The sequence below is a fragment of the Phyllostomus hastatus genome, unplaced genomic scaffold, assembly GCF_019186645.2.
Source record: "Phyllostomus hastatus isolate PE091 unplaced genomic scaffold, TTU_PhHast_1.1 phas_contig_86, whole genome shotgun sequence".
Taxonomy (NCBI): Eukaryota; Metazoa; Chordata; class Mammalia; order Chiroptera; family Phyllostomidae; genus Phyllostomus; species Phyllostomus hastatus.
The window spans coordinates 47,408,734-47,697,091 of NW_025333977.1; the positions used below are offsets into that span (position 1 = coordinate 47,408,734).

Genomic DNA, 288,358 nt, shown 5'->3' on the forward strand with positions numbered 1-288,358 from the left:
CTTTTATTTTTAGAGAGTGGGAAGGAAGGGAATAAAAGGGAGAGAAACACTGATGTACAAGATAAACATCAATTGGTTGTCTCTTGCAGCCCCCAACCCAGGCATGTGCCCTGACCGGGAATCGAATCAGTGACCTTTAGGTTTGTGAGACAATGCCCAACCCACTGAGCCATACCAGTCAGGCTCATCATAGTTTTTGTTTCAATGCAATGCAGTTATTGTTAAAGATGGTCTAATTATCTTATCTTTTTGACTTATATGTTAAGAACACTATGTTTTACAGCTGATGGAATATAGTTTGAAGATAAAAGAGTTGATAAGAAGAAGTTAGTTTATTGTAGTGGTCCTGGAAGGAGATGATGGTAATCCAGCATACCTTTCACCAGGGTGAAGGCAGTGAAGTTGCTGATGGATTGAATGTGAAGAGTGAGGAAAAAGGAGTAATTGAAGGGTTGGGGCCTGAGCAACTGAGTCTCCACCTGGCTGCTCCTGAAAACACCAACTTAATTATAAGTACAGTTTCTTGGGCCTCATCACAACAGATTCTGATTCAAGAGGTCCTGGGTTGCGGCTGTGATATCTCCACTCTGAGTAACTATCAAGAATTCCAAATGACTCTGACCCAAATGACATTTGAGAACCACTTGATACGCTAAGGAAACATTTACACTAAATACAACAGGGACTCAGGTTTGTAGAGGAAGATATATGAAGAAGCGAGGTGGTTGATTGTTGCATAGCCGGGGACTCCACTTCTAATTAGTGAAGGCTTTACAAAAGACAATTTCAGCTTCTTGAGTGATAAAGGAAACAAATAATATCTGTAAATATAATTGTGTACTATTTACCTTTTTAAAAAATTATATTTATTTTAGAGAGAGGGGAAGAGAGAAAGAGAGGGAGAGAAACATCAATGTGTGAGAGATATATTCATTGGTTGCCTCCCACATGGCCCCAAACTGGGAATGTGGCCCACAACCCAGGCATGTGCCCTGACTGGGAATTGAACCAGCTACCTTTTGGTTTCAAAGGGCGGTACTCAATCCACTGAGCTACACCAGCCAAGACATGTTTACCTTTTTAATGTCACTGAGACTTGGAGCATAAACTAAGTAAGACTTGCCTTAAAATAGTCTGCCATGGTTTGCTTTTTTTTCTCTGATTATTACAAATACAAAAATGGATTACAGTCTACTTTTATACTTGGGTATGTTACTTGATAACTGATTAGAGTGAAATTCAATCTGCTTTAAAGTAAAAATAATCTGTAAGAAAAAAAGGGGAAAGACAGTGTTTATTAGGTATTTATATCTCATTTCTATCAATCCTATGATGTATATAGATGATCCTCATTTTGCAGATGATCAGAGAATAAGAAAGATAATCTGCAAGATTTTGATTCACATTTTTGTATGCTCCAATTCCAAACCTGTTAAAGTTCTGCATTAAACAAATGTATGGTCCAAACAGATGATGAGATCAGAGAAACAGGCAAAGATTAGAAATTCAAATGCCAGAAACCTGGGGAGTAACACAATTTAATAATGGAAAAACTTCCACTTTACTAGCTATATATTTAAGAGATAAAAACAGTGGTCTTGAAATAGGACTTGGGAAATACCTTTTACCAAGCGTTTTACAAGGCTTTCCTTCCCTGATCTACCAAGGATACACTTTAAGGTGAAGTATTAACTTTTCCATGCAACACTGCACAATTATACTGAAATTGTAATATAAAAATAAATGGAGCCCTGATCAGTGTGGCTCAGGTGGTTGGGTGTCATCCCACAAAGTGAAAGGTCGCTGGTTCAATCCCCAGTAAGGGCCCATGCCTGGGTTGTAGGCTCAGTTCCAGTAAGGGCATGTATGAGAGGCAACCAACTGATCAATGTTCCTCGCTCACATCAATGTTTCTCTTCCTGTCTGTCTCCCTCCCATCCCTTCTTATAAACAAATAAGTAGGTAGGTAGGTAGGTAGGTATGTAGGTAGGTAGGTAGGTAGGTAGGTAGGTAGGTTAAATAGGTAAGAAAATCCATGGATAGAAATTATGGCAAGTTGTAAATTTTGGCCTAGACATGATTCACCTTCACAAGATACAGCAGATAGTTTTATTGTAACATTGATGAGACATTGTAGGAAGTGGACTCTTGTTAATATCAGCCTGTAGTAAATTGCTATTACATGTTAGTTGCTTAAAGTCACAAAACCTACCAACAATGTTAAGTTAGAACTTAGCTATATAAACTTTGTACCTTAAAGGCTACACAGAACTATTCTGTTTTCAGTTGTTTTATTGTACCAGAAAAGACAAAATTTCTATTGTATGTATGATCATACTGTGATATTGTGATGTACTCAGGGTCAACATATCCCTATATGGGTATGGGCTCCTTAACATCTATACTAAGCAGCTCAACTCGATGTACTTATTCTGTGTTCACTGGTAAGTTTTTGAGGTTTCTTTCAAGATGCCCAGTCTATCAGTTACCACTTCTCACTACTGTCTGCCTAGAACAAAAATAGGATAAAAGTCAAATGTATAATAATAAAGCCTTTTAATGCTAGTCCTTTTCTACTGAGTCAAATATATTACTAAAGACTATTGTGTTAGTTGGTCAGAAGCCTTTTTGGCTCTGGATCCCAGTTGAGATGGACGGAAAACTACAGCTAATACTGCCTTATTGCTGTGGCCATGCAGTACACAATTCAAATAATGATATGTATTTTGGGACTCACCCTCTGTATCAGAAGAGATCAGGAGATGCAAAGCCTTTTTTTATGATTGATTGAGAAATGATATCAAAGCAAATGGAATGAAACTATAACTCAGTGCTAATTTTTAATATTACTTTTTATTGTTCCCTATTTTTTACACAGCATAAGACAAAGTGAAGAAATTTACATAATTTCTTACTTTAAGTATTTACTGAAGGCTATTAACTTTCAGAATCAGGAACAGTGACAGTTTACCATAGAAAATAGCATAATGTGCATGAAAGTGTCAAGTTAAGAGACTAGAAAGTCACTGAACTAAGCTAATATTTCTTTTCCTTCCCTGATCCACCAAGGCTTTAACTAAGGTGAAATATTAGCTTTTCCATAAAAATCTGTATAATTATACTGCTAAATGTTTTCCAGGGAGCCTAAAATACAAAGGGTTACTTAGTAAGGTGAGTGAAAAGGCAAAAATAATTCAGATTACAACAAACATTTCTGGAGGTGATCAATATATCCTTATATTTTTATCCTTGTGAAGAATGGAGGATATAATACTCTTTTGCTGGAAGACAAATGTGCCTGCACAAAGGTCAGGTCCATGTCTTTGATCTATCATTCATATATAATGAACATGGATGTTCATCTTAATTCTCCTTGACACCTGCATCTGCAAGCAGCATGTAGACCATTTCCCATGAACTGTTTCCTTTTCAACTATTAATCCCAGTACAATTGTTTTAACCTTTAATGTACTATTAGGAAATAGCTCTTTCCTCCCCTAACAAAAAGGGTAATTAGTTAAAGGATTCAGGAAGCTGTGTCCTGGTTAACTGTATCTGCCTTTATTTTTCATGAACTAGAATGCTAAAAAGATGGCAAACAATAAAAAGCTTCCTAAAACATTAGGCCATTATCTCTACTTTAATAAACATATTTACTTAACAATATATCTCTTTGATGACTCTTAATATCACTTTTGATCACATTAAATACTCTCTTGAAATAGTCTAGACTGGGTTTCAAATGTGCAAAGACATGCCCTAGAATTTGTTTTATCCACCAGTCTAAAATCATTTTGACATCTGCTCTTCTTCTAAATGTAGGAGTCCCCGTGTAGCCTAGTTATTATAAAGTTTTGGATGCCTGGTTCAGGCTAATGGAGGAGGCCTATGCCACATGCATGAAGTTATATGTTATTAAAGTTGTATTTTTATACAGAATTCAATTTACAAATTTAAAAGTAGAAATGGGTTTAAATTTTTCATAACGTTGTTGATCAGAAAGGTTGAGTAGGGAGCTGGAACAGAAAAAAAATCCCATTTTTATCATTAAAATAACTGGGAATAAGGAATTACATAAAAGGAGTAAATTATCATGGCTTTATATAGAAAACTGCTCCCTCTTATTACCACACAGTAAGTAGAAATATATTAACATGAAAGAAAATATTATGCCTGCCTACAGCAGGGTTTCTGGTCAACAGTTTTCCTTTGAAATAGGCCTTACTGCAAGGAAGCATCCTAATCATTCATAGCCACAAGAATTTTTGGCTTTTTATTCACAAGTACTACACAAACGAGGTACCAAATCCAGAATGCAGAGAATGTAAGAGAGGTTACTATATACTTACAGATGAAATAAATGAGGGTAAGCTGTTGAATTACATATTTTGCAAATATTTTAAAGTTAATATAGTTAAAAACAAGGTTAACCATTTGACTTCTTGTTAATAAAACAAAACATAAAATTTGTCCTATTTTTTTGCAATTTCATTGTACTATTTTTGTTATATTTAACCCCCTTATTCTCTGCTCCCCCCTGCAAATCAACTCACTGTTGGTGATGTCCATGAGTCTTTTTTCCTTTTTGCTCAATTCCTCTACCTACTAACCTTCCTCCCACCAATAGCTGTCATACTGCTATCAGTCTGTCTCTCTTTTGCTTGTTCAGTTTAGATCCCACATGTAAGTGAAATATGGCATTTGTCTTTGTTTGACTGGCTTATTTCATTTAGTGTAATGTTCTCCAGGTCCATCCATGCTGTTGCAAAGGGTAGTATTTTATCTTCTTGACCCATTCATTGTTTAATAGCATGCTATTCAATCTCCAAGAGTTTGAGTGTTTTTGGGTTTTTCCCTTGAGGTTAGTTTCTAGTTTCAGTCCCTTGTAGTGAGAGAAAATGCTTGATATGATTTCAATTTTCTTGAATTTGTTAAGGCTTGTTTTGTGCCCTATCATGTGGTCTATCTTTGAAAATGTTCCATGTGCATTTGAAAAGAATGTGTATTTTGCTTCTTTGGGATGAAAGGCTCTCTATATATATCAGTTAAGTCCATTTGCTCTAGGGCATTGTTCAATGCCACAATACCTTTGTTGATATTTTGTTTAGAAGATCTGTCCGTTTTTGACAGTGGGGTGTTAAAATCCCCTACTATAATTGTGTTGCTATCAATATCTTTCTTGAAGTCCTCTAAGGGTTTCTTTATGTATTTGGGTGCTCTTATGTTGGGTGCATATATACTTACAATGTTTACGTTTTCTTGATGGTCTCTTCCCTTGAGTATTAGAAAGTGACCTTCTGGGTCTCTTTTTATGGCCCTTTTTTTGAAGTCTATTTTGTCTGATGTGAGTATTACTACCCTGGCTTTTTTTTCCTGTCTCTTTGCTTGGAATATTTGTTTACAACCCTTCACTTTCAGTCTATGCAGGTCTTTTGTTCTGATCTGGGTCTCTTGTAAGCAGCATATGTGTGGGTCATGTTTTCTTATCCACTCAGCTATTCTATGTCTTTTGACTGGGGCATTTAATCCAGTTACATTTAAGGTTATCACTGATAGGTACTTATTCATTGTCAATTTTTCGTACCTGTTTTCCATTCTCTCTCACTCTTTTTTTTTTTCTTTTCTTAAAGCACTCTTAAGCATCTCTTGCAGAGCTGGTTTGGAGGAGGTATATTCTTTGAGCCTTCTTTTGTCTGGGAAGCTCCTTACTTGGCCTTCCATTTTAATTGAGAGCCTTGCTGGATAAAGTAGTGTTGATTGCAGTTTTCATTACTTGGAATATTTCTTGCCATTCCTTTCTGCCTTGTAGCATTCCCATTGAGAAGTCAGCTGCTAGTCTTATCAGGGCTTCCTTGTATGTTACTTCCAGTTTCTCCCTTGCTGCCTTTAAGATTCTCTCTTTTTCTTGGATTTTTGCCATTTTAATTATGATGTGCTTGAAGTGGGCCTCTTTGGGTTCCTCTTGATTGGGACTCTCTGTGTTTCCTGGATTTGTGTGACTTTTTCTTTCATCAAATTAGGGAAGTTTTCCATCATTACTTTTTCAAACAGACTTTCTATCCCGTGCTCTTCTTCTGTTCCTTCTGGTATCCCTATTATACGGATATTACTATGCTTCATGTTGACCTGCAGTTCCCTTAACACCTCTTTGTTCTTTCTGAGTCTTTTTTCCTTTTCTTGCTATTTCTGGGTATTTTTTTCTACCTTGTCCTCCAGCTCGCTGATTCAGTCCTCTTCTTCGTCTAGCCTGCTTTTGATTCCTTCTGTGTTCTTCAGTTCAGAAATTGTATTCTCCATTTCCTCTTGGCCCTTGTTGATAGCTTCTATTTCCTTTTTCATGTTGATATAGTTTGCAGTGAGTTCATTGTTGTTTCCCTGTAGTTTTTGGTAATTCTCTGTAAACTCACTGAGCTTCCTTATAACTGTTGCTTTGAATTCAATATCTAATAGTTGACTTGCCTCTATTTCATTGATTAGCATTCTCCTTTCCTTTCATTTGGGGATTCGTTCTCTATCTTCCCATTGTTTGTGAGACTCTTCTTGTTAGCCTCTGCTCCTTAAATCGATCTGTTCTGACTCCCTGGGTTTATGGTGTGAACATCTATGGTAGGAGACCTGTGATATTCAGTAGTGCAGTCTCTTTGATCTCCTGAGTTTTCTGGTCTTAGGCTCTTGTTTATGTTGGCTCTCTGTATGTCTTTGGGTTTTGATTGTTGTTGGGTCTTTCTTTGGTGGATCCTTCCCTCCAGCTGGTTAACTGAGGGTTGCTCCGTCCACCACATCTTGTATTCTGTTGTGCAGGTGTGGACAGGTTGTGTTGAAGCTGGTTCTTCTGTCTGTCCAAGATTTTGAGGCTTTTCTCACAAAATTGTTCAGATATTTGTTCTGGGTAATTTCTCCACTGTTTAGTTATAATTACACATTGGTCCTTGGTGGAGGTTAGTGTGGCTTCCACTCCTTCACCTTCTTCTGTTATTATCTATTGGTGGTTCCTTTGTTGGTAAGTTCTCTCTTCCAGCAGGTATACTGTTGTTCACAGCTCCCACCTATTCTTTTATGTGATCAATTGGAGGCGGAAGGCAAAATGGATTAAGACAGCAGGAATGTATTCTATGGAACTTACATTACCAACCTGTAGAGAACAGTTAGGAGATCCTTTGGATAAATATAGTGTTAACTGTGATATTTCATCCAACTAGTCATTTTTAAAACAGGGTGGAAAAAAGGACTCTTGTTAGTGGGGGGAAGGATTGTGAGTGGGATCCAGAAAACAGTGAGCTTGTGGGAGGTCAGATTATGAGATATTGTGAGCATAAAGGATAGAAAATAGATGCAGTGTGTGATAGAATAGAGTTAACCACAACAGGAATAAAATTCTGGAAACAGTGAAGTGAGCTGAGATCTGGGAGGGGTGCTGTGTAGCATTTACAATTGTATGGAACAATTATTTACAATAGTAATGGAGCAACAACCATATAACAGAATCTATGTGATCTGAATAGCAACAGGAAGTGCATGACCTAGAGTAGTGTGCTATTGTGACACAAGTGAAGTGAAGGAAGGAAAATTAAAAATACACTATGAAAGAGAGAACAAAGAAACCGGTCAAATAATGCAATTGAACAAACAAAACAAAGAAAACTAAATAGAAGAGAAATAAAAAATACTAATAAAATAAAAAGTGAAAATAATGAAAAAAGTAATACAAAAAACAATAACTTGCAAGTTATATGGAATAGCAAAGTGAAATTTATCTCACTCTCTCAATTATTGGGACTATTCCTTTGGGTCTGACTCTGGTCCTTTCACAGCTCCAGGTTTTATTGTCTCACTTGTGGGGGGGGAGAAAAGAAAGAAAGGAAGAAGGAAAAAGAAAGCCTCCTGGGGCTTTAAACTGGCCAAGCCAGTTCTGCTGGTCTTCCTGTCTGCAGCAGGCTGAGGGGGTATGGGTTTCACTTTTCTCCCTTCCTGTGGTTTTGCAGAGATGGGGGCCAGGTATGAGCCACACTCTCCGTTGTTGCCCAGCCTCCAGCCCAGTTCTTCAGTTCACTGCCGAGCCCCTAGTGCCCTTCAGTGCCCAGCCTACACCTTCAGTCCACCAGTTGTGCTGTCCTTGAGGTGCACCACTTAGGGGCAACTCACCCACCACCTTCTTGCTCTTTGTTGTCCTAGATGCTAGGGACTCTCAGAGTCTCTTCAGGATAGTTTGGTTTCCCCATTGAGTTAAGTCTTTCTGGGAATTGCTGACTCCCTGAGCCTTGCTGCTGTCCTCTGCAGGAGGTGTCTCTGCCTTCCTCTTAGCAAGTCACTCAGGGTGGCTGTTGTGGGTGTACACCTCCTCTGCTACTGCGGCCAGGATGGTGGGGTCAAGTGCACTCTGCCCCTGGGGCTGCAGAAGTGAGCATGTGGCCTCCACTGCTGCCTCGGGAGTGTTACAGGGTGCAGCCAAGAGGGGGGACCCCAAATAGGCATTTGAAATGGGGTCCAGAACTTAAGGTGTCCAGGAGATTTTAAGGTGTCTTCACCCCTTCCCCCACAGGTGTGAGTTGGGGGAAGGGGCACACAGAGCAAGAACATACAGGGCAGCTTTGCAGCTAATCCATGGCATGGTCATTTAGCATACCTATAGCCTTTGGCTGGTCACTTAGATATGCTCAAATAGCTATGGCCATGCTCAAGGCCAGGGGGATGGAAAGGGACCTCCCCCCCAAGATGGGACCTGGGAGGCAGGTCCCCTGAGTTACAGCGCCTGCGTGGGAGCTGGGAGAAGATTGGCTCCATGACATGGGGTGACACCTGCCAGACCCACGATGGCGACCAGAAAAGCTGGAGAAGACAGCAGATTGAGGGCAAGTGTGCCCAAGTGTAGGAGGAGTCGGAAATGGGGCTGCAGAAGAAGATTGGCGCGGGGGATTTAAACCCAGACATGGCAGCCACTGAGAGAGAACCACGCGTCTTTAGCAGAGTGGAGACTCCCGCATCCCAGAGAGGGAGAACCATGCGGCCTGGATAGAGTGGGGACTCTCCCTTCCCGCAGCCCTGAGAGAGAGAACCACGTGGCCTGGCAGAGTGGGGACTCCCGTGGCCCTGGGAGAGAGGACCACGTGCTTGTGCCAGAGTGGGGACCCACACAGCTTTAGAAGGGGGAACCACCACCTGGTTTTAGCAGAGATCCTGGCGACTCAGCCGAGGGTGCCGGGAACCCAGGGAGGTCTCCCAGTCGAGATGGAGGACTAACTAAGAACCAGAGGACTGCCTGAGCCATGGACTTCTATTTCCTTTCCTGAGATACAGTACTCTGGACTGGGCAAAGGGGGAAGGAAGGAAGGACTGTGTGTGTTTGTGGGTGTTTTTAGGGACTTTAGGATTTTTGATAAAGACATTAGGTCACTACTTGAAGTTTGTATAGCATTAAATAAACATTTCCTTTCCTTTTCACAAATCTCTGGCATTGAGAGATGTCTTTCCTAGGGCGGCGGACATAACGGACTCAGGGCCTTCTTTCAATAATATTATATAGTCCCAGGCCCCCCCTTGTTTGTTCTGTAACAGGAGCACAGGCAGGAACACAGTCTCCAGGCTGCAATCAGGCAAACAGTGGCCTCTGCTGCAGCAGTGGGGGGTGGGGGCAGGTCTCAGCTGCAGGGACAGGGAGGGTGTCTGGGTTGGTAGCATACCACTGGGGTTGTGGGAGTGGTTGGGTGCCCTCTGTTGCAGCAGCCGGGAGTAGGGTAGGGACGCAGCATGGTCCTGGCAGCAGAGGTGGCCCACGGCTGAGGCTGCATGGGCAGGCACAGCCAGGAGAGGCAAAGGTGGCTGCTATGGGAGAACTCCCTAAACTGCCACTGAGTACTTTTTTTTTTTTTAATTCCTCCTGTTTAAGCCTGTTGCTCCAGACAAGCTCCTGGCCTCTCACCCAGCTCGCCTCTCCAACCAAACCAGAGACTATCCAGGTCAGGGTCAGTCACAGCCCAACTCTTTCCAGCCGTCATCCACAGTCTCCGTGGCATCCACAGTCTCAGTGGTTGCACACCATCCCTGTGCACCTGCCATCCCGTTATTATTCCCCTCCTGCGACTTCAAGCATCTAGGTCCATCCTGGTGCTGTTCAAACCTCCCTGTTTAGCACAGGAGGGAGCCATTGTCCTGGCTCTCTTCCAAGAATCCTACAGCAGGCCTGGCAGGTGCCAGGCCTGGGGCTGCAGCCGCCCCGGTCCCCACACTTTCCCAGGGACCTTATTGTCCCAAAGCACTCTCCTTACTGTCTGATTTTACAATATCCTCTGCAGTTTTGGTCTCCAATCTTCATATATGCTGGGATATCATTGGCTGTTCAGTTTGTTCCTCAGAAGATTGGCTAGGTGTTCCACCTGTGCACAGAAGGAAGTGGACTCCACTCCCACCTATCTCGCCACCATCTTACCCCTCTGTGAGCTTTGTTCTCTTTTCCAAATTCCTTTAAGTGTAAAGTTAGACTGTTTATTTAAACTTTTTTTTGAGATAAGCCTGTAGTGCTTTGAATTTCCCTCATAGGATTGCTTTTGTTGAGTCCCACAGATAGTTTCTTTTTTATGTATATTTTATTGATTATACTGTTACAGCTGTCCCAATTTTTTTTTGCCTTTGTCCCCCGCTGCCCCATACCCCACCCTCTCTAGCAATCCCCCATCCCTTAGTTCATGTCCATGGGTCATGCATATAAGTTCTTTGGCTTCTCCCTTTTCTATACTCTTCTCAATATTCCCATCTACTTTATTCCTACCAATTATGCTTCTTGATCATTACACTATTTCCCTTTCTCTACCTACCCCCTCCCAGCTGATAACCCTCCAAATGATCCCCATACCTATGATTCTGTTCCTGTTCTGATTGTTTGCTTAGTCTGTCCATGTTTTTATTTTTTAGATTCAGTTGTTGATAGTTGTGAGTTTCTTATTATTTTAATGTTCATAATTTTGATACTCTTTTTCTTAGATAAGTCCCTTTAACATTTCATATAATAAGGGCTTGGTGATGGTGATGAACTCCTTTAGCTTTACCTTGTTTGGGAAGCACTTTATCTGTCCTTCCATTCTAAATAACTTTGCTGTGTAGAATAATCTTGGTTGTAGGTCCTTGCTTTTTATCACTTTGAATACTTCTTGCCAGCTCCTTCTTGTCTGCAAAGCTTCTTTTGAAAAACCAGTTGGTAGCCTTATGGGAACTCCTTTGTAGGTAATTCTCTGCTTTTCTCTAGCTGCTTGTAAGATTCTCTCTTTATCTCTAACCCTTGGAATTGTAATTATGATGTGTTTAAGTATGGTACTCTTTGGGTTCAACTTGATTGGGACTCTGCTTCCTAGACTTCCTACACCAAATTAGGGAAGTTTTCTTTCATTATTCTTTCAAATACATTTCCAATTTCTTGCTCTTTTTCTTCTCCTTCTGGCATCCGTGTGAGGCAATTTTGGAACTCTTGAAGATGTTCCAGAGGCTGCTTATACTGCCCTATCTTTGGATTCTTTTTTCTTCTTGTTGATTAGTTGTTTTTTGCCTCCTTATGTTCCAAATCATTGATTTGATTCTCAGCCTCATCCACTCTACTATTTTCTCTGTAAATTGTTTATTTCAATGACTGAATCCTTCATTTCTGACTGGATCTTTTTTATGCTGCTGAGGTCCTCACTAAGTTCCTTGAGCATGCTTATAATCAGTTCTTTAAACTCTGCATCTGATACATTACTTATCTCCATTTCATTTAGCTCTTCTTCTGGAGTTTTGATCTGTTATTTGGACCATGTTTTTTTGTCTCCTAATTTTGGCAGCCTCCCTGTGTTTATTTCTATGTATTAAGTATAGCTGCTTTGACACCATGTCTTGGTAGTGTGGCCAATTGTAGTAGGTATCCTGTAGGGCTCAGTGTAACAGCCTCCTCTGTCACCCAAGCTGAGTATCAAGTTACACCCTTCAGGTTGGCTGAGTACACCCTCCTCTTGTATTTGAGCCATGGTTGCTGTTAGCAGATCAATGGGAGGGATTTACCCAGGCCAGTCAGCTACAAGATTGGCTGTGACCATTTACCACCAACCTCCACCCTGTACAGAGGATCAGCGTGCAGGGGCACGGTTGCAGTTCTCCAAAGGGTCTGTAGCTATTCACTAGGTGTGGTGGCTCTGGGTTTCCCAGGTGGTGCAGGCCAAGGTCAGCCCCCACTTGTGTTTTGCCCAAGGTTGCCCTTCCTGAGCTATAAATCAATCTAAGAAGGCTGCTACTTGTGCTGGCCTTGGAGATTCTCCGGCAAAGCCAAGCTGTGAAACTAATCTAGCTGCTGCTAGTGCTGGACCTGGAGCTCACTGAGGCCAGCTATTGCTTGTTTGATAGGACTTAAGAAGCTATGAAGCATGAGGCAAGGCCAGTTATTCATATGGAAAAGCAGCTTGGGTGGACCATAAATTGGGTGGGGCAGTGTTTCTGAGGATCAAACAGTGTTAGCCAGGTTGATGCAGTCTCAAATATGGTCCAGCCTGCTGGCTCCATGGCTCTGCAGGAGGAGGGCTCAAAAAAGGGACAATGGCTTCTGCTCACCTTGACACCAGACACACCTGCCTCTCCCAATATGCCACTGGTGCCCTTCAAACTGCCACTCTGGCACTGTATCTCAGAGGTAGTGAGTCTGAGTAGGTGAGCCCAAGTGTGCTTTTTAAGAGGAACTTCTTGGGGCTCCAGATGTTTCTCCCACTGACTCAATCCCCACTGGTTTTTGCAACCAGTGTTTTGGGACTTATGTTCCTGGCACTGGAACCCTGGGCTGGGACTCCTCACTCCTGAGATATCCCTTCCTGAACTTTTATGCAGCACACGTGTGCAAGAGACCAACCTGTCTGCATGTGTGCTCCTCCTACCAGTCGGAATGGATGTGGTTTCTTTAATTCTGTAGTTGTCAGACTTCCACTCAAGCTGATTTGTGATATTTCTGAATGATGGTTGTTCTGTATTTTAGTTGTAATTTTGATGTTGTTGTGTGAAGAGGTGAGCCATGTCTGCCTATGCTGCCATCTTTACCAGAAGCCTCCCCATAGATTTTGGACTGTTTGGTTTTCATTTGTCTCCAGGTATCTTTCATTTTCTTCCTTGATCTCATGTTGACCCATTCATTGTTTAATAACAAGTTATTTAATTTCCATATCTTTGTGTGTTTTTCTATTTTCATAGCACTGTGGTCATAGAAGATGCTTGATATAATTTCAATCTTTTTAAATTTATTGAGATTTGTTTTGTGTCCTAACATGTGGCCTATCCTAGAAAAAGTTCATGTACACTTGAAAAGTATGCATAATCTGCTGCTTTGGGATGAAATGCTCTGAAGATATTAAAACCATTTTATATAGTATGTTGTTGAAGGCTGCTGTCTCTTCATTGATTTTCTGTCTAGAAGATATATGCATTGAAGTCAAAGGGGTGTTAAAATCCCTTACTATGACTGTGTTTCTGTCAATCTCTCCCTTTATGTCCATGAAGATTTGCTTTCCATATTTAGGTACCTCTAATGTTGTACCTAAGGTTTTATTCTCTTGTTGGATTGTTCCCTTTATCCTTATGTAGACCTACGTTAATAGGTGCAGACCTATGTCGGACGCTGCCTGTGACTGACCCTGAGCAACCTGTTCCTAATTATCAATGACCCAGAGCTTGTGGCTCCCTCTGCTGGAACTGTTTGTGTGCAGAAAGAACCAGGCTGTGCACCAAGGCCAGCTTTTACCAGCACCAGGCCCAGGGGAGGTTCGTCTAAAATCTCAGAGCTCCCAGAGATCACCTTAGTTGTTAAACTTAATCACTGAGATAGCCTCCAGCTCTATTCCTCAGCAGCCCAGATTAAGTGTATGGGATGGGGCAGAGTAATACCTGTGAACAGGTCTATTGCTTCCCCTGAGGCTGATGCCACTTGGAGGGGAGTGCTCTGCTTGAGAAAGATGGCCTCTGCAGTATGGGAAATGACTCAGCACAGAGATACTGCTAGCTGTTCTTTTGGTTTTTTCCCCAGAGCCACCAGCCCTAGACTCTCCTCATGCACCAATAGTCCACTTTGCCCTCCCTCTGCTGGAGCCCAGGTTAAGAGTCTGCAAATGGAATTTTGTGCTTAGGCCCCTTAAGAGGCTCTCTGCATCCCCAGTTGTTTCTCCTAGGTGGACAGAAACCCCTCTGCTTTTCACAGCTGGATGTTATCTGAGTTCCTTTCCTGGCTCTTGCAGGCTGGGGAGTCCAGCTTGGGGTTGACTGCACACTTCTCAAGCAGAAACCCCCAGCCACTGAAATATCCCTCTGGAATTTCAGCCGTTGCCCATGGGAGCCTAGCCAGCCCGTTCAGGCCTCCTTCGCACTAACTACCAGTCACGTCATGGTGCTTACTTCCATCTGTCTTTGGTTATAAGGCTTCTTTCCAGCTAGTGTTTAGTTGATTATTCTAAATGATTTCTCTACAATTTAGTTGTAATTCCAGTGGTCTTGGGAGGATGTTTGAGCAGCTTCCACTTCCTCCTCCAGAATCTTAGATCTCTGTCCTCATATTTTTAATGAATCTTCCAAATCCCAATGAATAAAACTTTGGCAAGTATGATAAATAAAATAAAGAAAATAATACCCCTGGCTGGCGTAGCTCAGTGGATTGAGCGCAGGCTGCAAACCAAAATGTCGCAGGTTCAATTCCCAGTCAAGGTACATACCTGGGTTGCAGGCCATGACCCCTAGCAACCGCACATTGATGTTTCTCTCTCTCTCTCCCTCTCTCTCTCTCTTCCCCCGCTCCTCACTAAAAATAAATAAATAAAAATCTTTATAAAAAAAAAGAAAGAAAATAATACATCAATGCCTTTGACATCCCCTAACAAGAAACAAATATTGTTGGAGGGTAATTTCACTGTTACTCACTGATAATAAACTAAGAATTATTTTCCTTATTAACTATGTCCAATCCTAGAGCTGTAATTAGGGCAAAATCTATAATGCAGAGTATGTTACCTAGTGATACCACTATACATAAGTATTATCACAAGTGTAAAAATAATTAGAACTTGTATTTGGGAAAATCAAGATATTAGCATAAACTTAAAAATTATATACACTATTTCTAAACAAGAACTTCAACCACTAAAATTGAGCACAATAAAAAAGGTAGTAGGAATATGAGAAAATTGTTACTAATAGTACTTTTTAATGTACTATTATTAAAAACCATGTAATTATATAATATAGACATCTTCACAGAAGTGTGATATTTATGAAAGATTTTCTTTAAAGAAAATGTAGTCATTAAAGTTATGGCACTGGGCTACTTCCGGCCATGACAGAGGCATAGGTAGACACACTGTGCCTCCTGGAAAAACCAAAATAAGGACAACAATTTAGAAACAAAATAATAACCAGAACTGACAAAAAACTGAACTGTATGGAAGTCTGACAACCAAGGAGTTAAAATAGAAACATTCATCCAGACTAGTAGGAGGGGCAGAGCTGGCGGCCGGGCGGAGAGGGGTCAAGGCAAAAAAAGCAGTGGCTTGTGGACCCGAGACATGCAAGGCAGCAGCTGACAGATCCTGGGGGTGCAAAAATGGTATCAGGCGGACCCTGGGTACGCAGGCAGTGGCTGGCAGACCCTGGTGCCAGGTGGCAGCAAGCAGACCCAGCGAGATGGCGATTGTGGAGTGGGATGCAGGGCGCAAGGCGACTGACCTGGCAATCCCATATTCAGGTGCAGGTAAACCAGCGAAACTGGGGAGCAAGGTAGACTGCACAACCCAGGGTCCCAGCGCAGGGAAATAAGGTCTCAAAACATCAATTGAAAACACCTGTGGGGGTTGACATGCAGGGAGAGACTCCCAGTCTCCCAGGAGAGTTCATTGGACAGACCCACAGGGTCCTAGAATGTACATAAGCCCACCCACATGGGAATCAGCACCAGAAGAGCTCCGTTTGCTTGGGGGAAGCAGTGGGAGGGACTGAAATCCGAGAGAGAGAGGATTGAGCACCATTGTTCCCTCTCGGACCCCTCCCCAACATACTGTGTCACAACCCAAGACTGGGTTGCCCTGCCCAGGGCAAACACCTAAGGCTCCGCCCCTCACTAGTAACAGGTGAGTCAAGACCAAAAAAAAAAAGGCCCAAACAGAAGAACAGATCAAAACTCCAGAAAAAAATACAACTAAATGATGAAGAGATAAACCAACCTATTAGATGCACAGTTCAAAGCACTGGTGATCAGGATGCTCACAGAACTGGTTGAATTTGGTCACAAATTAGATGAAAAAATGAAGGCTACGCTAAGTGAAATGAAGGAAAATGCACAGGGAACCAATAGTGATCAGAAGAAAATTGGCACTCAAATCAATGGAGTGGACCAGAAGGAAGAAACAACCAAACAGAAAAGAATGAAAAAACAAGAATTCAAAAAAATGGAAAGAGGCTTAGGAACCTCCAGAACACCTTTAAACGTTCCAACATATGAATTATAGGGGTACCAAAAGGAAGAGCAACAAACTAAAAACTTATTTGAACAAATAATGAAGGAGAACTTCCCCATTCTGGCAAAAAAAATAGACTTCCAGGAAGTCCAGGAAGCTCAGAGAGTCCCAAAGAAGTTGGACCCAAGAAGGAACACACCAAGGCACATCATAATTACATTAGCCAAGGTAAAAATGAAGGAGAGAATTCTAAAAGCAGCAAGAGATAAGGGGACAGTCACCTACAAAGGAGTTGCCATAAGACTATCAGCTGATTTCTCAAAAGGGACCTTATAGGCAAGAAGGGGCTGGAAAGAAGTATTCCAAGTCATGAAAGACAAGGACCTACATCCAAGATTGCTCTATCCAGCAAAGCTTTCATTTAGAATGAAAGGGCAGATAAAGTGCTTCTCAGATAAGGTCAAGTTAAAGGAGTTCATCATCACCAAGCCCTTATTTTATGAAATGTTAAAGGGACTTGTCAAAGAAAAAAAGATAAAAAACATGTATAGTAAAATGACAGCAAACTGACAATTATTAACAACCACACCTAAAACAAAAAGAAACTAAGCAAACAACTAGAACAGAAACAGAACCAAAGAAATGGAGATCACATGGAGGATTATCAACAGGGGAATGGGAGGTGGGAGGGGGAGGTATGGGGAATAAGTAGCATAGATGGTAGGCAGAAAATAGGGGGAAAGCAAGAATAGTATGGGAAATGTAGAAGCTAAAGAACTTACGACACATGGACATGAACTAAAGGGGGGGAATATGGGTGGGAGAGGGTGTGCAGGGTAGAGGGGAATGAAGGGGGAATGGGACAACTGTAATAGCATAATCAATACATTTTAAAAATTATGGCACTGAAGAAGCTAATAGATTTTTGAAACTTTTATTGTTTTAAATTTAAAACAAAATTCAGTTTGAATCACAAGTGGGAATACAATGCCTTCAAGATATTTCTAAAGCTATTATTCTACATAATGAAACAGAATTAACAGCATAGCATAATGTGAACTTGTCATTCCAGTGATTTATATTTTTTCTTGGTATAACTTAAACTTGTTTTTTACTTAACACAAGTTAATAGAACTATACAAAAAGAGATATTTTTAAATGACTTGCCAAAATTATTATGAATGTGCTTAAGAACACAAACCTGTAAATGCCTGGGTAAACAAGTCAATAAAGTTTTTACCTTAATAGTGAGTTTACAAGGCTTTACTTTTGTAAGCAAGAAGAGTAGATTGTGTTGTTTTTGCTGAAAACACTTCTTTTATACTTACTCTCTCTGTATTACAGGTATATAGAGAACCCACACACTGCATTTCATAAGATTCTGATCTACCTGATTTTCTGTGTAATGCTAGTCCCACAAGGTAAGGAACTTCCCTATTGCTCCCTAATGCTAGTGGACCAACCCTAAGTTGTGATCCACTTTCATCCCTGCAGAAAGGTCTGCTGGTCCTTTTCATCAGCCCTGCTTCACCTGCTGCCAATGAGAAAATGGACTGGGAAAATTCTCGTTATCTAACCCACTGTTTCCTTGGAGCAAGAGACAGGGCACAGGAAGGGGAGGACTTAGCTGTTAACAGATTTAGCACATACTTTATATGTGTACTCTAGAACACGGTGTTGCCTCCAATCTCCTATTTTTCAGTCAAGTCACTTCTAACACTATAAGTAAAATATAAGATGGTCTCAAGTCTGTATCATCAAACATAAAGCCTCTTCTGTTACAGTAACTAATCTTTCTTTGGATTTAAAAAAAAAGAAAAAACTTCCCTTAAGGAAAAAATACCATTGGTTACCTAACCTGATTGCTAAATTATAGCTCATTTGTTTGAATGTGATTCAAAGAATTATCTAGAATTTTGTGGCAACTACTGTGAGTTTGATTATCAAAAAAGTAACAAAAAGATAGATGGAAGGATGAATTACTGAAGGTCCAAAATCAAATTCTGATTCTAAACACAATAACAAATTTTTCTATTCAGGATTAAGCTGTCTTTAAGAGTCAAAATGATTTGGAGGTCATCCAACCCAGCTTCCATCCAGATATTACACCTCTCACATATAGTAGTCTTCTGAATTATAAAAATGTATAAAGTTATTTCAAAAAACCTACATAAATAAAAATTATCTATATATAGAAATATCTATTCAGCAATTCCATAATTTAAATATTCAAATCAAATTGGATAGAACTGGTTCCCTTTCACTCCCAGACTGTATTTACACACTAACACATCAAGTAACACTAAAACAATGATGAACAGACCACCTGGTTTAAATGGAGAACACAGTGTTCTAACACAGTCCCTATTTTTTCCATGAACATAAAACTGCAAATCACATATATGAATTATATCTCAATGTACTGTTAAAAAAATTACAAGTAACTTACTAACCTGGACTTTGGTCTCTCATTTTAAGGTTTGGTTCTGGAATGCAAATATTGTGTTTGAAAGCCCAATAAAATCAATCTCATATATAGTTTGTGTATATATGAATCATTTACAAGGACCGATGAATCCACTGCATCATCAATGGGAGGTTTTGGTGAAAAAGCAAATGTGTCCAACATAGAAAATAACTCTTTATTTGGTCAAAAGTATAAAAGGTTTGACCTATTTGAAATATGAAAAAGCTGAGTATTTGCAAGATATGTGAAAATACTCAGCAAAGATACTATGAAAAGTTGAATAACAAAGTAACTTCTTTCTCAAAAAAATTATTTTAGGCCACAGTATATAACAGAACTTATTGCTATTTGAGATATCATTAAAAATAGGTTCATATATAGAAGTGCTTATGTATCAGTAATACCTCTTCACTGATATGAAACATACGCCCCTTCTAGAAGACATACTCACTAAATCTCCTTTCTAAAACTCTATTTTTATCATTTCAAAAACTTCTGTATCTAATATGATCAAACAGATCTTACCAAAATCACACAAATTATAAATCAATTAAAGTTCTGATTTCATTAATTTTAGCTTGTTTCATTTCATCAGCATTTGTTTTTTTAGTTCCAAAGGCTCCAGCTGCAAGCTCTCTCTTTGTGTTTTGTATTTTCAGCATATTTTCTTCAACAGAGTCCTTAACAATAAACTTTAAAAGAAAAAAAAAGTTAAATTAGTTAAGTACTTTTTAGGGTCACAATATTTAAAATCTTTAAAAATAAAAACTTGCTAAGATGGAAATGTGGGTCTACATTTTCTAGTATTATGCAGCTTGCAAAAATGGTCAATAATAATCTATTAGAAACTGTTTAGCTCCTTTTCCTGAATATACAGGGAGAATATTTAGAACATAATAACTAGAGATAAGCATTGCTTTCCTTTATCATTCAATATGGTTTTCTGCTAAAGACATAAGTTATATCTTAAAACTCCCTCATCAGAGAAGAACAGCATACAAAAAAGCCAACTTTATAGGCAGCTCTGTTAACTGGAATATGATCAAAATACACTTATTGTATTTAAAAAGGAGAATGAGATTTTCCCAGAATTGCAAGAATGAGCTTTTATCTCATAAAATTCATAATGTAAAAATTTTTTTAAAAAATGATCATCTCCACAGATGCTTAGGCATTTGATAAAATTAAACATTTATTTATTCCTGAGAAAATATTATCTTCATTAACTTAGAAATAAACGTCCTCAACCTTATTAAGGGCATTTACTAGAAACTTAACAAAAACAACATATTTAATATAAAACAATAAAAGCATTCCCAACAAAAACAGTCACAAGTCAAAATGGTTACTATCACTACTGCTAGTCAACACTGTGTAAGAGTACTGGTTACTGTGGTAACTAAGGGTGTGTTACAAAATGTTATTGAAATACTTAAAAAACCCAAAAAGCCCTGGCCAGTGTGGCTCAGTTGGTTGGAGCATCGTCCTGTAAACTGAAAGGTCACAGGTTTGATTCCTGGACAGGGCACACTGCCTAGGTTGCAGGTTCAGTCCCCAGTCAGGTGACATAGGAGAAGCAACTTGATTGATGTTTCTCATGTCAATGTTTCTCTCCCCCTTTCTTCTTCGCTCCCCCTCTCTCTAAAATCAATAACCATGTCCTCAGGTGAGGACATTAAAAAACATAAATGGAGATGTGACGTAAGTTCCTGTATAGGAAAACATTAACAAAAAAGATAGTTCTCAAATAATCATAAATTCAATAAATCCCAAACTAGATTTCTTAAATGAGATTTGCTAACCGAAATCCCAAGTTCAATTCAAGAGTAAATAATAGTAATAACCAATATAATTTAAAAAAGGGTAATGAGAGCACTTTACCCTAGTATATATCAAAGCATACTTTATAAAACCATAGTAATTATAACAATATTTTCCTGGAAATAGGAAAAAAAGAGATCAATGGAACAGAACAGAGTCCATAAGAGACCCATGTAATATATATGAACTAGTTTATGATGAAAGTGAAATTTCAAATCAAAAGAGAAAAGGGACTTTTCAAAACAATTGATAATGAAGCAAATAGTTCTTTGTTTGAAAAAAACTACAATTATAACAGTATCATGAATCATAAACAAAAAATGAAATACTTCAAAAGAATCAAAAGTATGAGATTCATTTTTAAAATTTGAAGACAAAGCCTTCTGTTCCAAGCCAGACCTTAAAACCCACAACAGCCCTGGCTGGCGTAGCTCAGTGGATTAAGTGCGGGCTACGAAGCAAAGCATCACAGGTTCGATTCCCAGTCAGGGCACATGCCTGGGTTGCAGGCCACGGCCCCCAGCAACCACACATTGATGTTTCTTTCTCTCTCTTTCTCCCTCCCTTCACTTTCTAAAAATAAATAAATAAATAAAATCTTAAAAAAAAAAAACCCACAATATACAGAGAAAAAGGCTGACATATTTTAAATCATAAAAATTTTAAAACTTTCATGACAAAAAGCATATAAAGTTCAAATATGAGCAAGAGCCTAGAATAAACCATGTCCAATACACTTAAAGCATTTAAAATCAGAATGTATAAAGGAACCCTTTATACTCTAAAACTGTATTTGTACTTTTTGAAAACTAGGTAAAAGATATAAACAAGCAATTCACAGAAAAAAATATTGACAATAGTTATGCTCAAGGTCTTAGGTAAGTGAAAATTAGAAAGGTACTTTCTTGACTATTACATAAGCATAAATTCATATCATTCTCATACATTAGAGTCTATTTTGAAAACAACTTGAAAGTTATCTAATAAAAAATTCTAAATCCAGAATTCTATTTCTAAACCAATCCTGAAGAAATACTTGAATATATACACAAAAATGCAGGTGATATAATGCTCATTATGACATTGTTTTTATTAGCAAATAAATTGAGCTGGTTAAATAAAGTGTGATGTATCTAAATTCAGGCGTTAACAAGAATGGGTATGTAGAGTAGTCAGAGACAGAAAGTAGAAGGGTGGTTGCCAGGGGAAATAGGAAAGAATAGTGACTTATGGGTAATGGGTACAAAGTTTCAGTGTGAGGTGAAAAATTTCTGGACGTGGATGGTGGTCATGACTGCAACAACAATGTGAATGCACTAATACCACTGAACTGCACAGTTAATATTTTTTAATATTTTAAATATTATGTTATTTATATCTTACCAACACACAATAGAAAAAACAGAATAGGCTAGATCTAAATGTTCATATATGGTAGTGTCCAATATACACCATTAAGTAGGAAGAAAATATGTTGCAGAATAATATGACCCCATTTATCTTAAATTTTAGAAAAGGTACACATTAAGTATGAATGTATGTAAACATAGAGAAAGGGACATTGAACAGCATATATTAAATGATTTATTGATGGTGGTTTCCTCTGAAGAGAATAAAGGTGATCTTCATATTTCAATCTTTTATAATAACATATTCATGTATTATCTGTATAACTTGAAAAGCCTTAACAAGTTAACTTTAAAACAGATGACTTAAATGACTCCCAGCCAAAAAGGAGGCATAGGTAGATGCACTGTGTATCCTCACACAACTACAAAAAGGACAACAATTTAAAAACAAAAAACAACCAGACTGACAAGAAAATCGAACTGTATGGAAGTCTGACAACCAAGGAGTTAAAGAAACATCCATCCAGACCGGTGGGGGGGTGAAGACGGGCAGTGGGGCAGAGAGAACTCGTAACAAGGTAGCAGCTGGTGGACTTGGTGAGGCAGCGGGTGGTAGAGCAGGCAGTCCCACATTTGCATGCAGATAAACCGGGAAGAACAACTGGGGGGCGAGACAGACCACACAACCCAGGGCTCCAGCCTGGGGAAATAAAGCCTCAAACCTCTGATTGAAAACATCTGTGGGGGTTGAGGTAGCATTGGGAGAAACTCCCAGCCTCATGGGAGAGTTCATTAGAGAGACCCACAGGGTCCTAGAATGTACACAAACCCACCCACCCAGGAATCAGCACCAGAAGGGCACAATTTGCTTGTGGGTAGCAGTGGAAGTCACTGAAAACTGGCAGAGAGCAGAGCAAGCACCATTGTTCCCTCTCAGACCCCTGCCCCACATAGTGTCACAACACTACCCCTGCCCTGGTGAACACCTAAGGCTCTGCCCCTTACTACAGAACAGGCATGCCAACAACAAAAAAATGGCCCAAATGAAAGAACAGATCAGATCTCCAGAAAAAGTACAACCTAGCAATGAAGAGATAGCCAGCCTACCAGATGCACAGTTCAAAACACTGGTAATCAGGATGTTCACAGGATTGGTTGAGTGTGGTCGCAAATTAGAGGAAAAAAGGAAGGCTACGCTAAGTGAAATGAAGGAAAATGCACACGGAACCAATAGTGATGGGAAGAAAACTGGGATTCAAATCAATGGAGTGGACCAGAAGGAAGAGAGAAACCTTCAACCAGAAAAGAATGAAAAAACAAGAATTCAAAAAAATGAGGAGAGGCTTGGGAATCTCCAGGACATCTTTAAACATTCCAACATCCAAATTATAGGGGTACCAGGAGGGGAAGAGGAAGAGCAACAAGTGGAAAACTTATTTGAACAAATAATAAAGGAGAACTTCCCCATTCTGGCAAAGGAAATAGACTTCCAGGAAGTCCTGGAAGCTCAGAGAGCCCCAAAGAAATTGGACCCAAGGAGGAACACACCAAGTCACATCATAATTATATTAGCCAAGATTCAAGATAAGGAGAGAATTTTAGAAGCAGCAAGAGATAAGGGGACAGTTACCTACAAAGGAGTGCCCATCAGACTGTCAGCTGATTTCTCAAAAGAGACCTTGCAGGCAAGAAGGGGCTGGAAAGAAGTATTCCAAGTCATGAAAGGCAAGGACCTACATCCAAAGTTGCTCTATCCAGCAAAACTTTCATTTGGAATGGAAGGGCAGATAAAGTGCTTCTCAGATAAGGTCAAGTTAAAGGAGTTCATCATCACCAAGCCCTTATTTTATGAAATGTTAAAGGGACTTATCTAAGAAAAAGAAGATAAAAAACATGTACACTAAAATGACAGCAAACTCACAATGATTAACAACCACACCTAAAGCAAAACCAAAAGCAAACTAAGCAAACAACCAGAACAGGAGCAGAAGCACAGAAATGGAGATCACATGGAGGGTTAGCAACAGGGGAGTGGGAGGAGGAGAGAGGGGGAAAGGTACAGAGAATAAGTAGCATAGATGGTAAGTAGAAAATAGGGGCAAGCAAGGTAAGAATAGTATGTGAAATGTAGAAGCTAAAGAATTCATGACACATGGACATGAACTAAAGAGGGGGAATGTGGGTGGGAGAGGGTGTGCAGGGTGGAGGGGAATGAAGGGGGGTAGTGGGACAACTATAATAGCATAATCAATAAAATATATTAAAAAAGAAATGTTAAAGGGACTTATCTAAGAAAAAGAAAATAAAAACTATAAACAGTAAAATGATGACAAATTCACAGCTATTAACCGAACATTAAAAAAAAAAAAAAGCTAAGCAAACAACTAGAACAGGAATAGAATCACAGAAATGGAGATCACATGGAAGGTTATCAGCAGGGGAGTGGGAGGGGGAGAGAGGGGGAAAAGGTGCAGAGAATAAGTAGCATAAATGGTAGGCAGAAAATAGACATGGGGAGGTTAAGAATAGTATAAGAAATACAGAAGCCACAGAACTTACAGGTATGACCCATGGACATGAACTAAAGGGGGTGGAATGTGGGTGGGAGGGGGTGTGCAGGGCGGAGGGGAATGAAAGGGAGGAAATGGGAAAACTAATACCATAATCAGTAAAATATATTAAAAAAAAAAAAAAAAAGATTAGCCAGCCACATCACTGCCTGGTCTTTCTTGTGTTGGAGATAATATATGCTTATTTTTCCCTATAAAATAAATTTGGTTTCCTATTTGTTAAATGTTCATAAATCTGTAGGAAATCTTCAGTGTGGTGCTGAAAAGCCCTGGGTAGTGACTCAGAAGACCTAATTCTAATATTATTTTAGCCCCTATTTAGCTGGAGATCTCTGGCCTGGGCTCTTAACCTCTCTGGATGTTTCCTCACGTGTAAAGGAGGTGGAATAAGTAATCTTATGTTTACCATTCTGTATTATTGATATTAAGGGTATCTTGGCTAAAATGTTTGAAATGATCTTAGAGATGTTAACATTTGTAGCTTCAAAGCTGTTTCCACAATAAAATTGACTCAGTACACTAAAGAAAAAATAAATAAAAAGAAATAAAAAGAAAAAGAAATAAAATAAGAAAATAAATAAAATAAAATAAATACAATACATAAAAAATATAAAATAAAATAAATAAAATAAAATAAATTAAAATAAAATAAAATAAAATACTTAAAAACTTACTTTTGTGATGATCACTTCCTGTTTCTGGCCAAGCCTATGGCACCTGTCAAAGCACTGATCTTCAGCAGCTGGATTCCAGGCCTAGCAAATGGAACAGGAGTTGTTTTATTACCACGCTGATCTGCACAAGTTCTTTCATTTCAGTATTCATACACCTTTAATTGACTGAAATTATTCTGGCTGAATTCAGATACTGACATTATAAACATTCTCGGATAAAAAATCCATACTCCCCCTAGGCTCCCAATCACTACTATGATAGGCAGGTACTCACCCCCATCATTTTACTCCTGTATCTAAGACAGGGCCTGATACATAGAAAACACACACTATAAATGATTGTTGATTAATCACATAATTAGCTTCCTGCTTTTTTCCCCATTTTCAAGTTGATCTATGTGTGCTTAACAGGGAAAAAAAAGTTTACATAGTCTCTTAAGTAACTTAATTTATATCAAAAACTATGTAATTGGGTCCATTTATGAAAAATTTTTTCTCCTTTTGCTGGTGTTTGGTTTTGGTTTTTTTTTTAACTTTCCTATACTTATTAAGTAAAAATATAAACATTTTTTAGGAGTAATCAAAAGTCCTAGAAATTATTTAAGACTTTGTTGATACAATTTCCTGTATCTATATTTGAAATCAGTTTAACCTCAAAACTGAACTAAAAAAGAAACATTAACTAACATTAGCATTATCACAGAAACTGTCTTACAGTGAAGAATAAAACAATGAATCAATCAGAAAGGAAGAATAAGCAAAAAAGATACAGGGTTCTTCAGTCTAGAATGATAGGAGTCAAGTGGTTTTGAAACAGATCATGAACTGTCAGCATAATGATCATTAAATTTCAAACTTAAATTATGGGGTAACACTTGACAAAATGAGATGTTTGGGGGAAAAGGAACATTTATACAGCAAAGTGCCACCTGAAAATAGAAACAAATTATTAATCCATAAGTAGATGTTAAGTTTATAGTATGATTTATACTTATTGTGTTATTTTCTTCTATTTAAAGTCCACTCGAGATCAAGGGAAAAGATTTTACTACTAACTTGCTGTAATTTGAGTTTTGGTTTGTTTTTGGTGTAGAAGTTAGATTTAAGGACAAAACTCAGCTTATGATTTTCTAAAACTGATAATCATATTTTCTGTTTCATAAATGGACACATTTTGAAACCATTATACCAAGAGCCCAGGTAAAATGTTCCTTTCCATTGTCTGTATTTTGCCTAGAAACCTAAGCTGGAAATAATACATCTAGTATGACAACCAGGAATCCAATTTACCTCATGATAGTGTAAAACTGATAGCTCCCATTGTCCCAGGAGTAATGAAGTGATTACCTTTATCAAAAGCACATAATGGAACATCACAATAAACCTTAACTGTTATACAACAAGGTAAAAGATTTTCATGAGCAAATTCTTCTGACTGAATCTTATTTTGGTGCAGGGGACCTGACTTTTGTTTTAAAGTTAGAAAACATTTGAAAGCTTGAAATGTTCAATCAACTCACTGTAAAACTGCTAAAACATTCTACAAGTTTTTTAAAACTATAACTGCTAAAGAGTTTAGTGTCTGACAAACTATAATACTAATTAAAATACTGTATTTGGTATTAATAGCTACTTCCTTATCAAGTACTAAGATTATAACCAAAGAATAAAATACTTTGGGAATTAGTTCCAATATTCTGCCTCCAGAATTTTCATTGTGTTAATTAATACACAGTATGTCCAGAAAAAGTCAAGCCACTGTTGCTATAACAAAAATGGTTTACATGACATCAATGTAACCTTGCAGCCAAGGAGAGTGGACTGGAATGCACATACATAAACAATGACGACTTCACTGTACTAGTTAGTGGGGGTGGCAGACACCACTGAGTGAGCATGTGTACTGTGGAATTGCCTTATCCTAAGCAGTACTCAGTGCAATGAACCCAAGTTAGTCTAGAGTGCCTCCAGCCCAAACGGCCCCTTTGTGCAGTTAGAAAAAGGCACTCCTATATGGATGCAACTTATGTCACACAGTTTGGTGAGTAAAGTTGAGAGTAAATTTTAGCTCCCACTCTACCCCTAGGCCTCCATCACACAACCATGAGTGATTGCACTTTTAGACAAAAAAATTTACCCAAAACATTCCATTAATGGTATTGTTTCTAAATTGTGAGGCTGGGCCACTTGCACCTGAACAACCCGGGGTCTGTATAAAATATAGCTTCCTGGATCTTTTATGATAGAGATCAGAAATTACATCTTACCTAATTCTTTTGCACATTGAAGCTTAAGACCATTAGTGTCATGATGGTAGCTACTTCATTTATCTTGTTTATAACCAGATTCCTAGAGCCTATTAGAGTCCCTGTCACAACGCAGGATCTCATTATATGTTGGATAAATGCATGAAACCACTACTCTTAAAATACTACAGTTAATAGAAACTTATTCTGTATATAGAAGATAAATAGAAATGTATAGTTCTTAAGGATATGGCCTCTGATTGGTTTGTATATTACTAGATGTCTGATGTTAGGCAAGTTATTCTACTTCTCTATGCTTCAGGTTCCTAACCTGAAAAATAGGGATAACAACAAGATCTATCTCATAGGGATGTGAGAATTTTATCTGACTGATATATGTAAAGCACTTAAAACTATGAAGGCATTTACCAAATAGTTTTTGTTCCTTATATTTTTAGAAGTGATAACATACCAGAAAATCTACAAAATTACTTACTGGGTCCATTAAAAACACTCGAGAAGCTGCAGAAAGGTTCAAACCAACTCCACCTGCTTTTAAGGATAGAAGCATTATAGTTGGGGATCCGGCTTCAGTGTTTTGAAAACACTGAATCGATTCAACTCTTTTCTTTTGGGCCATTGAACCATCCAAACGAGTAAACACAAATCCAGAGGCTCTAATGGAAGGGACAAAAGAGACAAATAACACTTCCTATACTACAGTAACTACAGTGGCTTTATTCAACCAATTCTTTCACTCATTTATTTTTACAAATATTTACTAGCCATATACTACAATGTCAGGCTCCAAATTATATATATAAATATAAATTTAACCTCATATAAATTGTAAGTATATAGAAAATTAGAAATTTAGAAAAAAATTGAAATATAAATTAACCTAAAATTTCTGCAGTCATCTTTTTTGCAATAAATTCAGACTTAATCTTTAAAATTCCATGCTCTCAGAAAATATCCTTTATTGTGACTCTGAATATTATTTTAAATAGACAAAAATAAATAAAACTGATAAGCCTTAAATAGTTTTTGCTATCCAAATCAAAACACATACAAAAATCCATTTACTGAAAGTGAGAAACACTGTTCAACTTACCTGAGTGGTGTTTCTATTAAAGACAGAAACGTTGTAAACTGAGAAACAACTAAACTTTTTATGTTGGGGTTCTTCTTTCTTAAGTCAATCAATGCATGCATTAGGGCATTGATCTGGAAAAATCAGAAGACCCATTAGGTTCCATTTTGAACTGGCAAAATACATCCAAAATTTATTATAAAGAGAAAAGTCTTGCCACGTTATTTCCCTAAAATGCAAAAGTAAAACACCACCAATTTTTAAAATTAAGACTGAATAAATAGTATCACAATCAGAAACCTTTCTCTTTCCTCTGAAAGTTACCATCAGAAATAACAAAGCCAATAACCAGCAAAAAAAAATTCAAATGACAGAATTAAAAGCATAATTATTATTTCTATACATAGTATTTCTTTATATAAACATAACACAATTACTCTAATATTTTACCTTTGAACTAGATGTCCATTCCATGTTAGACTTTTTCTCAGTGTCACATGCCAATTCTTCTGGAGGACATTCTAATAAATTGTCTCCATGTATATCATTTCTGCATAAAGGGCATTTAGCATGTGGCTACATAAGACAGAACAAAGTATGAGTGATACTTATCAGAGGAATGGAAATAAAAATTAACCTATAATTTCTAAAAAGCATTGTGAATTCTGTATATTTACTAGCTACAATTCTATAAAACCTTTTATTAGATTCATCCATTTGAGACAAATCTGTACATGCTGAACTCCATGCAGATAAAATGTTCTAATGTGGTAAGTGGGATGGGTAAAGAAGAGAACAGAAGTATGTGATCTTGACTAGCACCAAGAACTTGAAACAATAAATGTTTCACTATCTGCAGACAAGTAAAGAAACCATGAACAGTTTCTTGAACCTAACTATAACAATATAGCACACTAGTTGAAACCGTTTAAAGGAAAAAAAAATCCTTCTTAATGGCTTGTAAAGCCAGTCAAGATCAGTTAGATCCTATCAGGCTCACTCAAAGCAGTATCTGTTGTATCCATTTGATTTGTACCAAGACATGCTAATTAATACAAAAAATTCTGAAACTAAAACAATGTAGAAGTCAGCACAGTGAGGTTACCTTTAAAGGAAGAGGGAGCAGGTAAATGACTGGAGAACACAAGGACACCTAGGTAGTCTTTACTTGGTGTGTTTACTTCATAACTCACAGAGCTGTACAATCATGACTTCTACATTTTTTCTATATGTATATTACATATCAAAAATGTTTTTAAAAATTCTACCTCAGTTGAAGGCCTGCTTACAGGATTATTTCACATCAAAACATTCTACTGTATGTAAGAATCTAGATCTACATTAATCAATACCATAGCCAATAGCCACATGCAGCAATTAAGCCCTTGAAATATGGCAACGTGCTGTAGACATACAATACCAATGGATTTTGAACTTAAATTTTAAGTTAAAAAAGTCATAGAAAGTATATCATTAATAATTTTTATATTTTAGATATACTGGATAAATAAAAATATATTGTAAGAGTTAACTTCATCTATTTCTACTAAAAATACTAAAATTACCTTTGCATCTCACATTATCGATCTATTTGTTGGACAGCAATGGTATAAACAATTAGAACTAGAATACTGACTGTGAAAATGCTACCAAAAATATAATGTATTTTTATGTTAAAAGGGCTTAATTATAAGAAATACATCACCTATTAAAAGAATGATATAATTAACAATGAAAGGTACATTAGTAAATCCAAGCACAAAACTCTTACAGTCTTTTGGACTTGAGTTTTCATTATACTCAAAACAGGTGCACCACTCCTTCAAACACTCAATATGTACTGAACATTAAAACTAACCTGCTCATTCTGAATGACTTGGCAAATACAGGGTTTACAGAAGACATGTGCACAATGTGTTATGACAGGAACCGTTAAAGAATCCAAGCAAATTGCACATTCTTCATCGGAACCTGAGCTCAGAATTAACTTCATCTTCCGTATTAACTTCTTTCGTAGTTCTTCAGGTGTATCATTTCCTAGAGAAAACGCTGAAAAATTAATTTCAGAACAAAATTTGTGATGTGACAAATTAATCTTCCTTATACAGAAAAAAAGTTTTGTTTTGGTAGTTTTAGTCTTTTTCTATTATAGTCAACAAGCATGATTTAAATTTGAAATTTTAAGAAATATTCAGTAGCTAAAATAGTAGCCAACCCACATAATACAACTTATACAGAAACGTCATTATAACACAAGCTGCATGTACATTTCACTGGTATGAGATTTTGAGGTATATTCCCAGTTCAGTTCTACATTAAAAACAATGGCTATTTTACAAATTAACTAAATTTAACCAATATGAAAAATTTCTCCTTCTGATTTAAGTATCTCTAAAAAATGTAATGGTGTAACCCAATCCTATTTACCTACCTGAGGGAACACTGGAAGATACTGCATTTGTAAGAAGGTGAGTATGACAACAGATCTGCCGCAATCTGAGGAGAAGACCCAGGACATCTGCATAGTGTGCGAGGACGGTCCCTTCATTAAAATACCTACAGGTGGAAATGTTAAATGTTACAATATTTCCTATTCTAAAACAATGGAATGAAAATGGCATTGTTCTCGTCTTCTCTGGAAATCACATTAAAACAAGAATAAAAAAACAGAAAAGCAAACTATTTTTAATGAAACCAGGAGAGATTTGTAACAGAAAAGTAAAACATATGAGAAATATCTGCCAACTGCAGTATAAGTCAGACAGGAAGACGTGGAAAGACAGGACTGCAGATCTCAAACAGACCTTCCAGGGCACAATTCTTCAAAACAGACTACATGCCCTGAGGTGAAAATCAACTTCTCTCATGCAAAAACAGAGTGCATGACTAGTGGCTTGAATTTCCCTGGACAAGTTTTATTCTAAGGAGGAGGGAAGGTAAACTGAATAAAGAAACACACAGACCTACTGTGTTTTCAGAAAAGACTGTGAGCACAGCATTCCACACTGTAAAAAATCTTAAATCTTCTGATCTGTTATGTGAGCACAGGTAAAACCTAAAAGAACTGACATGTAACCCTCAGTCATAAATAGGGATATTTCCTTCTAGTTTGGAGCACAGCTAGGACTCCATCCCTCTTATGTGAATCTCCTGCAAATAGCTAGTCAGGAAAAAACTGAAGACATTCATATATAAGTCACAATCAGCAAAGAGTAAGAGAGGGAACAAATAGCAGTGAAAGAAAACTCACTAGAAAAATGTTGACACAGAGCAAATAAAAATTATAACCAAGAATACTGCTATGATATAACACCACTCAATAAAACAATTCCTAAAATAATTAAAAAAACACACACACACACAGTATCTTAAGGCAGAGACAAAGTACTTTGAAAAGGTAAGGCAAAGCAATGCAGAGAAGAACCAGTACAGATTGAATGGGAAAGAAAAAAGTGAACCATCAGAGAAATACAATGTACCACTTAAAAAGAATCTAGCCACTGCTAAAAAACACAGAAAACAATGTGGAAAACAGGATTGAGAAAAGAAAAATTAAACAGAAAGATGTAAAGAATTATAACATGACAGCTACAAAAAAATCCAAAATACACAGAAATATAATAATGAAACAGAAAATAATATTTAAAGAACTTTCAGAAGCCTAGAATACACAAATTTAAATGGTATATATTCCAGGAAAAAAAAAGTCAAGAGGAGTCCTGGTCAAATTGCTGACTTTTAAAGAAAAATAAAATAAAATCAGAGTTTTCCATAGAAACATTCAACAGAAAATACAGTATACCAATGACAATACAGGCTGTGAAGGAAGAATGAGTAATCTAAAATTTATATACTAAGCCCAACTTAATATTTAAGTAGTGAGGCAATAAAAGAAATTTAGCCTAATAAGTAGAGCATAGACTCTATAGAGCTAGACTGTCTTAAATTCAAAATCTAACTCTGGCCCTGGGTGGTGTGGCTCAGTGGATTGAGTGCTGGCCTGTGAACCAAAGGGTCATCAGTTTGATTCCCAGTCAGGGCATGTACCTGGGTTGCGGGTCAGGTTTCCCGGTTGGGGTGCGTATGAGAAGCAAGCACTCATACACTGATGTTTCTCTCCCGCTCTTTCTCCCTCCCTTCCCCTCTCTCTGAAAATAAATAAAATCTTTAAACAAAAAAAAAAAAAAGGAAAAAAATAACTACGAGCAGGGGTGAGGTAAAAAAAACTCTGACTCTGCCAATTTAACTATGAAAACTTGGGCAGGTTTCTTAACCTCTGTATTACACTTCCTCAGCTGTAACAGTAGTATAACAGTAATAATACACACCTCATTGGACTGTTGTTATTCTGGACAAGAATGGAGGCATACGCAGAAACATTTCACTTCCTTGCACAACCAAAAAGAAGGATAACAACCAATCTATAAAATAAAACACAACCAGAACTGCGAGAAAATTGAACTGTATGGTCCAACAACCAAGGAGTTAAAAAATAAACATTCATCCAGACTGGTGAGCTGACAAACTGAGGAGACACAAGAAATATGGCCAAATGAAAGAACAGATCAAAACTCCAAAAAAACAACTAAGCAAAGAGGAAATAGCCAACCTATCAGATTCAGAGTTCAAAACAATGGTAATCAGGATGCTCACAGAAATGATTATGGCCGCAAAATAGAGAAAAAAAATGAAGGCTATATAAAGTGAAATAAAGAAATAAATATAGGGAATCAACAGTGCAGGGAAGAAAACTGGGACTCAAGTTAATGATTTGGAACATAAGGAAGAGATAAACACTTAACTGGAACAGAAAGATGAAACAAGAATTCAAAAAAATGAGGAGAGCTTAGGAACCTCTGAGACAACTTTAAACATTCCAACATCAGAATCATAAGGGTGCCAGAAAGAGAAGAGGAAGACGAAGAAATCAAAAACTAATTTGAAAAAATAATGAAACAAATCTTCCACCAATTTGGTGGAAATAGACATACAAGTCCAGGGAGCTCAGAGAATCCCAAACAAGTTGGACCCAGGAGGCCCACAGCAAGACACATCATAATTAAAATGCCAAAGGTTAAAGATAAAGAGATAATGTTAAAAGCAGCAAGAGAAGAGAGTTACATACAAAGGAGCTCCCATAAGACTATCAGTTGATTTCTCAAATGAAACCTTGAAGGCAAGAAGGGACTAGAAAGAAGTATTCAAAGTCATGAAAAACAAGGACCTACATCCAAGATTACTCTATCCAGTAAAGTTATCATTTAGAATGGAAGGGCAGATCAAGTGCTTCTAAGATAAGGTCAAGTTAAAGGAATTCACCATCACCAAGCCCTTATTATATGAAATGTTAAAGGGAGAGGGGAGGGGATATTGGGGGGAAAAGGGGAAGGGATTACAGGAACAATTATAAAGGACATATGGGCAATGACAAGGTGGGGGGTGGAAATGGGGGAGGGATACAGAGAGCACTGAGGTGGTGGGGAGGGGTAGGGGGAAAAGGTAGACAGTTGTACTTGAACAATAAAAATAATAATAAAAGGAGAAACCAGGGATTTCCAGCCAAGATGGAGGCATAGGTAGACACACTGTGCCTCCTCACACAACAAAGATAGGTACAACAATTTAGAAACAGAATAACAACCAGAACTGACAGAAAACTGAACTGTATGGAAGTCGGACAACCAAGAAGTTAAAATAGACCCATTCATCCAGACTGGTAGGAGGGGCGGAGTCAGGCAGCCGGGCGTGGGTCACAGTGTGGAGAGCAGAGAGCGTTGGGACGGGGCGCATAAGGCATCTGGGCATGCAAGACCCCAGCGGGTGGACCCTGAGAGTGCAAGCAGCAGCTGGCAGACCCCGGCTGAGGGGTGGCAAACAACAGACCCAGCAAGGCGGGAATTATGAAGCAAGGCACTGTGAGCAACCCAGGATCCCAGTGCTGGGAAATAGAGCCTCGGGACATTGACTGAAAACACCTGTGGGGGTTGAGGCGCAGGGAGAGACTCCCAGCCTCGCAGGAGAGGTCCTTGGAAAGTCCCACAGTGTGCACAAGCCCACCCACAGGAGAATCAGCACCAGAGGGACCCAGTTTGCTTGGGGGAAGTGGCAGAAGGGACTGAGGTCCAACAGAGAGTGGAACAAACACAATTGACCCTGCCCCCACATACAACGTCACAACCCAGCAACTGGGGTGCCCTGCCCTGGTGAATACCTAAGGCTCCGTCCCTCATGCAGAACAGGCACAACCACACCAAAGGGCTGGAGGGAAAGATGGCTCAAACAGAATGAAAGCTGCACAAACACTACTTTTAAGTGACCGGGAGATAGCCAACCTATCAGATGCACACTTCAAAGCACTGGTGATCAAGATGCTCACAGAATTGGTTGATTTTGGTTGCAAATTAGATGAACAAATCCAGGCTACAATAAGAGCAATGAAGGAAAATGCACAGGGAACCAATAGTGATGGGAAGGAAACTGGGACTCAAATCAATGGAGTGGATCAGAAGGAAGGAAGAAAGAAACAACCAAACAGAAAAGAATGAAGAAATAAGAATTCAAAAAAAAAATGAGGAGAGGCTTAGGAACCTCCAGGGCATCTTTAAACGTTCCAACATCCGAATTATAGGGGTACCAGAAGGAGAAGAGGAAGAGCAACAAGTGGAAAACTTATTTGAACAAATAATAATGGAGAACTTCCCCATTCTGGCAAAGAAAATAGACTTCCAGGAAGTCCAGGAAGCTCAGAGAGTCCCAAAGAAGTTGGACCCAAAAAGGAACACACCAAGGCACATCATAATTACATTAGCCAAGGTAAAAATGAAGGAGAGAATCTTAGAAGCAGCAAGAGATAAGGGGACAGTTGCCTACAAAGGAGTTCCCATCAGACTGTCAGCTGATTTCTCAAAAGAAACCTTGCAGGCAAGAAGGGGCTGGAAAGAAGTATTCCAAGTCATGAAAGGCAAGGACGTACATCCAAGATTGCTCTATCTAGCAAAACTTTCATTTAGAATGGAAGGCAGATAAAGTGCTTCTCAGACAAGGTCAAGTTAAAGGAGTTCATCACCACCAAGCCCTTATTATATGAAATGTTAAAGGGATTTATCTAAGAAAAGAAGATAAAGAAAAAACATGTATAGTAAAAGGACAGCAAACTCACAATTATTAACAACCACACCTAAAACAAAAACAAAAAGAAACTAAGCAAACAACTAAAACAGGAACAGAACCACAGAAATGGAGAACACATGGAGGGTTAGCAACAGGGGAATGGGAGAAGGAGAGAGGAGGAAAAGGTACAGAGAATAAGTAGCATAGATAGTAGGTAGAAAATAGATAGGGGGAGGGTAAGAATAGTATGGGAAATGTAGAAGCTAAAGAACTATAACACATGGACATGAACTAAAGGGGGAGAATGTGGGTGGGAGAGGGTGTGCAGGGTGGAGGGGAATGAAGGAGGGGTAATGGGACAACTGTAATAGCATAATCAATAAAATATATTTAAAAAATAATAATAATGAAGGGACTTACCTAAAAATAAGACCAAAACTATGAACAGTAAAATTCAACAAACTCACAACTATCAATAACTGATGCTCTCAAGACAGTTACCCAAATAAAACCATCAAGTAATTGATCCAGAGACCAACTATCAATCCTACTACCAGTCTCCTTTTCTTCTTCTTACAAACTGTGTAAAACTGTCTACTACACAGCTGCTGCTTCTTTGCAATCCCTTTAGTCCTACAATTTGGCTACTTAACTGATTATACTGATTATTCTGGTGAAACTATTCTAAGAGTTTACACCAATAACTTCTGAATCATGAAATTAAACAGCCTTTTCTAAATGTCTGTACTCTATAGCACTCCTGACTACTGCCTCTTTCTTGATTGTGCTGTCTTTCCTGAAATTCTGTAACAGTTTCCTTTCTCTTCATACTTCCCTCCTTGATAGAATCTCCTATAAGTGCCTTTTCTTTATTTTCTTATTTCTTGAATGTGGACAGTCCCCCAAGTTTGGTCCTTAATAGGTTATATATGTATACACACACACACACACACACACACACACACACACATATATATTTTACATACACATATTATATTATATTACATACACATATAAATGTCTTTATCTACTCCCATGATAGTGAGTCAAGAATAGAAGCAAGCAAGCAATTCAGAACTTGACTTTTCATGTAAACTTTAATTTTTTTCCTAACTTAAAAAATTACTTACCTGGTGAAATTATAATATTCATTCACTTCAACTATTAATTCATAAAAAGTAGTTTAAATGTAGTTAAAGAAGTAAATAATCTTTCAGTATACTTTGGAATTTACTGTTAACATATGTTAAAATGTCATTGAGTTAAACAGGAAACAATAAAAAATTACTTTCTAAAATGGCTTTCTTTCTTCATACCTTCCAATAGTATCTCTGCCTTCATTTTTCACAGTCTGATAAATCTTTCTCTCTTCATCTGAAAGTGTAATGTGCTGAATAAATACTTTACGTTCTGGTAACTCCAAAACAGGCTTTCCTTTAATTTTGCTTGTCTTTGTTCTTCTAAGTGTAATATTTTTAACTAGGGATTGTAAACGCCTAGAAAATAAAACAACAAAAAAAATCACATAACTTTTCATTCATATAAGTTGATTCAAAAAGAACAAAAATGAACATTTAAAGCTACTAGTGTTTTATAAACTTTAAAAAGGATTTAAAAAAATACTTCTTATTCGGGTTTTTATCCAATCTGATAATCATAGACATATTATACAAATTGAAAATTATAGCAAAAAATGCATTGAAATTTTCTCTCATTTCAACAGCTGTCACAGTTTAATCTTTAAATTCTTCTCCCCATTTTGTTCTAATCACTAATCTTTTTATTTCTCGATTCTTTAGCTGTATTACCATACTCAATACTCAATAAGCACCCATTAAGTGAAAGTTATACTATCATAAAAATATAAATGAGTAAGATCTTACCTTCAAAAGTCTTTTTAGTAATATCAAAATCAAGGTACATAAGTAAGTTTTGTAAGGTAATGAAAAAAATTAAAAACACAATGTGATAATCTAGAAGAGGGATAAATACCTTCTAGGTTCTACAATTCTACACTCCTCTTTCTCAATATCAGAATAAATGCAGGCATATCAATTTTTTAAGAAAAGGTTTTACCTAACATTGAAATAGAAATACATTTTCTTAAATTAGAATTTAAATAGCTTTTCTAAGGAATCAAGTAGACAGTATGACAAATTAGGTTAGTGAGTTTTGAACCCTTTTCACTAAAATGCACAGTAAGAAACACACTTTACTCCACGCAGCAAACATATATACAAATTTAATATATACACATACAACAGAAACAAACATTTCACAAATTCTATGTGTGATGCAATCTGCTTTTTCCTTAAATTTTCTACTCTATTTCATTTTCTTTTATAATGCTAGCTGCTATCTTTTTAGATAATTTCACAACTTTCTAATGAAACCGAAACCCTCTGTTTCAAAACCAATTATTCTAGGCAAAAAATTTCAAATACATTAGTCTAGTACCTTGCAAAATGGCTATAACCAAGCTGAATTTTATGTTCTCAACTTTTATCTGTCTCCACCAGAAACAATGTTCTCTTGTAAAACTCTTGTTGATGCCACTACATGTCATTCCATCATTCAACTATCATTATATAAAGCTATATAAAGCATATAAGGTTTTTCCTGTCACTACTTCATCTATTAATGGTGGTCTTGGGGAAAATAGCAACATACAAAGATCATAAAGCTCTGCCTTTTCTTTCTGTTTGACTAAAATCATGGGAAGGGAGGGTTTGTATTTTAGAAGTAGTCCTCCCAAACAAGAATCACTAGGTTCTGAGAGCCAAAGGCATGAAACTGTTAACACATTTTGAAGAGGAAAGTCAATAGCCAAGTTGAAGTAGTAATAAAAGTAGAAACTGCTAACAGTTATTTGTAGCTAATATTAATCAGTTACCATGAAATTGCTTACCTAAGTCCTCCTTCATCTCCCATTGTGACAGGGCGCTGGATTGTTCTATGCCACCACTCTCTATCAAGAAATGGTTTCAGTTTTAAAAAGGAAAGAAGAGACCACAAGTCCTTTAAAGAATTCTGAATTGGAGTACCTAAAAATAACAGGAAATTGTTACAATTCTATAACAAGATTATCCAATCAGTAAAGCCATCTAGCTGAATCAAGGAAACAGCTGAAAATGGGCACACTGTACCAGGCACACCCACTGGCAAGCTGTGACTATAATTCCTTGTTAGACATACACACAACCTCAAAATATAGTTTTACTCTAATTTTTAGCCCTCACTTGCCATACTAACAAAGAAAAAGACTGTAGACCAGTAAACTCAACTTTCTTCTTATCAAGAACATTTGTTTATTTGATTTCTAAATCAACAGCACCAGCAAGAAGGACTAAACTAATTTATATTCTCTTCCTCATCTTCGGGTAAAGCAAATGGACTCCAAGATGGGAAGTAGAGAAATCAAGATTCTGACTGAAGGATTAGAGTGTAATGAATCTCCAGAGTTCAAGAAAAAGGCAAGCAATTGTCCCACAAATTAACTACAATTTAAATATTGCTATATCATGGGCAATTAGAAAGAACAAGTCAAAATCTTTTATTAAATGACTTCCATTATTAATTTTGGAACAGTCTTTACATCCACTTGAAGTTTATAAAGTTACCTAACTTACTTAATGATACATACTCGGGAATTAATTTTTTTTAAGTATAATGTTATCATTACCTGTCAATACCCATCTTCTTTCTGCTTCTAAATAAAGTACAGCTTTAGTCTGCTGAGCATTTGGATTCCGTATAGCATGTCCTTCATCCAGGATCACTCTTAGCCACCTTATGCTATGTAATGGACTATCACCTTTCATCTGAAATAAATGTTTCATATGAATTAAAAACAAAGAAAAGTAAAATAGTATTTTATATAATTTGATAAGTAATATGAGTTATTATTCTCAATATCAACTTAATACATGGTTGGTACTGCTTTAAGCACTACACACATTTAATTATTGAATGTTCGCAAACTTATGAAGTATTATTACTCCTTTTTTTACTGATGAGAAAATTGAAGAACCAAGGTATGAAGTATGTTGCTCAAATTAACAGCTAGGAAGTGGCAGAGCTAGCATTTAAACTCAGGTAGTCTAGCTCTCTGCTGTGACCTTGCTTCAATATGCTGAGCTACTCAGATTAAAACATAGTGATGATATAAAAATTACCAGTTATAAAGATTATTTGAATATAACACAACTACTTTCTTTTATGTAGAGTAAATGTTCTTACCAGAAAACTGAAATTTTGGCAATAAAGTATTTTGAAAAAATATTTTAACTTAACAACTGGAATTATAGACAAACAACAATTGACTTCTAAAATAAATTGGGAAACTCATGAATTTCAGCTACAAAAAAGCTTATTTTTAAACTGAGAATCAAATCACTGTGATAGCAAACAATATTCTACAATACTGAAAACACAGAATTCATTTACAAATTTTTATATATACCTAGTTACAATTCTAATTTAGAATTTTAAATTCCAGTGTTCTAAATGGAAAGTGTTCGTACACTATCTAAAGAAAGTCCAACCTTTTTTTGCAAAATATTAAAACACAATTTCCTACATATTCTTAACTATTTAGAAAGAAAAAAGGAAGAGTATAAAGCCTAAATTTTAGAACACTTTAGAAAACTGAAGCATAGTTTTTTAAATTAAACTAAAAATCTCTGAGTATCAGCATACTTACTCCATAGTCATGAGTTAAAATATTGTATGTAGTCAAAACAATATCCTGTTTGGAAAGCAAAGCTGGGTCTCTAATACGATCGGGACCATAATAAACATAAAAATTCAAGTGCACATCTGATTTTATATGTTGTCCAAACTGATCCTAAAAGAAAATGGGAAATATTTTGAATAATAAGCAGATTAGTGTCAGGTTTAATATGTATATAACAAGTACTGCCCTGGTTGTCCTGTCACAAATCACACCACTAAGATTACATAAAAGCAGGTTTCCTGCAACATAAACTATAATCGCAACAATCATAATGATACTAAGTATTATTTTATTGTCAGGAAAACTGGCATGTCTACTATAATAGTAAACATTATATAAATTTTACCCAGGCCCACCAATGTGCAGCCACTTCATTTTTAATAGGAAAAAACAACAATGCTTCTTTAAAACAGTAATTAGTTTTTTAAAAATTTAGTATTTTTAAAGCTTCCAGTTACTCATTAGACTTAAAAATATCAAAATTAAACAGCAAAAAAACAGCAACCAATATTTTCAAGATACAAGGCAAAGATCAAAGCACAGTAACCACTTTCATTTATATAGGCCTACTATGTGCAGGTATTAAGCAAAAGGGTAGCATAGCTAAAAAGAAAGATAAGAACTGGTCCCTGCCCTCCTTGAGGGCATGACCAACTTATAAAACTTGAGTTTTGCTTTTTTTTTCTTAACATGAAAAGAATACATGTGGGTGAGTCTGAGCAAGAAACAAAACAACTGTGATTAGAATAAAGACAGAAGACACCAAGAAGAAATAGCTGGGAAACCATTTAGGTAAGAGACAATGAAGGTTGCAGGGGTATCCGAACTTTTGGCATCTCTGGGCTGCACTGAAAGAAGAGTTGTCTTGGGTCACACGTTAAACACACAAACACTAACAAAAACTGATGAGCAAAAAAAAGGTTTTAAGTAAATTTACGATTTTGTGTTGGGTCACATTCATAGCCATTCTGGACTGCATGCAGCCTTCAGGTCACGAGTTGGACACCCCTGCACCAAAATGGCATGAGAACAGAATGGAAAGAGCAAGTGTCAGAGAAAGACACTCAGAAGGAACTTATGGGACTTGAAGACTAATTAAATATGGAGTATCTTCATAAAAGAGAAGACAAAAAAGCTATTACTTAAAATGACTGTCTAAAAGAACTGTGTGCACAAGCTATAGGGAAGTTTAAAATGGAGAAAGAAGGTATAAAGATGAGAATGATATATTATTTTAGACATTCAAAATTTTGAGTCACCACAGAGTATCTGACTAGAGAAGTATACTAGGAAAATTTAAATCTTGGCCTACATTACAAGTGTAGATATGGACTTTAAAGTTTTCAGCACACAGTACATGAAGCTACAGAAGTAAGATTTTCTAAGAAAAACATGTACAATGAGAAAATAGAGCCTAGAGAACACCAATGTTTAAAGAGCAAGTTATACTTTTACTGGGAAATATGATGACTGGGATATGATTCAAAATATCCTAGCAAAACATATAAAAAATAAAGCAAATTTTGAAATTCTTGAATCTTGATGAGTAAATAAAGATCTCATTAAAAATTTTCACAATGGCCCTGAGGGGTGTGGCTCAGTTGGCTGGGCGTCCTCCCTTAATCTGAAAGGTTGCCAGTTCAATGATTGATTCCAGTCAGGGTACATGCCCCCAGGTTGCGGGTTTAGCTCCCAGATGGGACACACGTGAGAATCAACCTATCCATGTTTCTCTCTCACATCAATGATTCTCTCCCTCTTTCTCCCTCCCTCCCTCTCTCTCTAGAATCAATAAAATTTTTTTTATAATACATAAAATAATACCACACTTTAAGAGGGTAGAAAAGGCAAACTAAATAGGAACCATGGGAGAAAAATAGAGGTGAAGAAAAACAGTGGTCAGCATGATGAAAACAGAAAACAAAATTTGGGGACAGGTCAAAGAATATCAAAGTTTCAAGAAGAAATTCAAGGCCAATTTTAGAGTTATTAATTTATGTTCAACCCCTGTCTTTACAAAAAGGGTTAAGAATGGCCAAATGCATGGGTTGCCTTCCAAGTCCCCAGCTGGGGGTGCACCAGAGGCAACCACACATTCATTATTTCTCTTCCTTTCTTCCTCCCTTGTCCTCTCTCTAAAAATAAATAAATAAAATCTTTTAAAAAAGGTTTAAGGATGTCTTACAAAATAAGATACAACCAAAAGCAGTAACATAGAAACAAACTCAGGGCAGAGGGGAGGAAAAATAGAACTCACAAGATTTGGCAACAGCGAGGTCACTGAAGGCCTTCAGAAAGTTTCTTAGAGGGTGAGAACAAAAACCCTACTACTGTGGGCTTGAAAAGAGAATGAAACCTGAAACAGTAAAGGCAAAAAGAAGAGAGGATTAAACATGAAAGAGTAAAGGTGAAAAGGCAGAAAATATTAGCAAGAAATCTGGTGGAAAAGGAAAGGGGAATGAATGCAGTGTGAGAAAACTGAATCCGTGGAATTGCCTTGAAATGTAACAGAACATTTAAACCTTTGTGAAAGGTTTAAACTTGAAATAGAAAAAAATTGCCTGGAGAAAAAGAACTAAAATATTGAGTTTCTAGTTAACTGTGCTAAGTTATATGCCCATGTGTACATATGTGTGAATGAAGTAGGTATTATTATTTCAGTTTACACTGGGAGTATAAATTACTGATCTTAATATCGAGAAAGTGATGGAAGGGAGATTGGTATCTTACTTCTTTAACTGAATTCTTGCCCATGTTTAAAGACAAATAAGTGGAAATAGGTTAGTTCTGGCCTGCTCACTAGGGTGCCAGGTCATTTACTTGGGGACCAGGAAAAGAAATGATTGTTGAGATATAAAATTCTATCTCTTGTCCAGAAATCCCTAGATGTCCAACCATCCCTCATTCCTTCAAAAATCAGTTTTTCCATAAACTCAGTAGGCTAGATTTTGCCAAGCTTTCCTTTCTCAAGTTTACATTTCTGAATCTTTTGATGTTTTCCAAATATAAAATTATAATAAAACACTGAGTACTCATTTCTAAAATATGTAACTGCACCCCACACCCTTAAAAGGATCAGTTCTGTTGTTTATACCTCCATTAATACTTTAAACTTCACCCTGAAACTTCCATTCAAATACCCACAGACTCCCTTTCCCACGATGGACCACACATCAAAAGAAAGAGTATCATTTTGTTGGAATTAAAAGAGAGCAGGAGAAGACTGAAAGTCATTCCAGTCCCAAGAAGAAAAACAGTGCCCTAATCAGGAGAAGGTCTAATTAAAAAAATAATAATAGTAAGTACAACAATAAAAAGATAAATCAGAAAGCAAGCTACATAAAAGTCAAGAAGTTAACACCACAAAAGTTGACAATTAAACAATAACTACTACTCTTTCCCAATCCACTTTACAGAGTTAGTGGAAGAAACCAGATTACAATGAGTGAAGAAGTTAGTAAGCAAAAGCACTAAATGGAGATTAAATCCCAAGAGGTATGATAGTGAAAGAAAGTAGCAGAGTAGCAATTTAAATGTGAGATAATCCCAAGAAAGTATTTAGAAATGAAAAAGATCTGAGAATGTTTCAAAAAAGAGCCAGTGGGGACAGGGTGAATAACAAGGCAAGTGGAAAAATAACAAATAAAATGCAAAGGCTGGAAAAGATGGAATCTAATGTGTAGACTAAGGTATGGTCCCACAAAGAGCAGGACCTCTTCCCCCACTCAGCCTAGAGGAGGAAAGATTAGCAGAAAGGCAGATAATCTTGGAGGTGACAACAATGGAAATTCACATTCAGTGGTCTTTATGTTCACAGTGCTTCTAAGAGAGTCACTATTTCATTGTAACATGCAGCATGAAGCTGAAACTGGAAAGGAAACATAACCAATCTGTTCCTTACATATAAACACATAAAGAAGTTCCATTCCAATGCAATCTGGGAGGAAAACAAACAAACAAACAACACATTTTCTGGCGGGTAGCCTTAAAAGCACAGGCTCTAAAGTCAGAATGTTGGAGACCATGTCCTTGTTCCATCATTTATTAGCTGGATGACCTTAGGCAAATTACTTAATTTCTCTGTGATTCAATATGGGCACCTGGAAAATGAGAGTAGTTGTGAGGATTAAATGAAAAAATCTATAAAAAGAATTTAGGAAAAAATTGAGCACATAGGAACTCACTGACTGTTACAAGCTGTTATAAAAGTTGTTAGTGGAATTCTTAGAAGTTCCAACAATAAATATGATGTTAAATTATACACATGTCCAACTTTGGGGAACAGAAATGACAGGCAGAAGAACAAATCTTATTATAGCAACTGATGATTTTTTTTCCTACTATAAACCTTCAATTGCTACTATAAACCTTCAAAGAAAAATTGCTTTGAGCCCTGGTCAGAGAGCTCAGTTGGTTGGAGTGCCTCCATAGATCGAAAGGTCACATTTCAAGTCCCAGTCAGGGCACATATCCAGGTTGTGGGTTCAGTCCCCAGTTGCGGGGCATACAATAGATTACTGACTGATGTTTCTTTCTCATTCTCTCTCTCTCTCTCTCAAAGTAATGAAAATAACATCCTCTGTGAGGATTAAAATTTTTTTCTTTAATTGCTTTGCTTTGACAGTATCTCCAATTCACCTAACAATTATTTGAACTTAGATATAAAGTGATAACCAAACATATTTCTCTCAATGTATGACACTTTAACAGAAACTTTTTATCATATAAGACACATATAAATTTCACATTTTTAAAAGGCTGCGAACTTACAATCCAGTTGCTTAACACAGAAAGTGGACAGATGATCAGTGTTGTTCTTGGTCTCTCTACATCAGTTTTTTTGGAACCCTCCACTGCAAATACTCCTGAAAGAAAAAAATCGGTGACACAGATGGTGTTTTTTTCACAAATATGTGTGAAGTCAATGAAGAAATGACATTGAAGTGCCTCTATGAAGAAAGAAATTAGGAAGAACTAAAATGAAGCAGGTGGACTTCTGTTTCTAGCTATGAGAAGTAACAGCAACTACATTTTAACCTTGCTACTTTAAACAACTAAATATCTACATAGTGACTATTTATAAGGGGAGACAGAGGATTATGATTGGAAGGAAGCACAGGAGGAAGTTTGGAATGTCTACTGATATTAAGTTATTCACTAATAGAAACATTTGTATTGTTAATGTGGTGGCCAGATGCCAAGACTGGCCCCAATGGTAATCAACTGCCTGACAGCCACAACCTTATAGAGTCCCATCCCACACTCTCTACTAGGGTTGATCTGTGTGACCAATAGGATATGTCACTTCTGAGATTAAGTTATAAAAATGCAGCTTCCCTCCCTTAGATGCTCTGTCTTTCACTGTCATTCTGATCACTCCCTCTAGGGTAAGCCAGCCACCACATTGTGAGGGCACTCAGGCAGCTTTTGGAAAGACACCCTCCAATTTTATTTTCCCTTCCCCTATGGGACAGTATTTACATTATTCCCAACATTTCACTAAAATAATGCATCAATGAAAACTATTTTTTTATGTCTCCTTGTACAAATCTATACAGTTCTAACTGGTCTATCGTCAGCTGCATTATATTTGGTCTAGTTGCTCTCCATGGTAATTTCCACTCCCATCTACAGTGCACAACAGTTCCTGTTGCTGCACTGAGATTTTAAAATGTTTGTAAATATGATGGGTGAGACTGTATCTTACTGTTCCTCTAATTTGCATTTCCTCAATGACTGCGTCTGTATATATTTTCCTATGTTTATCGGTTATTTTGGTTTTCTTTTCAAGAATTGCACATTTATATTCTTTTTTAAAGATTTTATTTATTTATTTTTAGAGGGGGAAGGGAGGGAGAGAGAGAAAAAGAGAGAAACAACAATGTGCGGTTGCTGGAGGTCATGGCCAGCAACCCAAGCATGCACCCTGACTGGGAATCGAACCTGCGACACTTTGGTTCACAGCCCACACTCAATCCACTGAGCTATGCCAGCCAGGGCTGCACATTTATATTCTTAATGGCTATTCCCCTATTGTATTGTCTTTTTATAATCGACTTGTAGAGGGTTCTTTACATATTCTACATATTAATCCTTTCTAAGTTATATTTATCACAAATAACTCCTTCAGCCTTAAAATTTTTCAATGTTTATAGTGGCTTTTGATGCATCAGAATTTTAAATGTTGTTGAATTCATTTTTTTCCTATGCCTTTTGTGTGTCTTACCACAATATATGGCTCTGTCTCCTCCACTCATTGATTTTTGTTTCTATGCTGTTTCTCTTCCAAAAAAAAATGTTTATTTTGGTTTTATCACAGCTATGATTTTTTAAGTTTATATCCTGTATTACAGCTATGTGTCTTCAACAGAAAGGAACTTTTTGTGTGAACTTTAATTCGATCTTAATCTTACCTCAACTGAAAGTTCAATATTTCTTAAAATTTCTAAAATTGGCATCAAAAATAATCTATCTGAAATGCCAACATTTTCTATTCCTAATTATTTGATTCTTAGATCAAAAGTTAGCTCTTTTTCATCATTCTATTAATTCAAACATTACCTTTTTTTTATTGTTGTTCAAGTAGTTTTCTGCCTTTTCCCCCATGCCTCCCCAGCACCCCAGTCCTCTCCACCTCCCTCCCCTGTTTCCAGCCCCCCCTTGTTATTGTCCATGTGTCCTTTAGAATTGTTCCTGTAAACCACCCTTTTTCCTCGTTATCCCTTCTCCTCTTCCCTCTGGTCAGCCTGTTCTCAATTTCAGTGTCTTTGGCTATACTTTGCTTGCTTGTTCGTTTTGTTGATTAGGTTCCTGTTAATGGTGAGATCATATGGTATTTGTCTTTCACCGCCTGGCTTATTTCACTTAGCATAATGCTCTCCAGTTCCATCCATGCTGCCACAAAAGGTAGGAGATCCTTCTTTCTTTCTGCTGCATAAAATTCCATTGTGTAAACGTACCATAGTTTTTTGATCCATTAAAGCAATTTATAGATTCAACGCAATACATATTAAAGTACCAATGGCACAGTATTTCACAGATATAGAACAAACACTTCAAAAATTTATATGGAACCATAAATGACCCTAAATAGCTGCAGCAATTTTGAGAAAGAAATGAAAAGCAGGAGGGATCACAATACCTAATATCAAACTGTATTACAAGGCCACTGTAATCAAAACAGCCTGGTACTGGCATAAGAGATATAGACCAATGGGACAGAATAAAAAGCCCAGAAATAAACCCAAATCTCTATGGTCAATTAATATTTGACAAAGGGGGCAGCAGCATAAAACAGAGCAAAAATAGCCTCTTCAACAAATGGTGTTGGGAGAGCTGGACAGCTACATGCAAAAAAAGTGAAATTCAAACATCACCTTCTTAAACAGGCTCCTTCAGTCAATCTTTATTTCACCATCCTCTTTTATATTTTTCATAGCACTTACTATCTATAACTATGTATTCATTAATTTTATGTTTTCTCCATCATTAGGCATAAGTTCCACAAAAGTATAATTTTATCTGTTGTATATTCAACATGTAAAATAGAAGAAAGTAAGGTACAGACACATAACTTGTCCCAAATCTCTTTAACCCTCGTTCGACCTCTTTCCATCTCAAATATTTAGACTCCTAAGCAGTGTTGTTTTCCTATCAATTATAAAATACAAAATTACAATAAAAATTACTAATATTCTGAAGTGAAAAGCAAATTCTACTTATACCAAGAAATCTTTATTATAATTCAAGTTAATCCAAATTAAATTACGTTTTAAAGCAGCCATAAACGGCTCTGTGCCTTCACTACAAGAAATATCCCTGCTATTCAGATAAGGGAATACCTCCCATTGATTTTTGGCCTAACTAAAATAATTAGAATAGAAAAAGGTAACAGACAGAAAACACATTGAAACACAATTTTTAAAAAATGGGATTGTGTATTTTTTCTTTTCTCTACTTTCTAAATTTCTTATAATATGGTTTGATAACTTCATTGTCATTAAATTTTTTTTCACTGAAAATTTTAAAAAAGTGAGGCTCTTAACCTGAGGACAGGAAAAAATGGAGTTAGGGAGAGAACTATGACAGATGCTGCCAGTTAATGAAATACTATGTAAGGTTTTAATCCATGTATTATTCCCAGAAGCCTTTTTGGAATAAGACAGAACTTCATTTGTTGGTCCTCTAGTGCTGTGATAGTGCTAGAGAAATAGCCAAACCAGACTCAGATCTGCTGTCAGCATATGCACATCCAACAGGGATAACTGCGTCATAGTAAGAGATCACACAATAAGTGGAACATTGAGATAAGTGCTCCAAATGATAGGCAAATGTGATTTTATGATTTTGCCCAAGATACAAAATTGGAACCAGAGAAATATGAGAATATGCAAAACTAAAAAATTGGGGGGGGGGGATAAAAAAACCCCAGCAGATTTACTGACCTTTTTTCAACATTTTCTTTTTTGTTGAAGAAGTAGATGAAATAAGCGCACATGCAAACTCTGCATCTTCTTCAATCTTAGAAGATCCTGCTGAAGTAAAAACCACAAAATCATTAAGATATTTGAAAACTAATTCTCTCCTGTGCTTGGGTACAGGTACTTTCTGAAGACAGAAAATAGAACACCACTTCCACACTACCTTAAGAGCTTATATTATTTTAAAAAGAATAAAATAATGTCTGGTAAAAGGCAGGTTCTACTAAGGGCAGAAGCTGAATCTTCAGAATTGTGGGCCTTGGGCTTCTGGGCCTCAGGCTTCTGGAAGTGACTTTTGGGGAAGTAGGAGGGTGGGATCCCAACAGGTTCATCAAGGTACCAGTGGAGGTATAGGTTTTAAAAGAGTAGGGTCCCGTTTCTCTTCCCACGTTCAGGGAATAGCCTGATGTAGAAAGTTGCCATTCTTTTTTCTTATACTGTACTCTCAAGAATTTCTCAGTGGTTTGAATATGCAGATAAGGACAGGATGTGTCAGTTTTCTGAGGTTCCTACTTAGGCCCAAAGAGTAACTGATAACCTCTCGCAGCTATCAAAATCCACCCCTCCCTGACCACACCCCTTAGTCTCTTTGCTTTGGTCTCTGCTATAGTCTTGTTGCCCTCCTCCACATCTCTGTCTCCTCACCCTTTGCTTTTAAATATGGCACTCATCACTACCTGACATACTGTTTCCATCTCTTCCCATTAGAATATCAGCTTCATGAGGGCAAGGACCTTGAATTGTGTATCTGTCCTCAGAGCTAAGATTCAGTTAGTGCTCAGTAAACGTTTATGAACACTTAATGAAAGAGTTTATGAACTCTTTCAGGAAGCCTTCCCTGATTGCTCCAACCCATAATGGCCCATATGTCTTAATTCCCACAGCATTTAGTCTGTACCTTTTGTTGCTATTTTAACTATTTCATACATGTGAAATAGGGAAGAAATAGTTCAGCAAGCTTGTCAGCTCCTCAGGGAAGAAATTGTCTCATACATAGTATCCTTCCCACTGTTTTGCTTAGCATATAGTACATGCTAAATAACTATACAGCATTCCCCTTATCCACAGGTTCACTTTCCACTGTTTCTGTTACCCTTGGTCAACCATCGTCCAAAAAGAGTAAATGGAAAATTCCAGAAATAAACAATTCATAACTTAAAAAAAATAATGTCTGGTAAAAAAAAATTTGCCTCTTCTGACACGAATCATATTCTTCCAGCTGAGAGAAGGAATGCAGTCATTCGTCATAAACTGATGCTTTTCCTCAGGGAGAGATGTGAAATTAGAGGCAGCCATATACAAAGTGATTCACCTCCCAGGAGGAAGGAGAATTCTTTCAAGGAAACAGGTGTTTGACTTCTAATGATAAGGATACCAAATTTTCAAATCAGTCAATGGTGATGAGTTACTTTCTAAATGTAATACAATTTATCAACTAATTAGGAATACAATATGATCTGAATTAGAGGAAAAGAAAATAAAGCATATGTTTTAAAAACAAAGGAAAGAGTAAAGATATTCAGTTTATTCTTACATTTGTATGACAACGTAAATAATAATTTCCAAGAACATATTTTTTGAAATTACAATTTAGAAAGGTATGAATAAGGTTTTATTGAAGACACTTTATAAGTAGTAAAAAATCATTGTTTTGTTTAAAACTGATTTAAATATTTTATTTTGAAACTAATTTTTCAGCTTGCTTACCTCATTCATTTAATGTCCCTTGTATGTTCCATGAATAGTTAAAATGTAAATTGTAGTCAGCCAAGTTTAAGACCCATTACTAAAGAATTCCAAAGCCTGAGAGATACAAATCAATAAGGTTTTTCTTTAATAATTTTTAAGTGTAGATTACAGATAGTGAGATGTATATACATACCTTTTACTCTGCTTTTTGTCTCTGATTGTGCATTTTTCAGTTTGCCTACAAACAACCAAATATAAAAATGCTCACAGAAGGAAATCAGAATATAAAACACAGATCAAATCAAATCCATTTTTTATTACCTCTCATTTTCTGTGGCAATTCACTAGTTTCAATCTCTTCTGAATCGCTGCTTTCAATATACTGGACAGCAGTTTTTCTTCTAAAAATAAGTGTATGTAAATTTTTCATCAACCCAAAACAAAAGATTTTAAATAAAAACATGCTTACTAAATACAACACAATGATTTCTTGTATTTCCCTTGCTTATATTTTGCACAAAATTCACATGAAACTTTTTATTTGACAAATGAAAGTCAAATTTGCTAAAAGTATTTTGCTTTCATAACTAGATACATTTACTATACCAAATGCAGTACCACTATTATTAATTTTGAAAAAGTAAAATAAAACCATTCTATAATAATTTCAACACTGAGCTCAATTAAATTAAAACACTTATATAAAACCAGTACAAAAAAAAATCACTCTTATCCAACACTTCCAATACAATGAAATAGCAGCTAAGAGGCAAAAATACAATTCTTTCACAATGCAAAATACTGGAAATTTTGTAGAGAAAAAGTATAGTACAGTATTTAGGTGCCTAAGAACAATGGGCTCTAGAGTCAGACTGCACAGATTCCATCTCCATTCTGCCACTTACTTGCTATGTGACTTCAGGTAAGATATCTAATAGTCTTTTATGCCTCAGTTTCTTCATTTGAAAAATAAAGATACAATCCACTTCACTGGATAAAATATGGTAGTACAAATAAATCCCCTAAAATAGTGTCTATTGCATAGTAAGTATATATGTGTTAGATGTCATACGTGTGTTGGTTGTTATTTTTAGTTTTTCCCATGTCTTCATCACCACTATTATTATTTCTATGCCCTTCAAATCGTATCTGGTCTGTTAACCAGTTTCATGGTCAGCTCAGAGCTGTCAGATTTGGTATTAAGATGAGAGGAAAACTGATGAGTCCTGATTCTGTGCTTGGCACAGGCAGGTTTTAATGATAGAAAACGATTAACAGAGTCCCAGTTTTGAGATTTCTGTTGGTTTAAGAGCTAACAGATTTGAGGTTACACAGCAGATATTGATGGTGTACAATAAATACAATATAACAAAAGCCAAGTATTTAGATCTACTTCAGAGGGCAAATAAAATTTACAAAGTTAACAGAATCAAGTTGAAATCAGAGGGGCATTATGTGTTTTATTCAAATATTACCTCTAGTGTACATTAATATAATATTCTTCACAAATGACTTTACCATGTCTTATTTTCACTAAAAGTAAAGTGAGAAAGTACAGAGATGAGCAAAGAGCGCTTCTGTCAGGCCATTCAATTAATATGTCAGTTTTCATCTCCTGAAGTTCATAAAGAAAACACTGTAAAGTCTTAAGAAAAACAAACCACACAGAAGCTAGATCTTAGTTCCTACATGAATGAAACAGGAAAAAAGTGGTAGAAGCAGGTGATTAAAAATTACCAATTCACTTATTTTATATATCAATGTTTTTCTTCACCTATAAAAGGAGAACTGTCTACCTGCCCAATTCATGGTGATTTTTGTCATTTTCAAGTAAAAGAATGTATTTAAGAGAACAATATAACTCAGATATAATGGTTATAGCTCTCTCCCATATATAAAAAATGAAGAAAGGGTTTAAATAAGTATATTACATACAATCAAACCATAATAAACCTCCCACCCATTACAGTGCCTGCATGAGAGCTTGGAGAAAGAAGAGAGACCACGTGGCTTTGCTGAGAAAGGGGGGCCATGCAGCTTTGGCGAGTGAGTGAGAACCACATGGCTTTGGGGCTCCCTTTGCCACACAGCTTGGGAAGCTGGAAAGCAAGATGTAGCAGCAATGCAGAGCTCTCTCTTAGCCATTTGGAAGAATGAAGGAGAGACACTGCAGGAAGGAAAGCGGTGAAAGAACTCTTGCTGGTGGGCCAAGAGAAGGTGCCACATGGGTTTTGGATTAAGAACTGGAGATCGCCGCGGCAACACAGCTGATGGTTCTGGGAACCAAGGGAGGCCTGCCAGCTAAGTACAGATTACTGGGAGGAACCAGGAGCTACCTAAGCCACAGACTTCTATTTCTTTTCCTGAGATACAGCACCCCAGACTGGGCAAAGGTGGGAAGGAAGGACTGTGTGCATCTATGGGTATTCTAAGGGACTTTGGGATCTCAATGAAGACATTAAGTCATTACTTTTAAGTTTGTATAACTTTTGAATAAATAATTCCTTTCCTTTCCTTTCCACCAATCTCTGACATTGAGAGCTGCAATTCCCTGGTGGCGGGCAAGGCAAACCTAAAACAGGGGGACCCCGGGAGAAGGGGGGTCCATTTGGTAATAGTATTTTGAACTCCTGCATAGGTCCATTCTGTAACAAGATGGTGTTTAAAATTATGAGATTAACCACACATTGATGTTTCTCTCCCTCTCTTTTTCCCTCCATTCTCCACTAAAAATAAAATAAATGAAATATTTTTTAAGAAAACATAAGAGTTTTACCTCTTGGAACGGGAGCTAGATGATTCTGACTTAGGATATTTATTCTTTCCCTTGACATCTGAAATACTGGGTTCTCCACTACTCATAGGTCCTTCTATTGCAAAGAAAAGAACAAATATACAAAATATTAGTAAAGTCTTAGACTAGTAGTATCCTTCCTAAAACTCTGGTTTTCCAACTCAATAGTACAACTTTCTTTTTCTTGTTTTTGTTACTTTTTTGTTGAATTACAACTTTCGTAGTATCTTCATTCCTGCTTTTTCAGTTAGCCATCTACTCTATTTGTTTCCTATTCTACTGTTTTCTCACTAAAAAGTATCAATTTTTTGTACCCATTCTTTCCCTGTAGTCATCCAACCAATCCCCACACTGGCTGAATTTCCTGCTGTACCAAGGCAGCTGACAGCTACCAAAAAAAATTAACAATAAGTAGATGAAATTATAAATTAATATTTTCAAGTCTCAGCTGTCACCTTGTGTCACTTAACAAATCTTTTATGTACCACATAGTCTCTCCCTGCCTACTCACCGGAAAGATCTACATTGGATTCTCTGCCTAGATTCTTAAGTCTTTATACTCCTAGCAGATGACCTGCTTTACTTTCCAAAGAAAATCAGATGTCATCTTCTATAAACTCCCAGTTTTTCCACCTTTTCACTCCCTCAATTATCTACATTTCCCTTGAACCACACTTTCCATCTAATGCTAATTAATCTACCTATTCCCTTGATCTCACTTCCTCCCAAAGACCTACAAATTATTCTCTCCATTGTATCTAAAATCTTCCTATCCATAGATTTCTTTCTTACTAAAAAAAAGACTCTAAAAATCCCTCAATTCTGCATCCCTTTCCAACTATTTTTCTATCCTAGCTCAAACATTCAAAAGTACAAATAGCACACAGTTGAATTTCCAATTTTTCATTTACTATACTTACTTCAAAATACTTTGTTCTGCTCTAACCAATCTTCAGAAATTAATTTTGTGAAGTGATTGCTAAATCCAGCCATATAAGTGATAAGTCCAGAGATCTCTTTATTTCTCCTCTGACTTCAGAATTCATTTCTAACCTACCTTTCTTTCCTTGTCTGCTGCTATCCATGCACATAACATTATAAATACCATAAATTACTCTGAGGTCCCAGAACAAAATATGCTATATGGTTTGGGTTTTGTTTTGCTTTATTACTGTCTTTCACAGGAAATTTTTCTCAGGCAAAAATGTTCTTCAGTTCTCTGCCTGGTGTACTATCACCCAATTCCATTATTACCTCCTTGATGGAATTTTTCCTGACTACCAGTACTCATGAAATTCTTTAGAAAAAGAGATCTGAAGTTTTTGTATAGTACAAGCCAGAACTGGAATTACATAATTAAATTAGAAAAATCTCAATAATATATGGAGTCATATTCAAAATTAAAGTTTACCTGTGATTAGTCCATCTGTATTCCCACTGGTATTGTTTCCTCCAAGTTTCACAGATTCATCACTAACATTACATTCCTGGGTGAGAAGGCATATTTCTTACAAAGCACTGCTGTCAGTTTTAAATAAGTTTAAAAGCACCCTATTTTATATTGCTTTATTTTTCATAATAAAGACTATGTAAATTCTTACCCCATCCTGGAGTAAAGGTGTAGGTGCATTAAGTAAAAAGGAAAACTACACAAATTGATTACCCATTTTTTGACAGGTATCTCAAAAATAAAACCAGTTGGTCTTTACCTTTCAAAGGGAATACAAAAAGCAGACATTGATTATAAACAGAATATCAGTTACTATGAGAAACATTCATAAAATGGGAGTACTTTAGAACTGAAAGGAATTCTCAGACTACAAACTTTCAAAGGAAGAGTCCCTACAGTAAATCATAGTTCTTTAATGAGGCTGCCATTGCCTGCCAACCTGACCCTTTCCTTTTTCCTTCATGTGTACCCTTTCATTTCAAAATGCATTGATGTATATACACACATGACTACGAAAGCTTCTATGAAAGCAAAACTTTATACTTTCTTGTGAAAATATTTTTAACTGAGTCTAGCAAAGAAGGGTTCCTCTCATCATACTTCTATTTCTTGAATCTGTAGGTAGAGATGACAAATAAAATGGGGTTTAATTAAATTCTTTCAGTTTAAAAAGAAAGCTAGGTGATATTGTCATATTGTAAATTAAAACCTCAGTGTGGAGAGGAGGATTGATAGGAAGAAATACAGGTAATCTGTGCAGAAAATTAGGGCTAATAAGATATAATTTTAGTCAAGAGTCACTAAAAATGTGTCTGGAAGAAGATCCATTCCCTTGGTATTAAAAAAATCCAAAATGTAACATTTTAAGAAATATGTAGCTAGAATAGTTATTTTAGATAATTAATTTTTAAAGCATTAACTCCAAGGAACTAATGTAAAAAATGTCTTTTGATCTTCAATAATTAGTACAACCATTTAATCAATATGCAAAAATGATCTAAAAGTTTATCCACAAATAAAAATGTCCTTTATATTATTCTTTTTATATGAAATAATTTTGTTCAGCAAGCTTTTTCTCCATAGAGTTCAAAGATAAACTTTCTACAAAGTCCAACATATCCAATATTACACTCTGTCTAATGAAATTTAAATCAATGATACTTTACTATGTAAGTTTGGAATATCTAAATCTACTTTAATCACTCAAATTTTTGTTGCAATAAATTCTAAGCTAGAAATCACATTTTCAGCCTGAATTTCAATTAATGTGCAACAAACTATCCTAAAACCTTTCAACTACATTACACCTTACATGTATGCATGGATGATCTTGGGGTAAAAAGGGAAAGCCTTATTGATAATAGGTAAGTTTTAAATTGGTAATTGAAGACTTCCGGCCAAGATGGAGGTGTAGGTAGACATACTGTGCCTCCTCACACAACCAAATTAAGGACAACAAAAATTTAGAAACCAAAGAAATAACCAGAACTGACAGAAAACTGAACTGTACAGAAGTCCAGCAACCAAGGAGCTAGAGACACATTCATCCAGTCCGGTAGGAGGGGTAGAGTTGGGCAGCTGGGAAAAGAGTGGTGGCTTGTGGACCCCAGTGCACAAGGTGGTGGCTGACAGACCCGGGCACACAGGCGGCAGCCGACAGACCCAGTGAGGCACACAGGGCAGCTGGCTGACCGAGTGGTCCCACATTCATGAGCAGACAAACCAGGCGAAGCTGCATTGTAAGACAGACTGCGCATCCCAGGGCCCTACCCAGCTCAGGGAAATAAAGCCTCAAAACACCAACTGAAAACACCTGTGGGGGTTGAGGTGCTGGAAGATACTCCCAGCCACACAGCAGAGTTTGTTGGACAGACCCACAGGGGCCTAGAATGTACACAAACCCACCCACATGGGATTCAGCACCAGAAAGGCCCAGTTTGCTTGGGGGAAGCGGCGGAAGGGACTGAAATCTGACAGAGAGCAGAGCAAGCACCACTGCTCCCTCTCGGACCCCACTCCCCACATACAGTGTCACAACCCAGTAACTGGGTTGCCCTGCCCTGGGGAACACCTAAAGCTCCGCCCTGCATACGTAACAGGAGCGACAAGGAAAAAAAAAAAAGGCCCAAATGGAAGAACAGATCAAAGCCCCAGAGCAAATACTTTTAGGCGACAAAGAGATTGCCAACCTATCAGATGCATAGTTCAAAACCCTGGTAATCAGATACTCATGGGATTGGTTGAATGTGGTCGCAAATTAGAGGAAAAAAGGAAGGCTACACTAAGTGAAATGAAAGAAAATGCACACGGAACCAATAGTGATGGGAAGAAAACGGGACTCAAATCAATGGAATGGACCAGAAGGAAGAAAGAAACAATGAACCAGAAAACAATGAAGAAACAAGAATTCAAAAAAATGAGGAGAGGCTTAGGAACCTCCAGGACATCTTTAAACGTTCCAACATCTGAATTACAGGGGTGCCAAAAGGGGAAGAGGAAGAGCAACAAGTGGACAACTTATTTGAACAAATAATAAAGGAGAACTTCCCCATTCTGGCAAAGGAAATAGACTTCCAGGAAGTCCAGGAAGCTCAGAGAGCCCCAAAGAAGTTGGATCCAAGGAGGAGCACACCAAGTCACATCATAATTACATTAGCCAAGATTCAAGATAAGGAGAGAATTTTAGAAGCAGCAAGAGATAAGGAGATAGTTACCTACAAAGGAGTGCCCATCAGACTGTCAGCTGATTTCTCAAAAGAGACCTTGCAGGAAAGAAGGGGCTGGAAAGAAGTATTCCAAGTCATGAAAGGCAAGGACCTACATCCAAAGTTGCTCTATCCAGCAAAGCTATCATTTAGAATGGAAGGGCAGATAAAGCACTTCTCCAATAAGGTCAAGTTAAAGGAGTACATCATCACCAAGCCCTTATCATATGAAATGTTAAAGGGACTTATCTAAGAAAAAGATAAAAAACATGTACACTAAAATGACAGCAAACTGACAATTATTAACAACCACACCTAAAGCAAAAGCAAACTAAGCAAACAACTGGAGCAGGAGCAGAACAGGAGCAGAAGCAATGGAATGGAGATCACATGGAGGGTTAGCAACAGGGGAGTGAGAGGAGGAGAGAAGGGGAAAAGGTAGAGAGAATAGGTAGCATAGATGGTAGGTAGAAAACAGGCAAGACAAGGAAGGGCAAGAACAATATGAGAAATGTAGAAGCTAAAGAACTTATGACACATGGACATGAACTAAAGGTGGGGACTGTGGGTCAGAGGTGGTGTGCAAGGTGGAGGGGAATGAAAAGGGGAAATGGGACAACTTAAATAGCATAATCAATAAAATTAAATTAAATTTAAAAAATAAAAAAAAATTGGTAATTGACACTACAGCCGTAAATAGTCTTAGGTGCTACTGTTCTGTTTCAATAACCAAATGTAAAAAGAAGAGGACATAAATCATTGGACTTATTCAAGGTAAAAAGCTGAATCTCAGACATTAAAACAGTTAAACTCCTAATAAAAGTACAAAGAAGGAAATGCAACTAAGTGCAGAAATTAATAAAACAGGATCTCAATAAGCAGTGGCAGGAAACCGATGTGCAGCCTCTTTGAAATCTAAAAAAATTAGAGATCTAAAAATATATTTTTGCACAGATCTTTTGCTTAGTTATTTCCTTCTTTAAGTTCTTTGAATTTTCAGGTCAGAAGAAAAAATAGTGCTTCATTTTAATGGCATTTATTTTTCTCATAAAACAAATTCAATTTAATTCTCAGAAATGGAAAACGAATATATTAAGTATATATATAATGTATATAAATTAAATATGAAAAGTCACCTATATTTTCATCACTAGGACATAATTATCACTATTAACATTTGGCACATATAGTGTTTAACTACACTTAGACATACATAAATACGTATTTCCAAATTAGGACTCAAACACACTATACACAGATTCATATCTGGCCCTGCCACCCTCCCAGCACCTGGTATTTTTAACTAAAGAATATCATGAAAGTATTCTTCAAAACTAGAATTTTTTATTTTTGTATAACAGTATTAAATTTCATAACTATATTATAATTTAATTGTTACCTTCCTGAGAAGTGTTTGTTTTCTGCATTTAAAATAGCGGTTAGGGGGAAAAGACTTGTACTTTTATCTTTGGAAAAAATATATTTCTAATAACTTCTTTGGGTAGTTTTTTTCAAATGGCATTACTGAGTTGAAGATTATAAACACTTTCATGACACTTGATACATATTACCAAAATGCCCTCAAGAATGTGGTACCAACCTTCACTCTTATCAGCAACACATGAGAGAGGGCACTCCTGACATCTCTGAAAACACTGGATATTATCAAATTTTTGGCAATTATTTTCAATGACAAAATTAAAAGGTTTAACACTAAACAAAAGACTTCAGAGAAAACATTTATTAACACTTTACCTTCTTCAGCTGATTTTTTTTAATTCTTTCAACAGGAAGAGGTTTGCCATCATGGAAGTTGGTAAGAATTACTGCAATGGCTGTAAGAGTTTTGCCCTTTAAATGTTTTAAAAAGACAAATGGTCAGATTCTGAAACCCAGTTGACAGGAGAGCATTCCAAAACAACTTTAAAATCAGTTAAGCAAATATTAAATAACATTCAAAACCATGTAAGTGTACTGATTATTATATTAAACAATACACATATTAATGAAGTGTTCCATTAAGTTAAGAAATACTTTCCCACACCGCATTATTAGAAATTATTAAATGATTTACTCTAAAATACTATCAACATCTCTGGGAAATGTCATTTTATCTAATGACTGCTCTTCTAAGATTTTATATTTAACCATGAACTAATAACTTTATCATGAAACTATGACTTCTGCTTGCCAAAGAACTCAAAGCTAATTTAAAATTATTAGTAATTACAGTATACACATGAAGTTAAAGACCTTATTAAATTTCATTTAAACATAATTGCAACACTTAAAAGCTATAACTTATCTATGAAGCATGAAGAATATGATATATCTTGTACGTTTTTCTTAAATGAAAATGTGTAATTTTTCATTATTTTCCATAGCTAAATGTATAATTAGCCACACAGAAATAAATCTGAGAATTTTAAAGTTGTGTAAAGCAACAATTTTCAAAGTGTGGTCCACAGAGCTTTTTCAGGAGTTATGTGCCATCAAAACTACTGTCATAATATTTACTTGTGTTCACACTGTAGTAATGCCACAAAAAGCAATGGTGGGCAAAACTGCTGGTGCCTTAGCATAAAACAAAGCAGGTGACACTACTTTCCAATAGTGGTTATTGTATTAACTGCCACATACAGTAAAAAAAATTTAAATTCCAGTTTCACTTTAAGAATGTTATAAATGTACTTGATGAAGCAGTACACACTAATTTTATTAAATCTTGTCTCGTAAGTACATATGTTTTAAATATTCTGTGTAACAAGATAGGAAGTACACATGAAATACTTCTGCTAATACCAAAATATGAGCGTTATCTAGGGAAAAATCATTGTGAGAGTGAGTTCAAGCTCAACTAACCACCATGCATCACCACATCTCATCACTTTTTCATGCATTTTTACTTGAAAGAATAACTAACAACTAGTTATTCATGACAGAGAGGCAGAAATTTTCTTGAATAATGAACAAAGGGAGGCTATCATCTTCAAGAGAAACAACTGACAACATCTGTTAATGACAAAATTTGAGCTTTCAAGCAAAAATCAGAATGTTGGAAAACTTGTACCCAATACTATGGAGCATAGGAGCTTCCCAAAATGTAAGTGCCTAATAAGATCAGCAGTTTTACCAAAGAATGTGAATTTTTTATATAATATAATGAAATGCATGACACTTGACAGAGCTGTGTAACTCAGTGAACCAGTATTTTCCAGAAGGCCAATGTCTGATGTTATAAAACCATGCATGGGTAAAATATCCATGCAATTTGTAAGCCTCACCAATGGATTTTAATGAAGCAGAGTATAAAAAGTTCACTGGTACGATCTTTAACTTTCATATCATAACTACTAATTTTTAATAAACTGCCCTGGCTGGTGTGGCTCAGTGGATTGAGCTCTGGACTGCGAACCAAAGGGTTGCCAGTTGGATTCCCATTCAGGGCACATGCCTAGGTTGTGGGCCAGGCCCCCAGTAGGGGGTGTACGAGAGGCAACCACACATTGATGTTTCTGTCCCTCTTTCTCCCTCCCTTCCCCTTTCTAAAAATAAATAAAATCTTTAAAAAATTAAACTAATACTTGCTTAATTTTGTTATTGTATCAAAGAAGAATATCTATAATTATCTAAAACTCCTCCCTTTTCCAACTGCATATCTGTATAAGGATTTTCCTTATATATTTTAACCAGAACATAATCACAACACACTGAATAAAAAAGCAGATACAAAAATTCAGATGTCATCTATTACCTTAGACATGATAGAGATATGCAAAACTAAAAGTCAGTCTTCTTATCAAAATTGCTTTTGTTCTGGAATACTTTTTATTCAAAAAATGCTATTCACATTAACAAATAGTATGATTAAAATTTTTGTTTACTAATACTATAAATATTTATAGATATATTAATAGATGTAACCCACAAAAACAAAAGCTCTTTGGGCTCCTCAATAATCTTTAAGTGTGTAAAGGGTTACTGAGACCAAAAAATATACAAACTGCTGGTATAAGGAATCATAAATATATGATTTAATACTCTGCATATCACAACATTTGTGATATACTATTACACTGATTATCTTAATTGTGCCTTAACAGAAAAAGACAAAAAAAAAAGTTAACATTATTTTAGGTGAAAACCATAAGAAAAATTATGCTCTACACTGAAAGCAAAATCTCGTCCCTTACTGGCACCAACATATTCCTATCTCTATCTACTTCAAAATTACTTTTTATAAAATTATAATTACAAAATAAAATTTTACTAACTCAAGAAAAAATAATTACCAAACCCATGTCATCAGCCAAAATTCCTCCATGGACATTTTCTGGTCGATCCTTCTCAGAAAAATTTGTTATTGTGTTGTAGTATAAGTCATTTCGCTGTTCCCAGAATGGTGGAAGTTCTTTACTGTTTTCCCGAGAAACCATCCAAGCTAGAGCTTGTTTTTGATGTGGAAGCAATGGTGTTTCAATAGCCTGTAAATAAAAACAATGTCATAAATAGAGATACAATAAGCTCCTTCTTCCCACCCACCCCCAAATCTGGAAACAGCTGATCCTGTGATAAAAATGTATAGACTATCACCGTATTTTAAAATTCCAAATAGTTTTCAGTCTCATAAATTCCAGATAGATTTAAATAGAAAATATTGGCTCAGTACCTCAGCTGGTTCCATTTCATGAGTTTTATCATCTTCTTTTAAATCTTCAAATAATTTGTCAAATTCTGTTTTAAGCTACAACAAAAAGCAACAAGAAACGTTATGAAACATCGATTAAAATAATAATTACACTTAACTCGGGGAGTTCAAATCATTTAATTAACTATAAAAGTTGAATAATGAAAGGCACATGAAATTGTTTAAGATACTATGCTGCTCATTTAAGGCAGGATGAATAGGTGCTCTAGGGGTAAAAGGTAAGTGTGTTATAATCAAAAGAATGCAGAATAGAACATTGTAAATCTTGGGTTTCAGTAACAGCTCTGTCACAAATAAATCTATACATAACTTTGGGCAAGACATTCCTGTCTTTGGGCAAGACATTTATGGCCCTGCATCTGATAAAATCCTGTAAAATGACAGGAATGAACTAGATTTAGAGTGTTTCTAAGGTTCCTTCTATACTGAAATTCTGTGATTCTATTACATAGTTGTATTTGAACTATTTTAGTACATCCTACCAGGTACATTTGACTTTTTTTTCAGCCATTGACTTTTTATTTATTATTATAGCAGTAAAAACTTGCTATATGCTGTAAAATATTAGGATAATTTCAATCTCATGCTAATTTAGTTAATTCTCTAAACTGATCTAGTCAAATTTTATAGCAATACATATGTGTTATAATTACTTTTGTAAACTAGCAGATAAATACATAGCAATAGCCCAGAAGAAATCAGGCCAACTCTAAAAATTTAGGAGCAGTAACCTGGGGTTTACCCACCAGATATAAGATCAAGTCCTTCTAACAATAAGCAGAGGAAAAATACAATAATTACAATTAAAATACAAAAAGATTACTACTGATGGGTAGAGACAAAAAAACGTTTTGATGATATCTGTAGACTGAATTGCATTACTTTATTTAACATCCCTTTTTGATGATATCTGTAGACTGAATTGCATTACTTTATTTAACATCCCTTTTTTTTCAAACTAATTCAGCATAACTGTACCCTGGATTACAAATTAGACAAGTAAGAATCAGAGTAATGCCAAAGAACTAGAATTAAATTTTTTAGCACTGCATTTGCAACCTTACTGAAAGGAGTAAGTTTCAAGTTTCAGTGTTTTATGAAATATTTGCACATTCTAAGAAAATCAAACAATACAAAAACATCAAAACATACTAAAACATCCCATGCATATACAGAAATGTATGAGTTTTAATGTATGTATGAATGTGACTCCATGGATATATTCCTTACCACTGCTCTCTTTTTACATGAATGTTTGCAATATACATCCTACTTATTCTACATCTTTCATATCTTAACAATGTATCTGAAGATCACTATGCCAGCACCTACATATTTATCTTATTCTTTTAAACATCACTCTTCAACATTTAAAAATCACTTTTAGATTACAAAGTAAAAGTACACCTGGCCCTAGCTGGTGTGGCTCAGAAGACGAGTGCCAGCCTGTGAAGTGAAAGGTTTCCAGTTCAGTTCCCAGTCAGGGCACATGCCTGATTTGCAGGCAAGGTCCCTGGTTAGAGGCCCTGTGAGAGGCAACCAGTATCCCTCACACATTGATGCTTTTCTCCTTCTCTTTCTCCCTCCCTTTCCCTCTCTCTGAAAGTAAATAAAATATTTTTTAAAAAGAAAAAAAAAGCACACCTGTTCAGTTGTCAGCTGTACTGCTGCATGAACTGGCATACTATAGCTTGGTCCAGCTCTTCCAGAGCTCCAACCACTTTCCAAACTGAATCCGAAAGCTGTAATTTTCAAAATGAAAATAAAATCACCAAATAAAATAGACTACCTTTTAGTAAATTAGCTTTTGTAACTCCATTAAAAATACTTTTAATATGTTTAAAGGTTTTTTAAAAGCTAAATCCTGTCATTCAAAAAACACATTATTAAAGTAATTCCACATTATTTGAACAAATACTTGCCAAACAAATCATTCTTTTTCATTCCCTATTGCGAGATTCTAATTGTCTATAATTTATTAAAGAGAATGTTTATAGTCAGGATTTCCAGACATTATCATTAGGAGAATTTAGGGGAGAGACTACAGGAATTCCTTGTACATTTCTCTGTGTGTGTATAACCTCCTATAAATCTATAGTTGTTTCAAAATAAAGAGAAAAAATTCAGGGATTTTCTTTTAAAAACACCAAATAAAATTATAACCTAGAGTCTTTGGTGCAAATTAGTTCAGCCAACCAAACTCGAAGTATTACTTAACAGAATAAATGTTTACAATTCCTACATTCTTACGATATCAATAGTAGGTTAAACTCTAAACTTACTTTTTGGTGCAGGAGCCAATTTAAATCCATGTTTCTTCAACTGGTCTAAAACCGCTTTTCTATTTTCTTCTTTTCCCCAAAGAGTCATACGCAGAGGCATGGTAAAAGTGTTGTTTGCACCAAAAGGAACTACCCTATTATATTTAAGAAGGAAAAAAAGGTAGGAAACTAAAAATGTCATTTTTTACTCCCATGAAGAATCTATTAAATAGTCTAAGTGTTGTATTCAAATTTTGCATGAAGTAAAACAGGGAAGAACGAGTTGGGCAGACTATAAAGACAGAAAAATGATGGAATAGAATCAACAACAATCAGAAGAAAAGCGTGGTTTTAATAAACAGAATGCCATAAAAAACTGAGAAGATGGAATAAAGCAGTTTAAACACAAGGATAGTTCATAATCAAGATTGTAAGATAAGTAAGATGTAAGTTTAATTGAGAGGTTAGAGCTTTCATTAATAGAACCAGAGAGTAGCAACCCATTATAAGAATGGGGAATGATTTGCAAGAACTATTTCTGATCTAGGATTTACCATAAATTTATTCCCAATATTTGAAAAACTTGATGAACTGAGAAAGAAGAAAACAAGTACACAAGTAAAGTGAGAAGATATTGCTGAACCTTTACCTTCCAAACTCACCTGTTCATATCCTAAACATTCCATACTTAAATTGAGATCACAAACACAAATGCCTAAACGAAAAAGGTAACTGAGGAGATTAGTTTAAGTAAGGAAGAGGTGGTAGAACTCGGAGTATGAATTGATGAAGCTACAGCAGTCAACTGATGTCATGTGGAAATAAAAGATCAGAATCACCAGATCTTCCATTTGTCAAGAAAAATCTTCATAAATAATTTTTATATTTAGGGGAAAAATAACATGTATAAAATGTAGAATATCCAAATATTCAAATATTGGGGGAAAATATTTTTAATTTGTAAATACTTTGTAGGCAAAATGAAGTTCACTTACATCTGATGACAGGTTACCAGTTTTACAACCTCTGATTTAAACAAACACTTCTAAACTCTCAAATCTATGCACTAAAAAGTTTGGAGACGTGTAAACTTCCTAATATTTAAACTGAAGTATATTTTTCTCTAGGGTAATAATACTTCAATAAGAAAGTGAGGGAATAGCTAGGGCAGTAGAGGTAGATCAGAGGAGAATTAAAGCATTTATTAAACACATACCAAGAGGATAGTGAAAAAAGTTGTTACAGCAACTATACAGTCTCTTAACAAATTCAAAGATCACTACAACTCAAAATTATTAAATCTAAACTCTGAAGTACATTACCCTTCAACTTGTGCCAATTTGTTGTCCATAATATAGGCCAAAGCCGCTGCGAGATCTTTCTTTACATGGCCAACCTGATTTCCATTCACATTGTTTACTTTAATCGCATTCTTATCATAGGGGTTATTGGGTTCTCGTTGTAATGCAACCATTTCATTATTATTAACCTAACAAAAATGATGAACAGATAATATTAGAAATAATAAACATTAATAATAGTTTCTTCGTCATTATTTCTCTGGAATTTCCACTCATTTTTTAATGATTACTGAGTAACATTACATAAGAAATGTGCATTTTCTTGGACTCATATTTTTACAGAAATACTAAGGAATATATTTTAATAGTTCTTATATAATATTTTTCTAATTTATGTTCATTGGGACATTAACAAATCTTTGATACCTAAGAGGCACAATCAAAATTAACAACAGATTCACACTGTCTAAAATTTTCAACATCATAACTTCTGAAAACAAGTCATCTTTATTGAGTGCTACCATTGTTCTAAGTGCATTACACAGATTGAGTTTGTATTATTTATTATCCCCGTTTTACAGAGGAAGACAGTAAAGCACAGGAAAGTGAAGTAACTTGCCCAAGGTCACAAAGCTAGTAAGTAGGAGAGCTAGGATTTTAATCTAGGCCAGCTGGTTCCTAAATCTGAATTCTTTAGACTCTAAAAGGGGGGAAAGGTATTACTCATAAGTAAAAAATGGAACTGGAATAAGAAAATATATATAGACTTCAACTCATGCCATTCTGATTCCATTTGATTAAATATTACCTATGGATACTATTATTTAAAAAGATTAAGATTTCAGAAAATTCTCTCTTCCAAAAAACAATGGAAAAGGCAGCAAAAATTGTCAGAACCAACTTTTTCAGAACTCTGAAAACTAATAAAAGGATTGCAGAAACAAGAGGAGTGTTCAATCAAGAAAAACAGCAGAATATCTGGGCCCTAGTCCCATAGTCTACTCTCAGTTACATGATAGCCTTTAAAAATAACAACCTGCTGAGATTCTTGGTGCAGCCTAGCAGTAACCACAGTGCACGATAGAGCAGAATCTTTCAAAATTCATTCCCAAAGAACAGTCGTTATTTGAGCTCTGAGCTCACATTGTACAAAAAACATTCCCCCTTGGGTGAGTGTTTGTCAAAAACAATTTACACCAGCAGTGGGTGACAGTTGAAGCAAAGAAAAAGCTGGGGAATAAGATGTCCAAAGAGGCTTTGAGAAGCTCCAACATATTCCTGGGAATCTAAAAGGCCATGTATAAGCATATGGCTGTATACGTTCAGGAAAGACATGGGAAGACCCTAAGCTCTCACCTCTGACCAAACTTTAAGGTCTGAACAACCAAGAAGTGAAGGCTAAGGCAGAGTTGTCAGTTGCCTGTGTGTTAAAGGAGTACCCCAAATGCACACAGATCCTCTTGGTAAAGACTCGAAGATTTACCAGTTCCAATGCAATCATTAGCTGACCACCAAGCTAACTAAGTACAGACATAAGTGCCCACACACAACAAAGGGTAGATTTTACAGGGTTAATTCAGAAGTCACTAAACAAAAACAATTACCAAAATCAGCAACAAACAACCCTGGAGAGGAGGAAAATTCTGATTTGTAGTGTTGCCATATTATTTAAAATGTTCACTTCTCAACAACAACAAAAAAATGGGACATGGAAAGCAACAAGAAAATATAGTTCACTCATAGGAAAAAATCTGTTTCCAAGAAAAAAAATATCAACTGTTCCTAAGGAAAAATAGATATGTGACCTACTAAAATTTTTTTTATTTTAATTTTAAATATCTTCAAAGACCTAAAGCAAACCACATTTAAAGAACTAAAGGAAAGCATGAGAACTATGTCTCCCCAAATAGAAATTCTGGAGTCAAAAGTGCAATAACTAAAGTTAAATATTCACTAAAGAGGCTCTACTGCAGATATGAGCAAGTTGAAGAATAAGTGAAGGTGAAGATGGGTGAATTAAAACTACAGGTATTCCCCACTTTTCTAAAGTCTGAGTTAATGACACTTCACTTTTACATTAAGACCTACATATTAGTATTCTATTTGTTTTCACCAATTAAAAGGTTTCTGAAGAAAATAGCATTTAACCTTTGTTTTGCAGTGAGCTGTTATAGAGGTAGCACACACCCTGAGCAGCAAGAGTGGCACCACCAAGTTTGTTCCCTGGGAAACTACACTTGGCATTTCTGCATCAAACCACCATAGATTTGAACTGTATCTGTGAGCATCTGTGCTTTATCTCAATTTAATTTGTGCATCATTAGCAAGGTATGACCAAAGATATCAGAAAAGCCTAAGAGAACTTGCCAGGGTGTTACATTTAGTGTAAAGCTGGACATAATTATGCATTTTGATCATGATGAACAAAATGGACTGTGTGTATGTTGAATTTTGGGACTGGGAACGCTCAAAAAATTTTCCATACAAATTAATCATTATTGCTACTTTGCTTTAAGCCATTTCAGTTTACAAAAGGTTTCATAGGAATGCTCTACTTTTGGCTAACAGGGGAAACCTGTATAAAATCTTAAGAACAGCTATAGAGTCTAAGGAACAGAAAGAAAGCAAATGTAAAAACATGAACAGGCCTAGAGGCCATTGGGACAACAGCAAGCATATTCAGAAGGGAAACAGAAAAAGGGACAAAAAGAATATTTGAAGAAATAACAGCTGAAACTTTCTAAATTTGATTAAAAAAACATCAATCTACATATCTAAGAAGCCTAACAAATCCAAATAAACTCATTCCAAATGATAGCTTTGTTGGATAGAGTAATCTTGGATGTGGATGTGGGTCCTTGCCTTTCAAGACTTTGAATACTTCTTTCCAGCCCCTTCTTGCCTGCAAGGTTTCTTTTGGAAAATCAGCTGGAAGCCTTTTGGGCACTCCTTTGTAGGTAACTGTCTCCTTTTCTCTTGCTGCTTTTAAGATTCTCTCCTTACCTTTAATCTTGGGTAATATAATTATGATGTGCTTTGGTGTGTGCTTCCTTGGGTCCAATTTCTTTGGAACTCTCTGGGCTTCCTGGACTTCCTAAAAGTCTATTTCCTTCACAAGACTGGGGACATTTTCCTTCATTATTTGTTCAAGGAAGTTTTCAATTTCTTGCTGTTGTTATTCTCTTTCTTTTCCTACTATAATTCGGATATTGGAACGTTTCAAGTTGTCTCAGAGGTTCCTATGTCTCTCTTCATTTTTTTTTGAATTCTTGTTTCTTCATTCTGTTCTGGTTGGGTGTTTATCTCTTCCTTTCATTCCAAATCATTGATTTGAGTCCTGGTTTCCTTCCTGTCACTGTTGGTTCCCTGAATACTTTGCTTTATTTCATTTTGGGTATCTTTCATTTGTTCCTTCAATTTCCAAACAAACTCAGACAGTTCTGTGAGCATTCTGATTACCAGGGCTTTGAACTCTCCATCAGATAGGTTGACTATCTCCTCATCGCTTAGCTCTCTTTCTGAAGTTTTGCTCTGTTCTTTCATTTGGGCCCTATTTCTTTGACATGTCATACCTGTTAAGTTGTAAAAGGGTGGGCCTTAGGTATTCCCAGGGGCAGGGCAACCCCCTTGCTGCACTGTAATGCTACCTTTGGGGAAGAGGCCAGACAGGGAACAATGCAGCTCGCCTACTTGGCTCTAGCCCCCCTTTCCAATGAACTCTTGTGTGAGACTGGGAGTTTCTCCTACCGTGGCAACCCTGCCATAGTCCACAGTGCCATGTCTCAGTTTCCCATTCAGTTAGCCCCACCCACACAGTCTGCCACCTCACCGCATCCAGCCCCACCTGTATTCTCCAGTGCCTCACCGCAAGTTCTCTCCATCCACCACCTTACCAGTCTGGTTGTTCTGGTTGACTGTTTCTTTAATTCCTTGGTTGTTGGAGTTCCACGCAGTTTGATTTTCTGGCACTTCTGGTTGTTTATTGATTTTAGATTGGTTGTTATCCTCCTTTTGGTTGTGCAAGAAAACAAAGAGTTTCTACCTACACCTCCACCTTTGCCAGGACCTCTAAAGACTTTAAAAGGGTCAAGTGATAAAGAGTTTAACTGTAAGTTCATAGAAAATAAATATTAAAAAGTTAAAAATGAGCAATGTCAATATTAAAATAACAAAACTTAGGATATACAACCAATGCAGTATTTTCAAGGTATTTAAACGCTTAAATTTGGAGTTCCAGCCAAGATGGAGGCATAGGTAGATCTACTTTGCCTCCTTGCATAACCAGCAGAAGGACAACAACAAATTTCAAAACAAAATCAACCAGAAATGCCAGAAATCGAACTGTATGGAAGTCCGACAACCAAGGAGTTAAAGATGAAACATTCATCCAGATTAATAGGAGGGGCAGAGATGGGCAGCTGGGGCAGAGAGGACTTGTAACAAGGTGGTGGCTGGAGGACCAGGCAAGCCCACATTTGTGTGTGGATAAACTGAGAGGAACAAATGGGGAATGAGAAGACCCTGTAACCCAGGGTTCCCATGTGGGGAAATAAAGCCTCAAACCTCTGGCTGTAAAAACCTGTGGGATTACAGCAGGGGGAGAAACTCCCAGCCTCACAGGAGAGTTCATTGGAGAGACGCACAGGGTCCTAGAACACACACAAGCCGATACACCCTGGAATCAGCACCAGAACAGCCCAAGTTGCATGTGAGAAGTGGGGGAAGTGACTGAAAACTGGCAGAGAGCCCAGCAAGCTGCACTGTTCCCCTCCTCCTCTTTGTACCCCTCCTCCACATATAGTGCCACAATGCAGAGACCTGCATTGCCTCGTCCTGGCTAATACCTAAGCCTCCACCCCTTAGAATGTAACAGGTGGACCAAGACAAAGAAATATGGCCCAAATGAAAGAAGTGATCAAAACTCCAAACACAGAACTAAGCAATGAAGACACAGCCAACCTATCGGGTGCAGAGTTCAAAACACTGGTAATCAGGATGCTAAAGAAATGGTTGAGTATGGTCACAAAATAGAGGAAGAAGTAAAGGCTATGCAAAGTGAAATAGAGAAAAATATACATGGATCCAACAGTGTAGGGAAGGAAACCGGGACTCACATAAACAATTCGGACCAGAAGGAAGAAATAAATATTCAAGCAGAGTAGAATGAAGAAACAAGAATTCAAAAAAATGAAGAGAGGCTTGGAATCTCTGGAACAACTTTAAATATTCCAATATCTGAATTATAAGGGTGCCAGAAGAAGAAGAGCAAGAGCAAGAAATTGAAAAGTTATTTGAAAAAAGAATGAAGGAGAACTTCCCCAATCTGGCAAAGGAAAGAGATTTTTAGAAGTTCAGGAAGCTCAGAGAGTCCCAAACAAGTTGGACCCAAGGAAGCACACACCAAAGCACATCATAATTACATTACCCAAGATTAAAGGTAAGGAGGGAATCTTAAAAGCAGCAAGAGAAAAGGAGACAGTTACCTACAAAGGAGTGCCCAAAAGGCTTCCAGCTGATTTTTCAAAAGAAACCTTGCAGGCAAGAAGGGGCTGGAAAGAAGTATTCAAAGTCTTGAAAGGCAAGGACCCACATCCACATCCAAGATTACTCTATCCAGCAAAGCTATCATTTAGAATGGAAGGGCAGATAAAGTGCTTCCCAGAAAAGGTCAAGTTAAAGAAGTTTTTCATCACCAAGCTCTTTAAATAAAATGTTAAAAGGACTTAGATCTAAGGAAAAAAAATGATCAAAACTGTGGGCAGTAAAATGACAGCAAACTCACAACTATCAACAACTGAACCTAAAACAAAAATAAACTAAGCAAACAACTAGAACAGGAACAGATTCACAGAAATGGAGATCACAGGGAGAGTTATCAGTGGGGAGCAGGAGTAGGGAAAATGTACAGGAAGAAGCATAATTGGTAGGTATAAAATAGACAGGGAGAGGTTAAGAATAGTATAGGAAATGGAGAAGCCAAAGAACTTATATCTATGCCCCATGGACATGAACTAAGCTGGGGCAGGGAGGGGAATGCTGGGGGAGCAGGGGGTACATGGTGCAGGGCAGAGGGGAATAAGGGAGAAAAAAAGGGACAACTATAATAGTATAATCAACAAAATATATTTTAAAAAATAAAAAAAATTAAGTTCTTTTATTACTGAATAATACTAACATTAAATGTTCATCAAGAATCCAAAAATAAAGTAAAATAGGATAGTAGAATATAAAAAGAGATATCAATGAAAAAGGACAATAATAATTTAAAAAGTCCAACAGAGGTAGCTTGAAAAGATAAAACAAATCAATCTCTATCAAAGCTAATCAATAAAAAAGAATACAAATATATAACAGAGACAATGAAAACAGGAATATAACCATAAACACAGTTAAAATCTTTTTAAGTTAAATGATTACAATGTACAACTCTATGACTGAAACTTTGAAAATCTAAACAAAGTGAATGTTTTTCTTAAAAATATGAATTGCCAAAATTGCAGCAAGGAGTATCTGAATTATGCTGAATTTGAAGCCAAACAAAAAAGTACATACTGTATGATTCAATGTATACAAAGCTCTAGAACAAGCTAAACTAATCTATAGTGACAGTAATCAGACTGGTGGTTGTTCGGGCAGGGGCAGGAAGGAATAACCTCAACAGGATACAAGAAAATTTTAAGGGTGCATAGAAACAATTGATATCTTGACTGAGATGGTGATTGTCAGGCATATATCTTTGTCAAACACTTGGAATCGTACACTTACATGTAATGCAATTCTTGGGATTAAATACTTAAAAGAGATGCAAATCACATTTCAACAAAACTGAAAAAAGTTTTAAAATAATAAGTATGCAGCTCTGACGGATGTGGCTCAGTAGACTGAGTGCAGGCCGGTGAATCAAAGGGTTGCCAGTTTGATTCCTAGTCAGGGTACGTGCCTGGGTTTCGGGCCAGGTCCCCAGTAGGAGGTATGTGAGAAGCAACCACACATTGATGTTTCTCTCCCTCTCTTTCTCCCTCCCTTCCCCGTCTCTAAAAATAAATAAATAAAATCTTTAAAAAAAGTATGCAAAGATAAATACCTCAATTTTTATTACAACAGTTTCTCATCATAGTGATCAACTCCAAAATGTTCATCAATAGGGAAATAAAAAATACAATATAGATTTGTACTGATGTGAAAAGATATTAATATTTTACTGAGAAAAAAGGTGATCCCTGTAATAGGCATAACATGATCTCATTTTTGTTTATATAAATATGGTTTCAATTTACAAGTGTATGTTCACAGGGTAAAGTGTGGAAGGCAAAACAAGGGGAATAAAAGTTATGGTTCTAGGACATAGACTTTATAAATACTTAATGCATTTTATTTTAGCCATTTAAAAATAACAAACATGTATTACTTATAAAATAAATAATACACATTTTAAAAAATAAAAAGTGATGGTTACTTTTAATCAGCCCACATCTTTAACTTACCAGTATCAAAGAAATTATTCTAAAATCAAAAAAGTGATTGTTCTAAGATCAATAGCAACCAAATCTAATATTTTACAATGGTTTAAAGTAATTTACAAAATAATGCAAGTTTTGGGAAAAAATAGAACAAATCATAAATAGGAAAGCTCAGAGATTAATTGAAAGCCTGAGAACTGGTGAATATGAAATAAGAAGCCAACAGATTTAAGAAAAGTTAGAAAAGAAAAATAATCTCAGAATTAAAGACTAAAGTACAAAGAACACAAAATTGAACAGACCTTATGAAAAGGTCTGTCCCATAGTAAGGGACATAATGAAAACAGAAAAGTGAAAAAAATATGATAAAAAGGATTTCTGAGGAAATACTAGGCATAAACATATGTTATACGTATAAACAGAAGATATAATATAGAGAGACTAGAATGGAGCCCCTGAAGAAAAACAAGCTTTGAAACAAAGCAAACATTTAAAACTAGTATAATTAAAGAAAATTTTCTGAAATATAAGAAAACAATGTTATAAAACAGTCAGCACTAAGATACAACCTTAATAAAACTATTGGACTTTCAAGGTAAGAAAAATTTTCTTTTACTTAGCCAGGCAAAAAAATTTCAATTCACTTATGTGGAAAAAAAAATAACCCCATATTGGCATGAGAATTCTTACCAACAACTTTTTATACATCAAGATATCATGGAGAGAAAGTATGGGTCAAGGATTTTTTATATTCAGCCACGCATCACTAGTGTAAACATCACAATAATGAGCACACAAAAACTCAGAAACTATTGTTCCTTCGTAAGGAATCTCCTAGATAACACATTTCCAATCACAAAGTGATATTAGAAGTTCCAATATAACTATCAACAACTGAACCTAAAAAACAAAAAACAAAAACTAGGTGAACAACTAGAACAGGAACAGAATCACAGAAATGAAGATCACATACAGGGTTATTAATGAGGAGGGGGAGCATGGCGGGGTAATGGTAAAGAGAATAACAAGCATAATTGGTAGGCATAAAATAGACAGGGGTAGGTTAAGAATAGTACAGGAAATAGAGAAGCCAAAGAACTTATATATACAACCCATGGACATGAACTAAGGGGAAGGGGATGCTGGAGGGGGAGGAGGGTTGTACAGGGCAGAGGGCTATAAAGGGGAGAAAAAATTGAGAAGTGTAATAGCATAATCAATAAAAATATACTTTAAAAAATAAAATATGGGAGAATGAAAGATGGACAAATCCAGATCATGCAATTCTTTCCTAAGGAATCTCAACCAAAAAAAAATCTGAGAAACTTCAAAATAAGAAATATATGGAGGAATACAAAAACTAACAAATTTAGAACTTTCCATAGAACATATGTAATTTCTTCAACAAATCAATGACATGAAACAAAGGTGAAGGGGACAACCAAAGATAATGTATCAATTTTGTTTTGATTCTGATTTGAAAAAATGAACTATAAAAATACATTTTAAATATCAAGAAAACTGATTATGGGTTAGTTATTAAGTATAATAAAAATTATTATTAATTTTATGAGTATAAAGTGATATAGTTAGGATCTTTATTATAAAAGGACAAATGAAAAAGGGATCGAGCAAATGTGCAAAAAACTTGCTAACTACTGAATGTGAATCATAGGTATATGGAGTTTATTGTATTATTTTACTTTTATGCACATTTAAAACTTTTTTTTAAAGATTTTATTTATTTACTTTTAGAGAGGGAAGGGGGGGAGGGGGGGAGAGAGAGAGAGAGAGAGAGACAAACATCAATGTGCAGTTGCTGGGGGCCATGGCCTGCAACCCAAGCATGTACCCTGGCTGGGAATCGACACATTTAAAACTTTTCAAAATAAAACTAGAAGTATATCATCCAGATAATACAGAGACAGTCTAGACAACCACAATAAAGGAAACTACTGAACAGAGAAAGTCATACATTCTCTGTGTGTCTCCCTCACATACACCCTCTCTCATACACACACACCACACACACACACAAACACACTGCAGGTAATAGAGATAAAGATAGATACAGGAAGAAAAACTGGGAGACAAAGAGTTTTACTACAAAAGGAACGACGGACCTAATAACAGACAATTCCTTTATCTAGTTAGTAGGAGCTGATCTTCCTAAATTAAAAATATTAAAGTGTAGAAATGTGCTGAGGGGCAGAGGGGAGAAAGCAGTGGACTGACTTGGAAGTCATTTGGCAAATGTACAGCACAGTATCTGTGCTTTTTGAGCAAATCATTTAACCTCTTGAACTTCAGTTCTTCAGTTATAGAAAGGGGATAATAGATGCCCTATGTACCTGAGAGTCACTGTAGCAAGCAAATGAGACCATATAGGAAAAAGTGTTTTTCATACTGTAAGTATGATATAAATGTAAAAGAATATTAGTCATTAGATATTTATCTCTTGTCCAGATATATTTCATTACTTAAAAAAAAAACTAAATGAATTTAGTTTTCTAATTCTTATTTTCTAGGTTAATACCATAAATACATATTTTAACTCAAAATCTAATGTTATACTCACAACTCCTGTGTAATAGCGTAGTCCAACTACATGACCTCTCAAAGTTCCAAATAAGACTGAATCTAGTTCTTCATCGCTAGTTAGGAAATCATCTGGAGGGATAATATCATGGAATTCAAAACGAGGAAAGAAAGTTGGATATGAGAGGCGTGGAAAATTTCCATGGACTCCGCCATACTGAACAGTCTGCAAATACTTCCAAACAGGATCTCTAAAAATAAATAAATAAAAAGGAAGAAAATTTAGCCAAGTATTTCTCAAAAACCATACCATATTTATAGGCCAATTGTTTTCTCACACTTTATTTCAACCAATCAAATCTGATGTGGCAACTGCTATATAAAATTAAGAGAGTGTTTATTCTAGTAAAAGTAGAATTGGAGTGAGTGGGGGAGGTTTTGAGGAACCCTTTTTATTCCGTAATGCCTCTTCTGCCCACAGAGTATTCAAAATGAACCCCTCTACCTCAACTCCACCCAGGGCTAGTGAGGCTCAGTGGACTGAGTGGTGGCATGCGACCCAAAGCATCACTGGTTTGATTCCCAGTCAGGGCACAGACTTGGGTTGCACGCCAGGTGCCCCTGGTGGGGGGGCCTCACAAGAGGAACAACATATTGATGCTCCTCTCCCTCTCCTCTTCCCCTCTTTCTAAAAGTAAATGCATAAAATCATTTAAAATTGTATTTAAAAAATGAAAACCCCATTAAACATCATAAATCTCTTGGGGCTTCGCAAGAGGAACAACATATTGATGTCCCTCTCCCCCTCCTCTTCCCCTCTTTCTAAAAGTAAATACATAAAATCATTTAAAATATGAAAACCCCAATAAACATCATAAATTTCTTTCCCAGTGACCATCTACTTAAACTGCAAAGTGGTATCTAATTATACCCGGTAACTCTAATTATACCCAAAATTTCAATGGAGATTGAGCAAGAAGAGATTGCAAATATATAACTATTACTATTTTTATATGTGAAGTTCTATCTTTACCGATAATATATCCAGCATCCATTACTTCAATTCGTTCCGAACGGAACCCTTATTTTATTCAGGCATCCCAACGATGGTATCATGGGAGATTGACCTAAAGCCTCCCACTCCCGTTGGTTTAAGGGTAACCTCAATCACCTTATGGATAACTATTTCAGGAAGGTGCAAGTAAACCAATTTGGAAACTGAAAAAAGGGAAGTCCGCTGGGGGCTTCCAGAACGATCCTTTCTCCTTAAGAACAAACAGGTATCTCGCTTGCGCATTTCCCTTGGTTTCTCGGCAAATATATATTTGCATGTTTCTGCTTGCACATAAACTGCGCTACTTAGGGTCAAGGACTGACTGACTTCGCCTTTTATTCCGAGCACAATGCCTAATGCACACTGAATATCTAATGGTGTTTTGCTGAATAAAGCACAGGTCACGATCCCAGCTAAGGACTGCAGCTTTGAGCCCCAGGCCCTTCCGACAGCCCTTGACAGAGATTTCTCCAAGGCCTTGGCAATACATTCGCCTGAGGTGCCTTCACTCGCCAACAAAGAGTATACATTTATTTCTACCATAGATATATGAGCCACCAGCAAAACGAGTACATGCTGCAGAAATCGCACGGGAAAAGGGAAAAGGAACGGGGGAAGGTCAGGTTCATTTGGGGACACCCTAGGCCGTTATCCCCCTGCACCACACCCCTTCCACCCCCTTCACCTCTTGAACATCCAGGACATAGCTCTAGGTGGGTGCCGAGGGTAACGCTTGGGCCCCAGGGATCGTTTACGAGCCGCCTGTGTACGCCTCCTTCCAGGGCCCTCAGCTGAGAATCCAGCAGCACCTTCCGACCACCGGAGGAAGAACGCACTACCACAAGCTAAGACGCAGCGCGGCTAATTAGACGTCGTTGCCGTCTCCTCCTAGCAACAATCTGAGAAACCGCTGACGCTTTGCGACTGGCACTGGAACGCCCAATCGCAAACCAAGCACGAACCAATCAGAGTATGGAAGGGAGGGCAACTCCGCCCCGCACAGAGATTCAAAGACTATGGGCGGGGTCGCAACTGTGGGGATGGTTTCATCCGGGTTCTTCCCCGCCCCTAAGGCGGAGGCGCGCGAAACACCTCCACCCCCACCAATCCAGAGTCCTGTGCCCCGGGTTTCTGTGTGGTTCCCTGCCTCAAACGGGGAAACGACTCTCTGTTCGACTGTTTCCCCCAAAGCCCGAAGGCTTAGCCTTATTCTTCAGACCCCGCCTCATCCTGCCTCCAATTTTCTCCTCATCTGATGTTACCTGTAATAGGGTCTTCCACAGAATAAGCTCCGCGATGTACCAGCGGTGAAGAGACCAGCGAGATAATTTCTTTTCCTGTGGTTAACCCCGTGTATATGCCTTAAAAATACTCATTTTAAACACCGTGGGCTAATCTATGAGACACACTCAGTTCAGAAGAGCTTCACTGAAATTTAGACTTTTGGACTACCCCCTCCCCCTTTTTTAAAAAGGAAAATGTTCATTTCTAGTAGAGGAAAGCCACAAAATGCGTTGACAGCACAAATAACTTGGTGATCGCTGACAGTGGCGGGCGCAGCTTCTCCTGAGGCTCGAAGCTGCCCCGGCTAGACGGGAGGACGCTTGTTTTCCTCGGGAAACTGCCGCGGACACTCCGGGATGCGCTCCGGCCGCCCTGCGAGAGTGTGAGACTCAGAACTGTTGGCTTTGCCTGGGTTGGCAGGGCTGGTCTCGGAGCCTTGGTGGCCCTGATTCTGCAGGCCTTTTATCTGGTGCCGTGGCAGCACGAGGGGTGGCAGCACGAAGGGTGGCAGCTGGTGGCGGCATTGATCTGCGCTAGGGCTGGGGGTAACTGTCGAGAGTTGCAGGATCAAAAAGAAAATGTATTTACGAATGTGATCAATATTGACATTTGCCCTTCACGGAGTGATGATCCATGTTACACTTCCCTTAGCAGAGTATGAGAGGTGGTCTATGAAGCAGTTTTTCAAGAGGCATTTGTTCATTATCTTAAACCATCATGATCCGTAAACATGAACCACCAACAGAATGAGGAATCAAATCTGCAGCAATTTATTATTTCATTGTAACAAACAGAAGGAAGATGAAGACAATGACATTTCTAATTATTTTAATTATTTTACTTTCTTCTAGAAGTATTGTGAAGTAAATGGCAATATAGTTCAATTTTTGATGTGCCTGATTCTAAGTTCTTGAAAAATATGCCAGAAAATGCCCATATTGAAAATGTTTTGTGTGTAAAATTAACAAGGAAGCCATGCTCATTAGACTGAAAGATAAAATTCCAAGTGTGAAAGTACAAGACCTGAGACCTATGTGTAATGACTGTCCTATCATAAAAGAATCCAGATTGAATGGAGTAAAATTTTTCTATTTAAAGTCAAATTTGTGTCCATCTCATCACTATTTTACATCTCAGATCTAGCTGTTGAACTTAAATACTTTTTCACTTAATCATTCTTTTTTATTTTAAAATGAAGGGCAGTTTGTACTAGTTTGATTAAAATGTTACAGCAGAACTATCACACTAGATAATGTATTCTAAAAAATAAACATTTGTAACTGAAAAGAACAATGGGAACTATAGAGTGACATGTGTGTGGGACTGATGTGTAAGGAGGAAAGTGGCACCAAGAGGACAGTGAGGAAGACAATGGCCAGATTATGTACAAATGTATGGTCTATGGCAGAGTTTGTATTTCATTTTAAATGCAATAGAAAGCAATTGAGTGTTTTAAGCAGGAGAATGACAATCTGAATTAAGCTTTTAAAAAGTCAGTCTGACAGCTCTCTGGAGAATGGATTATAGGGAACAAGAATAAAAGCAGAAAGACTGTTTAGTTGATAATTAGGCAACAGTTGGGTCCAGGTAAGAGATAATGGTGGGTTGGAATCGGGAGGTGATAAAACAGAACCAATGAGGTTTACTGATGGATTTCAGTGTGGGTACTAACAGTGGAGAAGGAATAAAATATTCTTCTAGCCTTCCACCTCCCAGTCCCAAACACTCTTTCTCATCCTCCCCCATTTTATGTAGATTAATCGTGTCACTTCTCTGTTTGATACTTTGAACATGAAACCAAAGAATGGTATGTATGACTTTTAGTAATCTGTCCCCTTCTTCCCAATCCTGCCACTTCCCAACCCACACTGCCTATAATGGCCTTCACTAACTTCTCTAAACATTATGACTATTTTTGTGTGTAATCATAAGGCCATTTTCACACCCAACAAAATTAAATCATTGGTGTCTTCTAATAATTAGCTCATAATCATATGTTCACAGTTGCCTCAAAAAAATGTTCTTTTATACTTTGTTAACAAACAGAATTTTCAAGCCCTTAGCAAAAAAAGGAAAACAAACCAAAAAACTTTAAGAATCTGAATTTCCAAAAGTCTGCCTTCAATACCAAAAAACCTCCAAGTTTATGTCATAACTAATAGATTCTGGAAGAATATGTGATGCTGTAAGAGCTAGTCTGTTTCCTTCATTCAAAAGGAGGTAGAGACAAAACTAGATGAAGGAGGAGAATTTTCACAGAGTAAATCTCTTAAGTGGACCTTTGGGAAAGGTCCTGGAATGCCAAGACTTTGAGCCAAGAGCCACACAGGAGAGATGATAGCCTAGCAAAGTTTCTGGAGATCCCATAAAAAAGAAAGCTGTGCCTCGTTTTCCATAGAGTTGCCTTAAAATTCTGCAAATCTTAAGATAGAGAGCCTCAGAGACCAGAAATGTGCCAGGGCAGTAAAGGAGTAAAGGCTAGTGAAGTGACTGTTAAGGGATCCAAGGATTGCCTTTCAATCTTAAGAAAGTCCCCAGTGAGTCTTCAGCACTGTGAAGGCTAGAGGCTTTCAATAGTTCATGGTTCTAGTGAGCAGAAGCAAGGACCATTGCCTCAAAGATGAACTGAAGCCCTCTAAAGGGTAAGAAAAAGAAGACAATTTGAAACCTAAATTTAATTGACTTTAAATCTTGAAAGGACTAAAGTATCTGAAATTGGCTATATTGTTACCTCCCATTAGGCGAACTGAAAGTTTAAGACAAATTAAGTTCGATAAATATAAAGCTCTATCTTTGCAAACAGAATCACTGATTGAAATTAATACATGATGTATATCACATACATCTCAATAACTCAGAACTAGGTATTTATAGCAGATACCTCTAGCTGGCCAGATTAGGAATTTTCATTCTCTTCTTTTTGCTTGTGTGTATGAAAATGTTCTCTATATTGAACATACAATAATTTTTGCCAAAAGAAAATAATAAAATATATAACTTGTAGTGAAGAAATTATGAAGTTTTTCACCTTTGTTCTTAATTAACTGTAGACTTCAGAAAAGTTGCTAAAGTCATGCAAAAGTTCCTTTATCTTTTACCCTATTTATTTTAACACCATAATCACAGTGCAATCATCAAAATCAGGAAATCGACATTGGTATAACATTATTTCAGAACCATTTTAAAAAATAATCAAAGAAGACAAGGCAAAGGAAATGACAGAAAATAAAATCTTTTGTGAGTTAGTTATTTACAATTGAATTTTCTACACTTAATCAGGACTCCAACTTATTCAAGAGCAGATTACTGGGTATAGTCACAACTGATAGAGCAGAAGAAATAATGTAAAATAAATGTCAAATAAAATTCTTCTTGAATATAATGACTATTAAGTGCCTGGTTTGATGTAAGCAATCAATAAATCCTCTTATTATCACTCTTATTATTGTTGTAGTAAGGTTACTATCTAATGAGTCCTCTAGCACTTATCAAGGAGTATCGTTGATTGAAACATTTCCTTGTGATCACCAGCAGGGTTATTCCTACATTCCAGAATAACACTGTTTCCAAAGCCAGTCATTTCCCTACGTGAATGTCCTTGAAACAGACTGAACTGTTTCATCAAGAACCATGAGACACTTGGAGCCCAGCTCCTACTCCGAGAAATCTGTGGTGTTCCAGATTACACAGGCCTTTCCCAGGAGATAATCGTTTCCTCCTGCTTCAGACCTTGGCACACTAAGTGCTCCTACGAGGCAGAAGAAGGGAGTTGCTGAAGCCTTAGGCCTGCCTGGGATCTGCCCCCTCCTTTGATCCCTGCCCAGAATATTTTCCCACCTTCAGGAAAGTGCCACTCTGGGCCATGGAATTATTTAGGGTTCTTGACATGACCATGGCCAAAGTTCTTTTCATTTTAATAAATATGCAAGGATTGGTAAATATTTTTCTGCCTCCTATATAGCTACAAAAGTAAAAAGTCAAAACTTCAACTCGAAATGCACTTTTGATATTATCAAAAATACTTTTTTCATGTGGGAAACTATGCTGTATTAGCAAATCAAATTTTAGTCATTATCACAATTCACGAAACTAATGCATCCTACAACTATACATATGCTAACCCTAAAATTAAGGTTTAAGTTGCCATTTCAAATAGTACTTTAGAAAGTTAAAAACACCTGAAAAAACGTGAAACATATTTATCAAATTTGAAAAAAAAAAGCTTTCAAATAGAGTTTTAGAGGAAATTTATCTCTTGGTCTAATAGAATTAAAATATCAAGAAACTCAAGTTCATAAACAGGTAGAAGTTTGGGGGTAAGAATATATTAATGACCTGTTTAAATGGTTAATTTTGTAATATTTATAAATAAAATTCTCATTTCCCTAATATTTTTTGGTGAAGTGTTGGGTCAAAGAGAAATAAGGTAAAACATACCCCCAGATGAGCTTTAAAGCATTGATGGCCTATGTTAGCATACTAAAGTCAACAGAGCTGGCTGTAAATATTCAGAAAATTGAGCTTACTAGGAAACATCATTAGCGGGCTACATCATGAATTTGTGAAAAAGAAAGATAATTCAAAGGATAAGACATATATTTTTACCCATAAATTTAATATTTATTTTTTATTGTTTTAACAGGTTTAATTAATTTGTTTTTCTGGTATAAAATTATGTGGTGGTTGCAGCTGGAGCCTGGGTCCTCTGCACAGAAATTCCAGTGGGGATCTTTACAAGATGGTCAGTGAGTTCCTGACAGGGAGACTTGGTGAACACAGTCTCTTCCCAGAGGTCATGGATGTGAGCTGTAGGTCTTGAAGATGGCATCACAGGTGACCTCGGTAAAGTTGCCCAGGATGGCAGTGTAGCCCCTGGCCATCATCAGCAGCTTTTTGGGCACAGGGGCTAAGATGATGTCAGTGCTCTTGGGGTGGGGAATGAGGCTCACCAGCACAGGGCCACAGTGGCCAGTCACCTTGCAAGGGACAGTGCGGGTCTTGCCAATCTTGTACCCCCAGCAGCCTCACACAGAGGGATAATAGAGAGCTTGGCCAGGATGACTGGCCCCATGGATGACAATGGCTACTTCCTTTGAGCAATTAGCTCTCATATCACCATGTTACCCCGAATGGTAACAAATGCCTTGAACCAGGTCCTCTACCCAACACATGTCTGCTTTTGCATGGGCATAACCTTCAAAACCTTGTCCTTGAGAAATGCCCCCAAGAAAGTCATTGACCTCAGATTCCTTGATGGTCAATGAGAACAGACAGATCTCCTCCAGGGAGTTGATCTTCATTTTCTTGAACAGGAGGCCCAGCTTGGTGATGGGGACCTACTCCTTGTCCTCTGCCTTGTCTCCACAAACTTTGCCTGGCCCCAGTGCTGACCTCAACCTGGGCCACGACCTCACCCCTGGATATTGATGCCAAATCCTCCATGGAATCCACTGCAGCCCCCATTCCAGAGGCTCTGGGGACGCATGGGCCCTCTCGCAGCGCCGGAGTCACTTGCCTTTTGGTATTTCTTCTGAAAAGAAGCTAATATAATTTTGTAAAGATTTTGTTTATTTATTTTTAGAGAGAAGGAAAGGAAGGGAGAAAGAGAGGGAGAGAAACATCTATGTGAGAGAGAAACATTAATCAGTTGCCTTTTGTACATACACTTACTGGGGACTGAACCCACAACTCAGGCATGTACCCTAAATGGAACTGAACCAGCAACATCTCACTTTGGGGGATGATGCCCAACCAACTAAGCCACACTAGTCAGAGCAGAAGCTAATATTTTTTAAAAGGATAAGGAACACAGCTGCCTGGTTTTCTAAGACAGGCTCATTCAGATTCTTCTGGTAAGAGATAAATCACCATGTACTTGTTTAAAAATTACTATTTATATAAAAGAAAATTTGATTTAGGAAAGATGTAGCAATAACTGGCACATACATTTAAAATTTTTTTACTAAGTTCCAAAGAGAATCATTCTCAACCTTTTCTTTAGGGTACCTTTGTTATTGAAAGATTGTCTAAAACGTAATTAACTTATTCAGGTTTTTAACCAAGTTTCTAATTAGCTTTAACAAACTTGAAATGTTATATTTTGAAAAAACCCTTTAAAAGCTTTGTTAAACCACCCTGTCCCGTGATTCAGTTGGTTAGGCATCTCCTGAAAAGCTGAGTATCGCTGGTTTCACTCCCTGCCAGGGCACGTGCCTGGGATGCCAGTGTGGTCCCTGGTCGGGGCACATGTGAGAGGCAACCGATCAATGGTTCTCTTTCACATGGGCGTTTCTTTCCCCCTCTTTCTTCCTCCCTTCCTTTTCTCTAAAAATAAATAAAATCTTTAAAAAAATTAATTGAAGGGATATGTTTAACTTTTTATACTGAAAATAGGTGAATAAATATTATTACCTTTGCCAGACACATACAAAAATAACTAGTATGTGGCCATTAAATATATATAAAAGATGAATAATATATAGTCTTTCAATATACAAAAGAAAATAATGCATGTCTTGCATGGTTTATGCAGCATAAAGTATACAAAAAGAGATATTAATCACTAAGCTGCAAGGGACATTGACAGAGTTGATAATAAAGATAAAAACATTGCATTCTGGGAACTAGGAAAAAGGTATTCAGAAGCTTCATGGACTAAGGAGCAGCTAAGCAGGAGCGGAATGATGAGTGGCTTTCAATGGGTGCATTTCTAAGGGGTCTTCAAAGCTGAGGGAAAAAACAGGTCACAGAGATGAAAACCATTCAAAACAATGCAGTGTTTATTTTGGGTAAAAACATGTCTAATGAGAGATTATAAAACAAAGAAATAAAAATCTCTTTCAACTAAATCCAGAAAGAATATAGAATTCAATACAGAAGCTGAAGTGACCTACAAAAATAACAAGAGGATAAATATTTCCTAAACGCTAAAGCTTTATATGCTTTTTATTAAGGTTAATTAGCCAAGGGGTTATCTTGCTACCCACCATCCATTCCTGGAATCTCTTACAATCAAGGCCACACAGAGCAAAAATCTTCTGTAATGGATATTGTCTCTGCCCCAAAATAAAACAAAAATCCAAAACAAAACTAAAAGAGACCATCACAGCAAGCTTTAGCCTTTCTCCCTGCTTCTCCTTAAATTATCATGTCGAATTCCTCTCTACTTAGGAGGTATCTCTTGTCTTCAGGTGCCATCATTCATGGACAGACACACTAAAATTTCTTTAGTATTTAAGGGCCATTCTTAAATGTCACATCTTCATTATAAATTTACTGCCTAAGCAGTTACCTTTCAGAAACTAAACCAAGAGAAGTTAAATTACTACTCAAGAGCACACAGTGAAAAGGAACAGACCCCACCCAGTGGAGGTAGAGGGGTGAGGAGCTTAGATCCCAGAACATTGACCTAGTTTGACTCTTTGAGCCTTTCCCAGCCTAACACGTGCATTTGTTTGAAAGTTTGTCTATCAGTATGTTGCAAATTATGAGCCCACATGCACAGGCTGTATAAATGGCTAGGTGTCTCCTTCAGCTTATTTTTAGAATGAGATAAGTTATAAATAAGAACATCATTGTTTAGGTACATGTATGTAAATTTCCCTATCAAGAGAATGGCACCACCATACCCCAGGTCAGCCTAAAGTAATTCAGCATCCCCCATACAATAAATAACTGTTCTTTTCCCAGCCTATCTCATAAATATACCTCATTGCCATAATATCGTCTCCTATCCATCTCCACTGCTTCTACTATAGCCCAGGCTACTATTATTTTTCCCAAGATTTTCTGACTCCAACCCTTTCAATCAGCCTGCTCAATGAACGCAAATTTTTCTAGAATCTAATTCAGAGCAGGTAATGAATTCCACTGCCTAGAGCTCTAATGTCTACACACTGCCCTGGGGATAATGTCTATGTGGAACCAGAAACGCCTGCATTAGTGCTGCCTGTCACCTACAGAACCAATGAGCAGAGACAGGGATTGAGTCTTTATGGGTGCTTTATTCAGATAGTTGGCGACCTGAGAAGATGGTGGGTTTGTATTGTAACAGACTGTCTTAAATTCCATTTTAAATTGACCCTTTTTATAAGAAGAAGAAAAAAGGGGTTTGGAATTCAGGGAAAAAGTTAATCAGATAAAAGCTGCAGCATTCTTTCATCTGGGCCCTGGGTGGCTGATGTCTCACCCCTGAGTACCGTGGCTCAGATATCATCTTGACTGCTTGCAGTTCTCCTGAGGCACAAAGGTGGAACTGCTTATGACCTCCTGGAGCCAAGGTGGGTCACACCTTCAGTTTCTGAAATAATAGCTTTTAATAAACATTGATTACTAAGCTTATTAGCTATCACCTGAAACTAAAATTTTTCCAACATTTGAGTCCCCCATCATATGTTATTCAATCCTGCTTTAGGTGGTACTTCTCCCCCTTACCCTCACCTCTCTCCCCACAAAATGGTGAAGTTCAATAGGTTAATTCTGCTCTGTTCTCTAGGCTTGTGGACAATACCTCTGTGAGGGCCTTGGCCTTGGCCTACTCTTTGTCAGGCTCCTGTCTATAGGTCCTTCAGGTTTCAGCATGGATGTAATCACTCTAGGAAACCTGCCCCACCCATAGGCTCCCACCTAACAACGATTGAAACACATGCTCTTTTACCCACTTGGTTTTGTCATTTTGGTTGTTAGCCCTTTCCAGGTTGTGTGCTGGAAGAAATGAGTCCTGTAGTGCAGGAAGTTTGGATACAGCTTCGATTAAGAGGCAGAGGGAGGAGCAACAGTGCTGCCCACCCACCCTCAGGCTGCACAAATATTTTCCTTGTACTTTGGTATCATCCATTGTTACCTCATATTGAGAATGTCACACCCCCAGTGCCCCATTAGTGCTGGTGCTGCAGGTTAGCGCAGGCCTTTCAGAAGCTTTCCTGGAGAAGACAGTTCTGTACTTGGGCCTCAGTTTATCCACTTGACATGAAGCCCCTTGGATTCAGGACAGAAAGAAAGAGTATGTCAAGACGGTTGGGCTAGGCAGTACATTTCATTGGGCCTTACTCTCTTTATTTGTAAAATGGAGAGTTATCCTTAACCAGAAGGTTCAATGGGTCAGACCTCTGTAGCCAGGAGTTCAACCTTTGCTTTCTATCACACAGAAGAAATCAAAACTGTGGGCATAGAAGAGAGAGATCACTCCTCTCCAGGTCCTTCTGGCTCAGGACAGTTATATGATTGTGTTTGGTAGTTGCAGGAATCAATGTCATGGTTATTAGCTAGAAAAACCTGGAAGCTATTGATACACACTGGTGGTGCTTGCTGGCTCTCAACTGGGAAGTTGAGAAGATGAAGCCACTCTGGGGGAGGGTGTCCTGGAGAGGAAGGGGAAGTCGGAGGACCAGTCAAGTTTCAGTTCTACAGCTGCTAATGACGCTTTCGTAATCTTGGTCAGCTTCCTCTCTAGTCCTCGTTTTCCTTTTCTAGGTAATATGTGGTAGAAGAGCATGGGATGGAGGAGAGTGGTCATTGATAGTTTTTCCCTGTGTTAAGAGCATTCCTGAAGCCCTGGCCCTGTAGCTCAGTTGGTTAGAACATCATCTTGATACACCAAGGTTGTGTGGGTTTGCTCCCCTGCCAGAATCAACCAATGAATGCATAAATAAGTGGAACAACAGATCAAAGGCTCTCTTAAAAAATTTAAAAATTTTTAATTTTTAAAAATCAATTAAAAAATTTTAAAAAGCATTACTGCAAGAAAATCTGGTTATTTTAGGTTCTCATCATACCACTCGAGGTCACAATTAACTATCTCAAGAACATGTTAGTCAGTTTAGGATAGCCCTGTTACCTTCATAGTTTTATACACATAACTTTAAAAAAAAATGAAACAATGTCCCAGGTAAAGGCTTTGATTTATTCAGCACCCTCAACACTGAAGGAAAAGGAATCTATTAGGCTAATGGTTACCAGTTTCTTGCATATTAGAACCCTTAGAAGGTGTTAATGCCTGGTCCCTGTTTCTTGACACTCTAATTTCACTGATAAGGGGTGCAATGTGGGCATCAGTACATTTAAAGGTTCCCCAGTGATTCTAATGTACAGCAAAATTTTGGAATTTCAAAGGAATCTGATCTAAACTTTGTAAGTATTAACTTCATAGGAGAAAAGCAGGAGTCCTCAGGGAAGCATTTCTAGGAACATGCTTTATGTAGCTCCAACTTGAGACAATAATAGCCCCTATGCACCATTGAGTATTCCCAGGAACAAGAGCTTCACTAGAAGCTCTAGTTCAATTCATTTCAATGAATTGAAAAATGGTAACAGTAGCTTTTACTTACTAAGCTCTTATAATGTGCCAGGCATGTTACTCTTAACAGATTCTAGCTCATTTAATCTTCAAAATAAGAGGTTAGATGCTATCATCATTTCCACTTTACAATGAGGAAACTGAGATACAGAATGGTTAAATAATTTACTCACCATCACACAACATGACTAGTAAATTGCAGAGTCAAAGTCCAAATCCAGGTGGTCTGTCTCCAAGAGCACAAACTCTTAATCATGCTATTATACTTCCTAATCCCAAAACAGTGGAATTGCCCCCTTTCTCCCTTTTTGATCTATGTTCCCTCCATTAATGTTCAGATCCATTCTCATCCCTTCTTCACTCTCTAATCTCATCTTCAAGGCCTACATTTCTGACCATTGTTCATTCTTAAATTACTCAGATTTTTAGCACCACATAACACTGAGTCCTCTGGGGAGATACAGGGATATAACATTTATTTTCTCACTATGTGGCAGGGCCTTCACTAAAAGTTATGTGTACTATTTCACATGAGGCTCATAATAACAGTATTGGGAGTGAATAAGTAGGCTTGGTGAGGTAAAGTAACTTGTTCAGCTAATGTGGTTTGGTCTCAGGCTCTTGGTCCTGCCTTTACTTAAGGGCATTTCCATGTACCTTACTATAACCAAAAGCAGGTCCAACTGCCTGTTGCTATGAAATCCAATACTCAAGAGATAGGTGCTAATGTAAAGGAAAGTGGTTTATTTGCAGATGCTGGTCATCTGGAAGATGGAGGACTCATGACACAAAGCCCATCTCCACATCTCAGTGGAGGCAGAGGTTTTTATAAGGGGGGAGAGGGGAACAGAACAAAGAGATCAAAGAAGGGAGTTGCAAGGTTCTCTATACGCAGACGAGCACAGTCCATTCTGATAAGGCAAGTGATGGTCTGGTGTGCATCATCCTGGTTTAATCATCCTGGATTCATGTCATCCTGGCTTCATGTCAACCTGGCTCCATGGTTGAAGGTCAGCAAATCCCCTGGAGCTGGGATGCTTGAAGGTCAGGATCTGCATCTTTTGAAGTTAGTTACTAGGAACAAACATATTGCTCATCTACAAGTGACATATTAGTCACAGTTGATGCTTACAGAAACAGAGTCAAAAGAATGGTGGAATGGGATACAGTTTCCCACTGTTACAATTTTCCATTGTTACATTACCGTAAATATTTATCAAAGGTCTCCATAAATATTTATCAAAAAGTGAAAGAAAAAAGGAAGGAAAGGAAAGGAAAGAAAAGGAAAGGAAAGGAAAGGAAAGGAAAGGAAAGGAAAGGAAAGGAAAGGAAAGGAAAGGGAGGGAGGGAGGGAGTGGGGGAAGGAAGGAAGGGGAAAGAAAAGAAAGGAGAAGTTTCTTCTGTTAATATGATTATTATCATTAATATTATAGAATACTTTCAAATTCCCTTAGCCTGAGACTGAGTGAAGAGGTTATTTTCCTAACATCATACCACCAGGATAGAATTTTGAAATGGCTGATTTTTGATTTCCCTTGAGCTTGAACTGGTATCTTTTTCTGTAGGTATGTGTCTCTGTCACCAACTAAGAAGCAAGCCCTGTGTTTCGCAGTCTCCCCCTTCACTGTGGTAGTATCAAAAAATCATCAGGTACTTTTAGAGACAGATGACACCTTGGACATCATCTTCTCACTCCCCTTGGTCTGCAGATGTGAAAACTCAGGTCTAGGAAGTTTGAATGTTGGCACCAAGATCACAGTTAAGTGTGAGGCTGGGATTAGAATTCAGTTCTTCTGGACTATCAGCTCAATACTCCGGGTACTCTTTCAAAGTCAATAAATGCTGATTTGTGCATTGCTTTATGCTAATGTCAAAATGGCTTGTATTGTGGATGGTATAATATATTATACAAAAAGAAGCTTAAAACTATTTCATGAGTTAGTTACCACTGTAAATAATTTTGGGTCTTAGTAAGATTTCAGATTCATCCAGCCAAATAGTTCAGTGAATGATTCTCAGAGTTTGGTCAGGAGATCAGTTAACATTACCTGGGTATTTGTTAGAAATGCAATTCCTCTGACTCCACCATAGACTTATAGAATCAGAAATGTTGGTGGGGAGGAACAACACAATGTTCCTCAGGAGCTCTTCAGGAGATTCTGAGGCTTAGGTTTGTGAACCATTGGTTTAGTGTGAGATGTCTATTTGTTTGGTTTTAGAAATATGTAACTACAATGAAAAGACTCATTTGAAAGATTTCACAAAAGGGGAGTATTTTAAGTCAGATATCTTATTTATGTATTATCTTGACTAAGACTTATTGAGGCCCAGAAACAAGGAAATGTCACTTAATGTATTTTGTGAACTAGCCAGTTTTTACCTTGTAATTTTTCTCTAGGATAAATCCTTTCTTAAAATACTTAGGATTAGACTGCCATGACAAATGCAATACAAAGCCAATAATTGCAAGTATGTATTTTTTTTCTTGGAATAACTGGAAAGACATGAATTAGATTCTATGGTCCCGCTGTTATCCTTGCCCTGGGGGTAATCAGTATGTAATTCCCTGGCTCCTGCTGCCTAAATTGGGGGAAGGGGTCATGGGTCACAGAAAATTTGCAAAAATAACAGTTAATATATCAGAATGTAAAAGAGAACGCATGAGCCACCCACCACATGCCAAGCACTGTGCTAAATGCTTTAAATACATTATTTCATTTAATCCTCTTGACAACACTCTGAGGTAAGAAATTAGGCATTTGAGGCTGTGAGAGATTACATAACCGTGACTATATGACTATAAATGTTCCATTCAACGAGGTCCAAGATCATTCATTCAGCAAATATTTTTCAAGCACTCACTATGTGTTAGACAGTGTTCTAGGTACTGCGGATATAATTGTGAAGAAGACAAAGTCTCTACTCTCAATTTGCTTCTTGTCTACTATAGGAAAAAAATTAAAAAGCAAACGAATATATAATATCATGTCAGATAACGATAAAAATGAAATAAGAAATATAAAAATTAGGTAGGTGAGGTGATAGAAAGTACCAGGAGAGTATGTTACATGGAATGTCAGAGAAGAAATATTAGAAAAGAAAAAAGTGGGGGCAATAAGTCATGAGAAGATCTGGGAACAAGTTCTACGCACAGGAAACAGCAAGTGCTAAGTTTGTAAGGAGAGAATGAGCAGAGCAGTTAGAGGACTTCTAGGGTGCAATGTGTCTAGGGTACAATGAAAAAATGGATAGAAATAAGTTTGGAGAGAGATAATGAGGTTGGCCAGAAAGTGTAGGGCCTTGCTGGCCAAGCTATGAAATTTTAATCTGATTATCATGGGAAGCCATTGGAATGTTTTCAGTAGGAAAGTGACATTAGTTCTTTCTTCCTCTCTCTTATTTTTAACAAATACTTATGAAGTAACTGCTATGTCATTAAGATTCATACAATGAGCTTTACTTTGCCTTTAAGTGGCAATATGATTTGGGGTAGGTCTTTTAGCTATTATACTATGTCTTGTGGTCTTAAAAAATTACACATATTTAAAGTATACTGATGCTGGACCTCGGCTCATGGGGTCTGCAGCATTGTGGATGAGACTAGAGAAATTCACATGGACTACCAAGTCCTGGGGAGGAAAAGGGACAGCACAGCTTCTCTCTCAAGGGGAGAGCACCCCTGACCCTTGCCTTGACAAGCTTTTATTGGGTTTAATTTGCACACACAGGAATAAAGTTCACCTATCTTTGTCAGGCAGAAATGATTAAACAATAGGTAACATTCAAAGAACTCTGAGGGCTTATTCTGAGTCGGGGTCAGATAGTTAAAGGGCCACAAAACTTTGGGAAAAAAATCACTTCCTGCTTGGTCCCTTATCATTTAAATTGAGGGTATTAGCAAAGTAGGTTTCATAGGATTCTATGCATTCTTTCTTAGGCCTGGTTGCTCTAGGGAACCCACCCTTTCCAGCACAGTGTGGCACCCACCTCCAGCATTGTTTCAGGCTTAAGTCATGCAGGGGAAGTAAGGCAGCCAAGGGATTAGGAGACTTTTTGCAGACAGAATGAGGACTCAGGCTATGTCAAAGCTGAGGGGTGAGGGTCCATCACCCCCTTTTTCTATAGCCTCCCAAATCCTTCCCTGGGACCCCCATGATCATGACTGTCTTAGGTCATCCCTCCCTTGGGGAATCTTACCCATCATTGGCTAACTGATCAAGCACTGGGGGCCAGGCAGGGTGAAGTAAAAGGAGCACAGGCGGCAACCCTGCCAGGGAGATAAGCTTTGTCTCCTTAGTGGCTTATGGTCCCAAGGTCGCTCACTCAGCCTTAGCCATGTGGGGGTTACAGCTCCTGAAACCAGGCAGGGCAGTTCCCAAGAGTATACAAATAAGTTGTGAAATATGTATACACCCATACACCAATTACCAAAATCAAGATAATGAACATATCTATCACTCCCAAAAATTTACTTAGGCTTCTTCCTAATGTCTCCCACACACCTCTGCCCTGAACTCAGAGCTAGGCAACCACTGTTGTCTGTTTATACAGGTTGTTTGTATTTCCCAGAGTTTTATATAAATGCAATCATTTATATAAATGATAGTATGTATTATTTTTGTCTGGCTTCTTTCACTCAGTGTAATTATTTTTAGATCTACCCATGTTGTTGCATGTATCAATAGTCTGTCCCTTTTTACTGCTGAGTAGTATTTCACTGTAAGACCAAAACAAAATTTGTTTATCCACTCATCTGTTGATGGATATTTGAGTTGTTTCCAGTTTTTAACTATTACACATAAAGCTGCTATGGAAATATGGGTACAGTCTTTTAAAGGATATATACCTTCCATTCTCATGGGTACACACCTAGAAGTGGAATGGTTGGATCACATGGTAGATACATAATCAACTTCCTAAGGCAGCACCAGACTGTTTCAAAAGTTTTTGTACCATTTGACATCCATACTAGTTCCATATCCTCACCAGTACTTGTGATAGTCAGTATATTTCATTTTAATTATTATAATAAATGTGTAGTGGTTTTTAATGTTGGTTTTGACTGGCATTTCCCTAATGACTAATGATGCCAGGCACATATTGGAAACCTAATGCCAAATATAATGGTATTAGACAGTGGGCCTTGGGGGATGATTAGGACATGAGGATGGAACCCTCATGAATGGCATTAGTGATTTTATAAAGGACATCCCTACAAAGCCCCCTAGCTCTTTCTAGCAAGTGAGGACACAGCAAGAAGTCAGCAGTTTGCAGTCCTGAAGAGTGCCCTCACCCAACTATGTTGGCAACTTGATCTGGGACTTCCCAGCTTCCAGAACTGTGAGAAACACATTTCTGTTGTTTATAAGATGCCCAGTCTGTAGTATCCTGTTACAGCAGCCCAAATGGATTAAGACAGTGGCCATCTGCAAGCCAATGGGAGAAGACAGGAGAAATCAGACCTGTGGATACCTTGATTGATCTTGGACTTATTTCCAGAACTGTGAAAAATGAATTTCTGTTGTTTAAGCCACCCAGTCTGTGGTATTTTGTATAACAGACTAACACAGCCTTCTCTAAGGAAATGACAGTGTGGAACCCACTGCAACCCTTCCAAGTTGGCAGCCCTGCTCACAGCTCCTGACAAACATGGAAAGTATAAATATCACTCACCTCCCCTTGGCTAGCATGTCTATTTCCTAAGAATTTTAGATGAGCCAATGGTAGGAATCCCTATAGTAAGGGAGAGGTGGCTGTCTCTGAAAGGGATTGATATTCCTGGCTTTGAGCAAATCTTAACCTTTTCCTTCAAAATAGACATTTTTATGCAGGTGAAATTACCATGAACCTGTACGTTTAGTTTTGAAATTTTAGTTTAGTACTGAAATTGTGATTTTCAGACTTGAAGGAGAAAATCAATCAAAAAAGACAATATGGTAGATATTTGTGGAGGAAAAAGGGTGTCCATGAGTATGGTTTCTAAAACAAATGAGTGATACAGACTGATAGGCTGGTAGTTTTCCATAGCAGTCTTCCAAGAGTTTTCAGCCCTCTGCTGACTGACTAGAGCAACCAGCTTGTCCACATCTCTGCCTTGCTGACTTTCATGAACCTGTTGTCTTCCTGAGTCCCAATGGGCTGGGTGAAGAAAAGAAGGGGTGTTTTACTCACCTGAAGGGCACAGGAAATAGAGGCAGACTTTAACTTCGATGTGATTGCACCTACTTTGTAAATTCTTGGAAGAACGTGCTCACGAGGGTGGCTGAACTACAAACTGATTGAAGGAAATTATGCTTTTTGCAGTTGCATCTGTGTGCGAAGAGCAACATCCCTCAACCTATACTTATATAAGTATTTTCTGGATGAACTGGAAAGAGCAGCAGCCATAATACCTGCTTCATTTAAATCTGTAAAAATGAATGAATGAATGAATGAATGAATGATTGGGACTGCAACCACGAACTCCCAAATTTAAGATGTCAGGAATAGATACAAGGTACGGATTAGAGGATAGTTTTAGGATTTCTCTAGGGGCTCACAATAATCTTTTGTCAAATACCTGGAGTTCACTAGATGATGTCCACGGATTTTTTCATTCAAGCAAAATTTTTGTAAAGCGTTTTCTAGGCATTGCTCTTTCCAACTGTATCATTCTAGAATTTAAAGGACTTCTAGAGAGCAAATCTTCCGTGCGGTTAGTACTGAGTCGAGCTTTTTGCAGTCAGTTTTTTCAGCACTGTCCTCCACAGGCTCGTAGCTTTTGGGAAAATATGAGCGACGCTCCTGAAGTAAGTGTGAAATGGTACGTGAGAGCCAATGATTAAATGTTAAAACATATTCCAGGGCCTAAACATCTCTCCTTCCCCAAGGCGGTAACTTTTCTCCTGGTGAAAATACTAAGGGAAGGACAAGGCAGTGCTTCTTCCCGCCAACCGCTGAGCGCGTCGCGGTGGTCAGGACAGGGCTGCTGGGTGCAAGGCTCTGAAACCCGGGGCCGAAAGGCGGAAGGCTGCGGAGGAGCCGCGCGGTGCCTGGGGGGCGGCTGTGACAGCTCTCCAAGCTCCAGCCTCGCACTGCTGCGGTCCCTTTAAGAAGAGGAGTCGCATGCTGGCCCGGCTGGCGCTCACGTGACTCGGCTATGTGCACTAGTTTGCGGAAGTGGTCCAGCCACTGCAGCCGGGCTCAGGTTGCTTGGGGGCCCGGCCTGCCCCGCAGCCGGTGGCCGGCATGGTGCAGTTATACAACTTGCACCCATTCGGGTCTCAGCAGGTGGTGCCCTGCAAGCTCGAGCCCGAGCGGTTCTGCGGCGGGGACCCTGATGCGCTGTTCGTGGCCGCAGGCTGCAAGGTGGAGGCGTTCGCGGTGGCCGGCCAGGATCTGTGCCAGCCCAGGTGCGCCTTCTCAACGCTGGGCCGGGTGCTGCACCTGGCCTACAGCGCGGCTGGTGAGTAACGACTGGCCCCCTGCTTGGGGCTTCCTTCCTAGTCCTTCGAGCGTCCCCAACTGCAGCTCTGGGAGGGAAAGGGTCTTCGGCTTCCGGAAACTTGCCGAATGGTCTCGCTTGATGGGGTTGATTACTAAAAATACGCCGAGCTGCGCGGCTGTCATAGCAACCAGTGGTAAGTGCCTGCTTCTAGCGGGTGGGGATGCTGAAAGCTGCTCGCGTCCTGCCCTAGCCAGAAAGGGCTGCAGTTGGGTGGTTGGTTCCCCTGAACCCAGACACTTAAAAAAAATACAACCAACCAACCAGCCAACCAGAAACGTTTTAGTTTAGAAAATTTCAAACATACATAGGTAAGGAGAATAGTATCTTGAACCCCAGGGACTCCCAGCTTCAACATTTAGGCCAACTCCTGGCCAACCCTTTTACATCTATACCTTTGTATACAAACTGTCAATTTTTGAAGCTCACATTATATGCTGATTTTAACGTGGAACTCTGCTCTTAGAACGCTTCCCATCCCGACCTCCGACCCTCTCCTCCCCAGTGTAGCAGCAGCCACTATTATTTTTCCACCAGAAAAGTGAAGTGTGCCAAGAAGGCACTGTGTGGGTTTGTGTATCTAACAGTTAATAATAGGCACGTATTCAGATTTGAAAATGAGTCACTTTAGGGTTATTTTGAGTTTAATCCCTCCTTTTCAAGAGAAGTGTAAAGGTGTAAATTGAAGTGTTTACAGCGGAACCACCCCAAGGGTTCCCCGAGGCTGAAACACTTAATAATGAAGAGCAGAACATGAATCTGGAGGATTGACCATCTTCCTCTAGTCCTTTTGCTCTTTGTGGCTGTTTTGGTGTGAGTTCATAGAGACTTTTGGTTCTCAGTTTCTGTTAAAAAAAAAAAAAAAGTTGAATCACTGGATCAGTCATTTCCAGACACGAGATTTTGTGGATTAGAAAAAACTGTGGGGCAGCTATATATGGTATCTGTTTATTTTGTCAAAGATATGTTTTTTAAAAAATGAATAACCCTTCTATTTACTGTCACCATTATTTATAAAAAGTAAACACTTAGCCCCAAATGTTGTATGTCTTTGTTTTATGACCAACTTACTACATTTATTGAAACCACAAAAGTTGGCATTTGTGCTGCCTTGTCCCTACCAGAACCAATAAGTAGAGACTTAAAAGGATTGAATCCATCTTGATCTCCTCCTGGGAACACAAAGGGTGAACTGCTTTCTAGCTTCTTGGAGTCAGGGTAGGTCCTTGCATGCATTTCAGTTCCTGGAACAATAGCTTTCTACATGCAATAATCACTAAGCCTCTTAACTATAACGAAAGCTAAACAATTTAAGCTCTTGGGTTCCCCTGTCATTATTAAGTTTTTCTTTTTGACTAGTGAAGACATCCACAGGGATCTGCACCGGTCCACAGACTAGTTTAAAAACCATTTCTTAGACCTGTAAGTTTCCTTTAAGCAGAAGATTCTGATTTTGATATTTCTTATGAAATCTTTTTCGATCATTTCACATTATTGGCAGTTTTCCCCATCTCAACTCCCTTGTTGGCACAGGAATTCTCACCTTGAAGAGCTCTACTGAGTGGCAAACTCATCAGTTTCAACTTTAGTGTGAGTATGAGGGAGAGACAGAGACAGTAGTATACTGTTTACATTATTTGCCCCAATCTTCCAAATGGACATTTATTCCAGAATTGGAAGTGGCTGGCATTATGTAAACTTTAATCTTTCTTGTCTGTCAGTAGTGGTGATTCTGGGGATCCTTGGATAACACTGCTGGTGCATAAGAATTAGCTGGGGGACTTTTAAAAAATACTGATGCCTTGACCACAGCTTGGAGAACCAGTGTCAGTTTCCTGGGGTGTGGCCCAGCATTGGGGAGAGTCTAATATTTAGCCAGGATTAAGAACCACTGACCTAGAGCCATAGTGGCTGCTGTAGGCAGGGAGTAGATTGGTGACCTCACTAATGAGATGTTGAAAAACAAAGATGTTTTTATAATCCAATTGCTCTCTTAAAATCCAGGAGTCATGTGGAATGCATTAGCATGGGTCATATAGCTCTAGGGTAACTCAGTCCTTGGCCTGAGCTTCAACCCCTGGGTACAGCTTCTATTAGTCTACACATAGAGTTAACTCTTAGCTATGCACTATCTGCATGTCTTCCATGTCTCAGCTTTTTCTTTTTGGTGTTCTTTCCTCCCACTTACAGTAACTTGGATGTGGAGATTTATGCTGTAGACATGCAGTGTCTTCCTCTGTAGCAAATCTCCCCCATGAAAAACAACAAATCACTGTGGCCTGGTAGCTCAGTTGGTTAGAACAACATCCTGATACACCAAAGGTATGGGTTTGATCCCTGGTCAGGGCACACACAAGAATCAACCATTGAACGAATAAATAAGTGGAGCAACAAATTAATGTTTCTTTCTCTTTCTCTCTCAAATAAATAAATAAATAAATAAAATATTTTTTAAAAGAACAGATCTTTTAACAGCCATTTATACCAGGTAGGGCAAAAGTAGGTTTGCAGTTCAACCTCATGAGCCTGCAGAAAGGGTCTGCAGCTACTTGCTTCTGCATGCACATACAGGAAGTCAGTAAGCCAACAGCAGCCTTTCAATTTTAGTTCATTGGAAAAGGGCTTCATTACCTAATGTTAGCTTATAGTAGGTTCTGCATTTTGAAGAACCCAGACTTATCCTCCCTACCCACAAAGTTCTAAAGATTAAAATTTAGCTAAAAAAATTAATGAAATAGAATATGCAAGAGCATGTTTGTATAATATAGAAGACAGAGGAGACTAGTAAAGCAAGTTAGGAAACTCAGAAGTCAAGAAGGAAAAGATATTTATGACTACGTAAAAATTGTATGGTAAAAGATGTCATAAGTAAATAGAAGAATCAAACAGTAGACTCTCAACAACGATTTGCTGTTTATGGCCAAGAAAGGATTGTCATTTTTACCCAGAGAGCTGCTATTCCTTAATAAGAAAAATAAAACAGCCCAATAAAAAAGTGGGTAACTTGCAGAAGACAAATTATACATGGCTGATAAACAAGGGAAAAGATGACCAACTTTATGAGAGGTCTGAAAAATATAAATTATAATAACCATTAGAGTCCATGTTTTCCTCATTACATCGAGTCAGTGCTGGTGAGGGTGTGGGGAAAGAGGCATGTCAAATAGTGCTGGTGGCAATATGATTTTCTATTATGTAATTGTGATAATAATCTGGCAATATTTATTAAAATTTAAAATGCATTTACCCTTTGGCCCAACATTCTTACTTTTGGGAACCTACACCATTGAAACAAAACCCCAGTAAATAAATATATAGATGTAGGCCTATTACTGTAGTGTGAAGTAAAGTGCAGTGGTAACAAAACTGGGAATATTTGAATGTATATTAATAGGGGAATTGTTGAATAAATTATGGCACATGTTATGTAGGATATTATGCAAAAATTGGAGAGAATGTTAGATTTCCACATATGGACCTGGAGAGAAAGATTTGTTGGTAATTTTTTAAAGTTGCAGGGCATTAAGTATATTTTGTGTGGTTCCATTTTGGATATTAGAAAAAGAGGCAAACACCACTCTCTGAGCTATGCTTATATAAGAGAACGGTGCTGAAGGGCACATGCCAGGCTGCGTGTGTTAATACTGGCTTCTCACAAATTGGACTACAGGGGGAAAAACATTATACTTTTTATGTCTCTCTACTGCTTCAACTTCTCACAACAAATAGGAATTACAAATTTACTTTGTAATTTTAAAATGTCTAGTAAAATCAACAATCAAGGGGGAAATTAGCTTAAATTTAACTTTTATTTAGTATGTGCAACTTTATCTTATTTCTAAAAGTTGACATGAAGATATAACTTTTGTGGGTGGGTAGGGTTTGGGTTGTACTATAAGTTCTGCTAACCACAGAGTCCCTTAATTTATAGCTAATTTTACAGTAGCATCATACTGATACTACCAAGCTCTTTGTGTCAGGAGAGTTTTGTTGGAGTTGTAGCTTCAGAGCTACAGTAAACTCTTGGAGCTAATATAAGGAATAAAATATAACATTTCTGTGTAAACTACATGAATAATTAATGTGTATCTTAAGACATTAAAATGGAGAGAGATTGTATTTCAAGAACCTAAATGTCTAATGTCAGTTAAAAATATACCTAAGGTTCTGTTACTTTGGGTTTTGTTCTGGTGAATCTTTAATTCAACCATTCACATTAGAATTCATTAATAGTTCCTTTTCATGATGCAAAGTGTAAGTGGTTGTCTCTAATTACAAATTCTAAGTATAACCTTATTTCCTCCTCAGGAGACTATTTGGTAGCAATTGAAGAGAAAAACAAAGCTACATTTCTACGTGCTTATGTGAACTGGAGAAGTAAAAGGACTGAAAACGCTCGAGTGTGTATCCGAATGGTTGGGCATAATGTGGAGCCACCCTTCCGAGAAACCTTCAGGGACCAGATGTCTATTGTTGAAATGCCACTGTCTGAGGCCCCCTTGTGCATTTCCTGTTGTCCTGTGAGAGGAGACCTTCTTGTTGGCTGCACAAATACGTTAGTCTTATTTAGTTTGAAGTATCAGGTGATTAATGAAGAATTCTCAGTATTGGATTTTGAACGTTCTTTAATTATACACATACATAATATCACTCCTGTTGAAATTTCTTTCTGTGTTGGATATGTGGCTGTCATGTCAGACTTAGAAGTCTTACTCCTAAAACTGGAGTCAAACCATAAAAATGGAGAGAGCGTTCACTACCATCCGCGTAATACCAACATTCCAGTGAAACAGGCAGAAGGTAAATGATGACTGCTTTCTTGATTTAGTATAGAGAAAACCCTCACTTCTCACAATCTCTGATGCACTTTAGTATGTGTATTACCAAGTTGCATTATATATAAATGTAGTTATTCCATAAACATGGGATTTGGGTTTGTGATCTGGCTGCCTGTGTCTTACTCTCTGGTATGCAAATGACTTTCCGTAATATTTGTCAATAGAAATAATGGAACAACTTGCTCAATGAGGAATTTCTACCCTCAGTCTTCATATTTACTTGTTGAATGACCTTGGGTTCATGATGCCGTCTTTGAATTTCAATTTCTCAAGTAAAAAATGGAGATGATAATCCTTTTGTGCATTATCAGTTGTTATGAGGAATAAATGAGCAAGTATTAAGACTTCAAAATCATAGTGCCTTGTTAATACATGAGATGTGTTTATGTATATAAATAAGTAAAATTACTCTATATCTTTAATTGGTGGGGGATGTTTTGAAATCTAATTTTCATTCAAGTAGTATTTGGAGTTGTTAAACTCTTCTCTTAACTATATTTTTTAAGGCATCAGTAATGAAACTTTGCAGCTCGAGTCAGATGATTTTGTTATCTGCCAAAAGCCCATGGAACTTCTTGGTGAAAAAAGTGAACAGTCTGGAGTATCTGTTACACTGGAGTCAACAGGATTAGATGATGAAAAAATGAAATATTTCCATGTTCAGTATCTGCTCTATAGGTATTAGAAAGCTTTTCATTCACCAGCATTTAATATATATTTACCTGCTTCAAGTACATGGGAATTAGATCTCTCTCTCTCTATTTAAATACACAGACGTTTTGCTCCTGACATTTCGTCCTATGCCTTGTCTGATGACGTTAAGTTGCATTCACTTCAGCTGCTACCTATATACCAAACAGGTAAGTACGACCGTGATCCAGTGCAGTGAGGTGAAAAGGCTCCAGCTGGGAGGCTAGACTGCCATGGGTAATAGGTTAGGTTCTTCTACTGAGTCTCCCTGCAGCCTTAAACAAGTTCCTTAGCAAAGGGCTGTGAGCAATAGAAAGGGAAGTTGTGTCTGCTAGGAGAAGCCATGAAGAGGACGTGACAGACAAAAGCCATTTCTCTTTTTGAAAAAGATCACTTGACCCAAAAAGAGAAATCAGAGCCCTGCTATAGCTGAGGTTTATGTGGGTTCTAGCTGGGTATTTGGCAAACTTTTTATGATGGCCTTGTAAGCAAGGTGGGAAATGGTAGACTGACGAGAAATTTATTTACAGCAATGTTTTCTAGCCTTGCTGAACATTGAATTTACTTGGATGCTTTTAAAAATAGTGATGCCCAGGCTTTACATGCTAGAGATTCTGCCTTGATTGGTTAGTTATGGAGCCCAGATATCAGTATTTGAAAAGCTCCCCAGGAATCTGATGGGCAGCCAAAATTAAGAATCAGCATTGGGTACTGTACTGAGTCCTGGCCTGTTTAACATTTTTAAATGTTGCCTAGAGAAAGATACAAATATTTTGATTAAATGCATTTATAACCTTCATTTACTTTTTTGCTTATTTCAGTAAACATTTATTGAACACTTACTCTGTTGGGTATGATGCTGAATACTAGAGAACCAAAAGCAAAAGTAGGCCATGTGTGCATGGACTTACAGTCTCAAGGGGAAGGTAGATGATTATTAATTGAATAATCACAAAAAGGAGGATATAGTTATACACTAAGCCTGTAACAAAAGACCCTGACCTGGTGGTTGGGTAAGGCTCCTAGAGAAAGAGGATCTGAAGAGTGAAATGACACTGGTTCGGAGCTAGGTTTGGGGCAGAAGCAGTGGCAAAGGCGTGTGGTGGAGGGTGAATCTTGTTTGAGAAACTAAGAGAAGAAAGATCAGGAGGGTTGAGTAAAGGAGAGAGGGTTGTGAGAAAATGTTGGGCACCAGACAGGGTCCATAGTCATGTTAGACAGTCAACTCTTTATCCAGTAGCTTCCTGGAGCACTTGGGATAAAATCTGAAATTATTTCCATGGCCTACATGACCCTAATTCTGAGCTTATCTTGTTCCACTCACCCTGCTTGGTATTCTTGATCCATATGGCCTTTCTTCCTTCCTTAGATATGCCAAGTGCACTCTTTTTTTTTTTTTTAAAGATTTTATTTATTTATTTTTAGAGAGGGAAGGGAAGGAGATAGAGAGAGGAACATCGATGTGCGGTTGCTGGGGGTTATGTCCTGCAACCCAGGCATGTACCCTGGCTGGGAATTGAACCTGCAACACTTTGGTTCACAGCCAAACATGTGCAAGGTATAAAAGCATCGTATGTTTGGAGATTAGTGAGCACTTGTGACCGACTAGAGCACAGATATGTGTAGGAAAGAAGAGGGAGAGAGAACTGTACAGGTTGCTCTGGGCCAATTATGGAGACTGGAGAATTGGACTCTCTTCTGTTACTAATGGGTGTCCTTGAAGAGTTTCAATCAGAGCTATACTTTAAAAAAAAAAACTTACATGATTATTAAAAATTTCAAGCACATAGGTGTAGAAAAAATAGTACAATGAACCACATCCTGTGTCCCCATCACACAGCTTCAGGTGGTGCCTCTTGACCACTCTCTGCCCCATGTCAGATTATTCTGATGCAAATTCCAGAGTTTATGCCATGGATTGCTTTATTTAAACAAACTCAAAATACCATTTCACATTTTTTAAAATATGTATTCATATCATATATCTAGTTAGTGTTCAGATCTCCCTGATTGTCTAAAAATATTCCTGCCCTGACTGGTGTAGTTCAGTTGCCTGGGCATTGTCTTGCAAAGCGAAAGGTTGTGGGTTCATTTCCTGGTCAGGGCACATGCTTGGGTTGTCGGTTGGGTCCCTGGTTGGGACATATGGAGGAGGCAGCTGACTAATGTTTCTCTCCTTGTCTTTTTCCCTCCCTTCTCCTGTCTCTAAAAATAAATAAATAAAACTTTAAAAAATAAATTTTTTTCTTTAATTCATTTGTTTGGATCAGATTTCAAGTAAGGTTCATACATTGCAATTGGTTGCTGTGTCTTTAAAGTCTCTTTTAATACGCTGGCTCTCCCTCCCTCTTTTCCCTTTTCTTTGCAATTTGTTTAGCAAGAAACTGGACTAACAGGTGTAGAATTTCCCACAGTCTGACTTTTGGTAATTTACTCCCCACAGTGCCATTTAACATATTCCTGTATCCTCTGTATTTCCCTGTGATTTGGCAGTTCTATCTACAGCTACACTTTTCAGTATGGCAGCCATTAGTCACATGCTGCTTTTGAGCACTTGAAATGTGACTAATCTAAATTGAAATATACTGTAAGTATAAAAATTCACACTATTATCTTGAAGACTTAGTACCAAAAATACATATATATATATATATATATATATATATATATATAAAATCATTAATTTTTTGTTGATTGCTTGTTGAATTGGTAATATTTTGGTTATGTTGGTTAATACAATGTATTAAAATTTTGCCTGTTTTTAGTTTTGTAAATGTGATTACTAGAAAACTTTAAATTAGCCGTGGCTGGCATAGCTCAGTGGATTGAGTGTGGGCTGCGAACCAAAGCATCACAGGTTCGATTCCCAGTCAGGGCACATGCCTGGGTTGCAGGCCACGGCCCCCAGCAACCACACATTGATGTTTCTCTCTCTCTCTCTCTCTCTTTCTCCCTCCCTTCCTTCTCTAAAAATAAATAAATAAAATCTTAAAAAACAAAAAAAATTTAGTAAAAAAAAAAGAAAACTTTAAATTACATATGTGACTGACATTACATTTCTGTTGATGGTGCTAGTCTAGACTTAGTCTTGATCAGATTATTATTATTATTAGATAATACATGTAGTATTAAGTTCTGTTGAAAGGTACATAGTATCTGGTTGACTTTTTTTATAATGTTAATAGCCATTTATGATTATTACCTAGATCTGTTCATTTATTAGGGGTTACAACATGGTGATATTCTAATTATATCACTCTCTTTTAATTTCTTACTGGCGTTCTTCTGTAAAGAGCAAATTCCCCTAGACAACTCTTTGGTTATCTACTGATAGACTTTTTTGCCTAGAAAAGTCAAGATATTGCTTCCTTTTATTTACTAGTTTTGTGTTTTTATTTTCTTTTTCATACAGGTTCTCCTTCTTCTGAGAGAATAAATTTGCCTCAGGAAAAAGAGTTGCTGAGTCTCTTTTGTTTTTTCTCATTACCTCATGTGGGCTATCTCTACTTGGTGGTCAAATCGGTTGAATTAATGTCAGTTTACCAATATCCTGAGAAGTCTCAGCAGGCAGTGCTCACACCACAATTTTTGCATGTCATCACAAGGTATGTTACAGTGTCACCTGCTGGCCTTTGAGTCACTTATTTTTCTGTAAATTCTCAAGGTGCTTTCCAAATCTTTAAGAGAATTGTGTGAACCAGTATATAGTAGTATAAATACATGTATACTTCTGTCTTTTGATGGCCCATTCCTGACTTTTTAATGTCAATGATTTAGATTCTGGTTTGCCTTTGTTTCATTTTCTTAGACTGGATGGGGAATCTTTGTAAGAAAGAATGCGGTTCTTCATGAGGGAAGATTTTCATAGGAAATTGTAGTGAAGAATCAGTGGGGCCAGTCAGGGCATCTATAGATTTCTTTTCCTAATTTTTTTTCACTGCTGTTATATCCTTCCTGTATGAGTTAATTATTTCATAATGGTTTAAAACTGTAAAGGGGCCAGAAAGACCATCTGATTTTACCTTCTGATTGGTACAGATGGGGAAATAGTCCAGAGGTTGAGATTGGTTGAGGTCATTTTGCTAACTGGTGGTAGGTGTCTTCTGAGTTGCCTTACCCTGGTATGCTGGCATATAAACTGGGGTCCTCAGCAGGGCTTTGATCTCATTTCCTTTTATCTTAGCAGTAAGTGATACTTTTGGTTCTATTTTCTATTTTTTTGAGCTTAGATTATGTGTTAAGCACTTGCATTGGGTCCTCTGGCCAAGCAACTGTGAATAAGGTACACCATCAGCTGCTAAAGCAACAACATAAGAGGGGGCCAGAGACACATAGGCAGGGCACAACACTAGATTTGTGAACAATGTCTTAAAACTTCATGAAAGTGGTATAGGCCCTGGGAGTAGAGAAATTACTTCTGACTGAGTCATGTGGCAAAGTTTTTCATGTTTGACGTGATTCCTGAAAGCTAGTTAGAATTTGACAGATGGAGATTGGAAAAGGAAGGGCATTATGGAGGAAAGACTATGGCTATGTCATACAGTTCTGTAGGAGCAACCAATAATTAATTGTAATGTTAATTAAATTAATTTTTAAAAGGACAGTGATTTTTTTAAAGAAACTGGACTATTATCAGAATCTCCAGCAAGTACTAGAGTATATTTCAGAGAGTACAGGGCCCACCTGTGGATTTGATGCCCATTCCTAAGGTGGGTGCCCCCCACTCCCTACCCTCTCCCTGGTGTAAGGAGAAATGCTATTGTGTGTTTCTTAAGTGAACATTGTGGAGGTAGTTAGTCTTCTCATTTCCCAAAGTATTCTGTAATAATGTTCCTTAGGTATGAAGAAGCTGATATCTAGCTTAGGTTTTGACCAAAGAAAGTGATATTATAGGGATACTTGCGGTCAAGATTGAGGTGTAGGTAGACATGCTTTTCCTCCTTGCACAACCATAAGAAGGATCACAACTAATTTCAAAACAAAAAATACCCAGAACTGCCAGAAAATTGAGCTGTATGGTCCAACAACTGAGGATTTAAAGAAGCTATATTCATATAGACGGGATGGAGGGGTGGAGATGGGGAATGGGGGCAGAGAGGACACTGTGGTGGTGGTGGGTGGAGGAGAGGCAGTGGTCGTGGCCATTGGAACAGGTGGCCCCACATTCATGTGTGGTGGATAAAAATCAGGGGATACCTGATGAGTGAGTGATCCTAGCCCCATGCCAGACCATGCAGCCCAGGGTTCCAGCACTAGGAAAAATAAAGCCTTATTACTTCTGTCTGTAAGAACCAATGGGGGTCGGGGCAAGGGAAGAAACTGCTGGTTTCTCAAAAGAGGCCAGAATGTAAGACACACCCACCTACTTTGGGAACCACAATCAGCAGCAGCTGAAGGGGCGCCATCACATATAGGAAATGGGTGAAGTGACTGGAAATGGAGTGGGTACCAGGAGAGCCCCCAGAAGTCAGCCAGCAGTGGTATTGTCTCCTCTTTGACCCTCCCACACACATGGATCCACAAAACGGTGAAGCAGCCTGCCTACTCTGGCAAATATCCAAGGCTCCACCTTGTACAACTTAATAGGTGCGCTAAGACAGGGAGTCAGAGTGGTTCTATCTAGTACACAGACACAGGAATACTGCCAAATTGAGGAGACAAAGAAATAGGGCCCAAATGAAGGAACAGAACAGAACCCCAGGAAAAGAACTAAGTGATTGCAGAGATAGCCAACTTATCAGATGTAGAGTTCAAAACACTGGTGATCAGAATTCTCAGAGACCTCATTGAAAACAGCAAAAGCATAAGTAAAAAAATGAAGGCTACAGTAAGTGAAATAAAGAAAAATCCACAGGAAACCAACAGTGAAGGGAAGGAAGCTGGGATTCAAATCAACAATTTGGAACATAAGAAAAAAATAAACATTCAACCAGAACAAAATGAAGAAATAAGAATTCAGAAAAATGAGAGTTTAAGAAGACTCTGGGACATCTCCAGAAGGGCCAACATGTGAATCATAGGAATGCCAGAAGGAGAAGAAGAGCAAGATATTGAAAACTTATTTGAAAAACAAATGAAAGAAAACTTCCTTAATTTGGTGAAGGAAATAGATATACAAGTCCAGGGAGCACAGAGTCCCAAACAAGTTGGACTCAGGAGGATCACACCAAGACACATCATAATTAAAATGCAAAAGGTTAAAGATAAAGAGAGAATCTTAAAAGCAGCAAGAAAAAGGCAGAGAGTTACCGACAAGAGTTCCCTTAAGACTATCAGCTGATTTCTTAAAAGAAACTTTGCAGGCAAAAAGGGACTGGCAAGAAGTATTCAAAGTGATGAAAAGTTAGGTAGGACCTACAACCAAGATTACTCTATCCAGCAAAGCTATCGTTTAGAATGGAAGGGCAGATAATGCGCTTTCCAGACAAGGTAAAGCAAAAGAAGTTCATCACCAAGCCCTTATTATATAAAATTTTAAAGGGTCTTATTTAAGAAAAAGATCAAAACTATGAACATTAAAATGAAAACAAACTCACAACTGTCAACAACTGAATCTAAAAAACAAAAACAAAGCAAACAGAACAGGAACAGAAGCATAGATATGGAGGTCATTTGGAGGGTTATCAGCTGGAAGGGGGAAGGGGGAGGTTGGGGGAAAGGGGACAGGGATTAAGAAGCACAATTGGTAGGTACAAAATAGACAGGAGGAGGTTAAGAATAGTATAGGAAATGAAGAAGCCAAAGAAAATTTATGTAAAACCCATGGACATGAACTAAGGGGAGGGCTAGCTGGAAGGAAGGGAGAAGAGGCATGAAAAACCCCATGAATTTTGAGCCTGCATTTATGAAAGAATGGAAGCTGTTGTGTGGCAAAGGAGAAATTTGGTTTAACATATTTGTGTTTGAGGTTCTAAGGGAATATTAAGAGGAAATGTTAAGTAGGCTTTTGGACACATATAACTAAAAATTAGGGAAAGCAAGAGGAGGAAGAGAAGGATCTTCAAGGATGTAGAAAAACCTAGGGAGATATAGCATCTCAGATACTAAGGAAAAAATAGAGAAAGAAGGAAATAAAATATTAATTTCTGTCCCCAAATATTGACGTCAAAGACTATCCATCTTTTTTTCCATATTATTACACAGATGTACAGGACACTGAGAATTTAGTGAGTGGACCCTCTAAACTTATGCCTCCTGTTCCCTTAAGTATAAGTCATGTGTCCTTGAGGACCTGTATGTTTATATACCCCCCAAAAATGCAATACAATTTTTTAAAGAATCTAGAAACAATATAAAATTATGTAAAATGTCACCCTTATAGAAATACATAAATAAGAAAGCCCCTTACCCATAATCCTACTCTTCAGAGTCAGCCATGTCAACAATTGGTGTATATTCATCTGACTTTTTTTTTAAACAATACATGTACTACTATGATTTGTTTTTTTACAGAAGTGGATCATAAATCCACTGCTCATCAACTTGCTGCTTCACTTAGCGGCATATTCTGGACATCTTTCCAGGCCAGCATGTTTCAGTTCACTTAATTGTCATTTTGCTCCTTTGTATTCCAACAGTGGCCAACAATTGCATACTGGAAGTGAAGGTGGGTCAGAGGGGCCAGCCTTTTTACCTGTAGACCCTAATGGTCATTGGTTACTTTCATTTGGCCTTTGTAGCCATAGCTACTTGCACCTGTCATTCTGGCCCCCACTACAGGTTTTGCTCCTCATTATCTCCAAGTCCCTTCCAAGCATTTTAATTCCTGAGGATGGTCTCTATTCCCTATTTTTAAGTGGTGGTGCTGTTGTCTTGACTTCAGAGGTCATATCCTAGAGCTTTGTGGAAATGGACAGAGGTGGCAGTGGACTGAGGCTGAAGTAGAAGTCCCAGCTAACAGATGAAGAGAGAGCCCTGACTGATGCCTCTCAGCTACATTGTGCAGAGTCTCCCAACCAGGCAAATGTCAGAATACTTCTCTTGTTAAAGAGTATTTCTTCTATTTTAAGGTTGTTGTTAGATTTGCTTTAGTCTTTTGCTTTTTTGTTTTAAGAGTTCATTTTTACTTCTCCCACTTTTTGTTTGTAAAAATCAATCCTGTGAATTCACTACAGAATGAGTTTTGTTGCAGTTTTTAAGTTAACTGTTTTTAATGTCAATATTGCAGTGTTGACTTACCCATCAGTCAGCAGGCATCTATTGTGCACTTACTGTTGGGTCTCTAGGTTGTTTTACTGCAACCAAGGAAGCTGCCTGAGGTTGTGGAAAGGCATAGAGGAGTGTGAGGAGTGAGGAGACCTGGGACCTAATTTGGCTCTATTGTCCATAGAGGCCTTGGGTCAATCATGAACTTTCCATGCCCTAGTCTAAAACAAGCTGCTAGAGTACCTAACTCTGAAGATTCCATCAGATAGTCTCTGATTTTCCATTCTACTACTGGATTTGTTTTAAGTATGGTGGGCAGTATAATCCAAGCTCAATTTCATCCTGGGATGACTCAGGTAGAGATAATGGTCAAGAATTTGGGTTCTAAGTTCTAATCTTGGCTTTGATAGTGAACTCTCTTTACCTTGGACTGACTCTGGGGGCATCGCCTATCTGTCAAAAGAGGGTACTGACCCAGATCCTTGGTTTTGGAGTGTACAGTAGAAGACCGGTGTACACATAGACCTTTGTAAAAGCACACATGTCTAGATTCAGCCCCTAGAGATTATGATTAAATAGGGGTAAGTTGGGGACCAGTTATATTTTAAAAAACACTCTGTAGGGGGTCCTGAGATACTCTCCTTGATAAGAAGCTGTCTACCTTGTCAGCACTTGACAAATACTTGAGTCTTCTCCCACCTTCTCCATTGCTCTATTTGCCTGTGAAATCCTTCCAGCTATAGACCTGTTGGTTTTTGGCCTCGGCTTTGCTCAGTGGCCTCTCTCCTCTTCCTTAGTAACAACCTGCAGTGTTTCACCGTGCGGTGCAGTGCGGCGGCAGCTCGTGAGGAGGACCCATATGTGGACTCCACCCTGAAGGTTAGAACTGGCTTATGACAACAGTGAAACCTTAAGATCAAAAAGGGACATGTGACTGCTTGCAAACTTGCCCTTGGGTCTAAGTGAGGTGAACTGTAAAGGTCATAAGATCTTTTTTATTGAATTAGAACTTTTGAATGTAAAATAGTAAACATTTTCTGATTCATGGTTTAGATGACAATATTAACATTACTTTGAAAACATTTCACTCAGAATTTAGGTATAAGGCATCGTTTTAAAAGTTTGGTAAAGATTAATATAGTATAACTTCAGAGAGTACTTCACAACTACAGTATACTATAATTTTATTAATGGATATGTTGGTGGCAATTAATATATAGCTATTAGAAAAAGTTCAGAAAATATATTCAAGAACACAAAATTGAATAAAGTACATTAAAATAATTTTTATATTATTATTAAATATGCCTATAATTCTTCTGTTATAAGCCTTCAATGACCTTTTGTCTTTCTGTAGATGAAATCTAAGCGTTAATGGATATGTTAGATCAATAACCTCATTTTTAGTATGCTTAGTCTCTGAAAAACTGTTAACCACAAAATAAACAGTTCATGATGAAATTTTACATTTTTCTGACCTCGAATTTTATTCTCAAAATATACTGATCATTTTTATGATATTCATTATATGGTATTTCACCTCTGACATATAAGCCACTTGAATGGTTGTTTGTTGTGAAGATACAGACTACAGGAAACCCCAAACTTATAATGGCCAGTATTTCAAAAGTTAGTTTATGCCTGTCATAAAAAAGGCATCTGGAACACCTTTTCCTGGAAGAATAAGTGTTCGATAATGATGGCTATGTTAATAAGTCAGCACTATGACATGCTTACTATGTCTTGAGTCCTCGGCCATTATCACAGTTGCCCAAATTATGTGATAGTGGTTTATGTGATCAGAGTTCCCAGTAACTCTTTTTTTGTTATGGCCTGCCTGGAGCTTTCTTGTTACTGACCAGGCTTACTGCCTACCTTCCGCCTCCTGGGAAACCAGATTCACAGCTTTCCCTTGTCTTTCTGTCTCTGATTAAGATGCACACATAGTCTTCTCAAGAGATTATTTTAAAAATAAAGGTTATTTCCCTAGCAAAAATTGGAAGCTGACAGATTTTTTATCTCTTTCTTCTCCCCACACCATGTCTTAAAAAAAAAAAAAGCTCAGAAGGACATAGGCTTACATAGGTAGTGATGGTAGAGTGACGGGTAGATTGAGGTAGGATCAATCTACATTTCAAAATAAATGATAATTTCAGGTCTACTCAGAGTCTCATAAAACCAGAGTGAAGAAACCAGAAAGATAGGAAGGGAGAGGAGAACTAGTGAGGTCTGCTGCCCTTAGGACCATCCTCTTGAGCATGGCACAGAGGAAAGGATGCTGATCATCACACCTCATGGCTGCTCCTTCTGTGACTTCCCCAACCCAGATGCCACTGGAATGAGCATGCAGCCGTTTAGCCTGCTTGCTGACTTGGATTTTGGGAGCTGTGGTGTCTGAGAAGGATTTCTCAGCCTCAGAGTTTGGCCCACAGTACACTTACCTTTTTCTGCCATTCCCCTGAGATTCCAGATTCTCAGCACTAGCCAGGGCCACCTAACTATTCTTGGGGATGAAAAAAACAGATGGAGATGTTCCTCCAAGCATGTTGTGCCATAGGGACAAGGAAGATGACATCTGAATCAAAACAGTGTTCATGGAGGAGAAGGCATGGGCCTGGTAGCATCATTTTGTGAGCTCCCAGAAAGAGTTCTTCTATTCTCTTTCTTATCAGTTCTAGTTGAGTTAATGCTCCCTCACAGTCACAGGAGCCTGGCTCCTGGTCCAGGGTTTTCTACAGTTTACCCGGCACACTCCACTCTGGGCAATATTCACACCTAAGGACCCAAGAGTCAGGGGCCATTTGAATATGCAAGCATTTCTCTTCTACACACCCATCTACTAAGAAGCCATTTTATATACTCTGTGCCTTAGAATGTCCTTTTGTAGTATCTCATTTTGCTTAGAAAATCCATTTGGGCATATCCCCAAGCCCGCACACTGTTAGTGGGATTGCCCTGGGTGTGCACTTACCAGCTCCTTGCTGCACTCACCAGTCCATGGGGACTTCCCACAGCTGTGAGGGGCCTCAGGTGCACCCATTTGCAGAATTCATTCAGAAAGAGTAGTTTTTTGGCAGGCACATAGGAAATAGACAGTTATGTAAGTTTAAATAGAGAAATCTCACGCTGATAAAAATAGGCATTTGAGGGTTTTTTTTTTGAGGGTGGAGGTGGAGCAAGAGAAACTTTATCAAATAAATAGATGGATTTTTGCAGATTAAAGTTCTTTACCTTTATTTCTTGGTTAAATTTATGATTTTTTCCTTTACCAGGCTTGCCCACCTGTCAGTATGGATGTCTGTGCTTTAAGAATTCAGCTTTTCATAGGCTTGAAAGCCATCTGTCACTTTAAAAACCACATTGTACTTCTGACCAAGGCAGACCCTGAAGCCATTCCAGAGAGGAGAGAGTCACCCAAGAGGCTTCTGTAAGCATCCCTCTGCCCCAGATATTCCTGCCAAAGCTCTGGCCTGAATTGTTATTGGTGTGTTTTATATGCATCTTTATCTTTTTTTAAATCAAATTTTTGAACAATTAGGTGGCTTTTCTATGATGTTCTTTTTCCAGGATAAGAAAATAAGGTTTTAATGATCTCTACAATATCCTTTATAATTGACATTGCAACTTTTAGAAGAAAATGCATTATAAAAGTTTCAATAAAAATCTAGTATTTTAGATAAGAAGTTAAAAGACATGCTTTTCTGTGTAATTAGTGGTAACGTCAGGGCCTCTAATGCTGACCCAGTCTTCAAGATTATTTTCTGGTATTTCAGTATAAAAGAAATTAACAATATGTTTCTTAGCTTAAGTCACATTCATGATATATAGATATGTACTGATCTACCTTAAGGTAGAATTGCGGTTTAATAACACTAAGCTCTGGCTGGTGCTTTGGTTTTCTGTTTCCATGTTGTTTGGAACACTTAATTGCAGACTAGTTGTGCTTCTGTTTGATGTTGTCTTTTTTCTCTTTTTGTGGGAATGCATTCTCTTGTCTTTGTCTCTGTCTCTCTCCATTTTCTTCTCTCATTTTATTTGTTTTTGGTTTTTCCATTTTATACCTCTTTCCTGCACTCAATCACCACACTGTTGTCCATGTACATGAGTCCATTTTTCTGTTTGCTCCATCCCTCCCCCCACCCAGAACTGTCAGCCTTCTCTCTGAGTCTCTCTATTTTGCTTATTAGTTCAATTTGCTCATTAGATTCCATATATGAACAAAATCATATGGTATTTGCTGGCTTGTTTAACTTAGCATAATGTTTTCCAAGTCCATCCACACTGTTGCAAAGGGTAACATTTTCACCTTTTTGATGGCCAAGTGGTATTCCATTTGACATTTTCTATACCGTGAACTTAGGTAGGAAATGCAATCTAACTTGAACATTTCTATATGGAAAACTTCATCACATAAGAAATCTGTTTTGGGGGGAGAAACATATAATGTATTTCATGTCAAACATTGGTTTTTGCTTTTAACATAAGTTTTTGCTTTTTGAATTGCTTGTGCCTGTGCTTGTTGCACCAAAAGGAATAAACAGGTTGACTTGGTTAAGTGATCACTTAGCGTTCAGAGTGGTGTGACTGGTTTAAAGGCTTCTAGGGAGAGGAAAAACAGCTTGGAATCTTGCACATTTGACATTTGTAATATATTATATATTTTAAATGATTTTTAAAAATTCTAATTTATTTGAAAATTCATTTGGTCAAAGGTCTGTGGTTTAACAGTTTGTATATCACAGAAAATGCATCACATAGTGAAAGCAAGAGACAGGGTAGTGCTTTAAGCAAACTAGCAGTTCCATGTGTTTTCTGCATTGTCTCAGCAGCCGTGAGTGTTTTCAGTGTTTCTCTGTTGGAGCTTCTGCTTAGATTTGTGATATAGGGGCTGCTGGACTCATGAAGGCCACACACAGAGAGATCCTGGGCACAGGGGCTTTCACAGCTGAATCTCTCTCCCTTTGAGGGCATTTGCCTGTTCTTTGAGCTTATTGCCTATTTGAGAATACTTTTGGAATGAATCTTAAGTGATGGGTTTATCAATTCATGAGTTGTAGAATATTAAATGTTGTAGGCCTGTGTAGCATTGTGAACAAATAATACTCTATAAAAATCAACTGCCCCGTCAATACTGAAGAAAATACTAAATGAAAGTGATTTCATAGTTATATTACTTTAGGTATCAAATATTTACCATTTAAAATTGCCATATATTAATAATGTGTTTTGTCTTACTGTTCTTGTCCTTTGTTTTGCTTTAGTTCTAGAAAAGGTCCCAGTGTTAAGCTGAAAACACCTCCTGTAGCTGAGGCTGGGTGGAATTTGTATATTGTGAATACAGTCTCACCAGTGCAACTGTACAGAGAAATGGTACTCCTTTTGACTTCTGATTTTTATTTGTAGAAATACGGAGTGGAATTGGTGACCAAAAATGGATTCTAATTATCTTACATTCAGAATGCCACACCCACCAGCACATAAGCTGCCAGACAGTGGAGTGTGTGTCTTTCTCCACCTTCTTGTTTTCCCAGCTCCTGACATTTGAGGAGCCAGTAGAAATTCCCTTCACTAAAATGAGATTCCCATGTTCATACCTTCTTCCTGTGAGGCTCGATTAACCAGTCTAAATATAAATAGCCTTTGACCTTTACCTTGAACCCTAGCAAAGACAACCTTGAAAGGGAGTTGAAAGAAATCTTCGATCATTTATCATTGTCTCTCTGTTCTTTGAAACATCAGCAGGTTGTCCCTGGGCACTGAAGCACCTGTAGCATTGTCCTGTGAGTAGGGTCCCAGAGTGGGCATTCTTCTTCCTTTTCTAAAAATGACAGCTGCCAGCTCATTCCTGGCAAGGTTTTTAAACTCTATTTTGAAATACATAATTTGAAACTTACAGAAAAGTTACATGAATAAGAATGGTATACAAATAAACCCTGTATATTCCCTTGCAGATTTACCCTGCATCAACATTATACCCCTTCTGCTTCTCTCTCTCTCTCAAACTCTTGCACTTCCTACACACACACAAATACACACATTGTTTTCTGACCCTTTGAAAATAAACTGCATAGATAATAGTCTAAGGCTAAATACTTCAGTGTGCGTTTCCTAAGAATGAGGGTATTTGCTTACACAACCACAGGGCAGTCATATGCTTCAGTAAATTTAACAGTGACACAATACTTTAGTCTATGGTTTATATTTCATTTTGTCAGCTGACCTTGTAATGGTTTAATAGCATTTCCCCCACTCCCGTACAGGATCCACCCTAGCATCAGGTAGGGTATTTGTCATGTCTCTTATCCTCCTTTAATCTGAAATATGATCATAGCCTTTCTTTGTTTTTTTTTATGACATAAGCATTTTATGACATAAGCATTTTTGAAAAATATATTTTCCCCTTTCAACCTTTAAAAATTTTTCATGATTAGCTTATATCTTCTTGGCTAGAATATTGCACAGGCAATACAGTGGTTTTTAGTGTGTTTCTTGGGGTATGACATTGGAAGGTGCATGATACCCATCTGCCCTCATTGGTGATGTTAATTTTGATGATCAGGTTTAAGGTTTTACCTGATTTGTCCCTGACATTTCAATGTTGATAATTATATCGGCTTTGCTGTGTCTTTTTAGTTTTGCTTAATTGAAAATCATAGGCTTCATCTAGATGATTTGCCTACTGGCGTCTGAAGATGCAGATTGATTCAGATAGTGATAATTTTCATAAGCCCACTGCAAGTTACAGAAATAGCCGTAGCAGAATCTAAATTCACCATTTGAAACTAAAAGGAGGGATGCTCAGTCTGAATTTGAGAAAGATTTAAATCATAGAACTTTTTAAAAAAGTTAACTATTTCAGATATGTTCATTAGCTTTATTGTTAGCAGTATTATTAGTATTATAGTATTATTTGGATCTTCTCTAATGATGTGTGCTGTTTAACAAAGGAGTATTTACAGTTGTGTGTGTAAAACTGGCTCATAGATTGGGCGGGGGGAGCCAGGGACTCTAGCTAGCCCCTGTCAGAATGATAAATAACCACTTTTTTATTTTTTAGGACTTAATGTGTCCAAATATTAACTTTACTAATAAAACATGTATTCTTAAGAACTAGGAAACTTTTAAGAGTCTTTCTGCTGCAACATTAGCTGTTTGCCTTTTTGTTTTAGGTAGACTACAGTAATACCTACAAGACTACAAAAACCCAGAGCTGCATCCACCTTCTTAGCGAGGCTCATCTGTTGGTGAGAGCTGCCCTGATGGATGCCGGTCAGCTGGAACCTGGAGAAAAAGTGGAGCTTTTAGAAGCATTTAAAGAAAGCTGTGGGCACCTTGGAGACTGCTATAGCAGGTTGATGATGCTTCTCAGAAACTTGTTAGAGAAGCCATCTTTAGCTTTGGGTGCACTTGCTAGCTTTTCCATCTCTGGTAGTTACCTGATAAATGGGGGGAGGTATGCATTAGGGGAGGTGGCTCATTTATTTAATTCACAAGCATTTGCTGAGCATATACTGTGTGCCAGGTATTGTGCTAAGCTTAGAGATATAAAGATGAATATGACCTGCCTCAAGTAGTTATAGTATGTTAGATGAACAGTGAGTTTTAAGTTCATGAGTCTCCCAACAACTTGTAAATTTGAAGTTTTTTTCAGGCCTTGAGCTGGGGTGGGGGGTCATGACCAAAGAAAATCCCTGAGACAGGTGTATTACTAATTCATTCCCTATTAACTTTAAGGGAGAGATACCAGTTGGGTGGTCTTTTTTTAGCCTTGGTAGTCAATGTTTTTATGATGACAAAAAAGGACACTTATGAATAGTGACTTATTTCCAAGAATGACGTTTACAAATTGTTTTGTATATGATTGTTTCAAAGACTTACTTGACCTATGGGGATAATTATAAATTAATAAAACGGACTTTCCCTACCTATAAACACCATTATGCAAATAAAATTCATGTAATGATTTTTTTCTGTTGTGACCAAACCAAAAGAACTACATTAATTAGAATGACTTTGCAGAATTAAACTTGGGGATTGTTTCAACTGCTAATGAAAAGTATTTTGAGATTTATGTCATTTAGGAAGCATGATCTGTTTTATTATCAAATGTGGCTTATATATGACAAATTTGAGATTTCTTTGCTTCTTTTCTTCAGGCTTGACACCCAGCATTCCCACCTCGCCTTGCCCTACTACAAGATGTCTGGTTTGTCTATGGCTGAGGTTTTGGCTCGAGTGGACTGGGCAGAAGAGGATGGATCACAGAAATATGAGAGGGGATTGATCTTTTACATTAGTCATTCACTTTATGAAAACCTGAATGAAGAATTAAGTGAAGTGAATATAATTTTCTATTTAGTTGTATATAATATTTTTAACTTTTCATTGTAGCAATTTATTGCATGTAATAACATTTAGAAGTCAAGTTTCAAATACTTTGATATAATTTCTTTTCATAAAAAGGTAACTAATGTGCCCCTTTTTTCATTAGTAATTATAGAATTACAGCTTGGAAAGGAACTTATAATTATCTTCTCATACTTTCTCATTAGGAGAAATATGGTCCATTATGATTGAGTGACCTGCCCAATGTAACAGATGGTTATTTTCTGAAGAATGATACAGAGTGGGGGCCTAGTCTTCCTTCTCATCTGTAGCCCTTTCCACCACCCATACTCTCCGAGTGTCCAAAGCTTCACTTACACTATACTGGCCTAGTGACCTGGACACATTATTAAGGATTATTTTTAGCCCCTCATGTGTTTTTAAAAGGAAATGAATACAGATAATGCAAAGCTGAATATTATGATACCACATGTTTTAAGATTTTGAGAGAAATTAAATTTTATCATAAATTATCCCATTAGCTACATTTTGTATTAAGCTGTAATTTTTATATAATGGACTTTTGAGTATTATTCAATATTTCTTCTGAACGCTTATTAAAATTAGAAGTACTGGCCACAATTTGGTACATATTTTCACTGCTTTGTCTTCATTTTAACTCAGCAGACAGACTACTTCAGATCATATGAGGTCTCTCACATTATCCCCATCAACTCTGTCTTTTAAAATCAAAATATATTACTATAATTTTAATTGGAATGTTGTATCTTGGCTGTGTCTTTTTTTCCCTGATTTTGTTGCTTTCGACTGGTTGACTGACTTTTATTTCTTGTTCTTGCTCACCAAAGGAATTAGCGGTAAAAGTGGTTAAGATGTTTCATGTGGCTGAGCCAAAGCAGCTGCCCCATGTTCTCTGTAGTCCTTCTATGAAGAATATTAATCCTTTAACTGCCATCAACTATCTAAGGAAACTGGATACTTCTGGGTTTTCATCAATCTTAGTGACATTGACCAAAGCAGCGATGGCTCTGAAAATGGGAGATCTTGACATGTACAGAAATGAAATGAAAAGCCATTCAGAGGTATGGTACCCCACCTGGTATTCAAAGCAGTATCAAATAGGACCTTGTAGTCCTGAGGTATTTAGCTTTCTTCTGGCTTCTGTCTAGCTCATTCTTTCTTAGTCGTAAAGGAAATTAGATTTGATGCTAGAAAGGAAGTGATCCAAAGTGGAAGTGCTTGGGCTTTGAATCTGGCAAATGAAAAAGAATTGTAAGTGGTAGTAGTGGAAGGGTAGTAAACCCTCAGTGTCAGGTACGTTCAGAGCATGGGGAATATGTAGGTTCTGCCCTGAGCTGACAGTCTGCATGAGAGGATGGCATGCCTACTGAAAACAGAATGAAGTGTATTCAGGTACAGCAAGTAGGATATTAACTGTGAGCCTTAGGAGTCCAGTGGTTGCAGAAATAGCCTGCATTTGGGAAAATCACAAAGGACTATATGGAGGGTTGGACATTTGAAAGGTATAGCAAAAAAAGATAGCTTGCCCTTAGAAGAGAGGCTATCTAGGGGCATGAGCCAAAGATGTTAGTCATTACAGGAAGAAATTAAGAGGTGACATTAACTGAGCACTTATTATGTCCTAGGCCTATTCTAACCTCCTTGCTTATATTCTCTTATTTAATTCTTGCAATAATGCTATAAGGTAGATGCTGTTATTGTACCTACTCAACAGGTGAGGTTAAATAGCTTGTTCAAGATCACACTGCAGGTGAGTAGTAGAGCCAAGATTTAAAGCAAGCAGTCAGGCTTCAGATCCTCTGCTCCTTCACTTTTGTTTTACTGCCCAAATGTGGTCAGATACCCACATTATGACTTTGGTTTCTAAAACAAGAAGAGTAGGAGTGCTTTATCACTGTATGAATGACACATTTTGTTATGATGAGAAGAATAAGTCAACACTGAGGTATTGTTTGCTTTGAAGAATAGAATCCTAGAAAGATGAATTTTCTTTTCATAATTTTGAAAAAGCCCTCGGTATATTATTGTTAAATCAAGTGCACTTAAATATAAAGCTCTCTGCAAAAATTGGGCATATATATGCTTAACTAAATATTAAGAGCTTCTGTGCAGACAGTTAACAATGATAATCTTTTAGAGTAAAACTGGTCTTTATAGTTAAAGAAAAAATTGAGATTAAAGTAAATTATTAGTAGTTTAACCATGAATCTTGAGTACACTAGCATGTATTTCCAAGATGCATGCAATGTATATTTTGTTCCTAAATTTCTTTTTTTATGTTAAGATGAAGTTGGTATGTGGATTTATTCTTGAACCTCGGCTATTGATTCAACAGAAGAAGGGACAGATTTTCCCAACTGAGCTTGCAGTTCACTTGAAGGAGACTCAGTCTGGATTACTTGTGGCTTCAATCCTGGGCTTACAGAAGAACAACAAAATTGGAATTGAAGAAGCAGATTCCTTTTTTAAGGTTTGTCACTTTGAAAATGTTAATTGTTCTAGATATCCCGATAAAATTCGTAGGGGGCAGGGAGCAGAATAAGATGAGTGAGTTTTCATTTGTTTATTGAAAACAAACAAACTTAGATATAACCAATTTATAAAAGTATATAGAGTATAAAAGAATATATCTAAAAAATTTCATTCATGCAAGCTATAATCTGTTTCCTGTTAAAATGTGTAAACTTGCTTTGCCATGGCACTAATGCTAACGATAAATTACTAAATACATGGCCTACATGATGGAGTGCTATTCAGACCAGCTGTAACTCGATCAATATTATACTTATCTGGGGTATGGGGGCTTGTTTCACTGTTTTCAAGGTGCTTTGTGGTAAAGATGGAGATACCATTCCTCAGCTCTTAGTGGACTTTTGGGAAGCACAGCTGGTAGCATGTCTCCCAGATGTGCTGCTGCAGGAACTCTTTTTCAAACTCACATCACAGTACATCTGGAGATTATCAAAGAGGCAGCCCCCAGACACCGTACCGTTGAGAACATCAAAGGATCTGGTAAGATAAAGGAATGATACATTACACATTGCAATAATGTACCTTCTTATTTTTAATGGCTTTGAATCAAACCTAATTTATGTTACCAGATATCTTTTTTAAGCAGGATTTTAAAATACACTTAAAACTTGTGCATGGGTGTAGTTGCCCATGTTTTAAGTAATTTTATATTCTCAGAGTACCCCTACCACTTCTTTGTTACTTACTTCCAGTGGTAGCTCGGTAACTAAAACATGAAGGAAGGGGCTTTGCCAGAACATGTTTATGTTCCCTCAGGCGATGGTCATGAAGCAGACCACAAGAAAAGAGGCATCTGTGAACCCGCTTACGGGTGAGGACCTGCAGGAGGCTTATGGGAGAGGACCGCACACACAGAGCTGCTCTGTAGCCCTTACCACTGCTTTTACCCTCCTCCTTCCTCCCCTCCCAGGGCTTTGCCTTTCATCGATGCCACAGCTAACTGGAAAAGTCACCAACTTCTTTTTTTTTAAATATATTTTATTGATTATGCTATTATGGGTGTCCCATTTTTTCCTCCCTTTTATTCCCCTCTGCCCTGCACCTCCACTCCTACCAGCTTCCCCTTCCCCACTTAGTTCATGTCCATGAGTCATACATGTAAGTTCTTTGGCTTCTCCATTTCCTATACTACTTTTAATCGCCCCCTGTCTATTTTGTACCTACCAATTATGCTTCTTATTCCCTGTACCTTTCCCCCATTCTCCCCCCTCACTTCCTTGCTGATAACCCTCCATGTGATGTCCATTTCTGTGAATCTGTTCCTGTTTTAGTTGTTTAGTTGTTTAGTTGTTCCTGTTTTAGTTGCTTAGTTTTTTGGTGTTTTTTTTTTAGGTTTAGTTGTTGATAGTTGTGAGTTTGTTGTCATTTTACTATTCATATTTTTGATCATCTTCTTTGTCTTAGTTAAATCCCTTTAACATTTCATGTAATAAGGGCTTGGTGATGATGACCTCCTTTAACTTGACCTTATCTGAGAAGCACTTTATCTGCCCTTCCATTCTAAATGACAGCTTTGCTGGATAGAGTAATCTTGGATGTAGGTCCTTGTGTTTTAAGACTTGGAATACTTCTTTCTAGCTCCTTCTTGCCTGTTAGGTTTCTTTCGAGAAATCAGCTGATAGTCTTATGGTAACTTTCTTATGATAGTCCTTTGTAGGTAACTTTCTCCTTTTCTCTTGCTGCTTTGAGGATTCTCTCCTTAATCTTTGATCTTGGGTAATGTAATTATGATGTGCCTTGGCTTGTGCTTTTTTGGGTCCAACTTCTTTGGGACTCTCTGGGCTTCTAGGAGGTTCAGGAAGTCTTTCCTTTGCCAGATTGGGGAAATTCTCCTTCATTTATTTTTCAAATAACTTTTCCATTTCTTGCTCTTTCTCTTCTCCTTCTGGCACCCCTATAATTTGGATGTGGGAATATTTAAAGTTGTCCTGGATGTTCCTAAGCCTCTCCTCATTTTTTTTGAGTTCTTGTTTCTTCATTCTGTTCTGGTCGAATGTTTATTTCTTCATTCTGCTTCAAATCATTGACTTGAGTCCTGATTTCCTTCCATTCACTGTCGTTTGTGTATTTTTCTTTATTTCACTTTGCATAGCTTTCACTTCTTCCTCTGTTTTGCAACCATACTCAACCATTTCTGTGAGCATCTTGATGACCAGTGTTTTTAACTCTGCATATGATAGATTGGCTGTCCGTATATCACTTAGTTCTATTTCTGGAGCTTTGATCTGTTCTTTTATTTGGGCCATATTTCTTTTATCTCAGTACACCTGTTATGTTGCAAGAGGTAGAGCCTGGACCTGTATGTATAGGAGGGGTCCGCCATGGAACAATGCTGCTTGCTTGTTTGGCTGGCTTTCAGTCATTTCCCTGCTACTTACAAGCGAATTGGGCCCTTCTGGTGCTGATTCCCGGGTAGATGGGTTTGTGTACATTCTAGGATCCTGTTGGTCTCTCCAATGAACTCTCCTGTGAGGTGGGGAGTTTCTCCTGCCACTGTAACACCCACAGATTTTTACAGCCAGAGGTTTTGAGGCTTTATTCTCCCGCACTAGGTGCGGGAAATAATAGCAACTGGGTGCGGGAGAATAATAGCAACTGGGTTGTACGGTCTTGCTCTCTAGTTGTTGCTCTTCATTTATCTGCATGCAAATGTAGGGCCACCTGGTCCACAAGCTACCGCCTTGCCATTTGTCCTCTCTGCCCTGGCTGCTCATCTCTGCCCCTCTTACTAGTCTGAATGAATGTTTCTTCTTTAACTCCTTGGTTGTTGGATTTCCATAGAGTTAGCTTTTCTGGCAGATCTGGTTATTTTTGCTTTTAAATTTGTTGTTGTCCTTCTTTTGGTTGTGCAAGGAGGCAAAGTGTATCTACCTATGCCTCCATCTTGGCCGAAAGGACCAACTTCTTGAAATAAGGAGCCTTTATGGGAATTATCTTGAGAACTGATGGAAGAGGTTTTGTCTTCCAAGGAGAGCAGTAGAAATAAAAAATTATTACCAAATGTTACCACAGTGTTACTGTGAATTTTTTTTAGTAAAATTAGCTTGAAAGCACTATTGCTTTTTTGCTAGAAAGTGCCTCCTTGGAATATTTTAAAATTTAAAATATTAGGAAATATTTAGTGCATATTTGTTCAGTGAGAAGTATAAAGGCTGAAACTTTTTCCAGGGGGATAGATTCTAAAAGACTTACCTTTCCTTTTTTAAAAAAGATTTTATTCATTTATTTTTAGAGGACAGGGGAAGGAAGGGAGAAAGAGAGGGGTAGAAACATCAATGTATGGTTGACTGTCATGTACCCTGTACTAGGGATCTGGCCCTCAACCCAGGTGTGTGCCCTGATAGGAAATTGAACTGGCGACCCTTTGTTTTGCACGCCAGCACTCAGTCCATTAAGCCACACCAGCCAGGGCAAGACTTCCCTGTCTGTTCCCAGGAAAGCGTGTACTTACTTCTGTGACATAGCTAAGGATTAGTGATTGCTTGCTCTTTTTAGAATAAATGAAGAACATCTTGTTGTTTTATATTTTGTTTATATTAATTTCTTTCATATTTTAGATAAACGCCTGTAGTCATTATGGCTTAATCTATCCATGGGTTAATGTCTTAATATCATCTGATTCCTTAGCTGACTCACATTACACAGAAGATCTCTCCAAATTACAGGTAAATAAAAATGCCTCTTTATTACAATTTAATGTAGGATATACATTTGGTAAGACCTTAGGTGTTCTATTAATCTAGAGTGTGTACTTTTGAGGGACAAAATCCACTGTTAGGCAGGCTCAGGAGCTCTGAGGGGAATTCTTGCCTCTGCCTGAAATGCTCACAGGAAGGCTGGTTTCAGTACCTTAAATGAATGAGCATCCAAGTCACATGACTGTCCTGCCTCTTTTTCAGCATGTGCTTGAAAACACTTTGTGATATGCAAATATGGCAAATGTTTAGCATAGTTTTATTAATATAATTCATGGGTTTTTTTTTTGTCTTCACTCATACATTTTAGGCCTCTAGCCCAATGCAGCCACTATTATCTGTTTTATAGGAAATAAGTCAAAGTAGCCAATTTATCTGGCTCTTGAAAAGGAATTTTTTAAAATTTTCTTAAAGATTTTATTTATTTATTTTTAGACAGAGGGGAAGGGAGGGAGAAAGGGAGGGGAACATCAATGTATGGTTGCCTCTTGTGCACCCCCTACTGGGGACCTGGCCTGCAACCCAGGCTTGTGCCCTGACTAGGAATGGAACTGGCAACCCTTTGGTTCACAGGTTGGTGTTCAAAACACTCAGCCACACCTGCCAGGGCAGGATATTTTTTTAAAGTAAGAAATAGGATCAGAGAATGTAGATCATCCTACAGGAATTCTGACTGTGACAGTGTTTTGACTGGAAATGAGAAGTAAATCTACATTTTACTTGGTGGATCAGGCTGGGCTAGGTGTGGATGTGGTTTTTCTCAGTGTAGTTCAGTGGTCCAGGACCCATAGAACCCCCAAATCTGTTTTGTTTGGTCTGCCCAATGTATCTACCAATGTATAAAAATTTACACTTTTATTTAAGAATCTGAGTTTTAAGTTTCTCTTGAAAAGTTCAGCAGAACTGGTGACTCTGGCCCCTCATTGCCTGAGACCTTCAGGTTGGAGCCAACTAGTGGCTTCCCTTGGGCAGTGCTCATGCTGTCTTGCCTGCCACAGTTCTCATCTCAATCAGTGTCTTCTTGGTCCACGTACTGAGTATGTGGTGTCCATTTTCCTTATATCCAGCTGCCTTTTGGCCTCTTGAGGTTTTTGAGTTTGCAACTCCTGATTTACACTAGGAACAGGTGTCAGTGTTATTACTGCTTACGAAAACGAAAATTGGGGGTCGGGAGGGAAGGTCAACAGACGATATTGCTTAGACAGCCTCCGGATAGCCTGTGTTGTCTTCAGAAGTTAAGTCATTCACAGTCATAAAAAAATCAACAAAGATGATTCGTATTGGTTCTTATCTTTGGTACCCTTATGATATAGAGGCCACTGAGCCCCAAATTTGTTCCTCTCACAGATATTCCTTGAACATGAGCTGTAGATGTGTATAGCATTGGACAAGACAGGCAGGGCCTTACTTTCCTGGGACATATGTACTAATGACATATGTAAAATCGTAATTGTAACAAGTGCTGTTAAATCTCACCTGATCAAGCTACCAAGCATATTTGTAATCACTGCTTGAAAAAGTATAAATCAGTGGTCGTTTAAAGTCCATTTTAAAGTATTTAAAAAGGGTAGGTTCTTTCTGGGAGTCTTTGCTGTTCGAGGATGGAAAGGTAGTTGGCTTGAACTTCCAGATTATCTGTGAGTCATTTAGAACAAAATAACCCTCAAAAAACAAAAAGATTGCAATTTCATGTGGCTGTCCCTTAGAGGAATGGGGAGGTTCAGAACCACCACCACACACAGATTCGATGTATCTCATGTCCTCAGTCAGTATAATATTATACATATTTGTGCAAAAAATTAAAATAAAAACAATATAGAAATCATCTACATGTCAAAAAAGCTGTTATTTGAAATGATACAGTAACTAGTAAATACTCTACCCTTTGCCAAAATTGTCACAGACCTCTCACCTACCTCCTTGCCAACCACCTCACCTAAGAGTGGCAGTTGATTGTCTAGGTGGAGAAGCAGAGGAGTCCGGGTTCCAGCCCTGCAGAGTTGGCTGAGGGATCTAGATCAGAGAAGGGGTGAATAGTGCATGTGCTTGGGGGTAGAGAGGCATCCATTTCCAATATTTAAAAAGAAAAAAGGAGCAGTCTGATGGATCTCCCTTTTGACCCAGCTGTTTCACTTCTAGGAATATCTCCTAAGAATCCTCACACACCAATACAAAAAAAAATGCACCCTTATATTAAAGCATTATTTACAATAATCAAGATCTGCAAACAACCTAAGTACCCATCAGTAAATGAGAGGATAAAAAAGTTGTGGTACATTTACACAATGGAATACTACACAGCAGTGAAAAAGAAGGACCTCTTACCTTTTGCCACAGCATGGATTGACCTGGAGACTATTATGCTAAGTGAAATTAGCCAGTCAGTGAAAGACAAATGCCATATGATCTCACTTATACGTGGAATCTAATGACCAAAATAAACTAACAAACAAAATAGAAACAGAAGCATTGGACAGGTGGCAGCTGTCAAAGGGGAAAGGGAGTACTGGATGAAAGAAGGTAAAGAGAGTAGCCAAAGAATATATATGCATGACTCGTGGACATGGGCAATGATATGGGAATTGCCTGAGGAGGAGCTGAATGGTGGAGGGCAAAGGGAGAAAAAGTGGCAACAATGCTAATAGCATAAGCAATAAAATACAATTTAAAAAAAGGAGCACTTTAAAGAGAAGTAGTAACCTTTGGACCATTTTTAAATTCAGTAGTATATGTGCTTTTTGGTGTTTCTTATTTTTAAACTTCTTGATGATATGGATAAAACTAAGTAAAAATTCATGGATAATCCATTTTATAGCAAGCTTTGACTAGTTTCATTGTAACCATGATTTGGGTTACTCATGCCTTGCTCCCTCCTTCCTACCTATCCTATTGTCTTGAGTAATCAAAAGTTGAATATAGAAATAGTCTGTGTTTTCTTTTATGTTGGGAGGTCCTGTAAGTGGCAGATTATCACCTTATTTCATGTTTGCTATCTTTTTGTCAGGAATTATTCAGATGAAGTTGATTATTAAACTTGTAGGAAGGAAAAGGACCAACCTTATTCTTTCAGCCATTCCTTGGTGGACATTTGGAATAAAATAATCATGCTGACTGTAAATAGGTAGTTCACGTGCCATATCGTCCTGTGAGCTTGAGAAGCTGTAGCAAAAAGGATATAAGAAGAAGAAAATCAGTATATAATCATCTCATCTTTATCTATAAGAAAGCAAAAACAGATTATTTCAGTGGTAGAATCAGCAGCAGTACAGTTGGCTCTTTAACATTGTGGGGGTTAGGGTTCCACCAGCTGCCTGCACAGTGGAAAATTCACATACAATTTAAGTCAGCCCCCAGCATACATAGATTTCCAGCTGCCAGATGACCCTTGAACAACTCAGGTTTGAACTGTGCAGTCAATTGAAAAAAACCAAATAAGTGGACCTGTGCAGTTCAAATATGCATTGCTAAGTGTCAGCTGTATTTATAGTTTAAATGCCTAAGAGTAAAATTGATTACAGTTCTGTATACTGAAATAGTACCTGCTCTGTTATTCAACAAAATGGTGGTGTTACAAATTATTAGGTTCTTAACAATTGCTTTGGTTTTCTTAAATTTTAGTTTTGTTTATATATAATGCATGCTTATTATCCAAACTTTGGAAAATACAGGGGGAAAAAAGTGGGCTCAGTCCTCCCATTCAGTGAGCTGATCTCTGTTCAAATTCTGTGCTTTTTCAAAAGCATTTCTGTATGTGTAGGTATCTATGTAGATTTCACAAAACTGATCATGCCCTGAATATAATTTTATATTGAATTTTTTTACTTATCATTTTATCATGAACATTTTGTCATTAAGTAGCCTTTATAATATTCAATCATACAAAGGTATCATGATTTACTCATCCCTTTTTGTGTGGCATTTAGGTTGCTTCTGGTATCATCTTATAAATACTCTTGTGATGAACATCATTGAACATAACTGTCTGACCGCAGTGTTCTAGGACAGAGTCCTAAAGGGTTCCTGCTAATTATAAAATGCAGTCTATCCAAAGCAAGTGAAATCATGTTATTTTTTAAATGATTGCTTTCTATCAAACAGATTGTTATTCTATCAAACAGAGAAGTGGCACAAATATTATTTAATACTTTACTAAATAAATATCATATGCATGTGTTCTAAAATTGCATTCTTGGGGGGGCAAGTGAGGTTTATAGTCTTTTTAAAAAATTGTATTTTGTACTTTAGATTTTTGGGTGTTTCATTCCATAACATTTTACTTTTCTGTTCATAGTCTCTTATGTGTGGTCCTTCATTTGACATAGCTTCCATTGTTCCGTTCCTGGAACCACTCTCAGAAGACACAGTTGCTGGCCTCAGCGTCCAGGTTCTGTGTCGGACGCGTCTAAAAGAGTATGAGCAGTGCATCGACACACTGCTAGAGAGGTGCCCAGAGGCCATCATTCCTTATGCTAATCACGAACTGAAAGAAGAGAATCGGGTATGCTTTTCAGATTACTTTTTAGGCTCCATAGTGATAATCAGATTTGATCATTTTGTTGCCTTATCTGCAAAATAGGGACAAATCATGCCAGTCCAGCTTCACAGGACTGGGTGGGTCAAATGAGTACATACATTTAACATGTTATGTGTCTTGAATACTGTTGGAGGCTATTAAAATGTATGGCAGTGGTATGTTATCTTCATTTAAAACCTCTCATTGAAGAAGTAGTAAGCTGTGAAGACTGGGGAAACAGTGATGGTGGGAAAGCATTCTCTGGGCTACATGGTCTTTAGTTTAGAAATTAGAATTTCAGACTTTAGTACTTTTTCTCATTTTCCTTTCTTCCTTCTTGCCACCTAAGAAATAATCCAGGATATGCCTACATTCCTTTTTAAAAATAGCTGCATACACATGTACAATATACATATTATTCGATTTCCAAGCTACAAACATGACTTTTATGTTATAGTTTAAGCAGAAGACTGGCTGCTGATATAACTTCAGTTATAATAAAATTTACTGCCCTAACCAAAATGATGTATTTTTGCCCTGTACCTTTCCTGCATGATCTTCTTATTCTTGTTGGAAACTTAATGTAAAATGCATCAAACTTAAAATTTATTCATTTTTTCTAAGATAGACTTTGTGGTGGAAAAAACTGCTTCCTGAACTTTGTCAGAGAATAAAATGTGGTGGAGAGAAGTACCAACTCTACTTGTCATCATTAAAGGGTAAAACGCTTATTTTTGCTTGATTATAAATTTAATTGCATCCTAATTTTAGTTTCTATAATTTGTTATTAAAGATTTGCTTTCTGTAGTTTTTCATGTGATTCTCAAGTGAGGTGAAGAGGCTCTTAGAATCCTCTAGAGAGCTTATTTTCAGCATTCATGTGCTCCCCCCATCACATTGGGTATTCATTTATCTCCTCTAGCTGTAGAGCTGATGTTTTTAAGTTAATCTTTTCAAATACCTAACAAGTTATCACAGGCATAGAAACTCAACCTCAGTATTTTGAAAATTTGAATTTTCATTAAGACTATTACATTTTTATTAGTGATCTCAGTGCTTAATTTACTTTATGTAGGAAATTAAGATGATTGTCATTATTAATCATAGTTGTAAGTTAAGTATTGAAGAATGACAAGGTTCTCAAGGATTTAGAAGTTGAGTGTCCCTAAATTATGCAATATTTTACATCATTAGTCATTATTTGAATTTTCATAATTCATAATCATTTATGAATCTTAATACATGTATGGTTATCAAGTACTCTACCCTTGTGTGTTAATATCACTAATTAATTGTTGGCCTGATGACAGTGAGTATGGTTATATTGATTTTAGTATGCATAAAATATTAGAAATTGATAGTATTGGAATTTTATTTTCCAGCAAAGGTAATTGGTTTGTAAAACGTTAGGCAGAGCCAGCGGCTCTTGGAAGGTGTGTTTCTGAAAATTCCCATTCATGGTTTGGAGGAGGTGGCTTTGTACTAACTTTCTGTCTGACCATCTCTCTGGGTGAGTTTTGGTTTTCAGAAGATGAAATTGTCAGTTGTTTGTGCCCTGCCCACCTGCATCAAATTTATCACATGATTTTGAACTGATGTTTTGTGTTGGTAGATCACTTTTTCGTGCAGATAGTCCATATCTTCACACCTTAGTTATATTACTACTTTACTCAAAAGATTCTTTCTTCATTCTTTTTTATGTGTATTTTTATTGAATTTATTGGGGTGACATTGATTAATAAAATTATATAGGTTTCAGGTGTACAGTTCTATAATACATCATCTGTATATTATATTGTGCATTCACCACCCCAAGTTAAGTCTTCCATCACCATTTATTCCCTCTTTACCCTCTTCTACCTCCCTCTATCCCCCTTCCCTCTGGTAATCACCATACTATTGTCTTTGTATATCAGGGGTCATTTTGTTTTTTGGATTTTTGCTTAATCCCTTCACCTTTTCACCTAGCCCCCACAAGGTCTCTCTCCTCTGACAGCTGCCAGTCTGTTCTCTATGAGTCTGTTTCTTTTTTGTTAGCTTATTTTGTTCTTTAGGTTCCACATATGAGAGAAATCATATGGCACCTGTCTTTCTCTGACTGGCTTATTTCACTTAGCATAATAATTTCCAGGTTTATCCATGCTGTTGCAAAGGGTAAGATTTCCTTCTTTACAATGGAGTAATATTCCATTGTGTAAATGTACCAGTTTTTTTTATCTATTCATCTACTGGGCACTTGGGCTGTTTCCACATCTTGGCTATTTGAAGTAATGCTGCAATGAACATGGGGGTACATACTCTCTTTCAAATTTTTGGATCCTTAGGATATATTCCCAGAAGTGGAAGTGCTATGTCATAAGGCAGTTCCATTTTTAATTTTCTGAAGTCCATACTACTTTCCACAGTGGCTGCACCAGTCTACTCTCCCACAAACAGTTCACAAGATTCCCTTTTTTCCACATCCTCACCAACACTTGTTGTTTGTTGATTCATTGATGATGGCCATTCTGACAGGTGTGAGGTGATATCTCATTGTGGCTTTAATTTGCATTTCTTTGATAATTAGTGACGCTGAGCATCTTTTTGTATGTCTACTGGCCATCTGTATGTCTCATTGGAGAAGGGTCTATTCAGGTCCTTTGCCCATTTTTAAATTGGATGTGTGTGTGTGTTCAGTTGTATGAGTTCTTTAGAAATTTTGAATGCTAACCCCTTACTTGCTTTATCATTGGCAAATATGTTCTCCCATTCAGTGGATTGTTTTTATTTTGTTGATGGTTCCCTTTGCTGTGCAATAATTGCTTTTTAGTTTGATGTAGTCCCATTTTTTTTTGTTTCCCGTGCCTGAGGCAATAATCAGAAAAAGTGCTGTGAGAAATGTCCACTGCCTATGTTTTCTTCTCATCCTTTTCTGATCCACATTCACAAACTCTTTACCATGAACTTACTCATAATCATTCCTCCAAATGTTCCTGTTTTCTGTATCTTCAAAATATCTTTGTTTTTGTACACACACGTATGTGTGTGGCTCATGGGACTACGTACTGTGTGTGATTTACCTTTATTAGACGCCTGTACCTCAAGAGCTGGTATAGTGTTTTAGTCACTTTTCATGTTGCACCCCCTTACCAGCAATGTGCCCCTCACAGAAAGCCTTCTGTAAGTAATTATTAATTCAAAGGGGAGAATCTTAATTCAGATCCATTTTCAATGGAGATCTTTGGGTTGGCAGCTGTAGTACACTGAGAAGCGACTAGGATTGGAGCCTGGAGAATTGGAGCTGAGTTCCAGGTCTGCTACTTACTGAGTGACCTGAAGCAGGCAGAATTTTTAATATCCTGGGACTAATGAGAAGTTCAGGGAGAACTCTATAGTAAAATACTAGGCAGAATTGCAAGATGGTAGGGTTCAAGATGGAGGGCAGGGACTTACATGCTTAGGAGCTTGGATTTCATATCTCCAATACAGTGTTCCTCAACCTTGGCACTGTTGACATTTTTGACCAAATAATTTGTGTGTGTGTGTGTGTGTGTGTGTGTGTGTGTGTGTAGGTGTCTCCTGTATGTTTTAGGACGTTGAGCAGCATCCTGGCCTCTACTCCTAAATACCAATAGCACTGTCCCAGTTAGGACAAACAAATGTCTCCAGACATTCCAGATATCCCCTGGGCTCAAAATCAGACTGGTTGAGAACCTTTGCATTAATGCAGAGCCATTGAAAGCGAGGTTAGTAGTTGATTTGTTTGTTTCAAGGAACTATTCGTTACTGTTTTTCTGATAATGAACTGTGCTTATTATTACAAATGGTATTACTTTAGTAAATTATAAAAATAAAGCTCAAAAAATCATTTAAAGTACCACCAGCTAGAAATAACTATTTTTAGTTTTTGATGAATATTTTCTAGGCACACCAAGGATTTAAGATACTGACCTTGGTCTTGGAGTTATGACTTGTATTAACCCCTCACTGATTAACAGGAGAGAACTGGGTGGTGGCAAGACTTTTTTGTTGGCTCTATAACTACTCTGCACTGGCCCCCCAACTCAGTATTTTCATATGTAGGATACTACTTACAGGCTCCACATTAGGCTAAAAAATCTAGCTTGATAGGGAAGCATTGGAAATTCATGTTTTTCACCTGATTTTTACAAAATGGTAGTTAATACTAAGTTTCTGTTATATGTTAGATGTGCATCATTGTATTTTAATTCTCAAAGGACTCTGGAATCTAGCAAATAATACTGCATTATAGATAAGGAAACTAGGAGTTGGGAGGTTAAGTGATTTTCTTAAAGTCACCAGAGAGAAGTCACCAGGGAAGAGTATGACCCAGGGCAGGTCTGTCTGATTCCAGAGGTAGGGATCTTTCCCAGTATCACCTCTGTTCCATTCATGACCTTTTAGCAACAAGGGCATATCACTCCTTTGTGGAAAGGGTGATTTAGGTTGCTGAATATTGGACAGATAATGTTGGATGGATGCACACACACTTGAGTAGATTCGTTTCAATCACTCGACAAATAGAGTAAATGATGGATGTGTGAAGATCAGGGAGCGGCACTGAAGTATGTTTATCGGGGAACCTTGTTCTTAAGTGTCACCCCCTTCTCTTCCCAGCAGAGGGAAGCACGTTTGTACTTGGAAGCAATAGAAACATAAAATTGCATAGTTATCTTTACAAAAATGTTTGCTAAATTCCTTAATATTTAAAATGTTAACTAGAGCTCATTATTTTGCAGTTTGGAAGAAAAAGGTAAAATGATCATGAAAAAAGCTTTGTCTTTATTAGTAACTTGAAAATATCAGAGAGGAACTGATTTAGGAAAATGTTATCCAATGATTAATAGTAATTCTTGTCCTAGCAAACTTTTTCAATTAGCTGAATTCTACCACTAAAAATAGTATTCAAATGATTGTATTTTTAGAAGATTACCAGAAATGTATTGAAAGTATTGTAATAATCTAGCAATGAAGTAGTAAATCCAAAGTGCATGGGGCTAATATAAAATAAACTTCAAAGGATTCTAGAAAGAATAAGTTGTAAAACCAAAAGTATTATGTGGACTTAAAAGATAGTTTGTATGTTTTCTTTTGTAATTATAACATTTGGTACCTGAACTAACTTTTAATTGGTTGAGTAACAAGAGAATTGGATGAAAGACATTTAGTTCTAACTCAGATATTCCTTCCTACAAACAGAAACACTGTCAGTTGTTGCTGTGGAACTAGAACTACGGGATTTCTTGAATGTTCTTCCAGAAGATGGCGCTGCAGCATTTTTCTTACCTTACCTTCTTTACTGCAGCCAAAAGAAATCATTGACTTGAAGGTGTCCTTTGAAACTCAGCACAATAGATATGAGACTGAATTTTCAAAACTTGAATGCAAGGTAAAAATAAAGGATTTTCACATTGTATATGTACATATACTGCAGATGCTTTCAGGTTGCTTACCCTTACCATGGTATTTCATAATTTATTACCTGAATCCATTTGATTGTCCAGATATAAAAAAGCTACAAGGCATAAGAATTTCCTCAAAGAAGGTATATATTTTTAAAGGCGGACACTGACATTTATTTCAAGGAACATCAGTTTACTGTTGTTGGGGACATGACAGTCTTTTTATCCCACAAACACAGAGAACAGTTTTGCAAGTTTGTGTGAAAGAATGTCACTCCAAGTAGTCCAGAATTTCTTTATTTTTCCAGTTCTTTTCTATTGGGTTGCTTTTTAAAACAAATTTCCCACAAAAGATTTCAGACTTTTTTGTTGTTGTTGTTACTTTTAAAACTCATGCAGCATTTCTCTCTGAATCAAAGGAAGTAGAAGTTACAAAACTGACTTTCTTGTCTGGCTATTGACATGATTTGTTTGAATGCATGTTTTTCAGCCAAAACATTATTTCCACTTTTGTTGATGTGTACTCTTGCTCTTTCAGCTAGAGTGTATGTGAAAATAAAAGAATATGTCATTGTATTCACAACTGTGTCTTCTTTCTTAACCTCTTATTAAACAATTTTAAGTCCAAGTTCAGCCCATTGATAGTGTGCTTTGACTTCAGTTAAGGCTAGGAAAAAATGCTCCTCACCAGGCATCTGCCTCAACTATATTTTGAAACTTTTCTCCTGATGACATTTATCTTTATCAGGATTTAATCTATAGAATTATTTCTTTACTCTGCCTTTCTCCAGTTCCAGATTCATATCCTTTTGACCATTTCTTTAAGGGTTCATAAAACTTGGATTTGGGCCCTTGGTCAAGTGGCTGTTGATTGGAGAGTTGTCCGAGACACCAAAAGTTTGTGGGTTCCCTCCCAGGACAGGGCACATACCTAGTTGTGGGTTTGATCCCTGGTTGGGGTGCATATGAGAGGCAACTGACAACTGAATGATGTTTCTCTCTACCTCTCTCCCTCCCTCCCTTTCTTCCTCCTCCTAAAATCAATAAACATATTCTCTGGTGAGGATTTAAAACAAAATCCAATCCAGCAATACATTAAAAAGATCATACACCATGATCAAGTGGGATCCATCCAGGGATACAAGGATGGTACAATATTCACAAATCAATAAACAATACATCACGTAAACAAGAGGAAAGACAAAAATCACATGATAATATCCATAGATGCTGAAAAGGCATTAGATAAAGTGCAACACCCATTTATGATAAAGACACTCATCAAAGTAGGAGTACAGGGAGCATACATCAACATAATAAAAGCCATATATGACAGACCTACAGCCAACATCATACTCAATGGGCAAAAACTAAAAGCTTTCCCCCTTACATCAGGAACAATGCAAGGGTGTCTGCATTTATCATTTCTATTCAACATAGTATTGGAAGTTCTAGCCACAGCAATCAGACAAGAAAAAGAAAGAAAAGGCCTCCAAATCTGAAAGGAGTAAAACTGTCATTGTTTGCAGATGACATAATAGTGTAATAGAAAACCCTATAATCTCCACCAAAAAACTACTTAACCTAATAAGTGAATTTGGCAAAACAGTGGTATACAAAGTCAATATTCAGAAATTGAAGATTGAAGGCATTTTTATACACCAACAATGAAATATCAGAAACAGAAACCAAGAAAAAAATCCCATTTACTATAGCAACAAGAAAAATAAAGTACCTAGGAATAAATCTAACCAAAGAGGTAAAAGACCTGTACTCAGAAAACTGAAAAAAGAAATTAAAGAAGACATAAGTAGAAGCATATACTGTGTTCGTGGATTGTAAGAATAAACATCATTAAAATGTCCATACTACCCAAAGCAATTCATAGATTGCATTCAATGCAATCCCTATTAAAATAACAATGACATGTTTCACAGATATTGAAGAAATATTTAAAAAATTTACATGGAACCATAAGTGATCCCCAATAACCTCAGCAACTTTGAGAAAGAAGAACGAAGTAGGAGGGATCACAATACTTGATATAAAACTACAGGGTCCAGCAAAAGTAACACTTGCTTGAGTGTGGTTGGTAGGATAACAATATAGGTATAATAATTTATAGTTTTAATTTGAACATTTCATCTAAAATGTCATATGGTGTGCTTGAGTGTGATATCGTTATGTTAACAGAATTACATGCTCATGATTTTGTAATAAAGAATTTTGTAATTAAAAAAAGAGTGTTATTTGTGCCAGACCCTGTATATTACAAGGCCACTGTAATCAAAACAGTCTGGTAGTGGCATAAGAACAGACACAGATCAATGGAACAGAAAATAAAGAGCCCAGAAGTAAACCTATATCTCTATGGTCATTTAATATTTGACAAAAGGTCAGGAGCATAAAATGAAGTAAAAATAGCCTCTTCAACAAATGGTGTTGGGAGATATGGACAGCTACGTGCAAAAAAAAAAAAAAACCCACCAACTTACATCATAAAGTAAAATAAGATGGATAAAAGAAATATAAATCATGATATCATAAAAGTCAGAGGAAAACATGCACAAAAATTTCAGATATCCCATGCAGCAATATTTTTATTGATATATCTCTGAGGGCAAGGGATATAAGGAAAGGATAAACAAATGGGACTACATCAAATTAAAAAGCTGCACAGCTAAAGAAAACAGCAAAATGAAAAGGGAATCAACCATATGAGAAAACATTTGCCAATGACACCTTGGACAAGGGTTCGATTTTCAAAATATACAAAGAACTCATATGACTCTACACCAGGAAGACAAACAATCCAATTTAAAAAATGGGCAAAAGACCTGAACAGACACTTCTCCAAGGAGGACATACAGATGGCCCATAAACATATGAAAGGTAAACACTACTAGCCATCAGAGAGATGCAAATTAAAGCCACAATGAGATACCACTACACATCTGTCAGAACGGCCATTATAAACAAATCAACAAACAACAAGTTGCTGGTGAGGTTGTGGAGAAAAGGGAACCCTTTTGCACTGTTGGTGCGAATGCAGACTGCTGCAGCCACTGTAGAGAACAGTATGGTATTTCCTCAAAAAAACTGAAAATGGAACTGCCTTTTGATCCAGTGATCCCAATGCTGGGATTATACCTTAAAATCCTGAAATACCAAAAGAACCTATGTACCCTAATGTTCATAGCAGCATTATTTACAATAGCCAAGTGCTGGAAACAGCCTATGTGTCTATTAGTAAATGAGTGGATCAAACTATGGTACATTTACACAATGGAATACTACAGAGCAGGAAGAAAGAAGGAAGTCTTACCCTTTGCAACAGCTTGGATGGGACTGGAGAGTATTATGCTAAGTGAAATAAACTAGGCGGTGAAAGAAAAATAATATGATTTCACCAATAAGTGGAACCCAATGAACAAAACATACAGGCAAAAGAGAACTGGAAAAATGGAACAAACTGACAGTGACGAGAGGGGAGGTGGAAGGGGAATAATGGGGAAAATAAGGGGAAGGATCAAATCAAGAAACATGTATAAAGGACCCGAGGACATGGACAACAGGGTGGGGATTGACTGTGGGAGCTACAGGGGATGGAGAGGAGGCAGAAAGAGCAACAGGGAAAAAAATTACATCAGCTGTAATTGAACAATAAAACTTAAAAAACACCCTCATCTCTGTAATTTTTTACTTTTAACATTTTATTTTAAATTTAACTTTATTTATTTTATTATATTTTATTTTAAATTTTACTTCTGTATTCCCATGTCCACTGGTTCATTAGGAATGATGTCAGCAGCATGTTTAGGGGGGTTGATGGGGAATCCAATGGTTGGAAACATTTCAGTGTGTCTTAATAGTGATTCTTTGAGACCATCCAGGATAACATCTGGTCATAGATTTTTCTTTTAAATATAGTTTTGTAAAGCCCCAATGTTGGTGATATGAATAGTCTATGTGAATCAGTTACTTTACCTAGTATCTTCGAGTCAGCCATGTGTAATAGTCTATTGATCTTTTCATGTGAAACAGTGTAACACAGTTTCCCCAAAAATGCACGAAATATGTTTTCAGTCTTTTTAATCCATATAGCCATTCCAAAGTAACCATTCTATTCAACACTTGCACAGACATTATAATGAATTGGGTTTTTTTTCACTTATCACCAATTTATTTCTTTCAGCCAGACTTGGTCTCTATAGAAAAAGAAATTTTAAGACCATTATTAAAAATAGTATATACTATATGATTTAATAAACTAGTGCATGATGCTTTAAATGTATTCTAATTTTTAAAAATGTATTCTAATTTTGTTTAATTATTCTTGATTCATCTATATTTTTCTGCTTGTATGTTTAAAACACATCTTTCATTCCAGCACTGCTTTGTTTAAAGAAAAATTACTTCCCCCCTCAAGATCTTTATTAATTATAAAGGGAAAAAGAGTAACTTTACAATGGAGAAACCTGGCAGACAACTAACTCCTTATTCAAATGCCTAAAGTTTACTAGTAAGGGAACAAATCAATATCTTGTGCCTCTTGACATGTGTACTGAGAAAAACAGTATCACTTCTGTGAGAGTCTTGCCAAAAAATGCATAATCTGAATCTAATCATGAGGAAACATTAGACAAACCCAAACTGAAGGACATTCTTTAAAAATGTCAAAGTTGTAAAAGACAAAGACTGAGGGAACTGTTGCAGACTAGGGGTGGCTGAGGAGGCGTGCCAGCTGGTCACAGTGCACTAGCGGGGTTTTCTTTTTCTATGAAGAACATGATTAGAACAATTGGCGACGGGTGGTTTGAAAGGGGTCTGTAGTATTGGATCATTTTTAATGTCCTGATTTTTATGGGTATGTTGTGTTTATGAGAATATCCTTGTTTTTAGGAAACATTAGCATATATTTACAATACGTATAGAGTATGTGTGGAGAGAGAGGGGGAGATAGAATGAAAAAGCAAATGTGGCTATGAAAAATATTAACATTTGTGGGTTAGGGTGAAAGGTATATGGAATTTTATTTTGTACTGCTCTCACAAATTTTCTATAAATCTGACATTATGTCCAAAAAACTTTCTAAATTCCTTGTTTATTGAATTAATATGTCTTTAGATATTTACCAAGCAGAGTATTGGATGGATTTGGGTACTTAGAAATACAGAATATACAGTCCCTGCCTGTAAGGAACTAAAAGCTAAGCATGCCTTTTTCTCTACAGACTGCTCCAAAAGGTTATCTGACTGTCATAAGAATGTCAGTCTTTAAAAAAGTACTCTTTTTTTATATTTGTCATAAGAGGTCTTTATTGTGCTTCCTCTGGTAGGGGAAATGAAACATTACCTAAAGTATGACAGGATATCCACAATTTTTTCTAATTTTTTGTGGGGAGGACGCAGGGAGGAAATTGCATCTCTCCTGGTGCATGATATCGAAAGATTTCACTCTAACCTGCAGCACTCTCATGTCTGTGTCATGGTAGGAAGAAACTTTTCTGGGATTCGGAATTAATGTAGACTTGCCCAAATGCTTTATTAAACTTTTATTTAAAGATAATTCAGCCTGATGAACGTGGCTCTTCGTTTTTCCGTGTATAGTTTAAACTGTCCTTTTTTATTCATTACTGCTTCTTTTAGTCCCATAAATATCTTTCTTTTTGTAAATGCCAAATTTCTCTTGAATCTTTTTTTCCAGCGTGTTTCTCTTTCCGATTTTCTGTTTGTTCTACAATTTTCTCTAAGGCTTTTAAAACCATCACCCCTATCTCAACCAAGCAGTCATCTCTTCCTTTTCCTCCAGGCTCAATATGCGGAGGAATCTTATCCTTGTCTGTGTGTAGGATTAGCCTGTAGCAGCATCCTCTGCATTCTGGCCATTTGCATGCATGAAATTCCTACCTCAGTGTTCCCTGGCTCTTGGTTATTTTTCTAACCATCCTTTTGTGTGGTAAATGTGTGTATGAATGTTCTTTTAAAAGCTAAAGTTTCTTTCTCATTTTTGGCTTTTCACCCTGTTCTTCAGTTCCTGGTATTAAACCCAGCAGTTCATTTGCCTGTTGAGTCTTGGGTGTTCTGGTTCCCTTAGTGCCCCACTCTTTGTGATAAAGGGTTTTAGTGGGAATAGTTTTTCATGGTACAAGATGTTCATGTAAGAACCAGGAGAGATTAAAACTTTTCATTTGCACTAATGGTTGATCTTTCAGTGATTTTTTAATTTTTGAAATATATGTACTTCTATATTTTCTTCCATTTATATGTTCCCTTTATACCTGTGTTAAGAGGAAACACAAGGAGTTGTTTACCTAATTTCCCCATTGGGTTTGCCATTGCCAGTTCCAACACTTCTGAACTCAGAAGACCCAAAGCATGCAACCACCAAGCAGGAGTTTCACTCTTTCATACAATACATTGTGTTAGCGTTTATACACAAAAGGGTGTTTGTTTTCCTGTGTTTTTTTTCTCTATGTGCATGTGTGTCTGCATGTGTGCACCTATACGGCAGGGAGTGCTGCTGCAGGAGTGGGAGGAGCGGGGAGTGTATATTCTATTTTTTTCCTAGATCTTTGCTGTGATCTGAATGTTCGTGTCACCTCCGCCAAAAAATATTTGTGTGTTGAAAACCTAATGCCCAGGATGATGGTCTTAGGAGGTGTGCCTTTGGGAAGTGGTTAGGTCATGAGTGTGGAGACCTCATGAATAGGATGTGTGCCCTTTTTAAAGAGACTCCAGGGAGCTAGCTGGACCCTTCTGCCATGTGAGGACACAAGAAATCGGCGATCTGGAAAAGGGCCCTCAGTCACCCATGCCAGCACCCTGAAACTGACAGCCTCCAGAACTATGAAAATAAATGTCTGTTCTTTTGTATTTTGTTTAGCAGCCCAAACAGACTAAGACAGTCTTTCATAAACAATAATCAAGAATATACTCCCTCCAGAACAGAGATAGATATTGTTCTACCTGATTGCATATTTGAAATTATATTCATTTGGGAGAGTGTACCAGGTAATACCTAGAAAAAAAGTTAATGTCTTCTTTTAAGAGAAATTAAATATGTCTGTAAGCCATGGTTAATTTGTTTATAAAAAATATGACTGGTCTCATACCCATTTTAAGTATAATTACATTGCATCAAATTGGTGTCAATTTTTACTAGATTAGAGAGGATTGGTGCTGTTTTAAGAACTGTTAGAAAAGCAGGGTCTCATACCATTTAACAGTAAAAAAAAAAAAATTCTGTTCAGAGGTAGAAAAGGAAGAAAGAACAGCCTGTTCACAAATACTTCATATTGGGGGAAGTATTTAGGCAAAGTGGTGTATCTTAATTATATTTGTGCTGTATGGCTTTTAGAATCACTAACTTGATATTCACCTTTACTTGGCAGAACGGTGTAAGTAGTTTCCATTCCAGCATGGATGTGGTCAGTTACATGGCAGTGGAGTAACCAGGTTCCAGATGTTGCTGGAAACATTTCTACAGTTTGGTATGTCCCAGGGAAAACGTCAAAGACATCAGAACTATAAATGCCCCTGTGCTTAATCAGAAAAATGACAAGAACATTCATATAATATTTATTCTATGTTAGAATTCATTCAAATAATTTTTCCTTGGCCTGCTGAAGGATATTAGACAAATGGATCTGTTAAAAAAAAAAGGGTGCCCTGTATATTTTTGGGTTTAGTATAAACAGTGAGATAGATGTTTCTTAAATTCCCACTAAAGCCTGGGCACTATGGGCCATCAGGTGAGTGTAAGGGAAAAGTGTGATGAAAGTGGCCATCAATCAGTACTACCTGTTAACTCTCACACTTCAGCTCTGGTTTGCCTTTGTATCAGAGTACTTGCGTTACATGAGGGAACTGAGCTGTGGCCCCATTTCGGCCACAATCTCACTGTTGCTGAACCTATCCTAGATTAGGTTGTCTGTGAAACTTTAGGGCAGGTAGGGAAATGAGGGGTGCAGAAAAGGAGACAATAGAAAAGCCAAAATTCAAGGCAGTTCAGGTAAAGTCTTGACTAGACACAAAGTACTTGGTAGTATTTCCATTACGGATAGAACTGAAAGTCTCCTAGGAATAAAACATCTATGTAAACCAAAACACAAATAATAAAATGGTCTTTTCTGCAGTGTGCTTTTTGAATTTTCTACACAAACTCAAAGGTAAGTAATTCCAAAAGTGCAACTAACTCCTGCTGAAATCAGCACTTGGTGAGAAGTAGCAGGGTTGAGATCTAGGTACCAGTCACTTGACACCACGCTGATGATCTTGTTCATGTCAGGTCATTTAAGATCCAGAATTCAGAGCAAGCAATGGTTATAGGAAAGTCTTGTTTCTACTCTGATCCATCATTATGGGAACATTCCTACCCTCTCTGCTAATGCTTCTATTCAAAGTCATTGCTCAGGAATATTGTGAGCAGAACTCCATGAAAATTCAGTACAAATAGCAAATCCCAGGAAGAGCCCCAGGTATAACAAAGGCTGGAAAATAGTTATCTCTTGCCCTGACTGGCATGGCTCATTCGGTTGGGCATCATCCTGCAAAGCGAAAGGTCACTCATGGTTCAGTCCCCAGTTCAGGGCACATGCCTGGGTTGCAGGCCTGGTCCCCAGTCAGGGTGTGTGCAAGAGGCAACCAACAGATCAATGTTTCCCTGTCTCTTTCCCTTCCCCTCTAAAAATAAATAAATAAAAATTGTTTATAAATTTTAAAAAGGAAAATAGTTATCTTGGAAACTTCCAATTTTTCATTAAGTCTCTCTGAGGAATTATTTTCTTCCTTTGTATTAAACCATTTTCAAATAGAGCAAGAATAATGGCCATGGATGGCTCTTACCTTGTATTGGAAGCTGTGGCCATGGAAATGCACCGAGTGCAAGTCTATTTCATTGCCCATTCCCATCAGGTACCAGTTGACTTCATCTCCCACATGCATGGTGAGGCCTTGCAGGTTCCCAAACATTCTTCCATTAATAGCTGAGGAAAGCACATGATTTTTATATTATCTTTCAGTATATTTTAAACCAACAGCTATTTCACAAAAAGTGATTATTAGGCTAATGAATAGGAACTCTTTTGAGTTAATAGAATTTGTTTCACAACAGATGTGGGAAATGGATACTTTAAGGTCAATAATGTCACCGCTTTTCTAGTTGCTTAGCACAAAAAGCCTTAATCCTAAATCTGAGTTTATTTAAAAGGGAATAAGACTTGGGAACAGGGAGAGAAGTTAATAGATGATTTTGAATATAGTGCCCTTTTTACTCTGAACAGAATTTCTGCCTCACAAAGTGAGGCAGACATGGTTCATTATAAAAAGAAGCAAATGAATAGTCTCTAGTCTCTATAGTCTCTAATAGTCTCTAGATTTGAAAGTAGAAAAGGGAAAATAAGGTTTTAGAATGTTTCATACCATGCATTTTATTGCTTTCTATGAATTCATCATCATCTTTTTTTACTTTCTCAGGGTGATCAGAGTATGTTTTGATGTTGTCATCTAAGTACCAAGATTCATTCTCATCAAATACTAAAAACAGAAGGGAAAATTCCAGTTTCTTTATGGGATTGTATACTTTCAGGTAGTGCTTCCGACAGACAATCAGTGGGCCAATTAATCCACTGTAGAGATCCTGCAAACAAGCAAAAAGTTCAGTCATCCTGGTGATACACGTCCGGATTTCAGAGACCTGGGACTTTATTGCCCTTGGCCTCAGGATTTTGGAAGGACTGATTTAGGTAGTAAACCTTGCCCAAGGTGGTGCTGTCAAGTCAGTAACTTTCCACCTGAAGCTGTTAAATTGGAACAATAGTGAACCAAGGTTGTGTGGATGTAGAGGCCAAATATTGGCCTCGCTAATGAGCAGCAATTTAGAAGAACCCCAAATGAACAGTGGTGATTTACTTGTTCCATAAGCCAAGGACTATGCCACTCGCTGAAAATCCAGAGATGCATTGTGCAAAGCCCCTGCCCTCCAGGAACTCAGTCTAGTAAGGAAGATAGAGGAACAAAAGAAATGAACCACTTGCTGTGATGGAGGTATGTGCAGTGCCAGTGGACACAGAGGAATAAGACCACAATTGAATTAAACCTATGAGAAGTTTGCTTTGGCTACCATTAATAGTAGCAGATTAGTTCTTGAACGACCTTTGAGTCATATCATGTTCAGGAATTTTAGATTTTGTCTTGTGGGACATAGGTAGCCATTGAAAAATGGAACATGGAGTGGAAGCGTATTTGCATTTTAGAACAGTCATCCTGGTGGTAGAGTGAAGGAAGGCGTGGAGGGGGCAGAGACTGGAGAGTAAGAGGCCGCTGAAGCAGTTGAAGTAAATTACAAGGATGTGATCTATGGAGACAGAGAGAAGGACTGGACTGAGTTCTGGATAGGTGGGCTCTGGGTGAGCTAAGGGGGAACATTAGATACTTTATATCTCCAGGGTTCTAGCTGGAACAGCTAAGTAGACTGGGTGCTTATGGTGCTATTTGGTACCACAGGAGGAGGTGGAGGAAGATCTCAATTTCCATTTTGGAGCCTTTGAGTTTTCAGTGCCTGTGTAACATGCTGGTAGAGATGTTCATTTGGCAGGTGTGTATGTAAGTGTGGAACTCAGGGGAAAGATTTGAACTAGACCTGGGACCAGTTCTGATGTGGCATTGTTGAGTGTTTCATTGGCTTTGAAATATTTAATCAAACAGTAGCATTAGTTGTGTTGTGATTGACTGGCAAGATCAGTATTTTTTTTATTACCTGTAATATCACTTCTTTGTGTTTAATGTATTTTGATATGAAATACTGTATTGATTAATATTTAAATCTGTATTACCCATTATCAGCAGTGATAATAGTTGTATCCTTAAAAAGAAACCCATAAAAAGGAGACGGGAGGGGGAGGGGAGGGGAGGGGGAGGGGAGGGGAGGGGAGGGGGACGGGAGGGGACCAAAGAAAATTGCAGAGCAGCTTACTTTCCTAGGAATTTACCATAGAATTGGGCCACAGGAAAACTGTAACCTCATCTTCCTTCAATTGCGTGTCTGTTTTGTGACTTTTCATGGAACACAAAGGATTTGAAGTTTACCTTAACTTGATCCACAGTTGAATAGTAGGCCCATGGAATGCAAGGAGAATCTTCTCCCCCAGCTCCCGATCTTTCTGGGATTTTCCATGTGTAAGTTCGAGTTTCACCTAAAATAATCAAGTGTTAATGCATTTGGTTATGTTTGATATATACATAATGTTGATAACTAGTGACCCAGAAACTGGAAATGTGAAGGAAATTAGATTTAAAAAGTAGTAATATTCAAAATTGTTTTCAGAAATTTAGTTTTAAGGCAAACTGTAAGATATACTTTTCTGTCTTTGTCAGTTATGAATTAACTGAACTTGACACATGTGTACTACTACGAAAACCAGAAAGTGGCGAAATCAGGCCCCAACACCTAAACCAGAGCCTAGTAGTTTTTCCCTCCTTTTTGGTGGTGGCGGGGCGGGGGGGGGTGGCACTTTCAAGAGATAACATCAGGGCTCCTGGATCTCACCCAGCCAGACCCTGCCCACTTGGAATTTCTTCATACCTTCTCTTACCCTTCATGTTCCTTACCTCAGATAACTCAGTTCCAAGGCCATCCAACCTGAGCCCTTCAATTAGAATTAATTGCTATGTATAGCTCCTTCCTAACCTCATTGTTTAAATGTACTCCAAGCCCTTGTCTGAGGAAGACTGATCTGAGCCTGACCTCCTGTCTCCCTGTCTGGCTGCCTGATGAATATATCTGCTCTTCTCTGCAAAGACCTGTTGCCTTGGACTTGGGCTTCTCTGTGCTTGAAGGGCACCAAGCTCCTTGACTTTGTTAGGTAACAGTGGCAATTCCAGTAATACAATTTGAAGAAACTTTGCAACAGATCTTTTCTTAGCTTGATGTATGTTTTTCTAATACACTTTTTTTTCTTATCAGCTATCCAGTGATTTTCCCCACAGTTCTAGCACCTTACACATAGTCTCTGTGTCTGTATATCTGAACTACCCTGTGCAATTCCTTCAGCTTCACCATGACCTTCCTTTTCTGCTTTCTTATCGTTATCCTCAGTGATTTCACAATACTTGGTGAGGAGTCATTAGACCTTGACTTAATGGGCCACTGACCTCCTCTCTAGTTTGTCCCATTCTGTCATACCATACACTGTTTTGTCACAACTCTGTCACATACAGGATCATACCCTGCCCCTTGAGACTTTGAAGAGGGCCAGTTGCTCCACCCTCCAATCTTGTGAAGGCCTTTACTCTCTTCTGTTTGTGCTGGGCTCTTCTCTAGCCTGATCTCGGCTTCTAGTCACCTCAGGGCTTCCAGTACATCTGCTCACAAGACCTTGGCTTTCAGCCATGGCCACTCATGTCTACTCTTTATGTAGGCTTCACTGTACTTCTTTATGCTGTCAGACTTTAATTAGACAGATTCTGACAAACCTTTATTAGGAAATCAAGCACGACATGAGGGATGCTCTCAAGGAATGTGGTAGCCTTTTTTCTTTTTCCTCAAGCCCTCCATCTTACCTGCCCCTATGTCCTCACCCTTTTTATAAGCAGAACATTTCACTGAGAATAAAGCATAGATTTACCTCTGGAATATATTGTCTCTTCATCTATACTCTTATTTTCATAAGTCAAATAATGACATTTCCTTTGCCATTCCCCATCCTAACCTGCTGTGTCACTATGTGCTCAGTGCCCAAAACCTTGAGCTGTCTTCATGACTTCTCCTTCCCTCACATTCCCTAACGCCCAGTTTTTCAGGATGTCCTTTTAGCACCACCTTTAAAATAGAACAGAATATGACAACTCACCACTTCAGCTGTTTCTAACCTGGCCCAAGTCTCATTTTTTTCACCCAGATTATTGCAGTAGCCCCCTAACTGATTCTTGCTTCTGCTCCTGTCCCCTACAGTCACTTATACACTAGCCAGAACAGTCCTTTAAAAAGTGTTCATAGGGTCAACATTCTCCAGCTCAAACCCTCACAAGGGTTTTTAGAATAAAATCTAAGGTCCTAACCATGGCCTCCAAGATTGCCTTCCCTCCTTCGCATCCAGCCTGCTGCCCTTTCTGCATCTCATCTCTTCAGTCTCTCCCGTCTGCTCTGTGCTCCCTTCTGGCCTCCTTGCTGTTCCTCAGACACACCGAATCTTCTCCTGTCTTGGGACCTAGAATGCTTTTCCCAAACAACTCTTCCCAATGAGGCGGCTCATTACTAGTCATCACTTAGGTGTCTTCACCAGCAGCACCTCCTCAAAGAAGGCCTCATGACCACCCTACCTACAATAGTACCGCTGTCACTTATTCTCACTCATCTGCCTTCATAGTACTCTTTACAAATTAATATTTGATTTATTTATTGTTTATCTCTTTATGAAGACTATGAGGATGAGGAAAGCAGGGCTTTTTACTTCTATTTGCCTCTAAATTAACAAGAGCAACCTTATAGAGCAATTTACTTTTTCTTACTTGATACACAGGGTGGGTGGGACAAAAGAAGGTTTACAGTGGTGAGCATGCAAAAACAGTTTATTCTTATATTATTATTTATTAATTATTGTATTATTTTCCATATGAACAACTGTGAACCTACTTTCCCCCTATCCTGTATTTGGGAACTACTAAATTACTGAGAAATGGCCCCTTCCTAGGAGCCAACTTTACAACTAATAGCTGAAAAAATACTGTTTTTACTAAAGAAAATGTACATGAAATGTACATGAAAATGTACAAAAAATAAAATGTATTGAAACCATTTCAGCTTTTACTCTGTTAAACATTTATTGAGTTCTTAGTACCAGATAATGGATTAGATACTGGAGATTTAAAATTTCATGCAGCAGACTCTGTCCTTAGGACCCGGTCCTCAGACACAGTCACGGAAACATGCAGCTACATTCAGGGTGCTAAATGCTACCGGGGTGTGTTCTAACTGTGCGGAGAGACCATTGCTGGGGACTCCAATGTAAGCATCTGTAGATGTGCAGTACCATCAGATTCTTCCTTACAGTGGTGTGTGTGTTTTTGGTAGGTGCATGTAGTCATACACACATGCAGACACATCTCCCTGTGTCTCCTCTTGCCTGCCTCCTTCTTCACTTTCTCAAGACACACTCATTTGGAAGGAATGCCTTTCTGATAGTCATTAGTGGAAAAACTGTAAAATCTATTGCACCTCCCCCATGAGTACCTGGTACAGTTGGAGTAACTGTAGAACTCTCTGTTTTCACCCCATGGGCATGTATTGAGTAGGGCCTTGTGGCCATGTTTTTGAAGATAATATTAACTTTATCTCCAACATCCGCATGAAGTTGTGGACCTGGCCAGAGAGAAAAGGAAGAGTAGCTTATGTGCCTGTTAGATTGGAAGTTCTAACTCAGTAATAAAAGCACAGATCAGGTAACTTTCTTAGCATAAAGCCAGAGTCTGTTTTAACTCCTGTGGCTTCATACTGTAGTACTCTTGGATTTATACCTAATTCTAGAGGATTCAGGATAAAAGCCGTAGTGATGACTGCTTCTGCAGATGGTGTATCTTATCTAGAGTCCTCTGAACATTTGGGCCTGAAAGTCCCCAAACCTCCATAGGCCTAATTGTGTTGAGTCAGCTGTGACCCATCCCTGGTCAGGAGTACTAATCTCAGCATTTGGAATTCCAGAATTTCCTGAGGGTGACTTAATAAATGCAGGCAGTCCAGCATTTGAAAAGGTGGGTGGGGCTGCCCCTCCCATTTCTCCTCTACAGCCAATCTTAGCTTGTCTCCTGTCTGAGAGAATTTGTTTAGCCAGTGACACTGCATTCTCCCTTGAGTATCTTTCTCTGGGGGCTGATGATAACCAAGCCCCAGCGAACTCCATTAGTGTGGAAACAGCATGGTTTGGAGTAATGTCCCCTGCATTTGATGGTTTTCAAGGAAATTCCCAAGAAACGGTATTGGTCAAGTTCCTAGACACCTGTCTTAAAACGATTCCTGAAATATTGAAGGCAACTTTTTCCCCTGCCTTGTAAATGATAACCCTTTTTTCTCTTATTTCCTTACATATGCATACATTTTTTTCTTGGAGTTAATCATTTACATCTTAATTTTAAAAATAAATAGCTATTTTTGGGGGGGTGGATAGGAGAATAATGAAGAATTCAGTTAAGAATTTCATTAGAAAGTAATTTCTAGGAATTTCACCAAAATTTGGTGAAATTTGATAAACACCAAATATATGCAACTTCATTATTATGTGGGATAATACATTGTTTCTGACACAAAGAAATAATATTTTATTATGCCGCAGTCATAGGCTTCTCATTCTTATTGAATAAATTTTATTTTTATTTTTGAAGATGTAATTGGCTTTATTAAGTAATTCATTAATTGGGTAGCAACTCAAAGAACTCTGCTATTTTTATTTAAATAACTTCATTACATGAACTGAGAACATTAAACCCCTAGACAAGGACTGTCACTGGCCATGGCAGCGCATCACTAACCCACACCTGATGGACAGGAGATGTCTGAGTACCTAGGATTCCCAGGTGTTCTTCCTCAGGTTTTCTCTCCACCGGAACTTGGAACGTGCTGTCTGTGTATTGCCGATACACAGCTTTCTTGTACTTTGAGCCTATGTAAAATTCTTGCTTATCTAAGAATGCATTATTTGAAACACTTAAAAAAACACAAACACAGACAACTGAGGTTAGTGCTTGTCTTAATGAAAGTGGAAGTTGAGTTTTAAATTTTAAATTTTGAATAAACATACCATTTTTATTTAAGTAATTATGCTAGTTTTTAATACCACTTTTCCCCTATGCAAGACATTAAAAATAGAGACGTGAGTTAGGCAGCACACCTAGCCTGAGGTGGAGCCATCTGAGTCCTGGCCCTGACTGCCACGAAAGCGACCTCCGGCTAGTCATTATCTATCAGAACCTCAGTTTCTTCTCCCCTACAATGAGGCATTAGAGGAGGTCCTCTCTAAGATTTATTTATAGCTCTAAAATGTTACAGGTCCAGATTTCACCAATGAAGTGTTCTCTGAATACTGCAATGCTTCTGGTCTGTAGGGACTGAAATGGCCATGCTTTTCTCAATATTTCCTTTACCTAAAGTTTTTATTGACTCCTACGGGCTCTTGTAGCCTTTTGACTATCTTACCCCAATCGCTGAAATAATCTTTTACTTCTTTATCCCACAAATTATACTCATTACCGCAGTCAAACTGACCAGCTAACTATTGCTTAGCTACAGGTTACCAGCCATGTTGTGCTCCCCAGATCTGAACACATGCCCACCCCAATCTTTCAAATCATGTCCACAAAGGGCCAGTGCCCAGTGTGGGGGAGATGACAGAGGGACAGTGCTTGGGACAATACCAAAAGGCTAACCACAGTTATAAGGGATGCTGTTCTAAATGAATGCTTCTGAAGCTTGGACCAATACCCTGAAGTTACATCTGTTCATACTGAACTTACTTGTTCATTCCTATAATGTACTTGTTATTGATGGTTTTGAACCATATTTTCTTGGAAGTTCTTGGAGGGCAGATACCATATCTGCTACCCTGACCTCAAGAATTTAAAGTTTTCTTTTATAAGTAAAAGTCCTAAGAATGTGAAATACAAGTATAAAGGACACATAGACAAAAACAAGGTGGGGGTGGAAAGAGGAGGGAGGTGGGAAGGGCTGGGAGGGTGGGTTGGGATGGGAGTAAAAGGCAGAAAATCGTACTTGAACAACAATTAAAATTTTTTAAAAAATATGAAATAACTGATTACTAGACTAATAACAAAAATCATTGGAGAAAAGATAAACAGCAAATAGTTGGTAAGGAAAATAATATTTTAGCCCTGAAATGAGGCATTCATCTTGGTATAAGTTTGAAAATCAATGACAAGATAAGGGCACATGAACACAAGAAGACAGCCCAATAAAAAAGAAAGAAACATGGCATCACATGAGACCATATTTCACCATGTATAATGCATACTGTTTTGCCCAAATTTTTGAGGAGAAAATAAAGATGAACATCATACATGTGTAGTACCTAAAATACCCTGTATTTGTTCTTGTGTTTTATAATTATTTGTTACATAAAATTTCTGGTACCATAATATGTTCAAAAGTAAATGCTAAAATTCCTTTGTAATACAAAAAACAATTATGTAAATATAAATAAACAATTGAATGAAAAAATTAAAATGAAAGATTTTTTCCTGAAAGTTTGGGTCAAAAACGTGGGTGTGCATTATACACGGCAAAGTACAGGTAAATGCAAATTTTCCCATAAGAAAATTGAGAGAAGTTTAAATTAATGAGAAGGATTTCTAAGAAGCATTTTGTTGTTATTGTCTAACACAACTGTTGTTTCACTGCAATTTAACATGACTCTTTCTTCTCTGAAAGAGAAACTAAAAAATTGGGAATCAGGGTCTGGAGAATTACTTTAGCTCTTGTAGACGATGCAGCTCCTTCTCCCATTCCCTACTTGGGGAGTAATCCCATTCCACCTCCACAGCAGCAATGTAGTAGGTCCTCTCTCCCAGGTATAAGTTTGGATTCTCAGGCAGCCGCCTGCACCGGTTCACGGTGTACTTTTGCTTCATGCCACCCGTGTAGTGATCAGTTGTGAGGCACTCAACATTAAAAGTCCCTTGAAAGGTAAATAAAAGCAGGTCACCCCATTGTTCAGCACTTTCTTGGCTCCTCCCCTCGCTCTGAATCAACACCAACACCTAAGTCCTTACTGTAGCCTGGGTTAATGAGCTGATTTTCCATACCTCTGATCAGATTGCAGCCATAGGTCAAGGGTGTGCCTGCCTCACAGCCTTTGAATTTGCTGTTTTCTCTGCCTGGAACAAATCTTTCCAAAATATCCACATGGCTCTTGGCACTCTTCATTCAAACCCTCCTTAGAGAATCTTTACCCAGCTCCTCCCTTCAGTCATCAGACCCTGTTCCTGCTCTGTTTTTCTTCATGGACTTAATCAGCTGCAGGAGAGCAGACACTTCACCTCTTGTTTACTGTTGCATTTACACTTGTCTAATGAATGAAGGAAAAGGTGACACTGGACTTGTCTTACATTTTATTGACAAATAATGAACCAAACGAAAGTCTGAAGCAACTTAGTATTTTTGCACTTTTTTTTTTTGCTTGTTTGCCTTAGTTTGTTTTACTCATTCAGAGCCAGACATGTAGAGGACTCTGAATTTTCATGGCTATAGTTCTAGTATAAGATATTCAACTGTAAACAATTGACAAGTGAACACTACATCTAGGCTACAGAGAAATAGTGAGAAGTTTAGACACAGAGCCTTCCAGTCTAATTTGCCAGCAATCTTTAAAAGGACCCTAATGTAGGAGGAGAATGTCTTCAGGATTCTGCTTTGTGGAAGTGGGAGGAATCTACCTTTTTCTCACTCCCTTCTGTCCCACTGACAAACAGGAAAGGGACTTGTCTGTCATGAAGTTGGTAGTGGCCCAGGCTTCGCTCTTCCAAGGGAAGGCAGGGTACTTGGGAGGTTTGGGGAAGGGATGACCTTAGCACCCAACACAGGATTTTAAACCAAAACCTCAGAAACTGATTCAATAGAGACTTGTCTTTAAAGAAACATACCATCAGTATCAGGCTGCATGGTGAGTGTGAGACTTGTTTGAGGGAAGAGGTTTGCTGTGTCCCTCCTTTCTTTTCTTGACAGATACGTGTTTCCCGTAAAGTAAATCCCATGTATATCAGCTTCATTTCCAGCACTGAATAAGTACCATGTGACCAAATCTCCCTTGCACATATTGAGACCAGGCTGATTCCCGTACATAAATCCATTAATGGCTGTAGAAGGTGAAAACATTTTGAAAGTAGTTTACCTATGTCCTACTTTCCAGAGTCAACTTTATTTAATTTTAATTTTTAAAAATATTTTATTTATTTTTAGAGAGGGAATGGGAGAGAGAAAGAGAGAAACATCAATGTGTGGCTGCCTCTCACACACACCCAGCTGGGGCCCTGGCCTGCAACCCAGGAATGTGCCCTGACTGGGAATTAAACCAGTGACTCTTGGGTTCTCAGGCCAGCACTCAAATCCAGTGAGCCACACCAGCCAGGGCTGTTTATTTAATTTTTAAAAGACCCATTCAGGCCTCTCTACTCCTTCATGTGTCAGGAGTGTCTTTGCAACTCTATGCTGTACCCTCCAGAGCAAACCAGGCCAAAGGAGCAGAGCTGAATGAAGGGTGCAAGAAGTTCTGTGTCCTGAGAATCTCACTGTTCTTCCCAGCTAGGCCCTTCTCAATTCTAAGGGTCATATTGTGGACACCCAAACAGATGAGTAATACCAGCTTTTCCTGGGCACGGAAAAGACTGGGACTGGGTTTGTTGTTCTAGATGGAAAATTCTCTGATTCATCTTGAATAAACAGGACAGAGTATTTGCAGGAAGTTTTCTCTCACTGCTATTTTTTTCGATAGATAATATCTTTGACTCCTCCAAAATGCAAAAATACAAAATCAAAAGAAATGTTTTAAAGATTGTAGGTAATGTGACTAGTATTGATCCAGCTAAAAAATAAATCTGTCTGTAACATTTACATTTTTTTCTTCTTGCTACAATAATTTTCACATGCTGTCCATTAGTGGCTTAAAAATTTTTTTTTTGAACAATTAGCTCACTGTTCTCTGAACCCTAACTGCATTTTAGAATTACACTGGAGGTAAAAATAAATCTGATGACAGGTTACAATTAAATAAAAACCTCTGAAGTTTGTCCTGAGCATTTAAAGAGTAGTTATAATCATTTTTAAAAGCTCCCAGTTGATTCTATTGTAGAGTCAATGGTGGGGATCATTGAAGTTTATTGAGAACAGAGACCATAAATTTCTTCATATTAAACAGTAAAATGAGCCTGTCATTATTATGCCACAGAGGAGAAAAGCATCCAATCCAGCAGTTCTCAAATTTGAGCATATATGAGAATCAGAAAGTTTGTTAAACATGAATTGCTGGCCCCACACCCAAAGTTTCTGATTTTGTAGGTCAGGGTTAAAAACCCAAGAATTTGCGTTTCTAACATGCCCTGGGTAATGCTGATCACATTTTAATATGCATCTAGTTGACATAATCTGTATGTTTTATCCTGAATTAAGTGAAATGAGGTGTAATTGACCAATACTTTAAATAATCAATGATATTAGTGTCATTGTATTTAATAATTTATTGAATAATAGGCAAAGCTCTTGGGATTTTGGCATCATTAAAAACATTCCACGTGCAGCCCTGAAATAACTTGCTGGATTGGTGGTAGGGGCAGTACTTACAGTGCATCTTATTAGATTCCTGAAAGTCTTCATGTTCCTTATTCACCTGATCTGGTGCAGTTGTAAACATTTTAATGTTATCATCCAAAAGTAAACTCTCATTCTCATCAAACACTGCAGGAAACAAATAGAACTCCTTGTCTACATCTTTCTATAAATCAAAACAAGAACAGTAAGGTGAAGACAGGACAAGTAAAACAGAAAGACTTCCATGTACACAGCACTCTTTGCAAAAGATAAAAACAGAAGTTACCTTTCTTCTTTGTAAATGGGGTGCTAATGAGAGTTTTCATTATTCTCTGTGTAGTGGATTTTTGGTTCAACAGGACAATCTAAGCCTCATGCTGCACCTAAAAGTTCTGACACTGTTCTTCCTACCATCCTGCCAACTCTGCCAATAGTAATTGAACTCATCAAAAACAATCGTTACAATGGGCATGGGGGGATGTGTGGCGGTGCTAGAAATCAGGGAAAGTGCCATCCACATTAATGCAAATATAAAGAATTCTATAAAACAGAGAGGGGAGTGGAGGGGAGCAGTCAGAAGGAGGGATCATCTTAAGGAAAGTAATAGCCTGCCGGGTGCATTGGAACAGGAATTCAAACAACCTGGAGGCATCTGAGCAAACATTCTTGCTCCACTTCCCCCCATCCCTTGTGAAAAAAAAAAAAAAAGGAAGCAGAAATGCTATATGGTCTATGAAATGATTCACTACTTTAGAAGAAGGCAGTCAGTCTAAGGAATCAAAGCATGTGAGCCTCTAAGAACAAGTTACTACCTCAAAGAAGAAAGAATTTCAGAGATTATTGCATGTCTTATTCCTGAGACTATTTTCAGATCAAAAACAAAATTATCAGCTCTAACCAGGTAGTTCAGCTGGTTAGAACACAGTCCTGATATGTTAAGGTTGTGAGTTCGGCCCCTAGTTGGGGCGCATGCAGGAATCAACCAATGAGTGCATAAATAAGGGGAACAACAAGTCAGTGTTCCTCTCTATCTTTAAAAACAAATCAGAAGCTTTTTATTTTGATGAGATCCCACTTGTTTATTCTTTCCTTTATGTCCCTTGCTCTAGGGGACAGATCAGTGAAAATATTGCTAAATGAAATATCTGAGATTTTCCTGCCTATGTCCTCCTGTAGGACTTTAATGGTGTCACAACTTATATTTAAATCTTTTATCCACCTCGAATTTATTTTTGTGTATGGTGCAAGTTGGTGCTCGAGTTTCATTTTTTTTGCATGCAGCTGTCCAGCTCTCCCAACACGATTTGTTGAAGAAGCTATTTTTACTCCATTTTATGTTGCTGCCTCCTTTGTCAAATATTAATTAACTGCAGAGCAGCACAATTTACAATAGCCAAGTGCTGGAAGCAACCTAGGTGCACATTAGTAAATGAATGGATCAAAAAACTATGGTACATTTACACAATGGAATTCTATGCAGCAGAAAGAAAGAAGGAGCTCCTACCCTTTGTGATAGCATGGATAGAACTGGAAAGCATTATGCTAAGCAAAATAAGCCAGGTGGTGAAAGACAAATACCATATGATTTCGCCTTTAACAGGAACCTAATCAACAAAACAAACAAACAAGCAAAATATAACCAAAGACACTGAAACTGAGAACAGGCTGACAGTGACCAGAGGGGTAAGGGAGGGAATTTCTGGGGAAAATGGGAAGGGTTTGCAGGAACAAGTATAAAGGACACATAAACAAAAACAGGAGAGGGGGGGTTGGAAACAGGAGGGAGGTGAGGATGGCTGGGGGGGTGGGCTGGGATGGGGTAAAAGGTAGAAAACTGTACTTGAACAACAATTAAAATAAAAAAACTAATAAAACTAAAGGCTCCTTCTTTGAAATGGTAAATAAGTTTGAAAAGCCTCTAATAAGACCCATCAAACAGTAAAGAGAGAAAACAAAAACAAATAAACCAGAAAAAAATCAAATTTAAAAAATCCAACTAAAGCAGGGACCTAAAGGTTAGATCCTGCAGAAAACTGAATCAATGATGGAGATGATCTTAAGAAAGCTCCCATAAAACAGAAGATTCAAAGATGAAAAATATACACATAATAATTATTTTAGAAAGAAGTTACAAAAAGGGAAACATAATAATAATAAATGATAGTGGAAATCATTGGACTTCTCTACTATAATAAATGTCAAAGGAAGATAGAGTAGTGTTTATGTTTTCCAGGGGAAAATTACAAAAATTTTGTGCTAGGCAAAGAACAACAAAAAGACATTTTCAGATGTCTGAGGTTTCCAACATGGAGCTGCTATAGTCACCTTATATTCTAATCTATAAAGAAAAGTCAAATGAAAGTTTACAGGTCATGTTTTCTGATTATAATGCAACAAAACTAAAAATTACTAACAAAAGGACAAAAATTAAAAAACTTAAAAAGATCATATTTGATCCAAATAACTCCTAGGTCAAAGAAAAAACAAAAATGAATTACTATGTATTTATTAAATACTATCCATGAGAACACCATGAGACATAATGAATGGAATATAACCTAACATATAAACTGAGAGTCTGAAATGGTTTTTATTTTAAGTAAAACCAAATAAAATAAATGTAAATATCTACATACTTTAGAAAAATAAAATCATAAAAGAAAAATAAAGACAGAACAGAAATTAATACATTAGATTACAAATTAAAGTAGCTAAACCTGAAAATGTATTCTTTGAAAATACCAAAAAAAATACACTAAACTCTGACAAGTCTAATAAAAATTTTTTTAGAGAGATTCCAAATACCCCACATTCAGAATGAGAAAGGAATGTAATCACATGTACAAGGGAGAAGTAAAGTTAAGACCACTGTGTACAATAAATGTGATCAGTTGGCTTAGAAGGTGGTATCTGAATAGACCAATACCCATGGGTGAAATAAAAACAGTGATTACAAAATAAATAAAATAATTAACTACTTCTAAGTAAAAAAGTCAAAAGAATTTTACAGGCAATTTCTTTCAGATTTATAAATAGCAATGGATTCCTATAGCAATAGTAGGAATGGATTCCTATAGCAATAGTAGGAATGGATTCCTATCTTTTTAAACTGTTTCTAAATATTAAAAACAAGAATTTTCCTAATTTATTTAATGCAGATAGTATAACCATGATACAATACCTTATAGCTTAGATGAGAAGTTCTATATAAAACACTATCAAAGCCAACACAAAAATACATTGGAAAAAAACCACTATACTCAAGTAATGCTTCTTCACAAAAGTATAAGGATAGTTCAACATTAGGAAATCCTTCATATAGTTGGCCACACTTATAGGCCAAAGGAGGAAATAAGTATGTTTTATATATCTTTTTTATTTTATTGATTTTTAAAATAATTTCAAGGATATCTAAAAATGAATCTTATAAAATTTGACATTCTGCCACTAGTGTTCCTTTGCTTTCTCCTCAGATCTTTGCAAGGCCACCTCCTTGAAATTTAGATCACATCCCAAATATTACCTCCACCTTCTCTAAACTAGGATTTCTGTTTATCCTATTTTTTAAAACAGTTGTTACTTTCTGAAGTTATCTATTTCCATTTTTTTGTGTTTGCTTATCTCCTCCCCTCCCCACCCCTTCTCACCCACCCCCCTTCCTCTCTGCTTTACTGCACAATATAATATAAACCCTATTAGAAAAGGAAACTGACTTGTCTTATTTACCAATAAATTCTATCCTAGCACAGATGTTTTCTGAGCAGCTCAAGTGATTTTAAATAGAAAAACATTTTCAGTAAATCAGACATAGAATGTAAATCTACCAACTAATAGCCAATGTCATACTTAGTGGTAAAATAATAGAGATACTCTTGATAAAATCAGATACTAAGCAAGGCACTATTTTATATTGTTTTAAATATTATATCCAATCTGAAGCCTCATGGCTTGTAAGTAAAAGAGCCAAGATGAGGACTTCTAATGTCACTTGTGAACCTTCTTGTGCTGTGACTCCTTCATTTGCAAAATGAAGATAATGAACTATGTAGAGGATAAAGCTCACATTTTACATTTGAATTCGCTAAGTTCCTCCTCTCTAAAAAGTGGAGATAACTATACTTAGCCTCTTGGGTTTCTGCAAAGGCCAGATGAAGTGATATGTGTAAAAGTGCCTGGACAGAGTTCAATAAACATTAGTCTCCTTTTTTTCCTTCCCAAGGTAAACACAATATTAAAGAATGGAATACAGAGGTAGAAAACCATCTTGTTTTCAGTTATATGTTTAAAATTTTTAAATGATGGCATTACCATTAAAATAGCCAAATGAAAATATATAGGTATAGACTTAACAAAAGGTATCTAAAACCTATATAAGGGAAAATATAAAATACTCCTGAAAAATACAAAGTAGACTTGAACAAATAGAAAAACATATGGTATGTTCTTTTTAGGGTAATTCAACTTTCTAGGGTAATTATGTCTGTTCTTCATAATTTGTATATTTGAGACAGTTCCAAACAAACACTGTTAAGCCTTTTTTTTATTATTATTTTTTCCATTACCATTTATCTTCCTTATACCCTCTTTTGTTAGGCTTTTTTTTCTTTTCCCTGAAGCCAGATAAGTTTTTAAAGGGTTCATTAGAAAGAATAAATAAGCAAAAATAGCCATTAAAATGATGCAAAAAAAGTGCAGCCCTGACTTGTGTGGCTCAGTTGCTTGGGTGCTGTCCCACAAGGTGAAAGGTCACTGGTTCAGTTACAATCAGGGCACATACCTGGGTTACAGGTTTGGTCCCTGCATGGGGTATGTAAGGGAGGCAACTAACCAATGTTTCTCTCCCTCTCTTCCCCTCTTTCTAAAAATAAATAAAAATTTCTAAAAAAAGTGCAATGAAGTATAGCTACTAGTTATTAAATACATTATAAAGACTATAAGTAAAATGGTATGATATTTGGTCCATGAATATATAGAGATCAATAGATTAGAACAGAAAATCAAGAAATAGACTTAATTGTGTATGAAATTTTTAGCATCTGATCAAGGCAATAATCAGTGGGAAAAAGACATTTTAATAAATGGTTTTAAGATAACTGGATGGTCACATAGAAAAAGAGAAATTTGATTCATTCCTCAACTGTAGCCAGAATAAATTCTAAATGGAACAGAGATTTAAATATGAAAAATAAAACCATACAAGTACTTTAAGGCAGTACGGGTGAATTCCTTTATAAACTGGGACATGAGAAAGCTCTCTTAACTATGACTCAAAATCTATAAATGATGGAGGAAAGAAATTTTTATAGAAATAAAAATTTTACATGGCAAATAACATCCATAAACAAAGTAAAAAGACAAATAACTAAGAAAACATATTTATAACTGATATTTCAAAGGGTTTCTACTCTTAAGATATTAACATCTAAACCACTCAGGGAAAATAACCATATAGAAAAATAAGTTAGAGATATAACTAGCCAAATAAAAGAAGTGAAAATGGTTCTTAACCATCTGCAAAGATGTTCAACTACTAGTAATAAGAAAAACAAATTAAAATTACAGAGATACTGTTTGTGTTCTTAACTGGTGAGATTACAATATAGTTATACAGATATCTTTTGCAAATGTTTTCTTATATTCTGTGGCTTATCTTCTCACTCTCTTCACATTATTTTTTACAGAGCATAAAATATAACTGTAATGAAGTCCAGATTATCAATTCTTTCTTTCATGGATTGTACCTTTGATATTTTATTTACATTTCAGCCTGTGATCCATTTTGAGTTGATTTTTGTAAAGAAGCTAAGATATGTGTCTAGATTTGGGGTTTTGTTGTTGTTTTCTTGTTGTTGTTTTGTATAGGGATATATAGTTGTTATAGCACCATTTTTTGAAAAGAGTATATTTGTTCCATTGTGTTGCCTATGCTTGTTTGTCAGTGATCAGTTGAGTAAATCTATGTGAGTCTATTTTGGGGGTTCTCTGTTTTTTTCCATAGAATCTATAATAGGTCAGGGTGGAAAGAACTGACAGTTTGGCAGTAGTGAGTCTTCCAATCCATGAATATGGAATATCTGCTTATTTGGTGCTTTGATTTTATTCACCAGGCTTTTGTAGTTTTCCTCATATCGATCTTGTACATATTTTGTTAGATTTATACCTAAGTATTCCATTTTGGGAGCTGCTAATGTAAGTGATATTATTTTTAAATTAAAATTTCACTTTTTCATTGCTGGTATATAGGAGAATGTTTTGATTTATTTTTATATATTAACTTTGTATCCTGCAACCTTGCTTTAATTGTTTATTAGTTACAGGAGTTCCTCTGTAGATCCTTTTGGATTTTCTACATGGATGATCATGTCATCTGTGAACAAAAACAGTTTTCTTTCTTTCCAATCAGTATGCCTTTTTTTTTTTTGTCTTATTACACCAGCTAAGCCTTTTTAGTATAATGTTAAAAGGAGTGGTGAGAAGGGATATCTTGCCTGGTACCTGATTTTAGTGGGAAAACATTTAGTTTCACATCATTAAGTAAGATGTTAGCAGTAGTTTTTTTTTCTTTGTAGATACTTTTTGAGTTGAGGAAGTTCCCTTCACTTCTAGTTTACTGATACTTTTGAGTCATGAATGGGTGTTAGATTTGGTTAAATACCTTTTCTGTATTTATTGACATGATCATGTAATTTTTCTTCTTAGACTATTGATTTTAGAACATTGAACTGGCCTTGCATACCTGAAATAAATTCCACTTGATCTAAGTGATATGTAATTTTATTTATGCATTGTTGGATTTCATTTGCTAACATCTTGGGGTGCATTTTACATCTATGTTCATTAAAAATATATTGGTCTATAGTTTTCCTTTCTTATAATGTTTTTGTCTCATTTTGGTATTAAAATAATGCTGGTCTTTTAGAATGAAATACAATGCACTTCCTCTGCTTCTATCCCCTAAAAAAGATTATATTAGAATGGTATAATTTCTTCCTTAAATGTTTGGTAGAATTCACTAATGAACACATCTGGTTTTGGTGCTTTCTGTTTTGAGCAGTTATTAGCTATTGATTCCATTTCTTTAGTAGATATAGGCTATTCAGACTGTCTGGTTGTTCTTGTATGAGTTTTGGCAAATTGTGTCTTTTAAGGGATTGATCCATTTTATCTAAGTTACCAAATTTATGGGCATATAATTTTTTGTAATATTCCTTTATTATCCTTTTAATATCCATAGGATCAGTAGTGATGTCCCATGTTTCATTTCTGATGTTAGTAATTTGTGTTCTCTCTTTTTCTCTTAGCTAGTCTGTATTACAATATAAGGACTGTTGTTTAAAACATTCAAAGAATTCTTAAAAATCAACATTAAAAAAACCAAACAACCCAATTAACAAATGGGCAAAATATCTTAACATATACCGCAGCAAAGAAGATATACAGATGGCAAGTAAGATTATGAAAAGATGCTCTATATCATATGTCATTAGGGAAATGCAAATTACAACAATAATAAGATACTACCATACACCTATTAGAATGACTAAAATCTAGAATACTGACAACATCAAATGCTGATAAGCTGTGGAACGATAGACACTCTCATTCATTAGTGGTGGGAAGAGAGTTCAGTGGTCTTTTACAAAACTAAACATACTCTGCTTTTCAGGAAGATGGCACCAAAAGTGAAGAAGGAAACTCCTGTCTGTCCCAACCCAAAGCCAAAGCAAAAGCTTTGAAGGCAAAGAAATTAATGCTAAAAGGTGTGCACAACCACAAAAAGAGGAAGAAGGAGGAGGGGGAGGGGGAGAACAACACCCACATGTCACTTACTTTCTGGTGGCTGAGGACACTGGGGCTCTGAAGGCAGCCTAAATATCCTTGGGAGAACACCCCAGGAAAAACAAGCTTGACCACTCTGCCATCAAGTGCCCCCTGACTATGGAGTCAGCCGTAAAGAAGATAGAAGACAACAATACGCTTGTATTCATGTGAATGTCAAGGCCAACAAGCACCAGATCAAAGAGGCTGTGAAAGTGCTCTGTGACATCAATGTGGACAAAGTCAACACTCTCATCAGGCCTTTTGGAGAGAAGGCATATGTTTAACTGGCTCCTGACTATAATGCTTTGCATGCTGCCAATAGAATTGGGAAATTGGGATAATCTAAACTGAGTCCTGCTCGTTAATTCTAAATATAAAGAAATTATACGGTAAAAACAAACACATAAACATACTCCTACCATACAATCTAGCAGTTAGGCTCCTGGGTATTTACCCAAAGGAGTTGAAAACTTAGGTCTACACAAAAACCTGCACATAGATGTTTGTATCAGCCTTATTCACAATTGCTAAAACCTGGCAGTGAGCAAAATGCTCTTCAGGAAGTAAATGGAGAAATAAACTATGATACATCCAGACAGTGGCATATTATTCAGTGCTAAAAAGAAATGAACTATGAAGCAGTGAAAAGACTTGGAGGAAACTTAACTCATATTCCTCAGTGAAAGAAGGCAATTTAGAAAGGCTACATACTGTATGATTCCAACTATATGACATTCTGGAAAAGGCAAAACTATGGAGTAAAAGACCAGTGGTTGCCTGTGTAATACCGTAATGATAGATACATGTCATTATACATTTGTTCACACCCATAGGATGTTAACACCAAGAGTGAAATGTAATATAAACTATGGACTTTGGATGATGATGCTGTGTCAATGCAGGTTGACCAGTTTAACAAATGTACCACCCTAGTGGGGGATGTTGATATTGTGGGAGGCTGTGCATATGTGGGGTATGGTGAGTACAGGAAATCTCTGTACTTTCTCCTCAGTGCTGCTTTGAATCTTTAAGTGCTCTAAAAAAATAAAGTCAATATAAATAATAATAAATAATAAAGTAAAAATAAGCTATCTGGAGCGAGAGAATAGGCGAGTGGAGAAAAGGGATAAAAGCTAGATTTCTTTGATTATGCATATACCTCTTTTGTAGATTTGGCGTTGGAACCAGGTAAATACATAATTATAAAATAATATTACAGTTTTACAAGCAACCCCTTAAGAAAGAAGTAGTTAATTAAATAAGCCTGTGTATCCTATGGGTGACAAAACTACAGAGAGGAATGATTGAGTGACTTTACATATGTAATTTAACTGAACATCCCTAGGGAGATCTACTCTGAGGACAAAAAGGTCAGCAAACCAATCTTATACTATTTTCAGTAATTATATTGTTGGCTGCAGTGTTGTTTTTGTGATTATGAAATAGTCATGTGTATATTGTGGAATGAAATGAGTGAATATTTTTGTTGACATTGTTGAGAACTAAGATTTTTCTTAGATCTCAGTTAAAGGGAGATACAGATATAAGATCAATTAGGTTAAGTTAAAAAAAAACAAGGAAAAAATTCATAGATCTAAATTGGATATAAAATATTGCTAAAAACTCATGATGAATTTTTATCTTAAAAGTTTTTTTCCAGCTGTTCCCTATTGTGGCCATCGTAAAAATGCCAGCTGATCAAAATAAAGTTTAATCCCTTTGTGACTTCAAACTGGAGTGAGAACTGTAGAAGGCATTTTGATGCACCTTCCCACATTCCCAGGAAGATTATGTATTCTCCTCTTTCCAAAGAGCTGAGACTGTGCAGTGTTTGACCCTTGCCCATACAATAAGATAATGAAGTTCAGGTTTTTCAAGGACACTACAAAGGGTAGGAAATCGCAAAGTAGTCCAGGTTTACAGCAAGAAATGTGCCATCCACACTGAATGAGTGCAGCAGGAGAAAGCTAATGGACAACTGTTCATGTGGACATTCAGCCAAGTGAGGTGGCTATCACTAGGCTAAAGCTGAGGAAGAATAGCAGAAAGACCCTTGAACACAAAGTCAAATCTTGCCATGTAGGAAAAGAAAAAGGTGAACACAAGGAAGAGACAATTGAGAAAATGCAGAAATAAAGTAATCTTACATACAATCTTAATAACTTAAAATGAAAATTTTTTCCCCAGTTCTGCCCACTGTAAAGGCCTAGAAATAATGATTAACCCAATAGCAATGAGCCCCTCTAGTGCCCAGATTATGGTTCTAAAAGTGATTTCTTACCCAGAAGAACCAGAAAAATGGCTGATACCAGGTCTGGTTCAGAAAATGTGTAATAGAGATTTAAATAGCTTTTATACTAAAAATTAAAGAAGCTTCATATAAAAATCAAGTAGTCTACCTGAACAAGTCCCTCCAGTGGCCAAAAATAGAATACATGTAGCATCAATAAGCAAAATGGCAATGAATTGAAACACACTGTTTCACAGTAATACTTTAAAAATTATTAAAAACCTTTGAAGTATGCTAGAGAAAAACTATTAATTTGGAAACTTGTAAGTAAAGAGAAAGAATTAAGCATTTGTCATTCCTTTCTTATGTAATACATGCCTCAGGGTAAGCAAGTCATCCATTAACAGAAGTTCTTGTTTAGTATACCTCTATAAGAGGTACACTAGCTAATAAACAAAGAAGGAATGATGGAATCATTCCTGTAATGCCTGATTAGATTTTGAATCTAATAGGAAATGGTTATTGGTGGCCAATAACATGGAGAGAAAATTATATAGTATCTATGTAATTCCCTGGTAGAAGTACCCTACCCAGTACCACATATGAAGTAGTATTGCCAAAAACAAAAAACAAACAAAAAATCCTAACCTGAATCTGACCATGCCTTCTATCTAGCCACTGGTGTATAGGAAATAGAGAGAAAGAGAAAGAAACATGTTAAATGACACTATGGGAATGCACTTAGTAAAGTCTAGACACGAGAAATGTCTGTAGGATAAATGACTTGCAAAAAACAAAAACAGCAAAAAAAAAAATTTCAAGAATTGTAATGTGTGAATTATTTATGTATTCATTCAAACAAATTTGAAATGATTAAAAGACAATTGAGAGATGTAAACATTTATTGGAAATTTAATGATATTAAGAAATGATGATTTTAGGACATGATAATTATATTAAAGGCATTTTTAAAGGATCCCTTATCTTTTAAAGGTTCACATTATGCTAAATGAAATAAGCCAGTCAGAGAAAGACAATACCGAATCATTTTGTTGATATGTGGAATCTAATGAACAAACTAAACTAACAAGGAAAATGGGAACAGACTCATAGATGGAGAGCAGGATGACATTTAGTGGGTGGGGGGGAAAGGTTGCAGGGAGTGGTTGAGGAAAAAGGACTCATGGACATAGACAACAGTATGGTGATTGCTGGGGGGAGGGGGTTATAAAGGGACTAAATGGTAATGGGAAAAATACAACAAAGATTAAATAAACAATAAAATATTTATTTTAGATATAAAAACAATGATGGGCTTAGCTATTTCTATTTCTTGGTCAAAGGATCATTTCCTGAGTTTTAAAAAATATTTTAAGCAATATTTTCCTCAATTAATAGGTAACTTTTTTGTATGTGTGAAAGTCTAATTGGATCATAAAAAACCTTAGATTCCAAGGAAAATTTTGTTTCTAACTCATCTTGGGACAATCATGTTAGTCAGAGAAACTCTGCATAATATCTGAAAAAAATGTATAATAAACATTATGTGTAGAATCCTTACTGCTTCAAAACTCAGAATTTTCCTTATAAGAATGATAATTCAAAAGGATTTGAAAATCATTTTTATTTTCCCTGATTGGACTTACCTGTCTCCCATTTGCATGTAAACTTCCTTTCTTGCATATTTTCAATGGCCCAATAAGCCCAGTGAATATATCTTTGGTGGGATCCACAGCAGAATAATACATCTTAGATAGACAGACAGGGTCCTTATAAGTGGGTCCCACTTCTTTTGGGACAGACCATTCATAAGTGAATGTTTCTTTGGGTGGCACATAGGAGGCTGAAGGATGAGGCACACCTGTGAGAAAGATCATATCACTGAGGTTAAGAGTACTTTCTAATGTGGCAAATTGAGCCACAAATGAGACTGGGTTTAGTCTAGGATAACCCACTTCTGAGCTTCCTATGAGTTAGAATGGAATCCTACTTGAGTAAAATCCTCTTTGTGCTCCAGTGTGAGGTCACTGCTGGATGTGATTTCCTCCAGGAAGCCTCCTCTAAAGTTCTGTCTGAGACTGGTGCTTGCTACCATCAAAAGGTTTGCAACCACGTCCCCCAAATTCACATATTGGAACCCTAATGCCCTAATGTGATGGTGTTAGGTGAGGCCTTTGGGAGATGATTAGGTCACAAGAGTGGAGCCATACTGAAGGGGATTAGTGACCTTATAAAAGAGGCCCCACAGAGCTGCTTAGCCCTTTCACCAAGTAAGGATATAATAGGAAACCTGAGATCCAGAAGAGGGCCCTCTCCCAACCATGCCCTGATCTCTAGCTTCCCACCACCAGAATTGTAAGAAACAAATGTCTTGTTTACAAACCATCTAGTCTGAGGTAATTAGTTATAGCAGCCTGAATGGACTAAGAACAGTGCCTTCTTTTCCTCTCACGGCTCTAAGAATGTCTCTAGCACCTTGCGTGCCATATTGTGCATATCCCCCACCCTTACCCAAACAGAACTTAACCTTGAAGGCAAGCATTGCCTCTATCAGCTAGAACAACACCTGGAAATAGGAGGTAATTGATGAATTTTTCTATTGAACAAAACTAAACTGAAAATAATTTTATAACTGAAAGAGAACTTGTTGATGATAGTGTTATCTCCCAATTTTACACTTGAGGAAACTGAGGATATCTTGCTTTCAGTCACACCACAAGTGGTGGTAAAGCTACTAGTCTTTATTGGTCACCCTTGACATAAAAATACCCAAATACATACATATGATGGAATATTTTTATCATTAAAATGACATTCATAAAATACTTACAATGAAAAGAAAACAAACTGTGGGTACAAAATTATAATGATAGGTATATTTATACACTACAACCTCAACCATATGTAAAATATACGTTATATTTTACATCCACAAATGAAAGAGTACAGGAATTGTAGAAAAATATAGTAGTGGTTATATATAGAACTATGGATAATATTTTGAGCTGTACCTTTTTATATTTTTAAAATATTCTAAAGTGATTACCTACTATTCTTATAATAATAAGAACCTTTTTAAAATTTAAAAATCACCCAAATGGTACTCCAGAAATGTATAATTGATATAATCCAAGTAAGTTACAGCCAGCATTGTCAATAATCATCCAATTAAGACAGGAAAAAATTCCATAACCCAATTGGAAATGGTAGGAGAAGAGGTGTGTTTGCTTCCTGATGGTATATGAGCAGCTTTCTCAGAAGTCCTGCCTTCAGTTTTTGTGGGACTGAGGTGAGTGGCACAGTGGGTTATTAAACATTGTTGATTGGTTACAGAGCGCTATACTTACTTCTACTTTCAGGGTTGTAATGAGAGGCATAGAATGTGCCCTCGTTGCTCTTACTGACTCTTATTCCAACTGGCTCAATGCTGAGGGGATATGCTCCTTTATTACGGAAGGTTATTTGGATGGTGTCTCCCACCTCTGCCCAGATGACAGGACCTAGGGACAAAGAAAATTGTTATCCTTTTTGGTATGTAACATACAGAATATTTTCTTTGGCTTGTCTTCTGGCAAGAACCACTGTGAACAACATGCTTATCTGTGGCAAATAGAAAGACTGGATTTTAAGAGCTCATTATTAGTTTGACATGATGAGATTAGAGAGAGATGAGCTGGGCTTTTCAACTCAGCTTCAGGTTAATGAAATTTGTTATCATTTTATCCAAGTCAGTTCACAAGCTTTATTCATCTACAAGAAACTGTTCAGAGGGTCCAAGCTTTCCTCACCCTAGTCTTCTGTTGGCTAGATGGGTGTTATTCTTGACAAGAGTCAAGGGGTGCTATAATCTCTGACTACACAAAGAAGGTACATTCAATTTTCTTGGATGTGAAGAGTAACACTGCTGTGAATTTTCCATCACCAAAACTCTTACTATCACCAAATATAGAATAAAACATAGATATTCAGTATATAAGTATTTTATGTAATATGTAAAATGCTATTTATTGAGAGCTTCCTACATGCTTTTTGGAGTGTTTATGTGAATTAACTCATTTAATCCTTACAACAGCTCTAGAGATAGGGATTATTATTATTATTATTATTTCCATTTTATAGAAAGGGGAGAGGCACAGAAAATTGAGTACTCTCAAAGGTCACACAGCTAACAGGTGAAGAGTGGGGACAGTCTGTATGCACCCACTCTGCTGTTCTGCCTGAGTGCCTAAGCAAGGACAGGTCTTTGGGCTCTGCCTGAGGGCAGTCTACCGAAGGCTCTCAGACCAACACAGCCTATCTCATTAGCAGCCTGGAGTTTATTTCTAAGGGAATGTATCTTTAGCTAAGGGTGGGGGCTAATTGCTTCATTGCCTATTTAAAAAACTCACCTAAACACAGAATTCCCCTTACCTCTTTGATGAAAAAGAAAATCACCATTTGAAGCAGCATGGTTTTTAATTATGAAGATTTACTATTGGTAACTTGCATGTGGAAAAGTAAATCAGCTGATGCATGTTACTGATGATTGATCTTCCACATCCCTACTTTTTATGTAGAAGGCATGCTGTAGGTCCTGTAGTCTCTGTTTTCTCTGAGGTTTGTGTAGCAGCTACTTTCAGGGTTGTAAGGGGAAGAGCACAATGGTCATTCATGTTCTGCATGGACTCACCCAAGATGCCAAGATGTTCCTCTTCAGGACCTCTTTCCTTTTGATTTGTGAAGGAGGCATCTGTGTACTCACGATAAACCAGTTTTTTATAAGAGCCTCCAATTCTCGTAGGACCTTGTTCAAAAAATACCTCTGAAGCACTGCCAAAATGAAAAATGTTTAATGCTGGAGTTGAAGCATTAAATAGAAAGCAGGTATTCACATAGGATACTGATTGAAGAGAAAAATCCTGACCAGTGCTTAGAGAAAATTATCACCCATGATTTACTAAATACTCAGACTAGGCCACTTCATAGAGCGATGTTCAATTAAGGAATGGAGAATCAAGGCAAAGAAGTTCCATTTTTCCAAGTGAGGTAAAAAAAAATTTAAGAAGGCCCATATCAACTCCTGATGGTTAATAAATTATTCTGAAATTGAATCCTTACTTGAATCAGATAAGATGGAGGCATAGGTAAAAATGCTTTGTCTCCTAGACAACTACAGAAAAATTACATCTAGACTACAGAGCAAATAACACCTAGAATCATCAGCATATCAATCCATATGGAAGTCTAACAACAAAGGATTTAAAGAAGCCATATTCATTCAGGCAGATAGGAGGCATAAGATACGGAGAGAGGTGGAGAGGTGTGGGGGCTGCAGAAGTGGCGTGGAGCTGTTAGAATGGCACAGAGAGGTGGTGGAACAGGTAGCCCCACATTCATATGTGGTGGTTAAAAATCATGAGGGATACTTCAGGAGTGAGGGATCCTAGCACCCAAACAGGCTACCCAGCAGCCCAGGGTTCCAATGCCAGGAAGATAAATCCCCATAATTTCTTGCTGTAAAAACCAGTGGGGGTTGGGGTGATGGAAGCAACTGCTGGAGTATCAGGACACTCGTCTTAAAGGACCCACATGGATTTAGGACTTATATAGACCCACCCACTCTGGGATTTAGCACCAGAGCAGCAGCTGGAAGGGCACAAGTGGCACACAGGGAGAAAGTGAGGAGAATGGAAACAGAGAAAATGCTGGGAGACATCTTCTTCCCAGGCAAACCTCCAGAATAGGCAGTAGCATTGTTTCCTCTCTGAGCCCTCCCCCACACAGAGCAATAACACAGGGAAATGGGTTGCCCCACCCTGGTGATCACCTAACGTTCCACTTCATGAAATTTACAGGTCCACTCTTCTACAACAGGCCACGTTACTGAGAGAGAGAGAGAGAGAGAGAGAGGGAGAGAGAAAGAGGGAGGGAGTCAAAGCAGCTCTACCTAATACACAGAAACAAACACAGGGAGGCTGCCAAATTGAGGAGATGAAGAAATATGGTCCAATTGAAAGAATAGAACAAAATTCCAGACAAAGAATGAAACAAAATGGAGATAACTAACCTATCAGATACAGAGTTCAAAATACTGGTGATCAGGATGCTCAAAAAACTCATTGAGTATGGCAACAACATAAAAAAGAACCAGGCAGAAATGAAGGTTACAGTAAGCCAAATAGTGAAGAATCTATAGGGACCAAACAATGGAGGGGATGAAACTGAGAATCAAATAAACAATTTGGAATACAAGGAAGAAAAAAGCATTCAACCAGAACAGCAAGAAAAAAAAAGAATTGAAAGAAAAAAAAAGAATAGAATAAGAAGCTTCTGGGATATCTCCAAATGTACCAACATTTGAATCATAGGGGGACTCTAGAAGGAGAAGAGGAAGAGCAAGAAACCAAAAACTTATTTGAAAAAATAGTGAAAGAAAAAATCCCTAATTTGGTGGAGGAAATAGACATAGAAGTCCAGGAAGCCCAGAGAGTCCAAAACAAGTTGAACCCAAAGAGGAACACACCAAGATACATCAAAATTAAAATGCTAAAAAGCAGCAAGAGAAAAGCAGAGAGTTACCTACAAAGGAGGTCCCTTAAGACTGTCAGGTGATTTCTCAAAAAAAAACACAAAACTTTGCAGGCTAGAAGGGACTGTCAGGAAGTACTCAAAGTGATGAAAAGCGAGGACCTACAACCAAGATTACTCTATCCAGCAAAGCTACCATTTAGATAGGGCAAATAAAGTACAAATAAAGCAAGGGCAAAGAAAGTGTTTCTCAAAGAAGGTAAAGCTAAAAGAATTAATCATTACCAAGCCATCATTATATGAAATGTTAAAGAGACTTATTTAAGAAAAAGAAGATCAAAACTATGAACATTAAAGTGGTAACAAATTTACAACAATCAACAATGGAATCTAAAAAAGCAAACCACGCAAACAACTAGAATAGGAACAGAATCATAGATATGGAGATTACTTGGAGGATTATCATCAGCAGGGAGAGGAAAGGTGGAGAATGGGGGAAAAGGTGCAGGGATATAGTAACATCAATTGATAGGTACAAAATAGATAGGGGGAGGTTAAGAATAGTGTAGGAAATGTGAAGCCAAAAAACTTATATGCGTGACCCATGGACATGAACTAAGGGTGGGGGGGGGTAGGGGGTGGAGGATTGCTGGAGGGAATGGAGGTACTGGGCAGAGGGAGGCAAAGAAGGAAAAATTGGGGTAACTGTAGTATCATAATCAATAAAGCATATTAAAAAAGAAATACATTTTTGTCATTATTAAAAATAAAAAATAAAAATAAAATTGAATCTTTATCCCTGGCCAGTGTGACTCAGTTGGTTGGAGTATCATCCTGTGCACTGAAAGGTTGTGGGTTTGATCCCTGGTCAGGAAGCCAAGGGGAAGCAACTAATCAATGTTTCTTTGTTACATTGATGTTTCTCTCTCTCTCTCTCTCCAGATTTCTTCTCTCTCTAAAAGCAATGAAAAAAATGTCTTTGGTTGAGGACAAAAAAATTTTTTTAAAACTGAGTCATCCTGACTGGTTTGGCTCAGTTAGTTTAGGGGTCTTCCTACAAAATGAAGGGCTGCTGGTTTGATTCCTGATTAGGGCAAATGCCTGAGTTGCACATTCAGTTCTTGGTTGGGGTGCATGCAAGAGGCAACCCATCAGTATTTTTGCATTGATGTTTCTCTCCCTCTATTTCTCCCTCCATTCCCCTCTCTCTGAAAATAAATAAGTAAAATATTTTTTAAAAACTGAATCTTTAAACAAATTATGGAATGTTTTAAAACACAGTAGCTACTGCTTATTGCATGTTAGCACCAACCAGGTGCTCATATGGGAATGCAACAAAGTTTGTAATAGTCTTCTTATTTTACAGATGAAGAAATTCAATCTTAGAAAGACATTTGACTTCACAAAGCCACCCATTCATCTTTTCTTTCATTGGACAAATGTATTAAACACCTGCTGTTTGCCAGGAATTCTATGATGTGCTGATGACATAACCATAAGCAAGCAGGACCCAACTCTGTGCACATTAACCTGACATCTGACAGAGAAGACAGACTATGAACCAATCAATATGATAATATGTAATTAGCACAATATATTATGGAGCATTTCTCCTGGAGCTGGGGAAAGTTCTGGAAAGAGGCTCTCAAAGGCTTTCCAGAGGAAGTGATTTTTTAAAACCATCTAGAAGAGAAGTAGAATTAAAAAGGTGAAGTGTGTGTAGTGGGAGAATGGGGCAGGTATTGACAAATAAGAAACAGCCTGTAGGGCAGCACACAGTATGACAGCAGTACAGCATGCAGGGCAGGGCAGGAACAGAGAATGAGGAGTGAACAGGAGGAACTAATTAAGGCTTTCAGTATTCTATTCCAGGGCAGTGGGAAAGCTTTGAAAGATGTAAGCATTTAGGATTCATGTTTAGTGGGATTCCTTGGGCTGCTACTTGGAAAATGTGTTACCAAAAGCTAGACTGCAGTAGGGAGACAAATCAGGAGGCAGGTTCAAAAACTCAGTGGGAGGTAGTGATGACTTCAGAGGTTTTGGCAAAGAGGATGGAGAGAAATAGACAGCTCTCAGGGATATTTAGGATATAATGTATATGATGAGAGAAGACGGGATTGGTGAAAGAGAGAGGGAGTCAAAGATGGTGCTCAGGCTTGTTGCTTGATAGATGGATGATGATTTATTCAAGGACAGAAGGCAACAAAGAATTGTGAGAAAGATAATGGATTTAGGTTTGGATGTACTGATCTGAAAAAGCTTCAACCTAGTGGGCTGCCAATTAAGCAGTTTGAAATGCAAAGAGCATTTTGGGCTAGAAATGCAGTTTTGAGAGTAAGTGCATCTGGATATCCATGTAGCCTGGGCCTTAAATCTCTGCTTCAGGAATCATAGAACCTGGGTTGAGCCAGCCCAATTATTGACTTTTGCATTGTTCAGTAAATTACCTAATCTAAGTAGTTGAATGGCAAACAAAGCTTCTCTGAAGAGGTGATATTTAAGCAGAAACTTGAAGCAGGGAGGTGGCAGGATCTCATTGATATTTTGAAACTTCACAATGGATTACAGTAGAAAAAAAGATTGGAGCTGGAAGAATGGCTCAGAGGTTGTGGAAAACATCAGACATGTACAAAGAGTAACTTTTGTCAATTAATGGATATGCATGATCAAGAGAGTGACAAGAAAACCTACAGATAGGAGAAAATATTAACAAAGCATATATCTGATAAAGGGTTAATATCTAAAATATCTGATGATCCAAGAAGGTGGCAGAGTAGATGGAAGCTACACTAACCTCTTCCAAGGACAAAACTGGAAATACAACAAAATTATAGAGAAACCATTCTGAATAAATAACTGAACACTAGCTGGAGAGAAGCCTTTTAACCAAGGACTTACAGAAGAAATCATATCGCCACAGTGAGACTGGCAGGAAGCATAGAGTTGTGAGGGGGCTGCCTGGGCTTCCACACATGGCAGCTGAAGTTCTGGAGAGATATTTCAGCAGCTGGTGGGGTCCCCCTGAGAAGTGTGGGGTCTAAACACCAAGCCGGGCTCCCCAGCCTAAAGCACCAGAGCTGGGAAAGGAACCCAAATAACATGTGGCTGTGAAAAGCAGAGGGGTTTCTGTCCTTCAGACAGAGATGGCTAGAGATGAAGAGAGCCTACTCAAGGGCCGACACACAAAATTTCATTTGTAGCCACTTACCCTGGGCTCCTGCAGAGGGAGGGCAGAGCAGACTAGAGCCACATGAGGAAAATTTAAGATTGATGGTGTTGGTGAGAGAGCTGAAGGATAAGCTACCAGGATCCCTGTGCTCAGTCATTCCCCATACTGAAGAAGCCATCTTTCTTGGGCAGAGTACTCTGCTCCAAGCAGCAACAACCTGGGGGGAAGCAATAACACCCCCTTGCAGGAATCCCACTTTCCCTACCTTGTGAAGCTTAAGCCAGTCTGCTGAGGAGTACAGCTGGAGGCACTTTTATTGATTAAGCCTAATAGAAAGCCTGCAGGTGAAGGTGGATCTTTGGAAGCTTTGAAACTTAAGCTGACCCTCCCATAGGTCCAGTGCTCGTAAAAGCTGGTCTTGGTGCACAGCTTGTTTCTCTTTCCACATGCACCCAGGTCCAGCAGAGGGAGGCACATACTGTGGCTTGCTGACAGTTCCAAACATGTTGCCCAGGGCCAGTCACAGGCAGCGTCTGAACAGGACCACACTAGAGTCTTTTTATATCGACATAATACGTAGAAACAAACACAAAGAGTCAGCCCAAATGGGAAGACAAAGAAATAGGCCCCAAGTGAAAGAACAAGGAATTCTTCAGGAAAAAACTAAATGAAAGGAGGCGATCAATTTATCAGACATAGAGTTCAAAGTAATGATGGTAAGGATGCTCAAAAGCATAAAGAGACATAAAAATAAAAAAAAAGAACCAGTAAGAAATTAAGAATGAAATACCTGAAATAAGTAATACATTGGAAGAAATAAACAGTAGGTTAGATGAAGCAGAGAATTGAACAGTGATTTGGAAGACAAGGTAGGAAAAAAAAACCCACCCAAACAGAGCAGCAAAAAGAAAAAAGAATTTTAAAAAGTGAGTTTCAGAAATCTTTGGAACAACATGAAGTGTAACAACATCTTCATCCTGCATCTACTGGAAGGAGAAGAGAGTGAGCAAGAGATTGAGAAACTATTTGAAGAAATAATGACCCAAAACTTCCTTAACCCGATGAAGGGAAAAGACACACACTTCCAGGAAGTGCAGAGATTCCAAAACAGCCCATACCAAGACACATCATACCTGAAATGGCAAAGCTTAACGACAATGAGAGAATCTTAAAAGTGACAGGAGATAAGCAGTTAGTTACCTACAAGGAAGCTCCCATTAGGCTGTCACTTGATTTCTCAATAGAAACATCTCAGGCCAAAGGAGATTGGCATGAAATATTCAAGGTTATGAAAAGCGAGAACCTATAACTAAGGCTACTTTACCCAGCAAGACTATCATTTAAAATTCAAGGAGAAATAAAGAGCTTCCTGGACAAGAAAAAGCTATAAAAGTTTGTTCCCACCAAAACAGTATTCTAACAACTGTTGAAGGGATTGCTTTTAGAAAAGAAGAAGGAAGAGAAGAAGCAAAAGAAAAAGAAACAGAGGAAAATAGTTTAAAAATAAAATGGCAATGGATACATATCTATCAATAATCACTTTAAATATAAATTGCTTAAGTGCTCCCATCAAAAAACATAGACAGCTTAATGGATAAGAGACAAGACCCATATGTACCATATTTTGTCATGTACAATGCACACCCACATTGTTCTGCACATTATACATGGGATTGTTATACCCATTATTATACCTATGGTATGTAATCATTATACCCATGTATAATGCACATCCTTATTTTTCCTTCAAAATTTTGGGCAAAAAGTGCACATTATACATGGCAAGAAACAGTATGCTGTCTCCAAGTGACCCGCCTCAGAATGAAAGATGCACACAGACTAAAAATAAAGGATGGAAGAAGATATTTCATGTAAATGGAAAGGAAAAAAAGCTGAGGTAGTAATACTTATATCTGACAAAATAAACTTTAAAACCAAGGCTACATACAGTAACAGACAATGGACATTGCATAATGATAAAGGGAACAATGAAAAATATTTAAAGAACTCCAATAATTTGACAACAACAACAAAACAACCCAATTAAATAAATGAACAAATGACTTGAACAGAGATTTCTCAATATGGCCAAGAAGTATATGAAAAGATGTTTAACATCACTAATCATAAGAAAAATGAAAATCAAACCCACCATGAGATACCACTTTACACCCATTAGGATAGCTAATTACAACAAAACAAGACACAGAAAACAAGTGTTGGCAAGGATGCAGAGTAATTTGAATGCTTGTATATTGCTAGTGGAAATGAGAAATGTTGCAGCTATTGTGGAAAACAGTATGGCAGTTCCTCAAAAAATAAAAAAATAAAGTGTTACCGTATGACTGGCAACTTCACTTTCAGACATATAACCAAAAGAACTGAAAGCAGGAACCTGAAAAGATACTTGTATTATAATGTTCCTAACAACAGTATTCATAATAGCCAAAAGGTACAACAAACAACCCAACTGTTTGTAAATGGATGAATAGATACAATGTAGTATATGTATACAAAGGAATATTATTCAACCTTAAAGAGGGATGAAGTTCTGATACATGCTAAAACATGGATGAGCCTTATAAAAATTATGCTGAGTGAAATAAGTGAGGTGAAAAAGGACAAATGTTGTTTGATTTCACTTGTATGAGGTGCCTAAGATAGGCAAATTTATAAAGACAAAAAGTAGAATAGAAGCTATTGGGTTGGCAAAAAGTTGTTTTTTTTTTCTGTAAGATGGCTCCAGTAGCACTTAGTTTTATTTAACTTAATTTGAAACTATTTTGTTACATTTTATTGTGATGGCTGTCATTTGAGCACTCATTTAAAGAACATCTAAATTAGTGAATTTTTGTAGTCATTTTGATATTGAAGACAGAAGAAGATATGCAACATTTGTGGCATATTATGGTTTATTATTTTAAGAAAGGTAAAAATGCAACTGAAACACACAAAAAAGATTTATGCAGTGTATAGAGAAGGTCCTGCAACTGATCAAATGTGTCAAAAGAGGTTTGTGAAGTTTCATGCAGGAAGTTTCTCACTAGGTGATGCTTCATGGTTGCCTAGACCAGTTAAAGTTGATAGCAATCAGATCAAGACATTAATTGAGAACAATCAATCTTTTACCACTTGGAAGATAGCTGTCATACTCAAAATATTCAGATCAATATAGTTATTGGTGAAAATGAAAAATGTGCCTTTTATTTTATAGAAAAAAACCATACATATTTTTGGCCAACACAATATTAGGGGTTGGGGAGTTATTGTTTACTGGGTATAGAATTTTTATTTCAAATAATGGGAAATTTCTGGAAATGAATAGTGTTGATTGCACAACCTTGTGAATGTATTTAATGCTGCTGGATTGCACAAGCCTATTTTTTCCAGAAAGGAAAACAAATGAATTGATCTGTCTAATGGTGTTCAGTGTTTTTTTTTAGGATTTTGTTAAGCATTTGATAACTTTTAAACTCATCTTTTTTCATGAACTCAAAAGACTCAAAGGTCAGAGTTCTCAAACTTGGACCCATCCCAAACACCTTAATAAATATTAAGCAGACACAGGAGCCAAGATAAAGGCATAGGTAAATACACTTTGCCTCCTTGTACAACCAAAGAATGAAACAACCAATTTAAAAACAAAAACAACCAGACAATTGAACTGATTGGAAGTCTGATGCTAAGGAGTTAAAGAAGAAACATTTATGCAGACTGGCAGGAGGGGTGGAGATGGGCAGCCAGGGAAGAGAGGACACGCAGCAAGGTGGCAGCTGGCAGACTAGGCAGTCCCACATTTGCATGCAGATAAACTGGGAGGCACCAATGGGAGAGTGAGACAGACCACACAACCCAGGTTTCCACTGTGGGCAAGATAAGGCCTCAGAACCTCTAGCTTTACAAACTTGTGGGGGTTGTGATGGCAGGAGAAATTGCTAGTCTCTTGAAACTGGGGTGAGAGCCAAGCAGCTAGCATTGTTCCCTCTCTGACCACTCACCCACATATAACACCACAATGCACCAAAGTGGGTTGCCTTGCCCTGGCAAATACCTAAGGCTCTGCCCCTTACAACATAAAAGGTGTGCCAAGCAGAAGAAATATGGCCCAAATGAAAGAACAGATCAAAACTCCAGAAAAACAACTAAGCAACAAGGAGATAATCAACCTATCAGATCTAGAGTTCAAAACACTGGTAACCAGGATGTTCACAGAAATGATTATGGTCACAAAGTAAAGGAAGAAGTGAAGGCTATACAAAGAGAAATAATATTCAGGGAACCAATAGTGAAGGGAAGGAAACTGGGATTCAGATAAATGATTTGGAATAAAAGAAAGAAAGAAACATCCAGTTGGAACAGAATGAAGAAACAAGAATTCAAAAAAATGAGGAGAGGCTTAGGAACCTCTGGAACAACTTTAAATTTTCCAATAAGTGAATCATAGGGGTGCCAGAAGGAGAAGAGGAAGAGTGAGAAATTGAAACTTATTTGAAAAAATAATGAAAGAAAACTCCCCCAATCTGGCAAAGGAAATAGACATACAAGTCCAGGAAGCTCAGAGAATTCCAAAAATGTAGGACCCAAAGAAGAACATGCAAAGACACATAATAATTAAATTACACAAGATTAAAGATAAGGAGAGAATCTTAAAAGCAACAAGAGAAGAGAGTTACCTACAAAGGAATTCCCATAGGACTATCAGCTGATTTCTCAAAAGAAATCTTGCAGGCAAGAAGGGGCTGGAAAGAAGTATTCCAAGTCATGAAAGGCAAGGACTTCCATCCAAGATTATTCTATCCAGCAAAGCTATCATTTAGAATGGAAGGGCAGATAAAGTGCTTCCAAGATAAGGTCAGGTTAAAGGAGTTCTTCATCACCAAGTCCATATTACATGAAATGTTAAAGGGACTTATCTAAGAAAAAGAAGAAGATAAAAAACTATGAACAGTAAAGTGACAACAAACTCACAACTATCAGCAACTGAACCTAAAAAATACAAAACAAAATAAACAAACAACCAGAACAGGAACAGAATCACCGAAATGGAGATCATTTGGAGGATTATCAGCAGTGAGAGGGAGTGTGGAGAATGGGGAAAAGGTACAGGGAATAAAAAACATAATTAGTAGCTACAAAATAGACAGGAGGAGGTTAAGAACAGTGTAGAAAATGTAGAAGCCAAAGAATGTATATGTACGATCCATGGACATGAACGGAGTGGGGGAATGCTGGAGGGAATATGGGTAGTGTGCAGAGGGAATTAAAGGGGAGAAGAAGAGAATGGGACAACTGTAATAGCATAATCAATAAAATATACTTAAAAAATTGAGTTGTCTTCTTAGCGCCCTGGCTGGCATAGCTCAGTGGATTGAGCGCTGGCTGGGAACCAAAGTGTCCCAGGTTCGATTCCCAGCCAGGGTACATTCCTGGGTTGCAGGCCATAACCCCCAGCAACCGCACATTGATGTTTCTCTCTCTCACTCTCTCTATCTCCCTCCCTTCCCTCTCTAAAAAATAAATAAATAAAATATTTAAAAAAGAAATTGAGTTGTCAAGTTCCTTAATTTCAGGTACCAATTAAAATTTTAGTATATGAGTGGACATTTTACGATTTTTTAGGGGAGGCATATTTTTAAAAAAATAATCTTTTTTCTGATTTACCTTCCAGGTGATGTTAAGTTTTCTTTGGTGAAGGTGTCTATGCCAGAGGGTGCATAATTCCAGATGATTTCCTCAGCAGCAATGTAGTAGTGTCTAATGTGTTTCCTATGGCTATTGTCCTCTGAAGAAGGCTTCTTACAGTCTTGTACCAGGAAAAAGGCCTGCAAACCAGCTGAAAAACACAAAGGAACAGATGTGTTAATAGAGCCAATGTTTCTCCTATTGCCTTGTAAATGACAGATGGAAACTGAAAAAATAGATAGCCAAAAACAGTTACTATAATTTAGGGGAAACAGTTATAAATAAATTACTACTGATGGAAAATTCAAGCAGTTTTTTTTTAAACTTCTCTATGTAACATACAGAAAAGATATTAATGAGTAGTGTTTTCGAAAATGTGGTACGATTTTCTGTGGGCTTTTACATGGGAGGTCTTTTGATGAGAAAAAAAGACATTAATAAATAAGTGAAGAAGAAAGGCTTTGCTGTGTTTTAAAAGGTAGTGTGGGGTAGAGGAGGAGGAATGGAGTGGACATCCGTAGTTATTGTTCTCTCACATGAAATGGTCGGGCATGTGCTGTGCCAGGCCTTCTGCTGCCAAGGTCACATGTGAGAAGTGTTATGTTTGAAGGTCAAAGCAACATATCCAAAGATCCAGATTAAGCCTTAATTTCTTCAGGAGACCAGTATTACAAACAAATGTTTTTCAAAAACTAGGAAAGTTTTATTACATTATATGAAAGAGACAAAGAAGGGATTTATCAAGTTAAATCAAGGAATAGCTGACTCAAATAAAAAACGAAGTTGGTTTGGACAACAATAAAAAAATACAAAGAAAGAATAAAAAAAATTGGCTATATTTGATAGAACCAAGTTAAAAAAAACAGATATTTTCAGCACAATATACAAATATTACAGTGTTCACAATATGGTGTAAATTTTACAAAGCTGAGAAACTGTACACAGTATTATACTTTAAGGGCAGTAGTATACTTTTAGGGCCAATTGTTCTCTTCCAAAAATTAATATATTTTCCAGATTTCATTAGTTTATAAATATTTCAGTCTTTCAGTCTTTTAAAATTATATTATGGTGCATACCATCATAGGAATAAAATTAAATTACCTGTTCAAAGTTCATATCATTCCCAATATATTTAGCTTTTAGTTTCTGATTACTAACGATTATTGCATTAGTAATATAACTGAGGCAGGACGTTTTTTTTTAGCTGACAGCTAATTTCAGGTAAAGACGTCCTACCTTTCAGATGGTTTAGATTCTGACAGCTAAGAATCCATTCTCCAGGGTTCTGGGCCACCATGAAAGCCTCAGAAAGGGTAGCAGGAAAGAGATTGATTGTATCCACACGGTAGTTCTTGTAAGTCAATGTTTGGCCGTGGAAGAAAGCTGCATGCACATCAATTTCATTACCCATGCCAAAAAGATACCATTTCACTCTGTCCTCTGCACACATGGACAGTCCTGGGAGACTTCCAAAAGCATATCCATTCACAGCTGTGAGTCAAGAGCAGAGATTGTAACTGATAGACATTGTTGCCTGGGATAATGATAGTTACTGCTGCAGAAATAAATCAATTTGGGATTGAAAACACCTGGCACATATACTACTATTCTCCCCTCTCTTACACCCACATCAGTCATTACTAATCAGTCACAGCACTCTTTAATTTTGGACCTGAATTCAGCTTCAGGATTCTTTTTAACACAGTACTAGCAGATGAACATGACACTGAAGATAAAGCCTATTTGCTGTTTTTGTTACAAACCATATTTGTTAATACAGATGTGTGCATATATACAAAACATATACACAAGTAGTGAATACAAAAAAGACAGATGGTTATTTAGTAATGATCATTAATTATGTTGATGGTGGTAGTATGGATGATTTCTTCTTGCTTATCAAAATTTTTCCAGTTTTCTATAGTAAAAATAAATTGATTTTGTAATAAGAAAAAAAGAAAGGGCTTTTTAAAAAAAAGATTGGAAGGCAGAATTAGAAGACAAATATCTGATCTCACCTTAAGTGGAACCTAATCAACAAAACAAATAAGCAAGCAAAATATAACCAGAGATATTGAAATAAAGAACAAACTGACAGTAGCCAGAGGGGAGGGAGGAGGGGATAACTGGGGTAAAAACAGGAAGGGTCATCAAGGAACTTGTATAAGGGGCCAATGGATAAAGCCAAAGGTGGGTGGGAGGTGACAGTGGGTGGGGTGGAAGAGAGTGATAGGGGAAATGGAGACACCTGTACTTAAACAACAATAAAAAAATAAAGAATGTTCTGTTGAAAGCTTAAAAAAAAAAAGAAGACATATGGAGAAGGAAAGAAGAAATACAGGGGACCAGTGAACAGAGCCACAAAAACCTAAAAGTTTAGAAGCAGAATGGCTTGAGAAAAAAAGAAACAGGGTCAATGTTAAAACTGAGTGGTCCTGGAGATAAGGTGGAAATTGGTTCTGGGAGGCACTGTGACAGTACCCAGTGCAACCAGGATACCAAACCAGCCCTATCCAGACTAGAATTTTGAGTGTCTTTTTCTAACATCTATTTTTGTTAACAAAAGGAAAGAGGATCTTCTAGCCGTAATGAGCAAAAGTTGGAAACAAAAATCTGTATTTTCTTAATAAGTTTAGTTTTTTGCTTTGATAGTACAATTATTCTTGTATTCTCAGTTTCTTAGTAAAGGTTATTTTGAAGAAACTAAAAATAAGCAAACAGAAATTAAAACTTATTGGTCTAGTTAGTGTAAAGGTATTTGACTTATACAAATTCTGAATGATAGAAAATCTTACTGAGCTCATTGTTCAGTCTCTGAGAATAAAATAAGAGCCTAGGCAGAAAAGAAAACATTTCATTTCTTCTAAGAAAACATTAGAAGAAATAAAATGAACTGAAATATAGAAGAAACAATGCAAAGTGAGGAGGGACAATGTGTAAGGGAATACCTTTTAGAACTATTTTCCTAAGTATATAATAGTTTGATGTTTTATGATAGCATGATTTTAAGCATTTAGTTTAATAATTTTAGGCTATCTCAAATAATTTTTAGAATGAGTTTGGAAGATAAATATAGAAATATAACATACATATGCATCAATCTATAAGTGATTATTTTTATCCCTATTTTAGAGAACAATTTGGTGAATCTGGCCTTACCTGTTCTAAAGTTTCAAAATGACCTGTTTAGCTGAGTATCAAGTTGCATGTTCAATATGTTTTGTTATCAGAGCCACAGACCAGAAACAACTTATTCATATGATATAATAAACCAGCAGAATTAATGGATCAAGAAAAATATGATAAAGGTAACATATCTTTGTCAATCTTACAATGCATTCTGTTACTCTCCTGGAAGTCTTCGTTGTCTGCGTCAACTTTCTCTGGTTCGGAGCAGTAGGTTTGAATGTTGTCGTCTAGGTACCAGCTGAGATTTTCATCCACCACAGAAAACATCACTACAAATTCTTGGTCAATATTTTTTTCTTTTTCATTATCCAAAGAATCTAAAGTGAAAATTGTTATTTCAGTAGAACTTTATCTTTACCATGTATTTAAACATGTAATTTATAATTTTAAAACTTTTTATTACTTATCTTCCTCATAAACCACAAATTTAGACTAGTCACTTCCGTTTTACAGAATTGGAAACATTTTGGAAGTTTTATGTTCAGTGTTATGGGCTTGGCAGACACTAATATATTTGGATGTTCAGTAACCACATAACTATTAAATGCTTTTGGGAAAATGTGAAGGTTGGAATTCAAAGTTGTGTATACATCTTCTAGTGCCTTCAGCCACAAGCCAAGTCTTTGAAGGTAACTAATGATTGTTCAAGCAAGAATTAGATTTCAAGATCTTGATCTATGTTGTCTTTTTTATGATATTAGAAATAGATAATATGATATTTTATTTACCAACACAAAACAAATAACCACAGACCTGTCACCAAGGAGTGTCACTAAGGGAATCACGTTTGGGTAAAGTCATACATGTTTTCAACTCCACTGTCAATTTAGATACAGCAAACCTCTCCCCGAGGAGAGCATATTTCCTGTAGCTCAGCCATATGTATGAATGTTTGTTCCATTTATCCCTTCTTCTCCTATGCTGCCCTGCTCTTCCCTTCCTTCCTTTTTTCTAGACTCACTTCCTCTCCACCTTACCTGCCAAATCATAACACAGAAGACTTGACTTATACTTAAAAAACAAACTGCCCTCTCTGTCTCTTGTCTTTTGGTCATACTTGTATATTCTGAACAATAATGAGACAATGTACCTTTTTTACAGAATATTAAAGGTCCGATGAGTCCTGAGGCAATATCTCTTGGAGCATCAATGTGAGAGTGGTAAATTCTGGTCACACAATTGCCATCTTCCTCAGCAGGACTTTGTTCTTGAGTAGCATACAGCACGTATTTATACTGCTCACCTGGATTTACTTTGTCATCTGCTTTGTGAAAATCCGTGGTGTTATCAGGGTAGATGGCCCCTAGGAAGCAACATGCAATGAAATTGCAAATTGAATGTGTTTGAATTTAAAAGAAAGAATAGATATTTACTAATTTATTCAACAAACACTTATTCAACATCTATTACATGTCCCCTTGGGGGATGCAGTGATATCCTATTTGAACACAGAGGCTAGAGGGTTTGTAACTTGACAGAAAATGTTATCATTATTTTTCATGTCAACTAAGTCTTCAGGGAGCAGTAATAGAAATATCAGGAGCATAGTGACTTTTGGTTTGTAATTTGAAGAACCACTCTTGCCTTAGAGCCATGGTATGGACGCATGAACAAAATGGCTATCCTCTCCTATAATTTGAAACTTTTTATATAATATTAGATTTTTGCCTGTGAAGTAACCATGGAATTTTTTATTGTTTTGCTTTTAATTGTGTAAATATCCAAACATATTCACAAGTTAAGAGAATAATATGTTGGACTGCCATGTTCCTATCAACCCAGGTTTAACAATGGTCAACTCAAGGCCAATCTTGTTTCATCTATACCCCCATCCACTCTCGCCTCCATCACCATCTAATTATTTTAAAGCAAATCCCAGACATCACATCATTTATTCATAAACACTCAAGTATGTATCTCTAAAAGATAAGAACTCTTTTTTCTTTTAACACAAACACAAGTATCATACCTTAAAAATGATTAATAAACTAATATACCATAAAATTGTAAAAAAGAAATAAGGTGGTAGTCATATGCCTCTATGCTATGAATGTAATTGTTGAGTTCATAAAAAGAATATAAAATGTGTGATTAAAACATTCACCTTCTAAAATAATAACTCTGTTTTTAAAAAGAATAGTAATTAATCAAGTCTAATTTTATCTTAATTTTCAGACTTGATCCTTATAATTTCAATAGAGTGTATAATGGCCTTGGCATTTTTGCTTATGATCAGAGATGACATTTATCGAGATATTTCTACATACTACCTTTGTCTCTATTTTATACATGAAGAAACTGAAGCACAGAAACTGAAGTAACTTGCGCAAGGTCATTCAGCCAGCACAAGGCAACATTATCCTTAAACCTTGGCCTATGATTTTTGAAGTCCTTGCTCTTAACTACAACCAAGCACCAACTTTTTTCATCATCGTTATCATCATTGAGTATTAAGGATGACATAACAGTCCTACATTCAAATAACCTTTTGGTTAATTGTGTCTCATATGTGACTCCTGAGCATGCACCATTGGCTGATGTATGAGAGTACCCATGCTGCCTTAGCAGCAGCCATTTATCTAAAGTTAGGATGGGAGGTGACAATGGCCAAAGTCTATTTACTGTTTGAATGATGAGACTATCCTTGCCTTGAGTCCTGTTTCTTCCTTTTGGATTTTTTCATTTTCTAGGCCTTCATGTACACTGTTTATATTTCTCGTTCTGACCACTTGGTTGGAAAGAAGTTGGGCACTAGAAGAACTTCCAGCTCTCACTGCCTTTCAATATGTGGATTCGCCCAGAAATCCCAACACATTCACACTTCACACAAACATACTCAAGAGAAACAAAATATTATTATGATGAACCAAAATAGTGATTAATAAAAATAGTTTGGATCTAAACAACATTGTTACTGATTTGACTAGAAGTAGAGTTCATAATCTTAGAAGTTAAAAGGTGTTCCTGCTGAAAAGTGAGAGGAAATTCCAGAGAAAGAATGAGCTTAACTTACCCTCATGTTCCTTAAAATAAGTTATGCCATGTGAATGAAAAGTGTAGGGCCTAGAGGCAAAGTTTTTTAAGTGGACATAAATGGTATCGCCAGTTTCTGCTTTGATTATAGGGCCTAAAAACCCCAGCCACGCAGGTTTTTCTATCGTCTTACTAAAGGTTTCATCTGTGTATTGAAGATAAATGGCCTTCTTGTATATTCGCCCAATTCTGTCGGGGCCACTTTGAAGATAGACATTGGAATCTTCCCTGCAAAGGAAAAGAAGACAGTCACTCTATCAGAAGCCATCATTTCTGGGGGTAACATTATAATTCAAAGAAATTAATGACCATATCACATTAAATGTTTGTCTATTGTTGTAGGGGTGCCTCCAAAAAATGAAGAGGAGAACTGGCACTTAGTCCTGGTGTTTTAATTATGTGAAGTGTCCCACATCATGTATGCAGCAGAGAACCATCTGTAAAGGTGCCATAGACATATGATGCACCTTACCAGAGTATGTCTTTCAAGATTTTTATATTAAAACACAGAGGAATTATGGAATAGAATATAAAATTAAAGTGAAATATTAAGGTAAAGCAGTTAAGATATTTGTCACTTATGGTAAACCTCTTTCGGCTTCTGGAAAAGTTTGAGTTTATAAGCAATCAATTTGTATATTTGTGTGTGTGTATATATATTTATATATACTATAAAGTAGTAGTAGTATTTATATATACTGTAAAATAGTAGTAGTATAAAGTAGTAGTAGTAGTAGTTAATTAATGATGTTAAATTAATTCTATTATTTTTATTTCTTTTAGTAGCACTAAATCAAGGTCAGAATTGATGTGTATGGCATGTGGGGGTTTTAAAATTACCTCTGGATTCAAATTACCCTTATATTTTTTAATCCCTTGCTACCAAGAATACTTGAACATTGAATGTTTATATTCTGATTAGTGGCTGATTAACAGTTGCTTAAAACTTTCCTAAAAAATATCAGTGAAATCAACAGGGGCCAGGGAAAAAAAAAAGAAAAGAAAGGAAGAGAGAGAAAGTGAGTTTGGTATTCCAACTTTGGAACTGATTCTGAAGTTATTGTCCTTAACAGAAGCTTGGACAGAAGCTTGGTGGGATCTGTGGGTGCTGCCAGTTAGTGGTTTAGGGGGACCAATTTTAAACCTGGGCTTTGGCAAGCCCCTCTTCTACAAGTGAGCAACCAACATTTCCTCCAGAAGAATAAAGCCTGCTAACGCTCAGGCTGATGATTTGGGGTGTGTGTTTGGGGTGTGTGTGTGTGTGTGTGTGTGTGTGTGTGTGTTGATTACTTTTGTCTCAGGGACTTTTGATGCCTCCTCATCTTCCACTCAACCCCTATAGCCCCAAATAACCTGACTGAGGAATAAACATCATCTTGTTTCCTCAGCTGTAAGCTCATAGGAGAGAGTGAGAGATATTTTCCTTTTCTTTTTCAGGACAAGAGTAGATCTTGTCTGGGAGCTCTGGAGTTTCATTGCTGCAGAGTTTAAAGACTTAGTTTTTTAAAAATCTAGGGCTTTAGCCAAAATTTTCTTAAGCTTTAGTGTGCATAGGTATCTACTGAGGACCTTGATAAAATGCAAGTCCCTGAACCCCACACCCACTGATTCTGATTCTGTGCATCTGACTTGGGGATCAGACATCTGCTTTCACTAAAAATATCCCCACCTCAAGTGTTCTGATGCTTCTCTGGACTCATTCAATAGCCTGAGTTGGGGAGGCTCTGAGGTGAAGGAAATGGCCCCCAGCTGCCCAGTCCTAGAGGTAGTAGAATTCCCAGAGATAGTGAGACAGAAAGGTGTCAGGGTCTATTTCCAGACCAGACTTGGTAGTGGCCAAGCCTCTGCTGGTGTGGTTCCATGGGAGCATCAGATTAAACCTGGGTGCTGGAGCCAAGGAGCATGTGTGCTTGGCAGTGGCCGTGATGGCTGAGTTTGGGCAGCAGGAGCAGGTGCTGAGAACAGCAGAGACATCGCGCTCTGGATTGACCAGGGGGTTTTGCCAATGAGCATGTCACAGTTGTTATCATACACCAAACACCCCCATTTTCCTGACTTGTGTAAACCCAAAGATTCTCAAATTTTTCACTTAAAAACAAATGAGATGGAGCCCCCTTCCCCATGCGGGTGGGAGGAAGGCCAAGCAAGATGTTTGAAAAATAAAGTAACACCTTTGGATCCAATATGGAATGGCAAATTCATGTTTATGCCACAATTTCCATTTGTTTTCATTTTCTAATTGTTTGTTGCAGTTTCCATTTTGTTAGAAGAAAACAGAAAAAAATATTCAGGCAGGCTCAGAGTCTTCAAGGACATCAAAATGCATGGAAAAACAGCAGGACAAGAATATCAATCCCCCCTGCCTCCTAAATTACAGCATTACTAGCAACAGGAATGTTCTTAATAAACAGATGTTTTAACAAACAGCAAAACTCTGAGGCACTGAAGACCACTGAGATGCAGACAGATTATCCAGTCCATACTGCTGACAGGAGCTAATCAAGAGTCCCATTCCAGTGTGGCACACAGCTGCAGCAGCAGAGCCTGCAGAGTGAAGATGCAGCCCTCTATCTCATCAGAAGAACCTGGACCTCTTGATCTCACAGGGTGCATCTAAACACCAGGATAAATTTTCCCCATTGTCTTTACACACTCCTATTGCTAGGAGATTGGTCCCAATTTTATATATATATATATATATATATATATATATATATGGCTCATAGATATATAGTAATATATTACTATATATAGTAACATTATACTATATTACTATAATATATGTTACTATATATAATAACCTAGTAACCTAGGTTACTATACATAATAACCTAGTAATATAATAGCCTAGTAACATATTACTATATATAACTATATATAATTATATATAGTAATATATATTAGATATACACTTTAATCTGTATTTTACCATGTCCTGTTGATGCATATCTCACACAAGGCCAAAGTTGAAAAATAGTTCTCAAATCCCTGTTTTATTGATTGATTTTAAAGAGAAAGAGGGTGGAAGAGAGAGAGAGAAAGACAGAGAGAGAAACATTGATTTGTTGTTCCAGTAATTTATTAATTCATTAGTCACTGGTATGTGCCCTGACCAGAGATCAAACCAACAACCTTGGCATATTGGGATGACACTAACCAACTGAGCTCCCTAGCCAGGGTTGAATAGCTCTTATTCTTAAAGCTTCATTTAAATACAGTGGTATGCACAGCAAAGGAAATTGTCACCAAATAAGAAGAAAACTCACAGAATGGGAGAACACATTCGCCGACACATCTGATAAGGGATTAATATCCAAAATTTATAAAGTACTTATAAAACTCAATACCAAAACAAACAACACAATTAAAAATTGGGCATAGGACCTGGGAGATACTTCTCCAAAGAGGACATACAAATGACCAATAGACATATGATCAATGTCACTAATCATCAGAGAAATGCAAGTTAAGACCATAAGGAGATACTATCTCCCACCTGTCAGAATGGCTATCATCAATAAATCAAAAAACAAGTACTGGCTAAGATGTGGAGAAAGGGGAACCCCTTTGCCCCGTTGCTGGAAATGCAGACTGGTATAGCCACTGTGGAAAGCACTATGGAGATACTTCAAAAAAATTAAAAATGGATCTGCTTTTTTACCCAGCAATCCCACTTCTGGGAATATATCCAAAGGAAACCAAAACACTAATTCAAAATAACGTAAGCACCCTTATGTTCATTGCAGTGTTATTTACAATCACCAAGATATGGAAGCAGCCCAAGTGTCCATCAACAGATGAGTGGATAAAGCAACTATGGAACATTTATACAATGGAATACTGCTCAGCTGTAGAAGAAGAGGAAGAGGAAGAAGAAGGAGGAGGAGGAGAAGGAGAAGGAGAAAATTGTACCCTTTGCAACAGTATGGATGGACTTGGAGAATATTATGCTAATGAAATAAGCCAGTCAGAGAAAGACAAATACCATATGATTTCACTCATATGTGGAATCTAAGGAACAAACTAAACTAACAAGTAAAACAGAGACAGATTCATAGATGGAGAGTAGGCTGACAGCTAGTTGAGGGGGGGATGTTAGGGGGTGGAGGGATAGAGCAAAAAGGACTCATGGTCATGGACAACAGTGTGATGATTGCTGTGGGGAGTGGGGTATAAGGGGACTAAATGGTAATGGAAAAAAATATAATAAAATATTTAAAAACAAATAAATGCAATGTGTATTTATATTTTCTAAAAGTGACTCCAAAGCACTTAGTCACATCTCATTTCAATAGAGCAGGCTTTGATAAAATGCTTTCATTGCATTGAAATTCTCCTGTATTAATTATTTCCTGAAATAGGAGGAGCATTGCTTAAACTTTATGGTTTCTTGTACACAATGATTTCAGGGGGAGGGGATTGAAAATTATTTTTCAAATAGTTGATCTGAAGTTTTAATATATTCAGGGTTTTTTTAAATTTGGAACTCCTTTTATATACTTAGCAATATGTAAAATATGTTTCACATCTTGTCTTTTGTGGTGAAACAAAATGAAGTCTTAACCAAATAGAGAAATATTTCACTTCATGTGATACTTTAGGGGAGGTGTATTTGTTTATGTTCTGCTTCCAAATGAACATCAGTGGGTCTTTGGGGAATATCTATTAAATTACAAGAGCACCACTTAGGGACAAAGGGCCAGTTACTGGAAGATTGCGGGAAGTTTGCCAGTCAGATACTCCATCCAAAGAATCTATTATAGTTGTTCTTTGAACCAAAAAAATAACTCACATTAATTGCAGTTCTTCCTGTTGGCAACTGTAACATGCTCCCTTCTATTCATTAGAATAGTTGTGTCCCTGGCTAAGTAATCACATCCTTCCTGTTTCATTCTTTTTTGTCCTCCAGTTTCTATAATCCTGCAGCCAACTCCTGTAATTTCTGGTAGGGTCAGACCCAGAAGTGAATTTTTAATGGTAGGAGAATTTAAAATAATTTTATACTGCCTTAGAAAGATAATAATAATGCTATTCCCTTCCATAAAAATTCATAATGCACTCAAATGGTCTTGACTAATGTTTATTATGGTTACTAAAGTGTGGTTACTAATATGTGCAAAGTTTCTGGATTCTTGGCTTCATTAATTGAGACATAGCATATGAGTTTTCTATCGCTGCGTAACAAGTTATGGCACAGCAGCTTAAAACAATATTCATTATCTCACAGCTCTGGCAGGACATGACTGAGTTCTCTGCTCAGGTTATCACAAGATGTTGGCTGGATGAGTGCTTGTCAGGAGGCTTTGTGGGAAAATTCACTCCCAGTTAATCCTCATTGTTGGCAGAATTCAATTCATTGTGTTTGCAGGATTGAAATTTTTGTTTTATTGCTGGCTGTCAGCTTAGGACCTCTCCCAGTTCCTTGTATTCCTTGTCAAGTGGCTCGTTTTATCTTCTAGTCAGCTACAGTTCCTTGAATCCTCAAATCTTTGAATCTTTCTGACTTCCTGGTCTTCCACTGGAGAGCCCTCTGCTTTAGATTACGCCCACTCTATTTTAAAGTCAACTATGCCATTGAATATAACAAATCATGGGAGGGATAACTCATGATATTGCAGAGATTTGGGATAAGACATCTTTGGGGATCATTTAAAAAATTCTGCCTGCTGCACATAGGAATCACAAGGGAAACCATCAGGAATTAACTGGTAGACAAAGACTCAGATTATAGGTCCTAACTAGCTTTACTCCACTGGCACAATGTGAACACAGTGCCTAGTATCAACCTTCTTTTGAGGCTGTTCTCAGGGGAAATAGCAACTGTGATAATAAATCTTAGAGCTTGAGAAGTATAAGATGCTAGAGCTATTTAATTAGCTCCTTCACATAGGCTGTTCTGTATAAAGTATTTGTAACTCACTAGCTATTGCTTGCAATTTTTTATTTGGCAACCTTGGAATATGAGTGATTGTAACTGACTTTTCCAGATTATGTTAGCTAATAATTATAACTTTTTGATCATAAAAAATTTTAAGACCATTTTTGAAGGGGTAAAGTGAATGCCTTCAGTGCAAACCTTTTATTAAAAAATATTTCATTTGCTTTCCTATTTGCTTAAATAGGGGATACTTTAAAAATTATTTTTTTTCTGATAATAATAGTAAATACAATATTTATTCACTTCTTTTGGTATTCTGATCACTCAACATCATAATTATAATACTTATTATTATACTATAGGGTGAAATGTTCTTAGTTCATTTTCTATTTTTTTTGGCCAGAATTCGAGTTGCAGTTACTTCTTAGTCATTGATTTTGCTTATAATGACATCTTCACTATACCATTTCTGGTTTATTTCTCACACCCATGATGGGCTGGAAAGCTAGGTCATGAGGTCTATAAAAACTGTGTTTAAATAAGAGACAATAAGCCTGAGTGAGAGCCTATAAAGTCAGTGTAAAGGGTATTGTGATAACTGTTCTTGTGCTTAGAGATTTTTCACTTACTTCTAGCTTTCTATATGTCACCAGGGAAAAAAGTTAACCTGAAGATAACAGGAGTACTATTATTTGTTGCCATTATATAGACAATAAACACAATAAATATTTAATTGGTGCCTACTATAGACTACTATCATGCCAGAACAGACTGTTGTGCTTACTAATTGTTTTGTATGTGTATGTCTCTCATTATTACTTAAATATAAATTATTTAGGAGCAGAAAACTATATTTTATAGAATCTTTAACTATTTATTAGTTTATGGAAGTGACAGATAAGGTACGTACCTTAGAAAATGTCAGAAATATAGAAAAATTACTTTTGACCTCATTCCTTCAGAAATGAATATTATTGGTATTAATATAAGAGAGGTAGACTATTTTCCTAGTTAAAAAAAATCCATATAGGCCTTGGTTGGTATGGATCAGTGGACTGAGTGGTGGCCTGTGAACCAAAAGGTCACTGGTTTGATTCCCAGGCAGGGTACAATGTCTGGGTTGTGGGCTGGTTCCCAGTAGGGGGTGTGTGAGAGGCAACCACACATTGGTGTTTCTCTCCCTGTCTTCCTCCTCCCTTCCCCTCTCTCTAAAAATCAATAAATAAAACCTTTAAAAAAAGAAAAGAAAAAGTAATGACAGAAAACTTCCCTAATTTGATGAAAGAAAAAGTTACACAAGTCCAGGAAGCATGGAGGTTCCCAATCAAGAGGAACCCAAAGAGGCCCATGCCAAGGCACATCATAATTAAGATGGCAAAATTCAAAGACAAAGAGAGAATCTTAAAGGCAGCAAAGGAGACACAGGAATAACATACAAAGGAGCTCTGATAAGGCTTGAACTTATTTCTCAACAGAAACACTAAAATCCAGAAGAGAATGACAAGAAATATTCCAAGTAATGAAAGGCAAAGGCCTGCAACCAAGACTACTCTACCTAGCAAGGTTCTCATTTAAAATGCAAGGTAAAATAAAGAGTTGCTCAGTAAAAAGAAGGCAAAAAGAGTGCACCTCTACCAAGCCAACATTGTAAGACATGCTAAAAGACTGCTTTAAAAAGATGAAGAGAAAGAGTGGGAGAGAACACAGGTACAAAGGGGAAAAATGGCAACGAATAAGTACCTATCGGTAATAAAAATGTAAATTGATAAATGCTCTAATTAAAAGACATAGTATAGCATAACAGATAAGAAAACATGATGCACACATACACTGCCAACAAGAGACCCACTTCAGAACAAAAGACCTATACAGACTAAAAGTGAAGAGCTGGAAAAAATATTCCAAGCAAATGGACAAGAGAAAAAGTCGGGGTAGCAATACTTATATCAGATAAAATAGATTTCAAAACAAAGGTCATAAAAAGAGACACAGAAGGACACTTCCTAATACTCAAGGGTAGAATCCATCAAGAAGACATAAAAATTCTAAACATATGCACTCAGTGTAGGGGGACCTAAATATATAAGGAAAATTTCGGAAGACTTCAAGAAAGATAATGACAGCAACACAGATATAGAAGAGGATTTTAACACCCTATTGTCAACAATGGATAGATTTTCCAACTAAAGAATTAACAATGATATTGTGGCACGGAACAATTCTCTAGATGAAATGGACTTAATTGACATATACAGAAACTTTCACCCCAAAGTTGCAAACTGCATATTCTTTTGAAATGTGCATGGAACATTTTCAAAGATTAGACCACAAGATAGGACACAAGACAAGCCTCAACAAATTCAGGATAATTGAAATCATATCAAGCATTTTCTTGGACCACAAGGGCCTGAAACTAGAAACCAACCTCAAGGAAAAAACTGAAAAATAGTCCAATTCATGGAGACCGAATAACATGTTATTAAACAATGAATGAGTTAACAATGAGTTCAAGGAAGAAATAAAAAAGTTTCCAGGAACCAATGAAAATGAACACATGACATCCCAAAACCTATGGGACACAGCTAAGGCAGTACCGAGGGGGAAGTTCACAGCAATACAGTCGTACCTACAAAATATGGAAAAATGTCAAATAAACAACCTAACAATATATCTGCAAGAACTTGAGGAACAACAAACAAAGCCCAGAGTAAGCAGAAGGAAGGAAATAATCAAGATCAGAGCAGAATTAAATGACATAGAGACTAAAAGAACAATTCAAAGGGTCAACGAATCAGGAGCTGGTTCTTTGAAAAGATCAACAAAATCAACAAGCATTTAACTAGACTTATCAAGAAAAACCGAGAGGGGAGCCAGATAAATAAAATCTGAAAGTGGGGAAATTACAACTGATACCACAGAAATACAAAGGATGGTAAGAAATTACTGTGAACAACTATATGCCAAGAAATTTAAAACCTGGGTGAAATGGACAAATTTCTAGAAACATAATTTTCCAAAACTGAATCAAGAAGAAGAAAACCTGAATAGGCTGATAACAGCTAGTGAAATTGAAGCAGTAATCAAAAAACTCCCAACACACAAAAGCCCTGAACCAGATGGTTTCACAAGATAATTTTATAAAACATTTAAGGAAGAGCTCACCTTTATCTTGTTAAACTATTCTGAAAAATCCAAGAAGAAAAAAGCCTCCCAAATTCTTTTTATGAGGCCAGCATCACCCTAAACCTAAAGTCAGATAAAGATACAACAAAGAAAGAAAACTACAGGCCAATATTTCTTATGAACATAGATGCTAAAATCCTCAACAAAATATTGGTGAATCACATCAAGCAGTACATTAAAAGGATCATACACCATGATCAAGTGGGATTCATCTCAAGGATGCAAGAATGGTATTATAGTCACAAGTCAATAAACATAATACATCACATAAACAGAAGGAAAGACCAAAATCTCATAATCATGTCAGTAAATGCTGAAAAAGTATTTGGTAAAGTACAGCACCCATTAATTACAAAAACATTCAGCAAAGTGGGAGTGAGGGAGCATTCCTCAACATAATAAAGGCCATATATGAGAAAGCTACAACCAACATCATACTCAATGGGAAAAACTAAAAACTTTCCCCCTAAGATCAGGAACAAGACAAGGGTGTCTGCTTTCATTACTTCTATTCAACATAGTATTGGAAGTCCTAGCCACAGCAATCAGACAAGAAAAAGAAAGAAGACATTTAAACCTGAAAGGAGTAAAACTGTCATTGTTTGCAGATGACATGATGGTGTACATAGAAAACCCTACAGACTCAACCAAAAAATTACTTGAATTAATAAGTGAATTTGGCAAAAACAGTGAGACACAAAGTCAATATTTAGAAATAGAAGCATTTTTGTACACCAACAATGAAATATCTGAAACAGAAATTAGGGGGGGAAATCCCATTTACTATAGCAAGAAGAAAAATAAAGTACTAGGAATAAACCTAACCAAGGAGGTAAAAGACTTATACTCGGAAAACTACAGAACATTGAAGAAATAAATTAAAGAACACAAATAAATGGAAGAATAAAGCCTATTCATGAGTTCAAATAATTAACATCATTAAAATGTACGTACTACTCAAAGCAATTTGTAGATTCAATGCAATCCCTAATACCAATGCTGTATTTCGCAGATATAGAACACACATTTCAAAAATTTATATGGAACTATAAATGACCCTGAATAGCCTCAGCAATTTTGAGAAAGAAGAACAAAGTAGAAGGGATCACAATGCTTGATATCAAACTATATTACAAGGCCACTGTAACCAAAACAGTCTGGTACTGGCATAGGAACAACACATAAATTAATGGAACAGAATAGAGATCCCAGAAATAAATGCATGTCTCTATGGTTGATTAATATTTGACAAAAGATCAGGAGAATAAAGTGGAGTAAAAATAGCCTCTTCAAGAAATGGTGTTGGGAGATCTGGACAAGTACATGCAGAAAAATTAAACTACACCACCAACTTACACCATATGTCAAAATAAACTTAATATGGATAAAAGATTTAAATATAAGTTGTGACACCATAAAAGTCCTAGAGGAGAAGATAGGTAGGAAAATTTCAGATATCCCATGCAGCAATACTTTCACTGATATGTCCCCTAGAAGAGCAAGGGATATAAAAGAAAGAATAAACAAATGGGATTACATCAAATTAAAAAGGTTCTGCATGGCTAAAGAAAACATCAGCAAAATGAAAAGGGAACCAACTGTATGGGAAAATATATTTTTCAATGGTACTTTGGACAAAGGTTTGATCTCCAAAATATATAAAGAACTCACACGACTCCACACTGGGAAGACAAACAAGCCAATTAAAAATGGGCAAAGGACCTGAACAGATATTTCTCCAAGAAGGACATACAGAGGGTCCAGAGCAATATGAAAGGATGTTCAGCATCACTAGCCATCAGAGAGACTCAAGTTAAAATTACAATGAGATACCACTGCACACTGGTCAGAATGACCATCATAAACAAATCAATAAACAACAGGTGCTGGAGAGGTTGTGGAGAAAAGGGAACCCTAGTGCACTATTGGCAGGAATGCAGACTGGTGCAGCCTCTATGGAAAACAGTATGGCATTTCTTCAAAAAAACTAAAATGGAACTGCTTTTTGACTGAGTGATTCCACTGCTGGGATTCCACTGCTGGGATTATACCCTAAAAATCCTTAACTATCAATTCAAAAGAACCTATGCACCAATGTTCATAGCAGCATTACTAGTAACAGCCAAGTGCTATAAACAGCCTAAGTGCCCATTAGTAAATGAGTGGATAAAAAGACTGTGCTACACATACACAATGGAATACTACGCAGGAGAAAGAAGGAAGGAACTCCTACTCTTCACTATAGCATGGATGTAACTGGAAAGTATTATGCTAAGTGAAATAAGCCAGGCGGTGAAAGACAAATACCATATGCTCTCACCTATAAGTGGAACCTAATCAACAAAACAAACAAGTAAGCAAAACAGAACCAGAGACATGGGAATAAAGAACAAACTGAAAGTGATCAGAGGGGAGGGGGAGGGGGATAACTGGGGAAAGAAGGGGAAAGATCAAGTCAGGGAACATGTATTACCTTCAAGGAACATGAAGTACCTTCAGACAAGGGACAATGTGGGGGGAGGATTGAGTGTGGGAGGGTGTGGTCAGGGCAGAGGAAAGCAGTGGCAGGGGGAATGAGGACAAATGTAATTGAACAACAATAAAAAATTTAGAAAAAATGAAATTGGGATTTTGAATGGGATTGTATTAAATCTGTATTTTGCTTTGGATAATATGGCTATTTTAACTATGTTGATTCTTTCAATCTATGAACACAGAAAATTTTCTATTTCATTGTGACTTTTTAAATCTCTTTTAATAATGTTTTGTAGTTTTCAGTATATAGGTCCTTCACATACTTTGTTAAGTTTATTCTAGGTATTTTATTCTTTTGGTTATAACTGCAAAAGAATGGTTTTTTAAAATTTGTTTTTCTGAAGTTTCATTGTTAGTATATAGGAAAGCAGTGGATTTTTGTACAATGATTTTTGTATACTGCAAGTTTACTGTATTTGTTTATTGTTTTTAATAGTGGTTTGGTGGAGTCTTTAGGGTTTTTATATACAGAATCATATTATCAGCAAAAAGTGACACATTTGTTTCTGCCTTCCCAATTTGGATATGTTTTATTTCTTTCTCTTGCCTGATTGCTCTGGCTAGGACTTCCAGAACTGTATTGAATAAGGGTGGTGAGAGTGGGCATCCTTGTCTTGTTTCTGATTTTAAGGGAAAAGCATTTTAAGGGATATTCAATATTTATTGAATATGATATTGGCTGAGGGTTTATCATTTGTGGCCTTTATTATGCTGAGGTACTTTCCTTTTGTACCTATTTTATTGAGTGTTTTAATCATAAATGGATGTTGCATCTTATCACTTTTTCTGCATCCATTGGTAAGATCATATGATTTTTAGTCTTTGTTTTGTTAATGTGGTGTATTACATTGATCAATCTGTGTGAGTTGAACTGTCCTTGTGCCCTGTAATGCACCCCACTTGATTGTGATGCATTGTTTTTTTAATTTATCATTGTATTTTATTTGCTGGTATTTTGTTTAGGATTTTTGCATCTATATTCATCAGGGATATTGGTCTGTAGTTTTCTTTTTTGTGTATTATCCTTTCCAGGTTTTGGTATCAACACTGCTAACATGGATTAAGAAGTATTGACTTTACTTCATTTTTTTGGAAGAGTTTGAGAAAGATAAGTATTAAATCTTTGAATGCTTGGTAGCATTAACTAGTTAAGCAATCTGGTTCTGGAATTCTGCTTTTTAGAAGGGGTTTGATGTTTGTTTCAGTTTCCTCATTGTTAGTCGGTCTATTTATATTTTCCAATTTTCATGATTCAGTCTAGGAAGGTTATATATTCCTAGGAGCTTATCCATTTTTTCTAAGTTATTGAGTTTGGTGGCATATACTCTTTCACAGTATTCTGGTACGATCCTTTGTATGTTTGTGATGTCTGTGGTAACTTCTTTCATTTTTTACTTTGTTTTTATGGGTCTTCTCTCTTTTTTTCTTAGTGAGTCTAGCCAGGTGTTAGTCAATTTTATTAATCTTTTCAAAGACCCAGCTCTTTGTTTTATTAATTTTATATAGTCTTTTTGTTCTCTATTTCATTCAGTTCTGCTCTAATTTTTATTATTTCTATTCTCCTGAGTTTGGGTTGCTTTTGTTCTTCTCTTTCTAGTTATTTAAGATGCAATGTTAGGTTGTTATTTGGGATTTCTCTTGTTTCTTGACATAGGCTTGTAAGATATAAATTTCAGTCCTTTTATTACTGCTGTCACTTCATCCCAGAAGTTTTCATATGTCATATTGTCATTCTCATTTGCCTTTCTATGTCTTTTGACTTTTTCTATTTCATTTCATATTTTGCTCTATTCCTCAGTGTGAATCTCTCCACATTAGGAGCAAGTAGAAGATTTTACAATCCAGCCTATAATTTTTTCCAGGTTTATGTATATCTCTTAATCATTTATTTTTACTTATTCACAAACATTTATTTAGTGTCTCCTATGTTCTAGGTATACTTATGTTCTATGTTCTACCTACAAAGCAGTGAATGCAATGGATGCTTTTGCTGTCATCTCAATATATATTTTCCTTTTAGTTGTCCCAGATCTTCAAGGTCAATATCAGCTTAAACTCAGTTCTCTGCCTAACACCCATCTTGTACTCTTTCCATCTTATTTCTCAGCCCATTCATCTCCACTTCTTTAGGCTTCATACAACAGGGATGCCAGTTATATCCAGTGGTATTTTATCATCCTTTGGTGACTGGATTGGTGTTACAGTCTGAATATTTATGTTCTCAAAATTCAGATGTTGAAACCCTACCCTTTAATGTAATGGTATTAGAAGATGAGGCTTTGGGAGGTGCTTAGTTCATAAGAATGGAGCCCTCATGCATGGGTAAGTACCTAAGAAAAGAAGTTCCTGAGAGATCCATAGCCCCTTCCTCCACGCGAGAACACAGTGAAAAGGCCATGAACCAGGAAGACAGCTCTCACTGGAATGCTGGTCTTTAATCCTGGGCAACTTCCCAGACTCCAGAACTGTGAGAAATAAATTTCTGTTGATAATCTACCCAGTTGGTGGCATTTTGTTATAATAACCTTAACTAAGACAGCTGGACATGCTGGTCATTGGAGACAAAGAAGGAAGCAAAAACTTGCTCCCTAAGTTCATTCATACAAAACTTTTAGCATAATATTGGCAAAACTGCTGAAGCCCTGGTCAATATTCACTATTTAGATGTAGTAAAAGAAATCACAGGCAGAGTAAACAGTGCCATCTAGAGTATGCATGACTCCAGGCTGTTGCTGAAACCACAAGAGATTATCAAACCAATGTTGCAGAACCTACCTAGCACAGACAGTATAAAAACAAAGAAATTCTTTCCCACCACTCTTTCACCCCCAAGAAAAATTCTTAATAAATTCCCTTTATTTTCTGTTCTCTAATTCCTAGAATTAGAGACTTCTTTATTGAAGCATGCTTGGGGCACTCTTGCACTTAGTTTATGCCCAATAAAGCTGATTTGATTTTGATCATGAGTAATGGCAGAAAGTGGTGGTTAGGAGTATAGAGTAAGACAGTACTTCTTTTTTTTTAATGTGTATGGTTTTCCTATAAAAACTGCATATAATTTATATTACATTTAATCAAGGAAAATACTGAATCTGTATAAAATAATTGTTCTGGTAAAACCATAAATATATGTCATACTCCTAAGAAGAGAATATTACCTCAAGCCAAATTTAAGAAAACAATTGCATGATGTATTAGTTTTATTTACAATTATTTTTTAGATAAGAAATTTCCTTACTGTATATCACTACATTAATAACAACAATTAGATAGTATTATCATCTATGCATTTATTTTTTACTATGAAAAATTTCAAACATCCAGGGGGTAGGAGTAGAGCTGACTCTCAAAAAAAAAAAAACCCCCAGGAATTTAGAGAACATTTATTAAAGTGTCTTGGGTTTCAATTCCACATTTTGCAGTCTCTGTATATGGCAAATTAAATAAATATTTCATCTTATTGGCTTTCCTTTTAAACTGATAATTTATAAATTTTATCTATAAACAATAAAAATAGTGACTTACATGTCAACTGAAATAAGTTTCTTTCCCCCATTTCCAGAGGCATAGTTCCAAGTTGTTTCAATAATTCCAATGTAATAGTGCTTATCTTTTGCCCAGACTGTGCTACTATATAAAAACAAAAAAATACCCAGCAGCAGAATCTTCATTTTTCCCCCTTCTTGGATCCCCAGAAGCAATGAAGTGAAGTCAGAAGCAGGCAGCTTTATAAATGAGGCTCTCTTCCTTTATTTGCTTAATTGACACAATTTAATGTTGCGTAAGAGTAAACCGTTCGTTAAAGCAAATAACACTTTGCGAGTTTTAGTTCAGTTCTCGTAATCCCAGAAAAAAAAAAAACCAGTTTTCTGTTGCCAACCTCCTCCGATTACAAATAAAAGTCAACAGTTATTGCTGGTGGACTAGAGTTTGCATAACTGTGCTTCTTCCACTCCTTGTGTAAACTTCAGAAAGGCAGAGAGCATCTCTAAATGCTTCTTTTGTTCCTCCAACAATAGGCCACAGTACAATGCCCCGCAGCTATGACCTGCCAATAGACCAGGATGAAAATTATGCATAGTGAATCAAAACATGTGGCTTTTTACTTTCAGAAAGTCTAACAATACTTACTTGCAACTTTAAAACATGAAACATGATCTTTACCATGCCAAATTTAAGGACCTAAAACTAGAAATTTTATTTTGAAGGATTTATTTATTCTGTGAGTTCTGAACACATCTGCATAGAAAGTTTACAGGTTATTCTGTATTACTATATGCAAATCAGTAGCAGAGCATATTGGAGGTTATAATTCTGTTTCAATCATCAAAGAAATCAGACATAAATCAATGTGTTTTTAAAGGCAAAGGTTAGTCTTAGTAAATATGAGAAAGTGCAAAGTTTATTAACCTGTGATTTCTGCTTTTGACATGGATGTGAATTTTAGGGAAAAATGTTTTTAATACTCTATCCTTAGTCACGATATATTTGTCTAAAAATATAAGGTAGCTTTTTTCTTAGCTAAAGAAAGGCCTGGTGATAACTGCCTATTTTGTGCTAGTATAAACTTTTCCTTTAGAATACCACAATCTTTTAGTATTGTATTTGCCAAAAGTTGTTTAAAGAAGGAGATTGGGATAGGAGAAAGTACTCCAATGTTTGAACAATTTGTTTATTTAATTAGCATTACTGAAGGATCCCACTGTGCTGGGGCCGCCCGTTGCTAAGCACTGGGGAAAAAACAGTGAACCTCTACCCTCTTCAACTTACATTGATTGCACTTAATAGGGACTGACAATATACAAACAAAGAGTGAAATACCCAGTATTAGCAGAAAGTGCTATGGAGAAAAATAAATCAGTGAAGAATAATGAAAGTGAATAATAAATCAGTGAAGAATAATGATGACGATCAAAATCTGGTGGCACCACTTGACATCAGGCAATCTACTTGACCACAGCCTCAGTTTCTCATCTCTGAAATCTCAGTCTCGGAGGTCTGTTTTACGTTCATTGAAATGATCCATGTTAAGGCACATGGTGGACATGCTCCTCTCAGAAGCCAGTAGTAATCTCAAGTAATTGTCTTGATACAGAAAACGGAGACACAGTAGTACACCCAGGATGTCCCAAGACCTCATTCTGGAGTCACCTTAAATGATAGTGCTCCTGCTTCCCACCCTGGCCCACTGAAAGGACTTGAGTGGGGCCAAAATCTTGCCCAGACTCCACTGGCCAAACTCTGTGCCTTGCAAGATGCTGTTCTTTTTAAAAATATATAGAATTGTAAACTTGAAAACTATAAATTTTTATTAACCAATGCCACCCCAATAATTTCAATAAAAATTTGAAAATTAAATTAAATTAAATTAAATTAAATTAAATTAAATTAAAAAGAATCAGCCCACACTGACAGGCAATCTTTCAGTAGTTCATTCTCCCAGAGGAAGGGGACACTTGTTTCTAATTGACACCACGCCAATCTATCTGTATGAGCCAGCAGCTTTCTGGGCACTTCCTTTCCCATCTTCTACTCCATGCTCAAACTCAGCCCTATTGGTTGAAATGATGGTGATCAGAGCACCACAACAATCCCTGAAGTCACTTCTTCTATCACATTCTACACTAAAAAACTGCTCAGATAGTTAGTTACTGAGGGCTCCAGGGAGTTGCAGCAGTTGCAGCTCCCCTCATACTTGGGAAATAAAATGGTTCAATTGCAACACCCCTGACCAGTGCAGTGAACATTTTATGGGGGAATGCAGGAAGGGTTGTAAAGTCCATATTTATGTCCAGTTTTGTGACAGTTGCCCTTCCCATTAAAAAGCATGTAGCTGTGTGGGACAGGAAGTGGGGAAATGCTCTGAACCTCAGATACATCTAAATAAGATGGGAAGAGTACTGGGAGTAATAAGCAACCAGCCCTTGACAGAGTCCTTTGACACTACAAACCTCCTTACAGTGATTTCAGAGTTAGTACCTAAAAGTGAACTGTGAATAATGTTGCTATTGAGCATTTCTGCATTAAAAAAAAATGCATCATGACCAGCACAGACAGGGATGGAACAAGAAGGCAGGGGGCCCACCAGGAGAGGCTCAGCAGATTTAGAGTATTGAGGAACTAGAAGAGAAGAATCTGGATTGCACTAAACAGCTGTCCTCCTAGCTGCATCTGTCAGGTCTTGACTTCAGAATAGCAGGTATACTTTATAGTTTGTTATAAATAATTATTATACACCTAAGATAACTATCTAGTAACCTGGGTTACATAGCACAAGTTTTAATCATTTTCCACACGTTTTCTTGTCACCTTAAAAATTCCTCACCTGGGTAAGTCTTACTTGCATTAAGCAATCAAGATTCTGGGGCTGATATTGGTTAAAATCAAAGAAGCAACCATTTTTATAGAATATCACTTCAGCTTTATTTCTTCTGTCTGGCAAGATGCAAACTACCTCCACTATTCCTGCTTATACTTGTTAGTGTTTTGTAGATCCATGAGAACTGACTTTCAGCCTCTCCTCCATGATATCAGAAGTATTAAGATGCAAACAAACAAGGATAGCTTTTCACTTTGTGGTAGAGAGAGACGTTAAGTATAAAATAGCAGGTCATTTTGTCCATGACCAGTTAGATCACCACAGTGCTATCTTTGTCACAGAAAATTGTGTAACTCTGGAATTTTATGGGTGAGTGTGGTCACGTACAGAACTTTGATAATGAGTCCACTGGCTTGACCTACGAGTCAGGTCAAACACAATGAGGCTGGTCAGTTCATGATTATTTAGGGGATGATGACACAGATAGGTCTTTGGTAGCTCCAACCCCTTTGGTTGCACATGTGTGGGTCAAGGCCCTACTCATCATTTCCAAACATGCAGAGGGGTCACAGGCAAGGGAAGGGAGAAATTCCAGACTCTAATACAGGAAAAGCCAGCCTTAATGGTGTTGACATCTCCAGTACTACAGGAAAGGAGATTTTTAAAAATGGCATATGTATTCAAACTACTTATTTAGTCTTGTTCTCTCACAACATTGAATGAAGTGGAAATCAAAGCATATGATTTATTAACAATGGAAGAGAATCACAATACTAGAATTAATTTTACAAAAGATTAAAGAATATTTATTCATGAGTCTTGATTAGATAGAACTTCAATGTGTTTCCTGAAGCACTTTCCTCCCTTGTCTTGTTTCTATACCACCATTCTGGGTTATACACTCTGCATAGCACTTAATTAACACTTTGATTTGTGCCCAGGTCTTAATTTATAAAGGTGACCGAGTGATGACATGAAGAGGCCAATGCCATTGAAAGAAAATTTGCTGTCACTCACAATTTTCCTAGAATGGAGAGGCACACATGTCATGCAGGGCCACAGGGGGAGGCACCGGATATTTTTAGGAGGCAGAAGGAGAAGTCAGGGGAAAAAGGAAGTATAGGTTACGGCCTTTATTGGAGTTTCTGTGGAAAAGGCAAGGCAGGGAAAACAGATTAGGATTGGCTAGTTTCAATAATTCCAGCAGGCTTTGGGGAGTAGGGACTGTCTCTAGTTGTCTGGTACTTGGTTGTGGTTGATTTAGGACAGGGGAAATAGAGGCTTGGTGTGTGAGAGTTAGTGAAATGGTTGAGGGTATGGACATTTGATTGGTTGGTTTGCATATGTAAGTCTGGTTTACTGACAGATTGTTTATTATCTCTAGGAATTAATGGGCTCTGGGAGAGGCAGTTTCTCCTCAGACAGCAAGTACCCTCTCCCTTCCCTGCAGGTGTTAAAACATATAATATTAAAAATTAGATTCAGACTTCTGGCGAAGATGGAGGTTTAGGCAGATACACATTGCCTCCTTGTACAACCAAAAGAATCAAAACAACACATTTAAAAATAAAAAATAACTAGAATCTCCAGAAAATTGAACTCTATGAAAGTCAGACAATGAAGGAGTTAAAGAAGAAATATTCATTCAAACTGGGAGGAAGGACAGCTGGGGTGGAGAGGATGCAGAGCAAGTGGTGGCCAGTGGAGTCACCCACATTTGTGTGTGGATGAACTAGGAAAAATAACTGGAGAGTGAGACAGGCCACACAACCCAGGGCTCCAGCACAGGGAAATAAAGCTTCAAAACCTCTAACTGAAAAAATCTGTGGGGGTTTCGACCATGAGAAAAACTCCCAGCCTCACAGCAGAGTTCACTGGAGTGACCCACAGGATCCTAGAACATACACAAACCCACCCACCCACGGACATGAACTAAGGGTGGGGGAAATGCTGGTGGAAGGGGGTATGCAGGGAGGAGGGGAACAAATAGGACAACTCTAGTAGCATTATCAATAAAATATATGAACAAAGAATTAAAAACATGATTGATACGTATTTTGTATCAGAATTATCTGTTTATATGAGTGTCTCCTCTATTAGACTGGGCCTCTTTGGGGCCAATGACTGCTCTTTGTTTTGTATTGAAATCCAGGCACTTAGCATAGTACTTGACTCATAGCTTAATAAATACTAAAAAAGTGAATGAATGTTAAATATAATAACAGTCACTAATGCCAATGTATTTAAAAATTTTATTTCCTTTAGTCCTCACAACTACCAATTAGTACTTTTTTATTGCTGCTGAAACAAACTGCCATAAATTTAGTGGCTTAAAACAACAAAAATTTATTATATTATAGTTCTGCATGGCAGAAGGCTGACACATATGTCTCACTGTGCTAAAAATCAAGGTGTCAGTGGGGATGCATTCCTTTTTGGAAGTTGTAAGAGAGAACCCAATTCCTGATCCATTCCAGTTTCTAGGGACTGCCCACACTCCTCAGCTCATGGCCCCCTCTCATCTGCAAAGCCAACATGACATGCTGAGACCTTCATACTTTGCATCACTCTGATTTTCTCTTCTGCTTTCCTCTTCCAATATTAAGGACCCACTGTAGCAATCCTGGATAATCTGTTTTATGGTGAGTTGATTAGAATCTTAATTAGAATATGAACACCTTTGGGAGGCCATTAATTTGCCTACAGAATACCACAAAAGTATTATTATTACTGTCTTCATTTTACAGATGAGGACATTATGGATAAGAGAGGTTTTTATACCTTATCCAAGATCCCAAAGCTGGAATTCAAGTAAAGGCCTGTTGGACACAGAGATGCATTGTGGGCCTGAGGGCATTAGAGCATGGCTCCAGAGAGTGTTAGGCTGGGCCTCTCAGACTATCTGCTCTTTGGAAGGATTATGTCCAGAGTGTGGTTGTCAATTTTCAGATTCAGAACTTTCATTTTGTCAGTTTACATAAAGATGACTAGGTTCAGAGGGCTGATAGATTGCAAACAAACTTGAAGAATAAATCAATGTGGTAGTTTACTTATTTAAAAGTAAAGAGACTTAGGCATATTATTGCTCTTTTAAAAAATTGCTTATAACCCTGGCTGGTGTGGCTCAGTGGACTGAGTACTGGCCTGAGAACCAAAGGGTTGCTCCTTGGATTCTCAGTCAGGGCACATGCTTGGGTTGTGGCCAGGTCCCCAATCGGGGATGCTCGAGAGGCAACCACACATCGATGTTTCTCTTCCTCTCTTTCTTTTCCCTTCCTACCTAAAAATAAATAAATAAAAATCTTTAAAAATTGTTTAAAGATTTACTCAGGAAATCATATCATAGAACAAAGTTTTCTTGCTAAGAATAGAATTTGAGCAAAAGAGTGTATATTCTTAAAGCATATTCCTTTACCTATTTTCTTTGATTTTCTTGCATTAACAATGTTTCTGTCTAAATATTAATCATTAGATTAAGAGTACCTTTCAATAGTTGTGCAGAAACACTTCCAACTGACACATTCTTGGTTTTGACTCTTCCTGCTAAGAATGCATGCAAAGGGGGGATAAATGGTGATAGAAGGAAACTTGACTTGGGTGGTGACAATATACAGATGATATATAATAGAATTGTACCCCTGAAACCTATATAATTTTACTAACCAATGTCACCACAATAAATTCAATTAAAAATTAAATTAAGTTAAATTAAAAGAAGAAGACATGCAGATGGCAACCCTCCACTCAACTCCATTCACTAAATCACATTTCACATATCCATTAAATCAGAATTTATTTATTATTTTTAATAATTATTATTTGTGATTTTTGTGAGTTTATTTGAGTCAAACTGACAACAATTTCTGGGAAGCAAAACTCAACAGATTGAGAAAATGTTCCAGAGACTGGCAGTTTTGCACCTTATTTTACACATTAGAATCAAAGGAGGAGTCATAAGGGCATTACATGAAATCCATTGGTAAAAGGTTAAGGAGGTGAGAGAAAGCGAATTAGGGAAATCTCAAGGATTGGATAAAAAGTAAAACAATACCCACATATTTCTTTTATATTGGTGGGCATAGGATAGTTAACAGTTAACAATGAACATGATAACAATAATGGTGAGTGGTTTTTGCATCTCAGTTCTAGTGGGGGATTGTGCTCTGAGGGGTCTGGAAAAGGGAAATTACATTGACATTCTAAAATTATGATATTGTAAATACAAAAAGACAATACTCAGACTCCATTATGGGTGGAGTCTGACTTTGTCAAGGAAGATACCAACCTAAGACACTCCTGCCATGATGCACTTTTAGTTAGGAAGTTCAGATCATCCTTTGTGATAACTTTAAGTCTCTAAGTTTCCCCTTTTGAACAAACATCACTCCAAAGGATGCATTAATGATCAACCTTTTGGTCAGATAATGTGGTCCCATGGTGCTAAGAAGGCTCTTTCCTAGGAAGTCTTAGTGTCAGCGTTTGTCTTGCTGAATGATAAACTATTGGGGATGGGACAAGACCTTAACCTTGGGTGGAAATCAAGGCCAAATTGTTCTCAAAAGTAAAAAGCAGATAAATGGGAGTTAGGCTTTCATTAAGAGAAACACTCTGGATCATTTCTAACCTATGAACTACCAAGATCCAAGTTTTTGCTGTCTGTCTCACTTTTCTGTATTTTGCATCTAGTATAACATTTAATTGTAGCTTGAGGACACACCATACACCTGTTCAGTTTTCATAATCTGACTGTGAGATGAGTTCCACAAAATCAGAATGTATCTAAATACACTGTGACTCCTGTCCATTTCTGAATCCCAAAGTCTAGAGTCATGTTCTTAAATAAATGAATGCGTGGTTGAATTGAATATTATTCTTGGTGAGCTTTGGGCAACACCACTTTCCATTCTTTAAAGAATATTCTAGCTCTGGCTGGTATAGCTCAGTGGATTGAGCGCAGGCTGCGAACCAAAGTGTCGCAGGTTCGATTCCCAGTCAGGGTACATGCCTCGGTTGCAGGTCATGACCCCCAGCAATTGCACAGTGATGTTTCTCTCTCTCTCTCTCCTTCCCTTCCCTCTCTAAAAATAAATAAAATAAATAAAATCTTAAAAAAAAACCTACCAGAACTTAAAAAAAAAGGAATATTCTAGTTATATCAGCAATAAATTTAACACTGAGAAACATCTCAGACTTGGATGCTTCTCTGGGGTTGTAGGAAGAGTGGTGGTAATTGCATCCATTGATATTAATATTACTATAATTAATAATATGTTCTTATTAGTTTCAATATCAAAGAGCAAAGTAGTATTAATTTTGTTTGGTGTTATAAGAAAATTATTAGTATATTAATTTTTAAAAGTTCTATTATTGAGCTACATATTGACATATTTTGGGGTGAAATGCTATGATGTCAAGGATTCACTTGTTAATACCCCAGGTATTCATGTATTACAAAGTTAAGAAGTTAAAAAGTAGGAGAAAGAAAGGAAGGAAGGAAGGAAGGAAGGAAGGAAGGAAGGAAGGAAGGAAGGAAAGAAGAAAGAAAAGAAGAAAGAAAGGAAGAAAGAAAGGAAGAAAGAAAAGAAAAAGAAAATAAGAGTCTGACTTTGGTTTCAATTTCTGGGTTGAACCTTTTGTTTAACCAACTCCTGATTTGAAATATTCTTACTTATTTTCTAAGGCAGACTTTGTTAGCCAACCCACAAGTTATTTCCAACTCCTTCTCCTTGTTATTTCTACTATACAGGCTACAAAAGCTCTTTTCCAGCTTTTTTTGCAGTTAGGAATAGCCAGATATTAGGGATTTGTCCAATGAGATACAGGCAGAAATTGGCTAGGGCTCCTCAGAAGACTTTATGTTTTCTTGATAAAATGAAAAAATGTGGTTTGGTGCTACTCTTTGCCTTCTTCTCTGACTTCAACCTGGATGTAATATCTGGAGATGCAGCAACCATTTTGCAGCCATGAGGTAGTAGTCATGAGGGAAAGGCCAAGGGAATTAAAGATACTGGCCCTCACATCATCAAATTACTGAACCAACCATAGAAGCCACCTACCTCCTAGCTTTTTAAAAATTTTTTATTTTATTTTAATTGTTGTTTGCCTCCTAACTTTTTAAAAATTTTGAAACAAACATCCTTGATAATCCCTCCTTGACTTAGTTTTCTGTTACTTAGATCAGAACACATCCCAACTATTAATATTGCAAGGTACAAGGTCAGAGCATGACTCCTTATTTTTAGTTCTGGAAAACTCACACATACACATTCTATAACTTGCAATATTCCAAGCCTAAGACACAATATAATGTAAGAATTTTCATTTTAAAGACTGATTCAAATGTTTACTCATGCTGTGAGAATTTCATTTTTTTTAATGTTTGCAAATTTTGCCATTTAGGGTTAAGTCTTGGATTGTGTAACTGAGCTAGACTTCATTTTGCACCTGCCCTCTTTGTCCTTCTTACCTACCCCCACTGCCATTTGTTAAAAACTCTGTAAAACCTCTACAGACTCTACTCCAGTGACACAGTTTATAGAAAGAGGACCAGCTCAAACACAAAATTTACCAAAAAACCCCCTTTTAGTTCAAGCTAGTTTTCTGGTACATTGCTCAGGGCTCCTGGTGCCACTACCACAATGGTTCTCAATAGAATTTTGCCTTCCAGGGGACATTTGACAATGCCTGGGGACATTTTTAGTTGTCACAGCTTGGGAGGAGGTGCTACTGGCATCTATGGGTTGGAGGCCAGGGACGCTGCTAAACATCCTACAATGCATGGTTCAGCCCCCCCAAAACAAAGAGTTATCCAACCCAAAATGTCAATACAGGCAAGCTTGAGAAACCCTCATTTAGATCAAGTCTACATTCTTTACAGGGTATTCAAGGTCTTCCGCAATTCTGTAGGCTCTTTCCCTTCAGGTGCTGCATGACTTCGCTCACATTCCCTCCTTTTCTGCTAGACAAATTCTTATGCATCCTTAAATACTCAATTGTCCCCTCCCTTTAGGAAACCTTTCTTGACCTTCAAATAGGAATTTAAAAGACAGCCCTGTGTTTCTGTTTCTGTTACAGCATCCCACAAATCAGCCTATATTGTAGCAATGCACAGTCTGCAGGCCCCACACTGCTATTAGCTGGAGAGACGGCCCTCTCATGGGCCTTTGTATCTCCTTAGGGCCTAGTACAGTGCTGTATGCCCTCCGTGATGGCTATTAAGACAATAACTAAAATTAATTTTAAGTTTACATATATTTCTTATAGGAAAAAAAACTAAGAAATTAAAAATAATCATATTTGGATTTGCCTTAGTTAAGGTTCCTTTACCCAGTCATCCCCTTGAGCTTCCTAATGACTAAGCAAGATTGTTTATGTGCCTTTTATTTGAGTAATTGTCTTATTGCTATGATTCTGGATGGGCAGTCATAAACAAAATGAGCCTAGTCACAACCAACCTATAAAATAATTTTCGTTGACAAGCCTGGGGAGTTTAAAAGTTCTGCTTCTGAGCCCTGGCTGGCGTAGCTCAGTGTATTGAGTGCGGGCTGCGAACCAAAGTGTCGCAGGTTTGATTCCCAGTCAGGCAACATACCTGGGTTGCAGGCCATGGCCCCCAGCAACCACACATTGATGTTTCTTTCTCTCTCTTTCTCCCTCCCTTCCCTCTCTAAAAATAAATAAATAAAATCTTTAAAAAAAAAAGTTCTGCTTCTGAAGGTCATTTAGTAATGGTGGTGGGAAAGAGTAGAGGGGCCATGTGCTTTCCAGTTTGCCTCAAACCCCACCTGTCCCTGTGTTTATCCAGGTAAAGTGTTTAGAAAAGTGTTCAGTGAGGCTCTCCAGAAATGGCAGCTGATGTTCTTGGTTTCCCATTGCCCACATGGCTCCAGAGGCATAAGACTTTGCCACGCTACTAACATAGTGGTCTGTAGCCCACAGGCCAGGTCCTGCCCTGTCACTGTATTTTTCTATGGCCTATGAGCAAAGAATGGTTTTTAAATTCCTTAGTGGCTGAAAAATATTTAAAAAGGAAAATATTTCCTGATGTGTGAAAATCATGTGAAATAGAAATTTCAGTGTTCATAAATGAAGTTGTGTTAGCTTACAGCCACTTCCATTTGCTTGTCTCTACTCTATGGGGGTTTTTGAGCTACAACAGCAGAGTAGAAGATAGCTTATGGCAGAGATGGAATGGTGCCTCTGTTCCCACTGCTGCTTCTACCTAAATTCTTTACTATCTGACCCTCTATGGAAAAAGTTTGTTGTCCCTGGTCCATGTGATGTATACCCCAGCTCTATGTGACCATGTTCTCTAAACCGTGCTGAGCTTGACAAATTTGAACTTTCACCTCTTCCTTTGTGGGAAACAACCTGTAGACTATAGTTGGGTATTGGTTAGTGGACGTTACCTTGCTTTTTGTTGCTGAGAGCGAAAGTAAGATCATTCCTGTCTACTTGGTTCAGTTCCAGAGAATAGGTGTTGATATATTTTTCAAGTACCAGGATTCGTTCTCATTAAAAGTCATGAAGTGTAGAACACGGTGCACTGTGTTGGCTTTGGTGTTTTTGTGACATACTGTTAAAGGGCCTACCCTTCTGCTGTTAATATCCTGAAGAAACAAAGGAGAGCATTATGCTAAGTGAAATAAGCCAGGCAGTGAGAGACAAATACCATATGATCTCACTTTTAACAGGAACATAATCAGCAAAAGAAAAAAGCAAACAAAATATAACCAGAGTCATTGAAATTAAGAACAATCTAACAATAGCCAGAAGGGAGGGGGGAGGGGACAGTGGGGAGAAGGGTTTTCAGGAACTACTATAAAGGACACATGGACAAAACCAAGGGGGAGGGTGGAAGCAAGGGAGGGAGGTCGGTTTGGAGGGGGAGGGGGGAAGGGTGGGGGGAAAATACAGACAACTGTAATTGAACAACAGTAAAATAATTTAAATGAAAAAAAAAGGATTACTAACTGTGCCCACAAATAAAAATCTCCCCCAATCAATAAAAAGCGTGGAATCAAGTTTTAGTTTTAGTGAGGTCAGATCCTGAGTTTTTAATTATTAAGATTCTGAGAATAAGAAACAAAATGTTTGATGTGCTAAATCCTCGATTAAAGAAAAAATGTCACCTCATTCATTGGAGTTGAAGTTCAAAGACAAAAACAAACTCTTGAAAGGGATTTTAGACACATTCCTCAGTGGATTTAGCTCTATTATTGAAAATCTAATTAAAAAACAAAAATTGGGTTTAATTAGAATCCCCTGGCATTGGAGTTGGTTGGCAGAGATGTCCAAAGGTCACAGATCCTTTCTCCTATGATGCCTCTGTCCTCACGGCAACCTCCAGCTGGGAGCCTTGGTTTGTTTATACTCATTTTGTTTTCGGGTTGAAAGTCTGAGCAGATTTTTGTTCCAGGAAGAAAGTGGTCAAAAATAACTAAAAGTTCAAAGAAGAGACTCATTTTTAAAAATGAAACTAAACTGTAACTTCAGAGTTGAGGGCTTTTAACTCCATACTTTGTTTTATGTAACTCAAATCCTACTTAATGAAACAAAGAAGACATTATTATATAATTATATGTATTTTCCAATTCACAGTGACATTTTGGAAAATGTCATAATGTAGTAATTTATTTTGCTCTTGAAAAATGAAAACCTATATAGGATTAAAAGCTGAGCAGTATTTAAGTTAATTAATACAAAGTTACATAGAACTAAGGTTTTTTAAAAAACAAAGCAAGCTCATTCTTCCTTTCCTTATAATTTCTAGGAAGAGACAGGATAAAAACAGAGATATGATTTAAAGTTCACCTTAATAAGGTTTACAGTGGAATAGTAAAACCAAGGTATGTATTCAAAGTTCTTTGAGGTAGGACCATGTCTTTCAGTAATCTGCCAAATGTATGTTGGATTTTTCCTGAAATAGCAAATACAATGTATTAACATAGAATCTGTTAAGTCACACTTCTTTATGGAGAACCAGATAATGAGCAGATACTAAAGCTGTGCAAATAGGAGCAGAGTCCTCACTTTTTTTTTCCACTCTGGCTCTGCTGCTCCCAGCTTTGTGATCTTAGTCAACATGTTTATATTTCTGAGCTTTTGTTTCCTCATGAACATAAAATGGGGTTTTAAGGATTAGACCATATGATGCAAATGAAGCCTTTGATGTTTCATTACCTGGGCCACAGGGCAAGTTCACTGTCACTATCAATGTTGACTATTATGTTGCCAGGATTACTGGAGCAAACTCTTACAGTGATTCTGCCATTGAAAAATGTCAGTTGTTAAATACCCAGTTCATTCACTCAACAAACATTTATTGTAGTAATGATAACTCAGGCTTTGAAATGTGACAAACTTGTTTTGAATTCCAGCTCTGAACCTTCCAATTTTTGTATTTCATATGCCTCCTTCCTACCCCTGCAGAACCTGAATCTTCTTGAATCTTGCAGGGATTCTTTTGGTGCTCCCCTCCTTCACACTGCTGTATAATCCTGCATCTCCCACTTCCAGAGGCTTGAATTAATTTTCCCAAGCATCTGTGACATAATTTTCATCCTCCACTAGCCAACCCTATCCTTGAACTCCCTGTTTCCAAATCTTTAACAATCTGTTTACTCCTAACCCTCCCCTGCCAGCACATCACACTGTGCCTGGGGCACAGCGGGTACACAGAAGCATTTGTAGAATACATGTAGCGTGATCTTTTCCTGACTAATCAGTACAGAGTGCTGACTTGCAAACACTCTTGATAGGAGATTCAAGGTGGTGCCACCAGAGGGCTGTTTGTCTTCAAAATCAAAACGGAGTATTTTAACCACCATCAAAGTCTACCTTCATTCCTTCTGCCCCATAAAGCTTTCCTTTTTGAATTTGGTTCTCTTCTTGCTACCCTTAGTTTCTAGAACTTCTTTATTTTGTGGGGAACTATGGGGCACATTCTGGATACCCCTGTCAGATCCCTCTCTAACAATGGAGGACTGGTTCCACTGGCTGTCAGCCCACCTCGCCCAAATCTGCATCTGATGGCTGCTGCAGGGGAGGCAGGGTAGGACGAAGTTAAGGAAAAATCCCCACAAGTGGAGTTAGGAGGTAGTAGCCCACATCACAGCCCATAAGCCTATAGGCCCTCTCACTTAGAGCCCATACCTCTGTATATGATCACAGGGACACAGTTTATGGCAAGAATTTCTTGTGGCCACAGGAGTCAACAACAATAAGAAATGGTTAAAACCAGGTCCATACAAGATGGAGAAAAAATTCACCGGAGATGACTCCAAAGTTCACTATACCATCATTATAATGAAAACTGACAGCACAAGTAGAAGGGGGACAAGGGGGATGAACCACTTCTGAAAAGGACCATATTATAAATGACACCACAGCCCCCCTTATCCCAACCAGAAGACTAAGCCAGAATTCAGAACATTTTGTTTCTACAAAATTCAGAAACAACCTATCTTTGGAAACATAAAATATCAAGGACTGACTAACAGTGCAAAACTCACTTGCTTTTGGCCTGTGTCCCTTCGAACTCATACTTCACTTCTTTCACAGTGGCACCTGCCTGCCTCCTGATTCTCTCTTTGTCTTTACTTGAATAAAATTTGCTTCTGTTCTCACTTCGACTCACTGTTGAAATCTTTCCTGCAAGAGTCTAAAGCCTGGAGGTTGCCTAACAGGCAAAATTCTCAAACCACACTGGGGCAGAGTCAGCCCTGGCATGAAATTGGTCTGGTGACATGGGGGCATAAAAGGCCTGTTGTCACACCCCAACTCAGGACAGCTGAGGGCCACCCTATCTTCAGAATTTCTTGTAGGGTTGGCTGTGACTTTATTTAGGCTGTACATCTGTTCAATCTCTCCCCCAAATCAATTCTGCTTCCTTTTCTTTCTCTGCATTGTCATTGATCCTAAGAGCACTACCTGCACACAAATCTTCATTTTAGAGTCACCTCCCTGGCCATTTGTATTAAAATGTTTTCATTTTCTTCTAGGTTGAGGATGCTGAATGGCTGTCTCTATAGTGGTGATACCTTAAATATATTAATACAAGAGGTTTGTCACATCCTCTTAGCAGCTCCACTCTATACCCACCTTTACCTCATACTCTGAATCTTGTACTCAACTCCTACTTTAGCACTTGAGTTGGAGAAATTGAATATAAGAATACCTGGCAGCTACACAGGTAGAGAGGGGGGATGGAGGTTGCCCTAAAAGAGAAATTATATATACTGGGGAGTTTTGCTCATGGTGCACCCTCCTGGAAGCATACCCGACTTACAAAAGGAACTCTCCCAAGTTATTCATGCCCTTCTTAGTAGTCCATTGGTTTTTCTCATCTGGAGCTACACCCGTGTTTAAGAAAGAACATTAGCCCCATATTCCTGTATAAAAGCTTTGGGGTTTTTCTTTCTCCCAAAGCAGGTACCTGGCTGTGTTGGAATAATAATGGAATACTGCGTTTTAACTCTGTGAGCATAAATAGAATATGGTCCTGAAGCTTTATTTTTTTAAAGATTTTCTTTATTTTTAGATAGGGGGAAGGAAGGAAGAAAGAAAGGGAAAGAAGCATTAATGTGTGGTTGCCTGTCACCCCCCACCCCCCCACCCCGCACTGGGGACCTGGCCCACAACCCAAGCATGTGCTTTGACTGGGAATCAAACCAGCAACCCTTTGGTTCACAGGCTGGTACTCAATCTACTGAGCCACACCAGCCAAGGCTTGAGCCTTTATTTTTAAAGACAATTCAGACTTTCTTACCAGGAGTGGCAAATATTAAAGGACCTAGGAAATATAAAAAGAAAAATATGTAAATAATCTTTACTTATTTTAAATTATGAGTCATCTGTCCTCTTAAGTATTTACATAGTGACTTATTCTTATCCTTTCCCTTACATGCAGCCAAATGAAACACAAATACATTTAACAAGTGAATCATTGCTAATTTATAAAACATGATTTTTGCCTGGAAAATTTTAATCATCTAGATGGAGGAGTGCTCCATCTCTAAAAAATCTGCTTTGGTGAGTATCAGTTAATGCATACAAAAACACACAATTTAGAAATGGAGCACTTTATTTTCTTTCTTGACCAACTTTGTCATTTAAGCCTTTAACTGTTTTCCCCCTTCACCCTAGTGGAACATTGGGAGGAACAGTAAGGCCTTTTTGTGGTGACCCAGGGTACTTCTCTCTGTCACAGACTGAAGACCTCTTCATTTTACTCTCTCTCTCCCACCCCAGGCCAACAACGGATGGTATAACGTTTGTTATAAATTTTCTTTCTATTTGAAAGCAGATTGAATTGGTGGCTCTAAAAATTCTGAAACAGAGATGATTTTGAGATGAACTAAGCAGTGAGATCTCCCCTCAGATTTGTGTTATTGCTTCTAAGGTCAGAACCATAAAGTGACCTGGTGGACAATGGCCACAAGCTGAAGTCAGCACCTCTTTGACCCTGTGGCAATTCTACCTTCCCAAATGCTATGCTTGTTTTTCCTTTTCTATAAAGTGCTTTCTTTTTTTTTTTTTGGATAAATAATGATGGGATCTAGACAGTCATATTGTGTTATTTGTCTTGTTGCATTCAGCCAGAATCCTAGAGAAAACAAGCATCCCGCTGTGACTAAAGATAGGGAGCCACTTAAAAACTGTGGGAACTGAATAGCACAGACCTCCCTCCAGAGGTTAAAAAGGGACACGCACAAGAGGAGCCAAGAACAATAACCAGTCCCATTCAGTAGCATGGAAACCCATCTTCTCACAGTCCCATGCCAAAAAATGGTTTCTGATTGATAACAGGACTCAAGCAAGATTTGGGCATATGAAAATGTCATGTGACTTCTAAAATAATGCCATGTGACTTCGGAAAATGTAACATGTAGGTGCTCAGGGGTGACTTGAAGGTTTCCTACCTAATCTGTCAGGGGTGGAAGAAAGGGCTAAAATTTTTCTCACTCTTGGAGAGAGATGAAATTAAATCTTAACATGTAAGTATTTACATGAAACACTTAAATTTAAATTTTAAAAAATCCACCTCAACTATAGAAGAGGTTCTGGGCTTCATTTTAAATTCAATGTAATTATCTGAAAATTCTATTTCTAAGGTTGCTCCCAGATCCAGAATTCTTGGATTTTGAGTATAAAAAGCTAGATAGTTTGAAATCAGTCATGTTAATTTCCATAGTTTCTTTATTTCCCCTTAAAGAGTGTGTGAATCACTTATTTTCTCAGTAAAATACATTAAAGTTAGAATTATAGTCATTTTCCTCTGTCAGGATGGAAGTTAACAATATCTTCAGCATGTGTAACACTCTCTCATGTCTTGAGGACAAGAAGCAGTCTTCAGAAATCAACCTTATTGTCAATTCCCAGTTTATCCAGATGTTTTTCATCTTTATTTCTTTTTGTTTGTTTTGTGACTGTATTGGTATATAATTTTCTTGTATTTGGCCCCAGGAAATGTCCTAATTTTATCCAAATATATGTCTGTTTCACTTAGAGAAAATAAAAACAAAACCCCCACAAAGTTAGTTAATTTAACAATTAAATTAGAAAAATTCTCATATGGATGAACTTCTTATTGAAATAATGCAATTTGTTAATATCTAGAGTTTATTTTACCTTGGTAATTCTTCTTTTTTAAAAAATATATTCATTTTGGTAAGATTCATTTTGGTTGGATATTCATTTCATACTTTAAAACATGTTTTCAGGATAAAATTTTAATTTTGATAAAGAAATTAAAAATAGAAAATTACCTAAAGAAATCAAAATTAAAAAAATAAAAATTAGTCTTAAATTTGAGTTTCTCAGAAGAATAGATGCAGATAGAAACAAATAAAGACAAAAGGAAAATCTGACTGATTCCAAATGCTAAATGTAGCTGAAGTTATGTATATTATACCTCAAAGTGATCCAACTGGAGGGTATGCATAAGGAAATAGGATGCACAAAATGGAAAAGAGAGACAGGAAAAAAAACAATGCACACAAGAAGTTATGTAGATACTTAGAGAGATATGAAATCATTTGTAATTTAAGAATATACATGCACATTTTGAAGTTATTTGTAATTGAATGTATTCTAAACACACACACTACACACATACCATACACACATGCCCACCACACATATACATAATATATACACATACTATAATGTAACAGGGTACAGCCAAGGCGGGGTCCTAAATAGGGATTTGTAATGGGTCCAGAACTCAGGGTATTCAGGAAATATTACAGAAAAATATATATATGATGTCCTCACCTCCACCTGTCTGATCTGGGGGATGGGACACATGGATGGAGCAGGGCCATTGAGAGGTGTTTTGTACAGCAACAGCTTTGCAGCTAACCTCTGGCATGGTCATTTAACACATCTGTAACCTTTAACTGGTTTCATAGATATGTTAATAGCTATGGCCAAGCTTTGAGCCAGGAGGATGGGAGTGACTTCAACCGAGGATGTAACTGGGAAGCAACTCCCCCTGGTTACAGTGTCTGTGTGAGAGCTTGGAGATGATTGGCTCCATGCCATGGGGCCATGCCTGCCCAGACTCACTATGGCAGCCCAGTAAAACTGGAAGGATACAGAAATGCTGGCAGTGTAACTGATTGTGGGGGGAGTCGAAAATGGGGCTGCAGAGGAAGATTGGTGCGGGGATTTAAACCCAGGTGCAGCAGCTATATCAGGTCAGGACCACTGGGCTTTGGAGGAGTTGGGACCATGCAGCTTTAGCAGATATTGAGACCACGCAGCTCTGTAGTGCTCCCTTTTGCCATGTGGCTTAGGCAGCAGGAGAGACTTTGCCTGGAAGAAAGGGGGCGAAAGAACTCTTGCTGGTGGGCCATGAGAAGGTGCCACATGGCTTTCAATTAACTGGAGATCGTGGTGGTGACACAGCTGATGGTGCTGGGAGCCTGAATCATGGACTTCTACTTCTTTTCCTGAGATACCGTACCCTGGACAGGGCAAAGGAGGAAAGAAAGGACTGTGTGTGTTTGTGGGTATTCTAAAGAACTTTAGTATTTTAATGAAGATATTAAGTCATTACTCTAAGTCTGTATAACTTTTAAATAAATAATTCCTTTCCTTTTCACCAATCTCTGGCATTGAGAGATGTCCTTCCTCTGGCGGTGGGCAAAGTGAACCCAGTATGGGGTGAGGGAGCCCCAGGAGAAAAAAGGGGGGCTCCTTTTGGTAATAGTATATCGTTCATCCCCCCCAGGGTCTGTTCTGTAACAATACCAAAACACACACACAAGAAATACCTCAACAACACACACACACACACTGAAAAGGAAAGGGAAGAAAGCTACAGAATGAACCCTTCCAGTTAGAGACTGGAGTTATCACTATTCTTCTCTTCTCTACTCTTTGCAAATGTTTTAGTTCTCTCTCCCACTTCCTGCTAGAAGCATACTCCCACACAACTTTTTCAGCTGCGATATAAATAATTTTCTCCTCTTGGTACTGTGTTTGATCAGGATATGGCTCTGAATGCTGTCTCACTTTGTATTTATGTTTCATGCATCCTTGATAGTACTCTGAAGTCAGATGAACCACATTTAAATTTCCTAGAGATGACTAGAAAAGAAAGCATATAGCTTTGCATTCAGACTTTTCTCTCTGTGAAGTCATCTGTAATAAATAGCCCCCAAAGAAATATAGTAACATAGTTCATTCATTTTTTTCACTAATGTGATAAATATGTATTGAATATCTCCTTTATGCCAGGCATATTTCAAAGCATTTGGAAACATTCATAAACAAATGTTTGTTAAAATCCTTGCCCTTACAGTTTATATTGCAAGGTCTTATAGAGACAGACAATAACCATAGTAAGTAACTTTTATGTATGTTGGAAGGCAATAAATGCTATGTATTAAAGAAAAAAATAGAACAGTGTAAGGAAAGTTAGGGATTCTGGGGGGTGGGCGGAGCAGAGGGAGCTCAAGAATCAATGTGCAATGTTTTACAGGATGATCAGGTTAGGCCATGATGGGAGGGTGTCATTTGGGTGAAGACCCATGAGAGGTGAATGGTGGGTCTGGGGGAAATAGGTAGCAAACTCTCCCAAGCTAAGGGCTTGCTTGGTGTGGTTGAAGATCAACTAAGAGGTCTGTGTGTTTGGAGTAGAGTGAGCAAGGATTGAGAGGACCAGTAGACAAGATTGGGGGGAATGGAGGGTACAGTCACATGGGCCCTTGTGGGCCATTGAAAAGTCTGTAGCTTTTACTTAGTGAAATGGGGAGCTATTGTGGAATTTTGAATCAATGAGTGACATATGGCCACTCTGGCAGCTGTACTGAAATTAGACTGGAGTGGAAAAGTTTGGAAAGGAGGAGACCTGTTAAGAGGCTGTTCAAATAATCCTGGAGAGATGATGGTAGCTTAAATCACAGAGTGGAGCATGTGAAAGAAGTAGAAGGGAATTAGCCTAATATGTTAAAACCACAAAGAATAACTGCGATAAAACTAATCACCACAACAAAAATATTCCAGCCTGGTTCAGGACAGTAAATTCCACCTGAATTCGGATTGTCTTTTATTTTGGTAATTTTATGCCCATCACATTCTGACACTGCTTCTTAATATTACCTTCATAGCACTAGCTCTCTCTTTCAACTTTTTACATGTTTCTGTTGTTGCTATTAATTTTTATGGAGGGTAAGATTTAAGAAGATGGATGAGGAAGAAAACCTTCAGATTAAGATTTGGAAAAGAGAATTTGTTTAGAATGAAATGATTCTCATATAGCACACTGTTTGACATGTAGTTGGTGTCTCCACATGTTTACTGTAGCTGATATTGTTTAAGAAAGAGAATAAAGAGCAGGCAAAATTTTTTTTTTAAGTTTGTGGGAAAGGAGAGTAAGAAGCCAGTCAGGGCTGGCAACAACTTGCCACTGAGTGAATGCCTGCAACAGAGGAGAAAAAGAATGCTGGAGAAAGGTCTCTTTCTTCCATCCACTCCCCCTTAATTGCTCTTAATCACAGATTTTGTTTGTCTGAAAAGTAGAACTAAAAGTTTTGGAATGTAGAAACTGTAGTTAGATGAATCTGTGGTATCACAAAAAGTTAAGATACCAACCCATGGTATTTATAGAGTAACCAGTTTATTATGCAGGCAGTGTTATATAGGTACCAGTAGTTTTGACCAAGATAGATGAATTTTTGTTTTGTTTTGTAAGTTGGATATGCAGGATAGAAGAAAACACTAACATTCTCCTTAAAGTTTAACATATTCCAGGCACTTTACTACATTTTTATTACTTCTGTCTAATGAGATCTGCTGTTGCTTATTCCTTTTTGTAAACTGTAAATTATTATACTTATTTTTGAAATCAAGATGTTAGGTTTAGAGTGGAAGCTCAGCTCCTCTGACCCCTACAACAATTCTCTGATATGGGGTGTCTTTTTAGAAAAGATTTGCCAGCAACAGTCAATCTCATTGAAGTCAAAACCTTTCCCTTGAGAGCAAAGGTATAGCAAAAGAGAGATGTAAGGAGAGGAAGGCAGAGAGAGGAGGGTAAGGTAGTAGCAGAAGGAAGGTCTGGGAAAGAAATGGGCAGGGGAGTAAGAAATGAAGAAGATAGTTGAAAGAAAACAAGATCAAATGCTTCAAAACATCTTTATTGCTTTTGAGGAGTGTGGGTTGATTTAAAGTCTGGAGTCCAGGAAGAGAAAACTGGGAGGGGCTGAGAAGATTTTTGTATACAGAAAAATGACATGTTAAACTCCTATAAATTAAATGGAACAGGGTAAAATTTTCCAAACACTAGCTGTATAAATTTTTTCTGTATAAACAGAATACTCAGTGCAAATATTAACATTGTTTTTAATTCTTTAAACACATTTCAGGCTGAAGGAGAAGATTCCTTACTTACCTGTGGAGTCAGATGTCATTAAAAGTGTCTGGGAATTGTGGGGAAAAAGAGCTATAGTGCCCTCTCTTTCTCCTGGGGCAGTGAAAGTATTTTCTGAAAAATATATCTCACGTAAGTCTTGCTGTGATCCCACACTAAGCACATGGCATTAAATGTTGTTTCCTAAGCACATGGCCAATCTTGGCAGATTTTCATACATGTATCCATTTATGGCTGCATTTGAGACAAAGACAGGAATATGGCATCTCTTGAAACTCAGCAGAGGACTAGTCATAAAGCAGTTCATTTTTTAAAGAATCTCAAGATGATATGAGTCAATGCTTTTCTTTTAGATTTGAGAAAACTAAGGCCACAGGAGAAGTTACTTATCCAGTGGCATTAAGATGATGAATGGAACTGTTAAGACCAGAGTCCAAGCCTCCAGACCAATCTTCTTCCCACCACATCTTACACTTTAAAAACCACCAACCAACCAACTCAACAAACATCCCACCAACCCACTCCACTAATTTGTCAATAGAGAAATACCATAATACATGACTTTCTGTTTTACATATAGCTAAACAATATATTGCAATAAAAAGGCACTGGTAAATATTTGGTAATGTAATAACTCAAAACCTCTGGATGTAGAATACTGTGGGGGTTGTGAAGGTGAGGGAAACTCCCAGTCTCACAGGAGAGTTCCTTGGAAAGTGGTGCTAGAGCTGAGCAAGTGGGCAGCATTGTTCCCTCTCTGACCCCTCCCCCACAGGCAGCACCACATCACAGCAAGAGGGTGGCCCTGCTCTGGCAAATACCTAAGGCTCTGCCCCCTTACAACATAACAGGTGTGCCAAGACAAAGAAATATGGCCCAAATGAAAGAACAGATCCAAACTCCAGAAAAAGAATTAAGTGACGAGGAGATAGACAATCTATCAGATACAGAGTTCAAAACACTGGTTATCAGGGTGTTCACAAAATTGATTGAGCTCGGTCACAAAATGAAGGAAGAAATGAAGGGTATATAAAGTGAAATAGAACAAAATATACCAGGAACCAACAGAGAAAGGAAGGAAACTGGGACTGAAATCAATGATTGGAACAAAAAAAAGAAATAAGCACTCAAGGGGAACAGAATGAAGAAACAAGAATTAAAAAATATGAGGAGAGGATTAGGAACTTCTGGGACAACTTTAAACATGCCGATGAATCATGGGGGTGACAGAGGAGAAGAGGAAGAGAAAGAAATTGAAAACTTATTTGAACAAATAATGAAGGAAAACTACTCCAATCTGGCAAAAGAAATGGACTTCCAGGAAGTCCAGGAGGCCCAGAGAGTCCCAAGGAAATTGGACCCAAGGAGGAACACAACAAGGCACATCATAATTACATTACCCAAGGTTAAAGATAAGGAGAGAATCTTAAAAGCATCAAAAGGAAAAGAGAGGATTACCTACAAAAGAGTTCCCATAAACCTATCAGCTGATTTCTCACCCATAAGAAGGGGCTGGAAAGAAGTATTCCAAGTCATGAAAGGCAAGGACTTACATCCAAGATTACTCTATTCAGCAAAGCTATCATTCAGAATGGAAGGGCAGGTAAAGTGCTTCCCAGATGAGGTCAAGTTAAAGGAGTTCATCATCACCAAGCCCTAATTATATGAAATGTTAAAGGCACTTATCTAAGAAATAGAAGAAGATCAAAAACCATGAACAGTAAAATGACAACAGACTCACAGCTATCAACAACTGAAACTAAAAACCAAAAACAAAATTAAGCAAATGACCAGAACAGGAACAGATTCACAGAAATGGAGACTACATGGAGGGTTATCAGTGGCAATAAGAAGCATAATTGCTAGGCACAAAATATATGGGGAGGTTAAGAATAGTATAGGAAATAGGGAAGCCAAAGAACTTGTATATGTGACCCATGGACATGAACTAAAGTCGAGGAGGGGTGATGCTAGAGGGTGAGAGGGTCCAGGGCAGAGGGGGGATAAAAGGGAGAAAAAAATTGGGACAACTGTAATAGCATAATCAATAAAATATACTTAAAAAATTAAGTCATTTTTCTGATTGAAAAATAAAACAAAACAGTTACATGATTGCATGTAGAGTTTAGTCATATTTAAAAACAAAAAAGGTCAATAACTTCATAACTGGCCAGCCTGAGAATGTGATTGAAGTGGGAAATATACTAAAATAAGGAAGTTTACTGAGTAATGAATTACAATTACAGTAGACCCTTGAACCACTGGGACTTGAATTGTTCAGGTCAACTTACGAGTATTTTTTTTTCATTTTGTAAATAGACAAAGTAAATTATGGTATTGATAAGTACAGTATAGAACTATAAATTATTTTCTCTTCCTTGTGATTTTCTTAATAACATTTTCTTTTCTCTAGCTTACTTTATTATAAGAATACAGGAGCTAACACATATAACATAGAAAATATTTGTTAATTGTTTATGTTATCAGTAAAACTTCCAGTTAACAGTGGGTTATTAGTAGTTGAGTTTTGAGGAAGTCAAAAGTTATATGTAGATTTCTCACTGTGAGGGGGATCAGTATCCCTAATACCCCCTTGTTCAAGGGTCAACTGTATTTGTTTCCATGTAATTTCTGGTGTTGCTTCTTATGGGGTTTTGGCTAAGTGTTTTATCCTCTTGGAACTTGTTTTCTGAATTAAAAAAAAAACATGTAATAATACTTGCTCTGTCTGACACTCTGGTTTTTTATAAGGCTCAGAGATTTTTTTTCTTTTTGGTAAAAACAACAAAACCCCTATATACCTAAAAGGGTTTATTATCATAGAGTAAAAGTGTTAGAGACCTGGGTTCCAGGCTTGACCTCATAACTGACTTTCTAAAATGCAATCCTATCACATCTTTAGATACCATTTTCTTTATTTGGAAGATGAGGCATTTATAATGGATTGTAGCCTTGGAATTTCTCTGACCCTATTCTGTATTATGTAAGAGTAACAAATCCCTACCATATATTGGATCAGCATCCACTCTCCATGGCCTTTGCCATCTTCCATTGAGGCAAGGAAGACAGTCATGGTGTCCTTCTTGTGATTCTAAGAGATCAGAGTTTGTCCATGGAGATGGATGGGGTGTATATAAAAAATATCACCCACGCCAATAAAATACCACTTGACCCTGTCTTCTGCACACATGGTGAGATTGGGTAAATTTCCATACATGTGTCCATTAATTGCTGAAAACAAATATAAATTATCTTATGAAGCATGGTAGATAAGGCCCACATGGTAGAAATTCTGTGCACATTCTCATTACATAAACTGAACAGTGTCAACATTGTCTTGTGCATGACCTACAACAACAGTTGATTTGTGTTTCACAAAAAAGGAGCTCATAAACATTGCATGTGATTAGAAGTGATGCAGTACAAAGATTTAGAGGCAAGAGAAAAAATAAGCGGAAATGTAGGAAGCAGTAAAAGGAGGAAAATAATAGAATGAAGCTAATGAAAGAAGAGAGCAAGAATAAAGGCAACTGAGATAATGGGAACATCATTTCTGAAACATTCTATGTAGAAACACATTTTCATAAAATACCTAGTCAGTTACGTCTTTGCTTTTCCATATTTTATTACTTTAAAATGACATCTTTTCTATGTTTTTACCATTAACTTTTCATCGATATCAGACTTTAAAAAACAAATGCATCTACCTCATTTTACTTGCTAGAAAACTAAAGATCAGCAAGATTTACTAAAGGCCTTGCATATCAACCATACCCTGAGTGAAAAACTGAAACATGTAAATTCAAGTAAAGAACTCAATATTATAAGTGAGAACTTTTTTTAATCTCACAGTCCATGTTATTGCTTTCTTTGAAGCTCGGATCACAAACATTAACTTGGCCAGATTCAGTGTATGTATTAATATTGTCATCGATATACCAGCTTTTGTTTTCATTAGTTAGAGAGAACATGAAAATATAAAACTTGTTGATATTTTTTCAGTATCTCCAACCAGTGTGCCTGAAACAAATAAACAATGATAACAAAACCCAGCAAAACTTCCTCTTTGCAATAATTGCTTTTGCTATAAAATAAGTTGATGATTCTAACTGATACAACATAAAATACAAAAGTAAAGTCTTGCACTTCCACAGACAGAACCCCAAGGAATCAAGCATGCAAGAGGCAGGCAGACAGCCACTTATTTTCCCATTTCCTTCCAGCCTGCTGATTCAACATTTCTCTGTAAGAGAAAGGTGGCTGTGGTACTTTCCTGTTGGTTTGACTGCCATCTATTGATCCACCTGCATTATTGGACTTAAACTGAGGCATCGTACTCGAGATTGCCATCTAGTGCTCACAGTTCAAGATGCCAACTTTTTTTTTTAGCTCGAAACTCAGGATCAAGGCAGGAAAATAGAGCTCATTTGATAGCAAAAGTGCACTAAGACAGGGAGGGAGACCTCACATATTCTGGTTGGCTCAATTGCTACAATGAAATATTAAAAATATCTTACCTCTTTTACAAGTTAGAATTGGTCCAACAAGTCTTAAAGCTACAACTCTGGGAGTGTCTACATGGGAATGGTACATCCTTGTCACACAGTTACTGTTGTTGGGGCCAGGCCCCTGCTTTTCCTGTACTTACTGCCTCTAAGCATACTGTTTCTCTGGCCCCAGGTGGCCATCTACCTTTTTCAGACCCACAGTATTACCAGGATAGAGAGCACCCAGGAAACACAATGTGCACTGTGGTCACAGTAACCACTGGACCACACTGTTTTCAATGTGACTCATGTGTTCTCCATTAAGCCACAAATGCATGTTCATCTGTATTTTCAGACTAAAGTGTGCATTTCTCACCTCCTTTCTCCTGACTCTTGTCTTCCTAGGTCTTTTTTAGTTGGCTTCCATCTAAATGCCCAGCTTGGCCACTTTCTAGACCAAATTGTAATGATCTTTTGAAATGTATCATCAGTATACTGAAAATACAAAGCAGACACTATATTAACAGACTATTATCACCTTTATTGATGGACTCCACAAATATTTATTGTGCATTACTGTGTCCCTAGATCTTAGATACAGAGATCTAGGCTTCTGAGTTTTTATCCGTATTTTCTTCACTGCAGGTCAGACTTGGGACGCATGACATCAAAAGGTATCCACGTGACCCCCAAGCAGTCCCCTGGAGTCCAAAGGTGTCCTTCTGTATAGCTTACATTACCCTGAGCTAATACCTCAGTTCTGAATTTGGGGCCTCGTTCTCCTTTCTTTCTTCTCCTAAAATTGTACTTCAGTTCTCCACCTCTTGAGGCTAGAATCCTGATAACCATGCATAAACTCCCTTCATTCAATAGAATATTTTGAAGCATGGCCAAAATATCTTCCTTCACCCATCTTTTGGGGCTCTACCACTCCATGTTGAACATGAAACCCTATTTATTGGTTTTCTCTTCCCCCTTTTCACCAACATCATCAGGAAGCTATGAGTGTAAATGTGTAGGAGAGAAGATATTGTTTATAAATTAGAAAGTAGTGATTTCTCTTGACACTGATATTTGTCCAAGAGGCTAATACTTATTCACTAGGACACATGATGGGGAAGAACAGTATCTCTGCCAACTAACATTTAGCTCATGAGTGTCTTCTACAAATTTTTTTCTTTTGGTGAATGAAAAATGTGTTCTTTTCCCCAGGAATTGCACAAGGGTTGTCACTTATTCAAGATTTAATGAGGAAGGAAACTTCACTTTGGCTGGTGAGCACACATTACAATATATAGTTGATCTATTATAGAATTGTACTTGAAACCCATCTAATTTTATTAACCAATATCACTCCAACAGGTTCAATAAAATTTTATAAAATGGTTATGGCAAAAAATCAAAAAAGAGATTTAGATGAGGAATTTAAAAGGACTGTCTTAGATATAAACATTAAAGACAACAGAACAAAGAGTTTGCATACAGCCCCAACTATTCCTGGTTTATAATGATGCTCAGTTAATGATTACTTTGTTTTTCCTGAAGTATTGGGCTCATACTGTCTATAAGCAAAAACTCAGAAATGTAAAGAAAGAGGATCCACTTTCCTCCTCCTCCTCCTCCTCCTCCTCCTCCTCCTTCTCCTTCTTCTTCTGATTCTTCTTCTTCTTCTTCTTCCTTTTTTGGTATAGTGGAGTCCATGAGCAGGAAGAGTATACATTCTTAAAGAAATTTTTTTACATGTACATAAATTAAGTCTCCAGTCTGTGCTTTAATTACTGGACCTAAAAATCCCAACTACGGTGTTTTTTTAATGGTCTTTTGAAATGTATCATCAGTATACAGAAAATACAAAGCCTTTTGGTAAACACATCCTATCCCATCTTGGCTGTGTCGTAGATGCATTTGGGACTCTGTAAAGAATAAACATCAAAAAAGAGAGAATTTTAACAAATTTTGACTAGAAAGAAAACAAAAGTTGAATCAACTGAAGTTAGAAGTAAAAAGTTTTATAGCCTAGTTTTGGTAGTGAAAACTCAGACACTGCAGAAAATGTGAAGGGAGTCAAAAAAGGTGTTTCAGCAAAGAAGATTGTTGGAGTGTCTCGTGAAGAGACCAAATGCAAAGGTAGCAAGTAATACATGGCATTTTTCTTTAAAAGACTTACCAAATTCTTTGTACCGAGCTACAAAAGGGCTTCTCATCCCACTTGGAGGTTACTTTAGCTCTCAAGCATTAGATCAATTCTCGTGACTTAGGATCATTTACACACTGAAACACATTTGTGGATTTGTTAGCAGAATTGGGAGCATTTGGCCAACAAAGAGTAAATCAGAATTCCACACATAACCTCTAAATGCCCTACTTCCTATTACCTGAAGACAAAAGTCAAGAAGATAGCTGCAATTTTACAATCTCTGGCATACACTCAATATCAGAAAGAATGGTTTTATATCTTGGGAACTACTTGAACAAAGTAGCTGATAAACACATAATTAAATGTGATCCCTGAAGTAATGTGTCACAAGGGCAAGAGTGCAGATAATCCCAAGAAGGAGCAATTTCTGATTTATATTCACATCCGTCTTTTATGCCATTCTTATACTAAAAACACAAAGGAAGTGGTTCTAATAGCAAATGTGCCTTTAAAGGGTCAACCATGGGGAATTCTTCATCAGCCTTTTATCAATGAGTAACAATGACCTACTTTTGCTTCTGATAGTAACTTTCTCAATGCAAAGGTACAATATTACTTACTGACCTTCTGAAATAGGCTTCCCGTTCAGCATATTTTTACTAGTAAGAACTACTTTTTAAAGTAGTTTCTTTCATTCCTATATAGTAGTGTCTATCTTTGGTCCAACCTGGAAAACTAATACAAACCAGAAAGGTCAGTGGTAAAAGGGCCTTCACTTTTAAACCCTGAGTTTGGAGAGACTAACTGACTGAGACTTGCCTTCCTTACATAATCCAGACTTTCTTCCTTTTTGGCATAAGAGCTTATCATGTGCTTCATCTAAATATGTGTCATTTTGCTTCCAAATGCATTTGGTTTTCATTAGTCAGACCAGGTGAAATGTTGCACAACCCGTAGAGAATACTGGTTTTTGGCCAAGTGTACATAACCAGTTTAGAGCATTTTTGAATTGTTGGGTAGACTGGCCACCCAAAACATCCATCATCCCCTGGCAATTATTATCTATTTCTAGCTTATAGGAATCATCTCCAGTCTAGTGTCAAGCCTCCATTTTCCTACCGTTCTAGCCAATCCTACTTACCATTCACAGATTCTTCTTTGATACTTTTAATACATTATTCCTGAAATAGTAATTTAAATTCCTTGTTATTCATGACATTAAGTTATTCTCAAATTCCTTGACATCCAAAACCATCCATAATCTAGCCTCCAATCTGATATTCCAAGTTTGTCTCCACAGTTCCTTTGGGAAGTTTTCATGTTAAGGACACAGCATGGAGTGGGGGAGAATACCAGAGCACTGGAATCAGACAGCTCTGGGTTTGAATTAACTCCACTTCTTATCACCTGTGGCCTGTGTGTGACTGTGGAAATCAAGTTCTCAATTTATAAAATGATAATCATATTAGTTTCTGACTTAGGAAATTATGAGAAATTAAATGAGACAGCACATGTTTAGAGGGGCTTGGAGACAGAAGGAGCCTGACACACAGCTGCCATCTAACAAGCATTACTTACTTGCCTTTCCCTCATTGTTAGAGTGGGCTTTGTAAAGTGACAGTTTGCAAGTTTTGACCTATGTAGAATTTAGCAACTGTTGTTTATATTTAAAAAAAAAAAACCGTATAGCTTCATTATTTGTGAGTTTTTCACATTTGGGAATCCTTGAGCTTGAAGAGGAAGCTAGATAGCAGATTTTAATGTCACCAGCAGATGTTGAAAGGAAATCAGAAAAGTTAGGCCTGGAGGGATGGGGATGTGTAAGAAAGTGCCCACTGGAGAACCAAGAGGAAGAGATTCATACCTTTGCACCCCTTGGGGAATAGTTGAAAAGGTCAGAAAGAAGGTGTAGGTCAGACATGATGGATCTCATGAGGAAGGGGTTAGAAATGGGCTCTCTGGCCTCAAACAGTAGATCCAACTAGGCTAGAATAGTTTGGAAGCTACAGTCTCATAGATTTCACTCTGTATATAGAAGAACCTTATAACCCTCCCTGTCACTATGGCCTAGACCCACTGTTGTAGAAGAATCCATTCATTAAGCAAGGGCTGAGGTTCCTGAAATGGACTTTAAATTTCCCTTTATCCCAAAATTCTATGATTTTTATTCCTTATCTTCCCCAAAATATTAATTTTACTCTGGAATGTGAATGACAGAAGACCCATTCAAGTGGTATTTTTTCCCTCAGTAAGTATCCCAATAAGTACAAAGAAGTCTACTATATTCAAATGAAACAGATCTATCTCCAGTTCCAGCTCCGTCATTGACTAGCTGTGTGATTTAGGATGAATTGCATAATCTTTCCAAACCTGAGTCCCCTTCTCTGTAGCATGAAAGTAATAATAATGGAAACTCAGTGCTCCTGTGGAACCTAATTCTCAGTTTGATGGAGACTAGGCATTCGAAGAAGTTAGCATCCTCCCCTCAGACAATGAAAAATGGGGTTGGTAAATAGTGTGTTTTTTTTCTTAACATATAACAAGGAAAACTGGCATCCATTTTTTAAGGGAGAGGGTCACTATTTTAGGTAATAATATATTTTATGGCTTGCCGAGATGGACATAATTTTTTTAAAAAATTTATTTATTTAGTTTTGGAGAGGGGAAGGGAGGGAGAAAGAGATGGAGAGAGACATCATTGTCTGGTTGCTTCTCGCACACCCCCTACTGGGGACCTGGCCTGTAACCCAGGCATGCGATCTGATTGGGAATCGAACCAGTGACCCTCTGGTTCAGAGGCTGCGCTCAGTCCACTGAGCCACACCAGTCAGGCAGATGAAAATAATTTCTGCAGTCCTGTTCTTCCCTTCCTGCATAGCCTTTAGCAGACCAGTCTTTTGAAACAGTAGTATTTGAAGCTGGTCACCATTATTTGACAACATTCCTGGTTTGTTGCCCAAGAACATAAGGCAAGCCTTTAGATATAGTTAAATTTTGTTGAATTTGGCCCAAAGATGTGAGCTCAAACATTCTGGAGGAAAATTTGAATTACTTCTTGTTTTTTTTTTAATTCTACAGCTCATAGTAAGCTTAAGAAACAAATATAGCACATAAAAATATGGATAAAAGCCTAATGATAATATTACCTTAGGTTTGTGAAAAGCTTTACAATATATAAAATATCTTTAAGTAGAAAAATATTACCCGATGTAATCTTTAAAACATTCTTTCCTACCTCCAAACCTCTATACCTGTTTAATAGATGAGGCATCTAAACATCAGAAGGTCAGCTAACTTGCTGCAGGATGCACACTTCCAAGTTATGGTACCAGGAGCCGAATACAAGTCATTAGATTCCACGTTAAATGTTGCTTCTATGAAACTTTATTAGTTGACTTTAATAGTTTGTGTGCAAACTTCTATTTGCTAATGAATACCAAGTTTTGCTCAGAGTGTATGATTCTAAGTGTATCTTTCAACAAAGCAGATCAATGGGATACAAACAATGTCAGGGGTGGCATGGGGAGTTTAAAGACAATGGGGGGATGTTGGTAACGTTCACATGATTTCTATTACTTCTCCCAATAATCATTTGTTGAAAGTCAGACCTTGCTTAGTCACTTTGTAAACATTAGTTCTAAGTGTGTCAACAAATCCTGAAAGACAAGTTTATTAAGTTCTTTTAACAGACAAGGAAACTGGAACTTGGATGTTTTAAATACTTGCCAAAGCAAGTAGTTTATTGCCAAAATTTAAATGAAGGCATTAAAACCTGGTAGATGCTCATAGTACTAAGCTCCTATCCTTGTCATCCAGGCAACTGTGGAAAACTATCAAGCAAATTAGAAGAGTTTAAACAAGTAGAATAACTAAAAGTTGGTGCAGGTAAGTGTCCTCCTCAGGTTAACTATGTAAACTGCAAGCTTTCACAATGTGGGGTAGACTCCATGAGTGACCAGTTGCCCATAAAACAAGACATAGTAAGGAATAGTGAGATGATATTGAGGACCAAGGAGAAAGAGAAGAGCAGCCCCTGAAGTCCAGAGCTGGCCTGGCACTGTCAGCTGTGCCTTTTGCTGGCACTCCCAGCTAGGCCTTAGTCTTCTCCTGGTGGACACAATTTCCAGAACACCAACAACAGGTAATGCCGCCTTGACCAGATGGATCCAGGCAAAAACTCCATAATAATGTCTGAATACACATGAAGAACATGAACATTGTTCAGACCTTTAAAATAACCAAATATTTCCTTATCCTGAATATAACTGGATGCTGCCTCTTCTTTAACTACAGCTTTAGTTTTGCTTTATTTCTCTGCCTTATAGGTTTCATTATAAGTTTCATTAAGCTATCAAACCATAAAATTACCCCTACTTTCTCACTCCTTTCCTGTTCACCTAAGGAGAGAAGGGATCCTATACCAGAAGGAAGACTTATGAAGGTCATAGGCCAGAAACAGAGACCAACTAACAGAGGCCATACCTTACCACTATATAGACAAGACTCCAGTAGAAGAATGGATTACAGCTGAAAGAGCTATAAGACACAGACTGTCCCTTAGAAGGACCCCTTGGGAAGCCCAAAATCAAGCAGGAAGACAAAAAGAGGACACTGGAGGAGGATGGAGTCTCTGGCACTTATACCTACAGCAAACATTAAACATAGTATCATAAATCCTCACACTACAGGCTTGTTTACCTCAGTCCCCATTACCTAGCACCACATTTTCATCTCTAAACAAAAACATTACAAGGCACACCAGAAAGCAAGAAGAAAACAGTCTAAAGAGACAAAGCAAGTATCGGAACAAGACTTAGATATAACACAGATGTTAGAACTGTCAAATAGTGAATTTCAAATAACTATGATTAATATGTTAAGGGCTCTAATGAAAAAAAGTAGACAACATGCAAAAACATAAGCAATGTAAGTACAGAGATAAAAATTCTAAGAAAGAACCAATTGTAACAGAAATGAAGAATGCTTTTCTTGCTTCATTAGACTGGACACAGCCAAGAAGAGAATCAGTGAGTTTGAAGATCAGTCAATAGAAGCTTCCAAAACTGAAATTCAAAGAAAAAAAGAATGAAAACAAAATAACTAACAAAACAAACAACAAAGAATATCTAAGAACTATGGGATAATTCCAAAAGTTGTAACATACACAAAATTAGAATACCAGGACTAGAAGTAATAATGGCTAAGAACTTTCCAAAAAGCCTAGAGAAAAAAAAGTCAAAATAAATAACAAAAAACCCCACAAACAAAAACCCTACATCTAAGCACATCATATTCAAACCACAGAAAACCAAAGACAAAGAGAAAATCTTGAAAAAAGACAGAAGGGGGAAAATACCTTACCTATCGAAAAATGAGGATAATAATTATAAAACTGAACTGATCTTGTTAATCCCACAAAAGGTATTCCAATCATTGTCTTCTTCATCTCAGTTAATGGCACTTTCAGTCATCTAATAGCACAGGCAAAAACCATTTGGGTGTATCCTTAGTTTCTCTCTCACTTTACATCAGCCTGTCACCTGTTCAAAATATATCCAAAATCTAGCCACTTCTCACTACCTCTACTGATATTTCTTTGGTCCAAACCTCTAAGATTCTTGCAAAATGGTTCTCTTTAATCTTCCTGTCCCTACCCCTAGGGCTGGGTTTATTGGTCTCTTCCAGAGTAGGTGAAGAGGAGGAGTCCCAGAGCTCAGAGCCAGAGCAGAGAGACTTGCTATGTCACATCTAAGAACACCCAAAAACTCCTATGAGCCTCCTTTTCCAGTTCAAAGAAGTTGATGAAAGACTCCTCCGTGACAGGCAGCATCTGTACTAACAAAGGTTGACACCACGGTGGACCTGATGGATTGACTAGAGCAGCAGGACTCAGGCAGAATATCTCATCCTGCTCACTGGAGTAGACGCTCCCACATCTTGCTCATTTCCCAGGCTCCTAATTTCTAGAGTCCTTTTTCCTAGGTCTTTCAGGAATAGCATTAGGAGCTCTGACTTCCATTGGGTGCCTCCTCTTTTATCCTTACATTACATACAGTTGTTCTGGAAGTAGAGCCAGAGTCTCATTGAAGATGAAAGGAAGGATGGGGAATCCAGAAGATGTGTTGAGTTGTTCTCTAAATATCTCAAGCTCCCATGTTTGTCTATAGATAGAAATAAGTTTCTCTAAATATTTTCAGAATCAATCAAATAAATTAACCTTCATGCCTAGAGTGACAACCAAAGTTCCCACGGGTGCTCAAACAGCTGAGGGCACATGGAAGGACATGCAGGACCAGATCTGGGTCACACAGAGGCTAGCTTACAAATTTTGGAGAATGTAGTAAGGCCCCCAAATCTCAAGTTTAATGAAAGTTTCTGGGTTGCTGTATTCGAGGCTTCCCTTGAGCTAGATTTCCCCAAGACTTCCAGTAAAACATTTTGTATGAAATCCAGAAATGATTGTTAATGATCCAGGAATAGCTAGGGTGATACTGGAATTTACCCTGGTGAACAAGCTCATCCTCTGGAAAGTAAATTGTCTTTTCTGTATCATTCACCATTTTACCTGGATATCTATCCCTAAATAATATATATTTATTTTTGAAAAGTAATAGCAAACACAAACCAGTTTGTGTTAGAAAAGGGCAACTGGGACACTGTTGGATGAAAATTCCTGTGAAAAGATAAGCTGAACCATCTTGAGGTCATGGTCTGGCTCCCATCACTCACCTCCAGCTCTCAGGAGTGGGCAGGGGAGCACTTCTGGGGGGTGAATATATGTCTTTAGCTGATCCAAACAGTGGAAAGTGGAAGAGAGAGCAGGAACATCATCAGCATATAGTTAAATCAAGCAGCATATGGATAAGAATCTCACCCAGGCATACTGGCCTGAAGTTAAAAGAATAGTACATTGGCAGCAGGGCTGATGACAACTGCCTTTGGCATATCTGTCTGCCAAGTTACAAAGTTACACTGTTCAGTGGACTAGTTGTTCTACACCTGGCAAACCGGTGCTACTCTGGGAACCTGTGTTCCTTCTTCCTGGGAGCTCCCTTAACCTCTCTCCTGTGCCATACCCTCTGTTTCTTCCTCTTCATGGAGAAAGAAGAATTCTTTCATTTTGATGAAGTGCATTCTTCAGGAACTTCCTGGAAAGGGGATTTTTTGAAAACTTCCTCATCAAAAAATGTCATGTATTATGAAAACAATTTCCTGCAGAATTTAAAGGTCATTGTTCCATAGTCTTTGTCCAATTTTGCTGTTCAAATGTTTAAAACAAGTATGATTTCCTATGCCTCCTATGTGACATATTCTTTTTTGGAAGCTTTTGGAATATCCTTCAGTGGGGAATTTTAAAACTTCATTTGGTATTTCTTCGCCAATACCAAAGCTTTTCAGTTTCATAAAATTTTCTTAAATTATAATGATTTCTGTCCTCAGTTTTCTCTGTTCTTTCTTTCTAGAAATTTCTATTATTTGGTATTGGACTTCTTACACTGACCTGTTGTCTTTTTTTCTTAGTTTTTTCTCCATTAAAGAAAATCTCTTATTCTTTTTGCTCTAGTTCCTGGGTGATATCTAAACTTATTTTCAATTTTTTAATTTTTTAAAGATTTTATTTATTTATTTTTAAAGAGAGTGATAAAGACAAGAGAAAGAGGGGGAGAGAAACATTGATTAGTTGTCTCTCACATGCCCCCAGTCAGGCACCTGGCCAGAAACCCAGGCATGTGCTCTGACCAGGAGTTGAACTGTTGACCTTTAGATTTGTGGTAGGCACCCAACCCGCTGAGCCACACCAGTCAAGGGCATTTTCAAGGTCTTGTACTGAGTTTTTTGTTTGAGCTATTTTATTTTTAACTCCTAAGAGTTTATTTTTTTTGTTATTGTTGCTGTTGTTCCCCCTTTTTTTGTCATTTAGAGATAACATAAAATTACAAGTAAACCAACAATTTTATTGTTTCTATAAAAATGAGACAGGAAGAAAGTCATGTGAGGCCTGCAATGCTGCCACCCAGACAGGTATCACAAATCTCACTGTGCAGGACTCCAAACATATCTCCTGTCCACACAACCAGGAACGGTCTATGTGTGAAACTCTTCATGAGACCGGGGACTGTGTCACACAGCAGTGGCAGGTTCTGACTTTCGGATCCTGTTTATTGAAAAAGCAGAACTGTCCTCTCTGTAATTCGCCTCTCTGTAACAATGCAAGTGCCAAAGATTCCAGAGCATGCGAAACAGCCACCCACAACTGGGCTGACCTGGTGGTCAATGGCATCATGGGGATCCTGTAAGAAGGAGGCAGGAGGGCTGAAGTCAGAAGATGGACGGAAGAAGAGGTCAAGGAGAAGAGAGGACAGCCACAGGCATCTCTAGATACTGGAAGAAGCAGGATTCTCCCCAGCAGCTCTGGAGGAAACACGGCCCTGGGGGTGCATTTCAGTCACTTAGGTTGCAGACTACAATAGAATTGTTTGCGTTATTGAAGCCACAGAGTTTATGGTGACTGGTTAGAGCAGCTCAGGAAACACAGGATGCTCCATGGAGGGGAAGCATCTGGCGTGCTCCTGAGAGATGGAACGTGGCCAGGAGAGGGGCAGGAACACACAAGGCTGAGGAACTGAGGGGGAGCCAGCCCTGCACCTGGAGCTCCATGACATGACTTGTGTGGATGAGGCTGTGGGCAGGGGCTGAAGTGAGGTGGGTTGAGGAGGCTCCAGGCCTGCCCATGGCTCCCTGACCTCTCGACTTCTTTCCTGACTCAGGACACTTGGAAAAATGTCCTGGAAGTTTGAGTGCCTTTTACTAACACTGATGGCTTATTGTGACAAGTATATGAGATAGAAAATGCATTCTTTACATAAACGATAGACTGCCATGAACATCTGGTGGCAGCTTTGGCAGGAGCAGGCAGGACGTCTGGCTCCTAAGTGTCACATTTTTAGCAACTGAGACCTAGAAAATCCAAGGAGGTTTCAGGAAGCTGTCCACTGTCTCCACCCAGGCCTATTTTCAGATTACTCCTCCTCCTGACTCTGAGACCCTGTGTATCCACATTTCCCTTCTTGAAATTCACTGAATGCACTTCAGAATGAGAATTCTGTAGAAAAGTCTGTAGAAAAGTTCAATGATGAAGAGTTTAATGCAAAATATTTTTTCATTTTGAAATAATTTGCCTTCCAAAAAGTTGCAAAAATGAGATTCAGCTTCTCCACATAGCATCTTACAGAGTCACAGAACAAAACGGAGTTGCCTTAGTAACCAACCTGCAGGTCTTCAGGTCTGGCCCAGGGCCCCTGGAGAGCCATCCTATTAATCACTGAGGACCTGACACTTCTGAGGATGCTGGTCTTCATTTGTTTTGTGGAAGGTCCTCGCCAGACTGAGGTTATGCACTTTGGGCAAGAAAGTCACTGAAGTGCTGCCATGCCCTCTCAGGGTGTCAGGTCAGGGTGCTGGCCAGGTAAGCCTCACTCCTTGGTGACCACTTGGTTACAAGGACCACACTGTAGTCTCTATTGTTCCCTTCATAATCATTAAGCGCCTGAGGGCAAGTCCTCTAGACTAGGCCACCATCCAGTCTATATCACACTTCACCATCTACTTCACATCCCTGACACGCCTGTAGGCAACCATTCCTGTTGCAGCGTTTGCACAGAGTGACCTGTCCCATCAGTCTCTGCACACCGATCAGAATCACCAGGAGCCGTCCTCTCCCCTGCTGACATGGCATGCTCATTCAGTTAGTCCTATCAGTATGGACTGCCAGGGTGTGATTTACTCTGAAGGGTACAACCCACTACAGTCTTTATGTTGTTGCTCAAATTGTCCCTGATTTGGCTGCTGGGAGCACCTCTCTTTATGTGGCCTCCTGTGTTGCTTGGACAAGCCCCCACCATTTTTTCAGGAACTCCTTACTTTCTGACACATGATAGTCTAGGCTTGTCTTGCACTTTCCTGGCCCTGGAGCCTGCCTTGCTTTAAGGAGCCCTGTCAGTGGTGCTGGAATCCAGGATCTGGGTGCTGGGTGTGAGCCTTGCTGCTTCTAGGCCCCTCTTTGCTCAGGGCTGAAATGGCTGCATGTAGGTGCACATGACACACAACACATGAATACACACATGCACACATGTATACACACGTGCACCTGTGTACACATATGCATACATGCCTATTTTTGTAGCTTGCGAGCATGTGTCAGCAAACTAGGAGTCTGATATATCCAGCTCTTACCTACAGCAAAACTGGTCTTTTCAATCTGAGAACACAGTTCCAGAACTGCTCTTCATGTGAAAGACTGACTCACTCGAATACAAAATTCTGTCTTTCTGGCTCTAGCTCTAGTCACAGTACTATTTCCACAGTTTCCATCCCCCACCCTGTGCTGCAGTCACAGCCACATCTGTACCACAGGGCTGTTGATCCATTTGGGGTCTGCCACATCCTGGCTCATTTTCTGAGTTTGTGAAATATGAATGTGGTTCAGTCAGCACTAAACTATATGCTGGTGACCATTTCATTAGTTTCTGGTTTGTTCTTCCTGAATTTCTTTTTTTATACAAATTCAGAGATATGTCTACAGTTTTTTTTTACATTTCTTTCTAATGTACTATAGATACTCTTGGATTTTGCTTTTTTATTTTTGTTTGTTTTTAAAAAGAAAGAAACCATTTTGCTAGGGAACAGCTTTCTGAAAATCACAAACCTGCAGCATGTCAGTATTCAAATATTCAGTGCTACCAGATGAAGCCACCACATCATAGTAAGCCTGAGGGGATGAGTTCCCTCACTTGTGAGACCCTCTCAGTCCACATGGGTTTCCCCTGGGACTCCATCACACATGTACAGTTAAAGACAGCACTTAACACTCTTGAGGGAAATGAGAAGCTAAGAGGAAGAATAATTTCCCAAAATAATCTGGGAGGCTCAGCTGTGAGCCAAACCCATCAAAGTGCAGAGGCATCCTGGATACCCCTTTCTCAGTCACACCACCTCAGAAGTGACCTACAGGGTGACGGGTGAGTGCCAGCACTCTGTCCCTGATGACTAGCTTGGTGGTCCTCCAATGGAAATTTAGCATTTGTCTACTTTTCCATCCATCAAATCTCTAAACCCCAGTTTTTCCAGTGGTTCTTGTGCCATCAGTTGCCTCTCCATTCTGCATTCTAAGTATCCTTTTGATTCATATCTGCACAAAGTGTTTTCAAAATTGTTTTCACAGAGACACTTTATGAACTTCTCCTTGGAGCATTTGCATTTGCTGAAGTGGCCCAGCGGAAGCTGCCCTTGTGTGGGACATGCCGTGGCTGGAAGCTCTTGGCCCCGATATACAGGGTGGCACAGGAGCCCTGAGTGGCCCCCTTTAAAAAGATTCATCATTTTTTCATGAAAACAGAATCTTTTATTTTTCCATGGCATTAATTATTTTAAAAAGTTTTCTCCATATTTTTTCCTCCAAATTGGTCTCTATTTGAATTTGTTTTGGTCTCTATCTTTCGTGTAAGAAAGCTTTTGTTAGATATCTGAGAATCCTTGTCTATCGGCTCAGGAAAATGAATGGATGAAAAGAGTGGTTGGAAACAGTGTGCGTGTGTGTAGGGCTTATTGAATCTGAACTTTACTGTTGGGTGAACTGGGTAAGCCATTTATTGAGGAATTCAGACTATGACTATATTAATTTCCTATTGCTACTATGACAAATAATCACAGACTTTGTAAATAAAACAACACAAATTTATTATCTTACAGTTCTGGAAAACAGAGGTTCAAAATCAGTTTTACTAGATTACAATAAAAATTTCAGGAGGACTGAGTTGATTCTGGAGGTTCTAGGCAAGAATCCATTTCCTTGACTCTTCCAGCTCTACTGGCTGCCTGCAACTTCCTCCATCTTCAAAGCCAGCAGTCTAGCAGCTTCTCTCTTCTCTGACTTCTGCTTCTGTTCTTACATCTTCTCTCTCAGTCTGATACTCTTGCCTTCCCCTCTTTTTTTATCCTCACCCAAGTATATTGATTTTAGACAGAGAGGAAGGGAGAGAGAGAGAGAGAGAGAGAGAGAGTGTGATAGAGAGATGTTGATGTACGAAAGAAGCATTGATCAGTTGCTTCTCATATGTGCCCTGACTGGGAATTAAACCCTCAAACTTTTGGTGTAAGGGATGACACTTCAAGTCACTAAGCAACCTGGACAGGGCACCCCCCTATTATAATAATCCTTTGTAATTAATTAGGCTCACCTGCATAAACCAGAATACTCTTCCTATGTTAAGAAACTTAATTTAATCACAGCTGCAAAGTTCATTTTAAGGTAACATAGTCACAGGCTCTAGGGATTAAGACATGGCTATCTGGGGAGCCTACTATTTAGGCTATCATGGGAAGCATTTAAGTTTTTCCTCTTTCACTGGTCAGCCTCCCTAGAGAGAGGCTTCAGCTCGGAGGGTAAAATTCTGGCTGCCAGCATTCTGTGATCTGTGTGGGTTAAGAGGGTTTGGAGGCAGGTGTGCCTTATATTCATCATTTGGCATGCACAGTCTCTTAATCCCTTTGGTTTTGGCACAGTATCTATATCTTTGGTAAATCTAGTTCCTTCTAATTCAGAGACCCTCTATTTTACCCTTTTCAGAGAATAAGCTTTCAGATGTCTGTTACTTCCCAGGTTCATGGAGAGGAAAAGGGATATAGGGACACACCCAATTTTTCTTGTCTTAGTGGTCTTTCTTTACTTCTAGTTCCAGTAATATCTAATATTATCCACTTGGGAGTCTTTTGAGGATTCTGAGGTGAAAATCATGTTGGCTCTCAGCTTCCCCCACTGATAGCTTGGGATTTTCATGTTTCTTGAGTTATTTTGGTAGATTATGTCTCATGAGTAAGCTTCGTGGCTTCCAAAATTTTATTGTTGTTGTCTCTTTCCCTTATATCCCCATATGTGTTAGTTTTTGTCTTTAAAAAAAACCTTTACTGTGAATTTAGTTGTGATTTTAGGCAGAAGTGAAAATACATGTGTATGTGTGCATGTTTTTATATTAACCCAGAAAAAGCATTTGATTTGAATTGGTTATGTTCTTTGGGTCAAGCATGAGTTGGTTCTGACAGGGATAGCCAGGTACCACATCCAGTAAAAAGATCTTAGTGGCCAGGTTGTATATCGGGCTCTTACCTCTCCAATTACACACATTCAAATTGGACTCCTTATTTGCATCTGATATCCTAATTCTTCCAGGACTGGAATCTTGTCCTTAATTCTCAACTTCATCTCACAGCAGAAAGCAGAGCTGGCAGGAATCTTTCTGAATATAAGAGGCTGTGGTTTTCATAACAGTAACCTTGAATTGGCCCTGTGCCTATGGTTTTTCAGTGGATATAAGTGTACTGGCCAGAGGCTGGAGTTTTAGGAACCTGAGTGTGATGGCTATCAGGTTCACAGTCTCCCAGCATGTGACAAAAGGAAGTCTTGGCCCCTCTTACACTTTACCTGGTCTAGAAATGCCTACTACTTATCTTTGCCTTCTTTCTCTCCCCAGACTTCTGACCCTATGACCTTCCTCCATCTTCTTCCTTTTCTGTTGTATTTGTGACATTTTTAGGTTTCAGCCACCCCAAATCTGCTCCAACTGAACCTGGGTTCAGATTTTAAGTCACTCTGCTCCTAAGAGCTTTATAAGTACTAACCCAATCTTCACAGCAACTCTATTATTATTCCTATTTTACAGATTTGGAAACCTAGGCACAGAAAGGTTAGGTAAACTTGACCAGGATAACACAACTAATAAGGCAGAGCTAGATTTGAACCTAAGTAATTTGACTACAGAATATATCTTTAAATATCACTATGCTATAGGACTGATACATAAATCCCATCCATGTGTCAAACACTGTTGTCTGAGATTATATATGGACTTGTGTGTATGTATATGTATATGTATGGGTATATGTGTATGTATAGGTATACGTATATGAGGCAGTAAATCCTCATAGAAAACCTAGATCAAGCAAACAACCAAAAAGGAAAGTAGTGAATATCTAAACAACAAAATTAACAACTTGACATAATGGATGCATATAGAAGCTTACACCCAGCATTTCAAGGAAACATACTTGTATATAGAACATTTACAAATATTAGCCATAAAAAGGTATTAAAAACATTCAAAGTATCAGTATCATATAGACCATATTCTTTGATCACAATTCAATTATGTTATAAATTAATAAAAATATAATAAAAATGTATATTTGGGAATTTTGAAGCACCTATGAAAACTCATAAATCATAATGAAAAATAGAAGTATTTATAACTGAATAATAAGAAAAATACATTTCAAAGTTTTTTTTATGTTAGCTAAGTAACAAATGCATAGTCTTAAGTGCTTATTAAAAAAAGAAAGGTTAAAAATTAATAAGTTAGGCATTGAATTTAAGAAGTGAGGAAAAGTACACTGAGATAGAAGCAAGAAAAATGAGAGAAGTAATAAATAGAAGAGCATATTGTATAAAATAGAAATCATTCTCAATTAGGATTAGCTGGCAATTCTCAGTCTCTCTGAAAATTAGAAAATGGAAAAAGAGTTCCTTCTAAGCAAGGTAAGAAAAAGAGTCACACTCACATGTCATGTTTAGTTCTTTCCAAATTTAAGCTCTTTAAATGAATTTTATAGAAAATATGAGATGATGTTTACTTTTTAAATATTTATTTTTTCTAATTATTCAAGTAATACATTTTTAGGAAGATTTTTAAAATATAGAAAAATTGAAAGAAATCTCATTATTAGGTGCTAATTATTAACTATCAACATTGAGGTATTTTTTTTCTGTGTATCTGAAGATTTGTACATGCCCACTTGTAATTACATGGTTGTTTAAAATAATTGGGTTCAAATTGCACATATGGATCTGTATTGAGCTCTTTTACTTAAAATTGCATCATTGGCATATTCTGTTTAAATACTAAATTTTTGAGTGGCTGTGTTTGTATTTAAATTACTGACAGATATACTGTATTGCATTTGACTGTGCCCCTGTTTTTCTACATGTTTCCAATACTGTGGTGGAGTCATTTGGTTGACATCTATCCATGGCCCACTCAATGTAAGCTACCACACTGAATCTAAACATGTTTGAGACAGTCTGAATATGTCTGACAACTGTGGGGGCAGGGGGTGTTGACCTGCCAGAAGTCTATTTACAAGAGCACTATAAGAACTAAAGAAAGAGGGTACTGAACATATAAGCTTGTAGCATTTGTAGAGTAATCAGATATTCTGTATGTTGGTTTCCTTCCTTATCTTTTAATTATTTTTCTGACAGCAGTGCCTGGATTGTTTCACTCTTAGCTTCTTAGTTCAAATTCTCAAACAAGAATGACTGCTAATCTTATTTGGATATGTTTTACTCTCAACTAAGCAAGAGGCCACTAGGGTGACAATAGGCTGCCCATGGCTTGAGTACCTGTCCCAGTTTTGTCATCTAGATCCAGGGTATGGGGGTCATGTGGGACACACATGGCTGGCTTTCATGTGAAAGCAAAGATGTGAATTTCAGCAAAGGTTGTGGGCTGGGCAACTTCTCTTAATGAAGGCAGTAGACTGAGCAGGCACCAAAGGGAGAGGCATTCTCCAGACTACTGGCTACTAATGCCCAGCTTTGGCACAGAGAAGGGTTGGCAGAATATTGTTGACAGTGTCTATAGAGGAGAATAATGGGGAAGTGGCAGAAGGATTAAGACCCAGTGGGCTTATGATGGAGACAGGTATTCAATAGAGCGGCCACAATGAGCAGAAGGGCCTAATTTGAATATTGAACATTGAGTGTCTAGTATGTTCAATTTATGCTAGGACCTGTGGGTGATGGGAAAATATAAGACATGGCTGCTATTCTCAAGGAGGTCATGGTAAGTCTAGGTAGAAAAATAATCAGTGTTTTGCTTAATATGCTTTTAAAAAATAAATACAGGTAGTGATAACTCCCCCTGACAATTATAATATCAACTGGTCAATGGTCACTTTGTCTAACCTACTGAACATGTCCTCAACTGCTCATTATTTCATGGCTATCTCTTGTAGCCCACCACACTCATCACCAGGAGTAAGAAAGTAAAGCCAAGAACTCAGGCTATGCTATGCAAAGAGATTTATAGATTCAATGCAATCCCTATTAAAGTGCCGATGACACATTTCACAGATACAGAACAAACATTTCAGAAATTTATATGGAACCATAAATGACCCCAAATAGCTGCAGCAATTTTGAGAAGGAAGAACAAAGTAGGAGGGATCACCGTACCTGGCATCAAACTGTATTACAAGGCCACTGTAATCAAAACAGCCTGGTACTGGCATAAGAACAGGCACATAGACCAATGGAACAGAATAGGGAGCCCGGAAATAAACCCAAGTCTCTATGGTCAATTAATATTTGACAAAGGGGGAAGAAGCATAAAATGGAGTAAAAATAGCCTCTTCAACAAATGGTGTTGGGAGATCTGGACAGCTACATGCAAAAAAATGAAACTCAATCACCAACTTACACCATCCACAAAAATAAATTCAAGGTGAATAAAAGACTTAAATATAAGTTGTGACAGCATAAAAGTCCTAGAGGAAAATATCAGCGGGAAAATCTCAGACACTTCACGCAGCAACGTCTTCACTGATACATCCCCTAGGCCAAGAGACATAAAGGAAAGAATTAACAAATGGGACCTCATCAAATTAAAAAGCTTCTGGATGGACAGAGAAAACAGCATTAAAATGAAAAGAGAACCAGCTATATGTGAAAACATAATTGCCAATGATACCTCAGACAAGGGTTTGATCTCCAAAATATATAAAGAACTCACATGACTCCACTCCAGAAAGACAAAAAATCCAATTAAAAAATAGGCAAAAGACTTGAACAGACACTTCTCCAAGGTGAACATACAGAGGGCCCAGAGACATGAAAAGATGCTCAGCATCACTAGCCATCAGAGAGATGCAAATTAAAACCACAATGAGATAACACTTCACACCAGTCAAAATGGCCACCATAAACAAATCAACAAACAAGTGTTGGAGAGGATGTGAAGAAAAGGGAACCCTAGTGCACTGTTGGTGGGAACGCAGACTGGTGCAACCACTATGGAAAACAGTATGGAATTTCCTCGGAAAACTAAAAATGGCACTGCCTTTTGACCTAGCAATTCCACTGCTGGGGTTATATCCCAAGAATCATGAAACACCAATTCAAAAGAAATTATGCACCCCAATGTTCATAGCAGCACAATTTACAATAGCCAAGTGCTAGAAGCAACTTAAGTGCCCATCAGTAATTGAGTGGATCAAAAAAGTATGGTACATTTACACAATGGAATGCTACACAGCAGAGAGAAAGAAGAAGCCTACCCTTCTTTCCTGCCCTAATTATTTAAAACAAAGAACTCAGTTAGGCTATATATATTTATATAAAACTTTTTTGGCTTATCTCACTCACTACTTTCCTCACTGAATATTGATTGAAGTGTTATTCTATACCATTTATAGGTACTCAAGGTTGGGAAAAGCATATGCTTCTTTAAAGGTTGGAAAATAAGAGAATTTTAATGGTAAAATATGAGTTTTTAAAAAGCATTTTGACAATAAAACATAGTAAAGAAAACTTGGAAAAATAGAGAAATGTAGGAAGAAGGGTCACCTATGATGCAAATCAACCACGGTTGACATTTTATGTAAACACTTCTAGATTTAGTTTTTTTCCCAGTGTTTTGATTACTAGGTGTTTTGTTTGTTTACTTGTTTTAGATGGTTATGCTTATACTGTAAACATAAACTTGTAATCTGCTATTTCACATAGCACTATTCATAATCTTTAAAACATTATTTGTAATGACCATATAATATTACAACTAGTGTACCACGCTTTATTTAATTTTTCCTATAACCTTCAAAATTTTTGGCTTTTCTAATTTTCCACATTATTAAATAATGTAGAAATATATATATTTGCATAAAGTTTCATCTTGTATTCTTATTTATTTCCAGAGGTATAGATTATTAGAAATAGACTTGTTTAATCTAAGTGTATAAACATTTTTAAAGATCATGACTAATATTGCTTAAAAAATTCTAAATGAAAGTGTGGCATAATTTGCACTTCCAGGGAGGACTGTAAATTTCACAAATGGCTATAATAAACACCAAATGGAGAAAACATCATTTGAACATTGCCCTCAACCCTAAATATGAGACTTTGATAGATGACCATAACTGGATAATGGAAAACATTCTTGTCCTTATTCAAATGATTCCAGGCTATAAAAAAGGAAAACCAAAATGAGTCAAGTAGTAAAGTAGATTTGATTAACGGTTCATAATCCAGGTAGCTATTTAAACTTACAGTTTATATTCAAAACATGATGGACTAGGAAAATCCTATTTGATACCACTATGAAAGGAATTATCTAATACATGTTTTTAAACAAACACACAAGGTATCTTGATCATGATTTCTCTTCACTCTGGACTTGCTGGATAGGTTTAGCAGTTTCAACCATAACTGAAACATTAATATTTCAGCAGATGATACAGAGATAGTTCTCATAGATAAAGACATGTTTCAGTTCTTAAAAACCACTCACTAGTGAATTAGTATAAAGAAGGATTATTAGCTAAATGGAACATCTTTCAAAAAAATAGGGTGAGGTTGTGAGCCTTTGATTATTTTATGAACAGGAAAATTCTCAATAAGTGCATATATTTATTTGAGGTCTGGGTTAAAGCTACACAGAAAACTAAGGTGTTGCTCACTGAAAACACTGGGCTGTTTTCTTCACACAACATGGAATTCAGATTTTACAATTCCATTGATTCAATCCATATAGACAAACCAACAGGTGCACTGTAATATTGGGAAAAAGAGTAGAGGTATTAGAGGTTGAGTAAAGATGAGGGCAGTAGGAGTGGCAAAGAAATGATGGAATTCTAAAAGCCTTTTAAGAAAAGTCGTTGAATCCTGGGCAGTGGGGGTAAAATGGAGGAGGTATAGGAGCCAGTGGGGGTCTGTTACCTGGATGATGACTGAATAAGTTCCACACAGTATCTTGGATAACTGAATGACTACTCTGATGAGGCAGACGATCACCTGAAGCCCACTGAGGGCTATGAGAATGGAAAACAAAATGATGTTCCACTCCACTACATGTGCAGGCTCAAGACACTGAATCCATATGCTGGAATCTGTAAGGAAACTGAGAAAGAGGAGGGATGCGGTCAACAAGGCTCAACAAAGCCAAGTCTACATACTTGGTCCAAGGCTGAAGGTTACAGTTATTTATGTGTCTGAGACACAAATATATATGATTAAAATACATAATATTAAATATTCACTCATTCATTAAAAATCATTCAGTACATATATTGAACATATAATATGCATAACACCAGGTTGCGCTTATTGTAAACATGGTGCCTGCCACACAGGCAGTTCTAATTCAATCAAGAAGGAAGACACATACTGAAGAGTTCAACAGCAATGAAAGGCAGCATATGTCAATACAAAGAGAGGTAAAACTGCCCATTCTTTCTAAGCTCAGAAGTTAGCCTGGACTATGAGGGACAGGGCTGAGCTTGTGCTAGATACAAAATCACACAGGTGACAAAGCAACAAAGAGATTCTGCTAGATATTCCTGGACTGTGTCCCAAAGCCCTTTAGAACAGTGATTCCCAAACTTGAGCATACATCAGGATTGTGGAGGGTTTGTGAAAACGCAGATTGCTGAGCTCTGCCACAGAGTTCTTGATTCAGAGGCCCTGGATGGGGCTCAAGACTTTGCATTTGTAAACTCTCAGGTGATGGTGAGGCAGCTGGTCTGGGGTCCAGAGTGTGAAGACTGATTTTTTAGAATGTTGCTGTACTGTAGCTCTTAAGAAGATTTACATTGTGGGGTGGGGATGCATAAGGTTTGATCAGTCTACTTTAGCACAGAATTGTAAGAATTAAACTACTCCCAAGATAATTTTAAAGCCACAGTAAATCAACTTGACATTTGCTCACTTTCAGGTCAACTGTGACCATTACCATTTCTAAGGATGGCATTCTCTCTGTTCAACTAGATAAAAATGGAAAACTACTTTTATCAAAAAAAAATCCCCTATTTTTTCCCCTACAGAAATAATCAAACCTATTTACAAGGGAGACTTCTCTCTAAATATATTGTCAATAGTAAGACAATTTTTCTTAATATAGCAATTCAGGCAACCTGGGTACCAGACAAGTGGCTCTGGGTATCAATGCTTGTAGCAGAAAGGGGTGAATTCTGCATTTTCATGACTACCGCCACTCCCATGACCTCTCTCTTCTCTTTGTTTTTCTCTCTTCCCACTCCATTTCTTTTTTATTTCCTTCCTTCAACTCTCTTTCCTACTCTCTATGCTCCAGGACACTCACAGGCACTTTGAGAATTTCTTGGTATTGCCAATGGCCCTTAGGTCTCAAGAGGTAACGAGCACTGAATGTGAAGTCAGAACTCTCAGATCAATAGGATCTTCAGCAAGGGACATTGAAACTGTGACCTCTAGACTCTTATCTGAACAATGAGCTTAAAATATATAACCCTAAGATTATTGTGACTTTTTGTTGAGAATTATGTAAACATGCCCTGGAGCCTGTGGAGCACAGGACAGATCTAATTTCTTGTTACCATTCCCCTACACCTATTTCATGTGCCCTTATATGCCTCAGTCTTAGCCACCAGGGAAGCTAACCTCTTTAAAATCCCTACTCTAGATTGTTGCTAATACATGCTCTGCACAGATCATCCAACACTTTAAAACAAGAGGACTAGCAGCGTTTCTATTTTTCTCCCAGCCTATGGTACTGTTTATTCTTTTAAACAATGGAGACTCATAAGCACACTAGCAGGATTTGCAAGGAGTAAAGAAGCTAGAAATGGGTGAATGCAAATATCAAGGGCAACTTTAAAGGAATAATGCAGAGGCATGCAGGCAGCCTGAGAGTCTCACATAGAAAGTGGAAGCTTCTTTGGTTTTGGGGTGGGGAAAAGTTCAGGGACTAATGACATTAAAAAAGGATGTTTTTGCACTAAGTGAGACTTTCTACATTAAGATTTCATTTCCTGAAGCCCTTTAATCCCACAAGATTATTTCCTCCAAGTGCTCAGAAAGGCCTGGTGTTGGTTTCTAGGTTCTCCTGACCTGAGGGAGAGCTCTGGACATAGCACCTTCAGAATGAAGGCGCTCAGAGGCAGCTCTGCCATCCAGGTGTAGGTGAGCCTGTAAGACCTCAAATATATATGGGTCTTGAACATAAAGCTAGTCATGGGAGTTGAGAAGAAAAACGTAACTTCCCAAGGAAATGATACAGACACCCTCTCATTTTATCCCATTAGAATTCTGAGCACAGGGTGAGATGGGGGATTCAACAGCCCTCTCCTGTATCTCTCTGTCTGGGCCCTGTTACCTTTTCACTTCCTCTGCAGATGCTGGTAGGCCAAAAAGCTGAGCATGATGCCAGTGTGAGGCATTCTGTGATAGAGGATTGGGTCTCTCAACACCTGAGTGAACTACCATTCCAGCCCTTGAGCAGCCTTTAAGATTCTTCTTCAGTGCATGCTAGATGAGCTCCTGGTTCCTTCTACAAACTGCTGCATGTCTCTGGATCTCAGACTGCACATTGCAACTCACCCTGCCTAATTCTATCTTTGTGTAGCCCCTGCTGGTACAACCCTGGGTGGCACTTTCCAAATGCACTGTGATTCTCTGTCAGCTGCGTCCTTCTATATCTGTAATACACCACATGTCTAACCTGACCAACTGCAAAATAAGAATGACTTCCCAGAACCACTCAAGCCCCAGGCTCCAGCAGTTGCCAGACCACAATAACCATGACGCCCTGTTCTCAAATATGGGAGAAACACATCTTTCATTTGGATATCTCCATGACAGCCTCAAAACAGTCAATATACATGGCATTAAAAGACTGGAGAAAAAATATCTAAACAAAGATTTGTACGGGAACATATTGATCTGGAGATTAGTAAATAAATAGAAAAATTCTGCACTAAATTAGCTGCATGGAACCCCAAAGTGATCATGGAAAATGAGCAAGAGCATGCAGTCAGGTATTTCTCACCTCCTTGATTTGGGGAATTATTCCTTACCGTCCTGCAGTGCCTTCAAAGGCATATTCCCAGCCATTGAGGGTGCGGCAGTACGGGCCTTGGACAAGGCCCAAAGCTGATATGGCCAGGCAGTATCCAGAGAAAGCAATTCCAAGGGCAGAAAAGATAATTGACAGCAGTGTCTAAATTAAACACAGAAGGAGGTTAGTGCAATAGAATGAGACAAGGGGATATTTTAGATAAATGATCAGATAGAGTGGCCTTCTCATCCAAGGCCACTCTACTCTATGTAATACCAAATGTTCAGACAAAATTGTGAACATTTAATCCAAACTCACCTAGTCTTAAAAATAAGTTTTTAAATGACTTTTTGTTTGGCATTCCATAGAGAGAATTAGTTAATTTTCTAAATTTTTTCCTTTTTTCTGGAATTTTGATATTAAAATAATGATCACCTCATATACAATGTATTGAATGGATGTGATCAATCAGTATGTACTTATTTATTGAAGGTGTTATTTTCTAGGTAGGGTATTCTCTAAGAATCATAAGCTATGGTCCCGCTTTTCTCTTATGTAGATGATACTTTAATATCTTCACATATAAGAATATGAGGAAAATATCAGGTGGTCATATTTATATTTAAGTAAGATGGGGATTGATGAGGAAGAGGGTGTTTTTATTTTAGACAGAGAAAATGAGCAATATTCACAGGCAAATCAGCACAATGAGAGTTGTGAGAATAAGTGGACTGGTTTGACCGACAAGGGGTTCAAATATCTGTTTGAAAGACATTAAGATTTCTCACTCCTACATACATCAGCTCATATCTTCTAAGAATAAAGACATTCTGTTCTTCTGTAGCTGTGTTTTACTTTTTCACACAGATGCCAATGAAGGTTTATATACAAAATTATATCTTTTTATTTTCTTTTAAAAAAATATTTTATTTATTTATTTTTTAAAGAGGTAAGAAAAGGAGATAGAGAGAGAGAGAGAGAGAAACATCAATGTGCAGTTGCTGGGGGTCATGGCCTACAACCCAGGCATGTACCCTGGCTGGGAATTGAACCTGGGACACTTTGGTTCGCAGCCTATGCTCAATCCACTGAGCTACGCCAGCCAGGGATTTTTTTAATTTTCTTTTAATCTACACTAATCTTATTATCCTTTTGTTTTTCAGTATATTAAATTATTTTTGAAGAATCCCAGCTAGTTGTCTTGTAGAATGCTCTACATTCTGGGCTTTTCTGATCGTTTACTCCACACTGGACTTGGGTTGAACATGTTTGTAAGAACATGTGATTGGTGTGAGCACCTTGTGGGCCTCTCACTGTTTCTGGTGATGCTAAGTTTGAGCTCTTGGTTAAGGTGGAGTCTTTCAGGTCTATACATGCACATTTTCCACTTTGCAATAGCAAACATTTGTGAGGTAGTACTTTGAGACTGTGTCATATCTTGTTCCCTAAACACATTTCAACTGATGAATTTAGCACCCACTCATATCCATTGGTCACCAATTATCATAATAATTAGTTGCAATGTGCTGCTTTTCTAATCTATCATCATTTCTTCTGCATTTATAAGTTATCACTTTTCTGAACAGAAGAACTTCCACTTCCCATTCCTTTCTCCACTGTACATCTCTTTCTGTATTGCTGTAGACTCATACAGATTCTAATTCAATGTGTTATAACTCATAACTGTTACTGTTTTAGATGCTGAGATGGTTCAATATGGCTAGTGGAACATCTATTCAAAGTCAATTCCTGTGCCCTCTGACATGTCCTTATCATTCTTTGAACATTTCCTTGCTTTCTGGCACAGATGTCCCAAAGTCATCTTGAATTGATGTTGTCCTAAACCTGGAATAAGTTCTTTTTCTGACAAGTCATGTAGCTGGTTTTTGAGCACAAATGTGATATAAACCAATACATGATTTTGGAAGATTTCTCTAACAGTGATGTCATACCAGCTAGAAATGAAAGAGCCCAAGAATAAGGATTCCATCTGGAGACAAGTTTCAGTTCAAGGGACAAAGACGTGCATTGGGGGAAAAAAGACATGAAGAGGGAAATGAGTAGCTGAAGTCGGACTTTAAAAAAAATCCAGATTTTAAGATTTGGATGAAAAGGAGACAGGAGTAGGGACATCAAGAAGGGTAGTTTGGTTTAGGAGAAAAATTTAGTTTTAGAAGTGTTTATTTTAAGTGAGAATAGGACAGCCAAACAAAAATATACAGTAGCCAGTTGATTATAAATTCAAAAGTTGGGACCAGAAAAAAGGGAGAACAACAAACTTGTGATTTTAGGAACAAGAGTTATCTATATTTCTTGGTTTAAAATTATTTTACTGATTATAACATGTTTATTATGGAAAATTATAAAAATATATTTCAAAAACAAAAGAACAATTCTGCTTTTCTCCTGTCTGATATTATTTTTGTGATATTATCCCATATGATTAAAAACTCTTTCAAGTTATATTTCTAATATTAGTAGTCATAGGGTTTGCCCCATCATGGGATGTGATAAACAGAGCTACTATTTTTTTTTTACAGTCGATTATGGCTAGTTACACTGTGTAAAGAAAATTTATCTATCCATCAGTGCCATTTTTTGAAAAAGGAAGAAGAATGTTTTGAAAAGATTGAGCTCCTTGTTTACCAAATGTATTCTTAAGCAGTTCACTGGGAAGAACAGTGCATAATTCCTTCATTTGGGGAAATTGGCAACCACAGCATAATATATAGGTATGTATACACACACATTGCAATGTAGTTAGTGTTAGATACCATTGCAAATCAAGGTAAGCATCGAAATGAAGTGAGAATAAAAATCTCTCTGAATCACAGTTTTATTTTCTGTAAAATATAGACTCTGTGGATGATTATAGCACCTACATAACAAGGCTGTTTGCAAAATTCAAAGATACAATGGTTATAAAACTTATTTGAAAAGTGTAAAGTAAACTTAAAATACTGCCTATTATTGCAAGTGCCTTTACTTGGTCAATAATTGTTTTCCAGGCAGAATAGCCCACAGAATTTTGGCAGAAGTGGGACTCCATGGAGGAATGAAAGCAACCAAGAAGCTGATGGAATTCAGGTTATGTTACACTAAAACATAGAACCTTGGCATAATGAATTACCTTAAACTGAAGGAATTTAAGAAACTGTAGAAGCAGGATTCCATGTTCAGACCATTTCAAGTTGAGGTGAATCACTCTGACCCCCCAACCACTCTCTTCTTTGAAACAGATAGTAAAACTCCCATACAGATACTGCCCCCCTGCCCCGCACCCCACATTCCCTACCCTGTGGAAGAAGGAAGACATTTCACCAGAGACACAAAATTTGGGACCAAGAAATTGGTATAAACCAACTCGTTAACCTAAACTTAATCTTTGTAGTTACTTCTTCACCATTTACTACCCTTAACTCAAACCCCTGTTTTGTCTGTGTTCAAAACTTGACTGTTCCTTTATCTGAAGAAGCTTGCTGCTCTGGCCACCTTTTGAGATCTTTATTCTCTTGTGAAGGATCTCTTGTACATGTAAAGATTCAGTAAAATTTGTATGCTTTTCTTTTGTTAATCTGTCCTTGTTTGTTTCATTTTCAGACCAGCCAGGGACTATAAGAGGGTCAAGGAAAACTTTTTTCTCCTTTACAGCTTCTTGCACTCCAAATGTGGCACCATTGGCTGAGGACACCTTGCTTGATCTGGAAGCTTCACTCAAAGAGAGATTCTGAACCTCTAGCAAAATCCAGCAGAAAGTAAAAATTCTTGACACATCAGTCTTTTAGATCTGCCTGTTGCAACAAGTTGGGCAAAGGTGGATTACCACCTTTGTCTTTCCCAGATTCAGATTGGCAGGAGAAAGACATTTGTAAGAACTAGTTCTTTGGTTCTGACTCTTGTTAAAATTTGATTTGGGCATGCCCATTAGTTGTTGATCCTTCCCCCACCCTGCCAGGGACAGCTATGACTTTCCTGTTTCTCTCTTGTTTTGCGTCCTGAGAATCTGGCTTGTCTTTCTGCCTGTTGGGGCATGCAAGTGTCTCAGGCAACCAATTGTTAAATTGGCCCCCCAAAATATGGCTGTACAGAAATGCGGGTTGCACACCACATTTGTGCCAAGTATCCTACTGACTGTTGCCAGCTCTCAGGAAACTCTTTCTTTTGGTTCTGGATCTTGGGAGGTCTGCATCTTTTTCACCTTCTGTGGGGATGCCTCTTGAGTTCATGGCTAAGTATTGGTTTTGGTATTAAGTCATTTGATAGATAAACCTTTGGTATACATATTTGAAGTAGTTGAAACTATCTTTTAAAAAGAGCTCTACTGCCAGAAGTTGGCCAAATTGGAGGTTGATATTCAGAGCCTAATAGAACTTTTTTAAAGGCCTTCTCTCCTAAGCTAACATGAAGCTGTATACTCAGAGGGAAAGAAAACGTGATGAAAGTTTTGTGGGATGATTTACTAAAGCATTTCAAAGGCACACAGCTCTAAATCTGGAACATAGGAATTCTTAAATATCTGTCTTAGTTGGAAAGTTTCTCCCTGATATAAGGAGCAAACTGAAGATAATGTAGTTGGATGGGTGGGTCTTCCCTTTGTATCGTTCAGGTTGCAAACCAGTTCCTTGAGGAATTTTTAAAAACTGTGTTTGTTTTACAAATCTAGTCTTTACAAAACCAGAAATGTGGCTCTAATAGCAGTTCGAAGTCCATCTACCCTTACCAATCACCAAATATCCCCAGTTCATCTCAAAATGTTTGTAGACATAAAAGACCAGGACACTGGAAAGAGGACTCTTATGCACTTAAAAGAAAGAAGAAAAACTGAAATGATAATCACTCCAGACCTCTGATAATAGGCAATTATGCCCCAAAACTTCTCTGGGACGAAACCTACATACTTTCTGTGTCCTTAGGAGGTGCAAATCTTACTATGTCTTTGAAACATAAACATCCCAAGAGATGACTAAGGCACTACCCACAACCACCTGAGACTGAAGAAAACAGAAAGGGAAAAGAGGCTTAAAAAAACAAACCCTAAACTGCTATAAAAGCTCCCTTACTGAAAATCTAGTCCATAACCTCCGTAAAATTACTTGTTACAGGAAGATATAAATTTTGTCTTCTTCACTAATATTAGTAAGATGCTTTAAACATCTGAGCAGATAACTGTAACTTGCACCATCTTTTCTTTTATAAACTAGTGAGTTTTGTATTAATGTACCTGACATGACTAAAATTGAAAAACAAAAGCTGTAAGATCTCTGTGTCTATCTATACGTTTATTTATGTTGATATATGTGTTATTTAATCAATTAACTGGAAGGCCATTAATTTAGGGGGCTCTAATGTGATAGCACCTGTGTAAGCAAACCAAATCTATAAATACTTAAAGGTTGTGATATTAAAACCTAAGGACAAAATATAACCAGAGACACTGAAATAAAGAACAAACTGACAGTAACCAGAGGATAGCGGGGGGAAAATTATGGGGGTGAAGGGGTCATCAGGAACCAGTATAAAGGACACATGGACAAAGCCAAAGAGGGGCAGGATAAAGGCTGGGGGGTGGGGATGGGTCGGGTAGGAGGGAATGGTGAGGGGAAAATGGAGACAACTGTACTTGAACAACAATAAAACACAAAGAAAGAAAGAAAGAAACCTAAGAACAACAAATCACTAATGGCCAACTAGGTTTTAAGCTATAGACAATCAATAATGTTTTTATTTGCTGTTGCCTTTTCTCTGTAAAAGTCTCTCCCTAAACTCCTGTTTGTTGAGTGCACCTAACCATTTCCTGTCTGGAACTGCCTGATTCAAATAGGTTTTTGATCAAATAAACTAAAACAATTTTAAATACCCCAGTTTATCTTTTAAGAATATGTTATGTATGTGTGATACTTTTCTAACTTTGTATGGTATTATCAAATTACTTATAAAATCATTCAAAGGAGTTCTATTCAAATTTGTTTGGAAATAAGTGAACTCACATATAAATTAAGCATTCGTAAAATTCTCAGAAATACAAAAGCTACCAAAATGTTTGTTTTTAAAGTTCATGTAGTTTGGAATAATCTTTGGTAAGTAAAGCTAGTTTTAAGATTGTTGAGGAAAAAAAAAGAAGACATGACTTTAGAATTGTCAGTTTTAAATATAATGGAGACACAGAATTTTTTCTACCTAGTTTACTAGTCAAAGTTATCTCTATTAGATGTTTAAGATTATAAAATGATAAATTCTACCTAAAAACAAAACATCTGAATAGACAGATTATATCTAGTAAAATAGAAACAGTATTAAAAAAAAACTCCCAATAAACAAAAGCCTTGGGATGGATGGCTTCACAAGTGAATTTTACCAAACCTTCTCAGAAGAACACCTCTCCTTCTCAACTATTCCAAAAATTCAAGAGGAGGGAAGACTCCCAAGTTCATTTTAAGAGGCCAGCATTATCCTAATTCCAAAACCAGATAAAGACATTACAAAAAAAATTATAGGCCAAATCTCTAATGAACATAGATGCTAAAATCCTCAACAAAATATTAGCAAACCAAATACAGCAATACATCAAAAAGATCATATACCATGATCAAGTGGGATTTATTACAAGAATGCAATATTGGTACAACATTTGCAAATCTATAAAGGTGACATACTGCAGAAACAAAAATGAAGGATAAAAACCACATGATCATATCAATAGATGCAAAACAACCTTTTGATAAAATCTAGCATGATTGTTTGGTCAGCAATGTTGGAACAGAGGGAACATACCTAAACATAATAAAGGCCATATGTGACAAAACCACTGGCAGCATCATATTCAACAGGCAAAAACTATAAACATTCTCCTTAAGATCAGAACAAGACAGGGATGTTCACTTTCACTTGTCTTAGTCAACATAGTACTGGAAGTCCTAGCCATTGCAATAAGATAAGAATAACTAAGAGGCATCCAAATTGGAAAGGAAGAAGTAAAACTGTCTTTATTTGCTGATGACATGATATTGTACACAGAGAACCCCAAAGATTCCACTAAGAAAATACTGGAACTGTTAAATGAGTTCAGTGAAGTAGTAGGATAGAAAATTAATATTCAGAAATCAGTTTCATTCTTATATGCCAATAACAAACTAAAGAAAGGGAAAATAAAAAAGCAATCCCATTCATAATTGCTTCAAAAAGAATAATACACTTAGGAACAAATTTAACCAAGGATGTAAAAGAACTGTACTCAGAACTTTATAAGACACTGAAGAAAGAAGTTGAAGATACAAATAAGTGAAAGCACATACTGCCGTGTTCATGGATAGGAAGAATTGACATCATTAAAATGTTCCTACGACTCAAAGCAATCTATAAAGTCAATGCAATTCCTACCAAGATTCCAATAACATATTTCACAGAACTAGAATAAATATTTCAAAAGTTTATGTGGAATGACAAAAGGTCGTAAATAGCAACAGCGATTTTGAGAAAGGGAACAAAGTTGGAGGAATCATGTTACCTAATATCAAACTATACTAACTAATCAAAACAGCATGGTACTGGCATAAAAAGAGACACATAGATCAATGGAACAGAATAAATAACTTATAAATAAATTCACACCTTTATAGTCAGTTAATATTTGACATAGGAAGCAAGCACCTATAATGGGTCAAAGATAGTTTATACAGCAAATGGTGTTGGGAAAATTGGACAGACACATATAGAAAAATGAAACTAGACTACCTTCTTATGTCACACATAAGAATAAATTCAAAATGGAGGAAAGACTTAAATCTTAGACCCAAACCCATACAAATCCTAAAAGAAAACATAGGCAGTAAAATCTCAGACATTGCTTGTAACAATATTTTATCTGCTATATCTCCTCAAACAAAGGAAACGAAAGAATAAACAAATGTGCCAACAGCAAACTAAAAAGTTTTTGCATAGCAAAGGAAACCATTGCCAAAATAAACAGACAACCCATAGAATGGAAGAACATTTTTGCTGATACATCTGATAAGGGGTTAATATTCAAAATTTATAAAAAAAAACTTATAAAACTCAACACCATAAAAACAAATTATCCAATTAAAAAGTGGACAAAGGACCTGAATAGACATGTTTCCGAAGAGGACATACAGATGGTCATAGACATATGAAAAGATGCTCAATGTCACTAATCATCAGAGAAATGCAAATTAAAACCACATGAGATATCATTTCATACCTGTCAGAATGGCTATTATCAATAAATTAACAAACAAAAAGTGCTGGTGAGAATGTGGAGAAAGGAGAACTCTTTTTCACTGTTGGTGCAAATGCAGATTGGTTCCACCACTGTGGAAAGCTGTATGGAGATACCTCAAAAAACTAAAAGTGGAACTGCATTTTGACTCAGTGATTCCATTTCTGGTAATATATTCAAAGAAACAAAACACTAATTTGAAACAATATAAACACCACTATGTTCATTGCAGCATTATTTACAATCACCAAAATATGGAAGCAGCCCAATGTCCATCAGTATATGAGTGCATAACACAACTATGGGACTTTCACACAATGAAATATTACTCAGCTGTAAAAAAAGATGAAAATTATATAATTTGCGACAGCATGAAGAGACTTGGAGAGCATTTTGCTAAGTTAAATAAGTCAGTCATAGAAGACCATATGGTTTCACTTATATGTGGAATCTAATGAACAACCTGAACTAACAAGCAAACTAGAGACAGACTCATAGATAAGAAAGAAGAATGACACTTATTGGGGGGGAAGTTAAGGGTTGGAGAGATTGAGCAAAATGGAAAAGGGACTCATGTACATGGACAACAGTGGTAATTGTGGGGAGTAGGAGGGTATAAGGGGAATAAATGGTAATGGAAAAATACAATGAAAAAACCTCTAAGAAACCAATGCTAGATTCTTAATATTTTGTTTTCCAAATTTTTTCTTAAGCAATCTAAGGCATAGAGCAATTTGGTAAAGTATACCTTTGTGAATAAAGGTGAAACAATTACTTTTCTCCCAACTTGATTCCTCCAGAATTAGGAAACTCTTAGTGATTTTTTTTTATTTGCATGGCAATATAGTTATTTACAGAAGTTCAATAAGTATCTGTTCTCCTTATAAGGGACACAACTGGAAACATTGGATATATTACAAAGCCTTTGACTGGAATGCCCCATTTAAGAATATGTTTAGAATCAAATATTTCCAGACATCTTTAAGAAACTAAGTTTGACTTTATGAAGCCAAATGCAGACCCTTGGCAAAACTAGCCTGGTACCTTGCTTACAGGCTTCCCAGCAGCTTTACTTGCCAGGTGAGTAAGGAAGGTCACTTCCTGATAAGTTCAGCAAGCTCAGGATATTTTGGAGACTTCAAGGAGAAAGAAATACACTTCCGGCCAAGATGGAGGCATAGGTGGACGCACCGTACCTCCACGCACAACCAAGATTGGAACAACAACAATTTAGAGGCAGAATAACACCCAGAACTGATAGAGAATTTATCTGAATGGAAGTCGGACAACCAAGAAGTTGAAGTAGACCCATTCACCCAGACCAGTTATAGGGGTGGAGAGGAGCAGCCAGGCATGGGTCGCAGCACAGGTCGAGGTGAGGAGAGCAGAGACAGTTGGGCACATAAGGCAACTGGGGGCACGTAAGGCATCAGGGGTGCGTAAGGCATCTGGGGCACGCAAGATTGCAGTGGGTGGACCCTGAGTACACAAGCGGCAGCTGGCAGGCCCAGTGAGGTGGCAACTGTGGAGCAGGGCAGAGCGTGCAACCCAGGATCCCAGAGAAGGGACTAAGGTCCCATGGAGAACGGAGCTACTGCCATTGTTCCTTCCCCACCCCGCCCCCACATACAATGTCACAATCTGGCGACTGGGGTGCCCAGCCCTGGTGAACACCTAAGGCTCCGCCCCTCACAGTAACAGGAGCAACCAGACCAAAAAAAAAAAAAAGAGAGAGAGAGAGAGATGTCTCAAACAGAAGAACAGATCAATGCCCCAGCTCTCATCATTTTAAGCGACCAAGAAATAGCTAATCTATCAGATGCACAGTTCAAAACACTGGTGATCAGGAAGCTCACAGAATTGGTTGATTTTGGGCGCAAATTAGATGAACGAATGCAGGTTACCATAAAAGAAATGAAGGAAAATGCATAGAGAACCAATAGTGATGGGAAGGAAACTGGGACTCAAAACAATAGAGTGGACCAGAAGGAAGAAAGAAACAACCAAACAGGAAAGAATGGAGAAATAAGAATTCAGAAAAATGAGGAGAAGCTTAGGAACCTCCAGGACATCTTTAAATGTTCCAACATCTGAATTATAGGGGTACCAGGAGGGGAAGAGGAACAGCAACAAGTGGAAAACTTATTTGAACAAATAATAAAGGAGAACTTCCCCATTCTGGCAAAGGAAATAGATTTCCAGGAAATCCAGAAAGCTCAGAGAGTCCCAAAGAAGGTGGACCCAAGAAGAAACACACCAAGGCACATCATAATTACATTAGCCAAGGTAAAAATGAAGGAGAGAATCCTAGAAGCAGCAAGAGATAAGGGGACAGTAACCTACAAAGGAGTTCCCATCAGACTGTCAGCTGATTTCTCCAAAAGAGACCTTACAGGCAAGAAGGGGCTGGAAAGAAATATTCCAAGTCATGAAAGACAAGGACCTATATCCCAGATTACTCTATCCAGCAAAGCTTTCATTTAGAATGGAAGGGCAGAGAAAGTGCTTCCCAGATAAGGTCAAGTTAAAAGAGTTCATCATTACCAAGCCCTTATTTTATGAAATGTTAAAGGGACTTATCTAAGAAAAGAAGATAAAGAAAAAACATGCATAGTAAAAGGACAGCAAACTCACAATTATTAACAACCACACCTAAAGCAAAACCAAAAGAAACTAAGCGAACAACTAGAACAAGAACAGAACCACAGAAATGGAGATCACATGGAGGGTTAGCAACAGGAGAGTGGGAGGAGGAGAGAGGGGGAAAAGGTACAGAGAATAAGTAGCATAGAATGTAGGTTGAAAATAGATAGGGGGAGGGTAAGAATAGAATGGGAAATGTAGAAGCTAAAAAACTTGTAAGTATGACACATGGACATGACTAAAGTGGGGGATGTGGGTGGGAGAGGGTGTACAGGGTGGAGGGGAGTGAAGGGGGAAATGGGATAACTGTAATAGCATAATCAATAAAATATATTTTTAAAAAAGGAGAAAGAAATTAACCTAAATCTATAGGTATTGCAGGCAAAGTCAAATGGCAAGTCCTTGGCTGGCTTCTTAACTCTGAGACTTTTAAGTCTAATCTGTGTTATGAAAAGGTTCAGTAAGCAAACTTTAAAATAGCCTACATAATCATCACTATTTTTGCTGCACTTACAAAATAACAAGGTCAAATTTAATGAGACTATTGTGGTGATTTCTTTGAAGTTTCTATCAAGTTGTCCAACTTTAGCTTGTAGGATTTCAGGAAAGGACAGTTTTAGTTCTCACTGATTCAAAGTCAGGATGGGATAAAATTGGAAACATGTTTATGGCTGTTTTGCAGAGAAATTAGTTTTACTTTGATTAGCTCTGATAGAAATGGGGGTGATTACTAAAAAATGTTTTAGTAGAGAACTATAAACAACACCTTGCAGAGATCATATTCTGGTCCTGTTCATTGTTTTTGAGGTTTGGTTATCAACCTGTAAACTAGACTGGATGCTAAGTTTTTGTAGTTTCCTCCAAAATCTGGTTACAACTCCACAAATTAAAGCTCCCAATTTTATCCCATCCTGACTTTTAGTCACTATTCATGCCTGTTGTTGTGTGTGCTACTCAGTTATTTTACCAGAACACCTGATAACTTCGCAGGGACATTCAACTGCAAACCAGGAAAATCTGTCAGATTACCGTTGCCTGCCACTATTCTATCTGAAGATGCTTGGAGTCCAACATGTAAAAATCTTCTTAACTGGCTGTTCTCTGGACTTAAAAACAGAGCTTATAGTTTGCTCTAACCATTAACCTTTGCTCTTCCATAGAAATGCCCCAGACTGAGATACTGCACCGATGGGTAATGGGAAAATTTACTGAGTCTGTGGATATGAGACTTTTGGGGAGAATTTTCAGATGGGATTCAAGAAATGGTATCCCTAAATATGACATTTTAGAAAATTGAATATTTTAAGCTGAAGAAGTGTGAAATAGTGGCAGAAGCAGGAAGGTCACTCTGACCAATGCTCCCCTACACCCTAAAACTTTCTTTCCTGAAACAAGTCATATAACTCTCATGTGGAAGGTACCCTCCCTTCCAGGAGGAAGGAAGACATTCATATCACCAGAGACAGGGACTTTGGGCTGAGAAATCTATATAAATAAACCTTATTAAACTAACCCTTATTTTCCTACATAGTTTTTAACCATTTACTAGTCCAAGCCCTTCTGCCTTGCCATTTCTTCACATATTTGTATCTTTATCTAAAAGGTATAACCCTGGCTGGGTGGCTCAGTTGGTTGGAGCAGTCCACCATGCACCAAAATGTGTTCAATCCTCTGTCAGGGTGCATAAGAAAGGTAAATGAGGTTTCCTTCTCACATTGATGTTTCTTTCTCATGTTGATGTTTCTTTCTCTCACACACTCTCTCTCTCCCCTTCCTCCCTCCCTTTCGCTCTCTCTAAAATCAGTGGAAACAGCCCTGGCTGGTGTAGCTCAGTGGATTGAGCATGGGCTGTGAACCAAAGCATTGCAGATTCAATTCCCAGTCAGGGCACATGCCTGGGTTGCGGGCCAGGTCCCCTGTGGGGGCCACATGAGAGGCAACCACACATTGATGTTTCTCTCTCTGTCTCTCTTGTTCCCCCTTCCTTCCTGTCTCTAAAAAAAAATCAGTGGAAATATATCCTCATGTGAGGATTTTTTAAAAAGGTGGCCAGTGTGGCTGAGTTGGGCATAGTGTCATCCCGTAACGAAAGTGTCATGGGTAGTTTGATCCCTGTTATGTGCATCTACAGAAGGCAACCAGTTGATGCTTTTCTCTTGCATTGGTATTTCTCTCTTTCCCTCCCTCTCTCCCTTTCTCCTTCTCTAAAAAGCAACAGAAAAAAATGTCCTTGGGTGATATAAAAGCCTGATGTTCCAGCTATTTCTTTAAGTCTTTATTCTCTTATGAAAAATATCATGTACATGTAAAAATTTAATAAAATGTGTATGCTTTTTTTCTTGTTAATCTCTCTCATGACAGTTTAATTTTTCAGACACAGCCAGGGACCTTTAAGAAGGTCAAGGACAACTTTGCTCCCTAAAAAGTGAATCTTGGGTGACTTCAATTTCCATTCTGGAGCTTCAGAAGTTACAAACTGATACAGACTCAGATTTGGCCTGCGAGGTGTGCTTTATTCAATTTAAATGAGAATTCATAGCTAACATTTTATAGTTGAGAGGTTTTAGGTAAAAATTCATATTTCTACTTTTTATTAAAAACAGAATCATTGCCAAATTTTGTCATGGTAAGAATTGGCTGGACTAGAGTAGCAGCTCCCTTTCCTCCTTCAATGGAAATTTTTCTATAATGCCTACCAACCACTCTTTTCCATCAGATAGTTGGCTCCTAAGGACACAAGAGTTGGACCTTCTATTCTAGAGCCTACCTTGAAAGAGCCAAGCTGGGAATCCAGGGAAGCCTGTCTTCCTTTCTCCTGCTTTCCCATTCAGATGGCAGTCATCTCACTCACTGATGATTATAAGACTCTGTTCAGGCTCCAGCCTATTTATAGCATCCATTTGTGCTGGAGATGCTAATACTGAGTTATAGCAAATTGAACACATTGATTTTTTATTAGCACATACACTTATTATCTAGAAATTTCTCGAGTTTCATAGCTTAATTTTACCTGAATCCATTCCTTCACCTAGACAATTCTGAAAGCTTTTTCATAAGTATACTTCCAGTAGCTACTGGGGATATATATTTGAGTCAGTTGGTTAAGAAAACACACGCATGTGAACGCACACATGTACGAATGTATTTAATTTTTCAACTCTTCACCAAAGACACGGTGCTAAATTGAGCAACTAATTTAATCTTATAAAAGCATTAGTTAGAAAAGTATCATGGCTATGCATTAAAATCTGGTTGTACCTCGTAAACCACCCTGGGGCTGGGATTCCACCTCCAAACACCTGCATGATTGCAATGTGCAGCCTAAGTGTGAAACCACTGCTGCAAAGAATGCCCACCAGACCTCTGGAAAATCTCCTCCTCGTTAATAAATCACATGCTTTCTTTGAGCCATGAGGACCTCATTTATAAAATAGGAGTAAGAATGATCTAATTCACTGGATAAATGTAAGTTGTGAAGTGATATGCCAATAGGAATGAGTAATGACAATGATGAGGAGGAGATTAATACTGATGGAACTGTAGCAGCCCAGCTCATGCTTGTTCAGCATAGGCTTAGAAAATCTGAATACATTATTTTCTATTAATTCTATTTTAATTATTTTTATGGTTCTAATTTAGAAATGTACACTGCCTATTACAACAACACAGATGAATCCAAAATCACACTGAATGAAAGAAGTCAGATACAAAGACAAATACTGTATAATTCTATTGATACAAAATATAAATCAATCTATAAAGACAAAAAGTAGATCAAATATTAGTCTTTTGGGAGTGATGAAAATGTTCTGTCTTGATTGTGATGGTGGTTTCATGGGTGTATGCACTGTCAAAATTCATGGAATTGTACTTTTTTAATGGATAAAGTTGTTAAGAAGAAGAAAAATTACTCACAGAAACCCAGTTAGAAAAATGTAGTTTTATTTTCTAATTTCGTGTGTCTTTAAATCCTGAATTTCTGGAAGAACAGCAGCAGAACAAAGGTGAAGGAAAGACTGTAAACAAAATGAAAGATTAGTTTTGGAGTAAACTCTTGGGCTCTGTACTTAAAAGATCATGATGAGGGTAGCATAATGTTAATATTTTTGTGTTTCTAAGTAAGAGGAAAGAAAGCCAAAGCCCCCTCAACCATCTTAAAAAAATATTGCTCTTACCATGTATTTTTTGCTGCAGTTTTCACTCTGGCAACATTTATAGTTGTTATCACTCTCCAGAACAAGAAGAACTGCTGCAACTATAAGCATCTACAATAGGGAAGAGAAAAAATATCAGAAATGAGAGACTAGTTTCCAGGCATGCTTATAAACAGGGCACAATGATTCAGAGCATAGATTCTGGGTCGGGTAGATCTGGGAAAGAATCAGCTCTGCCAACTTCTAACTGTAAACTTGAAAGTGCTTCCTAAAAAAATGGTGTTGTTAGGATATTATGAATAATGTGTATGTTAAATTTTGAACATAGTCCTTGATCCATAATAAGTGATTGATATATGTTAGCTATTACCATCATTGATCAGTCATCAAGAGCTAACAATTGAAGAGGACTAAATGCTATGGACATGGGAATACCATCTGGGCAGCAAACATCTTTCTCACTGACCCAGTTGTACAAGACAAGGGAAAGCCATTCACAGACTTTGTAGTTTGCCAGCCTCTTTCCATTTACTGCTGTCTGGGATTGGAGGTGAGAGGCATGGTAAATCTGAAACTGCAGCTCTTAATTCAAAAGTAAAATAAGTCAATTACCCCATGCATTCAAGCCAATAAACTGGAAGAAGTCAATGTATTTTACACCCCTCCCACTCTGACATCTTTTTTTTTTGATACCTTTTGCAAAGGGTTGTATTTTTGTTGTGGAAAGACTGGAATTTCTTGATTTTTATAATTTTTGTATGGGGCAGTTAAGGAGCATGTATTGCTTCTGGCAAACTCTCCAGCTATCCTTCACTCCCACTGTTCTGTACCAAAATCTTGAAGCTAAGTTTATCGTCTTTTTACTGTTTGTAGTCAACATGTTGTTTCCAAATTCCTTCAGTCATTATTTATTTATCAATCAGTTTAATTATGTATCTATAATTCTGTTTTCTCTTCAAAGGATTTGATGCAGTAACAATAATATTTTTCAAAGATCTCAGACAATTAAAAATAGAGAAGAGTTTCTTACCCCAGTTTTAAATTTACATAAGTATGAGGAAAAGACTCCTATATTACCCTCCTTTCAAAACCATTAGTTAACACTGATTTTAATAGATTTTAACCCGATCATGCCTTGCAACTCATCCATTTACTACAATTACATATTGAGGGAGAAAATGAGATAAGGCACAGTAAACCAGACACAGTAACAGGTTTCATTATAATATTGGTAGAAATAAAACCCAGGCCCTGGAGTCCTGTGCCAAAAGAAAAACACAGGCATCACCTGTGTTGAAAGAGAAACTGCTTTCTTTTTTTGTTGTAAAATATAACTGCAATACAGGGGGCTCAAAAATAAGGGAGGAAAGGTACCCATAATTCCACTACCCTCACTTGTTTTTATGTACATATCCCTGTGTTTTCCCACCTGTGTGCATTTTACATAGTTGCAATCATAACATATTCACAATTTTGTTGTAACTTTTTTCCCACTTACAGAATTATGTTCACTTTCCATGTTATTAGATCTTCATCATTACATTTCTCATCATCATATAAAGTGAATATAACAGTTTATTTGGCTACTTCTATGCTATGATGCTTCTAATTATTTACCATTATAATACCATTATAATGCTGCCACAAACATCTGTGTATACATCTCTTTCCTCATTTTGGATTATTTCCTTAGAATGAATGATCAGATTTAGGAGCACTGACTCAGAAGGCAGAGCATTTTTGTAGCTCTTAAGGCACTATTCAATAATCTTCTCCAAAAGTTTGCATTCATTTATGGAACCATGACCACAATTTGTTATGTACCTATCACATGGCAGCTTCAATAGCTTTGGGCATTAATATTTTAAAGTTTACTAATTTAATATGCAAATAATAACAAAATGAAAACTATTTTCCAACATAACTATTCAAATATAATAATTAAACCACTCACAAAGGTATAGAAATAGATTATAATAGGTTTTCTTTTAGTTATTGGTGGCATAGTAAGCTTACAGTGTACAATGTGTTTTTTGCAATAATATAACCAGGAAAAGTATCTTTTCCTCTGAGTTGCGAACATGATTTACTTTTGTAAAAATTTGCTCTTGATTTATTTTACATATTCAGAGCATAGCACAATGCTTGCTGATTTATTATTATTTTTTAAAGAAAAGTCATCAGGAAAACATTCATGGATTCTTACTGTGCACAATTTGATTTAACTTTCAAAAATACCACCATTATTAGGGGTATAATATTGCACTATTTAGTGATGATATGACCTATCCTTCAATAAGTATTTATAATCACAATAGTCACTGGATACCTACTAGAAGCCTGACTCTGTACTGAGTGATTCATCCACGAGATTTTATTTAATCCCCACGATTCTCCAAGAAGTAAATGTCATTATTCCCACTTTCCAAATGAAAACATTAAGGTTCAGAGACACTGAGTCATTTGCTTAAGGTCTCATGGCACAAACGACAGAGTTTAGTTTTCAATGCAAATTTGTCTGAATCTCCAAGTCTCCATTTTTCCCATCCTGTCTTAATACAAAGCTAGAGAAATCATGAGTGCAGATAGAAAACCTGTTCTGGAAAAGAGCAATGCCACTGCACATTAAATAATTTATATTGACACAGAGTTCATGAGAACATAATATTTCTACAGGCAAAAAAGAGTCTCACAAGCTTTTACTAGGACTAATTTCCTGCATTGCCAAAGCTACATAAACAAGCAGCTTACTAAAAACCAAAACTACTCTCCAAGTCTTAAGGGACTGCCTGCCTCTCTATCCCCATCCATCTTCCAAATCTCACACCCAGAATTAGTAGAATAATTTTATCATTATTTTTTTAATTAGAGACAAAAAATTGTTAGTTAAAAACCCTTCTTTTTGTGATCACAAGTCTGTAAAGTCACACTTACCATGATACCTGAGAAACAGATTCCTTCGAAATACCAAACGTAGTTGGTGAGTTTATTGCTGGATGCGTAGGAGGTTTGCCCATTTGGAAAATACAATAATATATTCACAATTATACTCCAGAGTGCAAGCGGAATTAGCAGACCACTTAGGCAGCTTCCACATTTCCGAGACCCCATTTTACCCTGCTGAGAACCTGCAGGAGATTTCAAGAGTGTAAAATTACATTAAGCCTGTTTTTCATCCTACCTGTCCTTTTAAAAAAAAATTACCTACCACTTTCTGGGTCAGAGCCCTTTACTTCACATTCATGAGGAGCCCAGGACTCGGAACTGCAGCCCACAGTCTCTTGGTGTGAAATAGTGGTCGACTGTTTGGAGAACAATGGACAATGATCTACGACTGAAGAGCTGAGCTGCTCTTCATCCTGTGCCAAAGGAATGCAGTGTTTTCACTGCTTTTAAAATGTCATTTTCCTCTGGATTAGAGTGCTACAGACTTAACCCTGAGCACGTTATAAGAAGGAAGTTGGGGTTGGGGTTGGCACGGAGTCTGGCAAATTTCACCTAACAGTGGAAGGGGGTTAAAGAAAATCTACCAAGAGAACTTATACTAGAGTATAGTATGTGGCATGTTTGCTCAAATAGCCTGCCTTTATATATCTGTCTTTTATTCAGTGTTCTTCATGGTGGACTCCCTTTTCACTGTGCATTGTTTAAACTGCAGGGGGCACAAAAAGGACAAACAAAGAAAGAGACAGCCAGGCTGCTGGTTGAAAAAAACAAGATATCACAGTGGCTGAGTTTATTGTTACAACAGTTCAGCTTTCCTTCCAGGAGTTCATGTCTATTTTCTCTATCTCCTTGAAAAATAATAACAGGAATAAATTCATATCTTTCCTACTTCTTAGGAAAAGGAAATGAAAGGAGTTGGGTAAAAAAACACTTTTAAAAAAGACTATGAGTAATAAATTTAAAACAAGGATTTAAGAATTCTTCCTTCTAAATTATCCTAAATTTAATTTAAAGATACCCTTTAATTATGATGATATGAGAAGCGGATTAAGGGAAGGAATCTTAGCACCAACATGTTAGAGATGATGTAGGCAGTGATAGTAAAGAATTCAAAGATTGCCTGACCTCGTCGCCAGCCTTTTTGGTAATGTCAGAACCTAGAACCATGCTTGATTTAACTTTCTTAAGTCTCAGCTGTCTCAACTGTGAAATGAGAATAAAACATGGCACCTTCCCCACGAGGATACTGTGAGAATTAAATGAGGTTATCTGTGCAAATAAATGAGATTATTATGCAGTGTCAGGTGATATAAAAAAGTGGGCAATGAATGGGAGTCATTATTAATAACAAAAAGAGCAGTTATAGCCCTGGCTATTGTGGCTCAATCAGTTGGAAGCATTGTTCCATATACTGAAAGGCTGTGGGTTCAATTACTGGTCAGGGCACATACCTAGGCTACAGGTTTGATCCGTGGTCAGGGCATAAAAGAGGCAACTGATCAATATTTCCCTCTCACATTGATGTTTTTTTTTTCCCTCTCTCTCCCTCTTCCTCCCTTCCCCTCTCTCAAAAATCAATGGGTGTGTCCTCAGGTAAGAATTAATTTTTTTTAAAAAAAGAGCAATTATAGGAATATAAGGATCAAAAGAATACAGAGATTAGAAGTAAAGTCTTATTATTCCTCTCAGACCCAATGAGTTCTGTATCATTAACTCTTAAAATCTTGATCCCAGAAATATTTATATTTAATTTATTGTCCTCCAAAAATATTGATACTATATAACATACATACTTATAATTCAAGAGAATAAAAATGTTTTCATGTAAATGCTTTTAAGTTGTATTATACTTATACTTTTTTAAGAAATTGAGATGCTTGGAACCACTTTTAGATTGAAACCAAACAAACCTAGGAACTAGCAATCTTAGACTCTAACAGGTTCCAAAGAGGTTTCTTGGCATCCCCTGATGAAAGGAAAATTTTTCCTTTAGTGTTTTTAAGCAAAGTGTGTCAACAAAGTCTCATCACTAAAATTTTTTCCCTGGGGACATAGAAGCAACCTACAATTATATTTACTAGAGCCCTTGGAAAGATAGGGAGAGCAACAACATTTTTGGCTGAATATTTATTGAGTGCCTCTTATGTGTCAGGCACTGTTCTTAGAGCTGAAGAGCAATCACTGAACAAGACAGTACAGAATCCTGGCCCTCATGGAGCTTACAGTCTACTATAGAAAAGACTAACCATAAAAAAGTGCACAAGTAAAGCATATGGCTTACCAGGTAGTAATAAGTGTGGCTAAAATAAATCAGGAAAAGACAACCAAGAGTGCCAGAGAATAAGGATACGGATGTTATTTCAAACAGGGTGGTTAGGGAAGACCTTACTGAGGAGGTGAAGAGAGCAAAGATCTGGGGGAAGTTGAGCCATGCAGAGAACCTGAGGGAAAGCATTACAGGCAGAGAGAGGAGCAAGTGTGCCAACACCCAGAGGTAGAAGTAAGCCACAGCAGGGAGGCCACTGTGGCTGGAGCCAAGTGTGGGAGGGGAAGAACAGTAATATCTGAGGTTAGTTTTGAGTAGAAAAATGACCGAATATGCTAAAAGGCTCACTCTGGCTGCTGTGCTGTGAATAGGTTGTGGAGGGTAGGTGTGAAAGAAGGGAGATTAGTTTGGAAGCCATTTCCACAATCCAGTCTTACCACAGAAGATAAGGGATCAGACCTCAAGGCAGTAGCAGAGGTGTCGAGAAAAGGCTGCATTGTGTACATATTTTGAAGTTAGAGCCAAGTATGTGGTGACAGATCAGATTGAATGTAAGAGGAGAGGAGTCAAAGATGGCTATGTAGTTTGGGACCTGAGCAAATGGAAAAATGAAGTTATCATTAACTGAAATGAGCAGGTTGAGCAGGTTTGAGAAGGGGAGGATGAGATGGTCAGTTTCAGGCATCCTCAGTTTGGAGATAACATCAGAAATCCAAATGGTCATGCCAGTTAAGCATTTGTATACACAAATATGAAGTTCAAAGAAGTGGTCTGGGGAGGAGTATATGAGAGTTGCCAGCATATAAATGGCATTTAAAGCCATGAAACACTATGAGAGTGAGTATAGAGAGAAAAGTGGTCTGAAGACTAAATTGTAGGCAGTCCAATGAATTGAGTTTGGGGAAATGAGGGGGCTAAGAAGTGGCCTGTGAGTAGGAAGAAAAACTAGGGGCTTATCTTGGAAGTTGAGTTTCTAGTTGAGGAAGAAGTGATCCACTGAGTCAAGCACTGCCAATAGAGCAGTCATGTGGGAAGGCTGAGAATTGGCTGCTGGATTTACAATGAGAAACACACCAATGACATTAATAAGAGGAGCTGTAATGGTGAGATAGACATAAGAGGCTCATGAGTTCATGAGGGAAAGGGAAGAGAGAAATTGGAGACAGAAAGAAGTGATGTTTTTGGAGAGTTTTGCTATAAAAGAGAGCAGAGGAATTAGCTGGAAGGAAAGTAGGAGTCAAGGGGGAAAGTTTAATGGGAAACATAGCATGTTTGTATACTGACAGCAATGTTTTTGTTGGGGTGTGGGGCAGGGCGGTGGGGATTGACAATCCAAGACAGAGAGAGAAGAATGGCTGGCACAGTGAGTGTCCCTGAGTGAATGAGGAGGGGCTGGGTGGGAGTGCGTGCACAGATGGGGGCGCTGGCCTTAGCAGCATAGGCAGTTCAGTCCCAGTAACAGAAGGGAAGACACAGCACATGGGGTTGGAGGTAGTGGGAACTTCTGATTGCTCTGCATGCTCAGAGAAACAGAACAAAAGTTTATCTGCAGAGAGAGAAAGAGGACGGGGAGAGGATTTTAGAGATTTAGAGAGAGAAAAGAAGGTCTGAAACAGTTACCTAAGAAATGTGGCAGGATGGCTAGCAGGCACTGAGGGCCCACTGGAGGTCATGAATTTATAGTGAGACTGGGAAGTGCAGTCAAGTGTTCTTCCTAGCTAAGTCCAGCAGCAGAGGTGTGAGCAGAGTGGTGAGAAGGCTGGAATCAGCCAGGATTGGGACTTTGCCAGGCAAGTTTCATGAAGAGAGAGGGATGAAGGAATCAAGAATTATTTAAGAGGGTGATTATAATGACAGACAGCAGGACTTACTCTGAGTAAGAATATGAGAGAACCTGAGTAAGAATATGAGAGAACCTGAGGATTTATAGCTTCCATTACTGTGAGAAATAAATTTGCAGATTGTATGTAGTAGAGAGGAAAGAACTAGAAAGATAAAATCCAGTGATTAAGAAGTGGGATCCTAGAATCTGAGATTAAGATCAGTTATGAATTGATGACAATCAAGTCTAAAGGTGTGTTATAGGCCAAATTGTGTTCTCAGAATTCATATGTTGGAACCCTAATTCCCATAACCTCAGAATATGACTCTATTTGGAGACAGAGCCTTTAAAGGAGTGATTAAGTTAAAATGAGGCTGTTAGGGTGGGACCTAATCAAACCTGACTGTGTCCTTATAAGAACAAATTTGAGCCCTGGCTGTGTTGCTCAGTTGGTTGGAGCATCACCCCATACACCAAAAGGTTGTGGGTTTGATACTCGGTCAGGGCACATACCTGGGTTGCAGGTTTGGTCCCCACCAATTGATGTTTCTCTCTCTTTTTCTCTTTCTCTCTCCACTCTTCTTCTCCCTAAAAGCAATGAAAAAAAAAGTGATTGTATGGGGAGCTACCAGGGGTGCTTGTGCACAGAGAAAAGGCCATATAGGAGGACACACCTTCTGGTGGCCATCAGTAGGCCAAGAAGAGAAGTCTTAAGAGAAACCAAACCTACTGACATCTTGAACTTGGATTTATAGCTTCCATTACTGTGAGAAATAAATTTTTTGTTGTTTAAGACACCTACTCTGCAGTATTAGTTTTGGTAGTCCTAGCAGGCTGATACCATGGGTGTGACTGGCTGGGTATTGGGATGACTACTTAGAATGAATGTTAAAATCAACAAGCATGACAATGGTAGTTTCAGAGAGAATGACTACACTTGAGAGAGCCAGGTGTTGAACTCTTCAATGAATGAAAGAAAGTAACCTCAAGATGGAGTGAACTGAAAGTGGGAGATGACAGTAATATACTCCAGCAGAGAAATTTGGAATCTCTTCAGCAAATACTCAACCATCTCCTCCCTCATTAACTTTTAAGCAAAGCTGTTTAAAATACTGGAAATGTTTGATTTGGCTTTCAGTATTCCTCATGTTGAAACTTCTTGTCATAGAAATTCTAACAGATGAGAAGGGGAGAACTGGACGATCTTGATGATCTTTGAAGAGGACAACAAGAAACCCAAACACAGTGTGTTTTGCCAACATGTTTGCAAGGCTCTAAGAGTGTTTAGTTGAGATTTTATGAAAGTTGTAATTGCCAATAGTTTGGTCTTTGGAGAGGAGTAACTAAGAATACCTTGTGTTAAAGTTCATGGAGAGTGAAATCATTGAGCATTTCCCATCTTGTTTTAATGATTAATGTATTAACTTGTAGCTTCCAGGAAATTTCAGTGTCAGTGAGGTGAGCTGTCACTTCCAATCAAGGCTTCTTTCAACATAATTGTGATAAACTGACACCTTTCTGCTATGCATTGTGGTAGGAGCTTTCACATATGTTAAAAACAAACAAAAATTATTCCCACATGACACTATGATGAAGGCATTATTAACCCCATTTTGAATGAGAAAAAAAATGGGTCCAAGAAAAAAATTTTTAAACTTGCCCAAAAACTAGAAGTTAAGCCCAAGACTTTCATATTCTTTGGGCTCTTCCACCATGTTCACCATGGCCTGATATACTTTTACACATTAACCCTCTCTCTTCTTCATTGCAAATAAGTTTTAAATGTGGATATTCTGGTTCCTTGGAAGTGACTCCCCACAACATTATTCTGAAGACACGTTGGTTTTGGGGAAGAGATACACAGGTCTGCTATTTAAATAGGTTACTGAAGTCTGCTGTGAGGATGGGCTCAGGGAAGGGCAACATGTATGGCTAGTACTCCCCAGTCTTGGTCAAAGCCCTGTGGTGATGTTTTTATGTCACAGGTAGATTTGAAGATCTGACATTTGGAAGACTGTTAGTAAGTGTGACAAAAGAGAACAAAGAGGAGATGACAAGCTGGAAAACTTGATAAAATTATGAAAAGGGGAACTGAGTAATTTCCTTTTCTTTGGTTATCTCATTTACAAGAACATCTAATGAAGTAGTCCTGGACAATTAAAAATTTTGCTTAATTTTATTCCTAAGAAAGCTCTTTTTAAATCTGCCTCCTGAAAAAAATACTTGTACTCATAAAAAGCATTCCCAAAACCATTTGTCTCCAGTAAGCTCCTAGTTTTCTTGCCAAAGAATTCTTACTAAATCAGGATTTTCTTGCTGCTCCTCCAGGAACCAGGAAGAGTCACTGGGTTTCTTTACTTACTGGCTGCTCTTGCCCTTGGCTTCCCATTCCCAACAGCAGAGCTGAGGAAATCCGCAGGATGCCTGCTACCAGGGGACAAGGTGACTCAGGAGGAAACACTGCACCTAAAATAGTCTTGGTGTGCAGTCTCTGAGTCACTTTGAAATCAGAGTTAATATACGACCCTGAAATTAATCTCACAGGTGATGGGAAGTGGAAAAGAAGGGAGTACCTAAAAGAAGTTTATCAAAATGTTTACCACGAAGATACAAGTTTGAATGCAGCATAAATGGGTATTCAGAGAGAAATTTCACCCAAGGAGTTCAGTGGGTGAATTGTGATTTCCTCCACTGACCGTGGGCATAAAGTGTTGGTCACAGTTCAATCCAGGCACCCACTGGGAGTGCATATTTCCTTGAAAACACATTTAAAAAGCATCAGTAGAACAGCTGTGTAAACAGAAATGGGCCATTGGAATGCAGTATCCTTGATTTTGTGTTTATAATCGTTTCTCTAGCCCAAAATTTTCTGGTCCAAAATGTTTACAGTGCTGCTAGACTTTAGGTCCATCTCCAACTAATGGTAAACATCTAGTGTTTTGCCTACGGAGAGAGTGGAAGGAAAGTAAATGTGAATGTATTCATAGTTAAAGCTCCTCAAGCAATACTCTATATTTGGAATAGCCTCTCAGACCCTTGTCTTGTATGCCTTTTACTCCCAACTCCCTGACTCCAAGCCATCCAGAATCCATTTATTTATTCCAGCTCTTCACAGTGAAGGACTAAAGAGCTGTATTCCATTATTTATTCTCTAAATGTGTTTTGAGCGATTACTACTTAGTAGGGTGGCAAAGGACACCTATTTCTTGCCCCCAGGACGCTCTGCATTGGGCTGCACAGAAGCACTGAGTTAGGAAATAGTGGCCACTCTGCAGCTTGGGACCAGTCAGCTCATCTGTGTCAGTCTGAGTGGTACACAGGGGACGTGGTTGGGAAGGTGGGTGAGGAGGGAGCTCAAAGCTCAGAAGGTCTTGTATATGTCAGGCTAAAGAGTTTGGACTTTATCCTGAGGAAGTCAGAACCATTTAAGAATGGATAGGATTTTAAGTCTCGTATGGTTTCAGTTTGAATGATTGATCAGAGTTTGAAAGGTTTGGAACTAAGAGATCAATCCAGAGACAACTGTAGTAATTCTGTTATATCTAAAGAAGGCTGAATTCTGGCGAGGATGCAGAGCAACAGAAATTCTCATTTGTTGCTGGTAAGAATGCAAAATGGTACAGTTCCCTTGGAAAACAGTTTGGCAACCTTTTACAAAGTTAAATATAAACACACCATACAATCCAGCAATCCCACTCTTATTTATTTACTTATGGAGGCATTGAGCAAATAGGAAAAAGAACTCATGGACATGGACAACAATGTGGCGATCGCTGAGGGGAGAGATGTATAAGGGGACTAAATGGTAATGGAAAAATATAATACAGATTAAATTAAAAAAAAGAAAAATGAAAACATAAGTCCACACAAAGACCTTTACAGAAATGTTTATAATCACCAAAAATCAGATGCATCAACTAGTGAATGGGCAACTAATAAATGAGCTGCTTTGTAATGAAAACAGAAGAAACTATTGATACTACAATATCAGTGAATCTCAAAAGCTTTATATTAAGTGAAAGAAGCAGACTACATGTATATTGACATGACATTATGAAAAGACAAAGCTATTGTTTTAGAAGTCAGATCAGTGATTACCAGAGGCTGGGCTGGGAGAAAGAGCTGACCACAAAGGACCACAGAGAACTTTCTGGAGTGATGGAAATACTTTATACAGTATTTTTATTGTGGTGGTGTTTACACAGCAGTATACATTTACAAAAGTTGTACCTTCAAAGTGTGAATTTCACTGTACAGAAATTTTATCTCAGTATAGCTCACTTCAACAAAAGGGGTGGAAGGATTGGTAAAAAAAAAAAAGAAAGAAAAAACTCATGGACATGGACAATAATGTGGTGACTGCTCGGGGGAGGTGGAAAAGGTTAAAGAGGGGATAAATGGTGATGGACAGAGACTTACCTTGGGGTAGTGAACACAGAACACAGTGTACAGTCGATGTGTTGTAGAACTGAGCACCTGAAACCCATTAATCACTGTCACCCCAATAAATCCAATAAAAGAGAAAAAACACACTGGCAAAAAAGGGAGGTAGATCAGAGAGGGGTTGGGGGCTGAGTGAAAAATGTGACAGGATTAAGAAGTACAAATTGGTAGTTATAGAAGAGTCATGTGGATGTAAAGTACAGCATAGGGAATACAATCAGTAATATTGTAATAGCTGTCTATGGTGCTGAGCAGGTGCTGGACTTATCGAGGGCATCATTTAGTAAGTTATATAAATGTTTAATCACTGGATTGTATACCTGAAACTAACATAGTATTGAAAGTCAACTGTACTTGAAAAATTTTTAAAGGGAAATGGATAATAATAATAAGAGGACTTAGGTCTTCTGGTTAGAGAATAAGGCAAGAAAAAGTGAAAGGCGTTTTGGTGATTAAGAAAACAGACATACAGTCATCCTTCGCTATGTTTTGGTTCACTTATTGAGGCTTCACTTATCTCGGGTTTTTTTTTTAAAGTATATCTAATTCTGTATCATGGAGTTTTCACTGTATCTCGAGATTTTGTGGTATATAGGTATTTATATAATAGTTATGATTTCAATTATTTTGCCTAAAAATTTAAAACAGTATAAAAATATTAAAATGTTAATTCAAATATATTAAAAGAATATTAAATCAAAATAAAATACAGTATGTATTTCATCAGTGCTGAATACCATACTGTACGCAATGGAAATGTAGTACACCACTACCGCTTGCTCAAGTTTGCCAACCTGAGATTATACACACACACTACTGGCTGATGGAATGGAAGGCAGCCAACCACAGCACTGTGTTCTGTATCCTGGACACTGATTGGCTCAGTGACCATAGCATCGGTCTGTTTGCTCTCCTGCACTGTGCCCACAGTTCAGCGTCTCTCCTTGTCCACTTCACATTGACCTCTGATCGTTGTGTGTAATGTTGCTCTGCAGTGTTGTGTTTTTGTGAAATTTTCATAAAAGTCTGAATTTATTTCAAGCCCTACGATGACACTCAAACATTCTGTGGCTTTTAAGGCTTCTGGCAGTGAACCTAAGCACCAGAGGAATATGCTTACCATCAAAGAAAAGGTGGAACTTCTTGACATGTTAAAGGAAGGCAAAAGCTATGCAGCTGTAGGCAGCCATTACAGGATCAATGAATCTACTGTTCACTATATAAAGAAAGACGAGACGAATATTAGGTCTCTGGCAACAATGACTTTTAACAAGACTGCAAAGAGGGTGGTCACTTCTCACAATAAGGCCATTGTGAGGATGGACTTCTGCATTAGCCCTGTGGATAAATGACTGCAGGAAGAAGAATATCTCGCTGGATACCAACACAATCCAGATGAAGGCCAAGAAATTTTATGATAGTTTTGCAGAGAGCATGGGCATTCACGATGGTGATGAGGATGAAGACGAGGATGACAACACAGAAATAGGACTGTGGAGTGCTTCTCCCACCAGATCAACCCCATTCAATGCCAGCAAGGGCTGGTTTGACAAATTTCAGAGATGCTTTGGACTCTTCACCTATTGCAGGGGTCTCTGGATCGTAACTCCCGAGATAGGTGAGGGATCACTGCACTGAAAAAAGAAGTGGAAATATCAGAGAATAGCATCTGACATGGTCATTTAACTCCTACAAGACTAAAGTGCTGAATTAAGTTACATTTAGGGGTAATTCAGGATGTACTAAAATATTTTCATCTGTTTTTATATTATTACTTTACTGGCCAATTTGTCACAAATATGAGGAAACATTATTAACTTTTAAAAGGGTATAATAAATTCTCAAGAAGAAATTCATATTCTGGGAACGTACAGAGAAAGTATCTGTGTGTGCATATGTGCATGGGCATGCCTGTCTCAGTCTTCCATGGGATATGTTTCTCACTGATTTTACATGTTCTTTGAGCAATTAAAATGTATGCAAAATGATTCTTAATTCTAATTAATAAAAAAGTTAATTTTTTAAATGAAGACTGCCTACAATATGGTGGCAGCACTAGGCATGCAGACAGTTTGGAAGGAATTTAAGAAGGTAGAATTTTTTCTAGGAAGTGATTTTTCTGATTAGATATGTTTGCACATGGGCATATGGTCCAACCAAATAATACTACTGTAGTATTTGTGGAGAGATAAGACTGGAAATAATTTAATCCCCCATTAATAGGAACCTGGTTAGATAAATATGGCATCTCTCTAGAATATGGATTACTAGGCAACTGTTTATAGTGAAATAAATCTATGTGTGCTGATATGCAGTGATGGCTGAGTTCAAAAAGCCACCACTGCACAGAATATCACCATGTATATGACAAAAGAGGTGCATACACACACGTTGCGTTGGCATAAAATGTCCAGATGATTATGACAAAAAGGTGTTCTGTCCAGGTCCATTCAGGAGAAAAAAATTACATAATAAAATTTGCATAGTAATGTTTTGATATAAATAATAATTAATTATTTACTAAGAGAACTCTAATGAATACCCTAAGGCTGAGGAAGAGTACCCAAGGGAGGCATGAACTTGGAAGGTAGAGCCGGACCTACTCAAGGCTGGACCCGGATTTCTTGGAGAGGGGGCAGCCCCGTGAATCATGTAATATTTGCTGGGTTCCCTCATGTCAGAGCTAGTCCACAGTTGACAAGCTGGGAGTCACAGGCCAAGGCTGATAAACTGGGAATTCCTCCACAGCGGAACCGGGAGTTCAAGGCCAGCAGAAAGCAATCACTGGCTGGGAATGCTGATGAAATTCACTGGGAAACTCCCCTGGAGAGTGCTGTTGAACTTGATGGGAAAGTGGCTGGTCCACACAGAAGTGTCACTAAGCTGGCTCTGGGGAAGCCAGCTGGGGCTCCCATGGAAATTGCTGGAGTGAGCCCCATTACTGGTTCTCCCACACACCCACCTGGCACCATAGGAGCAATTAAAGGACAGAAAGTCAACCAGAACCCGGAAGAGAAGCCCATTTTTTTCCTTCAGAGTTTCTCCAGTGCCCTCTACTGGCAAGGTTAACTAGCAGACAAAGGAACCATTACTTTTGTCACAAGCAGAGAAATTTGGGGCTGAAAGGCAACACATTCATAAATGCCACAGCTGGTAACAGCTGTTATCTGTGGTGAAAACTGGTTAATGAGGTTCAGATGTGAGAAAGAAACTTACTTTTCACTGTAAATCTTTAAATTGGGGGGAGGGGCATTGAGAAATTTCTTTAATGCTTTATACTCAGTTTCATATTAGAAATAAATGCTGTTGTTGATACTACTGTGCCACTATTCTAAATGCTTTAAGTCACTTAAGTCACCTAATGTTTCCTGAGTTACTGTTATTACATCCAATTTTTACACCAGATGAAACTGAGACACAAAAACATTAAGTAACTTGCCCAAGATTAGCTGGTAAATGATTGAGCTGTAATTGGTAATTTGGCTATAAAAATCTGTGCTTTTAATCACTGCACTATGTTAACTTCCCACGTTATCAATTTTTACTTTGGCATAAAACATATGAACAAAGTGATAATTGTTAATACTGCTCATCAGATATTTACTGAACTCTGACACTCCTTAGGGGTGAGTTGAATCATATGATTAATGAATTGTGTGTGTCATTTCCAATCAAGCAACTCATTATATGTGAGAGGTTCTCCCTAGCTCTCTTTTTCTTCTTGCATGGACTCTCTGTGTTGACTGTGATGGGTAGATAGCTTAAGCAAGAAATAAACCTTTGATTTTCTAAGCCCTTGGTATTTTGATGCTGCTTCTTACTGAAGCAAAATCTAGCTTGTTTTTACTAATACAAATAATGTATTCTGATTAGAGTTAGAAAGCAAAAAAAATATGTTTTATAAAATGCCAAATAAGATATATTACTATACTAAAATTTTGTGTCTTGAACCCTGGCTTGTGTGGCTGTGGATTGAGTGGTGGCTTGCAAACCAAAGGGTCCCTAGTTCAATTCCCAGTCAGGACACATGGCTGGGTTGTGGGCCAGGTTCCCAGTAGGGGGGTGCTTGAGAAGCAACCACACATTGATGTTTCTACCACACATTGATGTTTCTCTCCCTCTCTTTCTCCCTCCCTTCCCCTGTCTAAAAATAAATAAATAAAAAAATTTAAAAAGCAAATAAATAAAATTTTTGTCTTAAAATTTTTTGAACTTAGAAAAATTGAAAAAATAATTACAATTATAAAATGATCATTGTTTATCTTTTCACTAGGTTCATCAATTGCTCATATTTTGCTCCCTTTGCTTTATGTTTCTCATATGCTTTTTTCTGAATCATTGAAAGAAAGTTGCATACGTCATGAAATTTCACTGGAAAACTTTTAATGGGCATCCTCTAAGACCAAGCACATTCTACATGACCACACCAAAAACCTTGGTTCCTAATAGTATTAGCATATGTACTTTTTTGCTTTACTCTAACACGGGTGTTCCATGGGCCACATTCGACTCAGGATGTCTATGAATGTAGCCCAACACAAAATTATAAATTTACTTAAAACATTATGAGATATTTTGTGATTATGTGTCACAATGCATTTAATGTGTGGCCTATGACAACTCTTCTTCCTCCAGTGTGGCCCAGAGATGCCAAAAGGTTGGACACCCCTGCTCTAAAATACATATAAACTATCTTTAAAATTATAATCCTAATATTACCATCATAAATCTATGAAGTGGAATTTAGTTTTTTGCAGTCTATTTTTTTCTTTAGAATATAAAGACATCATGGATGAGCAATCAGGGTACTGTGTCTAGTACAGAACAGAGTAATTCAAGTAACTGTGAACACAATCCTCAGTGAGACATATGCTAAAGTCAAAAGGGACTGCAAAGAAATCTTGATAATAATTTGATACAGAGATGAATTTCCTTGTGTTTATCTTCAGTTTTAGGCTTTGCTTCTAAAAATCTTTTCACTGCATTTTATTAATGGATTACTTGATTCAAAAGTCAGAACAATATAAAAAGGTATATTTAAGGAACTGCCACTCTCATTCCTTTCCCCCACTCTGCTCCCACCACCTCCATAAGCAGATATTTTCATTAGTCTCCATCTTATCCTTTCATTGTTGCTGTTTTCACAAAAATCATCAAACGTACATATGAGCACATACTCTACTGTTTCCTTACTTTTTATGTGGTAATGTATGATATGCACATTATTTTTTCACTTAATAGTGTGTCCTGAAAATCACTGCATGTCAGCTTATAAAAGGTTTTCTATTTTTTTATTATGGTGACATGGTCCCTCATCATGTAGGTGTACTACAATTTGATTTATTAGTGGCTATTTGGGTTATTCCATTATGTTATTATTGCAAATAAGACTGTAACAAAGAGCATTATCATGCATTCTTTTACATTTGTGGTGGTTTACCTTCAAGGTAGTTTTTAGAGATGGTTTTCCTATGTAAATACATAATTGTTATTGTTAGGTATTGCCTAGTTTCCTTCACCAGAAGCTGTTTTATTTTGCATTCCCATGAGCATTGTATGATAGTGCTTGTTTCTTCATAATCTTGCCAACAGAGTGTGCAGCTAAGCTTTTGAATTATTGTCAAACTGATAGGTGAAAAATGATGTCTCTGTATAGTTTTAATTTGCAGTCACCTTATTTTGAGTAAATTTCAACAATTTTTTTTTACATATTTAAAAGCCATCTGCATATCTCTCTCTGGGAAGTGTCTATTTGTGATGTCGTCCATTTTCCTATCAGGTTTTGAATTTTACTCTTTTTGATTTTTAGGCACTATATTAAAAAGGTTAGTCATTTGTCTACAAATAGGTTGCAAGTATATTCCATTTGTCATTTGCCTTTTGACTTTGCTTATGATGTTTTATACCTTGCAAGGAGAAACACCGTTAATTTTATGTAGTCAAATTTATCCAGATTTTCTAGCCCTGGCTGGTGTAACTCAGTGGATTGAGTGCGGGCTGCAAACCAAAGTGTTGCAGGTTCAATTCCCAGTCAGGGTACATGCCTGGGTTGCAGGCTATGACCCCCAGCAACTGCACATTGATGTTTCTCTCTCTCTCTCTCTCTCTCTCTCTCTCTCTCTCCCTCCCTCCCTCCCTTCCCTCTCTGAAAATAAATAAATAAAATCTTTAAAAAAATTATCCAGATTTTCTATTATTGCTTTGGGATCTGTTTTATAGCTATGAGAAATTCTTTCCTATCCTTGTTATGTTTTCTTCAAGTGCTTTTATGCCTTACTTGTTTTACATTTAGATTACTGATCTATTTGGAATTTGTCCTGGTCTATGGTATGAGATAGAGCCAGCTATTCAGTTGTCTCTATCAGCTAACTCCCACACTTTTTTTTTCTATTTGGCTTAAGTGGAGGGTAAAGCTGTTTGCCAATAGGTGCCAGGCAGATGGTATAAGGAGGGCATATCAACAAAGGGTAGAAATCTTGGCTTACACCAAGGGTGTGCACAGAATAGGAAACTAAGAAGACTCAGAGGGTACAGTGAAGAGATGTGTATTAGTTTCCTAAGGCTGTCATTACACATTACCACAAACTGGGTGGCTTATAACAGCAGAAGTTTATTGTCTCAGTTCAGGAAACTAGAGATCTGATATCAAGGTGCCAGCACATTAGGTTCCCTGGAGTTTCTGAAGGATAATTTCTTCCATGAATATTTCCCAGCTTTGGTGGTTGCCAGCAATCCTTGGCATTCCTTGGCTTGAGCTGTATCATTCTAATCTCTGCTTCTATTATCACATGGCCCTTATCTTTCCACATGTCTTTATATGGACTTCTTATAAGAACACCAATCACTGCATGTAGAACTTCATCCATCTAACTACTGTAGTCATCTTAACTAATTACATCTACAAAGACTCTGTTTTCAAATAAGGTCACCTTCTGAGGTTCTAGGTAAATATGAACTTGAGGAAGGGAGACTATTCAACTTAATATAAGATGAGAGAAAACAAAGGGTAGAAGCAACATGGAAATCTGGGAGAGGAAATTTCAAGGTCTTGCAGATCCAGTGCCTAGGAAGTCCAAGTGAAACCTGCCCAGAGAATGTTTTGCACTGTTCACTTACTCCCCACTGTTCAACTACCCAAGCTGTCTATTAGTCAGAGTATGTACTTCTCCAAGGCCCTGTCCTTGCTGTTCCCACTGCCTAGAACTCTGTCCCCCCTGTCTTGGCCAGTAGGCATTATCTCATACTTCATGTCTCATCCTGGAGCCCCCACAGGGCAAGCTTCATGTACATCTTAGACATATATATCCAGTGCCTTTCACTGTGTTTGGCACATAGTAGATTCTTTTTTTAATCTCTATTTTTAAATTGTATTTTATTGATTATGTTATTACAGTTGTCCCAGTTTTTCCCCCTGTGCCCCCCTTCACCTAGCACCCTCCATTCCCTCAGGCAATCCCACACCATTGTTCATGTCGATGGGTCATAACTTCTTTGGCTACTTCATTTCCTACACTGTACTTTACATCTCCATGGTTATTCTGTAACTACCAATTTGTACTACTTAAACTTATCACCTCTTCACCCATTGTTCCACACCCCTCTTATATGTGGCAACCATCAAAACACTCTCTGTATCCATGATTCTGTCTCTGTTCTTATTTGTTTAGTTTTTTTTTTAGAATCAATTGTTGATGGATGTGTATTTAATGCCATTTTATTGTTCATAGTTTTGATCTTCTTTTTCCTAAATAAGTCCCTTTAACATTTCATACAATAATGGTTTGGTGATGATGAACTCCTTTAGTTTTTTCTTGTCTGGAAGCTCTTTATCTTCCTTTTGATTTTAAATGACAGCTTTGCTGGGTAGAGCAATCTTGGCTGTAGGTCCATGCCTTTCATGACTGTGAATATCTATTGCCAATCCCTTCTAGCCTGAAAAGTTTTTTTTTGCAAAATCAGCAGACACTTCTGGCCAAGATGGAGGTGTAGGTAGATGTGCTTCACCTCCTTGCACAACCCAAAGAAGGATAACAACCAATCTAAAAACAAAAAACAACCAGAACTGCCAGAAAATAGAACTGTATGGAAGTCTGACAACCAAGGAGTTAAAGAAGAAACATTCATCCAGACTGGTAGGAGGGGAGGACATGGCAGCTGGGGCAGAGAGGACATGCTGGAGGCTGCTGGTAGACCAGGTGGTCCTACATTTGTATGTGGATAAAAACCAGGAGGAAAAACTGGGAGCAAGAAATCCCAGTCCAGGACAACCTAGGTAACCCAGGATTCCAGTGCTGTGAAAAATAAAGCCTTATAACCTCTGGCTGTAAAATCCTGGGGGGTTGTGGTGGCAGAAGAAACTGCCAGTCTCTTAGGAGAGTTCATCTGAGGGGCTCATGGTGTCCTAGAATGTACACTCACCCAACCACTCAGGAATCAGCATCAGGACAGCACCTGGAAGGGTGCCATTCACTTGCGGGTAGTGGGGGAAGTGACTGAAAGTGGGTCAAGAGCTGAGCAAGTAGCATTATTCTTTCTCAGACCCCTCCCCCACAGACAGAGCCACAATGTAGCAAAGAGGGCTGCCCTGCCCTGGAAAATACCTAAGGCTCCACTCCTAACAATGTAACAGCTATGCCAACAAATTGAGGAGACAAAGAAATAAGGCTCAAATGAAAAAACAGATCAAAACTCTACGGAAAACAAAACAAAACAAAACAAAACAAAACTAAGTGATGAGGAGATAGCCAACCTATCAGATGCAGAGTTCAAAACACTGGTGATCAAGATGCTCACAGAAATGACTGAGTATGGATGCAAAATAAAGGAAGAAATGAAGGGCAAACAAAGTGAAATAAAGAAAAATATACAGGGAACCAACAGTGAAGGGAAGAAAGCTGGTACTCAAATCAACAATTTGGAACAAAAGGAGGAAATAAACATTCAACTGGAACAGAATGAAGAAACAAGTATTCAAAAGAAATGAGGAGAGGCTTAGAAAACTCTGAGATAACTTTAAACATTCCAATGCCCAAATCATAGAGATGCCAGAAGAAGAGGAAAAGCAAGAAATTAAAAATTCATTTGAAAAAATAATGAAGGAAAACTTCCCCAATCTGGCAAAGGAAATAGACATGCAAGTCCAGGATGCTTAGAGAGTCCAAAAAAAGTTGGACCCAAAGAGGAACAGGCCAAGACACATCATAATTAAATCACCCAAGATTAAAGATAAGGAGAGAATCTTGAAAGCAGCAAGAGAGAAGGAGAAAGTTATCTACAAAGGAATTCCCATAAGAACCAACAACCTTCTGGTTCGTGGGAAGACACTCCAGCCAAGTGAGCCACCTGGCCAGGGCTCCATTGTTTCCTTTTGTGTGTGTGTTTCTGTCTTTTTTGTTTGGTGGTATTCCATACCCTTTCCACTGTTTCCTCTTTTTTTTTTAAAACGTTATGTGTCTCAGTTTTGGGTATTATTTTTGTGTGTGTGGTTACCATTAGATTTATAAAAAAATTTTTTCAAATAGAGTACTCCTTTTTTTTAAAGCATCTGATCTCCATCCTCCTATGTAAATTCAGACATTCCAACAACCACAGCTGCACCCTCTTGCTGTGTCCTTGCGCAGGTCCCTGGGCTCAGCTGCAGCTTGTACTACTCACTCTTGCAGGAATGCCCTCCAAATCTCTTTGCTCTTCCAAACTAAAGGGAGTACCAGCCACAAACAGATTCTTCCCCTCTCTGGGCTGAGTCCAGCAGTGAGTTCCTGGTGGCAGGGCTGCCTCTGTGGCTCCCCTTAGCCCTTCTCCCTTTTTGCTTCCCTCTTTTGCTCTCTCTTGCCCACCTTTAGGTGTTTCAAAGCAGGGATCTATTAGACATGTTTGTGCATTAAGCAGAGAATTCTTTGTTGAGTTATAGCTGTTCAAATTGTTGAAACTTCATGGGGAAAGACCAAGGAGATCTCTCAAACATCACTGGTGTTTCCTCTGCCATAACTGTATCTAATGTATCTTAAAGTAAATTACAGATGATGACACTGGGTTTAACACTCTATTTTATTTAACCCTTATATGTTGCTTACTATGTTCCAGCTACTGTTTAAAGCATTTTACCAATATTAATTCATTTAATCCTCATAACAACCTAATGAAGTAGATACTAATATTACCTCCATTTGATAGA

The 288,358-nt window shown here is 37.5% G+C and overlaps 4 protein-coding genes and 3 pseudogenes across 9 annotated transcripts; 2 read left to right on the forward strand and 5 right to left on the reverse strand.

Moving 5' to 3' along the window:
* Window positions 1-17,351: 17,351 nt before the first annotated feature.
* On the reverse strand, window positions 17,352-77,812 carry HLTF (helicase like transcription factor). Of its 4 annotated transcripts, none has more exons than XM_045851593.1 (25): window positions 77,624-77,812; window positions 75,925-76,135; window positions 65,908-66,074; window positions 64,607-64,740; window positions 63,969-64,066; window positions 62,286-62,360; window positions 61,909-62,100; window positions 59,372-59,467; window positions 54,873-54,948; window positions 53,444-53,537; window positions 50,989-51,068; window positions 50,861-50,905; window positions 48,943-49,029; window positions 45,269-45,363; window positions 40,466-40,609; window positions 39,446-39,584; window positions 38,672-38,807; window positions 37,080-37,259; window positions 31,085-31,209; window positions 30,512-30,690; window positions 29,104-29,229; window positions 28,675-28,787; window positions 28,057-28,237; window positions 25,315-25,395; window positions 17,352-19,592 (listed from the first exon to the last, which is right to left on the reverse strand). In XM_045851593.1, the coding sequence occupies exons 1-25, from the start codon at window positions 77,641-77,643 to the stop codon at window positions 19,440-19,442; spliced, it is 3,027 nt and encodes a 1,008-aa protein (XP_045707549.1). In that variant the 5' UTR covers window positions 77,644-77,812; the 3' UTR covers window positions 17,352-19,439. The 4 variants fall into 4 exon arrangements, with proteins under 4 accessions (XP_045707549.1, XP_045707547.1, XP_045707546.1 ...); XM_045851591.1 differs by having other exon boundaries at window positions 30,512-30,702; XM_045851590.1 differs by having other exon boundaries at window positions 30,512-30,702; window positions 48,943-49,032.
* A 5,082-nt stretch (window positions 77,813-82,894) lies between these two features.
* Window positions 82,895-83,665, reverse strand: LOC123827224 (annotated as a pseudogene).
* An 11,987-nt stretch (window positions 83,666-95,652) lies between these two features.
* On the forward strand, window positions 95,653-134,757 carry HPS3 (HPS3 biogenesis of lysosomal organelles complex 2 subunit 1). 2 transcript variants are annotated; one of them, XR_006787231.1, is made up of 17 exons: window positions 95,653-95,960; window positions 100,308-100,799; window positions 101,344-101,515; window positions 101,612-101,697; window positions 104,940-105,132; window positions 110,470-110,551; window positions 112,945-113,099; window positions 114,934-115,042; window positions 116,842-117,023; window positions 117,829-118,009; window positions 118,867-119,100; window positions 120,324-120,509; window positions 120,863-121,051; window positions 124,129-124,236; window positions 128,558-128,764; window positions 129,404-129,498; window positions 133,979-134,116. XR_006787231.1 is itself a non-coding variant. In XM_045852095.1 (17 exons), exons 1-17 carry the CDS (start codon window positions 95,744-95,746, stop codon window positions 134,104-134,106), a joined length of 3,012 nt encoding a protein of 1,003 aa, XP_045708051.1. In that variant the 5' UTR covers window positions 95,653-95,743; the 3' UTR covers window positions 134,107-134,757. The 2 variants fall into 2 exon arrangements, 1 of the variants encoding a protein (XP_045708051.1); XM_045852095.1 differs by having other exon boundaries at window positions 129,408-129,498; window positions 133,979-134,757.
* LOC123827557 (ceruloplasmin) lies at window positions 120,588-201,429 on the reverse strand. 2 transcript variants are annotated; one of them, XM_045852093.1, is made up of 20 exons: window positions 201,241-201,429; window positions 186,100-186,347; window positions 184,177-184,389; window positions 183,230-183,403; window positions 181,134-181,388; window positions 179,874-180,045; window positions 169,206-169,345; window positions 167,884-168,036; window positions 166,183-166,397; window positions 154,519-154,669; window positions 152,826-153,038; window positions 151,654-151,861; window positions 149,735-149,877; window positions 148,411-148,539; window positions 145,269-145,375; window positions 143,604-143,820; window positions 143,028-143,167; window positions 141,562-141,724; window positions 127,324-127,425; window positions 120,588-121,048 (listed from the first exon to the last, which is right to left on the reverse strand). In XM_045852093.1, exons 1-19 carry the CDS (start codon window positions 201,384-201,386, stop codon window positions 127,325-127,327), a joined length of 3,288 nt encoding a protein of 1,095 aa, XP_045708049.1. In that variant the 5' UTR covers window positions 201,387-201,429; the 3' UTR covers window positions 120,588-121,048; window position 127,324. The 2 variants fall into 2 exon arrangements, with proteins under 2 accessions (XP_045708049.1, XP_045708050.1); XM_045852094.1 differs by lacking the exons at window positions 120,588-121,048; window positions 127,324-127,425 and adding an exon at window positions 138,257-138,389 and having other exon boundaries at window positions 201,241-201,428.
* LOC123826894 lies at window positions 163,203-164,442 on the forward strand (annotated as a pseudogene).
* A 10,999-nt stretch (window positions 201,430-212,428) lies between the features above and the next one.
* Window positions 212,429-231,128, reverse strand: LOC123827368 (annotated as a pseudogene).
* Window positions 231,129-247,088: 15,960 nt separating this feature from the next.
* Window positions 247,089-270,128, reverse strand: TM4SF18 (transmembrane 4 L six family member 18). The gene is made up of 6 exons (XM_045851659.1): window positions 269,916-270,128; window positions 269,642-269,835; window positions 266,729-266,818; window positions 251,694-251,836; window positions 248,581-248,761; window positions 247,089-247,826 (listed from the first exon to the last, which is right to left on the reverse strand). Exons 2-6 carry the CDS (start codon window positions 269,816-269,818, stop codon window positions 247,812-247,814), a joined length of 606 nt encoding a protein of 201 aa, XP_045707615.1. The 5' UTR covers window positions 269,819-269,835; window positions 269,916-270,128; the 3' UTR covers window positions 247,089-247,811.
* Window positions 270,129-288,358: the final 18,230 nt, after the last annotated feature.

Bases quoted from the DNA above. Each gene is read 5' to 3' on its own strand.
- HLTF (XM_045851590.1), bottom strand. From the start codon at position 77,643: ATGTCCTGGATGTTCAAGAG. The intron at 76,136-77,623 runs GTGAAGGGGGTG...ATTTATTTTTAG, and splicing joins ATGTCCTGGATGTTCAAGAG to AGATCCTGTTTGGAAGTATT. The intron at 25,396-28,056 runs GTAAGTAATTTT...TCCATTTGCTAG, and splicing joins GAGTGTTTTTAATGGACCCA to GCCTGGAATCCAGCTGCTGA.
- HPS3 (XM_045852095.1), top strand. From the start codon at position 95,744: ATGGTGCAGTTATACAACTTGCACCCATTCGGGTCTCAGCAGGTGGTG. The intron at 95,961-100,307 runs GTGAGTAACGAC...TTTCCTCCTCAG, and splicing joins CCTGGCCTACAGCGCGGCTG to GAGACTATTTGGTAGCAATT. The intron at 117,024-117,828 runs GTTGATGATGCT...TCTTTTCTTCAG, and splicing joins CTTGGAGACTGCTATAGCAG to GCTTGACACCCAGCATTCCC.
- LOC123827557 (XM_045852093.1), bottom strand. From the start codon at position 201,386: ATGAAGATTCTGCTGCTGGGTATTTTTTTGTTTTTATATAGTAGCACA. The intron at 180,046-181,133 runs GTAGGACGTCTT...TGTGTTTTTCAG, and splicing joins GAATCTAAACCATCTGAAAG to CTGGTTTGCAGGCCTTTTTC. The intron at 169,346-179,873 runs GTAAATCAGAAA...TCATTTTGGCAG, and splicing joins AACTTAACATCACCTGGAAG to TGCTTCAGAGGTATTTTTTG.
- TM4SF18 (XM_045851659.1), bottom strand. From the start codon at position 269,818: ATGGGGTCTCGGAAATGTGGAAGCTGCCTAAGTGGTCTGCTAATTCCG. The intron at 266,819-269,641 runs GTAAGTGTGACT...TCCCTATTGTAG, and splicing joins TCTGTTTCTCAGGTATCATG to ATGCTTATAGTTGCAGCAGT. The intron at 251,837-266,728 runs GTAAGAGCAATA...TGTTTAATTTAG, and splicing joins ACTGCAGCAAAAAATACATG to ACACTGCTGTCAATTATCTT.